Raw genomic sequence first — 288,358 nt, forward strand, 5'->3', positions numbered from 1 at the left:
GTCCCTAAGTGGGATGGCGGAACGTTTGGTGCCACGATATGCTCACTCTGCCTAAGAACAGGGTCATTTGTCCCAGATGCGTGTAGCTACACCACGCATGAAGTAACTGATAGACGCTCATCCTAATGCCATACCACAGTCATTACCTGCACAAGCACCTGGTTGCATCTTCCCTGGTTGTCCACCTCTGCTCTGCAAAACAAAGCATTACCCAAGGTCTTTGTAGGTGCACCCCTACTCCAGAACTTTCTCTTCATCCATCTCCATCACCCATGGGAAGGAGGCTTGGGGACCACAGCACAGATGCCACACTGATGTGCAGAGCTCACCAAAGGTCTTTGGGCTTGTGGGGCTCCAGCTCTTCACTGCCCATGGCCACCAGCTCCAGAGCCCTACTACCACAGCAGATCCTTGTCCTGGAGAGGACACCACAATGTGTTCATCCAGTACCCCATTTTTGCTTCAGGATGGGGTATAAGGATTGAACGCTGCTGAGGACTGGGAATCCCTCTCTTTCTGTGGGGCTAGATGCCTGAATGGAGACTGAAGGCACCCCTGCCGCTCCCTACCACTGTGCACTGGGAGCACTCAGACAGCAGCATGCGAAGCACTGCGTGCTGCAAGCCATGGGCAAACTCTCAACTGAAGAAGTGAAGCAGAAAGAGTGATATTATAAACACACCTATTTATAGGGGTTGCCCTTCTGCCAGGGCTTGACTGGCAGCAGCAAGGGCTGGTTTGGCGCTTAGGGAGCTCAGTCCAAAACCATCACCCAGCAACCTGGGAACATGAGATGAAACCTCCTGGCACATGGAGGGCTCCTGGCCCCATGGACTCACCCTGCTGGCCAGGCTGCCTTGCTATTAAAGGGAGAAAACACTAGCGAGCTGATAAACAGGGGAGGTGAGCCAGCTCCTGAAACCCACAGTGCTTTGGCAGCCCTCCTCCTGGAGCAGGCAGCTGGGTGCCAGACAGCACCATGCAGGACGAAGCACATGGTCTGAAATCATCAACAGGGTGGTTTGAAAAACAGGGAGTTAAATCTGTGGAGGGCACAAACAGTTGCCTGTAAGGGGGAGATTTTTAGGGCTTGGTATTAGTTTTGTTGTGTTTAGGCATTTTAAGTCTCTGTGTTTTCCATCAAAAGAAAGTTCAGGAATTCACTGGAGAGCCATGACAATATTAAGCCTGACTTGCTGAGGATATGACATTTATAGTGTGAGATAGTGAGCAAAAAAACCCAGAGCAGTGGAAGATGAGAAGCTATTTACGAAGGAAAAACAGCAGTGTTTCCTTCCAGATGCTGCTGGACTCCGTCTCTCCTCCCCTCATTTGCAGAGCTTGGATTTGTCTCCTGGCTCTGAGCAGCAGCTCCCCAGTGCTGTCCCTCTGCAGCAGGATGCTGCCCATGGAGCCCCCCCTGGGTGCTACACAAGGAGATCCTGCCCAAGGATGAGGCCAGAGCCACTGGTAACTACAGTCTGGCTTTTGGGGGAGTATCATTCATGTACCTGCTCCTTGGTCCCTTGGCAGAATAACTCCACATCTCCCTAGTGAATATCATAGAGTCATAGAATCAGAGCCAAAGTGATACTACTGCTCCTGGGACACCCTTCTTCTCCCAGGATGTTTCTGCTGTGCCTCCAGGATCAGATCCAGGGACGCCCTGGCCCTGCTTTTGACAAGGTGTCTCCAGAGCATCCTCTTTAATCCCTTTAGGCTAGTGTAAAATTACAGGGAAGCCACCCTTGGTACCTGCCGCTGTCTGTGTGTCAGGGTAGGATGCAATGGATCTCTTCCTATGCATATGCTCCTGGAGGGTGGTCCTGGTTATGGCCCACATGGAATGGGAAAGATCTTTATGTTAACATGAAAAGCCCCATTGGTCTTGCCCCCATGAGCCCAGATCTGTGCCTTTGGTCCCTGGTTGATGCTGCGCCATGGAACAAAGCTGGGTTATAGGGGCAAGATGGGAGACTCAGATCCCAGAGCTCAAACCCCTTCATCCTGATGGATCCTCTGCTCCATCACGGAGTGGCATTGCGGGAGGAGGAGGGCGCCGGCCATGGGGCCGGTGTTCAATGGGGCTGCTCAGCAGCTTCGGGGGCTACGGGGAGCAGGCAGCAGGCAGCGGCCCGGCTCCGCTGCTCGGGATGCGGCTGCCCTCTCCCGGCTGCGGCCAGGGCTGAGCTGCGCTTCCCCGCGGCATTCCCGCTCCTCCCGGATCCCGGGATCCTCGCACCCCTCTGTCCCCTTTTCCTACTCCCTTTAACTCCGAAGCATCAAACCGGAGCTTCCTTGGGCAACGTGTGACCCCTCTCACTGCTGAGGCAGTCACGGCGGGGATGAGGACATCAGGCTTCAAATCCTCAAAGGCTGCTCCTTCCCCCTTGGTGACAAAGAGCATGGTGATGCCTAATGCCAGGGATATAGAACAAGGTGGCTTGATCTATAGCAGGTGACAGGGACACCTCTCCTCCATGCTTCTGGTCTCCACTGGAGTGGGACCCTGAACCAGTCAGAGCTTTGTGGGTATCAGTTTGGAGTATTCTTAACTTCGAGAAAGAAAAAAAACAAAAAACAAAACCACCCCAACACCCCCCCCCCCAAAAAAAAAAAAAAACAACAAAAAACAACACCCCAAAAATGTAAAAAAACCCCAAACAACAAAACTATGAAAAGCCAAGTTTTGGAAGGAAAGAAGTGAGAAAAACGATAATAGTGGGAAGGGCAGCAGTGCTGTGTGAGCTGTGGCTGGTGACAGCCCTCATCCGGGCAGGGCAAAACATTCCTGAGTTCAGGGGCAGATGAGGATGTCTCTTACAAACAGATATTTCCTGTGAGGGGCCATGCTATATCCCATTCCTATTCAAAACTCCAATGTTTTGAATTTTGCAGGCACATCCTTTCAGGATGATGCTTCAGGGAACAACTTTCTGATATGGAAAAAGCCAAAGGCATTCAGTGTAGCCAGTGTTTCTGAGATGGTGCTGCTCCATGCTGCTCCAAGCAGAGGAGGGCACTTGGGAGAGAAGGAGCAGCACGATCCAGGGCATCTTCCTCCATGACAAAGAGTAACAAGAAGATGGAACCAATGCAAGCAGCACCAGGGAAAATAGGGACCTGGTGATTAATAGCAAGCATTCTAGAGCAGGAGCAGGTCTAGCTCCTGGGACAGCAACCCACCCATACAGAAAGAAAGGGAGCAACAGTCACCTCTGCACCAGGAGAAGATGCTGTAGGGTGTGTATGTAAGTGAGACATCAGGAAAAGCTGTTTCCCTGAGCATGGCTGGATTCATCAACACACACCCCTGTGAGAAACGGCGCCTGCAGAGCACCGAGTGCCGTTCACAGGGGTGTATGAGCAGCATGGAAGGTGTGTGCACCAGGAGGAGGGAAGCAGCAGGGAAGATGGAGAGGTCTGTGAGCAGAAATGAAGGACTTTTGCATTGTGCCATAAAGCCAGGACCTCCAGTAAGTCCCTGTGATTTGCTCTCTGGGTGTGTTATAGCTTATTGCTGAAAGCTGGTCTGGGCCTCTTTCGTGGGATCAGGGTGAGAAGGGAAAATTTCCCCCTTTCGGGGATGTCTCTGTTCCTCACCGAGGGGCTGTGTAAGCTGCCTTGTGCACATCATATGATTACAGAATCAACCAGATTGGAAAAGACCTTTCAGATCATCAGCTCCAACTGTTACCCCAGGACTGCCAAGGCCACCACTAACCAGTGTCACTGAGGGCCTCATCTACACGGTTTGTGGACACTTCCAGGTATGGTGATTCCACCACTGCCCTGGGCAGCCTGTTCCAATGCCTGAGCACTCTTCCATGAGGAGATTTTCCCTAATATCCAATCCAAACCTCCCCTGGCACAGCTTGAGGCCATTTTCTCTTGTCCCATCACTTATTACCTGCGAGAAGAGACCAACCCCACCTCACTACAACCTCCTGTCAGGCAGCTGTACAGAGCGGTAAGGTCCCCGGAGCCTTCTCGTCTCCAGACTAACACCCCCCCCCCCCCAGGTCCCTCGGCCATTCCTCACTGCACTTGTGCTCTATAATCACCTGGGTTTTAGAGGTGATTTCTCACCTTGTGCTCCAAGACAGCCTGCTGCAGCTCCCAGGCGGTGTCACTGCGGTGCAGGTCCCCCAGGGCACATCACCTGCAAGGAGGCGTGTGTTAATAGATCCATGGCTGTTTGGGGGGTGTCCTGCAGGCTTTGCGACAGTCCTACAGCCCAGCCTAGATCTATGGGTGCATTTGGTTGGGAAGCATTAGACCAGGACCTCCATCCGTTTACTCAGGTGCTGTCGGGTGTGCTGGGAGCTGTGGATCTGGCTGTAGCTGGGACCCCATGCACACACCCCAGCCACAGTGCAGTGCAGCAGGACCCCTGCAGCATCCTCATCCTGCAGCGCAGCCGTGTGAGGGCAGCACAGACCGCAGCAGAAGGAGCAGCAGCAGCAGCAACATAAGCAGTAGGAACAGGAGCAGACCACAGCATGCACACCTGCTTCCTGAGGACCCGCTGCACACATCCCTTTGCGGACCCTTGCCCAACTCTCCTACTCCATCAGGATACTGCTTGCTCGGAGTTACTGCAATGGACAGAGCCTTGGGCAGCATTGTCTAGTGTGGGGCATCCCTGTCTGTGGCAGGTGGCTGGAACTAAATGACCTTAAGGTCTTTTCCAACCCAAACCATTCTATGATTCTGTGCTGCTGCTGGTTTAAGAAACATTTTAGCTCCTTTCCCCACGGTGGATGAGGCACGGTAACCAGCCTGGTTGAGCGCACTTGGCTCCAGCTGTATGTCAACCCCCTCAGGCTTTGGGAATCCTGCTCATTCACCTGGATTCTGCGAAACGATTCAATGAATGATTCAGTGAATTTCTCATTCACTTGGAAAATTAGGCTGAAAATGGCAGAAGACATGAGAAAAATTGGAAGAAATTAAAACTTTATGCTTCTGTTTTGCCCTGATCACACAGAATTCGCCCTGTGCACCAACAGGCCGCATCCCTGAACGATGCTGAGGACAGGGACTGGAAATGTGTCCATGTCATCAATGTGCCCATTCTGGCAGCACTTTGTAGGAACTGGGAGGGGGTTCTGCCCATCCTGCTGCCTCCACGGAGTCCCATGGGAGCTAGAGGGGAGGATGCCCAAGGTGACGCGAACCTCTCTGGTGTGACAGAATACCAGCATTGCTCCTACAAGGGATGGGGATAGAGGCTGGGTCTGGGTCAGGTAGCAGGACAGAAGGTGTGTGGGCTGTGAGCTGCCATAGGGAGCAGCAGGAGTTTGGGATGAGCTGAAAGTTAGGAGGGTGAGCAGGGAAGGAATGGTTCACGCAGGATTCTGATGTCGATCTGGCAGGCTTCCCTCATTGCAGATGCAGTTAGAGACAGGCAGACACATGGAGTTTCCAATGGTTCCCAGCTCCAGAAAGTGTCTAAAGGATTTTCCTCCTGGGAAAAGATCCATGGTGGACACTGGGACTGGACTAAGTCTGCTTATCTGAGAGGAAAGGCAGGACTTTGTGAGGAGGGCACCTCTCAGTGCTGTCTCCCTGTCCAGCCCAAACCAACCAGCTCCCCATGGGTTGTGATGGGATGAACTCTGCTCTCTGCCTCTGCCAAATGACACCGACAAGTTAAAAGGCACTAAATTTGGGCAGTGGTCTACTTTCTCCTTGACTAAATTACCTGGAAACATTTGAGGAAGACCCATCCTTATGACTGTAACATCAGGCAATGGTGCCAGCAGGGTGTCTTACCAAGAGGTATGTGAGGAATAGAGAAAGTTGCTCCATCTTTGGAGTAGGTAGCACACAGAGAGCACCCCCCAATCAGCCACAGCTAACCTTGATATCTGCTTGCTTTATAAAGTTATGTAGAACTGCAGCATCACCTCTGTGGATTTGACCTTCCTTTTTCCTTTATGGTTCCTGGAAGCATTCCCTTTCCTCAGAAAAAGTGCTTTTGGGAGTCTGAAGTACTTGGGAATACAGGTCTGCATGACTCTAAACACGGTGCCAAAGTAAGTATCACCCCATCGCAGCACAGCGTGCAGATGGAGAATCATCAGCCTCCTGCTGTGACGTTCTGCAGTAATTACACTGCAGCTCCAACTCATCTGTTGGGCTGAACCCAAATGCTTCCTGCTTGTCGGAGGCATGAAGCTCAGGGATGGGTCACAGGGCACCTCTGAGAGCTGCCAGCTTCAGAAAGCACTGGGGCTCCAAGAAAGCCAGGTCTGAACCTGCAGACTACCCGTGGATGGGTGAGCAGGGAGCACTGCTATGGGCCCTTTATGTTTCCACTGGGATTTGGAAGGGGTTGCTGCTGGGTCCTGTGTCTTGGTCCCCTTATCCTCCTCTGCCCCCTGACTTTTCTCACTGCTCTGCTCCACTGAAGCATAAGGTAGTGCTCCTTCATGGAAACTCCTTCAGGCAACGGAAGAAGAGACATTTGCTACACACAGAATAGAATAGTTAGGTTTGGGGAGGACCTTAAGATCATCCAGTTCCAACCCTCCTGCCATGAATAGGGACACCTCACACTAAACTATGCCACCCAAGGATCTGTCCAACCTGGCCTTGAACACTGGCCTTGAACATTGCCATGGATGGAACACTCCCAGCTTCCTTGGGCAACACATTCCAGTGCCTCACCACCGTTACAGTAAAGTAAAACCCTTACTCCCCTGTTCTTAAGCCACAGCTTTGTCCATGGTGAAGCTCCAAAGTGATACTGATTCATGTTTCCCTGCACAAGGATGTGGTTGGTCATCCCAATGACTGCATGACAACCACAGCCACTATGGTCCTGCTCAGGCATCTCACCACCTGGAATAGCCTGGTAACACAGTTCAACCCTATGGCTTGCCAGGCACTATGCAAAGGACCTCGAGCTGGAGCAAAGAGCTTCGTTGAGCAGGGACTCTTAAAAGTCCTGTACGTCTGAGGCAGGGGAATCCAAGGCCTCCCCTGGTTTCCCTCCCAGGCCATTTGCACATCATGACAACACCCAGGACAGTTTATTCTCAGCCATCTGACGCTTTCTCTCCTGAACGTGCTTCCACGCGGAGGGAGCGCTCAGCAATGCACACTTCTGGAGGAGGGTCCCCCGAGACGGCAAAAGTCCATGGGATTTATCTCTGCAACCTATAAAACTTTACTGCAAATCTTCTGGCCCAAGCGAGCCAAGAGCCTGCTCCATAAATTACTACCAAGCTAGGGATTAGGAGCACTAAAACAGACGTACTTCGCGGCTAAAAATAAGGCACGGCACAAGCTCGAAGATTTGCTCTGCCTGGAAGTTTTATTGCACCCAAACTGCATGAGATAATGTGCGGCAAACAGGCGCTTAGCGGATCCATCTGCTTTTGGACACGTTCGCCTGCGCAATCGCTCTGGAACGAGACAATGAAAGTGGAGTTAGACCATGTGTTACCCCGGCGCAGTAAAACTTTCTCCAGACAAAGACAAACGGCGATCCCATCCCCTCCCAGTGCTGCTCCTACTGCATCCCTGGGGATGCTGCATCCCTGGTGCTCCAAGGAGACTGAGCTTGGGCAGCATTTGGGGATATTTAGAAAGCAGTGATCCCCACCAGTGCTGGTGCTGGGTCTTGTTCTTGCTGTGTTCCTGCCATCCTGGAGGGACTTTGTGCACAGTCCTAGCACAGGTTTGGTGCCCAAGCTCAGCCAAGGAGGTCACTTCCCTGTCTGGGGATTGGCGCAGGAGCTGTTAAGTTCCAGAAAGACATAGTTAGGTCTGGATAGGGATTGCTCCCCTCTGTTCATAGACACATCTCCACTATGCTTAGGTTGGGCTTCCTTAGCCTATGGATGTGAACAGACTTCGGGAGAGTGTTTTCCTTCTGCAAAAGCCTGTATCTATCTCCAGGGGTGCCCATCTTCCTGCTTGCTGGGTGACTGAGTGTAGTTCTGCAGGCCTCTAAACTGAAGACATGCAAAAACCGAGTGCAAAAGTAACACATCCACTGGATCAAAGGGGGGATGAGGTTTGCAGGGACTCCGGTCGCCTTTGGTCAAGCGGGGCCACCTAGAGACGGTTGACCAGAACTGCATCCAAACAGCTTCGGAGCATCAACCAAGGTTGGTCACTCCACAATCAACCTGAGCAACCTGCTCCGGTGGTTGGTCACCCTCATGGTAAAAGTGTGTTTCCTGATGTCCAGAGGGAACTTCCTGTGTTTCAGTGCCCATTGCCTCTGGTCCTGTCACTGGAAAGCGCCTGGCTCCATCTTCGTTACACCCTCCTGTCAGGTATCTATTTACACTGGTAAATTCCCCCTGATCCTCCTGTTCTCCAGGTTAAGTCCCAGCTCTTCCCAGCTTTTCCTCACAGGAGAGGTGCTTCAGTCCCTTCACTATCCCTGTGACCCTTTGTTGGACTTTCTCCATGTCTCTCTTGCACTGTTGAGCCCAGAACTGGACACAGCACTCCAGGTGTGCCCTCACTGATGCTGAGTAGAGGGGAAGGATCTCCTCCCTTGAACTGCAGGCAATATTTTCCTTGATGCAATCCAGGATACCTTCTCTGGGGCAAGGGCACATTGCTGGCTCATGTTCAACCTGCCATCCACCGGGATCTCCAGGTCCTCCTCTGCCAAGCTGCTTCCCAGCTGTGTGGCCTCCAGCATATACTGGTGCATGAGGTTGCTCTCCCTCCAGGGGCAGGATTTTACACTTCTCCTTGTCAAAGGTAATGGAATTCCTGTTGGCCCATGCCTCCAGCCTTCTGAGGTCCCTCAGGATGGCATCACAGCCCTTTGGCACATTAGCCACGCCTGCAGCAGTGAGATGCAGAGGAAGATGAATTCCTCCTGCACACTCCTGACCTGATCGAGGAACACCCTGTGAAGAACGGAATGGAGCAATGTGGCGCAGTCACTGTGCAGCATGGTTGAGGTCGATTGGACACCTACATGTGGGCTGTGGGGCAGAAAGTGCCGTGCATCCCTCGGAGGTGGATCTGAGCCACCTGGTTGTATGATAAAGAGCTCGTTTTCATTAGTGAATCTCTGGTGACATTGGGAGCTCTGGAGGAAAGGCGCCTGTCATTCACCAGCCTCACTGAAACCCATGTGGCAGAGGCAGGTTCCACAGACCGGAGGAATACGTAATCTCTGCAGGGAACAGGGTGACTTAAGGCCTGCCTGTATATGTGTCCCTGGCTCCTATGGCTCACCTCGCGTCCCTCCTGGGGGCTGAGCTGCTCCAGCAGCAACCTCAGAGGTGGCAACAAGACCCAGGCATATGGCTGAGATCCCACTTCTGCTATGAGGGCTTCACCAGGCTGGTTAATATTTGATCACAGCCATGATCACAACAGCATTTGAGGAGCCCTGAACATGCCTTGGCACGCACTGTCTGTCTCAGGATGAGTTTCTCTGGGATGTGAACCAGCGCATGGGACAAGACAGGCACTGAAGCTGTCAGCAGTGGCATAGAGAGTGCAGCCAGGGGATGTATGGCTTAACAGAGCTGGGAAGTGCAGCTGCTGTGTTACCCTGTTCCCTGCCTGGAACAGAGACAGCCCTGTCCTGTCACCCTGCTGAATGTGACAAGTGTGCTGCTAGCTTGGCTGGAACCAGTCCTGGAGAAATGTGGCACTGTTGGACTTCAGCTGAGGCTGTGCTGCGCCTGGGTATGAAGGAGCCCCAGCACTGAGCTGATATCCCCTCCTTGGTCACATCAACATGACACGAGCGTGCACCTGATGCACAGCCCCACCTGCATCCTCATCCACATCTGAGTGTCTCATGCCATGGGATAGAGGAGGAGGATGAGTTACCCTGCTCTGGAAACCATCTCTGCATGTGCAGCAACACCAAGTATCCCATCAGCTTCTGGAGGCCGCAAGTGTCCTCCTGCATCAAAACCCAGTAAGCAGCAGAAAGATGACAGGTCCTACACTGACCTATGGACTGGCACCATGATTCTGAGCCCCACAGCAGCATCCAACAACCATCCCTGAGCCCCATGAGCATCCCTGAGCATTTGCTGCTGCTCCGCAGATCTGTAGCCTCAGGTTAGCCCAAGTGATGTTCATCATGGAAGGTCCACCAGCCCTGGGAACACACACCCCGTGCGGAGACCAAGCTGTGGTGTGCGGTGAAGCCATCTGTTTCCATATTGCAGCTGCTGTCCTTCCCATTGCAATTTACTCTGCCTCCTATAATTTATTCATCCCAGGATGCAGCTTGTACATCTGCAGTATCATTACTGCAGACACCATTAGCTTTAAAGTTTTATAAACCTCTGTGCAGGTGATAACTTGAAAAGTTAAAGAGGGTTATTGTGGCAGGGAAAGAAGAAAAGGGTATTTGCTCAGTGTTCATCTCACACCAGAGAGCCATGCTCTGGCGGGCTTTGGAGGGAGATCAGCAGATCAAGTGAACTGCTGCCAGCTCCCAGCCAGCAAAACCAGCTGCAAATACATTTCCACTGTATCCATGCTCTCTGGTCAAGGGATCTACAGGCATTTCTATGTCATTCTCACCTCCTATTTCCTTGGCTGCACCGTTTCCCCAGGCCAATGACATAGGGGCTGCGGATCCAGATGTTTGCATCTGTATGTGTTGCCCATGTTTCAACCAGCATCAGTGATGCACTGTCAAGGGTCAGGGCAATCCTGAATCATTTGCCTGCTGCCTGTTGGTTTGGATGCTGCAGGGCTCTCCAAGGAGATGGGAAAGTCACCACCATGAATATGCCCACCACTCAGAGCATGTATGGATCTCCCAACCTGCAACCCCCTTCCTTCCTCTGTGCTTCCTGAGCAGAGCACTGAGCTGCATGCACCCACATTAAGGACCACAGCAATCCATTAATGCTGAGGAATTTTCCCTGGAGAGTTTCCATGGCACGGATGCAGGTAATGCACTGAAAACTGTACTTGCAAGTTTTGGCAGGAAAGCAGGCACGGGAGCCTTCACTGGGGCCCTGCATCCCTCCCCATGAAATAAGAGCATGCTGATCACTCCTGGCAGTTGGAGGTCTCTCTGACAGCTGAGACAGGGGGATAAATTCCCTCTCCCCAAGGCTGAGGGAGATGTGTGTACAAGGACGATTTATGGGCTGCTTGCAAGGAGTGATGAGCTGAAGGCTGCAGGGAGCAGGGTCAGTGCCAAGAAGCTTGGGGCACAGAGGACTGAGGGGTGGCTGGGACCAGGGAGGGGAGTGGTGGAGCTAGAATCCCAAAGGAGTCCCACAGCCTTGTCTCTCCATGTTACAGGTGAGAACATGGATCTGGACCGAGCATCCCAAATTGATCCTCCATCCGTTATGTACCTGCAGCCCTCCTGCAGTCTGAGAGCTCAGATGCTGTTGCCTGTCTCCAGGATATGGTCATGGCACAGGCAGGTGTGAGCATCAGTGACAGGCTGCTGTGGGTCTTGCTGGAAAGAGCCTATCCATCTTGTACATCTCCTTTTTCATGCTGGCTAATGGTGTTTACCGTCTGGAAGGCTTTGGCTGGATAATGTGTCTTCTGCCTGCCTTTTCTATGCACCTTATACACAGTATCACTGTCTCCTGTGGGTCAGCATACTGCGAGGTGGGTTTGTCATGGTTAACTGCAGTGTCCAAGCCCTGATCTTTTACATGAGCTTTGCCAGCAGTTGGTGGCAGCTTGAGTTCAAGCTTCAACAAGTATCTTCCAGTCTGTACATCCTTCTCCACCTACAGGCATCTTCTGTCTCCTTCCAGAGACACATTTGCCCAGGATGCTCCAGGACCAGTCTGGAAGGATATGGGATCTAAATGCTCAGCTGGACAGGATTCACAAACCTTTGAGAAGCAGGAGGGGAATGAAGCATGGGGAGGCCTGCAGGACACATCAGCCTGGCTGGCACTGAGCAATTCCCAGAATGTCCTGCTCTCCTGCCATTGCCACATTATCTTTTAGGGAAGGAAAAGACATTAACTTTGCTGCATGCCTGGAGTAGCCATTGTCTGCTAGGATGACTTTGCCCTGGACAGAGATCCCATTTGTTTTTTGGGGTTGCACTCTGTGGCTGTGAGCATCATCTTTTCCACATTAATGCTGTTGATGCTAAAACAGGTCAGCCCGTTCTGCTGCATAATTCATAGCGAAGACCTTCCTGTGGTCTTCCCTGCAAAGCTCTGACTCCTCAGGAACAGACAGGGGTTTCCTAGCAAGGCTTTGTCATCTTCTGCAGACCACAGTGGTCTTGAAGACTTTATGACCCTCAGCAAGCCTTGGTAATCCTGGACTTGACTCTATGTGTCTTGGTGAGCTGGCACAGTGAAGACAGCCCTGCACTGCTCTTCCTGCTGCCTGTTGCCAGTCCTTGGGGACATGCACGTATGGTGTGTCTGGGACTGGTGGCTGCCTGACCAGATGTGATGCAAGTCATTTCTAAGATGGGATGGAGCTGATTGAGCAGAGGTGGATAGAGGAGGCAGTTGTTCATGCGATGCTGAGACCTTACCCGTGACAATCCCTTATGGAGTGTGATGACAAAGCAAAACTGGACTCAATGGCCAATTCTGGCAGCCAAAACTAGCTCCTTCTCACTCTTCCACTGCATGGCTTTCTTCCCTTCACACTGAACAACTTCCAGCCACTGATATGCCAGGAGAAAGACTTCTCTAGCTGCTCCTGACTTGAGACTGCTGCCAGGTAAACAGAGTGGAAATTAGTGGAGACAAGTAAATAATTTGTAAACAATCATTTATTTATTACTTTCCCCTCCTTTCCCTGTGCAAGCAGATTGCAAGATGCTTCAGAAGCACTCGCAATTTGGAGTGAGCTCTCTTGTAAGACATTTCCCACTCCCTATGAATAACTTATGAACAGATCAGAGTGAATATTTAAGGGCTGAAAATCCAGAGAGTTTGGCTTCAGAGCTGACTAAGTACCACTCCAGCTCCTCAAATAGACGAGCTATCTAACAAAATAGCACTAAGTGGATTCACCGTGCTGTAATTAAAGGGTGAGCACATTTGTCAGGCAATGGGTTACCCATCAGGTGTGGCAGGCAGCGTGCAGGGCGACAGCAGTGCCTGGGGGATGAGGCAGGTCTATGAATGTGATTTGGACACCAAATGTTAGCGTTTGCTTTTGGGGGTGATTTGTGCTGTACAGTGTTCATGGGAGGCAAACACAGCCCGGCCAGCTGGGTTGATGCTGGATTTTCACAGAGGATAGCCTTGCACATCTATAAATTACCCCAGCATTAGCAGACAGCACACACAGAGGGTCTGAGCCCCAAACCCGCTGAGAGCACAAAGATGCTCTGACTTCAAAGGGTCCAAAGCCAGGCTTGCACTTGTCTCCAGTCAGGTGCTCTGTTCCAGGCATTTATCCACCTTCAAGCTCAGCCACCTGCTTTGTGTTATTCTTTTTTTATATAAGGATGATTCTAATTCACCCAGAGAAAGTCTCCCAGCCCCTGCTTGGCTGCTGAGGCAAGGATTCAGACCAGTGCTATACCAAACAGGGGAGGTGGGCTACGGGTTGAAATCCCTGTTGCTCTTGCAGAGCCTCTTGCCAGCCTTGATGCTCCCCACATCCCCGCCCGAGCAGGACCCACTGCCCTGGGTGGTGCTTGTGGGACCATGGGCTGTGTCTGATGATGAGTGTCTTTCCCACTGCAGGTCTCAAACATCTCTCAGTACTGGAAGGCAGGAGCCCCATCTTCATGGGACATGACCAGTGCCCTGTCCTGAGTCAATTTCTTTCATGACATCTAGCTGAGATGGCAGGAGGAAAAGAGACTAGGTAATCTGTCCATATCCTACTCATTTCCTTCATTATAGTGACTCAAGAGGTCCTTGGCAGAGCTTAAACCAGGGGAGAATGTGAGTCACACAGGTATGGATCCAGGAACCCAAACACTTGTGATGCCCAGCGCATGCCAGCAGTCACCTGCTGTCTCCCAGAATGCCATGAGTCTCCTTTGGGCATCCTGTGGCACATCTACGAACACGATGTCGGCCATTCCATGCTCCTGTGCATCACAACGATAGGCTGCACACAGGCAGCCCTACCAAGAGCACCCACAAGTTAATGCAGCAGGCCCTGTAGCAGACAAAGGGGACTGTTCCCACTGCAGGGATGGACCCAAAGCAACACACAGCTTGAGGCTGGCCCCAGCTCCCCCTTGCCGGATCCCCCATCCATCTGTAGTCCCTTCCCCTCTCCGGCAGCCCCCTGCACCTGCATTCCAAGGCGGAGTGGGATTTATCCTGCCCCAGGCGCTCAGTGCAAGGGTCAGACCTCATAAACCAGAGCCTGGGCCAGCTGCCTCACTTGTGCCCGCAGGGACAGCATCAGCATCCCGGGCACGGTTCACTGTCGGTGCATGGGGCCATTCTCTAGACCATCACCCATCCTATGTGTCCAGGGCATGGCGGGGATGGGTCTGAGCGCTCCCCTCCCCGCACCAAGCACTTTGGGTAACCCCTGGTCTGTGGGAGGCAGCGTGAAGTCATTCTGGTCCTCCAGCAGACCCCTCCAGCTGTCTGGAGCCAGTGCAGATTGTGGGACGTGTCTGGTGACTGACGGGGCCTCAAATCCACATTTATGTGAGATGATATCGAGAGTTTTAGGTTTTTTATGAGTGAAGGGGTCGGGGGGAGGAAGGGGTTCCCAGCGCTGCTCGGAGGGGAGGCAGCGACGCATGCATGTGCGTGTGTGAGACACGTTTCTTTCCGATGACCCCCAGCTGCAGGAGTCCTGCACAGATAGAACCGGCATCCCGTCACCTCTGAGCAGTGGGGAGCAGCTGAGGAGGAGGTTGGATGGTGGTTGGAGCAAGGATGGATCTCTGGACCAAACCCCGTGATCAGCCCACCCTGCACATCACCAAAGTCCCCTCCGGTCTCTACCCATGGGATTGCTCCAGGCTTTCCTCGGTAGGTGAGTCCTTGTAAAGCTCTCTTGAGCTGGTCTCCTCTTTCCCCAAAAGAGAGCCCACCTGATGGAGTGCCCCAGCGCAACTTCTCCAACACCCAGAGCTTGGTGAGATGCTGTGGCTGCGTTCAAACCCCACTGATCCTCCAGGAGAAGCTGCTCTCCTGACCTGCAGCCTCATTTAATGCATGCTGCTGGTTTCCACAGGGGTACCCTCTTTGCAGATGAGGAGCACATCAGAGTCACCAGTGCTTTTCAGCTGGCCGGAAAGTTGCCTGGTCCAGCATCAGGCAAGAGCAAGGCAGAAAGTGATCCAAGGCAAAGCCTGGATGGTGCTCCCAGGTGCCCTAAGCTGTGTGGAATCCTGATAGGAAAGGGCTTGGAGCAACTGCTTGGCCAGGAAATCTTGGAAGAAAACAGCACATGCCTGATGCACACCCAAGGCCAGTGGCTGAACCTATCCCCAGGACACCAGATGACTTCCAAAAGTGGAGGGGATGCCCATGGGGAGCTGGAAGCTGTATGCCATCAATGTCCTTTGGCCAAAGTTGCAAGGTGGCCACCAAGGTCACACACTGCCTACTCTTGGATACGGGATGGGGACTTCCAGGCGGTGTCTGCTCTTTCAGCAGGAAGATCTCATCGCCACTTTCCATAGACACTGGGAATGGAGCAACCTCTCCCCGAACTGGCCGCAGTGTATGCGTGCAGTGACTCTTACCCGGAAAGGAGGAGGGGGGCCGAGGCCTCTTTGTAACCCAATCTCGTCTGCATGGGCCCCTTTGTTGTTATTACATTTATTTATTGATCCCCCTTGGGAAAACCTTCGCAGTGCCGGACTTGCTGGGGCTTTATTAATGGGGGTGTGGGGTGAGGGAAGGGGAGGGGGGGCTGAACACAGCGCTCGAACCATCTGTTCCTACCAAAGGGATGGAGCAACAATAGCCATGTTTATAAAACTCCTCTGCAACTCATTGTGTTTGCGAAAGGGGAGCTTCCACATCAAAGGTTGTTTCTGCTCCCACTGCTCGGGGGCCCCTTCCATCTTCTAACATCCTGCAAGGATCACCCTGTCTTGGTCCCCTCCTCCCACTGCAGCCTTGGATGCATGGTGAGGCAGTAGTGGCATCACCCGTAAAGGGAAACCCCAGCTGAAGGGAGTGTGCGTCAGTGTGCTCACTTCTGATGGGCCAGGGGGACTTTCTAAGTGGGGGTCATTCTCCTGCAAGCAATAGAACTCTACCATAAGGCACTGGATAGAGTTTGTCAGGCACTGGTGGTGAGAACACCAATATGTCCAGTGCTGGGGACCTGTCCCTGGGCTGGTTTCATTCAGTCTGCTGGAACAGCAATGCTCTTGAAGCCACTTTAGTTTTGCTCATATTTCAGATGTGGAAAAGAGTAAGGAAAACAGAAACCCAAGCAAGGGAGTGGGGTCTGGCCACATCAAATCTGGCTGATGGGGTCCTTCCTAATGAAACAACTGTGTCTGGCTTTGCTCGAGGCTTGTAGTAGGTTATCTGTTACAATCAGACATGAAACAAAGACGGTTAAACAGCAGTGAAATATTTTGACTGAACCAGTATGTTGGTTTTGCTTCCCAAACTGATCTTTATGGACAAGAGGAGGGCTTAGTTCTGGCTCAGATCAAAGCTGAATGCCTTGATGGGGACTCGGAGTTGTCATCCGTCTGCTGACCACAACCCGGCCCTGCGGCTGGGGGACAGGCTGCTTTGGGGTGAGTGTGCAGGGTGGAGGTTTGGGACATGTCCATGCTGTCACACATCCCCAGTGTGATCCTGAGCGATGGCATGTCAGCTCCTGGGGCTGCAGCTCTTTTGCTGCTTGCTGGTGCTTTATATGGCAGCGGTTGTCTGCATGGGGTGATTCACATGTGGGTTGGTGACTCTGCTGGGGTTCGTGCCCATCAATGTGAGGAACAGGGAAACCTTCCATGTGGGAATGTCCTAGTCCAGATTTGGGTAAAACTGAGACCTCTGGAAGATGCTGCCGGCCTGTAGGAGGGCAGTTTGTCATCCCAAGGCCCCTCTGTGCACCATCTGGTTGCGCAAGGACCTGATATCCAGCCCATGATAGCAGGCTGCTGGCTGGGCAGGGCCAGGCTGTCTCTCCCCAGTGAACCATCCCTTCCATCCTGGAAGGGGGAAGCCTTCCCAGAGACTGTATGACGCCTTCTTGGGAAGCAGTCCAAGCCCCTCTTGGCTGTGTCCCCTCGGCATGTTCTCCTCCAGGCTGCTGGAGAAGACCCGAGTATGGTCCCCTGATCACCCTGGCAAGGCATAGAGAGCATGCTGCTCTCTCCCAGCACTTAGCAGCTTCCCCGGCAACCATGCAGGAAAGAGAAGAGGAGCCCAGACTTCTGGGAGACACTTTCATTTCATGCCTAAGCCACTACTCTGCTGCTCAGCCACACGGCTCCATTAAGTCCCCTTCTGGCTGTCTTTTTTCCATCAATCACCCGGTCTCCGCAAGCAGACCAGACCGGATCTGGGTTATAAATAAGACAATCAATCAGTGATGCTATTAGATAAACAGAGTGGCAGAAGTCAAATTAATGCTTGGCTTTTTCTTGAAAGGGAGGAAAAAAGAGACAATTGGTTATTAGGGAACGCTGGTGTGGTCTGGTCTCTGTGCTGCAGCAGAGCTGGGTGGGCTGTTCTCGGCTGCTGTGTCTGTGTGCAGGGGGGTTTGGGATGCTGTGAGCTGATGACCCATATGGGTCACCCTGGCCAGAGCACGAAGGGGACTGGGGCAGACTGGAGGTCACAGCACTGGGGATGAGATGGAGAGCTGGGAAAGCAACGGTGGGCACTGACCATCCAGCCATAGAGCAACTGTGGGGTGAGGAGGTGTCAAAGCTGGTCTGATGGGGAGTGAGAGCATGAGGCTGCAGGCAGAGGTGTCAGGGGCACAGTGCCAGGGCAGAGGCTGAGCCATTCCAGATGGACATGGGGAAGAGGAAAGCCACTGCTATGAGGCTCTCCAAACAACAGACAGCCTCTTCTAGAAGGGCATCAAGTCCTGATGTGGAGCCACCAAGAGATAAGATGGTCCAAGGCTGTCCTTTCAAGTTTGCTGTGACCATCAGCCACCTCTTGCTGCTACAAACTTCTGCCCTACAGCACTTTGGACTGCCCAGGCCTGTTGTTACCTCCAGAGACCTCACCTACAACTCCATCTGCTTCCACGTGGTGGTGGTGGCTGAACCACTCAAAGCTACAGGGTTTGTTCCTGGAGCGGGCAGGAACCTACAGCAAGTAGGCAGGAGCATTTCCTCATGGTGGGACCCTGGTGTTTGAGCCATCCCTCCCGGGAGGAAGGCTATAACCTGTCAAGGACATTCAGTGCTCCATCTCTGTATGGGTGATGTAGGCATTTTTTGAATCAATACCCTGTGGTCTGGAATAGGCTCTTGTATTTGAAGGACTTGACACTTACAGGTTGAGGACTGGGGGAGCCTGGGCTCCTTCAAGTCAAACTGACTCTATTTACACTCTTATCCCTTACAGATGCTGCTCGTCACACTCACCCTGGGGACCACCTTTCTACCAGCTCCTGCTACTCTTACCCCCACCTCACACCTCACCCTGTTGTTGCAATGAAGGATGATGTTTGTCTCTTGGGTGCCAGGTCTACCCCGGTGCGAATAAGCGGCAGGTCTGACAGCTCCATGGATCCAACCGGCATTTCCACCTGGCTCAGCAGGATGCTTTCATGCCTGGGTCTGGCTGTGCGGCTGTGTGCTTTTTGGCAGCCAAGCCTGCCTTCCCGCCCCTCTGCCTCCCCACTCTAACCTGGGACTATGTAATGCTCTTCCAGAGCTTAAATACACAGCACTATGCGCATTGCTCCTCCGTTATCCATCAGAGTGTGGTGACCCATCACCCAAAGGGCATAGATGGTGCCCTGTCAAAGCTCATCTGTCTCAGCCTAATTTGTGCTTGTTATCACCTGGGGGCTCCAGGCTCCTGTGAAGCTGGTGTGGGAGCAGGGAACTTCCCTCACTATTGGGTCAGGGAGGGTGTGATCTCTGCTGTCCCCACCTCAGTGAAGGATGCAGGAGGTGCAGTGATTCGGACCTGCTCCACTGTTCAGCCCATCATTTGAGCAAGGGGGCTTTCTGCTTCCTATGAGGCCTCGTGTCTGGGAAATAGCTCCTGCTTTCCAGTCACTCTTCTGATGCCTCCTGTAGAGCCTGGGGAGCTCAGTGCAAGACTGCTTTTGCACCAGCAACAGTTGAAAACAACACCTAAGGTGGGATTTACTGCCACATATGTGGTGGGAAGATGCAGGGACCCATTGCACCCAGCTGATGTATTGGATTTCAGGTTATGTGATGCACAGGTCTCTCTGAGCGCTGTAATTCCGTCTTTCTTCCTGTGCGGATTTATACTGCTAAGTGGATGGATTTTCTGCTTGGCAGGGATGCTCCCCTAGGACCTTCCCCAGTTTGAAACATCTCTGCACATCTGTATGTAATATTGCTGGGGCACTTAATGAGTGGGCTTTTAGGACACCCCTTGCTTTATGGACTGCAGCTTAACCTGTCCAGGTACTGTGGAGGGACTGATGAACAGCATTCCAGAGCCAACAGCAGGCTGTGTGCCAGCTCCAGGTGCTGGAGGATGCCTGGGGCTCTGTGTGAAAGCCATCGCTGTTGGATGGCTTCTCATACAGTGGAAGCACTGTTTCCTTGGTCTCTGAAACAGATTGAGAGGGACAGGCTTCCTCTGCTTAATAACCTGAGATTGCATGCCTCCGGACCAGGCATGGAGGTCCAGGGTGGAGATGAAGGCAATCTGTCTGTCTGAGATGCTTCCCCCAGGCAAGGGTTGGGCCTGACATTTTCATGTCTGCTAAGAGCTGTCCCTTCCCCCTGCCCCGAAGAGTCATCTGCTATGGTAAATTACCCTGGCTTTTAGCACTGTGAATCCATAATTAGTGCATAATTAATTACCAGATGTTTTTAACACTAATGAAACATTAATAAATGACTGAGGCATGTTGTCTGGTAATGGAACATTAACCAGTGAACCAAGCCAGCACATGGGCCAGGACTGCTGCTGGCAAGGCAGAGGCAGAGGCAGGGCTGCACAGGACTGAGATCTCCTCTGATAAAGCCCTGGATGGTTAAAATCACAGAAAGCGCATGGTGGAAGCTGGCTTTGAAAAGCCAGGGTTGTGGCTTCTTCACCTCCATCCTTCCTTCCACCCATCCACCCATCCACCCCTCCATCCATCCACCCATCCACCCATCCATCTGTCTGTCCGTCTGTCTGTCCATCCATCCATCCATCTTCCAAATGGAAAGATGATGTTGGGGCATTTTGCTAAAAAGTGGAGTATTTTTTCCCCCTGGGATGAGCTGCAGCTTGATGACATCTCTGCTTTGGGTGGTATTCACAAGCAAAGCACATGGGGAGAGGCCAGACCCCGACACAGTGTGCTTTGCTGCACTCCTTGCCCCTGTGCCAGGTTCCTGTGAGCCCTGCCCTGATGGAAGTTTAATTCAGAGCATCTGGGCCAGTGGCATTTTCCTAATGTGAAATTATTAATCAGACAAGGAAAGTGCATTAATTGGGACTATGTGCCACCTCCAGCCTCTGCGCTGCAGTGGGGCAAAGGCACTTCTCCATCCTTCTGCCTGCATGAGTAGTGTCAGGGTCTGGTAGGATTTTGGGGACATAGGGGGATCCCCAAGGGCCCATGAAGGGGGACATGTGGCACAGGGTGGTGACAACCATACGCTTTACATGACATAGGCTTTCCAAGGGTGAGCATTCCCCTTGCACCTTCTCAGGATGTCCTGAAGGCCAGTTTTTGAGTGCCCCATCTCTCTGTGGAGATATTACCTTAAGCTCAGGCTCTGTATCTCCGTCACTGCGCTCTCCATATCCCCCCCCCCAACACAGCCAGCTCCACACACAGGAGCAGGGCAGCCAAACCCACACACTCCAGATAAGAAGGAAAATAACAAGCAGAGCTGCTACACATCATGAAATGATCATTTAATGAAGACGGACTCTCCTGGTGCATGTGTGTGTGCGCGTGTGTGTGCGTTGTCTCTGTGTGAGCTTATTTTTATCCCCTCTATTTTTTTTGATTCTTTTTTTCTGTTTTTTATATATATACATCTATAAAAAATTCAAATACAGCATGTCAACAGTGGGAATACTAGGACGTACGGTATTAAATACTGCGCTTGGGTCCAGGCAGGGGCGAGAGGAGGTGTCTTTACAAAACAGGTCTTGGGGCAGGATGGAGAGCAGAGCAGGCACAGGGGCAGCTGGGGACAGCAGGGGACAGCGGGGGACAAGTCTGCAGGGCTCCAGTTCCAAAGGCAACAGCAGAGCTATGCTGCTTTTGTTGGGGAGTGAGACAAATACGTCAACGGGGCGATTCCCTGTATCCAATGTGGTTAAAAGTTTGGTGGTGATGTGGGCTTGAGGGTGGCGAAGGCTCCTGCAGGGTGCTGGGTAGGGAGGGGGGAGCAAGAGGGGCAGCTCCAGGCGCTCAGCAAGGGCCAGGGGGGTTTTATTGGTATTTAATTTCCTCTTTTTTTTCCCATAATTCTTCTTTTTTCCCATTAAAACCCTGCCAGCTCCCTGCTCCCAACCACACTTGTGAAAGCCACCAGTTCTTCCCTCCATCATCCATCCCCTCGGAGGAGATCAAGACCCCTCTCCAACCCATTCACCCCTTCAGCTTCACCATGTGGTCACGAGCTCGGGGAAGCAAGTCCGGTCCTTGGAGGGACCCCCTTCTTCTCTGAGGGGGGTCCACAGCTGGGAGCATCATTCCCCTCACCACCCCCCCCATTTTCATATCCCCTTTTCTCCGTGCGCCGTCACGCTCCCTGTCACCGGGGTGGGTGCCGGGGTGGCGGGCACGTCTTTGGCGTGGGGGGGGTTAGCTGTATGAGCGGGGTCCTCAGCTGCAGCACGGTGACCAGGCTCGCTTTGTCTTGCTTGGGAAAAGGGGCATGGGGACCGGGGGGGGGGACAAGTGCGTCTCCTCGCTCCGGGCTCGAGAGGATTTTGTGGCTCCCCGTGGGATGGCAGCAGCTCTGTCCTCATCCGAAGCGATGGCAAGAAGCGTGATACGTCCTCAACGTGTGCAAAATCGAAGAGATAAAGAGACTCAACCCAGGGAATGGGGTAGCGAGGCGCGGGGTGGCAGCGGTGGTGGGTGGTGGGAAGGCGTCTTCTGCGCTGGGATGCGATGGACGGACAGATGAGGATCTGCGAGAGGAAGGAGAGGGGTCACTGCTCCATGCTTGGCCATGCCTGGCCACTAAGGAGACACTCCAAGGAGGATTTTGTCTCTTTCCACGGGGAAATTCACCCCTTAGCTGAACCAGGTGCCCAAATACATCACCTCCACTTCCTCCTCCCAGGGCTGGACCCTGCCCATCCACTCTTGGCTGTGTTTTCTCCCCTTTCCCATTGCCACTGCTAACGTGAAAGTGGCACATCCAGAGAGGAGCATAGGACCCCATGCCCATAGCAGCTGCTTTGCAATGGCTCCTCCTTGGGCCCTGAAGGAAGAAGGGTGGCACATGCTTTATCCCACAAAGTGACACAAAGGAGCAATGCCCCAGTCTTTGGGCAGTGTGGGTACAGTGAAAAGGGATGGGTGGACACCCATGGGATATCAGCCCAGGTCCAGAGAGAAGCAGGTACTGAGGAGGTGGATGGTCTCTTCTCCCAAGTAACAAGTGACGGGACAAGAGGGAATGGCCTCAAACTGCACGAGGGGAGGCTTAGATTGGAGATTAGGAACAATTTCTTCATGAAAAGGGTGCTCAGGCATTGGAACAGGCTGCCCAGGGCAGTGGTGGGGTCACCATCCCTGCAAGTGTTCACAAACCGGGTAGATGAGGCCCTCAGTGACACGATTCAGTGGTGGACTTGGCAACATAGGGTAACAGTTGGACTTAATGATCTTGAAGGAGTTTTCCAACCTAGCTGATTCTATGATTCTATTCTGGGGCTCTGCAGGCTGCCAGCTCCGTTCGAAGCCAAACCAAGGCCATTTTTGAGATGCATCTTTGAATTTTCTTGTCTTGGACAGTTTTTCCTCTGTCACTCCACAAAAGGCTTAGATTTCCACCTGGTTTCTTGGCCTCCTAAAACACCATCAGTGGGGAAGGGAGAGGGCTGCTGAGAACGAGACATGAAAGACTGATCCCTCTACAGGCTTTGTGGATAATGTTTGAAAAGCCATTACTGAGATCTCCTCCAGAACGTGCAATCTGGAAAAGCAGCCAGGTTGGGTATATTAAAAATGAAACTGCAAGAAAACCCCCAAATGGCTCATTCCCAATGCCCTTCACACACATCCCATTCCCAGCCATGCTGGAGTCCCTGGAGTCCCCATATCCCTGCACCCACATCCCATCTGTTACACCCATGGTTTGGGTAATACTCACTAAATAAAGAGGATGCCATAGGCAGCCAAGACCAGTCCAGCTGTCCAACACACTGCCACGGCTCCGCTGCCCACCACGGCCCCCTTGTCACAGATCTTGGTGGTGGGGGGTGGCATGAAAGAGGAGGTGCTAGTGCTTGTTGTCTCTGCAAGGAGTGAATGAGAATGGTGAGAGGAATTGGGGTGCTCGGAGATGTGTCCCATAGGGGCAGCCCCACTTCCCTGCCAGTGAGGACATGGCACTGTACTATCCCCAGATTGCCCCTCTCAATGCTATGTTGTACTAGGGCTAAGCTGGGGGACTGGGATGATGAGCCAGGAGATGGTGTGGTCCATGAGGCTTTCCCTGCTCTGACACAAGAGATGCTTGCACCACCAAGCAGAGCTGGGCATCCCTCCCAGCCTCATCCTGACCAGCCAGACTACTCTGTGCACCAGCTGAGCAGGAATTTGGCTAAGAATTGATGGTGACATGGCTACAGGCACTCAGTAGAGAGCATCCCCTGCCCAGGGAACATCCCAGACATGGCTGTGGTGGCTGGGTTGGCTCATGGGGCTTGCTCTCCTCTGTACAGGACCAGATGGGTGGTCTGTCCCTGCAGAGGGCTGCATGGTTGCAGGGAGAGCTTGGATGGTCAGTCAGGCTGAGGCAGCTTTGGTCACATCCAGCAGGTCCCAGGCTGTCCCCTCCAGACAACCTGGCGTCAATGGTGAGGCCATAGAGGTCTATCTCAGCATCTTTCAGACCCCACTGAAGTGTCATGGTGAGGCTCGGCTTAGCGCTGGGGTGTCCCACATGCAGGGACACGCGTGCGAGGGACGTGCGCTTGAGGGACATGACAAACAGAGAGCAGGCAAGTGCTGTTGTAGGGGGTATTTAGCATGATGCAGGTGGGTACAGAAGCAAACCCCGAACCCTCACCCTAGCAGTGCTGCACAGTGTGCCTGCACTACTTGTGGGGTTTTATCCCCCTGGGGATGAAGGGCTGCAAATCCCTGCTGCTGCCTGAACCCCCAGGAGCCCTACTGGGGGCTGGTTTGGCAAGTGGGGGTACCTCCATGCAGGAGGCACCTCCATCCAGGTGTTGCATGTACCACGTCCCCAGGCAGGGGGCATTGCCAGGGCCCTCAGGGGTTCATGCATGTCCCTGGTAGCACACGGCTTGCCCACACATCTGGGCTAGAGCTTGGAGGATGGGGACACTGAACACCCTCCATCCCCACATGCACATCTGTCTACCTCACATCTGCAGCGTTGACGAGAAGCACTGCTCAGTGCTGCCCCACTGCTCACCCCTGCCCCACTGAAGGTGCCAGCCAGGGGAACTGGTGCAGGGTCCAACCCCAGCCCTTCTGGGAAACGGAGGGCTGATAACGCCCATTTGGACACAGTCCCAGCTCTTTCCTAGAAACAGAGGCTTGTTAACTTTGTGGCTTTTATTTCGAATTGGCACCGCTCCGAGCTATTGTGCGGGGTCGGAGGTGTGGAGGGGGTAGGACTGGAAATGGAGGGATGGAGGCCTCAGGGAATAATAATAATAACAATAATAACAATAATAATAATCATAATCATCATAATAATAGTAATCATCATCAAACTAATATTATACCCCAAGTAACCTGGTGAGAAGGATACCAGAAACAAGTGAGCTGGGGCACTCAGGCCACAGTTGCACCCACTGCCAGGGCCATGGGTATGGGGCAAAGTGTAGGGTAAAGGGCTGCATTCCCCTTAGGTGCTGGGGGATCTCCTTCCCTGGGGATGGAACATGCATGGAGCCAGACAAGGAGGACCCCTCAGCCAGGGCTCATGGGTACCCCTGCTGTGGGCACAGCCTGTTTGCATTGGGAAGGGGGCTCTTACCTGTGATCTGCGCCTCCGTGGTGAGGTGCTTGGGCTCCTCTGTCCATGGGGTGGCATGGACAGCCACGCTCCAGTCGCTCCACGTGCCAATGTCATTGTCTTTAGCTGCCACTTGGATGATGTACTCCTTGCCTGCATAGGCATCCGTGATGGTGTGCGATGTCCCGTCCGACAGCTCAACCTGAGGGCAGCAGGGTGGTCAGAGGAAACCCCATGCACAGGGAGGTGTGAGACTATCAACAAGTTTAGCTTGGCTAGAAGATGATAATGGGACTTTGACAGCACTTTGGGAAGTGCTATGGGGTTTGGGGCAGAAGCATGAGCCCAGGACAGGGCTGCAAGGGGAGAACTCCTCAGTGGCAGCCAAGCTCAAGGTCTGGTGAGACCCTGCCCTGCTCTCAGACTTGAGCTGCTGGAGCAGAGCGGCTTCCTCTAGAGGTCACCAGAATCTAGCAGATGCTTGGGCAGGCTCTGCTCGGACATGGTGCGGCTGGGGTGCATGCACACGCCTTCTGGGCATCACCACCAGAGCTGTGATGAATCTTCCCCAAACAGCCACCCCGCTCCCATGCCTCCTGGCATCCCACTGGCTCAGTTTGCATCCCTCTGTCTGTGCCCTTGGATAAGGATCAAGCCGGGACTAGCTGTCATTCCTAGTAAAATTCCCTCTGTCCTGTTGTCTCTGTTGTCATGGGAGGTCATTGTGTTCTAGGGGTGCATCTGCTGCAATGGGACACACTTCAGGCTGTGTCCACACCTTCCAGGGATCTCTGGATCCAGTCTCTGAGGCTGAGGACCAACATGCTGCCAGCTTCATTCACTGCTGCGGTGCCTGTGTCCCCATATGGGGACATGGAACACCAATTTTCTTTCACTGTGCCTTGGCTGACACAAATCACCTTCTCTCCAGATACATGTTGATCATAAAGATGCTGGAGGGATGAGGGATGGTGCAGGTCTGAGGAAGTCCATCTACATGCGCTGATGCTCAGTCTGGCTGAAGCTCTAGCAGAACAAAAGGCACCTCATGGGTGGGGGGAACTTCATGGCACAGCTCACATGGGTTCTCTATGCTTCCGCAGCCACCCAGGAGAAGGTCAGGTATTTGGACCACCAATAGCTGAGTTTTATTAAGAACTGAGTTTGGTGACAGGACCAAGATGGAGCCAAAACCTTCTGTCTGGTCCAACAGCCCAAAGAGAGAAAAGCTGCACCATTGGGGTGCCCAGGGTGCCTGGACCAATGCAGCTGAACGATGGAGCTGCCCTAGCACTGCAGCTTTACACACACAGGGGTATGTGCACACCAGGGGTAAGTGCTGGCCTGGCCAGTGAGCATTGTGGTTAATCTCATCACCATGCTGCTTGCAGTGGTACCTGAAAAGCAGGAGAGCACCCTAAGAAAGACCCATCCCTTTTCCAGCTCTCTCAGTACAGCATGTGCAAAACCCAGCACAGATACGATCCCTTTGGCATACAAACTGCAGCACTCCCTGGCTTCTACAGTCACTCTTGGGAATCCCTACCAGGGATGCTTTCTTGATCCAGGAGAAAGCCAATCCTTCCTTGTTCTCTCCCAACACCACATCCAGCCTGCTGCCTGGCACAGCAGGGCCCTTGGGCTCTGAGCTCCCAGCTGCTCAGGCTGCCCAGCACATGACAAGAGCCCCACATCTGGAGCACATCTGGGGGCAGTCCTGGCTGGTGTGTCCCCCAGCGATCATGGAGCAAAGGGCCTCCTGCTGCCTGCAAGGCACACAGTTGCTACCAGACCTTGTGAGGGGAGCTGCCTGGAGAAAGGTGCGTGTCCATCACACCACTGCAGATTTGGGGTCTGGATGAGGGGAGGCCATATCCTGCCTCCGCTTGCACAAGCAACTTGGGGCTGACACCCACTTTGTTGGTGGGATGCAAACAGGGTTTCACTGCAGTGCTTGTGCCAAGCTGAGGTGTGCCTAAGCCCTAAACCACCATTAACCGAAGTACTGGGACAACTGGCACCTGAGTTCATCCCTACCATCCAAGGGACAACTTCCCACTGTGCCATGAGTCTCACCATTGGGTTTGACCCAGTGGCAGCTACTTGGGGTATCCACCAGTGGATCTGAGGTCAGAGCCTGGCACGAGGGCAGATGAGCCCAGTGGGGCTCTGTGCAGGGTATCCCTGAGTTTCCAGCACACCACAGAGCCTGAGATCCAGTCCAGGGGTCACAGGCACTGCATCTTGTCCTGATAGTGGTATCAGGCTTAAAGCAGTCCTGTTTAGCTGCTCACAGGTCCCCAGCACAGTTTATATAATGGGGGTGGCTGCTTCCATCCCAGGCTGAGCACAGCCCATCCTGCAGGAAAAGGGTTTTGGACCATTTCAGTTATGGAACAGGTGAAAACGGAAATCCTATGAGGTCTGGGCAGAAGGGAGGATGGGGAAAAGAAGGTGAAAAAATGCCAGTCCCTCCTGCAGGACACAGCTATCCATCCTGCAGCCCCTGGGAACCCATCCCACCAACCCCACCAAACTCCAGCCCTTCTCAGCCCAGGACCAAAGCCAGAGCTGGCTCAGGGTCCTCAGTGGTGATGGGCTCTCGGCACTCGTTGCTGCACCCAGCAGAGCTGAGACAACTTCTGCAACTTCTCATAGGGACACAACTTCACGGCCCAGGCCCCTAGGAAGGGTGGGCAGGACAGGAGCCTTGTGGCACAGTGAGGATGTCCCTGCCACCCAGACCTTGGGATTGATGCCTCTGCCACCAGCTCTGGTCACTGTCACCGTGAGATGGGACACACGTACAGCACTGTGCATGGCTCACAGCAGGGACCTGCCTGGATGGGATGTTTGGTGGCATCCACCAGTTTGGATGGTGACGATAAAGTGATCAACTTAATTAATTCCTCATGACAAAGTAAGTGAAACCTTGCTGGGTGTGCTGCGATGTACCTGTAAGCCTGTTCCTCCCAGCTTGCCCTGTGCTGGGCTAAGGGTGCTTTGGAACCACGGAATGAGCATAGGGCTCGAAAGGATGCTGGGGTTATCCGGCTGATGTTTGTCTCTCTCAAGGTCTTTCACCATGCTCCGAGCCCTTCTGGCTGCCCCCTGAGCCTCACAGCAAGCAGGCTGCAGGCAGGTCAGCCACAACGAGGTCCCAGTGACCTGGCCAGGCTGCTGCTCCATCAGGAGTGTTTTCTCCAGCCCATAGAGCCCTCCTGGCTGAACCTTTCCTCTTGGGAGCAATTCCTGCCTCTCCCCAGCTGCAGCCAGCCTGCATCTGAGTGTTTGCAGATGGGGGGTTGCATGCACAATGGGTTCAAGGCTGTGCCTTGCATGGTGTGGGGGGATAAATGTTCCCCCAGGCTGGAGGACCTGGTGGACCTTTCTTTTAGGCCCTTGGAGGATGCTGCCCTAAGCAACTCCTTAGCCAGCAGACAGAAGGGAAGGGAGAAAAGGCATCATCCAGCATCTCCCCGCACATATGACCTCCGCATGCAGCACTTCTGAGCCAGGCAGTGGGGGGGGGCACATCCAGCGTTTGCCATGGTGGGTGACAAAGTCCCTGGGTGGGTGCCCATGGCTCAGCAGCAGACGGGAAAGCACAAGGGGACCAGGTCCAACTGGACACAGACAGGGAGAGCGGGGGGGACACATGCAGACTGGGGAGGTCATGGAGGGACAGATGGACACACAGCATCAAAGGCAGGGGCAGAAATTCCTTAATCCGCGTCCCTGCCACACAGAGACAAAAGTTGGAGGAAGGCTGCGCATGGTAATGCCTGTGGCTGGGGGGGTCTGCGTGTCGCTGGCTGCCTTTGTGCACCTGCCAAAAGTCACTGTGGCTGGCTGTGAAGTGCTGCCCAGATTAATGAGGGATCAGCAGCCAGTGCAGGGCAGAGCCATTAGCATTGCAAAAAAAAAAAAAAAAAAAAAAAAAAAAAAAGGAAAAGGGGGAAAAAGAAAAAGAGAGAGAAATGGGGAAAAAAAATCCCTTGAACCCAGTAATTCAGCTGACAGCTTGGGCTGGGATCCCATTCCCTGCCATGGCCACATCAGTCTGCTTGGGATAACAGGGATGCTGAGGGATAGAGTGCTCACCCACAGACACATGGATGGGATGGAGACATAAACCCAAGGCAGGTGGAGGGGAGGATTTCCCACTATTCGCCTTTCCCCCTGTCCATGCTGTTCCACCTGCACGTGTGCGGAGCCCTGGGAACATCGGCATGAGCCTTCCACACCATGCGCCCCAACAGGGGACATCCATGTGTGCCCTCATCCCGCTCCCTGCCCTGGCTGGTGTCATGGCCTCACAGTGCTCGGCACAGCAGGAGTTAAGGAATCCTTTCCCCCATCGTGTTCCCCCCTCGCTCCTGCTGCCCCCAGCCCACCCTGCCAGGGTGCCCTGGCAGTAAAAAAGGTCACTGTGCTCTGTTCCCACCCCGGCTCTGCTCATGGTCCGGCGTGACCAGGTAGCAATTACTTGTGAACAGGGTGATGCACAAGCAGGTCTGAAGCCCAGATGGCCTTTGGAAGGGGATGTGGGGGGGGGAAGAAAACCTCACCCCTCCCTGCTCCAGCAGCTGGGCTGGGGGCTGGTGTGTGTTGAAAGGAGGCGGAGGGGAAGAAGGGGGGATCAGATGCCTCCTCCTCTGCATCCCACATGAAAATATGTTTGCCGGCTCCCCCATGGCGGCAGTGGCTCTGCTCTCCATTCCTTGACACCTCTGGCTCCCAGTGTGGGAAGGGGGTGCTGCACTGCTGGGAAGCTGGAAATGCAGGGATGGGGAGCTGGCACCCCTCAATCCCATGGCAGGGATGCACCGCCGCTGCGCATTCCAGGACAGAGACCATGCTGGTGGTGCGCTGACGGACACCGGTGTTGTATCAATCCTGGATGAGCCTGCCTCCTCCACACTAAAAGGAGCACCCCAACTATTGCAGGGTGAAGCTGATCTGCTCATACAGCCTGTGTCACTCACAGCAAGTGGGAGAACACGGAATGAAAACCTTTGTAAGAACACAGCCGGAGTCTGCCATGCGTTGCATGTCCTCGCAGCCTCCTCCATCTATGGATGCTCCCGAAGTTATCCTGGATAATGGAGGAAATGGAAGTGGGAGTTGAATAGGGCTCAGTTTCAGAGCCTCTTTTCCTTGTAACAGGAGTCCAGATCCTGCCACTTGGCTGCAATGGGTTCTGCAGGGGCTCGTGCTACACAAGTAGCTGATGGTTTGGCTGCCTTCAGTCCCTGCTATTGCAGAGGGATCCCAGCAGGCTCCTACCTGCCCTGGTGGGAACAGGCTAAACCAAAAGCAGCAGTAACCTGCAGGCAAGCCACCGTGCCACTGCGCGGTCACTGCAAACAGCGACTGCAGCCAAGCGGGAATGAAATGTTTTGCTTTTTGCCTTTCAAAGCCACGTCTGGAGAGCAAATAGGTCTGACATTCATTAGGAATAAACCATCCCCCAAATGCCACCTCCTTCCGCAGCATTGCAGGAATCGGCTGGGCTAACCCCAGACAGAACTTCCTGCTCCGAATCTGGGATAACTGAAAGGCTGGGGAAGGGGAATGATGCGCCCCTTGTTCTCTGCCAGCGAAGGAGCCCAGCAGGGTCTGAGATCCTGTCCCTGCTGTCACCCTCCCGAGAAAGGCTGCTGTCTGCTGCTGCACATAGCTCAGCCCTACCGCCAGTCTGGGAGGACGAGTGTCACACCAGGTGCGGCTGAACAGCTCCCTTCTGGCTTAAAATAAAGAGCATCTTTGAAAGCAGCGCTGTAAGCTCCTTAATAACAGGACTCTTCCTCCGGATGCGCTGTCCCCTCCTGCCAAGTGATGACTGGCAGAGCTCACTTTTGCTTGTGGCTGTGGGGAAGATGGGATCAGGGATGTTCAGGGTGCTCAGCACCAGCTATAAACCTGCTCATTGCTGATACTTGCTGCCCACAGATGCATTTACTATGCTGATGCATGGGGTGAAATCAGATGGGTGCAGCTTGCGTGTGGGCATCGTGGGACTTGGGCACCTGCTTGCAGGGTCTGAATGTAGGCAGGGGATGCTTAGTTCGCTGCCTCCATCCTACCTGTGTGAGCATGCAGGTGAGTACAGGCACACAGGTACACGCATGAGTGCTCTGCTGCTCCGTGCCACCTTCATGTCTGCCTTTGGAAGCCTGATCTTGCTGGATGCTCAGTGCTTTTAGGTTCCCAAGGGGGCTGAGAGCACCCAGATAGTGACAGCGAAGGGTCCCAAGCCTGGCTCTATCCCCAGGGGAATGGAAAAGTGATTCCTGAGCATATCTCACCTCCATCCTCCTCCAAGGCTCCAGCCCTGCCTGTCCCACACCAAGCATCACTATTACATCCTCAACACTTTGCTCCCACCTATTAGCTCTTTTTTCTCCCCTTCTTTTTAATCACTGACTTTGCAGCCAGGAGGGAAAGGGAGAGAAGTGCCGCAATAAAAGCTGCCATCCGTGAAGCTGTAACCCAGCTCGCTCAGGGTGACCTCCTTGCCAAGGTTGCCTTGCAAAGGGGGGGAGAGTAGGAAAAGAGACAGAGGCACGGGGGAGATGCAGGTGGGTGCGAAGGAGCGCGCCCACCACAAAGTGACATTGCTGCTGTGCCAGCAGTGGGGACGCAGCTGCAGCAGGCGGCGGCACTGATTGCCTTCTCCAGCTCCGTCCCTCCCGCTTGCCTGTCGCAAGGAGGATATACACCTTAGCACACACTTGCAGGTTGTTTCTGCCTGTGAGATCCACCTACCTGACCCAAAGATGTTGCTTTGTGTTGGGAAATGAGCCTGAGCTCATCCTGGCAGCCACCCCAATGCACGAGTGATATTGGTCAGCTCAGATATCCATGCCCGCCTTACACCAATGAACCTAACCACTAAGTATTTGGCAATACCCACAAACTGCCCATTCCTATCCCCAGATCCCCATTATTTGCCTGGATCAGAGCTGGCACAGATACCTGCATTGGGAGCTCTGTGCGCAGGCTCCTAAAATCCCCAAATGCTGAAAGCCCCTCTGATTCTAAAGAGGGATGTTTCTAGCCTTTGCAAATGCTCACAGACGTGGCTCTAATGCTTCCAAAACAGAAGAGGAAGGAGAGAACCCAACCACATTATTAGCTTTAAATATCTCATGACCTTTTACTGCAAATCTCAAGATCTGAGGAGCAGCCCGCCTCACGGTTCGTTAACATTTCATGTAGTCAGCACGGCCAATGGGTTCAATTAGACTTTGCGACGGCATCTGCAAGTTGCTGGCAAGCCACAGGAGGAAATCCTCTCTCGGCCTGCTCACCAGCTCTGACACTGCTTAGAGAAATACCTTCTGAGCCCTGCCATATTCCAGGGATGTGCACTGAGCTGGTCGGTGCTCAGTGCATGAGATCCCCCCCTAAAAAACTGGGAAAAGTGGAGATCCTGCTCCAGCAAACACCATGGGGTGGGAGGAAATTGGGTTCAAGACCTTCCCTGGGCTCCCCAAAGATGGTCAGGATGGTGCCTGGACACCAGCTTGCATCTAGGAGTGAGCACACGGACGTGCTTGCAGGGAGATCGCATGTGTGAGCGTGGCGATTGCTGCTGTTGCGAGTTAACTGAAGGAGCCTGTAAAACCAGAAACAGGCTATTAGCAATCCATTAGGAAAGGGTATCCAGTTCCAGCCTAGGTAAGCCATTAGAGGAACATCTGAGAGCATTAGGAGAGCTCGCTTGGGGCCAGGATGGGGCTATAAAACAGAAGAGGAAACCACGCTAATCTGGCTTGAATTACAAACTTAAAAGCAGGAGAAAAATAAAGGATACCCTAAACATTTAATGTTTTATATTTAGGAGACAGAAGGGGAGATTCTGCCAAAAGGAGAGAATAAAAAACCTGTTTAGGCTACAAATATCCCATCTCTTTTCTGGCAGCAGAGAAACCAACAGACCCTATTCCAAAAACAGAGAAGCATGACTTTAAAGTGGCTTGAGTTTCAGAGCGAGCTCTGTGCTGGTAAGGTGGAGGGGAGTCATGATGTGACATGATGTGACACGGCTGCATCCTGACCAGCCAGGAAATGCCCTTGCCCCGGTCTGAGGGAGCTGATGCTGCAAAGCTCCTTGATAGTGCAAGGAGCATTCAGCACATGACCCACCGCACGCTCATGTGGAAAATCATCATCATCATCTCTCCATGATAATGGGAACACATCATCGTAATTCCCACAGCAAACTGCAACATGAGGGATGTTAAGTGGCCTGAAGCAGAGCGGTGCCGCTGAGCAAGGGAAAGGGGTTGCAAACGGCACACTGGGGCTCAGACCCACCTTTGTGAAGTGCTGGGAAAGGAATGTGTCCCCATGGCCCTGGGTCATCCCCAGATATTGCTTGATGAGGGGCAATGCCTGGGCCAAGCATCGCCTGTCTCTCCCTGTGGGGAGAAACTGCATTTATGGCTAGCTCGCACAGTGGTGGTCCTGATAAGATCCACCTCTCCTGCCATACATGGCTTCATCTTCAGGTGCCAAGCCCTGGCATTATTAAAATCCTGAAAGAGCCTGGGAGAAAGCAGACGCTGATTGAATCAGGCCTTACGGTATTCGACAGCTCGACATCCATCTGATCCTATTAGTGCTCATTCAGTCCTGCCTGCCGAGGTGCTGTGCATAAATCAGACCCTGAAATGATAATGGGAAGTGGAGGGGTGAAAGGGGAGCTGCTTCTTCTGACGAGAAAGGCTATGTGTGATCGGGGCCTGCACAGATATTGCTGCCTCTGGGCAGTCTCTGGTGTGTCCTTGTGGGTTTGCTCCCACAGGGATGCTGAGCTTCCCATGGGGCTGCCAAGAAGGTGGCAGGAGATGCTTAAAACCAATCCACAAAGGGCTGCCATGAGGAGCCAGTGATGGGGCTTAGCCCTGGAGACATTGAGCACGCAGGATGTGCCAGAACATGAGGTTACCCGGCTCCTCCTGGCTGCTGGTGGGACTTCTCCCAAGCAGCCCCATTGCCAAAAAGCATCTTGTGGGCAGTGGCTTTTCCATGCCAGCAGCCGCTGGGGACAGCACAAGCCAAGATGGGGGCAGCTTGTGGAAGGAGACCTTCAGCTCAGCAAGAATTAAGTCACCCCTATGCAAGTGCGGCGTGCATGACCACTGCATCCTTTCTCAGGGCGCTTGTCCCTTCCAGGAGAGACCCAGCACTGCCACCACAGGACGAGCTGGCTTGGCCCTACCAAACCACATCCCTCCCTCTCCCGGATGGATGTGAGGGAATGAGGACATTCCCAAAGTTGCCACCAAGCAATAGGTCAAACAAAGCAGACCTCCTGGGGATGTTCCCAGCACGCTGGCGTTGGCAGGGTTCATTTTTGGTTGCAAACCCCTGCATTTGCAGGATGTCCAGCTGGACTGAGCAGGCTGAGCATACCAGGGGGGTCTGGGGTCAGAGCAGCTCTCTCTGCTGCACTGCTGGTGTTTGGGAGCTGATTGAATTAGGCTTTGCAAATAATTCACCTGATGAATAGTGGCAGTTTTCCTCAAATCATCCACAAATCAGATTTTTCATTACCCAGCCGGCGGGGCAGAGAGTCAGAAAACAAGGCTGGTACTTCCCTCGATGAATGTTTGCGCTTGCTCACCGAGCAGATTATTCCCCAAGCACACTTCTCCATCAGCCATTGACAGGGAACATGTCTCTTGGAAGGGGATATATTGATTAAAAGCAGCACCCATGACTGTTGTGCCCTCATGAGATGTGTGGAGATGAGGCTTTCACAGCCCTCTTTGCACACACCATGAGACTGGTACCTTGAGCTCTCTCAGGGTACCTTTAAATCAGAGAAATCAAGATTCTACTGCCCTAGAACTGCATTTTCTGGCCAGGGTAGACCTTCAAGTGGCACCACCAACACCTCCATGTATTTCCCAGCATCACTGCCTGCCTGAGAGCACTGATGGAGATGCCACACCATCCCCTCAGAGGCCTGACCCTGCAAATATGATACCTAGTACTCAGTGATGGAGGGACCAGGCACCCTGAGGGTGTTGAACAGGAGGCAGCTCACTGGCTCTCCCACCATCTCTGGGGGCAAACCCCTGCATCTGCAGTGTGCTTGGCTGAATCAGGCTGTATCAGGAGGAAAACATCAGCTATTTCCACAACAGTACCACACCTTGGAAAATATGATGTTGTGTTTGGTGTTTCCCTTTTAAGAATAGGGCAAAGAGACAAGCAGGAGAACCCTCTGCCTACCCTTCTCTGATTTTCCAATATCTAAAATGATTCCAGCACCTAAAGGGGGGCCTACAAGAAATCTGGAGAAGGACACTTTACAAAGGCATATAAGGATAGGACAAGGGGGAATGGTTTTAAATTGGCAGAGGGGAGATTTAGATTAGATCTTAGGAAGAAATTCTTCACTATGAGGGTGGGGAGACACTGGAATAGGTTGCTCAGAGGAGCTGTGGATTCCCTGTGATTTTCAAGAGCCATCAGCAAATACTTCAATCTGAAACACAACCTGTGGTGCTGCCTCATCAAAAACCCCAACCAACAGATAGAGAAAAAGTCGCTGAGCCACTGCCATCTTGCAGAGACAGGAGCAAACCCTCCCATCCCCTCTCTCAGCCATTTCTCTCCTCTGGAAGAGCTGCCCAGCAGAAAACCCCACTTCACTCCATGATACAGGTGAGCTCCCCCAAGGACTGGGTGCTGCCTCCTATTTGTCTTTTCATGGAAAACTGCTTTATCAAGGAAAGCACCTCATTAGCTTTTGACTGGCCTAGCTCGGTGCAGAGGGGATGCTGGATGAGCCATGCCAGCGTAGCGACACCTCTCCTCGAGTGCCAGATTGCTTTCCTTCACAAGCTGAGCATGCAAGCAGCACACAGAGGGGAAATAAAAAGCCCATTTGTTATCTTCCTGCTGCTAACAAATGAAATCTGTCCTCTGGGCTGCCAAGGATTTCACTGACTATTTTTTTCCTTTTTAAAGAAACAAGAAATAAAAGAAGCACAGTATCACTGCAGCAGCCGCTCCGTGACGGTGCTCTGAGATACGGCGAGCGGTATTTTATCTTCAGTTCAAAATCTAAATGTGGCAGAGGCACATTTAAATGTGGTGACATTTATACTTTAAATGCCTTTTACATCTCGTTGGCAGATTTTATACAGAACATATGTATGGAAAGTAGATAGGGGACGTGGATGAAAATGCGGAGCAGGGAGAGCCTGCAGAGGCATTTGTAGGTGGAATGTAAGTTAAATATGGTGAGGAAGAGAGAAGGGAGGAGAAACAGAAGGAAAGGAAAAAGGTCTGGGTTGCTTGGGCAGTAAACAAACATTCTTTCTGTATCTCTGACCACTTTTCCCAGTGCAATTTGTTCCCAGCCACCATCTCCCCATGCTCCCTCTTGTCCCAGCCAGCTCAGCATCCACTTACATGTTGCCACTGGTCCAGGATGAGTGGTCGATACCGCAAGAAGAATTTGAGTGGGAAAGACTCAGGGTCTGGCCAGGATGAGGGGTTTTGCCATGACACCTCCAGCCTGCGAGGGTTATTGGGCACGGGTTTGGCCACCACGCTCTCCGGAGGGTCCGGTTTTACTGGAAGAGAAGGTGGTAAAGCTTTGTACATGGCATCCTTTCTGAGACCCCTCGGCACATCTGACTGGACTTTGCAATTCATACTTCCTAAGGAGAGCAGCCAACATGCAGAATATCCTTTCCCCCACCTAACTAGATGCAAATCTGCTTTTTTTGTTCAGGTCCTGGCTCAAAAGGAGGAGGAATCAGTGCTGGAGACACACAGGAATAACCTGGCCAGGGCACAGAGCATCCTGCCTCACCAGGGATACTTGGGTCAGCGTAAGGAGCCCACCAAGCCCAAAGCCTGCACTTCTCTCACGTTTCCTGATTTCTAGGAGTCTGACCCACATTCAAACCTGCTTATCCTGCAGTAACATGGCAATTTGGTCCTTGGGTTTAGGGCTGGGATTTTGGAGATCTGAAGTATTTGGGGATTTTTCCCATCTTATTTGCCAAGGGTGAATGCAAATGTCAGCTTCCACCCCAGAGATATCTCTTAACCCTGCTCTGCTTTTGGGATACGGGGATATTTTCTTGCTACCCAACCAGTGTTTCAAGTGAATATTAATTGGCTGTGACCTATGCAGCATGCTTTGAAGTTGCAGCTACTTTTAGAGTGCTGGGAACAAATCACAGACAGGCTGTGATGTACGGCATTGCCTGTTGTAGAGTGAGCCTTGCTCCCTTGCCAAGGGTTTGCTCAACTCCTGACAGCTCAAACTCCCAATCTGCAATAGAAAAGCTGCAAGAAGGCTGAGATTTGGGTACACCCACACTTCTCCTTTTTCCCATGGTCAGAAAGGGGCTGGGCACATAGATCTGGATGCACAGCTGTGCCTGGGGTGGAAGAGGGCTCTCTGTGCACTCTAAGAATAGCAATGCATATGAGTCCTCATGTCCCAGAATGGCTCTTTTAACCCCCTCTGAAGTCCACACGTAGGCCAGTGGATCCCTCCTGGCCTGATGATATCAGGATTGAGCGAGGATCCTCTGGTTCTGATCACCTTGAGCAGCTACTTGTGAAGGTGCCAACATCATAATCCACTCCCAAGCATGGAGGAGGGATGCTGTGGGCAGGGGGAGCCCCTCTCTGTCTGGTATATCTCCTGCATTGCCCTCAGAGCCCTTCTCCTCCATTCTGATCCCAGGGTGGGAGGTGGTATCCACACAGGGCCTTGTCCCTTAGGAGAGGAAGGAGGCACTGGTCATGAGTGAGCTGTTCCTGTGCTAGCCTCCCTGCTGCCTGCAGCTCTGCCTTATGCGCGAAGGGCATCTTTCACTCTTCTTGAAGCTGTATGGGACCAGGCACTGATATGAGGCCAGTCTGCTGCCAGTCCAGTTGTATGTGGGCTGTTTGGTGCCTTCTCTATTCCAGGATTATGGTGGCATTGCAGCAATGTCCAGAGGAAGACACCCACCCGGCTTGGTCCTCTTAGGAGAAATCAGCCTGTGATGCTTTCAAACCCACTTTCTTGAATGTGGGTGAGGCAAGGGGAGGATGATGCTGAAATGAAGACACAGCTCAACCACCTTGGTGGGACCCAGAGCTGACCCTGTTGCCCCCAAGGCATAGGCTACGACCATCTGCCTCTGCTCGGGCCTCCCTCTCAGCCCCATGGCATGAACCCTGCTCTCGTCCTTCTTCACTGTCATCTTCACCACCACCTCCCATTGCCTTTCCTCTGCCACAGTGGGTGCAAGGAGGGCTGCATAGCTTCCCCCATCCCCAAAGCACTCAGAGGATGCCTGGAGGTTTGGGGACCAGCTGGGAGCAAGCACCCATGGACCTGACCATAGGTGCTTAGTGCTACCTCCCAGCTCTCACTGATCCCTCTCTGTGGCAGCATGTGACAGAGTTTTCCATTTAAAGCCTTATCCTTGGCAGGAGGGATGACTGGGGCTGTGCTATGCTGAGCTGCTCCAGATGGCTGTGCAATTCCTCTGCTTGTTTCGCATCCCTGGGCTTGGGCTGGACATCAGCTTGCATCGACAGGGACTTGGAGTCCAAACATATATGGAAAAGTATAAATCCAGCACTGGCTTGATGGGCTTGGTGTGCAAACGAAAGTCTGCTTGGCTGAACGAATGCAGATGATGGCGAACTGTGGCTCTGCAGTGAGAAAGTGGGAAGGAAAGCACCGGACTGTGAATGGATGTGATGGGAAACTCCCTGGAGTAACGCAGGGACCCTGGCCCTGCCTTTTTGGAATGCTTAAATGCAGTTGTTCCTTTCGAGGCACAGCTTGAGCAGCAACAAGAGATGCCACTGTGGTGGGTGGTAGCAAAGCCAAAGAAAAGGTGTTCTGATGCTGAGGTGGGAGACACGCCTGTTTTGCATGCATCCAGCCCCAAGTGGGTTACAGATGGTCCCTGGTGCACAGGAGAGAGCTGCCCTGGCTCCAAGTGAGCACTGTATAGCCCTGCCATCAAACTGGGCTGTGCCTGGCTGCAGCAAGCCTTCAGACGGTACTGTGTGTTAATAGGAAAACCAGCATTCCCAGCTACCTGCCAGCCACGTCCCCAGCCCTGGAACTCCTGCCCAGGCTAGAAGGTGCAGCAGGGCCAGCTCCTCCAACAGCACAACGCCAAAGCTGTTCCTGCCACATCCCTCCAAGGTGTAAGGGATGCAAGAGCCAGGAGAGGGGACTGCACTCCCAACAGCAGTCCAACGAGGACAGACCTATGTCTCTTGGGACAGACCTCGTTACGCCATGTTCATCATGGAAAACGTCAGGGCTGGTCCTGCAAGGGCCAGATGAGGAATGAGTGGAGATGGGCTGTGTTCGGGTCCCTGATTTCTATGTGACCTTGAAGGAATCCTTTGTCTTCCACAGACTCCCGGGTTCCTGTTCCACACATGGGGATGAATGCTCCTCCTTTCCCATCCTTTGTTTGCCTCCATTTAGCCTTCACATGGCAAGTCAGGGGCTGTCTGGCTGTATATCAGGCAGCATAATAGAGCCCTGTCCTCAGCAAGGGCCTGCAGGCAGTAACATAATAAAAGCAGTAATAGTAATAATAATAATGGATGATGGGCATTAGGCTGAGTACTGGTTAAGCGGCTATAAAACCAGATGTAATATAATCCTGCAGAGCTGAGGGAGCATCATTAGACATTCCTGGGAAGAAGACTTGGCTGGGAGGCAACACGCAGCTCTTCCCACTTGGTTTTCGGTTGCCACTTCCAAGTGAGGGCTTGGAGTGCCAAGAAGAACAAGGTGGGATACTGCACCTGTGGAGGAATAACCCCATGCACAAGACAAGCTGGGGATGACCCGCTGGAAAACAGCTCTGCAAAGAGGGACATGGCGGTCCTGGTGGACAACAAGCTGTCCATGAGCCAGCAATGTGCCCTTGTGGCCAAGAAGGCCAGTGGTGTCCTGGCTGCATTAGGAAGAGCAGGTCGAATGAGGTGATCTTCCCCCTCTTGCCAACCCTGTTGAAGCCTCACCTGGAGCACTGTGTCCAGTTCTGAGCTCCCCAGTGCAAGAGAGACATAGAGCTCCTAGTGCAAGGCCAGCGAAGGGCTACAAAGATGGTCAAGGGGCTGGAGCATCTCTCTTATGAGGAAAGGATGAGGGAGCTGGGCCTGTTTAGTCTGGAGTAGGCTGAGAGGATCTTAAAAATGCATACAAATACCTCAAGGGAAGGTATCAAGAGGATGGGGCCAGAATTTTCAGTGGTGCCCAGCAACAGGATAAAGGACATGGGGCACAAACTGAAGCACAGGAAGTTCCATCTGAATATGAGGAAGAGCTCCTTTACCGTTGAGGGTGGCAGAGCACAGTAGCAGGCTGCCTGGAGATGTTGTGGAGTCTCCTTCTCTGGACACATTCAAAACCTGCCCAGACACGATCCTGTGTAAACCGCTCTAAATGGCCCTGCTGTAGGTGGTGGAATAGATGATCCTTTCCAATTCCAAATGTTCTGTGATTCTGTGAAGAGCTGCAGAGAGTAGCTTTTCCTAAAGGCTCTGCATGCCCGCGGTTAACTGTGAGTCTTTAGCTATCCATCACCCTTGGCTGTGTTAGACACATCTTGAAAGGAAGCCTGGAGTTCAGAAAGGCAGCTGAGACCCTGCAGCGTGGAGGGGGCCCGTCACCCATCCCATCTCTCCAATGAGCTCTAAAATGGATCCCTTGTGGCCATTAAATATCCCCTGGCATTTTCCATGAGCAGAGGGATATTAAACTCCATGTCTTAGCCAAATGTCAGTCTAAGTAATTTAATTCTGCCTCCCTAAGTAGTATGAATTGAACTGACCTTCTGCCTAGGCAACTGTATACCCGTGTTCAGAGACTCTGAATTTCATACAGACACAGGCATGTTTGCTCTTATGCAGCCCCTATGAGATGCTCTGTGTCTTAATCACCCCAGAGCTGAAGCTGGGAGAAGCAAACGACGTTCCCAAGGTCATGCAAAAGATGGATGGCAGATCTGAGGAAGGCACCCACGCCTGCAAGGCACTGTGCAAGGCTGCCTTACTCCTTTTAATGCTGTGCATCTTCCCCTGCTAGTTTGCCCCAGGGTCACATGAGAAGAAAAACACTGAGGTGGGATGCTGGTGTTGCTTCCGGATAATGATGTTCTGGCTTTCCTGGAGGATGAATGTGAGAGCTGCCTGGCTCTTGAGCTGAAACACAAGGGAGGAAGGGGGGCTGTGTCCTGGGGTTCCACAAATGTTCCCATTCTGTCCCAGCCATTATGAGGACAATTTCCAGGAACAAGATGAGCAAGAAGGCAGCCTGGATCTCCTACCTATGAACGGTAGAGTGCAGAGGGCTGGAAAAGCTTTTCCAGTCATCACTGAAAGAGACAATGTAGAGTGATCCCTCACAGCTGGCCGCTAATAGCCAGCATGGAACAACCACCAGCAAGGCATGGACTTGGAGCAGCAAAAGCTATCCTCTGCCCCAGCAGGGCATGAGGTCAGGGCTTCACGCTTAGGGTTTAACCTCCATGCGGAAGGTGTGATGGTTTTCTCTAGGCTAAGGGGAAAACACAAGGCAGGATCTGACATCCCCAGCCCCGGGATTTCAGAAGGAGCATCGTGCAGTTGCTGTTTGACACCATCTCTCCATTTTAGAGGATTCTGCAACTCTCCGGCACAGCGATCTTCCAATGATACGATGCAATGGCTTTGTCCTGAGCTGTAGGTTTTCCACACCCACATCTACCAAGCTTCCAACATGAGATTTCAGCCCAGCTCATGCTGGTAGAGATCCCCAGGGAACCTACTGGGTGCTAGATCCACACTGCTGGGACACAGCCTTGGGTTTGCAGCTGCAAAGAAAGGAGCCCAAAGAGACACTGAAACACAGGAGCTTCTGTGAGCACAGCAGACAACCTGGGGCACAATTGCATGGCAAAATACACTAACACAGTCCACTTGCTTTAATTGGAAACACAGACAGCATAAGGAGAAACTCCGTTCATGGTAGGTGGCTGTTGATCCGCAGCAGCTGCGTTCATCTGGTGAAGACTGCTAAGCCTGTCGACTGCCTGCTTGAACACTAAATCATCACCGTGTCTATGCTTCTTATGCTTCTTATGCTGTATCAAATCCCGAGGAGAATTTCATAGCTGTACAGAATTTTAGAGGCCAGTAGGTACTGAAGTGTTTATGGGAGCAGGCTGGCTCCATGGTGCAGGACACAGCCCTTCCTATCGGCACTGTCCCATCACCCCTTCTCCAAGTGCTGTCCTGGAGGGCCTTAGACATGTGGTGCTGGAGGGTCTCATATCCCACCACAACTGCTGGGACATGTCCAGGCACTCTGCATCCCTCCAGGCACTCTTGCAAGAGGCAGTGGTACTGCACCCATGCTAATGGCTGTCCTGGGGCAGTGCTGGCTTCTCTCACCGCTCCTCTGACCTGGCCTGAGCTCAAACTGCTGGGATGGATCCGGCTTGTGCTGGTGCTGGGATGCCCGGGGCTTGCAGCTGGGTGTGCTTCCCACAGGGGTTGCCCTTGTGTGCTGGATGGAGGACCAGATGTTTGGGAAGCCAGGCAGGGCATGGGTGGGATGCAGATGTTACAAGATGATGCCCAGAACTCCTGCACGAGGGAATGCAAGGAACTCGGAAAATGCAGCTTAATTGCTGCCCTGGGCCCTGCAGGCTGAAGGTTACCTTCATTTTTAAGGAGTGTATCTTCCACAAACACAATAATTTCCATTTAAATGCACCCAAGTGACTGAAACTCCACACTTCCCTGCTAAGCTCTTTGTCTTGTTACCAACTTCTGCAATGCACTGACTAATACAAGCTTCAGATACGGATCATGGCTGCAGGGACGTGGCAGTAAAGTCCCTGCTCCAAACCAATTCCCCTGCTCTATTCAGGCACCTTGTTTCTTGTTTGATGTTTTCCAGGATTTGGAGTAGAAAGGGAAAACCTGGGATGGCAGCTGAGTTCCTCTTCTTGCACTCCAGCACTTCCAGGAGCTTGGGAATGGGACGTGCAGCACATCGAAAGCAAAGGATGACTGCTGGCTGCACTTCAAGGATTCATTTATTTGTTTTTCTGGTCCAGTACTTGCCACATGTAACTTGCAAATCATTTTTCAACGTGTTCCTGAACTCTCTTCTCTCCTGTTTTCTCCTGTTCTTTGGACAGTCTTGTCACAGCACTGGCTGTAATCTGCCTTTTGCTGGTGGCAAAAGCATTGTGCCCAGCTCCCTGCTTTGTCACGCTTGGCATTGAATTGCTCAGTCCATGCCGGCTCTTCACAGTCGGAGAAGCGTCTGCACCATGGAAAGCATTTGAACAGCATCATCTGTCCATGTGGGGCAGTGAAGAGGTGTAAAGGGGGAAATAAGGGTTTTAGGAGCATGTTAGGCAGGGGTTGGTGGACTTCAACTTTGGGAGGGGTTTATCCTGACTACAGATGGGGGATATGGATGAGGAATTTTAATTTCTCTTCCAGTCTTAATTCTCATGGCTCTGCTTCCAGCACAAACACCAAACCTCTCTTTTAGGAGCACTCATAGGGGCAAGAAGAGCAACACCATTTGGATCACACCGGTTTTGTATCCCTCTGCCCCATGTAAGGCAGCCGCTTCCACAGCCCCCAAGCAGGCAGCAGCTCAGAAACCACAGGAGACCTGGACCACTGGGAATGAGACCAGGCAGGGCACTCTTGGGACCCGCATGGGGGCTTCCTGTGGGCATCCTGCCTGAATCCCCCAGGGTGCTCCAGTGCTTGCATGAGTTATATCAGGGCCATGAGAATGAGGGGGGCACTGGGAAGACTCCAGTGTGGCTCAGACCCCGGCTCCATCTCGTGCATGAATAGGCAGAGGCTCCACTTGGAGAGCCAGCCTGTCACTTCGGTGTGTGACACTGCATGCAGACCAAAGCCAACCCCAACACCTTCTCAGAGAGGCCTTTTGCTGCTGTGAAAGTTACCTATGGCGAACTCATCAAAGGTGAGAGTGGTGGAGCTTTTGCCCAGGGCATTCGTGACGGTCAAAGTCACCTTGTACTTCACAGTCGAGAAGAGCTGGAGGTACCTGATGTGACACCTGTTTTTGGGAAAGACATCCTTCTCACAGACCATCTCCCTCGTGCCGTGTCTGGAAAGAAGAGGCGAGAAGAGCTGTTACTTATAGAGCAGTGCTTGGGGTGGTAATGTCCCCATGCTGCTGGAGGGAGAAGGCAGAAGGAGCATGGCTCTGTTCCTGTTCTGCCCATGGTCCCCATTCACCCGCCCCTGTCACAGCCAAAGGGCTCCTCTCTTCCAACCAGGGAATTCTGCGGGCTCACGCGAGTGATATTTTATCCTAAGCCTGTACAGAGGTCAATGTCCTTATGCTGGCCCCATGGAAAGGATGAGACCCTGCTGCCGCTGGGGTTGGCTCTGTCCCTCCTGTAAGAGGAACAGGGTCTCCTTTTGCTGGTGACACAAGCCCAGGAAGATAACACCAGCATGTACAAGGGCTGTGACAGAACCCAGGCACAGAGTGGGGGATAATGCCATGCCGTGGCCAGTTCTAGGTGAGGACACTGCTGCTGCCTGGTCACAGCCAGTGTATGGCAGATGGGAGTGCGGTTGTGCCAGATGTGACAAAAAGCAGCAGGCACAACAGTGGTGCAGAGGAGACGGACTTGGGGTCATGGAAAGGGGGCCTGGGATGGGGGGACTTCCCTGGTCTCCTCTGGGGAAATTAGAACTTACTTGGAACAGAGCCCTGGTGCCAAGCATCCAGTTTGGATGTCCCTGGAGCATCCTTTCTCAAGCCCATTTTTGGGACACTGATTCCATATGCTCAGCAGAGGTTAGACCCACTGCCTGAACACTTCACAGCAATATCTGGGACCTGCTGCAGGGACAAAAGCTCACCCTGCTGTACCCTTCCTTCCCAGGCACTTACATGACGGAGATGTTGAAGGAATTGGGGATGTAGGTGGGAGTGGGCAGGTGCCAGCTGCAGTAGAAACCCTTTGGGTAGTTGTTGGACCGGCACATCAGCACTGGCTCCTTTGGGGGAACTACAAGGAGAAGAGAAAAAGCCCATTGAGGTGGGGTTATCACCAGGTTCTGAACAAAGGGGTGTCCCTCCACTCTCAACAACTGCCAGCTTGTGAGGGACACAGTTTGTGAGGGGAGCCTGGTCAGTGTTCATCAGCTGTGTGAAGGATTGAGGGGCCCTTATCCCATGTCCGCTGCTGAGGCTCCCCATGAGACCTTGCTTTGGGCTGAGCTGTGCACAGCAGCTCACCTCCTCCCTGGCAGCTCTAATGAGAGATGGAATGACAGAGGAGGTTGGCAGGTATCGGGGCAAATTGTCTTCAAGGCTGTGACAGAGACATCACTGATGGGGAGGAGGTGCTGCTCTCTTGACCCCATTAAGCTACAGTGCTTACAGCTTTCTCTGCTATGTCCCTGGGGAGCGATAAACTTGTTGAGGGATGATCCTCTGAAAGACCAGAGGTCCTCAAATGGAGGAAGAAGAACCATTCATGGCAAGATGAGGAGGAACAACCTTAAAACAGGCAGAGAAAATCCAGCTCTGCAGGAGGACTGGCAGTGTTAACGCTTTCAGCATCCCATCCCAGGGCCCTGCCTCCCAGGAGACAGGACGGAGATAGGATGAGAGCATTAAGCAGGCAGTAGCCTTCCTCTGGCCTCACCAGTCAGTCCTAGAGGTTGGAGGCAGAAGAGGATGCTAAACCCAACCAAGTGTTTACACTGCACTCGGCTTCCCTGGGCATATATGCACTGTGTGCTCATGGCAGGAGTACAGACAGAGCCGCAGGAAGGCTGCAGAGTGCTGAGAGTCCATGTGTGCGGGAGATGTGACGCCCTTCAGCTGATACATTTTGCTGTTGTAGGTTGGTAAAACCCTAATCTGTGCTGACACTGAAGTCAGCTCCTCGATACCTGGAGACTTGCATTGCTAAGAACAGAGTTTGGCTCTAACTGCAGAACCCTGGCACAATACCTTGCCACAAAATGCACTCCCTGGGCTGGGGATGCACCAGGGTTCCCTTGGAAAGGCTGTATGAACCTGTAGTGCTTCCTCTTTCTCTTCCTGCATTAGCCATTGTCTCCATGTCCCCAAGCACCCACCGGGATGTGCCAGGACACGCTCGTTTCTCCAAGCAGAGGTTTTGAAACAAATCCAGACCTGACAGCCTCAGCACAGACATTGCTGCTCACCACCCCACCAAGGTCCCAGCAGGGCTGATCGCTCTCCTCCCTGATGCTGAGGCACATGCATTACCCATGGCTGTTACCCAAAATGAGATTGCAAACCGGGATGCAGTGATGCAAGAGTTCAGGGAGCACTCCCAGGCTGAGAAATGCCTTCCCCCAAAGGCTTCAAGGGCAAATCACAAGTCCCACAGGACTATGCATGCACCATGTCTTGCTGTAGAGCAGTCCATACTGATGCTGGTGCAAGGAAGCCATGCACCAGCCTCACACCGCTCTGCATGCTGTGCCAGAGAAGCAAAGGGTGAAGCAAGTCAAGGATTAAGCTCCACCTGGGACCACAGCAGGACCCTGATGAAAAATCCTTGAACTGTGCCCTCTGGACAGGGCCAAGCCAGCTGGTTTGCCATGAGCACAGTCCTCATGGATCCTGGGTCAGCACTGCACAGCAGAGCCCAGGGTCAGAAATGAATGATGGGTTTTGCTAGAGAAGCTTTCTGGGGGATTCCACAAAGCTCCAGCTGCTGCACTCTCCTGCAGTCTACATAGGGGAAACTGAGGCATGGGTCTTGCATGTGTGCCAGTACCACTGGGGCAGGGCTGGAAAGGAAGCAAGTGGGTGATAAGAGAGCCAAGGGCAGCAGAGTTAGGGAGCAGGGAGGAAGAGAGGGAGAGGGAAAAGGGGAGAGGAGAGGAGAGGAAAAGGGGTAAAAGGAGAGTGAAAAGGAGGAGAGGGAGAGGGAAAGAAAGGGAGAGGAAAGGCCTGGCAGGGAGGGGAGGCTGTGCCGGCCCATGATGCTCATTCCTCCTAATGGCTATTTCAGCCTTCAGCCGGCAGACGAAGGCCAGAGCCTGGTTAATGATCCTCCCAGCTAAATTATTCAAGCAGACCCTCTGCAGCACAACAGAGTGGCTAATCGCCAAGGCCAGAGACAAGGGCTTGATCCCTGCTACAGCTCCATCCTCCTCCTCACCGGCTCCTTAACCCCTTCCCTGTCCCACCGCTGCCCCCCGGGATGAAGCAGGACCACAAGCAGGGGGCAAAGGGGGCTCCCGGGGGGTGTTTCGGAGGGGTGCATGGGATCTAGGGACAGACCTCGAGGTCCGACTGACCGCGTGGTGGCAGTGTGGGCCAACAGCGCCCGCCGGGCACCCGGCGCACCGGCTGGGGATGCTGATGCTGCGTGCGGGGGAGACGTTGGGGATGCTGCCGGGCTCCTCCACTTGCTGCTTGTGCTCAGTGTCCCGCACCACACCGGGAGGAAGCCGGGGCTCTGCGCTCGCAGCCGGTGCTTCTGTAAGCGTCCCTGAAGTCGTGCAAGGTCCCTGCCCCAGGAGAAGGCAGATGCTGCACTGAGCTGCAATTAGTTTGTCTGAGGATAATTTATCTCCATTGTCTCCAGCATTATGTTGGATCTGGCTCTTCGTGATCTGTGATAATTCCTCCACAAAGGAAGAGAGTGGGGAGAGCTCAGGTTGCTTTGCTGGAAGAAGGGTGGCTGCGCAAACTGCCTCCCACTTCCATCCCCACTCTGCAGCAGACCTTGAAGGTGCCCCATTTTCACAGCCTCACTGCCTTGAAGATCCTGTCCTTTGCTCCAAGACTGGGGTCCCAAACGCAGCCCCAACCTCTGTGCCCACAGCATCCTTCACCTTTCACTCTCTGGTGCCTTTTATCAAGCCCAAAGTGGAAGGAAAGCCTGGGGAAAGGGGACAAAATTGCCCCTGTATCTCTGCCACCCTGGTACCCATGCAGCACCCCCAGTGCACTGCAGCTGAAGGGATGCTGCTCTGTGCTGCCCCAGCCATCACTGTCTCTCTCGAGGCTGGGATAGGCTGCCTCACAGGAGCACTCCTTCCACCTCCATCTCTCTAAAGAGCCATCAGCCCCAGAGCCACAGGCATTTTGGAAAGGGGATGTCACACAACTGTCCCACTTCCCACCTTGATGGGCAGAAAGTCCACCCCATGGGCCAGTGCAGTGTGCCACTCGCAGCTGTGACCATGACACTGGGTAGTGACCATGACCATGACTGTCAGGCATCACAAAGGAGAGGGCTGCAAGCCTCTTCTCACTGCCACAGTGCATCGGGAGGGCTGTCTTCGCCCAGTGTCTTTTCCCACAGGGAGGTGGCAGTGCCCCCATCTCCCTGTGTGAGATGCCAGCTTGCAATCCCATTCCTTTCCCCCCCTCTCCCAGGAAAAGCACTCGCCGGCACAGCTCATTCTGCAAAGGCTCTTAAAGAGAGCAAATAAAATTGCAGGCTCCAATCGATCCGGCACTCCGTAATGCTGTCTTTGGAGGTGGGCCAGCCCGTCGGGCGATGGAGAGAGCAAGAAAGGCAGCGGAGGAAAACAAAGCCATCAAGGGAGCATTAAAGGCTTTTTCTGCCCTGAGGCTTTGGGCAGTGCCTCTGGGTGTGGGGTGTCCTGCTCCCACCTCCTCCATCCTCCCGTGGCTGATGTCCAGCTCTCAGCCCCTGCCCATCACCAAAACCAGCCCAGGCAACACGTGTCTCCTGTACTGGCATTTCTCTCCCAGCTCCTGCATGCAGCATCCCTAACCCCTGGCAAATATTTACTTCCTCATTGCCTCATGGAGCTGCTGAACTCAGTGAAGGCAGAGCTCCTTTCCTTTCCCCCCGCAAACAGTGCCTGCCCTCTCTAATCTGTCTATTAACCTCTTGCATGGCAGGAAGCCACTTTTCCCACGTGCTCTGCTTATGTCCTCTCTGCAAACCCAGTGTGTTTAATGCCCATCCATGGCAGCTTCCCAGCGGCTGAGGCTGCAACCAGCCTTGCTGCAAAAGCTTGGGGCAAGGAGATAAAAAGCTGTGTCAGAGCTGGATGCATCCCATCGCCTGCATGGTAAAAGCCATGCGTTGCTCCAGCAAAATTCAGAGCTGTGACAGGCAGAGAAAGCTGGGACCAGGGTCATCATCACTGCAGACCTCACAGAAGATTGGTGGAAGGGACATGGTTGGCTTTCCAACCACATAGTGCCTCAGTCTATGCATCCATTCGACTTGTGTCTCTCCACCTTGTTGGAAATGGCTGTTGCTTGATGAGCTCCATCATCCCTGCTCAGCTGGGGAGAGCACAAGTAGTCCCCGAGGATGAAACAGCTCTGGATGTATCTGCACAGACACAGGCTTTTGCCTCCCTCCACATCTCTAAAGCCCAGTTGTCCTTGTACCCCGTGTCCCATTGCACACAGGAAAAGTGCGACCAATCCATTTTAGAAACCACTAAAAATGATCTACAATAGCTTTTCCTAGCCCTGCTAGGTCATGAGATAATGGACATTAAAATTGTGACATTTTTATATATAGAAAAGTTATTTTAGGTCATTTTTAGACGTTCCTGAAGTGGTTCAGTTATAACTTTCCTCTCCTGCTGAGGGCTGAATGTACTAAAGATGCCTTGATCCACAGGTGGAGTGATACAAAAAATAGTGCCAATAAAAGTTTTAAGAGGTGTCTCAAACACTTCTGTAGGAAGTATTTTTTCTGGTGCACTCGGGGCACATTCTGATACTGATCCTACAGTGTGCTTGTGGGGTCACCTGCATAACTCATCATCTTGGGCCAGCAGAGCCTCCACGCTCCATGACAGCAGCATGTGCTTGTGCTACAGCTATAGCCGTGATACAGCCTGCTTGCACATGAGTGGGACCTTGTGCTGCCCACATTGGGGACAACCCCAGCACTGATGCTGTTCTTCCACCAGACTCCTGCTGTTAGCATCCCTGCCTCTCCCGACTGTCCATAGCAGGATTGCTGCCCTGTCTCTTGCCTCTGCCCAGCATGCCCTCCACATCCTCGCACCACAGTCGTGATGGTGGGTATGTGCCTGTAAGGAAAAAGGCACCAAATGTGTCTGAAAACAAAGCTGCAGAGGCTGGAGGACACAACAGGGATGCATCTGGGTGTGAGATGCCAGCACTGAGCACATGGGCATACATGCACAAGCACAGCACACTGTGAGCACACCTACGCAGAGGCTTTTGTTACACACACGCTCACTGCAAGCATGATGTATTATTTATCTAACGCTGCTCTTCTAAAATTGTCTGTGTACAGCAGACTGGTAGGAAAGAACAAAGAAAACAATGATGAATAAATCATATTTCTACCGCCTGGTCAGGGGTACATCCGCCTGCTGTGCTCCACCTGTAACTGCAGCATGGCTGTGGTGCGGACAGTCCTTCCACTGCTCCAAATGTTGGGATTTGGCTATGTTTCATTACTGGAGAGAGGGAGGGAGGCAAAGCTGTGATTTTGCTCTGTTGCCCCTTGTCCAGGCTGTTCTTGGGTAAGGGTGAGGATGAGGAGGGGTGCAGAGGACAGGGGTGGGATGGTATGGAGGCGGATGATGCTCCTCTGCATTGTGCTTCTGCACTCTGAGAACATCAGCTCATAGCCACCACCTCTTTCAGAAGGATTAAGCAAGTTTTTGTTAAAATTACTGCAGCAAAATTAATTCGAGAGAAAGTCAGAAAGCAGGGGTATGGGGTGAGAAGGGCTTGTCCCTTGCTGACCTCCTGGGTGATCTGTGTAAGTGACAGAGACAGGGGCTCTCCCAGTCACTCTAACCCACTCCAGCTTTAGCAAGGGGTATTTTCAGGGGGACATTAAACACTGAAGATGTATCCCTCTGAAGTCTGAGCCATCCCAACGGAACACCAGTTGCCAGCAGTCAGCCAGTCCTTTGCCCAACCTTGACACCCTCACACTTGCAGCATCTCCCCAGGAGCTCCCGAAACAGACCAGGGACACCTATAGCTGTAACCGAAGTCCAGTGGCCTTGCTGCCACAGAGGAGCCAGTTCCCCAGCCTCAAAGAGCAAGAATTTATTCCCCAGAAGGTGCCTGAGAAAAGGTGGACTCAGCAAAAGATAAATTTCTAAAAGGCCTTGTTTTACACTGATTTGGGCTCGTAAACCAACCTATGGATTTTCTCATTTCCCTTGCAGAAAATTCAGCGTGCGCGTCAAGAGGCAGTGCTGTAAATTTTTGGGTGAGGCATTACTCATACAGAGCCCAGAGCCCCGTTTTAAACCAAATTACAGTTCAAGCTCCTAGCCCTAAAAGCTGCCTTGCAGCAGGACAGCTTGATAACAGGCTCACAGGAGTTCACTTCATCCAGCACTGCATGAGGCTGTGCTATTCACAGCGCAGCGGAGGTGCTCTTCAAACCTGACAGCTCTCAAGCCTTCAGCAGATTATAAAGCAAGCCTGGTTAAGCAGAGAGAGGAATGAGGGAGAGGGGCTCCAGTAACAATGGTGGGTGGAGGGCACGGCAGACCTCTCTGAAGATGCTGCAGGATGCTGCAGGAAGGGGATTTAGGCAGGTGAGGACATCAGGCACGCCAAACCCCTGGTGAACTCCTGCTCCCAGCTGCAAAGCTGATTCCCAAATTCCACCATATTCCTGTAAAAGTGACTTTGTCCCCACACGCCAGAATGCTGGGTTGGATGCCTTAGGGACCAATGCGCAGTAGGGATGCTGGGTGCTTCCAGCCATCTCTTGGAACCTCACTACAGCAGAACATCCCTCCTAATCCTGCCATCCTCCATCAGAAACGGAAAGAGCAGCTTTTCTCTGAAACAGTATTAAATATTGAACAAAAGAAGGCAAATCTGTTATCTGGGATAATTGGGAGTAAATAAAACATTTAACCAAACCGAATGCAGCTGTTTCTACTTGGAGCCGGCGCAGCAGCAGGGAAGCCAGCTCAGCTACTCTGCATCCTCGTTACGGCAGCTGATTATTGTTTTGTGTATAACGGTAGCACCGCCAGGCTTCGAGCAAGGCCAGGACCCACGGTGCTCGGTGCGGCACACTGGGAAGGGTACACCATCAAGGCAGGATGTGACAGCACGGTGAGCGCACTGGGCATGGGAAGCCCTTTGCAGCACTGGGGTTTGCTCTCCAGCCCGGGGAGTTCACCGGGAGGCCGGCTTTCCTCCCCCGACACCTCTGCGAGGGGATTTGCATGTAACATAAACCATTTCAGAGCCAGGTCACTGGTTCGCACATAGCCCCGGGCAGTAATGACCAAACCTCATTACCGGCTGCTCTGGGATTGAGCGTGCTGGGCCTCCGTCCAGCTCCTGGAGACCTGGAGAGTGGTGTGGGGTGAGGGACAGTGCAGCTCCCAGGGGAAGGTGTCGTGAAAAGGGGCACGGGGAGGCTTTCCGGGTTGGAAAGTGCATCCCTGTCTGCAGAGGGGGGCTGGAGCATCCCAGGATACGAGGCTGGTGTGCCCATCCAGCAGGAAAAGGTGCAGCCGTGACACGGACAGCAGGGAGCTGATGTGCTCTTTGCTTTCTCAGCACAGCAATAGGGCTTTCCACTGCTGGGGTCTGCGGAGGACAGCTTAATGCCCTGACAACTCCCACCCAAAAGATGTGCCTATCCCTTACAAAATGCTTGGGAACTATGCAACATATGAGTTGCATGGGATTTTCCAGCCACTGCAAAACCAGTTTCTGCTTCCAGGGACCCTTCTCTTCAGTATGGGGCTGGATGCTCTGTGTCAAGGCAGTGCAGGGAGAAATGCTTCCTAGCAACTACATCGGTCCTCCAGCAGCTGCCTCTCACCCCAAAGAGGTTGTGGATGTGGGAACACATCCCACATCATTCCCAGTCTCCAGAGCATTCCCAGTCTCCAGAGCATTCCCAATCTCCAGAACATTCCCAGTCTCCAGAGAGGAGTAGCCACCTCCCTTGGTACCCCTCGGCAAAAGGCTTGATCAGAGCAGCCCAGAACTGCTCTAAAATGTTGGTTTCTGCTGTGCCTTGTCTCAGCCCACACCAGCTACGAGCAGCACACAGCCCTTGAACCCAAATCTGTGCAAGGCCCTAGGAATCTCCTCCAGGAGCTCAGCTGGAAAAGCTGCCAGCCAGAGAGAGGGAATATCCCTGCCAGTGTGCAGGAGGGTAGTGCCTTCCCTGGTTCAGCTGTGCAGGGGGCATGCACGGTGGCCCTTAGGGCTCCCCAGCAGGTATTGGGGAGCCTGAAGGTCTGTGCCATGGCATCTTCCTGCCTCCATGTCCTCAGGGCTTGCAGAAGAGAGCTCAGCATCCCCTTCTCCCTCTTTTCCCAGCTCCAGGCGCCATTTCCCTGTACAATCTGCACCATGCAATGCCCCTGCCCCCTCCATCACCTTATTTAATGGCTGCAAGAAAGCAATCTGTCCTCCCAGCCTCTCCAGATGGAGCAGATAGTGAAAATACCAGGTGCAATCAGACACAACTGGGACCATCAGCAGCCATGTATCCTCGGCAAAGCTGTCCCACCAGAACTCCTGGAAATTGTATATTTATCCAGGAGAAGCCTCCAGAGGGAAGCTACAAGCACTTTGTCATGTACAGAGCAACAAGCTAGCCATGAATATTACCAGCTATAACTCCCAGTGGAGGAGTGTGGGCTGCCTCTAACAGCCAGCGGCTCTCCAAGAGTGCCTGTTCTGTCTTCATCCCTCTCTTGATGCAGCCTGGATACATCCCTTTCCCCGCTCTGCTCTTCCCCAGGCTGCTCTCTACACTACTCCAGCAAGAGGGATACCTGTTGGCAAAGAGGTCTTTCACACCACGGGGAATGGAGAGGAAGAACGAAGAAATATCTGACTCTTTGGAGGAGAGAAAAGGATATTTAGGGGTTCTCTTCTCCTGCCTGGACTGCATAGGAGCAGTTAGTAACCAGACATACCCATCACCTCCTTTCTTCTTGCACTGACACTGGCAGGAATAGCTTTTCTTTAGCATTTGTGGAAAACCACCTTCTCCTCTTTTATCCCAATCATTTTGATAGGGGAAACACTTCAGGCTGTGCTCACATCCCCTGACAAGGCTGACCCTATGGCACCCTCCAGCCTACGCCAGCTGCTCCACCTTATATTCAGTCAGGACAGAGGACCTGAAAGTGTGATTCTGTGCCCAGGTACCCCCTGTCTGCACAGGCAGCAGAGCCATTTGCTCAACCTCAAGCTGGCCCTGTGTTTGGCCCTATGGATTGTATTTGGGTTTGATCACACAAACTCAGCATCCCCTGGCCACCAACTCACATCCCCGTGACTGCCCTGTACTGCTGTTCTCCTGGTAAGGTGCTATGCTGCTCTGTGGGGCTGATCTGCAGCCTATGCCAGTCCCTCAGCCCCAGGGGCCGTTCAACAGTTCCTGTGTGAGAGCCCTGGCCCCTGCAATGCTGATGGCTTTGCCCAGCTTCATGTCATTGTCTCAGTCCTGATAGGAAACCAACTGCAGGTACCTTGTGAAAACGGCTGGGCTGGAGCCAGGGGTCCCCTGAGAAATGACAGAGTTGGCTGTAGAGAGCACATACAGGACCAGAAGGAACCTCTTGCAGCTGCTTTCCATGCTGTTCCCACCCTGAATCCATGCGAGTCCCTGCAGCAGCCTCCTTGGCATGCCTAGTGAACAGACACCACTCCACCTGGTCTATCTCCCATGTCCTTCCGCATCATATACCCTGTAAGATCACAGCACCAGACTCTGGGTTCGGATGAGGCCAAGATAGACTCAGGGGGTAGCTCTGGTGGTGGTGCTGTTCAGGCTGCTCAGGGATGCTGCTAGCCCATTAATGATACACATCAAGGAAGATGCCTCATTTGTCTCCGGAAATGAGGTCTCCACACCAGTCCTTAACCCTTTCTCTGGGTTTGAGTAGGTACCAGTCAGGCATGTCACTAACAGCAGGAGGGTCCCCAGCTCAAGCCTAGATCATTCCCTAGATGCAACTTCAGAGCATCAGTGTCTCCAGGCTGCCCAAAGGGTGTCCTTCAAGAGGATGAAAACCAGGACTGTGGCATTTCTGGAAGGGGTGGGCTGAGATACCTGCTCAGCTGACACCACTGCTCAACACCACTTCTTTCTTCAGAAATATCTGGGTTTTTTTCACTCTCAGGCCTGAATCAGTCCCTGATCTCATTTTTGTCTGACAGCAATGTGATCATTAGGATGATGTAAGTTACACGAACCCAGCGTGTTTGCATTTGTAAGTAATAGCTGCATCCTTAACTCGGCTGACTTCAAGGGAGGTCCAATTATTCAGCCCATCTGTAAAGAAACTGAGCTAAAAAAAGGCTCTTTGCTTTATGAAAATGACACTTATCTTCCTCAAATCCTGGCTCAGTGCTTAAATCCTCAAGGGATGCTCCTGGCATGCATGACCAGGGCAGGTCCAAGAGCTTGAGGGGCTCAGGGAACCCCTTCTCACTCATGTGAGAGCCCACAATTTGCAAAGCGAAGCTTGAATCACAAACTGGCTCTTGATTACTCACAGTGACTGCTTTCACCCGCTCTAACCATCACCTGTAAAATCTTTGCAAGGTTGTTTTCATTTTCTTCCCTCCCCACTTCTCTCAGCTCCACTTGACAGTGAGCACCTTGCTAAATTCCCTTAATCTCTCCTTTAGGTCATACACTATCTTCTAATCCTTTAATCAATTTTTCTCTGGACTCCCTGTAATTTATTGATGGTCTTTTAACCGTGAAACCCCACAAACAAACGCACTTTTTGCTGAGCACATCAGTATCAGATCAGAGATGAGGGTGGCATCGTTGCCCCAGCAGCAGTAACCTGGATGCTCAGCACACCCTGTCCCTCTTCAAGTAGGACAACGGCCTCTCGTGCATCCTCTGATTTGTTTCCAACAAAGAATAAATAACAAGGACTTATTGTTACTAGAGTCATGGAATTCCAGAATGGTTTGGGTTGGAAGGGACCTTAAGATCATCAAGTTGCAACCCCCTGCCACAGGCAGGGACACCTTCCACTAGAGCAGGTTGCTCCAAGCCCCGTCCAACCTGGCCTTAAACACTGCCAGGGATGGGGCAGCCACAGCTTCTCTGGGCAACCTGTGCCAGGTACTCATCACTCTCACAGAGAAGAGTTTCTTCCTTAGATTTGTTCTAAATCTCCCCTCTTTCAGTTTAAACCCATCACCCCTTATCCTATCAGTACAGTCCCAGATGAAGAGCCCCTCTTCGGCATCCTTGTAGACCCCCTTCAGATACTGGAAGGCTGCTATGAGGTCTCCACACAGCTTCTGAACAGTCCCAATTTATATGTATTGTTATATTTATGTATTATCTTTATTTCCTGAGGGTGGATGGGAAACCCCAGCACAGAGCTCCCCCCCTGGAGCAGGAAACCCCCCTGCAAACAGCAAGCACCAGAGCTGGGGACTGAGTTGTTACCTGGAGGTCTCCAAATCTCTTCTGGACAGGGCAAGGGGTGAAGGATGTACACAGAGGTGATCAGGGCATTGCTGCTTCTATTTGCAAGGTACCTCACTGCACATGCAGCAGCACTGCCCAGCACAGCAGGGTGAGACATGGGGCAGAGAGGAGAGCACAGTGCTCAGATACCCCATCAATGGGCTGGGACTGATTCCTTTCTGGGTCATAGTCTCTGCAAGAGGCTCATCACAGGATCAAGCAGTTTGGCAGGGAAGCCCAGAGCTGCTTTTTCTTCCCCTGCCTTTCTCACCCCCTCCAAGGTCAAACAGTCCTGGACTCTCAATAAACTGTTGGCTCCGGGGGATTTCAGGAGGTATTTGATAGGATTTCAGCAGACCTGAAGCGTGACTTCACACAGAATGGGGGGGGGGGGAAATACCCTAGAGCTTTGGAGGGAAACGTTATTAGAGTCACTGAAGGATTTTGGTGTGCTCTCTGAAGCGTTGCACAGAAAATTGCAGGAGAAAAGCAAGCTCAAGATCCGGACCTTGCCAGCAGCAGAAGGATGCTGAGGTGTCCTGGCTCACATGAGCCCCACTGCCCCGTCATGGACCAGGAGCACACTGCTGCTGCCTGCACTGCAAATGCCTCCTGCAACACAGACTACTGTCTCCTTGATGAATACAGACAGCCTGGCATCCTTCTGAAATGAGGCGAGCAGCAGGGACAGGTCTGAGAGCAGGGGCTCATCTGTGCATGAGAGCTGTAAGGATGTGCTGCAACAGGGAGAGGCTGGAGGAACAGCTTGGTACCCACTCCACACCCAGGGAGTTGTTCATGGGCACTTTTGGAGAGCAGTTCCCATAGCAGCACCCACAGGGTTATGGCAGAGCAGCTCAGCCAAAGCCTGGCATAATAAAATGCAAACAACATTTGAGTTCATAGCTCACACATGCATCTCCGTGGCTGTCTCTCCTGCTTTCTGCACTAATATGGGCTGGAATGGCAAAAACTGGGCAAGGAGCTGGAGGGCAGATGCACAGTCTTTGTTTCTGCTCCCCATCCCAAAGCTTGACTTGGACCCTTGGGGAAGTTTGTAGCTCAAATGCAGTCCTTACTGAGAGCCAAATGGGTTGCAAATGTATTGGCATGTGTTGTGTCATCTGCAGTGGCTAATAGAATCCATTTTCCAAGGAAAGGGAAAAGGAAAGAGAGGAAGGGAATGCTTAAAATCTGCAAAACAAACATCCATCATCCCTTCCAAAGCACTAAACTCACGGCAATATATTATCTAAGAAAGTTTGGTCTACAGCAATAATCTGCAACGGCTTCTCACAACAATGCAGCTGGATTCAGATGTCAAATCAAAATCCTTAACACTTAATACCTTCAAAGCCTGTACAGAGAATGGATACGATGCTGGCCCCGGTGGGGTTATCAGGAGATTTGTCTCTGATTTCACGAGCAGCCGCATTAACCTACTAATTCCTGCGGAGAGGGCAGGGACCTGCCTGCCCAGTGGCACTTACGCCATGTCCCAGCTGTGAGACATTGCAGGAATTGCTTTTCCATATGGTACTTACTGCAAAGCTTGGGAGAAATGATAAATGGGAGAAAAGCACTCTGTGCCACCTTACAGCCAAGGAAGTGGATGAACAGAGCAGCCAAGGGACGGCCACTAAGGATGGAGTGGCTGACTGAGGACGCCTGTTAAATTCCTGGTATGCACTTTCCCATGTGTCCTGGTGAGCCCACGTCCTCAGTGCACCTCTGCCTGCACTTTTGCGTTGCCAGGCTCAGCATCAATCAGTGGCTGAGCTGCCCAAGCTCCCAGGGCCCCTTCATCTGGCCTCGTGCAGGGCTGGGACACCCCTCCTCACCCACCCAGCTTCCCTGCATCCCAAGCAGATGTTCTGGGTCCTGTGTCCTGGGACAGATCCCGGCTTGATTTATTACTGGACATGACTTCTGGAGTTTGTCAAAGGCACCCGCTCCCCCTCCCCTGGCTTTCCCCACACCCTTCCCATTTTGTTTTACGTTCACTTTGTGGTCTCCCCACCACAGCTTGCAATAAACAGAAACTCATTTCCAGTATAAACAACTGCACACTCTGCCCCAGCGAGCCATACGACCCTTCCTTTCCCTCTCCCCACCCCTGCTTGCTTTGGGGTCTGGGAAAATGGTCTCTTCCTTCTGCTTTTTTTCACCCCCCACCCTCCTAACCCTTTGCTTTTTTTGTTCGCTGAGATTTATAACGTGCCAGCCGGAGCCGGAGTGGTCTATCCCACTCCACGTCACGTATGTGCTATTAAAAGTAACTATACCAATAGATCTCAGTAAGGAAAGCCACCCAAAATCCCAAAGAGCTGGATGTGGGAGGAAGGCTCTGCCTGAGATCAGGGTTTATACCTAAGATGTTGGCCCCCGCATGGCCAAAAGCCTCCCAAGATGTGGGATGCCTCTCAAGGCATGAAAAGGGATGGGATTTAGAAAACTTGAGTTCTCAGCACTTGTGCACTGATTCTCAGGGTCAGGGCTGTGCCCAGTGCTGGAGTGGCTGCTGAGTGGCTACTGGGATAACAAGGCTGCTCGTAATCCAGAGGAGTTAGTGCCCATGGTGTTATAACAGGGGATACTAATGGTGTTCCTATGGCAGGTCCTGTCTAGGTAATCACTGGGACCTGCCCTTTCCCCATGACCCTTAACTAGATGTCCTCACATTGACCACACTGGCCCATAACCTGTTTCTGCACAAAAATCCACAAGGTCATGCTTGTTCACCCCACTGACACCCTCCAGTGTGTCTTTACCCACTGACAGAGGCATATGGGACAGATCCTGCCCTTCCCCAGCCCTGAGTTGGAGGGATGCCATCAGGATCAGGACAGCCTAATGGAGCCACATCTGGGGAAAGAGGCTTTGCAGGAAGGTCATGGAGAGCTGGATAGAGTAACCTCTTTGAATGGCTGGGCTGTTGCTCCTAGGGCTGCCTTTACCTATCTTTAACTACCTGGAAGGGAGCTGACTGGGCCAAGCAGCTAAACCTCTGTTCTTGCTGTGCTAGATGGTGACAGACAGGCACCTGGGGAAAGCAAATTGAGTCTTTCCCCTAAAAGACTGTCTGCAGTGTTTTCATGGCAGTACAGGGCAGATAGCCAATGTACTTGTGCTAGAAAGCCCATTAGCTTTGCAAACACGATGCCCATCAAGCATGTTTGCTGCCCAGAGTGGGCACGATGTGCAAGGCCAGGCTGGCTGTGGCTCGGTGATGTGGATGGTGCATTTGACACCACTGTCCTGACCTTCCATCTGCCAGCACAAACCCAAGCAGATAGAGCCAAAGCTGCAGAGATTCAACCAAGAACAATGGTGAACGTTTTTGACGCATGGGTAATTAAAACCTGGAAGAGAATGCCAAAGGCTCTAGTGGGTTCCCTGCCACTTTAAGTCTTTAAATCAGGGCTGAATTACTTTCCTGGCAGTTCTGCAAAGACATATTCATTCAGGGGAGTGCCTTGGCATGGTCCATGAAGCAGGGCAGGCAACAGCAGTGATTCCCCACATCTCCCTTCCATCCCACATCAGAGGGATGCACGCACCTGCCTCTGCCTGTGGCAGGACAGTGGGATCTGCCACCTTGCAGTGCTTGGGGACAAGGCTGCTTGTTTGGCTGCAGCTCCTTGGTAGCAGTTTTACTGTCTGTTACCTTCTCTCTGGGACAAGGCAGCCCAGGACCACCAGTGGTTAGGAGTTAGTAACTTAATTGCAGGCAAGGAGCTGGTCAAAGCAGCCAATGGTTTCATTTTTGCTGGGAGATTAAAACAAATAAGGAAATGAGGTGGGTTAGTGGAAATTGGAACCCAGGTGGTTTGGCTGGAGAACATTCCAGCATTATAAACTGGCTTCTAAGCTGGAAATATCCTTATCCCTGCTGTGGATGCCGCCTGACACCAGCAGGCTCACAGTAATGGGACTCACAGACAGCATAGTTTGTGCAGGCCCAGACAGCAGGATTTTGGCTGCCTGTGCAGCATCTTTGTTGGTCTTTCACCACTGGGGTTTCCCGTGTTGAAATGAGCACCTTGAGGAGGCTGCAGAGCACTGGGGTGCTGTAGGAGGGCTGTGAAGCACCAGCAGCACTGCACTCGAGAGATCCACTCCCACAAGAAGGTCACATTGACTGGAAAAAACCCACATATGCAATTTACAGGAACACTAAACATGGATTGCTGTCTCTATGCGATGTTGAGTGCACACAGAGACCGCTGTACCATGGAAAACCCCACACAAAGAACACCCAGACACAGCTCCCAGCACCTATACCAACCAGGTGGGTTTGCCTATCTCCTCTTGTCCTCAGAAAGCAGCTGATGCTGATCAGGTCTGTAATGCTCCTGAGACAACCCAGAGGGCTGAATCAGTATTACCATTCACACTAATGCATGAATGTGCTGTGCTGAGCCTTTCACTCAATGCTGCTGCTCAATGCAAGTACCAGGCTGTGAGCTGGCCCTAGGGAAGCTGTGTCCTCATAGAGGGAGCTTCTCCAGGTGGTTTAAATTCCCTAGAACAGGAAAAGACTCGGTTGCAGAGGTCTGGTAACACAAAGCCACCTTAGCACAGCCTGTGCTGTCTGTGCAACAGATCAACCAGATGATCTGCCCATCGTGTTTGATGGGAAAGCTGAAAGGCAAGGGAGGTTTCCTCTGCAAAATACCTGATTCCCATGGAAGCACAGCGGTCGGGAGGAATCACTCTGAAAACCTGGGAATGGAGAAAACCTTCTCTTGCATGGTGAGACTCATTTTGTCTTGACAGCTTGGCTATTATCTTGCATGATGTCTCTGTTTGCATGGTACGACATGGCTCCGTATCATGATGAAAGCAGTTGGCATTGCAGATGGCTGTACCATGGCACAAGAGTTACAGTCAGCTACAAGGAACTGTGCGTGCCTGTTGGAATCCTAACAACAAATCCATAGCAATGGATTAGCTGTCTATGGAGATAGCTGGATGCATTTTATCACCCCTTCATACCCCACTGATAAAAGCACTCTTCCTATGAAGGATGGCCAAGAAACCACTCTTCTGCCTCTCCTATGGATAAGGAGCTGAATCTGTCCCCAGTCAGCTGGAGTCCCTTAGCCTTTGCTTTGTCCACTCAAACCGAGCATCCTCAGTGCAGTTAATCACCGTAAGTGTCAAGGCTGGAGACAGCCGAGGCCCTCGAAGCCCAGTGCAGTTCACTGACCCTGGGGAGGAATGCAGCTGACTCACATCAAGGGAATCTGACCTCCACTGAGCCTGTGACTGGCTGAGATCATGGATATCCATCTCCTGGCTAAAGGTCTGGTGTGCCTTTGTGGGTCATGGTGAGTTGAGTCTCTAACTTCATTGCAGCAATGCTGCATATGCATCTGTCTGTGCACTGAACACGCTGGTGCAGTGCCTTAACCCTGCAGTCCCTGCTCCTGGTCAGCTCAGGAGCAAGGGGAGCAGTCCTGGCTCTCTCCAGCATGATACTTGCAGCTAGGAAATGCTCCAGGTGTGCCAGCACTAGGACTAATGCTGCCTTTGATTCTCCTCTTGATTCTCCTCCGAGTGACTGACAAGGTCCTGTTAGAGCCGACATTATGGTGACTTCTATTTAAATCAATATGTTCTGCGCTATCGCTGAAGCACTCACTACTAATAACCTCTCAGCCACCCAGCATGCCTTCAGCCACAGTCAGATTTGCTTTGCTCTGCACGGGGCTATGGGTCCTCAACACTTCTCTTTGCAATTCCACCTCTATCCATTCCTTCTGGGAACAACTCTGCTTCTACCTCGGGTACAATTCACAAACACCTGCGGAACGCCCAGCTGGTATTTAAGTTTCCAGCCACTGTGATGGGAAGAGAAAACTCTGAAAAATCTCATTTCCAAAGACCTTTTCTTAAGTGCTGGCCCCAGGTGGGATCTGATAAAGTAAATCCCCAAGTGTCTGGGTTGAATAGCAAGCTTCAAGTCCAGCGTGTGGCTTTTGAATCCTGTCTCTGCTATACTCCTCGTTACTATTTGCACTGCATTTTTGGCCGTGTGATTGCACATGGCTCCCTGGGGAGAGCAGGGGCTTGTCTGGCTGGTGTTTCACAGTTTGGATCATGAAAGGAGCCTGGGTCACTTGGTCACCTGCGCCAGCAAAAAGGGGCAGGGGAAACACCCAGGCATTAATAAGATCCTGCTAACTAAAGAAACATCCTGGTTTCCCAACACCACTGACTTTAACAAGACTAAATCTCTTTCTGTTTCACCTGAGCAAGTATGGGCACTTTCCCATCAGAGCTGAAAGGCTTGATGGACCTTTCCAGGTACAAGCGTTGCTCAGACTGACAGCCGCAGGGTGACAGTCCTGGGTCTGGGGACCCACCAGCATGATACACAGCCCTGAAGTGACCAGAGGTAGAGCCTCATGGGGATAAACTGCAAAGCCAACCCTCTCTGCAAAGCACCATGCAGACCCCTGTGGGAGCAGCCCCCTGAAACGAATCACCAGCCACCACCTCACTCCCTCTGCCTGCCCTGGCTACCCTTCCACAGATCCACCCCGAACAGCTCCCTGCAAAGGTTGTAAAAGCCAAAACCAACAGAAGAAAAAGCGAGGCGTAAACCCATCATCGCAATGGCACATCAGCGCGTTACGGATTTCCCATGTCAAAATAATGGATCCAAACTCAGGCTGCCGTCTGGGCTCCAGAAGGACACCGCTGCTCCTGCCCATGGATTATGTTCGATGAAACTGAGTTAGTAGCGTTTTTATCTGTCAATTAGGAACCATGAAACAGTTATTAAATAGAGTCAGAGCCCTCCTTGCTGCTCTCTTGGGCAGTGCAGGAGACGCATAACAGCCTGTAATGAAGCATTAAGCAGCAGCAGTTTTGTTTCTGATAGGATTGGAAATGATAAGCCAGCGAGGCATGGCTGGATGGGGGGAGCGGGTCCCTGGCTCAGCGGCCACATACCGGCAGCTGTGATGGGGAAGATCAAGACCAAAATTTCTCTCCCTGCCCTGAATGAAGTCTCTGCAGGACTTCTGTCTCGCTGCATCTGCTTGCTGCTGGAGAAGCAAGCGCCTGAATCTAATTACCTGCTTTTCGTGGCGCAGCTCTGGGTGATTACCGTGGAGCCAGGAGGGCCTTAGGCTGTGTGCAGAGATGTTATCCCAGCCCCGAGGAGAAAAAGGGCTGGTTTGAACAAGCTTTAAGAGACAGGGACTGGGCTGTCCTCAGGGATGGAGATAACACAGGCGCAACCTACTTCTGGAGGTCATTAGAGTCAAAGGGATGCTGTCACTGCCCTCCTGCTGCAGGTGCTATGCTGTATGGCATCTTTCAAGATGCTGGCCCAGCTTGGGGCCAAAGCTGTGGCCTCCAGGCCAGGCTGAGATATCTATCCACCCCGAGGGGCTCTCTGCCCAGGATCTGGCATGGCCCTATTCTGAGTGGTGGTCCTTCAGGGAGGGAGATCCAAGGGAGCAACAGAGCACCAAGCTAGCATGGGAAAGGGGAGAGGCACATAGTCCTAGTGCCAGTAGACACATTTACCCATCTCCTTCCCCATCCTCATGTCTCAGGGCTTGGTGAGCCCTTGCTCTGCACCCGCACCAGCCCCAGGGTGCCCCAGAGAGTGTTCTCTCACCCACCGCACAGTCATGGACCCATGCCTTCCCCAGCTGCACAGGCACACATGCAAGGCAGCCAAGAGGCCACTCAAATGGGGACAGAGAAAACTGTATCCCCACACCTCGCCCCAGTGATTTCCAGGCATCAGACCGTGCCAAAGCGTTTCACACATTTGTGGCTGCTTTGCAGCTTGTTGGCTTCCCATGGAAACACGACAACAGCAGCATTATTGTTTGGGTTGTTTTTTTTTTTTTTCTTCTGGTGATTTTAAATGAAAGGTTGAATTTCCAGGGCTTTTCCTTTTGGAGCTCCCTCCAATTTAATTAAAACCCTCATCAGACAGAAATAAAAGGAGCAAAATCTTGAAGCCAAGCACTTAATTCTCTAACTTTCCAATTCACCAAAAATTCTCTGCTGGCTCTGAGTTCCAGGGCATTTTTCCAAAGTTGCCAGTGAATAGCAGAACCCATTCATTTCCCCTTTCTGGGAAAAACCCTTAAGAATCTGAAAACTAGCACCTCCCAGCACAACAAGGGTACCCGCTAACTCCTTCTCCAATTGCCAGACTTCACGGATGAGAAGGGAAATGCACTGTAGCATTACACTGCTTCGTCACAGGCCAACAGCATCTCTCTCCCTATGGACTTCAGAGTTACAGTGTTTGCATGATATTAAGGGACTCCTGGACAAGTTGTGTCATTGCACTGCTATGCCCTGAGTCCGGCAACCACAGCATCCCTGTGGTACAGTCTGCAATGCCTGGCCTCGAGGCTAAGCCCTCTTCTTGCCTTCCAGCTGTGCAGAAATGGGAGGGAGACCTTAGCCCGGCATTGATCTGAGCTCTCTCTGCATGGAAAAACGTAGCTATAGTAACAAATCGCTCAGGGCTGCAAGGAAATGACAAATAGGTTTCAACATGGCAAAGGGAAAGGATGCTGGTACCCCAGCAGGCAGGATGCTGAAGGAAGAGCACAGAGGGGATGGTGATGGGCATGCCACCCAGGGGAAGTAGCCTTCTCTCGCACCCTCTGCCCTGCTGAGTGCCCATGCTATGGGCATGCTGTACCAGAGTGGGGCTCTGTAAACTTCATGGGCAGATACAGACTTGCTGAGTATTCGTTGCTACCAAACCATCTCCAACACCCTCACCATCCCAAGGTGAAGTTGCCCAGGACATGGCTGAAGCAGTTGCGCTGCCTCTCCAACCTGTCTGGGGAATAAAAAGTGCAGGCCGGGGGGGAAGTTGAAGCAGCAGGAGAAGAAACAGCTGCTGCAAAAGAGAAGAAACCCAGGAGATAGGAAAAGCACTGATCTGAGTGCAGAGACCAGCACACCTCTGCTCACCTCTGCATCTGCACTGCAAGCTGCTCCCTTGAGTGCCTGCTTGTTTGGCCCTCGTGCATTGGGATGGGTTGGTGCCCAGGGCAAGATTTCCATCCCTGCATCACAGAGGGCTGCACGCACCGTGCAGGCAGTAGGGAAGCCTGGTACAACTCTGGCTGGATTTCATCCCAGCTCCCACTGTGACAGTGTGAGTGCAAGCCCCTGTTGTGGCTCAGTATCAGCCAGTGGAGCCATTGCAGCACAGCTGGGGTGGGCTGCAGAAGGAAAAATGCAGCAGGGACAAGAGAAATGGCTGTCCCTGTCCTGGGTAGACAGGGGGAGGTTTCCAGACCCCTTCTCAACCATGCCTATAAGGTGGCCAGCAGTGAAAGCCAGTTGGGTGGCTGAAGAGAGGCACATCACTACCCAGAACTCCAACATCAGGACAGGGGCTAAAAAGCAACCCAAGTGTTTCTTCTCACTCTAGCTTGAATAGGGTTTAGTGCTAAATGCAGCCCAGCATCCTTACAAAGCACCTACCACACTCAGCTATCTGGAGACCTTAGTCTTTGAGACCTGCAGCAGCAGGATGGTGTTGTTTCTGTGCCTTTCCAGCACACAAATAGAGGTCCCAGGCTGTTCCTCAGGGATCAGCCTCTATTTTTGGAAAGCAGCCAAGTGGCAAAACCAGGCTGGAGCCTGCTGCTGCTGCTACCACAAGGATGCTGAGCAAAGAGGCAAACCTGGGAAGACCCACAGGGGCTCTTTGCAGCAGTGGTAAAAGGGCTCTGCAAACACCTCCATCCCAGCGTAAGCATCCTCCAGATGGCAAGAGGGGCTGCTGCGTGCCTGCCTTTTCTGTGCCTGCTTCATACCCAGAGGGGTTGTGGGGGTGAGGGGAGGGAAAGGTGGCCAAGCCCTCCTCCTGCACCTCCCTGGCTTCCCTGAAATTTGCCCAAGAACAAACTCTGAGGGATTAGAAGCGGCCACATCCTGGTGAGAAAAATATTAAGGGATTATGAGATTAGAAATACCGTTTATGCCGGGAGGAATAAGTCTAATTCTTATCTGATTGTCTACAGATGTCAGCAATCAAAGCGCCTCTTTCATGCAACGCAGGGAGTGCTGCCGGAGCGGTAGGTGAACACGACTTGGCCCCCTCCTAGCACGAGGAGAGCCAGCTCCTCCCGCCATACGCGCCTCGGATTGTGTCTGGCAGAGGTTGCTGGCGTGTTAGTTTCCTTCAAGGGGAAAAGCTGCTCGGCAGGAGTTCTGTGCTGGGGCTGCACCCCCCTCCTCTGGTGCCTGTGCTGGGCTGCCTGCCCCATAAAAGCTAACCCATGGCCTGCTGCATTCAGGGTGCTGGTGGAGAGCCTGGTGCTGCTTTGTCCAAGCCTGAACCCCCCCATCTCCAGATCAATTGCAAGCCCAGCATGGTCCATTTGCTAGGCTGGACCACCTGTGCACCTCCTGTGCTGAGCTGTGTCCCCTTGTGCAACATCAGCACCTTTGGACGAGGATGCTGCACCACAACCTGCAGGGTGCATGGCATCCTCTGACTGATGCGTGGCTTTTCTTGCTCCTGGAGGTGTCAGACGACTTCAGAAAGAGATGAACAAACCTGTTCTCACCCCAAACTAATGTGCTGCCCTGCTTCTCAGTCAGGGTCTGCCTTTTTTCCAGTTGGAGGAGCTTGGAGTGCCATGGCTGGAGGTAGCATCGCAGGCTCTGTGACGTGACTGGTCCCTGGGCTGGACCAGCGCTTTGTGCCAACTCGCCTGGGGAGGCAGCTCCTAATGGGTGGCCTGGAAGGCTCTGCCTGGCTATTAAGGGAGGTAAGTGCTTCTGTGTGCACTGTGCCAAGCTCCTGTCTGCACACTGGAGGCAGAGGTTTGCTCCCAGCTCCCTCCCCACTGCCTTTTGATGGCACATTATCTCCATTCTGCTCCTCATCAAAAGCTCTCTGTCAAGCCCTCCTTTGAAGGAGGGCTGCAGGAGCTTCCTCTCCATGCGAATGTCCCACGTGAATCTTCCCTTCCTGTCTCCCTTCTCCCTTCCCTTTCTCAGCCCTGAGCCATCTCACCCTATTTTGGTTCATTTTCCTTTTCTTCCTTGCAGACACCCCAGTGCTGAGCCTATGCTCAGCTCCTCCTGCCCAGGCATGAGGGAGCCAGAACAGAGCTAGGCAAGGAGCCGTGCTCCTCCTGAGCTCCCCAGCCCTGCTAACCCTCCCCTACACAGGCACCTTGCCCCAGGGTGCTGCCCCCAACACATTGCTTAACCTCCCTGTACTGGCCAAAGCAGCTCAGTGCTGGAGACCATAGCTGACTGAGACATCAGTAAGGCCACCACTGTCCCTAGCCCATTGTTGTCCCACAGCATCTCTGCTCAGGATTGGGCTAACTCAGTTTAGACCCACCGAGAGCAACTCTGACCTTCTCCCTCTCCCTCATTTTGCTCCTCATAAACTCCACTCTCCCACTATCTTTCAGGCCATGTATGAGCACCAGTTATCTCAGAAGACGCCGGAGATGAGGGGCACAGTCTCAGACGCATCCTAAGCAGGGACATGCGGCATCTTCTGAACACCCCACGGCCTGCTGTGCTGCAGGCTTGTCCTCGCAGCCCTGCTCCTCACTGTCAAACACCAGAGCCGCACTATCCAGTGAAGGAAAGAGCCTCCACGGAGCTAAATCTGCACAGCAAGGGATATGCACCTTCCTTAACTCACTGACATGAAGGCCACAGGAGAAAATTAGTTCATCTCACCTGACCTCCCGGGTTGCACAGGCCATTATGTCCCTCCGTTACCCTTCTATTGAGCCCAATAACTCGTGCTTGACTGAATCATCTTTCAGCAAGGCAGCCAGCCGTGCTCTGCAGATAACAAGCGACAGAGGAGCCGCCACTGCTTTTGGCAGTTGCTCCAATGCTTAATCATTTTTTCTATTAAAAATATAAGCCTCATTTCTAATTTGAACGTGGCTGTGCTAAGCTTACAGTCACTGGCTCTAGTTATGGCTTTGCTTGCTGGTTTAGTACCCAGTATCTTGTCTGCTTGGAGGTAATTACCAACGGGAGTCAGGGCATCTTTCCAGCTCCCCTTGAAGCCACTGAAGAGACTATTTTAAGTCTTTATCCTTATGGCAGAAAAGAGAAAGACTTAAAATAGTTCTTTCAGTGGCTCCCTTTGCATCCTTCTTTACTTGCCCTGCTTTTCCAAGGTCCTTCTCAAACTACTCCTCCCATAACATCCCAGGACTGATCTGCAGGAGGTAAAATCGTCTCTTTGTTGTACATATGCAGCATTGGAAGAGCTGGCTCAATCCTGCTCTGAAAGCCTTTTTGGCCAGCCTCTCCCAGTACAAACTCACAGGTTGGGTGTCTCCATCCTGCACCCTCCTGTGGGAGGTAACTTCTGTGCTTTCTGCAATTTTACCTTTTTTTCATCAAAATTAAGCCCTGGAAGCGTGTGGCAGCACAGACCTCACACTGCCACCAGCCCAGGCAGCCGCTGTGCTTGCCCCGAATGAGAATCATCCCAGAGGTTTGCTGTGATCCACCAGTCACCAGGAGACGGGGAAGTGAGAGAAGGGAATGCAGCAAAACGATGCCTGCTAAGACTATGTGTCACAGCAGCTTTGTGAGCTTTTTAATGCCCGTGAAAAAGCCTACCGCTCTTTTTCACCTCTGAACAAAACCCTCAGCATCCTCTGTGGGCCAGTGCAGCAACCCCTGCACTGCTATGGCAAAAATCATAGCCACAAACACTGCCTCAGCAGCTAAAATAGTGAGTGGTGTTTCCTGCCCCAGTTTGCGGAGGTGAAGGGAGCGATGTTGGTGTGCACAGATTGCTCCAGCAGGGCAAGCCTGGTTTGCAAAAGGCACATGTCACCTCTGGCACTTGCAGCAAGGAGCAGCCTGGTGCTGTTGCAGTCCCCAGCCCAGCAGAGTTTTGCCAACTGCTTTGCATCAATGTGAATAGCAGGAGTGGCCACAGCACCAGCTGCCTCCCTCCATCCTCTCTTCTCCAAGAGGAGTGCAAGGGTCTGATTTTGGACCATATTTCACCAGTTATGTTCAATGCAGCAGTCAGCGGGATATATGGGAATTCCCCCTTCCCAGAAGGAAGCAGAAATAAACCCACATGCTGGCCAGTCATGCTCAGCCAGCTCTGGCTTGCTTGGCTGGGCAAGGGGAGGAGAAGGAGGAAGGATGGGAGGAAGAGCTGGGTGACAGAAGCAGAAAGGGGAGCATATGTGGAGGTTGCTCATGGGCAATGCCTCCAGGCCCGCTGCCCATGACCTGTCCCACTGCGTGGTGCAATGCAGAGTACCAGAGTGTGCTGCTCTCCCCGGGTGGGTTGTGGTGGGTGAGAACACTGGGGTGATGGGGGAAGCCATGTAGGGTGAGGAGGGCACTGAATCACCAGCCTGATTTCTAAGCCCAGTTGTGTGGCTTTGGGAAATTGCTCCCAGTCTGTGCCTCAGTTTCCTCTTCTGCCTTTTAATTTAGGCTCTGACCCCCCTGATTTCCACAAGCTGGGGCTCTTCTCCCTGGCAGGGAGGGGAATGGGAGGTGGCAGGGGCTGCCTTGTGTCCCCATCACAGCACATGAGTCTGGATCCCTGGGTTTTGGTGAAGGCAAAGGAGGAAAAGGAGGAAGAAGCTAAAAGAGCTTTTGCAGAGGGCAGCTACACCTGGCTGGTGACTTAGGGAAGTCAGACATAGAGGGAAAGGGGAGCAGCTTGGGTCCAAATGCAGAGAGCAGAAACTAATCAGCACTGGGGGACTGAGAGTTAGGAAATCAGTAAGGAGCCAGAAATGTCTGCACAACAGGCAGAGACCCTCGAGGCTACTGTCACCTCTTTGCAAACGCACATTCAAATCCATTGCACATCATCTTTCCTGCAACAGAGCTGCCTGAGAAGCCATGCAACCACATCACTGACAGGTAGTGATGCTGCAGCATGCGGGTAGGGATGCAGAGGTACACACAGGCAGGTTGCCATACCCTGGACCAATAGCTGCACAGAGACACCCACATGGACACCCTTCTGCCCAGCATCCTCCTCTCTGTGCTCAAATGCCTGTGTAGCACTGGATGCTTTGGGTTTTTACCTCTCTGCAGGGATGTGTTTGGGAGCACAAACCACTTCTCTGGGATAAGCGTGTGTTGGGTCCCACAGACCACACCATCAGTGTGTCCCCTGCCACCAGAGGCAAGGATTCAGGAAGGCAGCTGATCCCCCAAAAGTGAGCAGCGCTATGTCAGCTCCAAAGGCAACAACACATGACATATCCCAGCCCGTCTGCCGAACACACAATGTATTTCACAGCTCCCTGGCTCCAGCAGGCTGAGTCCCCAGGCACTGGCTCAGACCAAGGCAGGTTGCACAGCATCCAGGAAGCAGCCAAAAGGCAGAAAGCTGCCTGCAGCTGCCCTCTTCTTTCTTTCCTGATAGAGAGGACAGGGCACATGCACCCACAACACACGACAGACAACATACACCGTACACAGCTACTCTGCATGGGACATGAACAAAGTTACACACACTATAAGGCTGTGCCAAGCTAAAAAACGTGGGGTTTGGAGTGCTCAGAGCAAGGCAGCTCAAAGTGTGCAAAATTACAGCACCAAGGTCTCAGCTGGCTCCCTCCCTGCAGTTTCCTGGCATGGACCCACTGAGTGATCTCCTGGCCTCCAGAGATGGACAGCAACATCCATCTCCTCTCCCTACACATCCAAGCTCAGCCAAGCAGGACATCAAGCTTCCACTGTGGACCTGGCTTTGGTCCAGTCCTGGTTTCATGGTCGCTCTGTCATAGAATCATGGAATGGTCTGGGTTGGAAGAAACCTTAAAGATCACCTGGTTCCAATCCTCTGCCGAAGGGACTTTCCACTAGACCAGGTTGCTCAAAGCACCATCCGGCCTGTATTATCCTCTACATCTCTCTCAGTATGGGCAAACTGCGGCACTGCGGAGCCACTGCTGGTCCTTACTGCATGAGGTTCTGCATGGGCACTTTTGAGCTCTGGCTCTCCACATCCCTACAATGAGAGCAGATTTCCCATGCTATTCTGCACAGTGGGTTGTCACTGCTCACTTGCTTCTGGCAAACACCCAGCACCCTTATCCCTCCCCTGCATCACCAGCAGCCAGGCTGCCCACTCTGGTACCCTGCGAAGCAGTGGGGAGAGGGATGAACGGCCTGCTGTTAGCCACATCCATGCTTGGCAGACTGTGCACAGCTCCTGTTGGTGCAGGGAAGACCATCCAGGAGAAAAAAGAAGCAGCCGTCACCCTAGGGATGGTATCATAAACCATGTTAATAAGGCATTTTGCTCCCCCTCCCCATCACCCCAACTCATGCAAACACTGTCTTGTTTAGCTGGCAACAAATGATAAAGACCCCCAGGGAGCACAGGAGGGGGAGAAAAGGGACATCTGTTTAGAGCATTTCTACTGCGTGGCTCTCCCAGGCTATTTCTATCTCTTCTTGTCAAAATTTATCAACTGCGTAATTGTTTAAACAGCATTAAACTGCTTGGAGCAAGAGCAACTGGAAATTGTCCTGCAATTGCCTCTGGTACTGATGCTGACAGCTCAGGAAGGGACTGGGGAGAGAAGGGATCCATCGGGCATGGGAACCCTCTGACTCCTTTTCCGGGGGGGAGAGGGGAGACACCACCCTGTCCTGCTAACAGGAGGAAAATAATCTCACTATTTCCAGTGCCCTTCCCTGCTTTCCAGACCCAAGGCTCTCCTCCCTCTCTTCTCCTCTCCTCCCTGCCCTGACCTGCTGTTAGCACACATTTTCTCTGCTAAATTATTTACAGCAGATGCACCAGCTCACGAAACCATAGCTAATGACAATGCCTCTCATTCTGAAGTACACTGGATCCTGCCCTGACCCTGCTGAGCCCTTGGCCGGGACCTCATTGCCTGCCAGGGCCCTGACACAGTTCCCAGCTGCTGCTGGCAGTTTTAGGGAGGGATGGAGAAGCAATGGGAGCTGGGAAAAGATAAGGATTCATTGCTGAATGCCATTTCTCCTTCCAGGCAGCAGAGATGGGGACACAGAGTATCCCCACCATGGGGTCTCCCCATCCCTGGGCAGACTACGTGGCTTGGGTCCCTGCAGACATGGGTGACACTAACAGGGTTTGTTCTTCCAGCAGTCTGCAAGGCGGACTGTGATATTCTTCAAGTGCCATAGACATGTGGAGCTATGGGTGGAGAAGCAAAAGCAGCATCCAAAGGGGAACATCGACCCCTTTGCTCCCTGCTTCATTGCTGCAGTGACAGGAGCTGGCTGCATCCTGGCCGGTCCCTTCTTTCCCAGCACCCTCGGGGCTGGGGACCCAATGGCGGAGGGAGGCTCACACCAAATATTTTGACAAGGGGCACTTAGGAGCAGCAGAGACAAAATCCTTCCTGGCTCAGAAGCCAGTGCAATCAGATCACCAGTGTGTGTCCCCTCCACTCCCTGCAGGAGGCACGGACCCAGCCCTCCACTGTCCCCCAGCCAAGGAGGCTTTGGCCTCAACACCCCAATTCCCAGCACTCTGGATGGAGCAGGGGCTGTGGGAAGCTGTTCAGATTGGACTTGGGCTTCTTTAATTATGGGGTTGGGTTTACCGTGTTAAAGAGGATAAACAAACTTCAGGAGAGGCTTTGCTGCCATGTGTTGGGACACGGGATGCTGGGGCTGCACGCAGCTTTCAGCTTTCACGCTAAGAGAGGACAGGCAGAGTTCCTCAGGAAGCTGCCAAGCCCCAGAACAGTTTTTCCTCTTCTCCTTCAGCTCAGCAGCCGCTGGGACAGTTCATCCCATGAGCTCGTCCCCAGCCTTACTGCAGGAGGAGATGCACAGGGAACCTCTGGACTCATTTCACATGTAGGTCCAAAGCCCGGGACATGGCCAGCTGCTCACCAAGAGGGTTCTTGCACCTCATCACTTGCTCCTTTATGGATGCTCCATCCCTGGCTGTGGCTGGTCACCGTCAACCCCGGAATTCCCCATCTCCATTCTGCAAAGTGGGATGGCAAGGGGTTGACCACCTTCTCTGCTTTTTGGTGCCCGCATGCCATGCGATGCTCCTGCCATGAGTCAGATGAAGCTATGACCTCTCCGTAGCACCCAACCCAACATGAGATCAACAGTTGATGGGGTCAAGCGTGAGGCCACATCCCTTCAGATACCAGTGGAGACCCACCATGGAATCACACACACGCTGGCCACCTCCCAGGCTTGCTCTTCCCTCAAGCAGAGGCTCTGTGGGCCACAGGATCATTGAGGCCAGGGCAGAGCCACCAGCACTAATAAATGCCACGTGCTGCTCCGCTCGCTCCTCACTGCCCCTAGCTCCGCCGTGCAAAAAGGGGGGCCACAAGGATGGGAGAGGGGATATTTTTATTGTTTCTGACACCGGCTGCCCCAGATTATCATGTTTTACATAGCAAGCCAAAGAAGCATCACTCTGCTATGCTGCAGCTGGGCCGGCTGCCCAGCCCGGCAAGGGGAAGGATGGGAGGAACGCAGCAGGGCTCGGGTGCTTGCACGGGTGGGTGCAAGCGTGCGAGTTCCCTGCACACGCAGGGCACAGCTTCATTCAGCCCTTCCCGCTGCGGCACGGCAGTGTGCGTCCCGCTGGATGGGGCAGAAAGGTCGCCCGCTGCCTGCGAACGTGTTTGTTTTTCTAGCCGGGCTCCTAATTCGATTAGGACTAATTGCATTTGGGAGCGTGGTGGGGGTTTTTGGTGGGATTTTATTCATTTTTTTTTTGTTTGTTTGTTTTTTGGCTTTCTCCTTAAAAAGCTGGGATGGCAATTTGCATATTGTTAACCAGCATGCTTTTCCAGCTTCCCAGCCCGGCCAAGACCTGAAATCTGGGCACAGGCAGCAAAGTTTGTCTGTTGAGTTTTCCCAGCCGCAAGCAAACAGCTCGGCACGGAAAGGCAGTGACTGGAGAGGCTGCATGCCTCATGATACAAAGCTGAATTTTGACTAAGGATGCACTCCTGCAATCTGATTGACCTTGTCTATAACTTCCCTTTCTGTGGCTCTTAGGAAACAAGGGGGTGATGCTTGGCTGTGAAGCGTCCCAGTGCTATTGCACCTACCCAGGCACGTGGGGAAAAAACAACCACATCCATAACAATAAACCCAAGAGCTTTGGGCTGCATCTACCAATGCTGAACATCAGCACCCACATACTTATATTTATTAGCTCTATCCTTTACACAGGTTTGGTTCAGGTTAATGTAGTACTGCCCCAAGCATTGCTTGGGCACAGCTTTGGGGCTGACCTTGCGTAGGGCTCTCTCTGAGGGGTAGGAGCACATTTGGAGAGTGAGCAGGATGAATTACAGGGGTGGGTACTGTTCCCTGCCAGCTGGCACTAGTGCCAGGGAACAGCCACAGTCATGTTTAACTTGCTACTCTCGAAATAGCCTCAGTTTACATGGACGAGGGAAGGGATTGGATAAGTTCAGAGGGGAAAAATCTATCAAAAGGGCTTTTTGTTAAAAAAACCGAAGCCCTGCATCACAGATCGCTGGACATGAGCAGAGAAATATCTGTACACGCTGACCCCGAGCCTGTGCTTCTGAATCAGCACCCATGCCAGCAGCAGGACCAATGGCCTGACTGGGGCACCCTGCTGCTTCAAGGCAGAGGCATCCTCATCGATGTCTGCCAGAGCCAGCCAAACCTTTGTTTTCCTGACACAGCATGTCAGCAGTGCCCTCCTGCAGTTTTTCCCACATAACCTATGTATGGAAGCAGGGAGGCAGAGAATGGTCCCTGGCACTTCCGTTGTTCCTCCACTGTTCACTGTTCAGCCAGTGCCCAGCATGGGATGCTCACATCTTCACCAGTGCTGCATCCTTCTTTTGGGGAGCCAGAGGTGCAGGTCTTACATTAAGAGGTTGTTACCTTCTTTTTGTCTTCTTTATTTTGGATGGGTAAGAAAGAAAAGTAGTTATAAAAATAGCAAAAAAACCCAAAGGAGATGCAAACTGCAGTCCAACCCTCTGGTTGCAGCTGGAGCCCAGCTGGGAGGAAAGGGACTTCTAAGGCAGAGAAAAGGGAGGCTCTGATTATTTATTAGTAGCCGATGTTTGATTGCTTGCTAATCAGGCCAGAGAACACACTCGGGCTCTCCCGGCCTCCCTGCTCACATGTGGTTCCTGTTGCTTTGCCCCTTCCCCCCTCCCTCTTCTCTGGTTTTGTTTTGTTTGTTTTTCTGTTAATTTGGTTGTTTTTCCATGTCGTTTTCTGTCAAACCGCATGTTTTTTCCCCTTTCTCTCTCCAGCCTCTGCAGTGACAGACATGGAAGAAGGAGGCCAGCCCAGAGCAGCTTGCCCTCTGCCAGTCCCTTTCCCATTGTCTCTTGAGGCAACAATGCCCACAAGGCAGGGATGGCGCTTGGCACAGGGCTATGTGTACCCATGCCACCACTCCATTGCCTGCATCCTGAATTGCATCCCTGGTGCAAGAGAGGATTTTCTCTCTCATGCAAACCCCACCAACGCCTGAACCCCAGCCCCCTTGTCAGGCGGCGGCTGGCAGAACAATGGGGTCAGCAGCACAGTGCTTGGGCATTCCCAAAGCTGAGTGGAGGGATGAATGGAGAGAAGCAAACAGGCAGAGCCACTGGGCCAGGATGGCGATAAGCAGGTTAGAAAGGGATAGTGGGATGGGAGTGGAAGGATGAACGCCTGCCCTGGCTGCCTCGCTCCCTCCCCTCTTTGCACACAAGGCCTCCCTGCTCCCATGTGCGCTCTCCGGCTTCTGGCAGCCTTTCCGCCGTGCGTTTCCACTCCTCTCTGGCCCATTAGCAGTATTTTTATAACATTCTGTAACACACGGAGCCGTGTGCCAAACCTCAAGAGTGCATTATTTCCCAACGTCTTTGTTATATCCACCCCCAGGCCCTGCGGCTGCATGTTTCCAAATGCAGAACTGTGGCTTGCAGGGGCAAGCCGGGAGCCCAGCACCACACTCCTGGTACCTGGAGCCTTCCTCTATCTGCTGCCTGCCCTTGCTGCTCAGCCCTGGGCTTCAGACAGGGATACCCAGTATGCCAAAACCCCTGGCCCCATTGCCTGCTGCTTCTGGACACACTTGGGCATCCGCGGCTCCCCAGGCTGCAGGGCTTGCTATCCATTGGAGATAAACACAGAGCATCCTGGTTGCTCTAATGTGCTCCACTTCATGCTCAGCTGCCTGAAAAAAAGGAGCAGAGCAACAGGTTGTTGCTCTAAGTCCCATGGAAGAGTCTTCCCTGGAGAAGTGCCACCTTTTCCTGAGCTCGTTTGTGCTTGGGATGACCCACTCCCTGGAAATGAGTGATCTGGGACTCTTAGGGATAAGCAAGCGGGCCCTTCCTCCTCTCCAAGGTGGGCTCTCCATCTGTTAGTCACCCCATCCCTGAATGCACACTGTCCCCCCACTGCATGTGCACTGGTGTCCCCAGCACTGCAGGAGATCAGACAGCCTGGCTACCGGCAGCCTCTGCCCCATGTTGTGGACTTGGGTATCAAACCCCACCACAAGGACCAGTTGAGTTACCCATGTCCTTCAGCCTGCCTGCTGAAGCCACTCATGAGACATCTTCACACAGTCTGTGCCTTTTGCACCATTCGTAGCATTCTGGTCCCTCCACTGTGAAATCCCCATCCTAGTAACCCCCATGTCCTCCGCAGCCACTGGCACATGCCACCAGAGCTCCCTGGTCCTTGTGGGCCAGAGCCATTACGGGAAACACCACTGAGAGCAGTCTAAAGGCTGATGTTGAAGCTCTTCTATCCCTCCCAGCAGCTCCCCTTTCAGCACAACCTGATCCCCTTTAGCCATTTCCTAAGCCATGTTCCAACTCTTGTATTAATCCACATTTTCTCCGGTTTAACTCATAATTTCCCAAGTGGCACCATAGCAAATACTTCACTGAAGTCAAGACAGATTACAGTGACCGCATTTCTGGGCTTAGAAAATCAGTTCCCTTATCAAATAGAGCTATCAGGCTAATCTGGTGCAGTATTTCCCTGGCAAGTCCCTCTTGTATTTTTCCCCCATTTTCCATTTGCCTCCAAGTCTTTAATTGCTCCCTCTTCCAAGCGCACCCTATGGCCCCGCTGTGCTGTGGGGTCAGGCTGTCTGACGAGGATTTTTCCTTCTCTCAGACCCAAAAGACATGTCACCGCTCCCACCGCCACTGACCTCTCAGCTGCTAATGAGCTCTGCTAACAAACAGGAGGTGTCCTCACCTGGAGATGATGTGTTCCACAAGTCTTCAACGCATCTTTTTCTTTGAGGAAGGACCATCTCTGGGTTTTATCCTCCTTCTCCTCCTGCAGCCTGTACTGCCCTCGCTCTCAGCATCACTGCTCAGACCTGGTTGGGTTCATTCTGTGTCTGACTGTGCTGAGATTACCTTTAATGTCCCCTGAAACCTGGCTGCAGAGCCAGCTCCACTCTCTCTCCTCATTTGCTCCACATTTATATGGCTAACCCCCCTTTTCATTTCCTCTGTAAGGTCTTGCTCAGCTTGACTCCTGGCAGATCTCCTCCATCCCTGGGCTTGCTGACCCCTTCGGTGGAGCTTGCTTTGCTAATTGACACCTTTCCCAGTCCACATCACTTCTCTGCTCCCTCCCCACATCCTTCCTGTGGCGTTGTCTGACCAGGAGCATCCATCCACACTTGGAGCGATGCTCGAGGTACTGTTGTTTATTTAATGAGATCCCCAGCACCTCTCTGTGTGCAGCCTCCAGCCTCTCGCTCCTGCTGCCCTCATCTTTTTTGTTGCCCCAGTAAGAGATGAAAATGCAGGCACAGACCTTTTTTCATTTAACTTCCCATACAAATGAAATGAAATGAGTCCAAGCTCCCCCAAATCCAAGGCTTGGGCTCCCAGTGCACTCCGCTGCAGCAGGGATGCTACCACAAGGCCATGCTGCAAACCTCCCACAAGCCACCCGTCTCCATCACTGTGCCCATGCCCATCCACTCATGGGATGCTCCTAAATGCCCTTCTCTGCAGCAGCCTGCTCACCTTCAGAGAATCAATCATGCCCCACAGAGACATGAAAGCTGGGGGGGGGGAGGATGTTCAGGCAGGGTGGCAGCGCTGGGAAATGAAATCTCACATAGAACATTAAATTAAAATCCAGGCAATTAAATTAATTACCACTAAAAGCGTCTCACCTGATTAGTTCCTTGCATACTTAATTGCATTAACAACACCAGGCATTCACTTATTTATTTCTCTATCTCTCTCTCGAGGCTGGTGGCCCCTGCAGTGTCCAACTGGGCTCTTCAACTGCCCAGTACTCAGGGGGACTGTGAGCCTCCAGCAAATGGGAACACGTGGTAATAGGAAACAGCAGGATTTGGGCTCTAACGCTGAGCAATTCCCACGGGTCCTTGAGCGGATTGACAGGGATTACCATTAGTGAGGTGCTTAGCAGATGGAAGAGCCATTGCAAAGTCACAGTGATGCCACAGCTGCAGAGAAAGCAGTTGGAGGCTGCGAGCTGTTGCCTGTCCCCTTGTTTCTTCCATACCTGGACTGCAGACCCCCCCTGCACTGGCATGGTGTGGGACCTCTCCGCACATGGGATGCGGTGAGTGTGGGCCCAAGCAGAGTTGCTGCACAGCCTCCTACTGCCTTCCTTGCTTCTGAACTACCTGTGAACACCTCCTCACCCCCACAGCACCGTTAAGATACCTCTAACTCACCTATCACTGCCTTTTTGTTTGCCATGCTCCCAGCCTTGACATCTATTCATAGCCATAACCCTTGCCCTATGATGACTGCTCCCCCTTCACCTGCTTCTCATGTTGCCTTTCAGCTTCTTCTAGCACCCCTTACTCTAGGACCATGTGCCAGGAACCTACCTTAAGAAGACCCTAAACCATGATCTGGACACTGGAACAGCCCTGATACTTGGATTTCTTCAGTCAGGTGCAGTGAGCCACTACTGCCTGGTTTGCAGGGCTTATGCAGGCCATGGCTGGTGCTCCTGTGACCTTCAGCCCCTGCATCATGGTCTAGGATGGAAACGCTGCCCTGGCTCTGATGCAAGGTGTGGAAGGTGAGACAAGGAGCAGAGAAAGGCTCTGCCATGTCCTCCAAACCTGGTAACATACAGCCATCTCATAATGCATCCCCAGATGATGCTTCGCAGCACCTTCCACAGCAGTTACCATCCCACAGCCAGCTAATGCTCCCAGACACGCATTGCTGTTGGCTGCAGACACCGTAGTGTGAAACATGGAGTTGTAATCAGCTGTACAAACACAGCAGCCACCAAACACACAACTGCTATTGGTTCTTGTCATCGTGTGAAGTACAGCACAACTCTTAACCTCCCGTGCCTGTGAGACCTGTGAATCAGTACATCTCACAAATGCAAAATGCTGGGGAACGTGCAGTTGTCCTCCAAGATGCCTGTACACAGAGGCTTCTGCAGACACACAGCAACCGCCACCACCTTTTGGCTGTGCCTCTGGAACAACCGTGTTGTGGTAGCCCTGGCCAGGACTTCTCCTTCTCGTCTGCAATCCGCTCTGAGAGCTCAGCCCCAGCTCTTAACACCAGAAGAGATGGTGGCCATGGCACTGGGCTGGATGGAGAAGCAACATCCCTCCTCAAATTATTCCTGCGGCATCATTTAATCTGCCTGCTTCAATGCAAAGTTTGGGGCAGGAGGGGCTGATTCCAGCATCCTGCTGCTGGGATTATCATATAGCAGACTGTGGCAGCCAAGAAACCATGGAAGGTATAGGGGTTGGGATGACAGGAGGGGCTGTGAGGGTCTATATGGGAGCAGAGAACATGGCTCTGTGCCCCTCAGTGCCACACGCTAGGGTACTCACCTCCCACACGCAGGTAGGTCTGGTACTTGAGGTGCCAGGAGGAGCCCTCATAGCAGGAATACTGACCACTCTGCGACAGGTCAACATTCTTCAGGATCAGGTAGGACCCGTTCAGGTGGGACTCATCAATGTCGGTGCCATTGGCTGTCCAGGTCACAGCTGAATCCCAGTCCATGGAGCCACACTTCATGGTCACATCCGCGCCTACCCGCTCATACTGGGTGTGACTGTCTGTAGGGAGGAAGAGAAAACCAGGTGAGCTTGGAGCCCTGTGGGTGCAGGTGCCTTGGAAATAGGATTTTACCATCACATCTAGGGAGTGAGAGAAAGGGTGGGACATGGGGTGCTACTGTGTTGGTGGCTTGAGAAGCCTCAGTTCTCCTCCTGGCCCTGATAATGATTTATTTTAACCTTAGACTACGGTGGATCAGCTGGCAAAGACCAGGGGACAAGGACTCTTGGATGACCTGCATCTCGTAGGGTACTTTCTTCTGACCTTTACGTGAGGAGACATGTGAGGGCTGAATGTATGGCTCGCCAGCCAAATGCCCCACAGCACAGACAGATGCTCACACCAGCAAGTCACCGCCACTCCTGCACCTATGTGACTTGTTGCAGGATGCAAGCCAAATGCACGCATCAAAAACTCCCTGCAGAGAGATAACAGAGCCCCAGGAGCTGCCACCAGCAAACTCAAGACGTTTACTGGCAGAGGTGGGAAGCAGGCAGCTGTCCTTGAGATTCCCTGCAATCTAACCATGCTGTGCTTTGGGAAGGGGCAGCTGTGTGGTGCTTGCTGTGCTGTTTGTCTCTCTGCCTGGCTTTTCTTCTATCTCTACAATAACATGATGCCTTGCTGAGCTATTTGATTTAGCAGCTTGTGAGTGGGGCAATACAGCTCATTGGGCACCAGCTGCCTAATTGAATTTCCTCAGGTTTCTGGACAGGAGCTTGGGCTGACATTCGTTAATGGTCCTTAGCAATTGAATCTTTCCCATGTTGCTACACTGGCTGTGCAGAGCTGCGTGTGGCAAAGATAAAATGATGTGTGTATGTGTGTGACACAGGGGGAAGCAGGATAGGCGGATGAGCAGGTGATGAGGTTCCTTCAAGGCTTCATCAAGCCTTTATGCACAGACAAAGGTGGTCCAGTTCTCAAAATACTCCTGGGTTTCAAAAACACGTTTGACAAGGTGCAGCCCAACAAAACCAAGCGGCCCTGACCCAGGGGGAAAGCCATCACAAGGATTTATAGCAGCTAAAGGTCAGGAGACCAAAGGTGGGAACAAGCTGTCAGACATGGCAAGTAGAAGACGTCACCGGTGAAGTTCAACAGAGATCAGAGCTGGATCAGAGCTGCCCAGCACCCTCATAACTCATAAGTAAAGGCAGTGAGAGGAGGTAGTGTGCTGTCAGGGCAGCCAAATTACAGCTGGGTTCAAAAGCTTTGCAGAGGGACATCATAGTACAGACCCACTGGGCAATAACACTGTGATGATAAATGCACAGGGATGCACACAGGGAAAATGAAGCCCTGCTCTCCCCTACACACTCACATCTCCAAATGAGCTGCAGCCTCCATGGAAACATATCTTGGAGTCATCATGCTCACTTTACTGAAAACATCAGCTTGGTGGTGACTAAAAACACAAACCCAACACTAAGAATTACTCAGAAAGGGATTGAAAACAAAGTGCTGTACCCTAAAAGCTGTGCACAAATCTGCCCTCATGCCATTAGGAGTTAGGTTCAGCTGGAAATGGAGCTGAGAAAAGAAACAGGAATAACAAGTAATGGAAACAGTCCCCGCAGAAGGATGGCTTAGCAGACTCAATCCCTTCATCCGTAAAAGGAGAGAGCTAAGCAGAGATGTGATAGACACCTAAGCAATGATGAGTGATGTGGAGAGGACAAACAGAGAAAGACCGCTTGCTCTTTCCTCTAATAAAATAAGAAACAGCAAATGAAAACAAGCAAAAGAAAGTGCTTTTACCCATGCTCATTAGATGCTGTGGATGTCAGCATCTGGGGGGAAATGGTGCTTATGTAAGTCCATAGCAGAAGACACCACCCAGGGTGGTAAAACACTGAGCTGCCCAGTGCACCTGGGGATGCTGCATGCAGCTGATGGTGGGGAGGGACAGAAGAAGCATCCCCATGCTTGTCCTGCTCTTTTCTTTCTCTCTAGACATTAGCTGCTGGGATCCTGCTGATAAGTGGGATAACATGAGCATGATCCAGCCATTCCCTGTGTGAAAGCCCACAGCATGAGTCCATCTGCGAAGGACAGAGCTCAGGAGCAAAGCTGGTCACTGGCAGGTCTAGGTCCTCCTGCAGATGTCTGTCAGGACACCCACTTCTGACAATGAGGCAGCACTTTTGGGGATGCCATCCCTGCTGGGAAAGGGGGTGCAAGGAACAGATGGGAAAAATTTCGGCTGTTGCAAGCAAGATGCTGTTGAGATGCCTCAGGATCATCTTAGACACTAGCCAAGGGTGGTGGCCTTTGAGAAGCCGTGCTGATCAAACAATTGTGTTTCAAGTGTCTCAAAGAAGCTTAGAATATATACTGACAGGCAGCAAGAGGGGAGGACATTTAGGATGAGGCATCTGGGTGAGGAGAGGTAGTTGGAGTGAGCCTAGATAAACAGGCAGACAGGCAGAAGTGTGGAAGTGGGGTGGATGGGAGGATGTATGTGCCTGGTCAGAGACAGGGAGCTGGATGGGCACAGATGGGATGGCAAGAAGTGTGTAAAGATGAAAGAATGTATGACTATGCATGTATATGGGCATACATGGGGATGCAGAGATGTGGAACAGGATGGAGGGGATAAGCATATAAGCAGCTGCTGTCTGCTGTGTATGTGGATGGAGAGATGGGTGAATGCGTGAACGGAAGGAGGGATGGAAGGACCAGTGAATGGCAGTGGTGTTAGGCAGATGGTTGGCTGTTCGAATGACTGTGAAGGTGGATGGAGGGGTGGACGGATGAAGGAATGAATGGACAGACGGATGGATGGAGGGATGGATGGATGGACCGATGGATGGATGAATAGGTGACTGGGCAGATGGGTGGATGGATAGATACAGGTAACAGAGCTAAAGTAAGAGCTCCCAGCACCTCACTTAAGTTCTCCTCTAATTTCTTAGATTACGTAAGGTAAAGACATTTTCTTTTCTTTCTGCTGGCTCTCAAAAGGCTATTGACTCTCCTGGACTTACAGTTAGGATTCTGCATGGCAGAAACACTGGAGGTGCTGCACCAGGTCTGAGAGCAGGGGAAAGCTCTGTGGTGCCCAGCTCTGCTTCTCAGGACTGTGGCTGAGAGCTTCTCTGTAGCTGGTGCCAGCAGGACTGAGCTGGGAAGGGGGAAAGGCACCTTGAATTATTTCCTATTTGTCCTTAAACACACTGCAAACACGTTGGCACACATCCAGAAGGGCTGAGGGAGCCATTCCTGGAAGACAGGTCTTTGAAAGCAATGCTCCTTTCCAAGGCAATGATTTAAGACCCCTGATGAAGGAGAAACCCAAAGCGCAGCTTCAGAGGAGGCATTTCTCCTGACTGGGTTTGTGGAGGCTCCTACTGGAGCTAAGCCAGGTCCTCACATTCTTCCTGCCTCTTGCCAGGCAGAGGAATATCCCACAACTGCTGTGCGAACACGTGGCAGCCCCTTTGGGGAGGGACACCATGGGGCAGACTCCTAGCAATGCTGTGGACACCAGTTTTGCTTTAGAATGGGAGTGGGCAAGGGTGACCAGAGCTTTTACTGGGAGCCTTCCATTCCTACAGGCAGGACCCCTGCCTGAGCCCACCCAGAGCCTCAAGGCTCATCAAGCAAGGATGGGAGGGAAGCTGATCCCCCTTCCTGGTCATCATGTCACTGGTAACATATGGGATTGATGACCAAGGTGGTTCTTGTGCTGCAGGGCCAGCCCTGCTGGATGGACATTGACTGGTGGCATAGGCAGAATAAGGGCCAACAGCTCAGGTGTTTCAAGCTGGACATAGAGGAAAATTTATTCTCCTCGAGGGTAATGCTGTGCTGGGATAGGTACCCACAGAGAGGGGGTTATCTCTGTCCTTAGAGGCTGTCAAGGCTCTGTTGACAAAGCTGTGGCCAATCTGGTTTACAGCTGAGGATAGTCCTTTTCTCAGTGGGACACTGAACAAGACACTCAAAAGATCCCTTCGCACCAGCACTGCTGTGATCATTGGATAGAATTGAGAAGTCAAGAGGCTGCCCTGTCCTACACCATCCTGCTTCTCCAAAGGATGCTGCTTTTTGGGTCAGGTGGCAGCACAAGGGTGAAGCACGTATGATGGAGAGCTTGTGATGCTGGACCCCAACCAGCAACATGTCTTTGAGCATCCACCCCCAAGGGCCACATCCTTTGTTGCAGCACAACACACCAGCCAGACACTGCACAGTTTACTATGTAGAGTCCCGGAGCTCGAGAGGAGCTGTGATGATGTATATGTTACATTGAGACATTTGAGGCCAGGTTTGATGTGGTTCTAAGCAACCTAATCTCTTTAAAGATGTCCTTGCTCATTTTAGGGGTTTGGACTAGATGAGATGTGAAGGTCCCTTCCAACCCAAACCATTCTATAATTCTATGATTATGTTTTGTAATGAAGGCGGAAATTGCAGCTTTACCCACAGTCCTGCAAAGCTGCAGTGGAGGGAAGACAGGAGCTACCCATGGAACAGACACACACAGCTCCCCATGGTAGACTTCAGGTAGTTTGGAAACAAAAGCTGTGAGCTGCTTTGCTGTCCTCCTAGGGATGACAAGTGACAACTTGATGGTGCAATCTGTGCCGCTGCAATGCTATGAGGACCAATGGGACAGCAGTCTAGCAGAGAGACATGGACGGAAGATGAGACAAAGCAGTTGAGATGTGGGGCCCATGGGAGCACATTTGATGCTTCCCAAACCCACTCTGCTCAGCTGGAGCGCCTCAATAGAAACATCACCCTCATTTTCCTTCTTAATGAATCTTGACATTCATGGAGACTGCAAGGGTAGCAATGCAGGGAAATCCTGCAAACTCCTCTTGGGATGCTCTACTGTCTGCTCTCCCTCTGTCCCTTCTGATGCTCTCACCCTGCCAGCATGGGCAGCTGCCAGCCACGGCAAGTGTGCTGATGGACACTGCAGCATGCACAGAGCTGTGCCGGGGATGTGGCTCAAGGGCTTTGTGCCCAAACACCTGAGGGGTCTTTTGAACAGTGAGCAGGGGAAGTGGACAGAATGGTTTACATTCCTGTCAGTGGGTCCCTTTGTGTCCAAATGCACTGTGAGGTTGTGGCTGGCATAAGCAGGGAGCAAGCGAAAGGAAGGCACTGCAGCATTTCTCAGGACAGACACAAGCTCTCTGCAGGATGCACAGCCTCTGGACTTGCCCCTCTTTTGCAGATGGGGAAACTGAGGCAGTGAGAAATGCCATGTCCACACTTCCGCTGACAGGATGTGAAGCACTTATACAGTAGGAGGGAGAATTACATACGTGCCTTCAGAAAAAAAGGTCTTCACATCACCCCATTAGCCTTTGTACCTCTCTCCTGCAGCTAAGCAACTAGCCACGAATAATTATCTCACTGGCTAATTAGCTCTCTGTATACATATTCATAAATTATACATTTAATATTTACACAGTGCCGGGGCTATGCTGAGAGCTTTGCAAGCGAATAAACCATCAAGGTCTCTGCAACTTCAACCCTGCAACTTCCTGTGGTAAATGAGATGAATAAGCCCACAGGAGATGAGCGTGAGCCCCATAGGGTGAAGGAGACAAGGGGAAAGAGAGGTGGCTTCACCATCCACCCTCTGAATCTCCTCACCTTCTCTATCCATCGGGCACAGCAGTGGCACAGCCCTGTGGCTTCCCTCTTTGCTCCAGCACCCATGCTTGCCAGCTGAGCAGCATTAACCTTGTCCAAGGGATGTTGATGGACCTTCTCCCATGTGCAGATTCATAGCCCTGAGGTCTGCCCATTTTTAGGTGAAACAGCCTCTGACGCTGAACAGTATTTCCTGACATCAGCTTCCCAAAGCACGCCCTGTCCTTGATCTCCTCACATCTATTCCCTCTGATGCCACTTGGTCTTTGCATGGCTTTTGTTGCCAGCAGAAGCCTTCCATTCAAGGCGAAGGACTTTCACGCTTAAAAAGACAGTTCTTCTACAAGTGATTTAAAACTAGATACATCTTTGTAAGGAAACAGGCATAATTAAGTATCATCGATGTAGCCAGAGATACAGAGCATTCCAAGTTAATTTTGTCCACTAATGAAGAATTGCAGCAAGCAGAGCCTGCATTTGTTTGCTCTGCTTTGGTAAATTGCTGGAGTCAGCAGCTTTGCTCTCTTGACAAGAAAAAATAATTAGCAAGAAACATTAATTAAGAGATAACAGATGGGTGCTAAAGGACTTGCACTCAATCACTCCATGATAGCCTGGAAGCAGACCTTAAGTTTCCTTTAGAGGTGTTGTAAAGGAGGCACTTTCCCTCTCTGACTTACTCAACTCAATGCAAGCTAGAGAGCCTCTTCTCTCAGCCTGGATGTGACCATGAAATGTCCTTCCATGAGGGCTGGCAGAGCCCTGCTGCCTCCAGAGAAGCTCTTCTCCAGCCCTGCAGCAGCCTTGTCTCCTACTACTGCTCTGCAGCTGATTGGATCTCCCTCTGCATCTGTACCCCAAAGCTAGGCAATGTCTATAGCAGAGTGAAAAGAGCCTTTGCAGCCCTTCTAGCTGCTGAGCTGCAAGAGGCTGATGCTTCCATGAAACTTGATACAATATGTACTGGGACTTTCTGAGGACTTTTGCAATCAAGCATGTCATTGTCACACATCATAACCATAGGCTCCCTCCTGGACCCAACAGTCTAGCAGCGGGGATGTATGATGCCTATTCTGCTATCAGCTTGGCACATCTGGGATTGGAGCACAGTCAGGATGTTGGTGCTTGCATAGCTCTCACGTAGGGGCCAACAATACCATTCAGTGGCAGGACATAAGCACCCTCTGGGGAAAACCACAGTGCTAAACCCCATGGGAAACCACAGAACAGACACCCATTGCTGGAAGCAGCAGAAGCGAGGGCCAAGTCCTTGCAGCACTGCCTTAGCCCCAAGGGATGCAGCGGATCCCCTGCCTTGTGGCCTATGATCCCATGCTGAGCCGTGGCTGGGAGACGTGGAAGTTGGATGGGGGATGTGGTCTCAGAAGGCAAATAACTTCAGCATCATTCTTCTGCTTGTATCATCAGACTGGCTGATCCCTGCACCAGGACACGGCTGTGATGTCTGTGTCTTGTACTGGTCTTGGTGCATTTTCACAGCCCTGTGTTGGGACGGAGACTCTCTTGCAGCTCTCTAGACCTTCCAAATCATAAAAGCCAGGCGCACCATGCCGGCTGTGCTCCTTGATGCAAGCCAGATCTCCATGTCAGAAGCAACATTGCTTCCCTGTGTGCCATCAGACCCAGATCTTGATACTCTTGAGAGTACCAAGGGCTGTACAGCAGTGTGCTGCCCCAATGTCTACTTGTCTCTGGCCATAGGGCGGAAGCAAACCTGGGAACAGCAACCAAAGTCTATCCTGCCTTGGTAACACAGTTTCTCTAGTCATGCATAGGTAGGAAACCCCCCAAAAGTTGCCTTTTCCCCTGGCTTCGGAGTAGGACAAAGTTCTGCTAAGGGGTCCTAATGATGGTGTGCACCCATCTGCTATGGGTCACATACTGTTAGCACAAATCATCTTGTGTTGCCATAGGCAGGACCAGAAGATGCACTTCCCCTGCTACTTCTGATTTTCCATCTCAGCTGCTCTGCAGTAGAGAGGTCTGGATGATGCTGAGCTCATGTGTTGATCTGTTTTCCAGCAGCAGTTCTTGGTAATACCTCTTGGATGTCCTAGATCTTTTGGTCCACAAATACCTGTGTCCTAGGACTCCAAGTGCTCTCCTTGCCGGGAGAGGCTGAGCTATGCCCCAAAGGATAGGACTTTGCCACTTGGACTTGCACTCCTTGCAAAGTCAACTTGAGATGACTCGTCCTGATGAAGAGCAGTTGCCTGATGAAACTGCAGCTCCTACAGTACCCTGCATCTACATTGTGTCTGTCCCAGCGCATGAAGGGGTATCATAAAGAGGGGAAGATGTTGGAGGACCAGAGTGAGATGAATGGCACCAACTGGAAAAAGCACACAGCAGGAAAGTCCCACTAGCATCCTCCAAGCCGGACTCACCTTAGCCTTTGCCCTTCACTGCTTTGTGACTGGTGTTAGCACCGTGGATGAATTAAAGGCTTGTTTTCTGGCCCTGCTTCTTCATGCAGACAGGACAAATAACTCCAGGCCACAAAACAGTGCTTAGATCAGGTTTTTCAATGCCATTTAAGGGGAAATCGATACGATTTGGAATTACGTGCCCAAATCACAGCCGTAAACACAAGAAAAGCTCATTGTGATCAAGCAACAGCACGAAGACACCTGTATTTACCAAGCGCTGCGCAGGGGAGGCAGAGCCGGATAGAGACATCGGGGTGCCTTGCACCCCATTGGCAACCTGCCTTTTAAGCCTGAAGCACAGTGTACACTTTCTTATCATTGTTTGCCAATGCCCACGCTCTCGCCTTCAAATAACAACTTTCGTCTGTGTGAATACATGGGGGGCAACCTTTATTTGTTCACGTAAGAGCCCAGCTCCCGCTTCACCCCACTCAGGGCTGCGGATTAGCATCAGGCATTGCTCAATACCCTTTTTATTAGCGTAGAATTATGGATGTCAGAGGCGTAAAAGACCTGTTGGGTCCCACTCAGTCCATCCTCCTTCTGCCAAGACAGTATTGGTCCCTGCAGCGTATTTACTATTTCTCCAGTCTAATTTTACATACTGTACAATCTGTGCAGTGCCAAGTTACGATCCCTGTGTGAGAAGCAGAGCTCTCAATTTCCAGGCTCTTGGGTGTGTAAAATCACAACCGCGATGTTAAATTAACTTTTTTTTCCCTTGCATTTAATCATTTAATAGCTCTAAAATTCAGCCCCTCAGGCTCTTTCTGTCTGTCTGTTGGCTTGGGTTCTGCCTGCTGTAGGCCAGTGGCTTGTCGCTTACAGATGTAACGCTCACACCCCTGGGTGGATCGGCAGCAGCTGGGCTTGAGGCTGGGACCGCTGCAACTTAACACATGAACTTCTGCGGCCTGAGGGTGGAAAAACTCCTCCAATCTCTTAACCACAGGTACAGGAGGTTCATCCTCCTCCTTACAGCCCAGCCCCAGCAAGGGGGATGTACAGGGTACACTGTACACAGGGACAGGACTCAAGGGCATCACCCAGGCTGGGTGTAGAAATCAAAGCAGGGGTGCAACCTGCAGCACTGAGACATGGGGGGACAGGGAAGTGAAGTGTTCCCAGTGATGTCCTATTCCCAGGAATTCCCAACAGAAACAATAAACAATACTTTTTCCTTCTATTCATTGGAGGTTACACCCCAGGACTCATTTCTTCCCAAGAGAGGTATTTCTTCCCCTCGTACCAACACCAATGCGTCATGCTAAGCATAGGGTGGGAAGAAGAGATGCTGATGAAATGGGAATAATCTTCCAATGTCTTTCTTTTCAGACTCAGTCACCACCACTCACTTCCCCAAGTAACACATGCATTTCTAGAGCCTGGTGATGATTTCAAAGCAATGCTAATAATAAGGCACCATCTACTCCGCTCATCAGGGGCTGTGTTAACAATTAAGTCAAGGCCTCAGGGTTTGCCTTGGTAATAACAAGATACTGCATTTGCATTTCATGCCTTTCACTCCGAAGGATCCTCAAGCAAAGCAAGCCTGGAAATGATCACTGGCACATGCTGAGCCATGGCACAGCTGTGAAACCACAGCCTGACAGTCACACACAGCATCTGCTGGGTGCAAGCACCTCTGGGGTGGATGATGGCAACGTGTCAGACCCGTTGCACACTGGAAAGAGCATTACTTCCATCAGAAACATCAGATAAATCCCTGAATGCAGCCACAGGAGCATTGCAGAGGATCCCAGGACAGAGCTCCTAGATCTCAAGCAGGGCTTGGAAGCAGGCTGCTGATGAGAACTGAAAGGCATTGAGTCTCTGGTTGTGGGCTGGGAAGCGCATGTAAGCCATGACTGCATGATCATGGTCCTCACATGGTTTCTGAGCTCCTGATGGGGCTCAGCACTATTTGAAAGCCCCATAAATTGACAAGCCACCTAAGTATTTGTAACTTACTCTACAGTCAGGGAGCTATTGAAGGTGGCACAAGCTTTTGCATATGTCTTTGGGCAGGTAGGACAGAGTCATCTGTGCACTGCTTGGATGATCCATGCAGCAAGACGTACGTCTGTGAAAGAGGAGACTGAAAGCACACCATGCTGTGGGGCATACAGATAGAGGCTTTGCATGCTTTCTTTGTGCAGATGTGCATGTATCCCTGGAAAGCACAATGCAGAAGCTTACATGAGATCATACCACATCTGAAAAGAGACCCTTAAGATGAGGATAGCAAGCTGGGACCTTTCGGCTGGGTTTCCCACTCCCAGGAGCAGCATGGAGTGCTTATGGAGAAGGGTTCATGAAACAACTTAGATGTTAATAACCTAAGCCGGCTCCTACTTGGTCCTTCTCTCTCACATATGCTCCAAGAACCAACGTCCAGCACCATTTCCAAAACCTCTGAGAAAGATGCTCTTCCTTAAGCAGTTGAGCATCTCCAGGCAACCCTCACTGGCTGGCTGGTGACAGAGGTCCCTGTGTTCATCCTGCAGAGCCTGAAACAACCGTGCTGTACTCTCTATTTGATGCTGGCTGCCTCTCTGCTTCTGGAAATGCCTCCTTCTTCACAGAGCCTTTCCTGCTCATCTACCTGCTGACATTCCCTCTCCATATCCCTTTTATTGCCGCGCTCTCACTAAAGCCCCCAAACCAGACAGCAGCTCTGCTTTCAGGCTCTGTGACACAGGAGCTCAGCCTGCCTTTGACAGCATCTCCTAAACTCCAATTACTGATGCTGCTCTTCCAGGGAGCACTCAAGTTGATGTTTTTTTTATTTCTTCCCAGTGTTGGGGATGATGAACAAATGTTATTTCAGGAGCAGACATTCATTCAGTATGATCTGCTCATTATTTCCTGAATTTCAACACTTAAAAGCTTCAAGTGTCTTATTGCAAAACAACAGCTAAAAGGCTAGCTATGTTCATTGACAGAAATACAAATAAATGTGCCCATCTCTCTGGAGAGCCCTTGGGTTTGCAGCAAAAGATGATCTTAGGGAACCTATTTTAAAGTAAAGATAATGCAGAAGCTCACCGTGTCTAGAACTCCAGCTATCTGAAGGCACTATTGATTTACAACTATTATTAGCACAAGAGATACTTGAATTCTGGAATTTCTGTAAAACATTTTGAATTCAGGTTCTGAAGCGTTTAAAGGACTTGAGAAAATATCTTTGGCTCCAAGTCAGCAGAGCACTTAGGCAAGTCCTTAACTTTCAGCATGTGTTTAAGTACCTTGCTGACTTGGGGCTTTTAACCCCAGCAAAAAGAAAGCAAAGAGGAACGAAAAGCCAAAGGAAAAAGTTCTAGTGTGTGTGGAAATGTTCAAGCAAGCCAAAAGAAAATGTGGATCTCTTCTGGAAAGTAAGAAAGCAAAACATAATAGTTACTTTCTTTAAAATTAAACACTAGAGGAAGCTTTCTGGAGGGCGGAGAAAGACTCCAATAAGAAAAGGAGTATTGCAATGTAGCCTGACTCCAGCTTCATTCCTCTGCTTCTTTAGCATGTTGAAATTATTTATTACTGAAAAAAAAAACCCAACCCAAACTCAAAACCTTCTTCGCTCTCCCACTTTCAGACTAAGAGTGATGGGAGAGAGAAAAATCTTGGCTTCAGCAGATAAAAAACATCTCTGAAATGAGTCGGCTGTGAGAGGAGGGAGGAAGAGGAAAAGGGATGAGGGAGTGAAGGGTAGTAAGGGGGAGGAGGGAATTGCCCACAGGCAGGAGCCTGCAAGCAACCGCACACACTGCCTGTGGGAGGGGGAATATGAGAAGGTCCATAAGGAGAGAAAATCAGTGCAAATCTATGCACATATGCATGAAAAGCAGCTACAGGGAGCAAGTGGCTCTTCCCCTACCTCCAGCGTGACGCCATGAATAGAAAACAAGCTCAAGCAGAGCAAAAAGGGGATTCTCTGCAGCCCACCCAGGGAGAGCACTGAGAGCCCATAGGAGACAGTGACGGCGAGAGCCTGCATGGGGACGGGTAAGAGGAGATGCCCCAGCAGCTCTGGGCTTTGGTGCTCGCAGCTCCTGTGGCTCTGGCACATCCAGGGTAAACTCAGGATGCCCTGAAGTTCACAACATCACTCTGGCCCCATTAGGGCAAAAGTCCAAACTCTCCATATTCTTCATTAAAGAGGAAAAAAGCCATCAAGTTCTTTCCTTCATAAGGGAATCAAAGAATTTCATGTTTTTCAGGTTATTTTTTTTTTTAAACTGCTCAACTGTGTTGTACAAAAGGCTTTGCAACTTTTTTTTTTTTTCTTTTAGGGGGAAGGGAGTGTCAATTTAAAGTGAAAAACCTGTCCAATTCTGAAAATACCAAGAAGACAAATTACAGTCCCTCATCAAACTTTTCTTTTTTTTTTACTCCCCAGAAGAGAAACATGATTTTGTAGAACATTCAGACACTGATGACTTTATTTTCCAATGGAAAATGCCTGCCCCAAGAGTTTTCCCTATCAGGTCTGCTCAGGACAGGGTGGCAGCAAGCATTTTGCTCAATGGAAATGCCCCTAATGGGAAGCACAGGGTCCTGACACAGGAGAGAGGTGGCACTTGCCCAGCACTCAATTGCTGCACGGCCTGCAGCACCCTGAGGATGGGTACCCCATCACCCACTGCTCTGAGCCAGCACTCAGCAAGGTGCAGCTCTTGCCTTAGCAACCTGACAACTCAAACAGATGAGAGAAATGAGCAGAGCATCATTCTCTGCATTTCACAGATGGAGCTGAAGCCCCCAAAGCAGATTAAATGACTTGTCCAAGGGTGCACAAGTTGTTTGCATCAGAGATGATAGGCTCTGATTTTCTTCCTCCCCTGTTATCCTTTGGAACCAGGTACGTCAACGCCAGGGTTTAGTTGGGCTCTCTTGACCCTGCTAAAAATCCAAAATCTGAAAGGACAGAATTCGTTTGAGCTGGTGTCTTTTTATCCATCTTGTACCCCTGTATGCCCCTTGGGATGCCAGCATTCAGATGATCCAGTGGTGGCTTGTGGGGCTATGAGACGGCTGCTAAGGCTTACACTGATGACTCCCCCCTGAAGCAGCAAAGCAAAAAGCCTTCCATAAATACTGGTTACGCTAAAGAACTCCTCAGGGCTAAGTAAGTTGAGAAAAACGGCCTAAACTCACTGGAGGAAGGAAAACACAATTAAATCACCTAACAGCCCATAGCCACTAATCCCTTGTGCTACCAGGCTTGAGTCTCTGCATCTCTCCCACCCCTCTTCCAGCCCTGGCGCTGCTTTTTCCAGCACCCTGTCAAAGGCAGCCATGCAAGCGTGTTGTGTGGAGAGAAAGCCCACCACAGCCCTGGGACCCCCTGCAATGGGCCGTGCAATGGCAAGCTTGGGAGCTGCTGACCCAGGCCACAGCATGAATTAAAGACGCTCTGAATCTGCAGGAGGGTTCAATATTCACCAGGCTGGAAGACACGTTTGTAACATCATACAACACGTTAAAAAATGTTCTTGGTGGCTCTCGTTATGCATTCTTCATTCTGGAGCTGTGATTTAGGGCAGGATGAAGCATGTAACAGGATTAAATTTGCCTACCTAATCCTGAAATTTTCCTTCAGGGTTTATAGCCCATAATCCTACTCATAGATCAATAGAAGGATGACTGGGGCCATCTCTCTGGAGCTGCCAGGAATAAAATTGCAAAAATATGGAGAAATAAATGCATCATGGATACAAAAGCCCATGGACTTAGAGAGCTCAGTGGGAAAGACTTGCTGAGATTATGGAGCGAGACTCCTTCAAATGGAGGGAACGTTCTCCAGCACAAAGTACACTGGGTACCTTGTTCAGAGTGTAGATACCACCATTGTCCATTGACCCAACTCCCAACCTCCTCCAAACACCCCGGGAGACAAGGCACATCCAGCTTCCTAAATACTTCTTTCTGGTGGCTCAGGGGTTGCAAGTTTGCTGCTGCACCTGGTCTGGGGAGCTGAGAGCAAAGGGAGTGCATGGAGGTCTTATGCTTTGACAGCTGAATCTCCTGGTAAGCCAAAGGATCCTGTGCTGACTCTGCTGCCATGCAGGAGAGATGAGCAGCCCCTTGACTACAACTAAGTCAAGCTAAGACAATGCCAAGAGCCAGAAAAAAAGAAGGTAAAAAAGGGAAACCCAACCCTGCATAAATGTATTTAAAAATGTGTCTTCTAAAATGACAGCTTCCAAAGTCCCATGTCATTACTATTCCCCCACGATTTTTCTTTCTGTCTCCCATGCTGCCAAGGCATCAGCTATGTAACTTTTGAGAAGCACCGACTGGCAGTGTAAAAGAGGCAGCAGTTATTATACTGAAACACTTCACTGCTTCCCTGAGCTGCAGCTCCCTCCTCCACTGTTAGAAGTGAGGTATGATCAATACTAAGTAATTAAGGGCCAGAACCCGCCAACCATGCTCATACCAAGTTTCTTGAATATTCAGGGCTCACTCTCCATAAAAGCAAGAATCAGTCTCCAGCAATTTGGGTTGAAAACAACAGAAACTCTCTGTGCAAACTGCTAGTGAGAAGTGTAAATATCTATACCAGGGCTGAGAGCTGGAGGAGTCACCTGTGCAGGGACAGACCCAGTGTGCTGCTGCTGCAAATCCACAATTGACACGATGGGAAGGGCAGTAAAGCAGCTTGCAGGCATCCCTTAAGGCTCTCTGTTAACAGGAACCATTGAGTTGGCAGAACTATTGCCAGGACCAAGGAGGAGTAATACCCTTTCTCTTAACACCCAAAGGGCTGTGCCTTGTGATGCTGGGAGAGGACAAGGCAATGGCTGGGTGCAACTAGTCAAACCTGGGGAGGTTTCTCAAAGCCAAAGGAGGTAGAAGAGAGTCCCAGTAAAGTGAATGGACTTCCAGGTGGAGCACCAGTGGGAATGGTGCTGCCCAAACTAGCAAGTGAGCCTATGACCATGAACAATGCTAGCAAAGTTATGGCCAAACACGGAGGCTTCCCATGGGAAGTCGCAGGGAGAGGAGTAAACAGGCATTAACTTCTGCATTTAATGCACCCTCACTCTGGTGTGCCTCAGTTCCTCACTTGCACAGCATGCTGTCAGCTGGAGCAACCACACTGCAGTGCAGGCAAGCTGCAGACACGGCAGAGTCTGACCTGCCAGGGCTTGTGGCTTGGCTGGAGTCAGAGGTTCTCTGTGACTCATCCTACAAAGGCTCAAGTTCACTGCTAAGGCTGGAGACTCCCCTCGGGAGCACACCAGGCTCAGTTTACTGTCCCTCTGGGAGCAGGTTTGCTCACAAACAATGAGGATGGAGAAGAGAATTTGTCTGCCTGGTTGGAGAAGATCTACTTTTGGATGGATGTGGGGGTACTAGGACAAGCCTCCAGCAGAGGACTGCTGTGCATATAGTCTGTACAATGCAGGTCTGCACCAGCCACTGCTGTTGTGAGCCTGCCTTACTGCTGCTCACAACAGGATGGAACCCTGACCTCCCTCTATAGCTCTGTTACCTCTGTGAGGGATGCTCAGTGACTTCTTGTCTTTATTTCATTGTGGATCCTGGAGGCAGCAGCTGTGGAGCCCTGTGAGCAGCACAGGGCAGGGTACGGAGGACCTCTCTGTACCTGGCAGGTACAGAGGACCTCTCTCCATAGGAAAGCATCCATTTCCCACCTGCTCTCTGCCAGCAGAGCTGTGTTATCCAGCAGCAAGCCCAGTACCTGGACATCAGAAACACATGCATACACAAGCACACTTCACTACACCATAGCAAATTCAGCAGGAATCAAACAAGGCACGCTACGTGCTGCAGCTCTGCTTCAGCTTGTGCAACGCGCATCCTCAATGCGATGGTGCCAGCAGTCTTCTGCCTACAAAGTACACAGTTCTTGGCTGGCAGAAGTCCTCCAGGCTCTCAGCCTTGCAGGTCAATGTTTTCCAGCATTGTCTCTGCAGACCTTTGGCTGCTTTGCAACACTCCAGAACAGGTAACTAAGAAGGACCTGGCTACTGGCAGACGGCTCATCTCTGCTAGCACAGATCTACACTGTGGGAAATGCTTCAGGCTTTGCAAGCTAAAACAGCTAGAAGGTCAGGTGTGTTGAATGTAGGATGAAGGGCAGTGCATGGCTTTGCCAGCCATGTGCACCCTGTGGTGAGGCTCCCCACCCATAGGAGAGGCTTCTGCATCCATAGAGAGTCCTGCAGTGGGAGGTGGATGTGTCTTGCCAGGGACTCACTTGGCCCACAGATACATGCAAGGAAAAGTTTTTAGCCCCTTCCCCTTGTCTCCTGAGTGGAGATGAGGGCTGTTCTACCCGCACACTGAATCACATATATAAAGTCCCTTTAACACCAGCCTCCCCAGTATGGCTCTAAGCAAAGGAAGGAAGGGCAATGAGGCTCCAGACTCCTCAGCTTCAATTAGTGCCTGGTGGCAGCTAAGCTTAAATAACAATCTTTCTCAGCAAATCTTAACTCAAGAGATCAATGGCCCATACTCTGGACTAATACCACTATAACCTCTTCTGCTTCCATCACTGTCAATCCTGTTGTGGTTTCACTTCCCTCCTCCACCTGATTTGCCTTCCTGGAGCACTCATTACAAGGTGACACACATCGCTTTTCCCCTCCATAACGAGCCTGCTGCAGACCCACCTCAATCCTTCTTCTCCTTTTCCTTTTAATATGCCACAATTATATTGGCTTCTCTGCATGGATCCGCCCCATTTAGTGCTGCCCAAGACTGCTTATCCTGAAAGATGGTCTTTTCATCCCCTGGACAGGTTGCATATCTTCCAAGTTGTTCTTCTGTTTATTTTTTACATTCCAGCATCTCTCACTTAGGAATCTGAGTACCGGGTGTTTCCCTTTGCACAGGAGCAGAATGTCTGCCCAGGGAAATTAACCCACTCCAAAGACTTTGATAATGAAAGTCTGTGTACGTTGCATCCCAGAGCATTGCCTCTCCTGAGCATGCTTCATGGTTCCTTTGCTCAATTCCCACCCTAGCAAAACCCTCTCCTGAGGAAGCAGACAATAATGTTTGCACTCCGTGTCTTGCTGTGTCTGTGTTCCCCTTGCGAGGGCTTTGCTTGCTCACAGACATGTCACAGGAGGCCTGAAGACAGCAGCAACTGACTCGCTCCATGTCCAAGACTACTGATGGATGTGCAAGACCTGAATGTCCCAGCCTCAGCCCTGCCTACACTTTCAGTCCTGAGGTTTGCCACACACAGCTCTTCTGACATGCTCCAGGGATGATCTGTAGCACCCTTCGCAAAGCTGCCCCCAGAGCTGTAGCTCTTTTCTCTTTCACCCTGACTGGAGATGGACTTTGCAGCCCCAGGGTGGTCTATGATCCGAGACTTCAGACACTGGAAACCCTTCAAAGGGGATAAACAACGAGTGGCACCTTCAGTACAACTTCAGTTGGACACATGCCTCTGAACAGGCTGGCAGGGACCAGGCTGCTTTGGAGATGTGAGATGGCTGGCTACCTGGGACAGCCACATGTGACTTCCAAGGTGAGACCTTCCCAAGCTTTCAGAGGCTAATTGAAGTCAAACCCCTGAAGCATCGAAGGTTTCTGCTCCCACTGTCACTGGTTTATGAGATCTTTCAATGCTGGAAGTCTTTGAGAATGTAAAAACAGGCATAAAACCCAACAGGAATAACCCATGGATGAGGACTGCTTCCTCCACCCACCGGAGCTCAGAGCTATGACAGGACACAGACCTTCTTCAGCAGACAGAGCTCAGGCAAAGAGCAAAGCCTATGGCTACTCCCTGCATGTTCAAATGAGATTTTGTCTTCCATCAGTAGGTGTGGGATCTCAGGTGCTATGGTGATGCCTTGATTTACAATCGAGTGTCAGCAGGGAAAGCAATGCTCCTGCTCCGAGCAGTGGGATGATGCCATCCCAAGGAAATGACTTGTTCAAACTCTTCCTCCCAGCCTCTCCCCAGTGACCAGGGCTTGTCCAACAGTGTGTTTCAGCAAGGATTTGTTGGCAAGGACCCAGCTGGCTTGTGTAGATGCTCCATGAGCTAAGTGCTGCTCCACCACCAGGCTGCCCCCTCTGGTCCTGCCTCTTCCCCATGCAACTTTGCCCATGTCATCAGTAACTCCCAGGGCTTCATCCTGGTCTCTTAATCCAAAGCTCCTCTGGGTGTCTAGGTAGACTACAAACCCCAGTCCTCCTCCTTTGCTGCTTGTTGATGTATTTAATGAAGTCTAAGAGACTACCGAGACATGGTTTTCCTTGTCACTGCCAGACCTAATGAATCCTGGCAGACTGCAATGCTCCCAGCAATTTCTTCTCTCCACAGATGTGAACTATTTTCACCAGTTTTGTGGGATCAGAGCTCATACAAACCTTGCCAGAACCCTGCTCTTTTCTTTAATTATGTTTTCTTTCTTTTCTTTTCCATTTTTTATTTATTTTACAGATTTGTGATCTGCTCCACTACACAGGACTTGAAGCTGATGCAAGAGTTCTTATTTATATCTGTGATCTGTTAGCACCACAGATATTGTCAACTAGATTTCCTTCCAACCTCTCTCAGATGTCTCATGTGGGCCTGGGGACAGAGCCTCACTTTACTCCAGAACCTCATCTCCACCAGCTCCATTTCAAGTAACTTCTTCTGTTCCCAGAAAGGGGTAAATTCATTGAAAGTGACTCCACACTGACTTGGATTCAAAAGCAGCAGCTTCTTTGCAACATCCTTTGCATGTCTCCAGACTGCAGTAACTTGCAAAGGGCAGGTCTTCAAAGCCCTGAGTGCCAGCCCCTCTATTTTTCTTCCTTGTCCTTCTCCTTTTTCCCTCCTCTGCACTCTAACAGCATTTCTCCTCATGCACTTGGCACATGGGACATTAATCTCATGATGACTTGTGTCTATTTTCCACACAAAGACCCTAGTCTAGAATTATGAGCTCTCCGGTTGCTGTCTGACACTCATGAACCATGCTCCGACAGCATACCCAGCTCCATGCAGCTGCGACTTCGTGGTGCAAAACAGCAGACACCACATGGAAATCAGCCCTTCACATTTCCCTGGTGGGAGGAGCGAGCCTGGGCCATGTTCCCTCTGGGTCTATCCTGCACCACAGGTCGGATCCCAGGGGGATGTTCTGCTCTGGGACCTGCGCAGTGACAAGGCAGTGAGCAAGGAAATACAAGCACTAAAAATAGGCTGCTTGCGGTAGGGGCTGACCACATTTATTAGCAAGCCTGTGCTCTGGCTGACCACAAGGTCAGCCTCTGAGAGCTTGGCCATAATTCACTCTGTGTCTGGGCAGGAAATCTACTTGAGCTCAGAGGGATGTCCAGTAATAGAAAGAGTTGTTCCAGGACCTGGGGCTATTTTTGCTGTTTTCTTTTACTTTGCAGACACGAAACCTTTTGGGAGATGCATCTTGTGCTGGTGGGGGTGGGAGGAAAAAGCCAGGTGCTCTGGGAGAGGCAGAGGGACAGGAAGGAAAATGGGGGGAATGTGCGTGGAAGCTCTTGTTTGTGTCTGGGGTTCTTCTTATCAGACTCATCTTCACCATGTAGATCAGGGATGAAGTAATAAAAGATCAGAGCAGCAAGGGAGACCACAGATCTTGATGGGCTCTTAATTGCCCTAACATGATGCAGCAGAGTTTAATGGGTTATAGACATGGGCTGGCAGGGAAGATGGGGATGCAATGGAGAAACCACACCTGCAATGAATGTGCAGGGATGGAGGTGCCTTTGTGAGGAAGGAGGATCTTCCTTGCAAAGGCATCAGAGGGCAATTTGAACAACAGCCAGGTTGTACCCTTGGCCAGCAAGGGATGAACCAGCAGATAGGTGCCCAGCAGATGCAGCAGTCCCAATGGGACAATGCTGGTCCCCAGTGGACAGCCAAGAGCTTCGTCTAGCTTAGCTCTGAGCAGCAATTAATAAGTCACAGGAGAAAAAGAGCGGATGCCTGCCCTTAAACTGCAGCTTTCAGGATGATTTAAGCAGGCTCCATCTAGCAGAGAATCTCAAATCCGAATCACTGCACAAAAGCCACTGGTGCGGGAGCCTTCATTGTGAGGGGTAATGTGTCCCCAGTGAGTCAGGTTGACTCACCCACTGGGTACCTGCATTGCGTATGGAAGTGGGATGACTGCTCGGGGGTGGGGGCAGAGGTGCAGGCAGTGCTGTTCCATCAGGTATCCTGCCATCCTGAGGTGCCCACACCTTTGGGAATGCCTTCCCCTATTGCCCTGGTGCTTGTGTCTTCACCATCTCACAGATCCAAGGTAGGACTTTCTACTCATGACATGCCCTGGGACTGAGGTTTTCCCCATACAACCGTCTCCTTTATCAGATTGTATAAACACCACCATGAACTGAGCTTGCAAAGAGTGAGGGCTGATGGGGCAGGTAAAGACTACCCCAAATCTTGTTTCCTAACAAGACGGAAGTCCTGGAAATGCTCCCAAACCTCCTCACATGTTGAACTGGGCTGCAGTTTGGAGCAAGGCTGGTATTTCAGCCAGCTGGATAATGAGAGCATCCAGAATTATAACAGGAAGGATTAAAAAATGTAATTGCTAATGGGGAATTAATTGTTAATGGGGAATTAATTGTTAATGGGGAATCATCATTGCAGGAGGGTGTTCCCAGTGTGGCCCGCAGGGATCTGTTCTTGGCCAATTGCTAGTCACTCGTCTTATCGATTATCCTGAAGGCAACATAGAACTGTTGCTGGCAAAGTTCTCTAGTGATACAAAAGCTGATGTATACAACGGAAAGGATCAGCACATCATACACAGAGCTCTGGAGCAGTTAATATACCAGCCTTCCCTCAGCAAGAACACGTGTTTTATGCAGCCAAACAGAAGTCCATTCATCTCCAGTTGAAGAATGTAGGTCAGACTCTCAGAAGGCAAGGCTATGTTCTGGGGAGGACAACACCGATAAGGCTTTGGCAGGACCAATCGGAGATGATGTGCCAGCATGCTGTGATGAGAGAAAAACTTGGCCTGAGACTCATATAGGTATCATGGGAAGTGGGGAGGTGCTATGGAATGAGAGGTCAGAGCTTTCTCCTGCACTGGCCCCAGCCTGAGTGTGGAACAAAGCTCTGCAGGAACCCTAACCCTAACCCTAATCCTAACCCTAACCCTACCTTCAGCCTCCCAGGTGGCCCCTCAGCACACACAGAGGCAATCCCTTTGACCTTGCTTTCCCCAGCAAGTGTCTGTGCTGCGGCAATTACAAAAACTCCAGAACACTCTGTTACACATGGGTCTTGCCCAGGGGAATGGGTGGAAAAACAAACAAAACATGACAGATGTTAATCATGTCACTTAATGCATGATTGAAGGGTACTCTGATAGTGCAATGAGGTGAGAGAGAGGAGAGGAGGGGAGAAGAGAGGAGAGGGGAGGAGAGGAGAGAAAGAAGAAGAGAATAGAAAGAAGAAGAGGAAGAGAAGAGAAGAGAAGAGGAGAAGAGAAGAAGAGAAGAGAAGAGAAGAGAAGAGAAGAGAAGAGAAGAGAAGAGAAGAGAAGAGAAGAGAAGAGAAGAGAAGAGAAGAGAAGAGAAGAGAAGAGAAGAGAAGAGAAGAGAAGAGAAGAGAAGAGAAGAGAAGAGAAGAGGAGAAGAGAGACCTTCTCTATGCGTATTTGGAAAGACTACTGTCTTAGGTTGGGTGAACATCTCCCCTGTGCACCCATGGGCACAAAACCAAACCTTGAGACCCAGGTAGCCCATCACACCACTTGAATCAAGGCACCTTAACTGAACAGCATTTGTACAAGAACCAAAACCTACTCAGTTATCTACAAACAGACCACATGTTCCGATGTAAATCTACAAACCATCTCCTACACAGAAAATCCAGGCCACACCCCAGACCCAAAACAACTGGTGTAACTGTGCCAAACAGATGCTGTGGGGATTACACAAGCTGATTGATGTGGGAGGAAGCAAAGTCCCAAAAGAGCTGGTTGCATCCCCATTAGCCAACAAATGCTGCATGGAGAAGGTTGGATGAAGTGGGGAGGGGAGAGACAGACATACCTACAGTTGGTTTCTCTTCGAAAAGCCAATTTTCCTGGCTTTGCTGTGCATTTTGAAGGCTGTTTACCGACCCAGGCTTTCTCTTAGCTGAAATGCAGGCTGAATTTCTAACAAGGCACATGCAAACTGGAGCTCCCAGGAGGCTTTGCAGCAGAACCGATTGCAAAAGATTAGCAGTAGGGTTTAAGAGAGCAAGAGAGAAGGGAAAGTAATGAAACAAAATCTCTCTTTCTTTTCCTCAGCTGAGGAATGATGTGGGCTAATTGCTTGTTGCTGGTGAGAAAGAGGAGATAGCAGCTTCTGTGCCCATCAATAAATTAACCCTGGCATGTGGCATCTGAAACGCATTCATTTCCAGAGGCGTTTATCTCTTTGTCTTGTATGTTGAGTGAAAACATAACTATTGTTTAAACATGAGTTAATTCAGCAAGGTGAGGATCAATAAAGCAGAGTTACTCCTCTTTTAAAAGCAGAGAAATCTAAATCTGGGACAGATGTGGACATAACTTCGGCAGACCTGATGGATGGAGAAGATGCTTTGGTCAAGGCAGGAGCCGGGGGAACCAGAGCTCCCTCACTCCAGGACTGCTGTGCCCTTGGGTCTATCAGCAACAGCTAAGTCCAGCCGCTGGCGGTTACAGCAATCAATAGAAAGGGCTGAAATCACCCATGCTTGTATGTTTTATGGTCTAACACACAGCTGACAGCTCCACCATGTGCACACTTCCCATGCAGAAGCTTTGGCAAAGCCCCAGAGCTCATGCTGTGGCCTCTCCGTTTCCTTTGAGGATGCCCAAGCCCTGCTAGGGAGAAGGTCTCTGCACTGCCATGCTGCTTTCACACAATGGAGCTCCTGGCCAACCAAAGGTGGAAGTGGCATCACTTCAGTGCTCTGCTGAGCTTTCCCCATTGCTGAAATAAAGTGGCAGCAGCCACTGCCTGGAGAGGGAAATACAGGAAGGCAAACTGAGCCACAGAAGATAATAGGGAGGGCACTGGGCTCTCATGTGTGGTATTCAGCCAGTTCTGCCCCCTCTGTCCCCTCCTATTTCTTCTTGCAGCTCCTATCCATCCCTCTGTGCCGGCTGGGAGGTGTGTGATGGTGACAGCCCATGACTGCCCAGGGCAATGCTGTCTCTGTAGGCAGGCTGCCCCTCATCCTCCAGTCCCGTCTGAAGCTGGTTCAGTGAAACACTAAAATGTGCTCACCCATGCATGTACATCTAGCGGTACATCCCTGGATCCCTTGGTCAGTGAGTCCGGCAGCAATCCCACCCATGCTAAGCACGCCGCTGGAGCCTGACAGAGGCACCCAGTGTGCAGGGCTGAGCAGCACAGGGTGATGGGTTTATCAGTAATAGGATTAGCTGTGAGCACACCATGCAAAATGCCTGCTGGCAGCAGTGCTGGCAGTTGCAGCAGCATCCACAACCAACCTGATTGCCCCAAAACACCACAACCAAAGCTCTTATGGTGGAGGTGGGCCAGGACCAATCCCTGTCTGTCGGCTTCAGCTTTTGTGGGGGTAAATACACAGCCTGAAAAATCAGGGAAGTTTGTCCTGCGAGTGGCATCCACCATCTGACGTCAAGCATTCTGCTCTATCCACATGGCCCACAGCCTGGGTGCATCGAGAGCCATACCATGAGAGAGCCCCTCATGAACACCTCCTTTTGGTGTAACTTTAGCAACCTGCCACAGATGTGAAGCAAAGGAAGCTCTGCAACCAGAAGGAGAGAAGGTACCCAAATATACTGGTACTCACATCTACAGACCCCTGAGCCTCTCCATCCCACCTCCCAAACACTAGGGAGCATTTTGGGCTCCTGCATCCTAGACAAATGCTCTCTTTGCTCTGCCATCTCCTAGCAGAAGGACTAAAGACAAGCAGCAGAGGGGTTAGCCCATGAGCAACCTTGCCTCCATGGAGCCCCAAGCTGCTGAGGTTATTAATTCATATGGCACTTTGCAGGATGCTCCAGTAATCACCAGGGTGCATGTGAGAGCCAGGAGCTGGTGGCCGAGCTCGCTGTGCAGTGCTCATGCTCACTTAACAGCTTGTCACATCCTCCTTACTCAAGTATTCAGTGCTAATGCATCTCTTAAAAGTGCTTCATGAGCTATTAAAGTCGAGCGTTCCTCAAGTGCATGATAAATGGACTCCATGCCAGCACCTTCCCCCCACTCCGCCCAGTCCCTGCCACCAGTGGGATTAATCCGTTCTCCCACCCCATTCCTGCTGCGTTTTCCCTGCCTGAGAGCCCACCTATCAGGGGATGATCCCTAAGGTTTGCTGATGAGGGAAGGCTGCAGTGGGGCAGGGCATTAGCTCTGGGTTGGGGGGATGGAGAACACTCCTCAGGTCTCCAGTGTGTGGTAGATGCTCTGCAGCTTCACCTGCATGTGTGCATCCTCTGTGCAGCAGGCATGAGGGGATGGGCAGGAGACCTGCTGCCCAGAGCATCCTCTTGGTGTTGCAGAGAGGTGACACACAGCACCTCTGGGGAGATTAAAGACAGTCCTGGAAGTGCCCTATTAGCCTTCCTCCAGCTCTCATACCCAATTTTCCCCCATCTCACATTTTCATGTTCCTCAGTGCAGAGCAGCTTCTCTGTCTCCTGAAGATGGGGAGACCCCTGTCTCTTTCTGCATCCCTTTCAGGCACTTGTTGATGTACACAGGTCTCAGCAGCACCAGTTTTAAACTGGTGCCCCAGGCGTATCTCTCCTGGATGCAGCCAGGTGAAAGAGCGATATAGGGACAGGCAGGCTATGCTGCCAAGTCTGTGAATCCTGCTGGATCATGGAGCAGAGGGTGACAGTCATTGCAGCTTGCCTGGCCAGGGGCTCTCTGCACCATCATGTAGCTGCCAGCAGCAAAAGGCATGTCCCTGGCCAGCCCTGGTGGGGAGCAGCATTTGTTTCTCTGTCTAGACAACACATTTCGAGTGTGCATAACCCTGAAGTACCTGGCACGCCTGTTTTGTGCGTCTTGCTGTGCGACATATCTGGGCTACCATCCCCACAGCATGGAGGGAAGCAGCATGATGCATCAAAGGATGCTCTGGCAGCCTCAACACTGGGTCTTTCAAGGCTTCCCAGGCAGCCTTGCAAGTGCAGCAGGACCAAGCAGCACTGCTTCTCTGCAGAAAGCATCACAGCACCACAAGCAACACATAGCTGAGCACCCAGGTACTTTGAGGAGGTGCTGAGGAAGACGCTGGGAACACTCCTGAAACACTACTCAGAAGATCTCCCTGTGTCCAGAGACTGCTGTCCCATGTGATGGGGATATGCTGCCAAACCCCAGCTCTTTTGTGTCCAAGCTGGCAGCTTCCAGCAACATAAATCCACCCAGCTGGATTTAGGGCAGCTAAATGGGGTGCTCTGACTGGGTTCCTCAGTCCCACAGAGCCCACAGATGCACAGATGTCGTTACTGGACTGAATTTGCAAAATTCCTCTCTATAATCCACTGAAAGCAGCTACAGCCAGGCTAACTGAAGGGAAAGCCAGGGAATTTTGGAAGTCCCTCATTTTGTCCCATTTTTTGCAAGGCTTCCATAGGCGACCCCACAGTAGGACCCAACCATCCCTTCCTGCTCCTGCTTACACCCAGGGTCATGCAGGGTCCTCCAGCTGCCGATGCCACCAGTATCTCTAAAATGTAGTCATTCTAAAGCCATCACCAAGTTAAACTCTTAATCCTGTCCCAACCTGGAGAGAGGCGAGCTAGAGGTGGGTGCAGATGTGTGATGGCTATGGGGGCAAAGTCATCCTAAGGGGGTGATAGCACAATGAGGCATTCATCACAGTTGAGGGGTAGGGTGTCAGGGCTTGCGGCGGTCAGGCTGCTGCTCTTCCCACCCGTTCATCCTTTCATGGGTGGGTTCTATAGGACAGCATGTGGAAAAGGTGGAGGGTGAAGGGATGGGGGGGTGATGCCCTGGCTGTAGGAGCATCCTGGGATACACAGGGGTGTGGGATGCTCTGGGGATACAGGATGCCCAAACCGTACAGCAGGAGGATGGGGAAGAGATGCATAAGTCACAGAGAGGAGAAAAGTGACAGAGGCATAATAGATATGTGATATCCAATATTTGGTAGAGGAGAAAAGTGATCCAGAAATGTAACACCAGGCAAGCCCGGAAAGTACATCCAGCTTTCTCCAGCAGAGACTGGCGGAGTAGCGTTCCCATTTTTGGGACCCCCAGTATTCTAGAGGTGTGAAGAGACTCACCCTGCTGGCTGTGCCTCTGGGCGTACACCACCACCACCACGGCGAGCACCACGCAGAAGGCTGACGGGACAGGGTTAGCCATCTGTGGAAGCAAACACAGACAGGAGCAGTCAGGGTTTGCCCTCAGGAGACCTCGGATGTACTGTGCCAAGAGCCTGTCCCTCCAGATGAAAGGCGTGATGGGACTGGAAGGAGATGGCCATGAAGCGAGACTTCATCTCAGCCACAGGGAAACTCGCTGCAAAAACAGGGGGTTTGCTGGCACAGGCTTCATCATTCAGTCAACTGTGGCTCTTTTCTGGGAGCTGCCATGTCCATCAGGTGCCTGGAGGTGACAATACACGCTGTGCAAGTGCTGTATTTTCCTCATCTCATTTTCAATATTTCACTTAATGAAGTCATACCCTGGTGCTGGGCTCTCCTTGGCAGCTGCAGCATCACGCTGGGAGCAGGCACTGTCTGCAAGTGGGTTGCAGAGGGTTTTGGAAGAGATGGGAACATACCCGGGCACTTCACAACAGCAACTTGGATGTGAGAGGTGCAAATCACAGTAGGGGAAACTGCTGCTGCTCCTGTTCCAGTGTGGCCACTTCCAGCACTAAGCACTGTGTTCTTTGCCAGCACCATGCAACAGCAGCAGCCTTTATGGGCATGCCAGAGACAGTGTAACCGTCCTTGGTGTCTTCACAGTGACCAATGGGGACAAGCAGGGAACATTCTCTTTGCACCAAGCCTCCTGGAATGGACAAATGTCAGCAGCAACCTCAGAGATGCCCTGTGCAGCCCTGCCAGGCTCTCCTCTTCTTCCAGCAAGGGCTGGTAGAAAAGACCAGAGCTGCTGGCGATGGCAACGGTGATGGTGGCCCACCTGCCAGGAGGTAAATAGCACCACGCATGAAAAGCAAATTACACCTTCAAAACTGTTTTAAACCTCTCTAATCTCCAGCACCGTATCAGTAACATGCAAAGTATTGCCTTTTAATCTAGAACATGAGTATGGGCTCGTTAGCCAGATGGCATCCATTTAAACCTAAATAAAGGGAGATCTGTACTGGCCAACAAAACATATTCCATTACCCAACACGGCTGTTGCAGGAGCCCAGATGGCCTCAGGTTTGCAGTAGGGCAACAGCAGGTAAGAGGGATATCATGAGCAGGTTTTGGGGTGCAGATGGACCAGCCTGGCCTGAAAGCCTCTCAGAGACAGGGATGCTGGGGAAGGTCACGGGTCTGAAGATGGGGAGAAGGGCAGAGAAGGGACCCACGGCCTCACTGCTGCATTTGCAGTGTGGGTTCGGGCCTGGGAGCCAGCACTGAGAGCCATTCCCTATGCACTGCTGCTGCATTGCATGGACACACCAGCCCCAGCCTCTGCTCCCAGCCCAGCCCCAGCCCTCCCAGGTCACCTTGATCTAATCACACTCGCAGCCTCCCCCGTGCCTCAGTTTCCCTGCCTGTAAAACAGAGATAATGAAGGTGACCTTCCTTTGAAAGCTCTGGGCGAGGAGCGCTAAGTGCTAATTACAACACAGTTATCATTCACTCTGCCTCTTCTCTCCAGCTCCTTTTTTTTCCTCCCATGTCTGCTCTCCAATCTGCCTCCTCCATGTGTTCCCAACATGTCCCTGCTACCACCCTGCCCCTGCACCAGCTGCCATCACAAGTGGCAGCTTGGAGAGAGGGGGATGTCCAGGATGCAATGCCACATCCCTGGACAGTGCTGGCATGGGGGTCCCCTGTCAGCTTGGGAACCGCCTGCAAAACAGAAGCTGACTCTCCATACCAATCCCAAGTTCACTTCCCACTGAATATTCCCTACCTACAGCCCTGGAAGTTGGTGTATGGCACCAGAAATTGAAGCAGGCATGGAACTGCACTAGGGATGGAGCTCCTGCCACTGCATCACAACCAAGGTAGCCCCAGGTAGTGCAGCCATCCCACCTCTGGGGAGAGTGGCAGTGATGGGAGGCAGGACGGGAGCCCCTCAGGCCCCTGGCAGTCCGCTTGCTCCCTAAAAAGTGTGAACTCTGCTCACCATAGCCTTTGGCTTGCTCACACCAGCGCAAATATCATCACCAACCACCATTCTCTGCATCTCTGTCCTGCCAGGAAGCAAAGCCACCCGCCTTCCGCTGCTGCTCCTCATCTTATCTGTTGTTAAAGTAATTGCTGCTGCTCCTGCCCTGTGCTTGGCAGCCTCACGCAAGGCTGGACCAGCGCAGAGATGGGCACCACAGTTATGTGGCAAAGGATGGTTCATGTTCCAAAGTACCAACAGTCTGAGGGTGATACTGTTTGGTCCCTAAGGACTCAGTGTCATGGCCAGGACACAGGCAGAGGCTCTCAGTGCTGGCAAGAGACCTCACCGCTCGTCTGCTTTCACACTGCAAAACCTCATTTCTTCTCAGAAATGAGACCGGCCACCAAGCAGGAGATGGATCTGTTTTCATGCCAAAAATCCACCCAGAAAACCAACGTTTTCTCACTTGATTTGCAGTTTCCCGTGCAGTATTTGCTTTGTTTGACTGTTTTGCCTAAAGCCATGTTGATTTTCTTTTTTTTCCCCAAGCACAAAACAAAACCTTCTCAATTTGTGCAGATGCTTCTAATGCAAATTTCCATTTGCTGTGTTTGCTCATTTAACGGTTTCTCTAGCAAAAGCCAGCACCCTGGCACGTGGGTGCAACAAGCCAGCAAGCAGCAGCTCACCAGGCGTGTGGCTCCCCTGGGCTGCGTTCCCACTGCGGCTGGGACCAGTTGAGAGGTGACAGTGGGGAACCACAGCTATTACACAGCAATCCCAGCAGTGGGAAACTCAGTCTTCTGTGTAAAAGGAGGTGGGAGAGTATCTGCATTTGCCCATGTAGTGAATAATTTCTTGGTGGTGGAAAGGAAAGAGGAACCTGGGCAGGAGTGAAAGGAGGTGAAGGGGCACAGGAAATGTGGTGGTCCAGCAGCTTTGGAGCTTCTTGTTTTAGGAGAGAAAAACTAGTTGATCCTTCCCTGCCTTCCTCTGCACCAAGGGTAATGAGGATACCAGTCATACATAGTCAGTTAGAATCATGGAATCGTAGAACGGTTTGGGTTGGAAAGGACCTAGTTCCAATCCCCTGCCATGCGCAGGGACACCTCAACCTAGACCATGCTGCCCAAGGCTCTGTCCAGCCTGGCCTTGAACACTGCCAGGGATAGAGCGTTTACCACTTCCTTAGGCAACCCATTCCAGTGCCTCACCATTCTCACAGTAAAGAACTTCCTTATATCTGACCTGAACTTTCCCTATTAGAAAACAAATCAATGCAAACATGAACATGGTCCCCTCCAGCAGCTCTTGGTCTAAGCAAAATGTGTTTTCAGTTGTGCTTTCCCTGAGCCAAATCAGGCTGCTTGGAAGACAGCTGTGCTGGGAACTACAAGACAAGCCCAGAAGCTGCCCCTGCAAGAAGGATTGGAGGGGCACGGTGATGTGATATTAACTACTGTGCTGTGATGGGGTGAGGTCAGAAAGAATAAAGAGTATCATGTATCCAGGCAAAAAGCAGGATGCTATCATCTGCTGAACAGTCCCAGTGTCCTTTTCTGAGCAGACAGAGGGATGAGTCCTTTCCAGCTCTCCCTTAGAAGGATCCCCAAAGCCTTGGGAATGGACATTGGTAATGGGGTACCAACTGGTAGCTGGAGAAGGCAGATCCAAGGAAGGGCTGTTCCTGACTGGTGAGAGACAAGTGCTATACCCCAGCCTTCCCCTGCAACTCCCTTCTGCAACAGCCCCCTCCCAGCAATGGTAATAAATAGGACCTCATACTGGAAGTGGGTGGCTTCCATAAAAAACAAGTGATAGTTTCAAAACCCAGTGTTTCCATGACAAAAGTCTTCTTGTCAGGCAATTCCCCATCGGGTGCTATGAAAGCACCTGGCTCTAAAGCCATGACCTGGGATGGAAAAAGACCCCATTAAGTCATTTTCTTCCCACAACCCCTTGCAGCCTTGAGTTCCACAGGAGTTCTGCAGCACAGGAGTTCTGTACTGCACTCACTGTAGACACTATGGTACAACCTCTACTGCAGACACCAGCTGTAGACGCCATAGTACGCCTGTACTGCAGACACTGACTGAAAATGCTCTGGTATGCCTGTAGTGCAAACATCAACTATAGATGCTATGGTACACTTGTCCCTCCACAGACTGACTGCAGACATTACCCTACACTTGCACTGTAGATACCTATTGTTGACCTTACGGTACACCTGTATTGCAGATGCTGACTGTAGATAGTACTGTACACCTGTATTGCAGATGCTGACTGTAGCACACCTGCCCTACAGGAGAGAAGATAATCTGCCTGTCCCCAGGGTGTGATGTTACGCTTGTAGTGCAGACACTGACTGTAGCTACTACAGTGCATCTGAGCTGGGAAACACTCTAGGCAGACACCTCCTGAGCCCCAGCCCTGTGGAAATACCCTTACCAAAGCTCCCTCAATGGCTCAGCCCAGATCTTTGCAAGCAGAGATCATGCCACAGCTTTCTCCAGCCCCCAGAATGCCTCCAAATCCTTACTGGAGGTGGGTGCGTGCTGTTGAAATGAGCAGTGAAGCACCGCAGTGGGCAGGACACCCTCCAGCCCTGGTTCCTTCAGGGGTTGCACCACTTGTGGACAGCAATGTGGGCAGGGGAGCAGCCCTGGGAGCAGGACTTGGGTGCCCAAAAGCACTGGATGCCACCTCCTCTCTTCAGAACACCCCTGGCAGAAAAGCAAGGAGAGGGGAATACAGTTGTCCTAAAAACTCCTGGCATTGTAATACCCTGTCAGCACTAAACTCCGCTTTGCTGCTTCAGAGGAGAGAAAAGAGAGGCTTTGTCATTTCCTTAATACATACTATCAGAAAGCCTTACCTGCAGAGTCAGAGCCCCTGCTGTTTGAAAAGCCTTCTTAAATCTAATTTAACCCCCCACTGTCAACAGGGTGATTAGCACTGAGCCCTGGACCACGAGCACCATGGAGATGACCAGGGCCAGATGAAATGAACTCTCTTATGGCTCTCAGAAACTGCAACTTTCCTCCCTCCATCTCCTCCCCATCTACTAACAAAGCAGGGATGTTGAGAGGATGCCCTGGAGGAGGGAGTACCCCACCACAGAGCCCCTCCATCGCTGTGCCTCTTGCCAGCCTGGGGAGTGCTGGCTGGATGTGCACGATCTAGGAGAGATGGACAGAAGGTGGAAGAAAGGCTCTCAAAAAATTTCTCAGCTGCTTTGGTTGAAGATGTGCCTCTGAAGGTAGCCATAGGCTTGCAGGGCTCTTGTCTCCAACATACATGATGAATGACCAATGCTGCCCCCCGTGCCCACAGCAATGAAGAAAGAGGCTCTCTTGGAGGGAGCATCAGCACAGCTAAAACCAGAGCTGCTTTTCAGGGGGTACTGCAGAACCCAGGGGCTCCAGGCGTAGCAGGGGTGGGTTGGGGAGAAACAAGAAACACACAGAATCATAGAATCAACCAGGTTGGAAAAGACCTTTAAGATCATCAGCTCCAACCTCTAGTCCAGCACTGCCAAGTCTACCACTAAAGAATGTCAGGGCCTCATCTACACGGTTTGTGAATGCTTCCAGGGATGGTGACTCCACCACTGCCCTGGGCAGCCTGTTCCAATGCCTGAGCACCCTCTGAGGAACGAATTGTTCCTCATCTCCAGTCTAAACCTCCCCTGGTGCAGCTTGAGGCTTTTTCCTCTTGTCCTGCCGGTTGTTACTTGGCAGAAGAGACCAACCCCATCTCACTAGAACCTGTCACATAGTTGTACAGAGCAATAAGGTTCCCCCCTGAGCCTTCACTTCTCCAGACTAAACCATCTCCCAGTTCCCTCAGCCATTACTCGTCACACTTGTGCTCCATAGAACAGCTCAAGCTGTCTGGGAGCTGGCCTGACTGGCAAGCTGGCTGCCAAGACAGGTAGTTTCTTGCTCATGCGGATTACAGTGACATGCTCCCACTGGGGCAGGGAGCTGTGGGAAGGCTGGCGGGGCCCTGAGACTCCCCAGGATAAAGGTCCTTACCCTCAGCTGCAAGGGCTGTTGGATGTATTCTTCAGGAGCAATGTGGGTTCCTGTCCTTTCAAACCATGCCTTGCAGCTCCTCCAAACTGATTAACGAGCCCTACTGTCTCAAGACACTGTATTCCATACTTTGTCCCTGGTAGGACAAGGGCCGTATGCAGGGATGCTGTGACCCATCTCCTCTGTGCCTGAAGACAGGCAGGGCAACTCTTCATACAATCACAGACTGGTTTGGGTTGGGAGGGACCTTAAAGCTCATCCAGTTCCAACCCCTGCCATGGGCAGGGACACCTTCCACTAGGGCAGGTTGCTCCAAGCCCCATCCAACCTGGCCTTGAACACTGCCAGGGATGGGGCAAACAGAACTACTGTGGTCGAAATGTTCTTCTCTGGGCTCATGTTCTTGTGGTGAGGCTCCCTGCCAGACACAACCTACCTACATGTGCAATACCAAGACAGTATCGCACAGGTAGACGGTGGGAACCTCTCCAATGACCCTGCCTGCAAACACCCCTTGATACCATGGCCACTGTGGGGCAATGCTGCTGTACAGGCAGCTGCCTGCTGCTGCCTATCCCTTCTTCCCACTCGGAGCCTTAAAGGGGAATGTGTCCCACAGTCTGTACCTGCCCTTGCAATGAGCATCACGTTAACCAGCTTTTCTGCAAGCGGAGGGCAGCGGTCCAAGCCCAGCCATCTGCTCCAGCGGTGATAAAAGCCAACGCAAAGCACAGCATACTAATAAGCATCTCATGTCTTCAAAATTGGTCCTGGAAGGAAGCACAGCAGGGCAGGAGGGGACCTGGATTCCCACAGCAGACAAACATCACCCCAAGCCTGTTCCTCAGGGACACCAGTGACACCCAGGCAGGAAGCTCAGTCGAGCCACCATGTTCAAGCCCCACTCCTCCACACCCCGTATTCACATCCAGACAGCCTCCGAGATGGAGGAATGCTTGGACCAACAATGGGAAATGTAATTTTCCTCCTCTTTTTACTTTCCCCTGCTCTCAGCATTTCCAGGCTCCCTGCAGACAGAGATTGCACGAATCAATTGGATGCTTGCTTTCATTAAAAAAGTGCTAAAGATAATGTTTTTTTCCTGAAACCTCCATTCAAGTGGGGTCTGGGGCTGATTTTTTGCATAGATACTTCCTCAGTGACATGGAGATGATGGCACCATGCCACGGAAAGACAGAGATCAGACAGATAAGGGAAGGAGACAGGAACAGGAGATGCTCGTGGTCCAGCCTTTTCCCAGCGTTCATCCCTGGAAGCCAGAGAAACCACCCAAGATTAGCACATGTGGAGACCCTGCTCACTCCACTTCTATGATCACTGCGGGAAGGACCTCTTGGTGTCACCGCTGAATTCTGACACTTCAGTACCCAGTCTCCACTCACAAAACCAGAATATTAATGATGGGGAACAAAACCAAAAACAAAAGAGCAAACCCAAACTCCCATACACCAAGCAAACAGCCTCAAGCGTTTTAGGAAGGTCCTGCTGCCTCATGCCAGGCTCAGTTTGTGGCTTTCAGGCAAATGCTCAGAAGATTACCTATTTTTGTCTGCTGGGTTGCACTGCCCTTCAAACCCCTCAGGATTTTGCTCACAACTGCTTTTTGTCTTGAGAAGAGCCTATGGCCATGCTGCTGTATGAACTCCTCAACAACTATAAGGATGCAAACCTCCAGGACAGAGAAAAACATCCTAGCATTAAAAACTGGTCTGTGCTATAGTCACACACCATCCTCAGCAAAACAAAGAGGAAAGAGAGGACAGACAGAGCTTGTTTTGCAGACTTCCTCCATCAGCTGGATGCCCATGACACAGCAGGTATGATGACATAGGGCAGACCAGTGTTTCGAAGCGTTTCCAAGCCTTTCCAAGCCTCAGGAACCTGATCACTGCTGGTGGGGATTTTGGTGGTGGTGTGGACACAGGATCTTTAGCATCCTCTTTAGTGACACTTGGGGACACAAGGACAAAGGTGATTGATATGAAATATGAAGATTGCACCTCTTAGTAGCCTAGACTTGCCCCTCTGAAGGTCTGGTTTCTATAATGACAATGCAAGGAGCTGGAAACCAGTGTGGGCACTGGGTTTGAGCTCGTTGGAGCTGGGGTTACCCCAGTGCAACCACACTGGAGAGATGAAGGGCAGCATACTGCTGCAGAAGCAAAGGAGCATTACAGTCTGACTGCTGGCATCCTGCAACCCACAGGAGCCCTTTCCTCCACCATGGACAGGACCACACTGGCTTGGTCCCAGAAACCTCTCAGTGGTGATGTCCCCAAGCTGGGGAGAGTTGCAACTCAATCCCAAATCAACGAACACAGGCAAGGACTGAGGCCAGAGCATCAATGCTCAGAAAGCAGGGTAGCTTTGCTTTCTGCCAGCACATTGAGACAGAGCTGGAGGAGGATGAGAGCGTAAAGTCTGTTTTGCAGAGGCTCAGGGACATGAGCAGGATTAGAGTAAGGAGCATTGGAAAAGACCTTGGCAGCCTGTCTTGTCCAGGGAGGGAATAAGACACCAGCTTAGCATCTGGGAGTGTAAGGGAGGGAGCATCCAGTTGTAGAGCTTGTTGGGCATTTTAATTTTGGCTTGTTTATTTGTTCAGGCTTTTTTCCTTTAAGCGCTTGGCAGGGAGGAAGCCACTCCAGTGATTCTGACGCTGCCTCCCAGGAGATGCCTCAGGATTATTTGTTTTGCTTTGCTTCATCTCTCCCCCATGCCTGCTGTAATAGCTGGTAGGAGGATGGGGTGAGCAGGGGCCAGAGGCTGAGCAGCAGGTACTGTCAGAGGCAGGCAGGGCATCAGGATGCTGGAAACCATGTGCTTCCCACTGGTCCCTGCTTGCTGTAATTCCCCATCCAATTCCCACAGGAGATGCTGGGCTCCCTGCTCTGCAACCCATTCACCCTCCTTGGGAGCTCCCTCTGTCACTCGAAATGTGCGTTTCTCTCCCAGCACAATGGACCACAGGGGACAGAAAATGGTATAGGGAGAGCATTAAGATGGTCCAAGGATCTCAGCTCTAGACACACTGTGAGCCTACCCCATCCCTCCCCTCACATTCACCACCCCACAGGGTGCAGGGCATCCTCTGAGCCCTCCCCAGCTGACTAGGGGAGATTGCCATGGTGGGTCATGCCTGATGGCCTTGTGATCATGGGTTTGCATGAGCACCATGCATGCCTCCAGCTTCAAATACCCTAACAGCACAAATCTGCAAACAATGCAATGGGACAGTGTCCTGGACAGTGGTCCCTGCGATGCCTTCATGCCACCAAGTAGCTTGGGATCACCAGGCAGAAGGATAGCTGTGATGACAGGGACATTTGTCCTGAGCCTGTCTATGGGCTGCCCCCTGGCTCCCTTCCCACCACAGGGATGCTGCCCAAAACCTGGAGGGGGAAAAGCGAAAGCTGGAGAAGAACGCTGCCAACCGTGCAGCCAGATGGGGTTTGGTGCTCATTGCTTCTTCCAGTTCCATTCACTTTTCCTCTGTGGGCAGCCAAGAGGGCTGCAAAAGGGCGAGATGGGGAAAACTGAGGCCTGGGGCTGCTCTGTGATACCCTGAGGACAAGTGAGGAGAGTGACAATGCAGGGAGGAACTAACCCTGCCCTTTGGAGGGGGCAACTTGTGTTGGGGCCAGTGATGCTGGATGGGGCTTTCTGCTGCCAGCAGCCCCTTTGGTCACCCCTGAAGTAGAGCAGTGGGACTGGGGTAATGTGCCTGCTCCCTCCTGCTTGCAAACACCCTCCTGGGAAAGCAGGGAGAAGGAATCAACCCGTTTTCACTCCAAGCTTCCAAACATCCTCACTCACACATTGTGCCTTTGCCACACACTGGTAACTGTCTTGGTGTCATGGCTATGTCGGTTTGCAGCAGGACCTCAGTAACCCAGCCACCTTGTCACCCCCCTTGCATAGCATTGCCTAGATGGACCTGGGAGAAAGAGAACCACAACTATGAGAGGCTGAAGTGCTGTGTCTCTCCCCAACCAGCATGCTAAAATGGGCTGGGGACACTGGCAAGCCCCACGCTGGTGCTGCTCACCTGGACTCCAACTGTTGCCTCTTTGGGGGCCTCTGGGGAATGAAAGGATTAAGAGTACTCCTGAGGAGAAGGTTTTGGGGGTACTGGTGGATGAAGATTGGACATGAGCTGGCAATGTGCACTTGTAGCCCAGAAGGACACTCGTGTCTTGGGCTGCATCCAAAGGAGTAGAGTCAGCAGGTCACAGGAGGTGATCCTGCTCCTCTGCTCTGGTGAGACCCCATCTGCAGTCCTGCGTCCAGCGCCGGAGTCCTCACTACAGGAAAGACATGGACCTGTTGGAGAGGGTCCAGGGAAGGGCCACAGAAATGATCAGAGGGCTGGAGCACCTCTCCTATGAGGAAAGGCTGAGAGAGCTGGGCTTGTTCAGCCTGGAGGACTCCAGGAAGACCTTATTGTGGCCTTTCAGTTCTTACAAGGGGCCTGTAAGAAAGATGGGGAGAGACTTTTTTTCAGGGCCTGTTACAATAGGACAAGGAGTGATGGGTTTAGACTAAAAGAGGGGAAACTCAGGCTGGATGTGAGGAACAGATTTTTTACAATGAGGGTCTAAAACACTGGCACAGGTTGACAGAGAGGTGGTGGATGCCCCATCCCTGGAGACATTCAAGGCCAGTCTGGATGGTTCTGGGCAACCTGATCTAGATGAGGATGCCCCTGCTCATTGCAGGGGGTTGGACCAGGTGAGCTTTGAAGGTCCCTTCCAACACAAACTATTCTATTCTATTTTATTCTGACTACTGCAGCCCAGCACTAAAAGCATATGGGGTGAGCCCAGTGGGCCACAGAGGGGTCTCTGAACCCCCCTGGGGACCCTTGCCCTTCTTGGATCCTGCCCCAGCCCCACAGACATCATTTACTCAGAGCGAGCAGAGGGTGAGGAAGGAGGAACAGAGTTGGCCCAAGGCAGCTGTGCTAAAATAAGAGTCAAGAAAGTCTATTGCCCAAAACTGCAGGAAAATTTAATTACCAAGGACAAAACACCATCTGTTTGTGTGGACTGTGACCTCCCACTGCCCCCTGGCTTTAACAGCTCTTAAATTAACATGTTTGTTAGGGGGTGTTAGCTGTCTGACATCAGGGAAGCAGTTCCCATAGGGCGAGGGGGGGACGTGGTGGCTGTACACCAACTGAAACGCGTGCCGGGACAGCAATGGGGGAAACAAAACACTCCTTTGGGAATGAGGATCTGCTCTGAGCATGGCTCTCACTAGAAGCAATGAACAATGAGAAGCTGGCAAGCCCAGAATCACTGCATGCTGCCACTGGCAGGCGAGATGTGGCATGAACCTCTTTCCAAACAAGAAAAAGCCAAGTGCCCTCGGAAGAAGATTTTGCTATGTAAAGCCAGCAGAATTAAATGAATACTCAATATAGGATAAATTGGATTAAAATCCAATTTGTTTCCATCCCTGCAAGGGAAGGAAGATGCACACACTGGTACCAAGCTCTGGAACCGATTTAGATATGTTAATCTGCGCAGATACTTTCTTTGTTTCTCATGGTTCATGGGGTACAGTATCCAAGGTGGACATACTAATCACGTTCCTACCAACACTGGATGCACCCAGCAGAAGACAGTCTGAAGCCAACCTGGACGAAAACAACTGAACTGGGAGAGGGCTCACTCTGCAAGATCCCAGCAGCATTTTTCTCCATCACCTGAGCTTTGCTCTGAGAGCTCTGCTCTGCTCTCAAGCCCTGTGGCTGCCACAGAGCAGGCTGCAGGCAACGGTGGCTGCTGCTAGCATTGCTCCAAGGCACTTTTTCCACCAGAAAAACATCAAAGCTAAGTGCTAAACATGGATACAAGTGGCTTCTTGTGACTTGCCGTAAAGACTCACATCCAAGGACCATGGATCCAGGCCTAAATACATCCTGGGGCAATTCAGGGACTATGACTCCAGAGGTGGGATGCTGTCAGACCTCAGCACTGAGAAGGGGAGTGCTCGATGCTCTTTCTACTTGATCCCATGCTTCTCTGCCACTGCTGGTGCAAGTTACCCTGCTGCCCACTACCCTGTTCTATGGGCCAGGCTTTGCAGGACTCTCTGGGATCTCCTTTCCCTCCACTCCACAGAACCAGCACTTATGTCCTATCCCTGTGCCTCCAGCTGATCAGCTCCTCTACAACTCTGTGCCACGCTCATTTGCCTTAAGTCTACCAAAGGGTTTTGTCCCTGTGCCTAAGACAACAGCCAGCACCAGGTCTCATCCTGCATATCTGCCTCTCCTTGGTTTCCCTCTGCCTCCAGCCCTAAAACCACACCATGTCTTTGCTCCTCCTTGCCTTTACAGGCAAAACACCTGGTATATCAAAATCAGCCCTTGCCATGCCAAACTTTGCTTGGAAGTCCCCTTGTCCATCTGCACCTCGGTGATCTCTACCCCAGGAGGCTGGTGCTCTCCAAGCCTCCTGTGCTCATCTCTCTCCTCTCCAGGGGCCGGGCAGCAGGCAGGGCTGGGACTGCCACCACGAGTGGCCGGGCAGATGCGGACCACGTGTGCGCTTTATCTCAGGACCATTCCTGCAATCTCCAGCACTGGAGGAGGAAAATAACCCAGCAGCCGAGAGCAGCCGTGGAGTCCCCGGTGGCCTCCAGCCCCCTCCCAAACTCTGGCTCAACTCCATCCACTGGGGCAAGGCTCAGTTTAGGGGGAGGGCTTGTTTTTTAATTAGAAAATATTCATCAGCGTTTAAAAATAAAATAATAAGAAGAAGTGTCAACCAGCTGGGGCTGCGAGAGCTGGGGCGTTTTGGCTCCCGACCGAGCACTTTGATAGAAAGGCTCTTTGGAAAACGCCGTAGCAAATATTTAATTTCTCCCAAGGCCTGCATATGGGGCTCATCACTCGCGCATATTGCACAGGAATATTCATGTGTGCTGGCCTCCTGCTACAGGATGACGAAGGCTCGCCGGTGCAGCGTGCGAGAGGGGCTCCTTCCCTTCCCCTCCCCTCTTGTTTTTTTTCCCTTTGGATGAGAAAAACGCTATATTTTACTCTCAATCCCCAAATATTTGTCAACAGCAGAACAAAGGAAAAGCTGAGCCAGAGTTAGGTCTACTCATGCTCATCAGCTCATTGCATTCACCGCCGGGTAAAGCCACAGAGGCACAGCAAACGTGGGGAAACACATTTCTGCCCCTGTTTTTGCTCCTTTCTGGTTGCCTGAGCCTGTTGTGGTGCTACCTGGATGGAGAGTAGGAGCCTGGCTTCCACCTCCCTGTCATGGCAGGAGGTTTCAGTTCAGATCTGGGCTCTCCACCCTGAGGATGCGGAGGTGGCTCATCCTGCATCTGCCACCCGGTATATGCTTCTGCAACTCTCAAGAAGGGTGGAAATACTCCACCATGGCTACATAACTGAGCCTGTATCAGGGAAGGGATGACTGCCCTGGCCTGCCCTCATCTCCCACTGTGTTTTTGGCATTTGGACTGATGTTTTTTCTGCAACGGGCAAAAGGAGCCAACCTCACACCAAACATCTCACCCTTTTGCAGGGATGCTCACATCCAGCAAACACTCCCTTCCTCTCCTTAAGTTCCCCGTTGCCCAAGAGCCTGCAAGGTACTTTGCCTCCTGCCCAGGCTGTCTGACCTTCTTTAACCTTTCCTAAAGGGTTTGTGCTTCCCTTCTGCAGCTCTGGCTGCACCTCTGATCCCCATCAAGCTGCTCTCTGCAGCTCCAGCACCCCCCAGCACAGACTACAACAGCCCTAAATGTCCAGCCCTGCCTGGCCCCCAAAAAGCTTCCTCTGGCGGATGAAAACTCAGAGCACTGATTAGGAGAAACTCGGGGCAAGGAGGGAGGTTAAGAAAAGAAACCATCTGAGTTCATTATCTGTGTGGATGAAGCGAAGCTGAAGGCAGTGAGGGGAGAGGAGATGGCTCCTGTCAGGGTTGTAGAGGAGCCTCTGAGTTCTTTAATGCACTCCTGAAACGTATCAATAAAAAATCTACTGAATCTTTTAAAATAGGAATCATTCCTAAATAACTGTGCACACAAACACGCACACACACACACATTCACTTTATTAATTTTGCTATTTTTTGGCAACCCATCCCAACCAGAGGGGAAATTTGATGTCAGGTACATGTCTAGGGAGGGTCTGCAAGAGCCGCTATGGAAAGACAAAAATGTCAATTAAAAAAAAGTCCTTAAACCACATCTGGAGCATTGTGACTGTTTGGGGGCTCTTGTACACAATTGCTGACCTTCAGTGAAGGCTGAAACTCACAGGAATGAGGACAGGTTGAGAAAACAGGGTTTGTCCAGCCTAGGGAAGTGAAGATTTCAGGAGGACCTAACAGCAACTTGACAGTGCCTACCAGGAGGTTATTGAGATGAAGGAGAGGACCCTTTACCTCCATAGTGGGAAGATGAGAGACAACAGGCTTAAGCTCCAACAGGAGATGTTCGGACTTGCTATAAGGGAGGTGTTTTCTCATGACAGTCACTTGCTGGAAGATGAGCCCACACAGGCTGTGAGATCTCCAGGCCTGGATGTTTTCATGACCCAGATGGGCAAACTAAACTGTTCTGCGCTCAGTATTCACCCTGCCTGGGGCAAGAGGCTGGACTAGAGATTTCCCAAGGTCAATTCTCAGCTGGATGGATGTATGAGCACACCATTGCTGGCAAAAATTACATATGAAAAGGTCCCCTTCAAATTCTGTGAGTGGATGGCTCCACTTAGAATCATAGAATCATTTAACGGTTTGGGTTGGAAAGGACCTTAAGATCACCTAGTTCCAACCCCCTGCCACGGGCAGGGACACCTCACACTTAGCAGCACTCTTTTCAAACACGTTGGAAAGCAGAACGTGATTGAACAAATCTGACCAGCTCTCTGCCTGGAGTGGGATAGAGGCCATGGGGCTGCAACGCAGCAGGGCCTGATCTTGCGCTCAGCTCATCCCCATTGATGAAGTGGAAACCAAGGACACAGTTGTCTTCCCCTCTTCCAAACCTCCTTCTATGGGGACCAACTCGCACAACGCCGGTAAGTGATTAATGAGCGGCCAAGCCCGTCAGCATGCAGGCTGCGTGCATGGGCGCTTGCGTGTGTGCTCGCCGCTCCCCGAGACTTGGCGGGGAGGGAGCTGTGGGGAAGAGCGCTGACAACCGGATGATTAATTGAAATGCAAGGGGGAGGAAAAGTAATGTCCGCTAAAACTATCAGGCAGCGCGAGCATGGGAAAGAAACTTGGAGACGCTGCCTCCATCCCCGCTCCGCACGCATTGCACTTCCCAGCTCCGAGCTGCTCGCCAGTCCCTTCCTGGCTTCTATTTTTGCAGGTGCAATTTCGTATTTGAAAATAACCATGCTGCACAAGTACATATATTTTTTTCCTCCCTGGCCCCTGGCTCATTGCACACGGAAACGGCAGCGATGGGAGAGCAAACCTCCCAGTCTGCGGCGCACGGCAGCAATTAGACATCCAAGCGTTCATTACCCCATGCCTCCAGTGAAGGTGCCCACAGCTTGGACTCCCCTCACCGCCCTCACCACCTGCACCTTCCAAGCGGTGCAAGCCTGAAAACACACATAAAGTCACTGGTTTGTGCTAAAGTAATAAAAATAACAAAAAAGCGAAAACAATAAAATAAGAGAGGCTGAAAGCTCAAGTCTGGCTCAGCTCCGAAACCTTGCTCAGAGTCTGTAAATTATATCCCAAGCGCTGGAGCTGGCGCAGTTGCACTATCAGCAAAGAGGGCGAGTGAGCTTCTGTTCCTCATCTGGTGCGAACAGGCTCAGCTTGGGTCACTGAAAAAATAGCATGGAGATGTACAAAGTGGTACATGCTGTTCCTGCTGCTGGGAAAAGCACAGAGGGGGAAGGCAGATGGGGATATCCTAGGGAGAGGCTTGAAGCAACAACAAAGGGATTTTGTTATGGCCAAGGTCAAGGCTAGCAGCCCGGGAACCTCCTGCCTCCAGCTCCTCTTCCAAGGAAGAGATCCATTGGGAAGACCAAGGGGTCTTCCCGTGGAAAGGATAGGATCATGAGCTTCAAAGCCTTAGGTTGGGATGTGATCTCATTGCTGGCCTCTTGATGCAGCCGTGGTGCAGATGACAAACACCAGATCCTTGCCCGAACGAACACTGAGCGAGTGCGGCTTTAAAGAGGCTAGCAGGGAGGAGATATACACTGGGGTGAAACAGGAAATTTGGGCTGCTGGAGCACGGTTATTACTAGTTTTCACCCAGCAGGTCCATCCCCGCCAAGATGATCGGCTTGGAAAATTAACTGAGTGAGTTTTTCAGTGCTTTGCTGCCCAGGTAACGTGCGGAGCTGTGCATAGGAGGGCTTCACGAACCGCTTGTACCATTGACATGGTTTAACAGACTGCTGTTTATGACACAGAGCAGTATTTAAAAGACACATTTCTCTCAGAGCCGCACATAAAATTTGATAGCTAAATAGCTGTAAATGCTACTGAAGTCTGACAACTCAAAGAGGAATCGAGGGTCTGTCATGCGGAGTATCCGCCAATACACCCGGCCCCGCAGAGCCAGCGAGACTTCCAGTCTCATAAAACCTTTTTTATATTGGAAGTGAGAATTTGTGCAGCGCATATGAACTCTCTTTTATTGGGCTGGTGTGATGCTGAGAAAATGCAGTTAAACTTGCACAAGTCCTCCTTGGAGCGCTATCGGGGTGCCTATAAATCAAAAGCTTTATCCTGGAATGGATTTAATAAATAAACCCTTTTTAATTCAGGCTTGCTCCGGCTGGCGGGAGCTCACAACAGGAGTGGGTGCCTCCCCTTGATGCTGCCCATTCACACCAGCAGGCTGGGGTCAGTCCAGAGCAAGAAGGGGTCTGGCCCATCTCCCCACTCACAGGGCCAAGAAGAGCATCCCAACATCAGTACATCCTCCAGGACCACGCACTGCAGTACCCCCACGGCCCCACACAATGCTCCCAGCTCCCAGCCCCAGCCCAGCTGCTGCCCTGAACCCGGTCCAGACACCCGTGCCTACACAGCTGATTTGGAGCTCTCCCCAGAGCATCCTAGGCTGGAAGGACCACAGACCCACCTTCAGCACTCAGTGGAAATGGAGTATTTCCGAACCATCACGAAGGCCTGGAGCGCTTTGGTTGGGGAGGAAGATTTCGGCCAGCTCCCTTAACCCCCAAAGACTCCTACATCTCCACTCTACAGCTGCATTAATTATTTCATCTTAGTCTGGCTTCCTCATTAAGCTAACCTAGACAGCCCGCGGCTGAGTGATAGAAAGCTAGTCTGCAAGAACACAAGCCAGCAGCGCTGGAAGCCATAGGTTTGATGTGATTTACGCGGACTAATATTACACATATCACAAACACGCAATCTTTAGAGGACCTGAGGCTGCTGGCTGAATGGAGGAAAACCCACGCAGAGCCAGCAGCGCAGCATCCGGACTAAGCCGGGGTATCACCAACTCACCCGTCACTTGGCCAGGCCAGTAGGCCTGATGATAGGAGCAATTCCCTCATGGATGCCCTGGAGGTATGGGGAGTGGAAAGCCCCAGCATTGCTGCCAGCAGAACCAAGTGTGACACAAAACATCTGTGTCAAAGCAAGGGCTGGGAATCACAACTCCTGCACTGGCCATGGGACAGCCCCTTTACCCTCCCGATGTGGCTGTGAGTTCAGCTAATTTTGGCATCGGGCTCTCCTTGGGATGCCTGGCTTTTGTGGTCTGTAAGAACTTCAGGGCATTGCACAGATCCCTTTTTCCCAACACTGCCAGATCAGAGGCTTTTGTGTGAATCCACCACATTTGCCTTCTCTTCAAACAAGTGTACAGAAATATAAGACTTCAGCCCCTTGGAAACCTCCAGGGAAAATTCAAAGCAATGAAGAAATACGAGTTGTTTTTCCATGAACCCATTGAAAAGAAAGAAGAAAAAAACCCACCCTGAAAAACCCCACGTTACTTTTCAGCCAGGTTTTACCAGCAGTACAGGTCTTTTTCCCACAGTCTAAGGAATCAACACGTTTTCAAATCACTCCTGCTTATGGTATTGAATATCAGAAAACGATTGCCTTTCATTCAGCAGCTGTTTTGGGACACCAAGGGAAAAGGCAAGCAGTCTAAACTTAGAAAACAAAACCATAAAGAAAGGCTTCGATGCATTTAAAAGCTGGTTGCAAGGACCAGAATGGGAAAGGAGAGGTCTGCAAAGGGTGTATGTGGAGAGGAGTGTTTGGGGGCCACAGCATCGTTCCACAGCCTCAGTCTCCCTCAGCATCAGAGTGGCCACCACAGCACTGCTCCACTCCTCCAGCTCCTTGGAAAAAGGCAGGGATGCATCCTCATTTCCCCAGGAAAATCATCAGTATCTCCTAATTCACTCATGGTCAGAATTCCTGATACCCAGATGCCCTGGCATCTCTGTACTGCTGGTAGGGAGTAGGCAGCTCCAAGAATAACCCAAGCAGCTTGGTGTATTAAGAAGAAACCCAACAGAAGGAATAGCAACAGGGATGGAGGATTTGCTGAAATAAGTTCACCCTGAAGCACTGGAAGGAGACAAGCCCTGCTCTCCTACAGGCTTGTGCCATTTAATCCTTCCGTGTCCCCAGCCATAGCTCCAGCTTCCTCCTGATCGTCCTACGTCCCCTGCCTCCTCCGTATGGAGGGGACTTAAACCCCAGAGCTTTTCTGAAATGACGGCATGGACCTGGCCACCAACTCCAGTGGTTTTCTGTGCCTATCACACCTGTCTGCAATCAGCAGCAGGATGGTGAGCCTCCATCAGGGAAGGCTGAGAACCCACCAGATCGTGAGAAGGGAACCAAAAGGGAGAGGAGATGGGAACAGCAAAACCCAGCAGGTATCAGCATTGAAGCTGGGTCATGCAGTCCATCAGCCCTGGTCAAATATCTCCAAGGGTACCCCTGAGGAGGGATCAGAGCTGGGCACCTTGTTGCCATCCTATCTGACCCCTGGTTTCCACCTGGCCCTTGTAGAGCCACAAAAAAGCCTCCAGGTAAGCAAAGAGCCACGACCGCTGGCTTCTAACAAAGACAAACTGCCTCTCTCCTTTCTCCCAGATTGCAAGCAGATGTGTGTTTAAATTACCTGCTGCTGACTGTGACGCTTAGCAAAGTGCCGTGGTCTAGGAGCAGAATGAAGAAAAAATGTGTGAAACGAGGGAAGGGAGGATTAGCAGGAATTCAGCTGGCTCTGGAAGGGCAAAACATCACTGCTGAAGAAAACAAATGTCACTTCCATCTGAAGAGGTGCATTTGTGACAGCTAGCACAAAGGAAACCCAGACTTTGCTAAAGACAGTGATGAAATTATGGGAGTCCAAGGAAAGGCTGCAGGGTCAGGTCTGGGCTCCCCAGAGTGAATCACACCTAACCCACAGCACACTACAGGAACAGCACTGCTTGCATTACATGGCTTTGGCTTCCTCATCCAGAGAAACTCTTCAAGCCTGTGTACCCGGCTGTCTGCACAGCTTGTACGCCCTGGCTCCAGGCTGCTTTGAACTGCCTGACCTGACTTGCTGCCAGCTGCGGTCTGCATGCGCTCATCCATCGTTCTCCATGGGATTCCCCAGTGATGCCGTGGAAAGCCCACCATCACCCACCGGGCCCAGGAGGGCATAGACACGCAGGGCCCATCTTGGAGGTACTAACAACGTTAATGCAGGAAAAGCTTGGAGAAAGGTACCTCCACCATGCTGGTCTACCATGCTGCATGAGGAAAATGGTACCTCTGGGCTCTTCACCACCTCTGACCAGCTTGTACTCATGACAATGTCAGCTTTCCCCTAATGTGAAGCTGCCCAAACCCTGTGGCACCAGAGCATATCTTTGCATCAAAGATCAGGCTTCAAGAGCCTCCTTAAAGAGCTGGGATGTGGGAAAAGCCTGGGAAAGCCCAGACACTGTGTTTCTACTGCACTGTGGAGGCCACCTTTTGCTGCAAGGATCTGGAAGAGCATCCAAAGGGATCTCCCATCTTCCAGCAGTGTCCGGCATGGCCGGACAGCATTTTGCAAACAGAGCCATAGAAATCAAGCCCAACCTGCTCCCCTTCCCCCTCACTGCTCCTGGCTTGCTCTCTGCCGAGCCCTTGCGGGTCACACGTGGCGTCCCACTTCCCGGCACAGCTCCTCCGGCTGGAGCAAAGAGCAGAGTCAGACCCCAAATTGCAGATTAGTGCGTTGGGTTCATGCACGGGAAACAAAAGATCGGAAATCTCTGAAGTGCACAGCTGGAATCCACACCCCGGCCATGTTTTTGTGAGATATCACGTACGTTTTTAAAAGCTATCTAGAGAGGGGTCTGCTTTAAAACAGCCTGGCGGCTGCTGCGCTGACACCGCTGCCTGTCACGCTGACCAGGACCTTCGATTGTTCCCTGTCCCCCACAGGCCATGATCATCTGTAGCCTTTAACCTTTAGTTATGAAATTACTCAAGGAGAGGATTAAACATCCTCCTTTGCATTCATTCAGCACCAGCTGTGGAGGGAGGCTGGGAAGGGAAGGAGAACGTGCGACCCAGAAAAATGACTGCAGCGTACTACGTGCCAACACCCCAAAATGATGGTCCTCGGAAACCCTAGTGTTTCTTTCTCCATCATTTTTAGGGCCTCACAAGGTCACTGCAAGGAGAAAGCCCATGAGCAGCTGTAAGATGCTCACATGGCACCATGAGGAACAGGGATTGCAAAAGCACTCACCTCCCTCTCATACCACAAATATGTTTTCCCTTCGAAGCTCTGCCAACAGCAACTGTATGTTTATGGGATGCTAAATGATGAAATTTTTATCTGCTGTTTTTCCACATACCAAGTTTCTGGGCTAAAAGTGATCCAAGGAGATCAAATATCCTTGTGAGATGCTTACCTACCCTGTTCCTGAACACCGCTGGTCTTCGAGGAATCCCCCAGCATGCTGCAGGAGCCTGGGTAAGGATTTGATTCCCCTTAGGACTTTGTTTCTTCCTTGTCGCCTCTTCTTCCCACCTCTCACACTGCCTGAGTTGCAAGCAGCTCTCTCAGCTTAGCTCTGCAGGATGTTTGCTTCACCTTAATCCACAGCCGCCAGCCTGCGAGCCTTTCCTGCCTGTGCTGCCAGCCAGGAAGGACCGGCAAGCCTGATCCTTCCCAAGCCTCCTCCGCCCCAAAGCATCAACCATGATAACCTCGTGGTGAGCATTTCCTCCAGAAGAACATGTTTGCTGCATTTGAATTGACTCCAGAAAGTGGAAGCTTCTCAACACCCTCATTCCGTTTGTTTTGACTAGAGGAATTGACACCAGACATGGCATTTCCAAGTGAAACTGTAAGTTTAAAAGCACAGTTTGAAATTAAAGGTCCACCCCAGTGATGTGCCACAGCCAAGCTCCATAGAGAGAATATTGTGGGAGCCTTTTTAATGTTTAACCTTAAGGACTGCAAAGAAGGTACAAAGTGGTGCCAGGATCCAGCAGACATCATGCTCAGCACACTGTCCATGCTGGGGCATGGAGCAGGACCCCATACCCCATATTTATTGTATGGCTGGAAAAACGCTTTCCCAACTGTACAATAAATACTAGAGGAGTAATACCCAGCTGCAGGCTCACCCGGACAAGGCCAAGTTAACCTGGGAAGGCAAAACCGGGAGGAGAACCCCCTGCAGCAAATATGAGACCATCAATAAGATGCGGAAAGCACATGAATCACTGAACCAAAGGCATCCACTTTTTCCAGCACACATGTGGAGTTATTCTCACCTGAAATCAGTATTTGGACAGCTAGAGAGCACATGCTATTTCAAGCCAAACATGCCCAGGCCACTCTCCTAGGCAGGGAGTTATCTGAGGGCTTATCAATGGGGAAAGCCACCACACAGACACACTTGCAGCATTGTGGTGAGAAGGAAGAGAAAGACCCAGCAGCACCAGCTCTTCTCCTCCCTAGGGAAATGATCAAAACAAAGAGCAAGACAACCGGGGATGTCCAGCACTGCCTGGCCTGCTCGGAGCACAGGCTGCCCTCCCTCCCACACCGAGATGGGAAACCCATTAAACGCTGCAAGCAACGAAGCCTCCGCTGCTCCTCCCTGGAGGCACTTTCACAGTCAACTTGAGGAAATTGTTCCTGATATCCAGCCTAAATTTCCCTTTGTTGATTTTCAGTTGAGCAGCGGAAAGGTGGGAGCTTTAATGAGACAAGCGGGGCCGCTGCAGGGGAAGGAGCCGTCAGTTTGAGCGAGGCAATGCACAGAGCTGCGGTTTAAGTGGAGCAGCTATTGCGAAAAGCCCAGAATCCTACAAACTTGGGATGGAAAAGGTCTATTAACTTTCCCAATGGACTAACATGAGATTGTTCTCCCATTTTCTAATGCTTCTCCCAGTCCAGCTATTTGATTGGGACCAGAGCTCTGCAAAAATATGAAGGGCTTGTTCTTTTTTTTTTCTTTTAAGGAATTGCCGCATATGGAATAAAATGTTGGACTTTATGGCTTGAATTCATTGTTTTACTAAGGGCAAATCTTCTGTTTTGCTTGCTGGATACAGCTTCTTCTGCCTTGTCCCTCACAACTCTCCTGACATGTGAGCCAGAGCATCATATGTATAGCAGCAAGTTGCTACCAGTTTGTGTTTGAAAATAAAAGCTTTTGGGGGTGAGAAATGTGACACAAAATTGCAGACAATTGTTTTCTAGGATATAGCTGCTGCTCAGCAAGGCATCACCCACCTCAGGCACTTCCTCATAGGAGCCCGGCATGATGCTGTACTGCAAACCGGCACCAGAAGTTGTTTACTGGATGTGAAGCCAATGCCATTTTTCATTATTTTTTCCCCATTAGCTGAGGAAGAGGCCTTTCATCAGTAGATAAGTTACTGCAGTACTCTCAGGAGCATGCCCAGGACATGCAGGTGTGTGAACAAAGGATATATAAAGCAAGTGGGTTTGGCCATGGGGAGGACATGGGGAGTTGCTTCCAGCAACTGGGACATCAGGCCCTAAAAATCCAGCTTGGGACATGTGCTTCAGCACGCAGAGGAGCAATGGTTGGCTCCAGGAGCTGGCCGTCTCTTCTTTACTCACCCAAACAGCATCAGCACTTTATAACCTTGAATCCCCCAAACAGGCTGACTGATTCAGGGCTGCTCTAAGGGATAATGACTCTATAAAGCTGTGCTGTCCTGATGCAGCCAGATTCCCTTGCAACAGTCAGGGGTTTGCCCAGTATGTCCATAAACCCCCAGGGGGTCATGGAAAGCAGGGTATCACAAGAGCTGGATTGTGCAAGGGCTAACCCACCCTGACAGATATTTGTCTCAATCACACACTGCTTTCTTAAATGTCAGATGGCTGCATGGCAGTAGAAGAGTGTTTTTCCACTCCACTTTTACGGGCTTGTAAAGGCAAAGTGGCTGCACGCTCCCTGGAAACATCAGGCTCTATTTTCCTGAGGACCTGCCATCCATAAAGTTTTCCAGTGGAAAGAAGAGGAGGGTGTGCCTGGAGATGCTGGTTGAGGGGGTTGATTGCACGGGCAATGAGCCCTCCTTCCGCTCACACCCATGCCGGGTCAGAGCTGTGCATTGCCTCCCCCAAATCACTAACCAAGTTCTTGTGCAGAAAGAGGCAGTGGGGATGGTACCAGTGGCTGTAAGCACACTCTCCTTGACACTAACACCAGATTTTGCCCTCCCTGACACTAACACAAGGTTTTTCAAGCTCTGCAGGCAATGACGCTGTGCAGAGTGCCCTGTGATTAACCTCGAGCACGCAGCACTGGGATTTCCCCAAGGCTGCACTCACGGTGCCCTTTGGTGTCACAGCAGTACTCTTGCTGGATAAAGCTTAAGCGCACAGGCTGCAGAAACTTCAACAACAGAGATCTGTACCAAAACATTAGCAAACTCTAGCCTCACGCTCCCCATGTTTTCTGGCAGGGTTTAGCAGCAGGACAAACCTGAGTGAAGGAAAATGAAACTGAGATTTTCCCCATCTACTTCCTAAACGTCGGACGAGGGAGCACGTTGCACGGTACATTGCAAGTTTGGGATGTGGCAAGATACCAACTACATTTTATGTGTTGCAAAACCACCTCCTCTGTGGCAGCTGAGATTTCAAAGCATAAGCTCTGACCTTGGTAATATTTTTTACGTATTGAGTCACGGCTGACCCTGGAAATAACAAGGGAAAAGGGCTGGAATTTCAAAGATTTTACTGCATGGATGGACCTGTTAAGAGCTGGGACAGCCGCAGCTGCCACACAGCCCTCCAGCCCTCTGCCACTCTTCATTATAGGCACAAGGCAGCGAGATTGAAACGATCGGAGGTGATGTAAGGCACTGGTACACCAGACGGGGCAAGTGGAAGATGAGAATTCAAATGAGGATGAGACACAGCCCTCCCACATACCTCCTGGACAGCCCTAAGGGTGATAAGTGCAACTGAGTGAGTGACTTCTGATTTTTTACTACCTGCCTCCAAGGGAGGATGACTTGAACAAGCCAGCCTTTTTTTTCCTTATGGAAAAAATCAGGGCAGGTTCATGTCCTTTGCCTGTGAAGGCAAAAATCCCCAAAATGACCAGTGGAGAGGACAGGGGGACTCATCAGAAAGTCTTTTCCACTGGTGGGAGCAAAGCTAGATGGGCAGATAGATAGAGAAAGAGAGGAATCCTTCTCATACATGACATCCCACCCAATCTGGTCCTTTCAGACTGACCCCCAGCCTGAAGGTCTACCCTCTTGAGACACTTTACCAGATACCTAATTCAATTGCCCCTTGCTCCTCCTTCTCCTAGCAAGGGAATAGCTGACTCTGATAGCCCTGGTTTGCTATATAAAACACTCCTTGAAGGCTCCCCGCAACAACATTTGCACGGAAAATTGACATTCTTCCTCCTCCCATCAGCCTCAATGCTGTTAGTTTGTGAGTTAATAACTTGGATGCTCGGCTAAGCTATTGATCCCTTCTCAGAATAATGATTCTTTTGGGTCCAAAATAACCCCAAAATAAAGGAATGAGCTAGCAATGGCAAAGTGAACTCAGCACTTATGCATGGCCGCATGGCATTAGCATTGCGGGGGGACTTGAGTCCTTCCCAGCCACTTGCAATGTCTTCTGCAGACACAGTTGTAGGAGGGTGTACAAGTTCAGATTTATTTCCCCATCCCTCTCCATTGTCAAGGAAGCGGTCTTGTGGCCTGCATGCAGAAAGTCAGCTTTGATGACCCAAAATGATCATTTAGCTCTAAATATTCATCACCCGAGCAGGGCTTCACTGTAGGATAACTGGTCCATGTAGGTGATTGGGATAGAGATCTCCAGCAGCAGTGCTGCGTGCTTACAATCATCACCTTAAGGTTTTGGGAAGGCAGTGTTTTGGGACACTGGCTACCCAGCTGAAGGAGTACGGGCAACACCGCATCACTCCCTCCATCAGACAAGACTTGGTGTGCCAGAGACAGGGCAAAGCTCCAGGTTTCATCCATTCCCTCCTGCCAGCACTCATTTGGGAGCGGACCTCCCTCCAATATCTACTGTAACAAAACCTGATAAAGGAAACAGTTAAGGTTTCTGCAATGCCCTCATCCTCCTTAACTGCTCCTGTACCAGCACTGCCTCTCCCATGGGAATCCTCGCCCGTGCTTTGACTGTTGTATTTTTGCCTTGCAGTCCGCTTGCTGGCTCTGGCTAATTGTTCTTCAGACTTCTCTTTTCAAGGGAGAATTTCATGGCAAACAATCAGTTTTTCCCAAGTTGCATTTTTTTCCTTCAAAGCCTTTGATGTCTGGGAAAATAACAGGCAACCTCAACACACGGCTGCGCATCAGGCGAGGGCTGGGAAGCGCTAAGCGGAAATGCATTTAGTTGTCTGGGTCAAAAACCATTTCCTTTGTTAAATGATTATTATTGTTCCAAGAGGATTTCAGTGGGAATTGAGGGTGCTTAGATAGATGGATTCACAGGTTTGCTGAGCTTCTATAAGGGTCTCTATATCCTCCACCATAATTCTACATCATAACTTCCAACACCAATAACTCTTCTATGACTCCCAACAGATATTCCTGTGCCTTCCAAAGCAATAACTTCTCAATGAACTCCAGACCTGCCAAATCGACTGTTTTTCCCCCACGGACGCCTGCTTTTTGGCCCTTCTCACCTCCCCCCTGGGAATCTTGACCCATTTACCTCTCCTTCTAGTTCCAAGCGTAGCGCAAAGGGAGATGAGATCAGAAAGCGATCTGCCTTGGACATCAACAAATAGCTCTGGCACTAAAAGCTTTCAGTCATCTCCCATTTTCCTGACTGCTCTCAGCAGCCGAGGATCCAGATCTGGACCTGCTCGTACCAGGCATCCTTCTGAACAAACCTTCCCCATTGCATGCTGCCCTTTCTCACATTACTCATTTCTTCCCACTCAGATCTGAAAATTGTTGTAAGTGTGTCGCAGGTCTCCCCTGGAGAAATTACTTAGCTTATTCACCAGGGCTAGAGAACAAACACTTAAATAAATTGCAATGCATTTCTTGGGTCGCCAAGCCTCCCAGTTCAGCCATAAGAGCAGCTTGCCAGGCACAGCAGCACAGAGCTGCTACCTCTCTGTGCACTTGATCTTAACGATGTGTTAATTAAGCTAAGGTTAGAGCTGCTCGTTACCTTATTATTTTTGGTTCTATCACAGTAATGCTGAGCGGCCTCAGTCAGGAACACGCTTCTTTCCCCCCCCCCCCCCTTTCCTTTTAAGTCACAAATTATTTCAAGATCTGGTAAAAATAAATGCACTCAAGCAGGCTCCGCTCTTTTCCAGGGGATTTTGCTCTGTGAGGGAAGAAAGGTTTCAACAGTGTGCTTGAATCAAAAATGAACACATGCAAGAGAGGAAGAATGATATGCATCAATAGCTACCCTTTTTTCTTTTTTTTTTTTTGTTGAAAGGCTTTCTTTTAAACAAAGTAAAAACCCAAAAGACTAATCTCACAGCACTAGGCACTATGTACAGTCAGTTCACGCTGCAGTGTGAATACTGAGCAAGCTACAAGGCTGTCCAAAGGAGGACAGAGGAAGGATAAGTGATTTTGCTCCATTTTGTGGCTCTTGAGTTGCTATCCCGCTTGCTGAACGACCTGCAAACTGCCGGAGGCGGGCCACCTCTCGGGTCATCCCCATTCCATGTGCACATAGAAAGCAAGCAGCACTTCTGTGCCTGAATAAATATCCATGTGTTAAAAGATCACGAACTTGCTGGTGATCATGTTAAAGAAGTGTGCCCTGGTGTAGGTCTCCCCATGCCAGACTGCCTCCAAATGGATGCAATGAGCTGCCAGTTCTTACCAGACCCCTAATAAGCCACCACAGGCACAGCCCTGCTTTATCCCTGCTGGGGACTGAGTACCACAGAGCTAGAACTGGGGAGCAGGAGCTCTGAAAACAGTTCCAGTCTGATACGAAATGAGATCCAGGAGGGAGAGGCAGATGGGGAACCCCACAGAGGCAATTTGGGCAGGTGTGCTTGACCTCTAGTGGGATGTGAGTGCTCATCTTCATGGGGTGATGCTGCTACCCTGGGAAACCGGAGCAACATTCCCCATCTCTACTCCCTCCCTGCCAGGGGTAAACGAGCCACAAAACCCTCTCAGGGTCTTTGAAGGAGGGTCCAATGCTTCTAACAGGGTGGGCACCCCCGACCACTGTGGCTGCCAGCTTCTCCTTGTGCCTATCCTTAGATGTAGGTGTAAGGCCAATCCAAGGAGTCCCACCGGGAGCACAGGCTGGCGTCACACCCCCCAGCTGCACCCCGGTGCCCTGTGAATGACCTGGATTTTTGAAAGATGCCATCACGCCCACACTATCCAATTACTAGGAAGCAATTAAGGAAACGATGGACCTCAGGACCACCGTGGAAAAATATGAAAGGGAGCCACCTGCTCCCACAGAGCCCGGTTTCTATGAAGGATTTGCAACCCGACATCGTGTCTTTCATCGAACGGGAGCCAGGACTTCTTTTCCCCTGGTTTTGAACTGAAATTAGCTTATGCTGTTTCTGGCTGCTTCTGAAAACCGCTCAAAAATGTCATTAGGAAACAAAACCTCTAGGAACTCTTAGTGTTTCCCTGCTCTGTGCCGAAATCGTCACTTCCCTTTGCATTCAGTGCTGCTATCCTCATTGGGAAAGCTTGTTCTGTCCCAGAACTTAACCCTTAACTTTGGAAAACCTCTGGAAGGGGAAGGAAAAAAGAAAAAAGAAAGCCATTTTTGTGGGATAACCCATACGAAAAAGGCTTCAGAGAGGCTCAGCAGTGCTTAGATGGAAAACGGAGCAAAAAATGGCTCTGGAAAGCAGGGTGAGAGAGGACTTTTTCCAGAGAGCACAGTGTCTCCTAAAGCAGTAAGTCCTGTCAGCTCTAGTTTTCCAAAGAGGTCTTGCAGCACAAAGCAATGCAGGCAGACACGCAGTGACTTACTTGGGGGCTCTGGCATCCAGGCTTCGAGCAGGAAGGCGCTGCACAACTGCACTAATTATCTGCTGAACATCTGTCTCTCCCCTACTACTGCGGGGCCGGAGGAGTCCTCCTGCATAGCGGAGGATTAGCGCTGGAAAAGATTTTGTTGACTGCGTGATTTTGCACAGGAGGGGAGAGGAAAAAAATACCCTGCAGATTGCCTGGAAGGGAGGTGTTTAAGGCAGAATCTCTTGGATGAAGAAGGGGAATCTGTGGTGGAAACCAGAGTCCTTGTGAAAGCAAGCAGCAGGCGCTCACCCTGCTGTGGGCTGTAGGATTTAGTCCTTGCTTCAAATAAGGGGGAGCAGGAGCTTTGCCCCTGTGTTCCCCCATGCCTCAGGGGGCATCTATTACAATCCAGAGGGTCCTGAATTGTAATCTTCCTCTCCCCCCCCCCCCCCCCCCCCCCTTTACATTTCCCTGCAGCCAAAAATGAAACCAGGGAAGATTAATGGAGCAAAACTGCAAAGGCATGAGGAGACTGGGGCATGGCTGGGCTCCCCGTGACCTCTTGCTCCACACTTTGGGGTATTGCAATAGGCATTGGAAGTCGGAACTGCCCTTCAACAAAGCTGCTGGTTTCAGTGGAAGGTGAGCCTGGGGCAGGCAGGATGAGTCCCCAGGATGGGGAGAGCTTGAGCAGGGCTCCTGCATGGCACCCAGACTGCTACCCTGGCAGCAGGGTATAAGCTGAGGCTAACTGCCGAAAACCAGTCTTCAGTGGCTTTCCAGGGACCACTTCACTTCCCCGGGATGGAGGAGGATTCCTGAGTTTGCCGGTGACTCCAGAACTTAAAGCTGTTATGGACAAATCACTCAAACTTCATGGGGGAGAGAAATGAGACCAGTCTTCAGATTTATAGCCTTCACCTGCAGGTAGGACAAATGATCTAAGTCTGCACCATGGGTATGATGAGGAAGAAAGTTCAGCCTTGCCTGGTCTGCTTCTCCCTGTCCAAAAGCTAGAAAAGGTCAAAAAATAAGACTAGTTTTGTATGGCACCTGTGGGAGCGGGTATCTTCTCACCAGGAGAAGGATCCACACCCTTGCATCTGTCTTTGCCAGGATGCAGTGCTCACAAAATCCCTCTACAACCAGGGAGAAAGGCAGCAGCACAAGGGACCTAGGACACGCTCCTTGCATAAGTCACCCCTAATAAATTGAGGAGATCTCCTCTCTGAAGAGGTGGTGGAGGGGATCCTGAACTTCAGGCAATAGAGCTAAGTGATGGAAATAAATTGCTCATCTTCGGTCTGCATCCCACCAACCTTGAACAGAAAAATCTGCCCAACTTTGTGTGGCATCTACCACCCATGTTAACAACATTTCTGGAAATCTGTGTGCAAAAAGCCTGAACAGAAGCCTAAAAAACAGTCCCTTGCTGAAGAGAAGCAAATCCCTCACTCTTTAATTAGCACAAATGTCTTGTGAGCTGGGAATCTTTCCCCCCCACACACCCCTTCAAGACCGTCAGGGGCCAGAGACTTGCACAGTAACACAAACAAAATGTCCCTTAAAATCAACTGGTGCTTTTGGCCAAGCAGAAATGGTCGGGATTTCCAAATATGGCCCATGGGAACATCAGCCCAGGCATTCTCGGGAAGCATCTCGGAGCCTGAAAACTGTCTCCGAAGAATAAAACCCTTCAGTCCAGCACGACAAAAAAGCCATTGCATGACAGTCGCTATCGCACAAGCGCGCAAATTAAGCAATCAATCAAATGAGCAATACCCTGGAAAACAGTGGTGCGCAATGCACATCAACTGGCAGAGTTGACCTGTGGTTGCCTCCCATCACACGTGGGCTATTGTGTTCCCTTCTCATCACAGCACAGCCAGTGGGGGGTTCTTTTTGGTTTTGGCCTTTTTGTCCGAGTTTGGGGAGCAGGACCCTTTCTTGGAGAGGATACAGGTATCCAGCAAAAGCATTTGTTTTGGACTCGGCTGCTATATAAATCAATGGTTATTCTGCAAGGACGTGACAGAGCAAAAAATTAGATGTAAAATTTGCCAGACAGCAAGAAATGAGCTAGAAATTGTTGCCGTCTCTCCTGGGTTAGGGAGAGAATCCTGTCTCAAAGGTTTGGGATTGTGCGTATGCCTCCAGCTTGACATAATGATGTTCCCCAGGGCAAAAAGAGAAGGAAGACTATTTAAAACCTCTCATGACTTCTTATCTTCCATCTCTTTTAATTGCCTCAAAGGACATCGCTGCCTGTCCGAGAACTGAAAGCCGATGAGGTGATTTTTGGAGCCTTGCTATGTGGCCCTGACGCAGGGGCTGAGCAGCTGCTCAGCACCCAAAGGCCCAGATATGTTTGCAAACAGATCAGGCAAATGGCTGCATGTTTGTAAGTGTATTTTAAAAATCAGATCCTGTTGGCAGGCAACTCTCAGACAGCAAGCGGGGCCAAATCCCATGAATAAATTGCTTGGAGCGAGTAGTTTGACGCGCCATTATTCATAACTAATGCAGTCCTAGTAAACAGAAAATGGAGGCCAAATCTGCCTGTATAGACACCAATGACCTCATCTGTTTTATCCTATTTACTGAATAAAATAAGAGCAAGAAGGAGCTACCACCATCTTCTAAAAGGGGAAATGGAGGTTTTGGAGGAACAAATAGCTACGGGCCAATGTGGAAGTCTGGAGAGCAGTGGTGCAAACTAGATTCAGTCAGAACAGAAATTTGGTCCCACCAATGCAAAGACACAATCAAACCCAACCAAACACATCTCCCATCTCCGAGCAGCCCTTGCTCATGGCTGCAAAGAGGATGGCTTGCTTGAGCTAAGAGGAAGGATGGGGATGGCAAAACAGGCACAGCACACATATGACAACCCCCCAAAACATGGATGCTGTCCTCCCGTTTTCCAGCATTTCAAAGGACATTAGGCAGAATTTCGGGGAGCAGGTGAGCTGCAGTGCACTTTCCAACCTCTCCACAGTGAAATTATAAGCAAAATACACAAAAAAAAAAAAAAAGCCAGGCAAGCAATATGGAGCAATTGGGTGCTCCTCTACCCCTCACAGCAGTCGCAGGCTGCCCAATGCAATGTTCAACCAGGTGGTTAAAGCAAGTACAAGGCACAACTCTCACAGTACTTGCATATAGCAAAACCTGGCAGGAGTCACTGCCAGGGCATAATGATGAGCAAAAATCCATCCTGATTGCAGAAGGGAAGGGATCTTCAAGAAGCACAGGTCTGATGATGCTGATGCAGCCACCATCGCAGCAGCTGCTTGTGAGAAGCCAGGAGGCTATAAATGAGAGCACAGACATGCAATTTCTGCCTCATTTCCTATGCATTTTAAGAATTATGTTTATTTCAACTTGGGCAATACATAGGAAAATTGTGAACACGGCTGTGATCACTCTTCCCCTGCTTCCTTTCCTAAACAATGCAAAGTTTAAAGGCATTTCAGTTGCAAGCCACTTCAGGCCAGCTCAGCACCTCCAGAATTCACCTTAGGGAAAACCAGAGCCATTGACCTTAAGACTGCCACATTCATCTCAAACTCAAAGGAAAATACTTATGTAAATGACAAAGAAAATTTATTATGCTGCTTAAAAGTTACAGCCCATTAAAAAAAATTGCACTGATTTGAATCATTGACTTTTCAAAATAAATACTATTCTTTCATCAATAAGCTCAAAAAATAAGCTAACCACAAAGCCCTTTGGAAAAAAAAAAGAAACATAAAAATGATATCTTTACACATTAATAACATCTATTGATCTAACTGCAAGCACATGTCCACATACATCATTTTACCATATCACACATCAATAATGCTCTACACTTTTTTCATATTAAACTATGCTATTCCCATGAAACCAAAGTTCTAAGTATTTCCCTAAAAAGGCCCTTGCTATTTAAATGCACAATGGTTGCATTTCAAAGTATTAACACTGAGAGAATTATTTGATTACACAGACTGGTATTAACCATTCATAAAGTGAATGGGGCAGAGTCATAGGCATGTCAAAAAATAGAAACACTTTTATTTGTAATAAAACCAACAGTTTTTTTTCTGCCTCCTTTCACTATCACTTTCTTCACGTCTCAGACTCTGAATTTATTAGGCAGCTAAAGCAGCTTGGATTGAGCATGGCATTACCAGCTCTCTGCACCTCAGTGTTTCGGATGGGGCTTAGCACAGTATAATCTGTTTGTTAATGCTTTCAAAGAGGGCTGAGCAACAAAGAGGAAAAAATTGACAGATGACAATATTATTTAGGCTAATCAAGAATATGATGGATAGGGGAGACCATCAAAGAGAACAGCAGCACCAGGAAGTGAAGAAGCCCGTCGTGGTGATAAATGCATGGCATTGAACACTGCAAGGGAGATTTTGAACTAATCATGCACATTGCTGCAGTCCAAATTAGCTGAAAACAACCAGCAAAGTGATGTCAGCCTTCACTGTTAGGCCACAGCTGAAATGGCAAACAAAATGTTAGGTGATACTTAAAGACCGGGGATTATAACACGTGTGACGGTGTAAATCAATGGTATGCCCTGACCTGGAATGCTCTGATCAATCCTGGATATCCTGTGTGAAAAAAAGACAGAGAAAAAGAGTTTCTGTTCAGTGACTGGCAATAAAAAGAGATGTAAAGAAAGAGCGGATCCTGAGACCTTAATTTACAAAGGAGGTGGATAAACAGGAAGAGGAAGGAGGTGCAGGGAGCACAGCCGGCAAATCCTCCTTGAATACGGCAAAGGCACAAGGGTCCACAAAACCAAAACGGAGACATGAAGCTGCTTTATTTACGCACACTGCTGTGCCACCAGCTCCTGGGCTGTGCCGCCAGCTCCTGGCCTGTGCCACCTCCAAGCATCCCACAAACCCACAGCCAGGGAGAGTTAAGAGCACAAACTGAATGCTTGGATTTCTAAGAAGACTCATAGGTGTATGGTGGCACTTGAGGGTGGTGGGTGAAGGAAGGGTTGTGCCAGGGGAAAGAGCACCATGGGAAACATCACCATGGCCAGCATGAGGTCTTATGTCCAAACCCTGCATCCAGCCAGGAAAATTGGACCTGTTTCCCGCAGGAGGTTTTCCAGCTGGGCAGAACAAGGGTCAACCCATGCCCGACAGCAGGAAGGCTCTGCCCTTCGCTTCTGAGCAATATTTGGGTATTTATTCACTTGGGTTCTCTCTCTACACATGTCTCTCAAAACCTCTGATGAGAAGCACCACTTCCAGCACATGCCTATGAATGTCATATCCACACATCTCTGCAGGACAACCACTGCTCTGAGTGAGGAAACTGAGGCAGGGCCCCACATTACCAACACCATTGGGATGCTCCTCAACACCGTGCTCCACACATCCACCAGCTGCATCCTAAAACCACGGCTGCCCAAGGGCAGATGGGCGGACACAAATCCTTGCACGTCTCTCCATCTCTCCCTTCCCCATCTTTCTGAGGTCCGGTGATTTCCCAGCTGATGAACACATTACCACCTCATTCGGCAACGCCTTGGAGGCACTCACGTTTCAGGCCCCGGTGAGAAAAAGATGAAGTATGAAAATCCCTTTCCTTTCCAATCCAGTCCTCCCAGCACCGGCCAAGGAGCGAACACAAAACGCCTCGGAAAACACACAGAAAACACCGGACGCGAGAGGCTGTGCCGAAGTCGCACCATATGCAGGTGTCAGGGAAAAAGGTCTCTTGTCTCCCACGCCAGGCTGCTATCTCCATCCCACAAAGCCTTCCTGTGAGGGGTTGATACCCAGAGAGGACGCTCTCCCTCCTACAGCTCATTGACAACCTCGACCAGGAAGAAAAGAGGTGGCAGATTTGCCCAGCTGTGCCCATTGGCACCAAGAAGTATCTGGAGGTAGTATTGGCTTCAAATATGTCCATGCTGACACAGAGAGTTGTGCATATGAGCCCCTATGAAGATATCACCTCACCATTCCACTACCAATATCACCAGGGATGTTTTTATCCCAGGCATCCCTGGAGAAAGCACAGTCCTTTTTCCCTGCCACTGGAGCTGCAGCAAAGGGGTCAGGCCACGAGTTAAACACTATCCCTGGCAATAGGCATCCCAGTGATGTCTCTGGAAACAACTGCATTTTCTTTCCAGAGGTGGTGCAGAGCATTAAAACCCTTGAGACACACAGGGAGCTAGATCTGCTTCTGCAGCCAGTGGCTCCAGAGCCCCTATTTGGGGTATTACTTAGGAAAAATGAGACAAGCATCCACAAGGGTGATGGAGAGAATGTCTGCTACGTTGGACAACCTTCACCTTCATCCAAGATCCTTGGGAAAAGGCATCAGCTCTGCCAGAACCTCAGGCCAATGGTGACTGATGCTCCTCAGGAAAGGTCACAAGTCTCATTCCCTGACAGACTTTCTGGACAGGGAAGGGGTTTATAGCAGTTATGGCACCGTCCTTCCCTCCAACACCCTCACAACCCCAGGCAGAGCAGAAAAACCCCACAGCTTTGCTCCACACTGGTTTTTCCACCCCATAAATAGAAACGGGCTGATCACACCAAATTCGTGCAGGATTTTGTGGGAAGCACAAAAGGAAATGGGACAGAGGTTTGTTTAGCGGCTACAACCCAGTCCTGCCTCTTTGACATTTGCTCCGAACCAGTGAACTGCACAGCATTTGAACTTTTGTTTAGACAGACAGGCCTGTGTATTTAGAAATCCTTGAAACTCATCCATCTGCAAAGACAGCAACACTCGATAATGCAAAAGCTCTAGCTGGGATGCTGAGCTCAGCAGATCTCTCTACAAATGATTCCTATTAAAGTAAAAAATTACAATGCAAGCGTCTATTTGACAATCCAAGCCTGACATAAAGAAGGAATTAAAAAAAACATAGTATGTTCATGCCAGCCATCTCTATAGACCACTGAGGAGCTCAGGGAAGACACTGGAACACCCGTTCTCCATTGCCATCCCACTAAGAGCAATGCCCCCTCCACCACACCCAGGACTATCCTGATGGAGATCTGCTCGGTTCTTCAACACCTCTAGAAAAGGACACCCCAATCTACTTGCCTGGCAGTCAGTCTGGATATCCACCCACCTTTCCCATAAGGATCAGCTCTCCTGGCACCCAGCCTGAACCTCCCTCACTGTGTTTTACAACCAGGGTTTATTGCCCCAGGGACACGAAGGATGGTTTCCCATGGAGCTTTTGGCATCTCTGAAAGCTTACACCTTTTTGGGGTTTTCTCTTCTCCAGCCTCAACATTCCCAAACCATGGTCTTGGGAATGCAGGACATGATCAGGTCCCTGCCTGGTTCATCCACCACCAGCATCAGCAAAACACCGAGAAACTCACCACAGGTGATGCGTGCAGCCATACACCAGCACTGGTAGTGGTCCCACCAGCACAGGCAATGAAGCACGGATATCAGGACCAAAGGGACAACACAACCATCTTAACCAACAGCCTCAAGACCACCTGAGGCCAGAGTATGCTGAAGGACAGCCTTTCCTATTTTCCTGGCTGGGGAAAGAAGGTTGGATATGCTGGGGAGACTCCAATGGCACTGGGTCCCCTCTCCCTGCCGGCAAGCTAACCAGGAGCAGTGTACTCAGCTCTCAGCTCCCTGCCCTCCCCCACCACAAAAGCCTAAACCAGCAGATTATCACGTTAACGCTTCAAATGTTTAATTTCCTGCTCCAATTACACTGGTTTTGCAGCAGGAAAAGCAGGAGGAGGAAACAAATGAAAACAAGCCGGGTGTTTCCAAACAAACCCAGAGTGACTCTGAGACCACCGAGCTTCCTCCTCCTCTCTCTGGCCTGGGATGCTGGGCTGCTGTTCATGCCAGTGAGGTGGCTGGATGTAGGCATGGGAGCCACCTGAGTGCCAGTCTCTCAGGCCAGCAGCACAGTTGCTCTCCATCCAGCTACTAAAATGAAAAGGTCCTTTTGTTCGCCGGCTCTGTCGATCTCCAGAGCACTGCGGAAACATTCGCTGTGCTGCAAGGAAAACGAGGCAGCTGGTGTTTGAGGAGAAAAACGGTACCCTGCTGCAGGGAGGGGACAGGGGGAGCATCGAGGAGGGAAAGGGGATGGGGCAGGACAAAGGCAAGAAGAGCAGGAATAGAGAGGGAGCTCAGGGGAGAGATGGAGTGAAAGATGGAGTGATGAAAAGCACAGAGAACTGAGGGAAAGGGAAGGTTAGAGCATGAGAAAGGGGAATAGAGTAGGGAGAAAGCGAGGGTGTGGAGAAGAAAAAGGGTGAAGAGTGCGAAGGAGAAAAGCACTCAGGAAACTTCAGGCTGCTGCCATATACAAGCTCCAGCGGAGCTGCTTCTGCCTGTACAACATCCTTTGGGTTGCTCAATCCTCCCCAGAGGAAAAGAGAGATCTGGAGGAAAAAAAGATATCCCAAGCCAGGTGCCTTGCAGGGCAGCAACTCCAGCTTGAGCTGCTCGCAAGGGATATTAAAAAAATAAACCCATCCCCAAGCAATCACTCATCCTGAAAACCCCGCTGGCTGCTTGCAGGGAAAAGCAGGGCTCTGGGACTCAAAACCCCATGGAAAACACATGACGATGGCTCTTACAGCATCCCGCTTCCCCCTGGGGGAAAGGTGGCCCGCATTACCCGTGGCTGGGCTGGGGCAGGGGATCCTCACTGCTCATGGAGCTGGGGATGCTTTCTCCTCCGTGCCCTTCCCAGAGGCGCCCATGGCTGCTGTTATTTATAGCTCGCTGACCGCGCACGGCACACCGAGCTCACCCGAGCACACGGGGAAGGAGGCGAGGGAAAAGGACCAACCTTGGGGTCAGGGCCAGGAATAGCTGCCAGCGGCCAGAAATAACTAGTGCCATGTTCGGCCCTGGTTCTTCGAGAGCCGCTGGATCGGAGTGCAGTGTTTCCAAGATTTCATCCCCAGCCAGGATAGGATTGATTTCTCCTTCAGACTCATGTTCCCCCCCTCCCCAGCCAAGACCCCTCCATAGTTGCTCTCCAGCTCCAAAAACGCTGCCGGGAGGACGGAGCAGGTGGGAAGGGGCAGGAAAGCAATCCAGCGGCAGGGAGGGGATGACTGACCTCCGGAAAATGTGCTGGAAAAGCAAGGGAGGCAGGTCGCGAGGAGGGACGGGTTTCAGCACCTGCTGCCGCGAAGCCCGATGCTGACCTGGGAAGGGGCGACGCAGGGGAGCAGATTCCAGAGGATTTTGGCAGCACGCAGTGATCGGCGTGCAGCTCGATGACTCCTTTGGGTGCCTGCGAGAATCTCAGCACATGAGATCAACGCGGACGGCGCGCAAGGCACGGAGGCCATCACGTGTGTGCCTCCATCCCCTTGAGGAGGCTGCGAGCAGAGACAACCACCTCCTCGCTCCGGGTGTGCAAGATGTGGGCATCCTCCACATGCCCCTGAGCATGTGCATGTATGAACACATGTGTTCGTTTGCACATGCAAACACTGTTCTTAGTGCACACAGTTATATGCATCCCACATGGGAGCGACATTCCTGGCTGCCCTGGCAGGACCCGCCTGCAAACTCCCTGGACCACTGCATGGCCCCAACAGACATCTTGCTCCACATTACCTGGAGCTGCCTCCCCCAAGGCAGGGTTGGATGCTCTCCCAGGTCAGGAAATGATGGCTGAACCCTTCTCACCAGGACTGTTGCTGGTTATGGAGATTATGTGAGATCACGCGAGATGGGAAAGCCTGATCTTGCTGCCTCCAGCGCCTGCCCCCAAAGCCCAACCACTTCTGGAGGCAGACTTTAATTATTAACCGCAAGTGCCATATCCAGGAGCCAATCCTTAGGTAGATAAGTAGAAGATTAAGGCAGACAGCGAAGCATGGTGCAACCCATGCAGAAGGCTGAAAGCCCTGGGTGAGTGATGCTAGCCCACTGGCTACCTGGCCTGCAGGGAAAACCTCATTGAGAGATGCTGGTGTAACTGTATGAGTCAGGACATCTTGGCTCCTTCCTTGTCCTCACCGTCTTCCAGGTAAAACACAACCTGTCTCTTCTGCAAGGTCTCACTGAGTGGCTACTGCTTGCCATTAGGCCCTCACCTGCTCAGGAAGAACAATCCCTGGGCTTTTTTCTGTAGGATTTTGAGTCCCATTTTGGATACGGAGGGAAATACAGGACCCACCTGGTCCTGCCCCCCATCTGGACCGTCACTACATGGACCCACAGCAACGCACTAAACCAGCAATGTGTCCTCCTTTCCCAGAACTTTGGAGGATGTTCTGAGCACTGTCCATCCCATCACAACACAGGAGATATCCCCAGTGACAGACTGAGAGAATATCCCTCCCATAGCTCTGTGCAGAGCTTCTCCTACCTAATTTCCTTATCTCAATGCTGTTCTTCACAGCCTTTTGCTGGTTTCAGGTACCAGCACTGGGCACGGCCATATGAAAGCATCGTGAGGAGTCAAACGGGGAGGGAGGCAGCCTGGGGGAGTCTCCCAGCCCAGGGGGATGTATAGCATCAAACAGGTCTCACTGGCTGGCAGCAGGTTGTGCTCACACCACTGGGGAGCACAGGAAGGGCCAGAGAAGGCAGAGAGAACAAACAGAAAAATAAAGGATGCCCTAAGCAATGTGTTGAGTAGAAAACACATAGCACTGGCCCAGACCTTCCTACCTCCTGCAACAAGACTCATGCATGCTGGGATCTAGGGGCTGGGGGCTAGTGGACATGGTTCTTGTGGGTGTCCCCATCACCCCCAACTACCCCATCTCCTATGGCAGCTTCTTGCATGGGTGTGTCAGGTGGCATGCTCTCTGCTCTCTACCAAAGTAGCCCAAAGAGCCATGGAGCCAGGCACTGTGAGCACAATCTGCAACATGTACCAGCTGGGGAAGATCGACCAAAGCCCCCTCCCTATACCCATCCATCAGCAGCAGCATTCACTTGAAGCTTCTCCTGTTTCCATCAGCCCAAGGCCCTGGAGGCCAAATGCTTAACAGCATCAGCTCCAGGAGAGCTGCGTCCCAGGAGGGCCAGGACTAGATCAGTGAGGCTTATGCACGCACATCTGGGGCAGAGCCAGCCCCAGGGAGCCCACGGAGGCCTCTCTGCTACCCCAGCATGTAAACCTCGGCCTCTCATCCCAGGCTGAGTTGGTTTCTTTCTGTTTAACAAACTCCTTTCCAGCCTTGTAAGGCGAGTCCCCACAGCGCCTAAATAAGCTGAGTATTTTTGGCCGCTCTCCCTTGCAGCCTTGGGCTGGCCTTTGGGAAATGCATACCCTGCAGCCCTCCGTGCCCTGGTAATTGAAGAGGCTGCCGCTCCTCCGGGCCAGAAAAGGGATTACAGGACACGCTTAAGGGCTTGAATTCATAACCTTCAGCCTCCCCCGGAGCTCGGGTCCCTCCCGCCTGAATTGCGGCAGCGGCACCGCTAGCTGGCAGCACCGCCAGCCGTCTCCATCCCGGGCATCCAAAGGGCACAGCGTTTGGGCATCAAGCTGGGGCAGAGCACGGCACCCCTCTGGAGCTGTTCACAATTAACTGCTTTGGAGGCTGCGAGGAGACAAATGACTATAATTTAACAAATAGACTTTATCTTGCAACGAGCGTCTTACCCAACACCTATTGATTGCTGCTCCTCCTCTGGAGAACTCTCTGCAATTAAGCTGTCACATCCCTAATGCCCACGTAAAAATGAGCCAGCTCCTGTGTCTTCCAGAAACCCTCTCCCGTGCAGGGTTACAAAGCCCCGCTGCTGAGTTTCCTTTTTGCCCCTGAATTAGGCAGAAATGAAATTTATCTCAGTGGTAGGCAGCAGAGCTTTTATCTGCATCCTTCCAGCTGCCACACAGCGTGCAGACGGCTCATGTTTTGCCCGTCCTTTTCCAAGTTCCTGATGCTTTTGCACAAAAGCCAGGAGGATGGTGCCCTCCACAGGCAGGGCATTAGGAAGAGCAGAAACTCGGGTTTCAGGGGCTTGTAGCTCTTGGCTGCTGGGACAAAAGGGCATTCCGCAGAGAGGGGGTGCAGCTGGTAGCCTTCTATTGCACCAAGAGGCTGGTACAGGGGTGCTGTGGGCTCCCCTTTCCTATGGCTCATTGCTGTCCTGCTGGGAGTCCTGGTGGCCTGGGACATGGGCTGAGCAGCCCCCAGTGTATTGCATGAGCTTGCCATGTCTCAGTTTCCCCATCACCACAAACAGCCTGGGTGTTGGTGACACCTTAGCCAAGCAGAACAGGTCCTAGGCACACAGTGTTTGCATCCGAGAGGGGAACTGTTTCCTGAGAGCAGGGGAGGTGAGTATGAGGATTGCTTTTATTGCCCTCAAAAGGCCAATTAAGCTGCTGGTTTTGATGATCCAGGCTGGGATCATCACCATGACACAGCCACGTTTGTCTGGCTCCCCAGAGGAGCAGCTCAGAGGTTTGCAAGCTCAGCCAGGGCTGCTGTATCCCCTGGTCTCTCAGAGGGACCCTGCAGAGAAGAGATGGAGGGAAGGTGAAGCAGCCCTGGGCATGCAATAGCACTGCAGGGTGGGTTTCAGCTCCAGGACAGCTGATGATGCCTGAAAATCCTGACGTTTTGCCTTTCCAGTGCCCCATCACTGCTTGGGGTGAGGATTTCCATCCTACTGCCACTCAACAGGAAAAGGGTAGCCAAGGGGAAAGAGAGCACTGAGCAAAACAGCAGCAATGGGGAAAAGCCACAAGAGAGACTGTGGTGCCAGAGATTAGGAAGGGATCTTTAGCAGGGATTGGGGAGCTAGAGAGAATTACACGCCACACACTCCGGCAGCGAGCCACCGGCTGCTGTTCGTTTCACCAATGCAGCGCATAGATTTGATAATCACTGCCATGTAGCAGGGATAATCTTCCCTTTGCCATCTCCCAGCACTTATTTCACTGCAGGGAGAGTTGCAACTGGCTCTACACAGAGCTTTCTACCCCTGAGCAGAGCCAGGAAGGTTTAGGGGTGCAGATACATGCACTGGATGGGTGCTGAGCCCTGCAGCAAGAGATGCGTGGTGGTGATGCTGGGCAGGGTGCATAACTCTCTCTGTGGGTCCCCTGCAGGAGCATTCCACCCCAAAACCTCCTTGCAAGGACGGACTCAGTCCTCCTGCCATTTATTGCTAGTGTCCCCTTGAGGCAGGCAGGGGACTAAGCAGATGCATGAGAAAGGCTCTGCAAAGCATAATAAAAGCGAGAGGAAAAGCCACACTCATAAAACACCAAACACCAGGAGTTAATAGGGGGCAGTGGGGGTGCCATGGCTCTCTTCTCCATCCTGAAAGGGCCTCGAAGGAGCTCAGCATTGCAATCTTTTTACCATGCAATAAAACCAGGGCATCTCTTGTTACTAGGAGGACAAAGTGGACCCCATGCTCCAAGTAGCAGGGCTGGGTCCTCACCGGTGTTGCTGGAGTGTGGTGGCAGCCATGGAGCAGCTAGCATCCCCCCCAGTCCCTGGCTCGTATCCTCTCTGGAATGTCAATCAGGCACCTGCCAGCGCGGCCAATTCACTTCCATTTGGAAAATTAAAGAAATAAAATGAATCGTTTGCTTAATTTGAAAGGGTGGCAGGAAGCAAAGACGCCTTGGGCCTATGCCAAGTCTGCTGCTTCTGGCTCAGCCACAGGGAAAACATCGGCCTCTTCCCCTCCTCTGTGTGCTGGACCAAACATCCTCTAGCCAGACTGGGGATCCCAGTCTGCTCCCACCAGTGCCTGTGCTCCGAAACTGGGCAGGGGTGGGCAAGCACAGGGGTGCACAGAGCAGTGATTTCCCCCCAGAAACCACATCGAAGGGTCACAGGGAGCAGTTGTCCCTGGAATGCTGACCCACCGCAGGATGGGAGGGTGAAAAAACTGGGACCTGTCACCATAATCACCTCCTTGGGGGCATCTGAGGCTTTGGCTCTGTACCTTCAGGGTGCTGGACCCCAGGAACCACTGCCACAAGACAGGATAGGAAGGAGGGAGCAAAAGTGGCAGTGAAAACAATAGGGAGGTGCAGGGCAAGCACCTCCAAAGATGTCACCTCTCTCCATCCCTACGGGCTCAGTCACAGAAATGCCCTCCCTCCCAGTTTCATGATTCTGGGGACATTACAAGCAATACTTGCTATTGCTCCCTATCTCAGATAGTCTCAGTTCCGAAGCAGACTTCTGCTCACAGGGGCTGGCTCTGCAGCCTAAAGGATCCTCTCCTGCTTTGTCCAGGGAATGGAGAAGGAGCCACCGAGAGAGGACCTTGCCCTCCAGCCAGCTCTGCGAGATGGAACTGAACCCCGGACTGTGTCTTTCCTGCTCCCCACTGTGTGTTCCTCACTTGTAAGACACAAACATCATCTCTCATTGCTTTTTTCCTCCTCCCCAAGGCGAATCCCCAAATCCCAGCTCCTTCCTGCCAAAGACACGTGCACCTGCAGAGCAGCTGGTGCCAACATCCAGAGCAGAGCCAAGCACAACAAACGGGCTAAAGAACCCTCACTGCACAGAGACCAGCTTACAAAAACAACCGTATTTCACCCAAACTCTATTAAACTGTCCTGGGTTATGGCTCCGTTTCCTTTCCCACCACTGAGGAACAAATGAGATTTCTGTGGCTACACAGAGATGCTCACACGTCTCACCTTCAGCTGCCCCTTCTGCGCTCTGCGCGGGGTGAAACCCGCCATGGGGTGGCACAGCTTTGCATGCAAATCGTTTCCCCTCAATGGTGACTTTTTCACATTGGGAAAAATACAACCGAGAGCATGTTCCCACGCACAGTTACCCAGCAGGGCAACCGCATCTTTTGCAAGAGCTTAAAAGCGTAAGGGATACATAGGCTTTTGCAAGAGCCTAAAAGCGTAAGCTAGAGGGATACATAGGCTTCAAAGCCAAAAGGGACCAGTGTGATAGTGATACCAACCAGCACAGCCCTTAACATGCCCTGACATTCTTTACCCAAGGGTACCAGCAAGCTCCAACCCCACTCTTTGTATGGCAGCTAATGCAAGGAGGCATAAAACAATGAACAGGGCACCACACCATTTCCCTTCCCTGCAAGCAGCCCTCTCATTTTACCTTCAAGCTTTTGGGTTTTCCTCTGGTGGGCTTTGAAAGCCAGCTGCAAACTAGACTGCTTGTTTACAAGTCAGAGGATTTAAAAGCCATGCAGGAAATTCAGGGCACGGCTCCCATTAATTTCACCAAGTTTTACACATCTAAGCCTCACCCATAAGTTCTAATGAAAAAGAGGTTCACTTGAAGGCAAAAAATAGCCAAGAAAAATGAACTTTACTTCCACAGGCTCTTCAAAATGGAAGTATCTGAAATGTAACAGCTCTTGCAGGCACCCGGCAGGCTTTGCAAATAGATAAGGGCATTTGGAAACTAAAATACTGAATATTTCCGCTGCCTGTCTTGTCCCACAGTATTTGCACACACACCAGCTCAGCCATCAGCAGTGTCTGGAGAGGAAACGCAGCGAAAAAGTCCAGGACATTTAATGAACTGTCACAGCTTAACAAACTAATCCCTGCTTATGCTCACCTCATCCCAAATGAGAGGCTGGGAAGAAACAAGTGTGCAACATAAGGCAGCTATCTCTTATCTGCTCTGTTGCTCTGTATGGGCAGATGATTGAGCAGAGACTCCTGGGTCACAGCGAGGCACTGCTTGCTCGTCCGCATGGCCAGAGCTGAACAAATACCTCGCAGTAATTTCCCATGGAAAGTTTGCGTCTGTTTTCCAGGAATGCTTCAGCTGAAGGTAAGAAATGTGCACGGAAAGACGGCTTTTAACTCGGACATGAACATGCAGATCAGGTGCAGAATGGCAGTCCTCACCCCAGAGCTATTCACTCATGGCACTGTTGTCCTCCTCAAAAAGCAGGATCGCAGCTGAGCCAGCAAAGGTGGAAGGAGATCAAAAGGGCAAAAGCGAGGAAGCTTTCTCCTGCTGCTTGCACAGAGCACCAGAAAGATTTTACAACAGTTTTGGTGGGAATGTTATGCCCCAAGAAGCAGCTCAAGCAGGAGCCACCTTCACATCAGCTGCCCTCCCTGAAGCTACAGGGAGCAAAGAGCCTTCATCCCAGTGTCCTCGTCCTCAGGAGACACCTCACCAGCAGCCAGAAACAACACAAGGCAGGTTCCTGCTGCTGACAACCCTGCTCCTGAGAGATGTAAACACTTGCTGGCAGGAGGCACTGGGTAAATAACTTGCAGCAGTGCAAACAACAGTAGCATTTTCTTGGTAAAGCAACACCCAGGCTTTCAATCAAAGCTCAGGGCTATATTTTCTTAGGCCTTTTACTGAGCTATCAAAAGGCTTTAACTCTCCCATGTCCCTTATAAACACATACACACCCCCCAGGCTTCTTGTCTCCAAAATCCTCCCCCTCTACATGAACTGCTTCCTGGAGCAGAAAGAGGAGAAAACCATCGTGTGAAATACCAGCCGCTCCTGACCGGCAGCTCCGATCTTCATAAAAGCCAGTGCCTGAATGCAGCATCGCATTCCCATAACATGGCAATGTTTCAGAGATGCCTTGCAGGACAGCTGGGACCAAACTGGAAATGACTGCAACGACGTGGGGATGTAGGCTTAGCTAAGCAACAAACCCTGGGTGCAGATGCTAAATCAGCTGGCAATCCTGTATCTCGGCAGGAAGGTGGGGTTTGTTTCGGGATATTTTTGCATCTAGGTAATGATTTTCTGGAAATCATGGCTCCAGCTGACGCTGGCTCACTCTGAAGTAGTGGAAATACCAGTTAAGTTGTCAATCTACCTCACTGATGTGACATTTTGCACACGTTTCTAGAATAGGCTAAAAAATGTCAAGAGAAACTAAAGTGCACGGAAGAGTAAAAGAAGGAAGGAGATGGGGAAGATGGTGGCAGTGCCCGGGGGAGTGGTGGGGAGGTAGGAGTTAGGTCACACAGCACAGATTTGCTTTTCATGTCTTCTCCAGTGGACATACAGTGGCTTCAGCTCAGACCCTGCTAACACAACACCCTGAAGAAATGATTCTCTGCAGGAAAGCAAAGAGGGCGACAGGATCTGCTGCCAAACCGTTGGGTCTCACAGCGGGAGAGAGGGGAGAGCAAGAGGAAATGAAAAACAAATCCCAGAGCCGGGGATGTGCTGAGGAGCTGCGGGGCGGTGTTATCTTTGTCAGCAGGGTGGGCTCCGCGGGGTCACCACAGGAGAAGGGATTAAGCATTCGCATCCGGACAAGCGGATGTGCCTCTGTAAAGGCAAGGGAAAGGGGAAGCTGCTCTGAAAACCAACAGGAGGGCAGGTCTCACTGAATGTCCCATTGGGTTGTATGGTTGGCTAAAACACTGGGACCTCAGAAGATGAACACATTGGTGGTGTCCCTGGCTGGACTCTGTCAGCCAGGCTTCCCATGGAGGAGACAACCCCATGCCATGGGATGATGCCCACCTGTTCTGGTGCAGCCAGCCTAGAAGGGTAAAGGGGATGCATACAGAGGAAGAAAAGGAAAAGGAAGAGGTGAGATGATAACATTGAAATATAAATGAGACAAGATGGCTATATAGATACTTTTAAACCTACACAGATGGAAAGCCACAAGTAACCAGGTCCCCACACACCATTAGCACATCACTTATTAATCACCCATTAATGAAAGGGCTGCAGATATCATAGTCACATTTTCAACCACTACAATATTTTTCAGCCATTCCTCCTTCCCTCTACAATTTTATTCCAATAAATTCCTCCAAAAACTAACACCCAAGACCTGCACTTTAATTTCTCCTTTCCTTTCTTTCAGCCAAAGCTTTAAAAGAAACAAACACAACCAGAAACAGCTCCACAGCAAGTTTCCATCTAGTTCTTTTTCCATGCAGGACTCGATGGGTACCAGTGAAACTCCGGAGCCCCTTCGAAAACTCGCACATAGCTCCTCTCTCCTGTTCTGCCCCAAAAAGCACATTCAAACCTCTGATCTTTTTTATTCCAGGCAAACTATTTGCAAACTGAGCCCGAGCTCCCTAGAACACATTACATCTCTCTCTGCCTATTTGCTGAAGAGCTTCAATGGACCAGCAAGTTGCTTGAGAAAGTATTTAGTTTTTTCACCCACAGCCTCCGTAGCTGACTGCCTCTCGTACTGTGGATGGGGCAACTAAAGAATAATTCTGCATTGGTGTTGAAAGCAACAGCACCTACTGCTGATACGTACGTGTTGTAAGATATGGGTATCTGCGCTGTGCCTTTCTCATTTCAAAGAAACAACTTGCTTTCTGGATTCAGTAATAATTTCACCAAAGCCGTGGTCACAAGAGATACAGTTTTGGAAGCAGCAAGAAACTCATCACTCCGCTATTTAGAAAACTTTAAAAATACATGTACGAACATAAAACCAGCAACCCCCCTGCTAATACACATACCACCTTATTTGATCAGACCTCATAAAAACCACATGCTATCTTGGAAACTAACTTCCTTGGGAAAATAAACTGCCTGTAGTAAATCCCAGCGCCAGCACGGGCGGCTGCCCTGGCGCGCTGTCGGCGTGAGGCTTGCCACTCTGCAGAGTCTCAGGACAAACAGGGCAGTGTTAAAGCTCTCAGCAAAGCAGGGGGAAAAGGAAAGCAGAGAGAAGCCAAGAAAACTGACAGCAACCGCTAGCAGGGAGCTGGGCTTGGCGCTGGGGTTCTGGGGTGATGGGAGGCAGCCGAGCAATTAAACCAGAAACAACCCACAACCCAATGGATGTCAGCAGGTTGTCAGTGTCTCGGAGGCACCGTCGTAAAATCCGCACGCAGCGAAGGGTTTGCTGGTCGGCGGGAGGGCTGAGAAAGAAAACAACACTCCGGGCGACAGAGGAGGCTCTGCGCAGGGAGGCTGTCAGCGCCCGGAGGTGGCCGAGAACCTCCTGCTCCGACAGCCCGGCCTCCAAGAGGAGGGGAGCAACCGCATGTGCATTCAAAACCATGCAGGGATGCTTTCCTGCGGTGGTCCTGGAGCCGGCTGCAGCATGCTGCCATGAGCCAGGCAAACGCACAGGCGGGATGGAGGGTCAGCCCCAGCGCTCGGATGCTCAGCGAGGCTTCCCAAGGCTGCCGACGGAAATGAAAGCGCGCTGAGCGCGGAGGGATGCCTGTCCCGGATATTCGGTGCAAGGAAGAATGTGGAGTTCTTGGAGCGGGCACGGCCACCCGCAGCTGTGCAAACAACCCCGCCATGAAGGTGACTTACCTTGGCCCCCGGCCGAGATCACAGACTCCCCCCCCCCGCCTCCGAGAAGCCTTTTCCCTTGCCCAAAGACGGGACAAGCAAAGCCGAGGGCTGCTTCCCAGTGGGAAGCTGCCTCTCACAGACCAGCGTGTTAAACAAGCTGGATCAGGTTAGGACCAAGCACCGATAGCCACCGTCAGCCTAACCCAGCCCAGTGCATAGCAGTTGCTCCTCAGTTTTAATTTGTTGCTCTTCAGTTTTAATTTATCCCTGCAATTGAGGCAAGTTTCTCTATCACCAGAAAATCCACGGCAGTGACTGCAAGTGAGAGAGCTCAGGGCGCTACTCAAGTCTGATTCTCCACGGCAGCATCCCCCCAGAGCTGCAGCCCAGGAAGGATCCTGCATTCAGTTGGACAGGCAGGAGGAATGCGAGGCCTCAGTCCAGGGTAGCACATGCTGATCCGTCAACACCCGAGTACTCCTGACCCCTGTCATCTAGAGGAAACTAAGTTCAGATGGTGAAGGATGGAGGAAGGGAGAATGATCTGCACAAGACCCAGGGGGAACTGGACACCCCGGAGTGGGCTGGACAAAGATTGCACAGGAAAATGCTGTTTTGGAACCTGGAAGTGACACTGAGTGTCAGCAGGTCCCAGCCTGGTCCCCAAAACACCATCCCTGGCGCTGCAGGCAGAAAAGGAAGGGAAAGGGCCATCCAGTGGTTCAGGACATGTGGGCCATGCTCCTGGATCCACCACAGCTTCCCAACCCAGCTCTGGAGGTGTGGAGCCCAGGAAAGGTGAAGGTGCTGCAGCTCTGCCTTCCTCACTGCCAAATATAGAGAAAATACTAGTTTTGTCCTATTTTTGCTCCCCAGCTACCTACCAAGGGCCACAGACACAAGGCTCTACAGTAAATCAGGATGAAAAGGTTTTTAATCCCACAATTCCATGTATTTTTCAGTGATGGGGTGAGGAAAAGGAGGCACAATGTCTAAATCTTTGTTCCCCCAGGCTCCCTCAGCCCATTTCCTCCCAAGCTTTTGTGCTACTTCAACTAACTTTTATTTTTGGAAAAAGAAACCAGAACGAATGGCAATAAATACAGGCAGTTATAGAGGAGAACTGCTGGGAGAGCGCCGGATCCTTGCAGCAATCTCCTGACTCCGCAAGGCCCATTTATCCACAGTGGGGGACAACGACCACGGTAGGAGATGTGGATCAGGGTGGCAGCCCCATCGGGTAACCCTTCTTGCCCAGCCTGAGCCAGGAAAGTGTCTCTTCCTGAGCTCCCCAGCTCGGTGTGACTTTTCACCACATGCAGCTATTGGATCCAGATGGAGAGAGGAGATGAAGAGCTGCTGGGCTGTCATGGAGCAGCGGCAGCAATGTGGCTTGACTCTGCGCATGAAGCCTGGTCTGGTGGCAGCAGAAATAGCCAATTGCAGCAAGATGGGTGGATAGGGGCATCCTTCCCTGGTATTCTTGAGAGAGGAGAGGGATGCTGTGCTGAATTCAGGGTTAGGACAAGGGATGCTGTTGTGTGTCAAAGCACTAGTTTATCCAAAGCAAGTTAGTCCCCACAGCAATGCAAAATTCTACTGCTCTGAGGGTACTCATGTCACATGAGTACACCTATCATATTTTCCTATGTCTCAGCTTAAAGAGCCCTCTAACCCGCTGCCGACAGGAGCTAGCAATGGCTGAGAATCTCAAGGAACTAATAGCAACTGAAAAAAAAAAAAAAAACCAGGCTAAATATTGAAGTTAAGCAAAAAAAAAATAAAAACGAGAGAGAGAAAATGACCCTGCAACAGGCAGTTCCTGCCTGCTACTGCAAGCACCATCTTAAAACAGTGCCATCACCAAGCCATCACACAAATACCCAGCTGCCATTGCACTGGATTCTCTTATCAAAGCCCTTTTACAAACTGCGAGGACACCTTTCAGTAAAAAGCACTCTAAAGGGTCTGCTGAAGATGATGGAAACAAAAATATCCCCAAGAACACAAACCCTTTAATCAACTGCAAACCCAGCCACAGGAACATAGCTGATCCACAAACCCAATTCCAAGCAGTGCATGAGTTCACGGTCATCCCTCACTGACCACCGTCTTTACTTCATCTTGCATCTGTGATGGGGTCTCCTTGTTTGTCTTCTTGCCCTGGACTACATAAGAGGAATTTACAGGAGAAGACAAGTACATCACTGCCACTACCCTGAGTCCACCCTACTGGCCACGGTTCAAATGATACCAAATGCATGTATTTCCTGAGAGGAGCAAGACAAGTCAAAGCAGCACAAAGGGGTAAGCTGGGCAATGCAGAAGATAAATGGACAGGCAAAAAGGCCAACCCAAAGAGCCGTACTCTTGCGGTGTGTTTTAGGGCATGACTTTGACAATTGATACTTTATTCCAAAGCCAGGGATTGTCCCCTACAGATTGCCTCTGGTTATCCCTGCCCTGGTGCCGTATCTCCTTCATTGCACCACCTTTGAGCTACAACAGCCCCCCAGACAGCCCTCTGGGACCCTCTAAATTTGTCCTGGGCTGCAAAGATCCTACAGTGCCATCTGTGGGAGCTCTCCATCCAGCTTTACCATTTCCAAGGAGGGGACATGCCGCCTTGGCACTGGAAGAGTCACCTGCATCAGTTTTCTACACCAGACGCCGAAAAAAGCCACCCTAACTAGCCCTTATTGTAGTAGCGCAGAGGGTTAAAGTCCCAATTACAGACTTGGAAACACAGTTACCCAAGAGAAAAATAAACCAATTACAAAAAAAGCCAAAAACACAATTCCAGATTATATTTAACACTCAAATTCCTCCTTAATTGCTCCAGTGTCTCAGCCAGTTTGCAGGGGAGGAGTGGGGACTGGCAAATTAGCTCCCCCCAGGGCTGCTTCCCCCTGGGGAGCTTTCCCAATTTACATTCCCATTGTGTTCTTTAATTAGTACATTCCTACAGCTTTTCTGAGAGTCCCAACACTTCCAGGGCTGTGACAGTACTTTATAAATAATAAGTCGGAGGGAATATTCACTGTACCCTGCTTCACTCCTCCCAGTATCTCAGTCGGAGCCTGGCAGCTTTTGCAGGGACCACACACAGCCTAGAGCAACCCACCACCACCAGCCCCAGAGGTGGCCTTTGGTGGGGACCTCAATAGCCTTCTTTCTGCATCTTCTTCTTCCCACCTTACAAGCCTCGTATTTGGGGTACTGCTTCCTAGACATTCTCTTCCCAGGCAAAGCATCTGGATTTGATGGTATCCCCATAATGTGGTCCCCATGCTGTGAGAAGGGCTGGGAGAACTCCGCAAGAGGAGGTCCCTTTTGGTTGTCTGGTGGTTGGGTAGGACGCTGCCCACAGGCATCGCTGGTTCAGACAGGCTTTGTGGGGTTCTACCCAGAGCCATTCCAATCCCAGCACCAGCAAGCTAGGTCCCTCTGCACTAGGATCCAGGCAATACCCTTCATCCTAATATTTCTGGCACCCTAGGAATTCAAAAACTACTTCCTTAGGGACCAAAAAAAAGGGGGTAAAATACATTTAGTCTGCAGCACATCGGCCAGGAACAGGGTCTGGGCAGGGCTCAGGACCCCTCACTACCCAGAGCAGTGGGAAATCTTCCAGCACCTCTAGCCTCACAAAGGTTTCACTGAGATAACCCTAAAAACTAAATGGGGAAAAAAGCTCCAAGTAAAGGAAAGACAACTCAGTGCAGCCGTGCATCAGAAGCTCCAACCCACATTTTCCCAAGTCTCGTTAGGGATGATTTATGAAGGCTGACACCATCATTAACCTCTGACCACGTCCCAGCTGCCTGCAGGGCATTTCGCAGCCTGCCCGGGACTGTCCAGCAACAACGTGGGGGGAAGACTTTGTTTCTATCTACCCTGTTAATACAATTAGATGCTTTGAAGGAAACCCATCAGATCATCTTTATCTGCATCAACCCTGCCTGCTTCACCCACCCTCGGTCCCTGGATGAGCCCTGCATAAAGCAGTGCCACTCACACTGCGTGCTTATACAGCTTGGCACAGGCAATGGGCACTAATAACCCACCATTTGCAACCCCATCTGGTTCTGACATGTCCATTATTCAAAGGCATTTGGCAAAGACCTTGGGCAACTCATTTGCAGAGTCCGGGTCAGTTCACAAGCTCATGAATTCCCAAACTATTTGCTGGTCATGCCCATAGCCAAGTTGTGAATAGGTTCTTGGCAGATTTGAAAGGAGCTAGTGTTTTCTGAAAACACCTGCCTTCACAGGCTGCAAAAGCCCACAGATTTCCATTCCTGTTTAAGATGCACATCTAGCCCTCCCAGAGGCAGGAGTAAGATGAAAGCTTGACTTGTCTGCAACTGGAGAGTATTCCCCACCTTTTAGCAGTTTCACAGGACACCGAGTGACATCAGGGACCCTGAGCCAGGGGAGCAGGTCTCACCCCACCTTTCCCTGCCCACAAAGGGCTGGAAACCCAGCTCCTGGTCTGGGACCATTCCTAGTCCCTCTGCCCAGCCCCTCTCATCCTGCTTACAGTGACAGGGAGATAAAGGATGCAACTGTGTGTGTCTGATTGCAGCCAAGGTCCAACCCCAGAGCCATGCCCTGGAAGTGCAGGCAGCAGCAGCCTTGGGAACCTGCTCCTGGTCCCACAGCTCATACCTCAGGATAATACACCAGATGGATCCCCACGAGAGACCTGGAAAAAGCACATTCAGCACCTTTATTTCCAGCCAACTTGTATCACGCTTTCCTCTCCCTCGACCCACCAGAGCTGCAACACATTGCGAAGTGCAGACCACTGGGGTTTTCCATCTCACACGTGCAAAGACGCAGCAAGCTTTTCCCTCTCGCTCCGCTCTTCTCCTCTCCAGCTGCTTTGTTCAGTGCAAAACCCTACTGGGGTTTACTCGGCCAAGTGGGCAACCCTTCCCTGTCACAGACGGCAGCCCACGAGGCTCACTGAGATCAGGCAGCATCGCATACCCGCTCAAGAGAAGGAGCGGGAGGCGCAGGCAGGGGAATACGAGACGTGGTTTGCTCAGAGACAGCTCTGTGCTTTTGGCAGGACTCGAGGGCATTTGTTTTGAAGCTGTGTTTACATGCCTTTGATCAGACGTGTTTAACTTTTCTGGTGCGTGACAGCAGCAAAACAAGTTTGATACAAGGATAATGAAACACATTGTGCGCTTGTACGTGTAAACGGCTGTAACGAGGCTGAGCACATCAGTAACTCAGACTAGGGTTGGGGGGGGGGGTGTGTGCGAAGACAGGGAGATGCATCACAATGATGCCAAAAAGTTAAATATATTAAAAGAAATGAGCACTAACCCAGCAACAACAGCTCAATCTCAGCTGCTGGAGTTGGCCAAATGGAGTCTGCCCTGAGCCTGCTGCAGAAGCAAAACTCCTTCCAGCATCATAGCAAGCTTTACCTTAGCAGCTAAATGGGACTGGAGCATGGTGGCTCAGGAGGACTCTGGGCTTGCTTGCAGCAGCACCTCAGGGCACTGGGGTGGAGCAGACCAAGCCTTTTCCAACCTCTGGGGTTTATCAGCAGCTCCCAAAGTCTGAGCCACCTTTCGAGAAATGTTGGTGTGAGATAGGAGAGCTAAAGGGAAAGGCAGCTTCCAGAGATGCTCCTAAAATAGCTGCTCTCCGAAATACTACGGCACACCTGGCACAATTAACAAGGACGTACTTGCATATGTTTAGACCAACTGGACTACTAAACACCCTGCCGTCATTTCAGAACTCACAAGGCAATAACAGATCTCTCTCAGCATGACAGGGAAACTCAGAGCACTGCCGGCATCCTTTCAGCACAGGAGGACAACACAGGAGCCATGCGCACAGCCCTAAGCTCGAAACATTTCCAGGCATTGCAAACATCTGCACATTGAACTGCTAACGCAGTCCCTGGCATGGGGGAAAGACTCAGCACAGGCTGGGGCTGCTCCCACAAAGCAGTTTGGATCCAATAATCCTATTTTGGAGGTTGAAGGAGACGTGGGGGAGTGTGGATGCTCCAGCCTCTGCTAGAGAGCAGACCCAAGCTTGTTTAATTTACCAGCGCAAATGCTAGCAAAGAGACTTTATAATACAGTCCCATGCTGACCATGCTTCAAGATGAGAGATGCCACCATCTCTCCGTGCTTAGCGCAGCAAATGAGTGGAGCACATTGGCACAAGAGGTTTCCTAATGGCACACCACCTCTCTACGCAACCTGTCAAGCCGGTGCAGGCTTAAGCAGTGGATCTTAGCTGGCAATGGAGGGGGAAGTGAATACTCAGCTGTGATAAATATTTAACGTGCTTTTAGTCCCGAAGAAGTGTAGCACTGAGGCCATCATCCTGTAAGTGAAAACCAAGGCTGATTAATGGGGGAAGGTACTCCCATTTATGGGAGGTTAGGATCAATCCCAATTCTCAGCTATTTGTTGAATCTTTAATGCTCTTTTTCGAGAGCAGAGTTCCTTGGTGAAGGGCAGCATCCTAATAAGGCTGCTTTAACGCTACGGGTGTTAAGGGGTATAAATAAAAGCCCCCTGTGAAAAATAAGCAATTATATGAAAAAAGAAGGTTTCCTGTGGTCATCACATTTGGCTGGCTCGGGAAAAATTCTGAGGCCTTCTCTCTTCTTCAGAGGATGAGCTTATTTCTTTCAGATCTTGTCCTGTCATCTCAGACCTGAGCCCAGCCCTCCTCTCTGCCAAGCCAAAGACAAACAGCTGCTTTGAGGAGGACGGAACACTGCTGCAAGCCCATGCCAACAGCCCATGTTTGATCTTTCTACGTAGTTCACCGCATTCACTCATCGTTCACCCATGCTAGCAGGATCACCACCTTCTTCCACACCTCAGCCCTCTTCTCACCTCTTAGAGAGGTAGCATCTCCAAGCAAGGTGTCCCCATACCTTCTTCCATCTCACCAGCCAAGACAAATACCATGCCTCTGCAGTTATATCAGCATCAACCACATACTCTCTTGCTTTCTGAGCCACCCTCCTTCACTTCTTTCTCCAGAGCACCCAGGGTGAACAGATGGTGTGCATTTCAAAAGCATTTCCCAGAGGTCCATCAAGGAGAGAATCCGTATGTCCCTTTTGGGTCTTCCATCACATCACCCTCCCTTATTCTCCTGCTCCTATGCTTGCTTGCCCTAATAAATCCCCTTTTGTTCTTCTCTGCCTCACCATCCAGTAGGACCAAACACTCTGCCTACAAATAAAACTCTCCCTGCACGCCTCTACTTGCTGCCATCCCTTCCTTGATGGCAAGCAGCACATAAACAAGACCACAGATATGAACCTTGTAATGACGATAAAGAGCCAAGTATTCTTGCCACCCCTCTCCATCTGCCTGCAACTTTCCGATTGTATTACACCTTATGGTGCATCTTGTCTGGATCTAAACATCATCTCCTTCCCAGTGGTGCTGTTCCCCTCATCTGCATCTTGTATTGGGATTTATGAGGCCAACAGAGGCACGAAAGGAAGAGAATGAAAAGTGAGCCAGGAAAGGTGACAACAAGAGACAGTGAAGGAGAAAGAACATTTGCAGCAGGGTAAATCAAAGACGTGGAAGCCAAGAGAGGCCCGCTCAGAAATAAGACTGACCCAAAAGCAGGCAGCATAGCCGGACAACCTTCCAGGGCTGCAAGTGTGTAAGCTGCAAGAGTGGGGCACTTTCTCACTGCTCTACACACACACTGCACATACCTGCTCACTACCACCCTCCTGGCTGGACCATTCCTCATGGACCTTGCACCAGGATCAAGCAGGATCTCCCCCCACAAACGCCGTCTCCACCATAATTGCCTTTCCTCATCTACCACAGTAAACAGGGATTAAGGGTAGATACCTGGCTAAGCCTTTGCTACAGATTAACCTGCACATTGTCCTCAGTCACAACACAAGTGCCAGACATCTGTCCTTGCCCTGTGACAGGCCTCAGACACCTTTCCCTGTGTTGGTTTTCAGAGATGCTATGAGATGCACATTCCTCTGCCCAATCTTAGCAAGCTGTCCCAGGTCCTCCCTGAGCTGCCAGTAAAAAAACAAGGAAGCAGAAGTATTCTGCTGTGTCCCTCCAGGCTGGGAGACACAGAAGCTGCTATGCAACCTCTTGGCATTGGGGGGAAAGATCAGCACCAGAGAACCATCACATCCTGAGGTGGACAGCATTACACCCACTAGCCACTTTGGACTTGGATACCCACAGCTGAACAGCACAGAGAAATGTACCATGTGGCAAGGTAAAGCAGAGGAAGGATGCTCCCAGCCTAGGGAAGACACAACCAAACTCTAGTCCTCAGCCAAACTGCCCAGGTGCTCTGGCTTCTCGCCCCAAACCAGGAGACCCATTGGCAGAACCATGTGCTTGGGAAGATGATGCCTGCACAAACATTAGACAGGGCTGCTTTTGTTTACAGGCTGCTGGCAATGGTGCTGTGCACCCCACATCCTCCCCCAGCCAGGAGCAAGCTCCAAGAAAGGAAATTACATGAGCCAGAAGGTTTGATGGAATGAGCCCATTGGGCGGCTTGAAGATAGCTATTAATGGAGAGCTTTCTCTAATTGCTTTTGTATAATCTGGGGCTGCTAGGCGGAACTGGGTAATAAATGAAATCCAATTACATTTTCTCTCAGTATTTATTTTATTAAGTAGAATTCATCAGCTGATGAAGGGCCCCTCGAGGTAATGGCTCGTGACCTAGTGGAAGGCACTTTCTTTATTATTATTATTTTCCCCACTTGGGGAAGCAGATAATTCAGTTTCCCAGTAAATGCAGACTGCTCCCCCTGTGTTGTGACAGGTCCCAGAGCAGAGGGCATCCCGCAGGGTGCCCAGCAGCCATACTGTCCTTCCAAGCAGGATGCCTGCTCTGACTGCTGGAGTCCTAATGAGCACAACGGGTGACTGAACCTCAGCTTCAGAGTACCAGTCACAATGGAGATGGATCTACAACTTGCGTGCTGTGCTCCGGAGGGATGCAACTGGGATTAGTCCCACTGGGGACGCAGCAAGAATCAGTCTTAGTCTGTGTCTGCTCTCCTGGGGGCTCTTGATTTTGGTGCCAGTGCTGTTGCCCCAGACTAGGCGAAACTGTGTGGGGTTAAGACTTTGGGCTCAGTACAGGACTATGACTGAATAGGCTGTGAACACCATCAACTCAGACCCATCACATCCAGCCCTGCACTCCAGCACATCTATAAGGATTACCCTCATATTGCTCTGCAGCACGATACCTCAACCACCAGTTGCTGCTGGTTTGAGACCCAGGTAGTCGTGGTATGGACACATATACTTCTGTGAATGCTGCCCAGCAAGGCCACCAAAGCCATTGGTCTTGCATGGAGGTGCCCAGCCAAGCTTCAAGCCACCACTGGTCCAGGGGTGCCAGCAGGCATGCCAGGGATGTATGGTGCTGGCAGTGCTGCAGGGCACTGCCAAGCAGGGCTTGCTGGAAGCATGTGCTGCTGGAGCACAGATCCCAGAGCCTTCTCTGGGGTGCAGGAGACAGAAAAACCTCAGTGTGGGTCGAGGGGCGTTTCTCTTAGTGTATCTATCCAAGGCGCAGGTAACACCTCTTTGGAGCAGGGGTAGCCACCGCGTTTCAAGCCCCTTCCTCATCCTCCCTTCACATCAAAAAGCAGCAACGGGGCTGGGGTTTGCCAGCTAATCATGGCATCTGGTGCAGCATCGCTACCCTTTTGCTGGACCGCATATCGAGGGCTCCTCCAGCTCAAGCAGGAGGGATACCTCAGGGATGTTGTGATCAGCTGCTGGGATTTTCACCATCCCTCCTCCCACCCAGATACTGACTGACATTCACCCCTTGCTCCAAACCTAGCGCCGACAGCCACAGCTCGTCCAGCTTTCATTGCCATCTTGTCATACAAGCAATTTATCACCCGCCAGCGAGTGCTCATTACAGACGACAGGCTCCAGTGTCCATTAATTAACAGGAAATACTTCAAGAGGCATATACACATGCACAAATTTGTCTGAGCGGCTTCCTATGGCACCCACTGCGGGTGCATCCACATGCTGCAGCAGGGAGCACAGGCTCTGGAAGCTGCAGCAGGGATAGCCAGCAGCTGCCAGGCTCAAAACAAAGAAGAATCAACACTACAGGAGGGAGAAAACAGCTTTAGAGGTGACATATTAGCATCATTTTATTCCTGAAATAATATGAAACTACTCAGTTAAGGGATCAAAAAAGGGATGATGATTCAAGAGCAGGGGGCAAGCAAGCCATGTCCCAGCTGCTGAGGCTTTGAGGTGATGGTTGCTCCGTATGGCATCTCCAAAGGGCTCTCACTCTTACTTTGCTGCAGAAGCAGCTAATGCTTTGCCTAAGCTTGCGTGGGGGATGAGGTGGTGTTGGCTGCTGTCTCCCACAAGCTTCCCAAGAGTCCAGCAAGGCAGGATAAAAACAGTCCCTTGGTGTGCGAGCAAACCCAGGGGTGCGAGTGCTGCCCCTCCACGGCCTCACACATCCCAGCTTAGGCCAGCACCTGAGCCTTCACACAGCTGGGTGAGCTAAAAGTAAATGAAGTACGGGTTTGCAGTGCCAGGTTTAAGAAGGGCCACGTGTTCTACGTTGCTGCTCCGCTGCAGAAGCCAGGCACAGAGGGCGAGGAAAAAAAGGTTTCAGAGGGATCATCTGAAGCTCGGTTGGCTTTCAGATTCAGGAAGAAAACCTAAAACCAGTTTGAAAGGAGATCTAAACATTGCTTCAAAACCCGGTGCTTGATCCTTTTCACAAGTGGGCTTTCACTTTCTTCTGCTGAGGCTGTTTGCCAAGCACAACACAGAAACACAAGCTATTGCCGTTGAACCAAAACTACTTTTTCACCGAAGAAGCCATTCCTCTGAAATCTTTTTGCGCAGCAGTGCTGTAGGAAAAGCTCTCTGCAGCCCACGATTTATGGTCAAATGAGCATTTGTGACTAACAGGCGGACTAGATTCATAGAGAAATGCATCATCAGTAAATCAGTCAATCACTTTTCCTGCCCTCAGTACAGGGCTGAAGTCTTGAGTAACTACTCAGCACTTTGTCAGGCTTTACTCTGGCAAAGTCTAGGTAGGATACCTCAGGACTTAGCCTATTGATCGTACTAATGTTTGTGATGTCCTGCATGTTTTAGACATTGCTCCCCTCAAGCAAGATTAAATACCTGGCTTATGGGGAATCAGGGAAATTATCCTTTACAAGCGTAGGAATAGAGAAGTCAGATTGCCTTGTGTGGTGGTCCATTGTGGTGCAAAGGTGACCTGAATCCCCTCCATCTTGCTGCCAGAGAGGATGGAGGGGGTTCACGTAGTGAGCCACATGACTGTAGCACATTTCTGATTGTTAAAAGCAATTTTGCCTGTGGCTGCAGAGCCTCTGCATCTCTCAGCACCTCCGGTTGCGTTTTGTTGCAAGAACAATAGAGTGACAGCTCCCCGGCAGCTTTGAGTAGCATCTCCAGCTCAAAGGCAGCCTTAATACCTCCACCACGCTCGAGCCTTTCAGTTTCCACATTTGTTTGAAGTTAAGCTGATCTAACTTGGGTGAGTGGGTGCAGACGGAGTCACTCAGCCAAAGCCGAAGCATGTTGCAGCAGTGCTGCTGCAGACACTCAGTGGCAAGGTGGATAGCACAGTGCCCAAGGGCTGCTGCTTGTGCCCCACACACCATCACATGCATTGAGTGTACTAATAGAGACGGACATGAGTGACCATGCTGCCCCAAAGGGCAAGCCTGGGACATTTCCTCCCCCTGCAACCATGAAGTATGGAAATTCAGCAATCATTTGTGAGGCAGAAAACCTCTTAATAACCCTCTGAATGCTGCCCATCCCTCCCTCTACCAATAAGGCAGAAAAAATGATGCAACTAGCCTTCAGCCTCCAGATCCAAGCCTGACGAAGCTGGATGACCAAACTCTCTCTACAGCACACAGACAGAGCACTAAAAACTAAGCAAGAAAACAAGACTGTAAATAACTTTCTTATGGAAACCACAGTGCTCCTGCGATTTGCCCACAGCAATCCCGCCTCCGGTACTGCTGGTGCCACGGTTCGGATGACAAGAAGACCTCAGCCAGACAAGATAAGAGTCTGCTGCTTCCCAACTCTGGAAAGCTGGATCTGTCTACTCTGTATGGTCACTTCAGGGTTTTACTGATAGCTGGTGCAGAGGCTAGCACAGGGATACCACCACCTTCCCAAGCGTGCCTACCATGGGCTGAACACTGCTAGGGATGAAGGATGCTCAGAAGGAAGATAAATCTCACTTCCCAAGGATGCTTTTTCCTGCTGACATTACCCAGCGTACAGGGAAAAGCCTTCAGCAACAAAATCCCTGAAATTCCCCTAGGAAAAAGCAGCCTGGAGAAGCACATAGCAACTTTGTGTGGGGAGAAAAAAAAATCAGGGATTTAAAGCATCCAAACCACAACCATGCCCCTGCACCGGAGAAGGCACACTGACTCCCAGGCTTCACTCACACATCTCATTGCAAGGCAAGCTGATTCCTGATGCTCATCCCGCCTCCTGCCTTGTTTTACTCCTGCGTGGTGCCCAACCTCCCCCTCTCCTCTGGGTACTTTGCCTGCTGCCGTTTGTTCCTGTCCTTTACAGCCCTGCCTGCTGTCACTCTCGTAACCTTCCCTGTTTGGTAATTTGTGGCAATAAAGTGTCACTGTGGGGAAAAAATACAGCATCGCAGCAGCATATAAATCTCTGATCCATAAATTGTGCTGGCCCCCACGTGCATGCCCCTCCTTTTCGATGTAAAGTGCAACAATTTAGGGCAAGAGGAAGGAAAAAAAGAGCCGGTAATATGTGATCCTACTGAAGGGCAGCACTGAGCCGTCCTCGTTAGGGGATGTAACGAATGCTGATGGGCTGATGTGTGCTTTAAGTTGCCCTGGAGACATGGGGCCTCAGTGGAGGTTTCCTAGAGCTATCCAGAGCTTAAAAAGAGTAATCCTAAAGGGAGAAATAAGACAATAGATAGTGCTAAGGGATGGTATCAGTGCTGCAGTCTCCCTCCCCTCTGAACAGCTCTAAAGAAATGTGATCCTGGGAGCACCATGGCCACAGAAGGGATCCAGGTGTGTGCAGCTGTGCTCCTCACCCCTTTTCCTGAATATGGGATCCTGCCCATCTCCGTCACAGCTGCACAGCTCCTCTGCTGGATCACCACTAGCACCCGCTTCCCTTAGGCATCAAGGGGGAGCATAAGAAGGCAGGTCTGCGCTTTCCCCCTCTCTATCTGATGCAGCAAGATACCTGCTTTATACACCCATATGCCCACCTCTAGCTCAGAGCTAGGACTCAGTGGGGCAGCTCCCACCACAGGTTAATGCCCCCCACATTTGTGTCCCTGCAATCCCCATCTCTGCTGCACAGAGCATCATGTATGTATCCACCACCGTGGTCTTCCAGGGGCCGTGAGACCCACAGCAGCCACAACACCAACTGAAATGGTTTCAGAGGGGGAGCAATCGCTCCTGCTGATGGTTATTTCTTTTAACTGGAAAACACTGCTTACCTCCATCAGAGCCCCCATTTAGTCCATCACACTGTAGCTCAGCATCCTGGGCTACCTGTAAAATGTCACCTCTAGCAGTACTGCTGCCTCTCTCACAAGCCACAGCTCCCATACCAGACCCAGCAGACAATCCCTCTCTCACATCCACAGCCCTTGTCACATTGGGGTCTCATTCACCACCCATCACACAGAACAGCAGGAAGCCTTGCATTAAAGTTTTCTCCTGACACTGACATTTTTCTTGACATCTATGGCCCACCTGAGCAGCTAAGTAACACTCCTGTGAATATAAACAGGCTGGGGAAGTGCATTCACTAGACAGATAGCTTGGGGAAGTGTCATCACCCGCTGAAAGACCATATGTGGTTTTATAACAAAGGTATTTGCTTCCTGTCTTGCCCACCCGTCAGAGGAACATAAGAGTGAAGCTAAGCAGCACCCTGGAGACAAACTAAAACCAAGCGGAGAGCAAGGGATACTTGGAGCTCTCTGCAGGAGCTGTGCAGGTGAATACATTATCAATACCCTAGGGAGAAGAAATCTCCTTTCTCCCAGTCTTGGGAATGGCACATGGCCCTAAACCATCCTGCAACTATCCTGCACCTGACCAAGGGGACATGTTAAGAAAGGAAAGTCACATCTTGGTCCACAAACCTGCCAACGGACTACTCTTTCCCTCCTTCAACCACAATCATAGAATGATAGATAGAATAATAGAATGATAGAATCATACAATGGTTTGGGTTGGAAAGGAGCTTAAGATCATCCAGTTCCAATCCCCCAGTCCACCGGAGCCTCAAAAAAAAAAGCGTTGTGAAATCTCCAGACCATTTTCATGGTGTGGTGCTGCAGGGCTTGGGATATCCATCCCATGCCAGTGTGGGTCCAGGCAGGGACCAGCTGCCTGCCCTGGCAGCAAAGCGGGGCAAGAGCACGCTGATCTACGGGAGCAGTGACACGGCCAGCAGCTCACACAGCACTTGGGCCACATCAGGACATTGCTTTCAGAGACCAAAGAAAAGACACGTGTTGGCTAACTGGAAGAAATTGAGCGTGGGACACTGAGATGGAGTGGGAAGTTGTTGAGAAGTCTGCGGCAGGCGCTTTTCACAGCAAGAGGATGAGTGGCAGCGGCCAGTAGCTGAAAAGGTTCTCTCCGGATGCAAGAAGAAACTTTTATCCCCTTGAGAGCCCGCCAGCACTGGAACAGTGGCCCAAACAGCATGTCCTCACTTCATTCCCAGGGGCTTTGTGGAGCGGGCTGGATAAAGCCCTGAGCAGTCATGTGTATGCTCAGTCTCTTGCTCGGTGCAGAGGACCTTTGAGGTCTCAAGTCCAAACTGGATGTTTTTGCAAGTCTGTTGCAAAAAACATGTGGCTGCAGAGTCCCATCAGACCACTGCTTCCTAAGACGATAATTGAGGGGACACCAGCAAAGCACCTTCAACAAAAATACCCAAGGCATGGCTGAACGAAACCTTTGCCTTTCTCCATTACCATTTTCATGACTATTGTGACAGAACAGTGTATGGAAGAAAAGGAAGAACAACTCTACCATATCAGCACAGGCACTCCATAATGCCAGGAACTGACTCTGGACTTGGCAACCCAACCCTTTTCACTATCCCTCAAAACCCAGGCAGTCATGAAGATGCATGTGCACATACACTGCAAGACCTGTGCTAACTTGACCTAGGGAAAATCTCTGTTCATGCAGTTTTCGTGGCTGGTACTGATTTAAATGTCCTTGATAGTATTTGGTGAAGGAGGAAAACAGATGAAATGCAACATGGCAGTAGCCACGCATTGCTGCTTGGGAGGTTTAGGGTGAGAAGTAGGACAAACATCTTTGCTGGGAGGGTGGCAGTGCTGAGGACCAGGCACTACAGGAAATGGGGGATGTCCATGCTTAAGCTGTGAACGCTCAGCTAAGCAATCACACTGATCTGATGTGATATTGGTGGCAGTCCTGCGCTGGAGCTCCAAGGTCTGTGAAGATGCAAGAGCAAGATGGGACATCACCAGTTAGACCTTATCCTGATCACCTACTCCTTGAGTACTTAAGACCTCTCAGACATTTATTTCTTCCCATCTTAGAAGCAGGTCCCTACTTGGAGGAAGGACAAAGGCCCCTGAAAAGCAGTGATACTGTGGGCTGTGCCTGGAGGGGACACATCTAAACCAGAAGGTAGAACGGATTCCTTCAGACCTGAACACTGCTAAACACGCAGGAACTGCATAACCAAGTGACAGCAGCAGAGCTTTGGCAAGACATCTGTCCATCTATAAATAGAGCTCAACCGTGTATCCTTATCGCAGGGCTTTGATGCGTTAGCAGGGAGTAGAGTTTTTTTTTCCCTTCTCTGCTGAGTCCCAGGCAGCACAGATAATGGGCTTGAATCGATCCAGCACAAGTATTACTAAACTTCCTACCACTGTGGCAGCACGCCAGCCTCAAAGAGGACAAGAGAACATGTGTCTGTTCAGAGCCAACCATGAGGAGCAGGCAGAAAATTGCTTCAGACTTCAAAAAAAAAAAAAAAAAGAAAACCAAAAAAACAATCCCCCAAAACGCAGGTGCTTTTTGCAGATTTGTAGATCAATCTACAATATATTTTAGAGGTTTAAGAAAGTCAATAGAAACAAGATATATCATTGCTGCACAAGAACAGAAGTGGTATTTCTATTTGTGCTGCTAGCAGCACTCCAACCACAGGTTCATTGTCCTACTGCGGTCCCACATCACTACTTCTCCAACAGCAAAGTTGAGGGAAGGGGCTCCCTCCACTGCTGTGGTTCATCACCCTGCTGGTTTTGCCAGGATAACTTAGTCCTGGGGGTGATTGTGGTCTGAGATACCCTAAAAGAGTCACCACTGCACCTGCTGCCTTGCCTGTGGCAGGGACTGCTGGCAATAGACTGGAACTCATCTCCTCAGGTCTCCATCCATGTGGGCTCAGCCCACACGTTCACTCTTGGGATGCTCCAGGCAGTGCTGGGACAATCCCTTGGGATTTGTTTCTCAGCCTGGTGCTGCTGCAGAACTGCACAAGACAGCAGCCTGCCCTCTGAAGTGCTGTCCCCAGGGATGTAACAAGCCGGTCCCCTCCCACAGACACTTCTGCCATGTACCCACCATGCGTCTCAGACCCCCTTACAAGCCCTCTGCCCCACACTGCTCCACCACAGAGCACTACTAAGCATATTCAGAATTTTTCTTCCCCTTTTATTATTGCTATTAAGTGAGCCACATGACGTGCCTTATCAAACCAGACCTAAATCATGCCCGCTCCTCCCTAGATCCTGTGTAATGCGTCAGCCACTAAACATGCAATTAGCCTGCATTTACCAGTCTGTAAGCATCTCTCTCTGGCCATCCATCGCTCACGAGCAGGACTGTTTGCATCCCTCCAGTGGAGCCTGTCCTAATGAGCCACCAGGAAGAAGATCCCACTGCAGCTGGCCACATCCATTTCCCAGCCTCCCCGAGGCACAAAAAGCATCTCCTGGCTTCCACCCTCTGCCTCAGAGGGGGAAGGATAATGTGTGTATCTGGGCTGGAAAGAGATGGCTGCACACCCTTGGTGCACAGGCATGATGCAGGATGCCTGGCTCCTGCCATCCTTCTGCCCCAGTGACCAGCCATGGGAAGACAGGCCAGGCTGCAACATGCGGAGCAGAAAACAGCTTTCTACCCTCCCTAAAAGACTAAAACATGTACAAATGCCTGCCACACATCCCACTTGAACCCACTGATGATCCCTTGGGAGCAAATCCATGTGAGGAAGCCCACAGGGATGACGAAGGGCACTGGCCAGCGGCTGGGGCACCAAGGCTGGCAGCAGAACCAGCATCCTGCTGCTTCTCCAATGCCCTTCCCATGTCTCTGCCAGGCTCAAGCTACCCCAACAGCGCATCAATGGGGCTGGGCTTTTATTCCTCCTCTGCTGCGTACGAGCAGGCGCCAGGGGACGTATCATTCAGCAAAGCCGAGGAAGAAACAAGCAGAGTTAACCATTAGCATGTGTGTACGGAGACCCCTCAAACTCTTTTTTTTCCCTTGCTCCCATCTGCTTTGCTCTGGGCCACTAAATCCAATTCAGCAGCGCTCAGAGCTTGTACTGAAGCTGCGACACATTTGTCAGATCCCTGACTAGACCCATGGCTAATTTTACAGTGCTAATTTATCTCACCGCATTATATCGCTTTCATTTCATCCCCCCCGGATCCCATTACTGCCTGTGTACCTTGTAGCAGCATGTAACAGTAATTGGTATTATTAGCGATATACACTCCTCGATCTGCTCTATTTGCAGAGATGCAAGGAGTCCCATGAGTGGGCTGGTCCACACCAAGGATGGGAGGGAAGAGGTGCTTATTCTACACCACTCCATGGGTGACACCACCAGACAGCACTGAGGGCAAGGTTTTGTTACTGCAGAGCATCCCTGCCCCACTCCCCACTGCGGCTCCTTCAGATGGTTGCCCCCCCCAGCGGTCCCTTAACCTTGAGCTTTTTAATCCAGAGCCTTGCACGCAGGGAGCATTTCTGTCCTTGCCTGTGGCTCAGAGGGTACAGGACTCTGCTGATTACAGAGCAAGAGGGACTGTGAAACACCCCTATGAAGTATGATGCAAGGGGAGAGAGCAGGGGAGCTGTGCAGGGAAAATTCATGGCACTTCTTGCTGTTTTGGCCAACAGTTTGTCCTCTTTGGTGTAAGCTATTGCTTTTCCAAGATCAACGTAATTAAATCCATGCAGCTTTAGCTAAGTGGGAGGCTGCGCTAGTCAAATGGTGACAATTCACACTGAAGATGTCCTTGCCTGGCATTTAGAGACTTGTTAAATTTTAATTCATTGTTTCCATTTCTCAAGCACAGCACCGGCTTCCGCAGGGTCTGTGTCCCCAGGTGGTGCAGCCCCCTCCATAGGCCCCTTTCCTAATCCACCAGGGTCCCCATGGCTTGGAGATGACCTCAAATCTCTTCTCAAGCAACACTGTGTTATCACAGCCCCACACGAAGTACATTTGAAACAGGTCTCAGAGGTGGGGCACCCCCTTGACCATGGCTGGTGATGGTGGTGGTCTCCTAAGGGGATGCAGCCCTTTGCAGAGCCCAGGGAAGTTCATCACACCTGTGATGCTGGAGCCCCCAGAAGCAGAAAGAACATCCCACAGACCTGAGAGCTCGAAGTTGTGCTTGTCTGTGAGAGGTGAGATCACAAAGCAGGGTTGGGTGACACTTGCCTGCTCCAGAGTAGCTCAGCTACCACAGGAGCTCTGCTACCCCAGTTAGACCACACATCCCTGAACTGTCCCAAGGGATTTCATATGGGAGGGTTCCCTATGGAGAAGCCTCCCATGTGCAGCCCATGATGTGCATTTTCCATGCTGTTCATCCAAACCTGGCCTTCTACAACCTAAATAAACAGTCAGAATCTGCCCTCTTTGCACAGCAGCCATGGAGCTGCTCACACACCAGAGATAGGATCAACCCTTTCCCATGCTTTAATAAACACCAAAAGACGCATGGCCTGACAGCCAACTGGCCCAGAGCACACAAGCAGGACAAACTGGGTGAGCAAGTGTTTTAACCTCTTACCTTTCCACTAGTCCGAAGTCCTTGGGGAGTCCCCAGCTTCTCACCAACGTGTGGGAGACTCTTCTGGTTGCTTGACCAGCCTCCACCGCTCAGATCTGGGGTTTTCTTCAACAAAAGAGAAGAGACGCACAGTCAGGTTACCAAGTGGAGCTCTGCCATCTCTCCAAGTTTAGAGAACAACCAAAGGGAGAGAGGCATCTGTTTTCCAGCCCTGAGAGCCGTGGTTAACTAAGTGTGAACATGAAGCTAGCTTAGATGAAGAGTCCTTCCACAAGAGCATCACAGTCCAGCCCCATAAACACACATTTGCTTAATTTCAGTTTATAGACATGAAACGAGAGAGGGACAAAAAACCACTGCAGCTTGGGGCATCTCTGATCTTCTTTCAACACAGATCTCTGATCTTCTTTCAAGACAGACAGCAACCCTCCCCTGACAAAACAGCACTAAAATGTCAGCCCTGCACCAAGGCATTTGTCCACAAGGTCTTGCACCGCCTAAGCCCTAATCCTGAAAAGCCTCACACACGTGTTAAACCGTGCAGGGGGAGGCCAATCCGATTGAACCTGGGAGTGTGAAGGGGAAAGTATGCACGTACAGCTTTGCAGCACAGACACTGAGGACTGGGAGCAGGAGAGAGACTCTTCTGTGCTATGCGTCTGAGGCATTACTGTAACCAGCAGTGCCTTCAGTTATAGCAGCAAATATGCTTTTTGTGTTAGACAAACAAATTATCAGTCGAGATCCGCTCTCATTATCTAGCTATTGTGGCTGAGCTTGCGTGGTTCCTCCCCCCACCTCCTTTTTAAATGCTTTGAGGAGAAAAAAATAAGTAAAGTCTTATGGTTCTGCATTATTAAAAATGAAAAATAAGAGCCAAATCCACTGGCAAGAGGAAAGTCTGGGAGTCGCTCCTGCAGAGACACTTTCCCAAGGGCAACAGCGACTCCAAGCCTGGAGCACCACATGCTTTAATTAGCACCCAACCCCAAGCTGATGAGCTTTGCCAGAGCCCTTACTGGGACCCCATCCAAAGCCCAGGGGAGTCAGCAGGAGGATGCTATAGAAACCCAAACTACAACCCCATCCACCCCTCACTTGCCTATGAAAACTAAGTAAATAACAAGTAAATATATAACTAAATAAATAATTAACACCTCACCCCCCCCCCCCCCCCCAAGCTCTGCCTGGTGCCTGATGGAGAAACCCTCATTTGCAAAGCGATGGGAAATAATTAAAAAGTTTTCTCAGAGCTTAAAATGAGGGAAGTGGACCGTTTGTCATAGCAGCAGCCACGGTGTGCCGCAATTCATCATGCTTGTCAGGTGTCAGCTATGGAGAAATTTAACTCCAGCTGCCCCAAGCCTAACACCCTCAATGCCCCATCACTCAAAAGCTGCTCTGCCATGCACCCTGGAGCTGACAAGTGACTGGCAAGGAGGGGAAAGGGCTTCACCCCACCAACTCCCCCCAGCTCTGCAATGGTAGAGCAACTTTTTGTGGTGTTGGTGGTTTATTTTGTGAGTTTTAATTGGTATTTTTAAAACCCGCACATGAAGAAGAACCTCTTTGTAAAGGACTGTAGTGATAGGACAAAAGGTAATGGGTTTAAACTTAAACAGGGGAAGTTCGAGTTGGATACAAGGAGGAAGTTCTTTACTGTGAGGGTGGTGAGGCACTGGAATGAGCTGCCCAAAGAAGTGGTAAATGCTCCATCCCTGGCAGTGTTCAAGGCCAGGCTGGACAGAGCCTTGGGTGGCATGGTTTATTGTGAGGTCTCCCTGCCCGTGGCAGGCAGTTGGAACTGGATGATCTTAAGGTTTCTTCCAACCCAAACCACTCTATGATTCTATGAGATCAGGCTACAGGAAGCAGCAAGGCTCGTTCGTCAATACCTGCCGGGGACCCGCCTGAGCTGTTGCTCTTGTCTTGGCAGGGGTGTAACAAGAGAGATGGTCTTAGCAACAAGCACCCTTTGGGAGCTTTCAGCAAGATCCTTTGCTCAAGCAGGAGGTGATGCTGGGCACAAAGTGCTGAATCCTAGAACCTGCTTGTATGGAAAACCTGACACCCCTTGACACAACTGGGGGATGAGCAGGTCCAGCAGCCTAGCTTTCTCCATGGAAGTTGAAGCATGGATTTGCTGAGGTCAGACCGGGTTCTGGAGGAGCTCAGCACACCCAAAGCCAGCTGAAGGAACTGGATCAGTCCAATAGCTGCCACTGAGCCAAAAACAGGGGACAGCCTTGACAACAGATCAGGCAGGCTCATGTAAGGAGCAAAAATCATCAGGCATAGGGCAGGGACGAGTCCTGGGGCAGGGCTTGTACCACTTCTGAGCTCACCCAACATCACCAGGACTTGAGATGCCAGCAATGCCACAGGTAGGACACTTCATCAATGTGACGTCTGCTTTACAGGACCTGGTTGGGCTGCCTCCAAGACATACTCTTGGCCATTTCTGTAGCTAACAAGCTGAGTTAGGAGGAACCTGCAACTACTGTAATGTAAAAACACTAAATATTTAAACAGGTCCCCACAAAACATGAGAAGGACATGAAGCTGCTGGAACAAGTCCAGAGGAGGCCACGAGGATGATCAGGAGCTGGAGCACCTCCCGTATGAAGACAGGCTGAGAAAGTTGGGGCTGTTCAGCCTGGAGAAGAGAAGGCTGCGTGGGGACCTCAGAGCAGCCTTCTAGTACCTGAAGGGGGCCTATAGGGATGCCAGAGGGACTCTTCATTAGGGCCTGTAGTGATAGGACAAGTGGTGATGGGTTCAAACTTAAACAGGGGAAGTTTAGATTGGATATAAGGAGGAAATTCTTTACTGTAAGGGTGGTGAGGCACCAGAATGGGTTGCCCAGGGAGGCTGTGAATGCTCCATCCCTGGCAAGATTCAAGTTCAAGGCCAGATTGGATGAGGCTTCGAGCAACCTGGTCTATCATGAGGCATCCCTGCCTGTGGCAGGTGGTTGGAAATGGATGATCTTAAGGTCCTTTACAACTCAAAACATTCTATGATCCTACAAAAACACCGAAGGAAGCCCAGAACACATTGCCAGCGGCATGTCCTACATGATGCATCTGCATGCTACAGCAAGGACTAAGGGGTAAATGAACCACTTCTTGGGGTGGGGCTAAGCCAAACACATGGCATTTCCAGAAACCATTCTTCCACACAAGCCAGGGCCCCATGGATCAAGGATCGATGAGTTTTACTTGCACCAACAGAAGGGGCCCAGAGTTTCCCATCAGCCAGGCATCCCATGTGAGACCTGGGGCATAGGTTCTGCACTCACACATGGTAAAGCAGCGCAGTTCCTGCCGTGGGAGCACAGCGGCCGCTACCTCCCCGCACACACTATATATAATACACCCACACAGCAGCCTTGTTCAGAGGCTCACAACTTGGAAGGGGGAAGGTGGATTTTCGTGGTGTCAGCAACAAGCAGACCCCCGACGCCGGGCTGAAAACCTTCCCCACAACTATCAGACCTAGTCTCACAGCACAAAGATACTGCAGTTTCTTCGGCATGACAACTGCAAGAATTTTTCTTGTTTGTTGGTTTGTTGGTTTGTGTTTTTTTTTTTTTTTCCTTAAGCTGTGGATAAACTAATGCTTTTTTCTCCCCAAAACTGTATTCTGAGAACAGCTTAAAACCCTCTTTGCTAAAAATTTTCCAAAAAAATTCAGCCGGAGGCAGAGACATGTGAAGTTTCAGTCCAAATGGTTAAAGGCTGGCGTGGTTTCAAGCAACTGAAGACAGGGGCTTATAATCAGAAGTGTCAGGCAACCTTAATTATATTATTTCCTGAAGGAAATAGTTTTCCCTGCCGAAGTCCAGAAGTTATTAAAAAAAGTTGACCTCACTGGAACCAATCAAGATGGAGACAAGAAGCCTGTGATGGATTTTTAAAGCAGGCGAGTTCACGCATCTGTATTTTCAGGGTCCAGAACTTTAGGACAGGTGGTTTTGGACAAGCCTGGCCCTTTGACAGCCCCGTGGCTAGCAGCCAGGATGCAGAACCCCTTCCCATCCATCCTCTCGAAGCCCCCTGGGCAGGGGGACACAGGAGCCCCATGCTCCAGAGGAGGGTGCTTGCCTGCGGCCGGATCGATTGCTTCGCCAACGCAAGCGAAGAAAAACAGCCGGCTGCTTTGTAGCTGTCAGGAGCACACAGGCTTTTTGTCTGTCTCTTCCCCTGTGCCCATAAATAAAAGTGACAGCAACTTTATTTAGGACTTCTTCCAGTTAAGAGGGGATGGAAGAAAAGTGAAAAATGAAATTGCAGCTCAGCAGAGGCGGAGGGGGAGGATCCTGGAGGCACAGCTCGGGCTGTGCTGCAGCTGCTTGCAGGCTGGGCTGGGGGCAGCCCTCGTGCTCCCGATACCAGCGCCGCCTCATCCCCATCATTGCACCCTTCCCCTCTGCCCTTCCAGGCACATAAACCCCATCACATGTACTCCTGTCGCCTGCTGCCCATCAGCTTTTCAGTGCTACCCGAGAGGCTCAAGCATCTGGAGGGAGGCAGAGGTGGAATTCTTGTGTCTCCTTTCCTCTGGAAAGAGATCAAAACAAGCCCCCCAAATAATTCAAATGAGAAAATCACCTGTTCCCCACACATACACAAAGCTTGTACTCATACGGTCAACAGCAGTTGCGAAATGAAGCTCTGCCCCGTGCCAGCATGGCTGGGCAGCCACTGCAGCATCCCCTCCGGCACCCAGTACCACAGGAGGTCCTAGCTATTCTGGCTATAACCTCCAAGCAGTCCTTTGCAACTGAGGAAAGAACTCCTTTCTATAAAAAGCGTGGAAAGGGACTAAAAAAGCAAAGGAGGACCACAGCACGCGGCAGAGCTGGCTCCAGACAATGCTCTGGCAAGGGGAACACAGCCAGGGTTTGAGCATCCCAGGTCTGGTCTCCCCCAGCTCCCTGCAGCATTTCCCAGCAGCACAGCACCTTGTGTATCACAACGGTATTACACCACGCTGATGACACAAGCTTTATTTCAACCTTTCGTCCTGCTTGTGCTGCCGCTGAGCCAGAGCTACGCCACATGCCAGAACCCCGTCCCCAAGAGGGGCTCACTCCCCCTGCACCATGGAGCTGGCTCACAAATGCTTAGGAGCTTGACTGGAGCTATACTGGAGTTATGCCGTGCACCTTCACCTGCACACAAGCACTCAGGCCATGTGGGTAAGAAGAGACCCCCGTCAATCTTGGATAGGGAGAAGCTTACCACCCCATCCAGAAAGGTATAAGGTGGAAGTTCTGTGCAGCTCCCTGGGGAGGAAGGTTGCGAGTGACCTCATGGGTTTCTTCCACCTCTGCCCTTAGCTGCCATGAGTCAGAGATTAACGACAGGCCATTTGTCAGCACCGGTGGCATCATCGCCAATCTCATTTCTGAGCAGACATCTGACCTTGCTTGCATCCCTGAGACCTATGTTACCGCACGGCTCAGGCAGGCTCCTGGCAGCTCCCAGGGGATGCAATGCAAGGCAGGGGACCCGACTGTGACACAGCCTGGTACTGACTCAGGATGCACGAGCTAAACCTCTCAGCTGCAGGATGAGTAACGTGTGTTCATAGGCTTGTCCCACTGCCCTACCCTTCTCCAAGCTGGTACCCAAGCAAGAGTCTCCCTTGCTGAGCACCGGGTTAGGTTATGCAGATGGGAGATCTGTGCTCAAAGAGGAAGGCTCGGGCAAAAAAGAACAAACAGAACACACACGCAAACCTTTTCCCCATGTCTGCAGCATCCTGCGTCTCAGACACACGCTACTCAGCCAGCTGTAGGGTTCAATGTGCAACACCAGCTGTAGCACCCAGACCTTCTGCACAGCCAGCCATGACCCAGGCTGGATTTTAACCCCACTCTCACTCAATGAGGAGCCGAGACACAGATCCACCCCGTGTTTCTGATCAGTGCTTGTACCATGTCCTGCAGAGTAGATGAGTTATGCCCCAGGGTCCAGCAACCCCCTGCTCCAAACCAGACCACGTTGCTACTGTACAAGTCTACTATGCAACTGTCACTTGCACACCACACACAGCTCTGGTTCTCTTGCCTCTCAGAAAGGGAGTAGTGAGACCACAAGAGGTGTGGGGAAAGGGGAACAAAACGGCTTGTGCATCAGGGCACCAAGCACACCATGACTTTACAGCCTGGGAAGAAGGAAAGAAAAGGAGGAGACAGGACTCAGCCACAAGACCTAGCTAGGACTAGGACTCAGCTAGGCACCCTGTGTTGGCCAAACCATGATGCTCACATAACTCCTTACTAAATTGCAGAAAACTAATGGTTTCAGGAGGAGCTGGGAAAAATGAAGAAGAGGCCCTCTGACAAATCCTGGTCCTGATGCAAGCTTTGCCTCAACACAACCCTCAGCTGTAGACAGCCAGATGTTGGGATGATCGCATCCCCACCAGGAGGGATGAGACAGCCACCAGGACACTTCATATGCAGCGAGTCAAGCCAGTCCCTACTCTCATACTTCTCATAAGAGGAGCAAATTAGAATGATGTGGGACTGGGAAAAGACACACTCAGTTAAGATGAAGAAATCAGTGCCATTAAACATCATTAGAATAATATGCCCAGAAAGCTTCATAAAAGAAGATACCATATGATTGAATGCTCTCCAGACCCTCATTTTACACAGACCCAAGCCACCGAGAATCTCTTCTAACAGCCAACTCATGCAGCTATCAGAAAGGGTTGGGGTTTTTTTTGTTTTGTATTGTGTGTCTTTGTCTTGAGGAGCTTTTTGGGTCTGCAATTGAAACTACAATTCTTTTAGTTGCTAGCGGGAAGAGGAAAAAAAATCATTTTTCATTAGGCTGAAGCAAATGGCATTTTTGCTTGTCAAAAATATTTGACACAACTCTGACAGACTCGACCAGACATATAAATAAAAGGTTTAAACCATTCTGCTTCAGAGCTTAGGAACAACCCACCGTCAGTCCCAAGCTCTCTCCTATGGATCGTGCTCCCTGGCAGCTGCCAGCATCATTCCAGTGCTGATGCTGGGATAGAGGGCAGGTACCAGCCACACCAGCCCCATTCACACAAGTGAAACCTTCCTTAGCCCACATTATCCTGCTGCAGGCCCCCATCTCAGGCTGGATCGGGCCCCCCTGATCTCAACAAGCGAACAGACAGCTCCAGTGGCAGGGAAGTGAGCGGCATTGATCCCCTCCTCTCTCCTGCCACCATCCGTATCCGATAACAGCATCGATCGAGATGTGCTGGATGCTGTATTTCCTTGGCCACCCAGGCTGTGCGTCAGCAGCCATCGGCCTCCTTCGCCATCCGTCGTGTCAGCGACGTGGCAGCAGATGCCGTGACAAGATGCAGAGCAGTGTCGAAGCCCATTTCAAAATACTTCTATCCTGTTCAAGCCAGCGAGGCTTATCTGCATGGATTTATATTGTTTGCCCCAATATTTAGCTACTGAGCTGACTAATCTGTGTGCAAGAAAAACCCCGGTGGCTCAGAGGCTGAGCAATCTACATCATTCATCACTTAGATTAGCTATTGTCTTAATCCTCTTTAAACTACTGTATAATACATGAGGGAATCATGTCCTATAGGCTTGGGATATGCAGAAAAAAACCAGGCTGAAGCTCAGAGACTTGGACAGAAGCTAGAATGACAGATTCTACCAAGCCAGAGAAGAAAAAACAAACCTGTTGCACCCCCTGACAGCTGGTTTAACAACTTCTTGTTCTCTCCACCACAGTAGCCTTTAATTATTTCCTAGCCATCTCCCTAAAGCAACACATAGCTCTCCTGCCTGCCTCCTCCTCTTGTCACAGCCCCTTTATGAACTGGGGACCCCAAGCTGTGCCAGCCTATGCAACATGGGACTGCTAAGGCTTCTGCCCCGAGGATGAGCATCTCTGCACCCTGAGATGTAGGGCATTCCAAGCCAGCACTAGCCATGCCTGTGCTGGTCTCAGAACAGCAACGGCTCTGCACAGCCCAGTGTTGTGCTTTGGGCCATACCTTGCAAACAAGCAGGCTCAGGTCAAGGATTAAAGTCTGCTTTGTTACCTGGGATCACGCAGCACATCGCTGCGGTGCACAGCAGGAGGATGAACAAAGAACAGGTTTCTTTATGGAAATAGCAAGGAGTTTGGGGGGGAAAAGGAGGGGGTGCAACAAGGCAGTAGCAAATGAGGCTTTAGTTTGTTGGCTGCCAGAGCTGAGGGAGCTAATAAACAGACAGATGAGAGCTAAATTGTCTTCTGAACCTCTGTATCAGTATTCACATTACAGAGGCTGCTTCCAGCAATTCCAGCGTATTAATAATAAATGCTACATAATTACAGCAGACTTGCTTTTGTCCTCTCTTCCTGTTTACTGTCAATGTCTGCTTAACCCTGTGTAGCTCACAGCCAGCTCTCCACCAGCACCTCGGCAGGTGGCACAGCCCCAGCACCACAGATGGGTGCTTCTCCCTCCACAGGGCTCAAGGGGAGTGAAGGAAAACTCAAGTATTGATGCCAGTCCACAGCCATCACCTTCTACCTGTCAAAGCCATGGTGATGTTGCTGCAGGGCATGAAAAAGGTACACTTGGAGCCTCAGTAGCAGCCCCAGGCTGGGATGAGTTGGGGACTGTGCGAATGGTATCTCCAAAGCACAGAGGAGCACTGAGTCACCAACAGCTTCTTAACAGCAAGTAGGGTTTATGGCCTCTCCTGGTTTTAATCTCCAGACTTGCAGCTGGAGCTGCCTTCCTGACAGAGGTGTTTGCAGGTGTCTCTGCCCCATTCCATCAGGAGCCTTCTCGCTGCACCCATGGTTATAGGGTTTCCTGGGATGCAGTAACACCACCAGTAACAGCGCTGGGAGCTGACAGCGAGCTCTGGGACAGCCACAGGAGGATGCAACCATGTGAAGACACAGGAGATGACCCACAGGTCCCAAGTCTGGCGCTCATGTAAGGAAGAACAAAGTTTTTGTGTAATCAAGTTTCACACCAAAAATCCCTCAGATGCAGCCGCTCTTCCCAAGTGTCCTTTTTCCTAGGCAAGCTGTACAAAAAGCGTTGTGCCCTGTCTGATCATTTCAGGATCTGTTTCAAAAGAGAGTTAAAGACCCTCTGGCATTTTCCACCTGAATTTTAGGAGTGTTTCATCCAGCCTAGCTGCAAACTGAACTCTGGAGCCTGCGTTGCTTCCCACGGGACTGTCTCTGTGAGCATTTTTCCCTCAGTTGCAGGTAAAGAGCATCAAAAGTCTGGAGAAGGGTCCACGTTAGCACTGCAATTGCTGCTTATAGCAGAGGACAGGTTTAATTTGCACCTTTCAGGATAGTTATCTTTTCCCAGCCTCTCAGGAAAGCTGCCGTGCCCCCTAACATGGCTTTAATAATAGAAAAGAATACTTCAGATGGGATTTCGGTGAGAAGAAACCAACATGCAAAACAAAGCATGCCTGCCTTCCAGTGCAAATTATCTCAGCTTCTGCCCTGAATGCAGACCTTTCCAGACACGGGACCCACTGGATGGCAAATGAATGCCAAGCAACTCAGATGCAAATCTCTCCCTGCACAGAGAGGGCCTCAGATGCTAAGGGAACACTTGTCTTAAGCTGATGAACATTGAGAAGTCTTGAAATAGAGGAAAAAAGAACAGCTCAAACCCAGCTGCACCAACTCACATAGTAAAGACAAGGCTGGAGTGACCTACAACTGACAGTCCATCAGACACCAGTGTCCCAGCCAACCTGGGATGTGGAGAGCATCACCCAGCACTGGCAACCTGCCACTATTCCCCAGCAGTTCCCAAGGCTGCGCATATCCACTTCCCATTATCTGTTCCATCTCCTCTGTAACGTGAAGCATAGAAGTGTTTTTCTCCCTGTACATGTCATAGTCACTTTTTTTTGGAGCTCTCAGAAAATGAAGCAGTAACCAGTTGTTCAGGTATAAATGCTGAAGAAAAAGAAACACACCTCTTAATGTCCTACAATGAGTACAGGCACTGAGAGAAATGAGAGACAGACCATGCAGGGGATGGGAAGAACAAAGAAGGCAGGAGTCCCCTCAACCGCTCCTATGGAGTAGGAAAAAGGAGGATCATCACCGTTACATCAAGTTCTTCTCTTTTCTTCCTTGGCAGGACAGTATCCAGAAGGCTACTAGCTAGTAGGTAGCCGCAGGGTATGAGGAAGGTCAAATTCTCCCTCACTGGGTGACCCCAGGCTGGTTGCACCTCTGTGGGCTGTCTCTCTCTTCACTCACTGCCACTTTTGGAAGGCAACTCCCCATTTGTTCACTGCAGGGACCTTTTCTCCCTGTGCAAAAGGCACTCAGCAAGTCAGAGTTGCCCCCCCCCCCCCTCCAGCAGCTGTTGTGGCCAGGAAAGCGACAAGCCATACCGGCAGGGAAGGAAAACCCACTAAGAGCTTCAAGTAAGATGACATATGTCAATCCCAATAAGGAAGATCCCACGTTGGACCGCAGCTCTAGGATACACTCAATCTGTGCTGCTGGAGGAGCTCCCACAAGCAGAGGGGAGCAACGGCCCTGCCAGCCCTTTGCAGTGCCCACCAGACACATGGACAACATCCATCACTGCTGGGCTGGCTGTCACAGGATTGCAAGGATGAGAGGACAGTGAAGCTCCCAGGGTGCTCTGCATGTCCCTCTCCCAAACACTCCCACCATGGATGTCTGCACAGTGGTGCCACAGGGTAAAGCAAGACTTGCCCTAGGTTTGTCAGCCAGCTCTCCTAGATGCAAAGACAGAAAAGCATTAGACTTCCAAGCCCCCAGACTCATCTCCAGGACAGTCATCACGTCATATCACATTCCCCTGCCAAGGCTGTTACCTTGCTTTCCAGCCACCTCCATCTCCAAACCCACCCCTGCAAATCTCAGGATGCTCCTCTGCACTTGATGACAGCGTGTTGCAGGCTGTGTGAGCCCCTGGTGTCAACCCCCTCTGCAAGCCATTTCAAGAAAAGAGAACAAGTTATTAATTACAAATTAAGCTGCCAATTGATATTAAGCTCTTTTAGCTCTAGGGGTAAAGAGAGGCAGAGCTGTGCCCATGGCTCACTGACTGCAGATGCAATATATAAAGATCACCTTGCTTGCAGGGGATGAACAATTTCCCTATCACCACATCCCAGTAGAACTTACAGGTTTGTAAAGTAACAAGCCTGCATTTTGGTTGTCCCTATGTTGACTCCTTCATCATGCAGAGGATGAGGAGATGAAGCAATGCAAGAATTAGCCCATGCCAGTCAGTTAAGATTAGGCCAGCTGATATCTAGAGGTGAAGAAACCCCTTCTGCCACAGATTTCTCAGTTCTGCTTTTGGAAATCTCAGAACCACAGTGCAGAACTACCTCCTCTTTTAGTAAGTGACAGTAATGAATAATGAAATAAATATTAATAAATAATGAATAATAATTCCTTAATAAGGGGCAGTAAAGCTTGAAGCATTGCACCTCCTTGCCTCAACTTTAAAGCACATGCGAAGCCCCTCTCTTGCACAGAGAACCACAGCACTTGGCCATGCTGGACAGACCTCCATCCTGCAAGGGTTCTGCTGGAGCAGGACCCATTCTGCAGGGGTTGGCCATCGAGCAGCTGATGATGAGATCTCCATCCCTCCGGCCTCACACCACCCTTCTCCTTGGGGAGCTCAATTAAGCCTAACAAATTACATGCAGCACAAGTCACGAGCACACACAGGAGGACTTGGCTACCATGGTGCTGTGCAAGCAGAAGGTGAATAAATAAAACTGACTCAAGTTGACAGAAGATTGTGCAGTGAAGCTTGTTGGAAGATGCCAATTCAGTGATAGAGATTCTGTAGCGAAGCATCTGTTTGGGTGACTTTGGCTCAAAAGGGGGCCAAAGGAAAGCGTGACAAAAGCTTAATCTACCTATAAATAGGAAAAACTCCAGAGAAGTTTCATGCTACTTCAGTATTTAATAAAAAAAAAAAAAAAAGAAAGAAAGAAAAAACACTTTAACCAAGAAGAAAGAAAATATTGCTAGTTACCAGAATGAATTTAGGATCAGAGCTGTGGAACAACATAGGTTGGCCCAGATCTCAACCTAATGCCATGCAGGTGGAGCAGAACCATCCAGCTCAGGTCACACAGGGCCTGCTACAGGTCAGAGCTGAGCATCTTAAGGGCTGGACCTTTCCCATCTCTTATTCCTGTTGCAGTGTTTGACCACACTCATGGGGTCAAGGCACTTCTCAGTGACTGACAGGCAATCAGATACCCCAGATGGGGCTGTTCACCTGCTGCCCTGGTGCTGGGTGCTTCCAAAATAAGTCCATGTCCCCACCCATCGAGGGGCTCAAAACAGCAGTAAGACCCTCCCCTAATGCCCTGCTTCACCTTCCCTTCCCCAGGCTGCACAGACCTGCTGCTCTCAGCATCCCTACACCATTCTTCTCCTCCACAAACCCTCCGAGTTTCCCTGTTGACAACCACCAGTGAGTTTTAACATCACATTCCCAAGGGAGATGCTGGTGGGGAAATCTTGCAAACCAGAACTGACTGTGCAGCTTCCTAGAGGGCAAGAAACCCTTCCCAAATCTAGTTGTAACCATAACTGACTGTCACAGTTTTTCCTTCAAAAAACAAAGAGCCCTGCTCCATGGCAATGCAAACAGTTGCTGTTTCAACACAGTAGCCCATGTCCTCCCCCTCTCAGTTCCCTCAATTCGAAGTCAATTACGACAAGGTTAATGGGGCAGAGAGGATGCCAGTCGGCTGGGTAATGATGTCAAAGCACCTGGCATTGCCTGGGCAACAGCTAGGCAGCAGGGATGCAAATGAAGGCACAGGATTGCATTTGGTCCCTCGAAACAAGCTGATGCAATTGAGCATATCAGCACTAATGAACATGGAAATAATAAGAGAACACCCAGAGAAAGAAGAGACTGATGGCGAGGAGGGGGTTACACCCAGCAGGCATCACGGAATGATCTGGGTTAGAAGGGACCTTAGAGCTCATTCAGTTCCGGCACCTCACCATGGGCAGTGACATCAGGAAGATACGGCTACAGGCACCATTTGCTTGGTGTCAATGGAAGCAGGCTGCACCCCAAGGTGCTTCCCACAGCTTAATCCCTCAGGTTTGCACACCCAAGACCAGCCATGTTGTTCTGATGAAGTCTCTCCTCATCAGAGGAGCAGCTTCTGGCCCCCCTCCTAGCAAGCTGTGACAGGGAGAGCAAGAGGGGACCTGCGTGCATCAAGAATCCACATCTTACAGTGACCTGATAAACATGGGGCTGAGGCAGCAAAAGATCAAGCGGCAAGAGGTGTTTGAGGGCATTTCAGTGCAAGGAGCAGTGACACACTCAGCAGGAAGGCTGCTCCAGTCAAGCCCAGCTTCTCCAATGCTCACAGTCGCCACATCATCTGCAATTCATACTTTGAAGCTTGCAGGCAGAGCTGCTACGCGGAATGTTGTCTGCCAAGACAGCACTTGACACAACGTGCCTCCACGGACCAGGACTACAGGGCAGCAGGTAAAAGAGAGAGCTGCAAGCCTCAGACACCAGCAAGCTGTTTTGATTTACCATCTAACTGCTGTGACTTCTCCCTAGTCCATGAGCTCTACCAGATACCCTCAGCACATTTCCTACCAGGAAAACCCTCAGTCCTGTAATATTCAGTGTTTTTCTATCCTTTAAACCCACCCTATGACACCACTCTCCCTCTTTCTCCACCCCACTCAAACCCTAGCTCAGCTTTGGTCCCAAAGCAGAGGCCATCCATCCCTCCACTGGGATAGTGACATAAGTGGGCTTTCTGCTCACCCTCCTCAACTCCACAGCCCACCCCCAAAACACACTTCAGGGCAGCAACAGCTCCCCCAGCAGCTGCAGTGAGGTCCCACAGGGATTCTCCTGCCGCAAGAAAAGCTACATTAGATGGGCAGGGGGAATCTGACAGCATTTTTCACACCAGTGACTAGCAGAGCTTGCAGAGTTGAGATGCAGCTGTGCAAATGAGACCCCAGCAACCACCCCCTAGCCCCAGTGATTCACCACAGGCGTGAAGAGCGGTATCAGGGACACAAAGCAGCCGACGCCACAGGGGAGCAGTTGGGTCATGCATCCATTTACAAGGTCATCACCCTGTGCCTCTCTAAAGTCCTTCACTTTCGCCCCAGGCAAGTCAAGGTGACTTGGACAGACCATGCTGCTGTTGGTGCTTCTGCTCCCGCAGATGCCTTCCGCTATCCCCTGCCCTTGCGCTGTGAGCCCCTTGAAGCCATAAGCATCCTTCCCTGCTCTCTGGAAATGGCCCAGCAGAGAAACAGCCTGTGCCATAAATAACACTGGCAATGGGCAAGAGTAGAGCAGCCGTGGGCTCTGCAGGGACTGGAGCATCCCTGGCCAACCCACGTCCGTGTTCTGATATCCGGGGCTTGCCCCAGGCAAATGCCTTCCAAGCATCCTCCCTGCCCACCACAGCGGGACCCTGCATGCCTGAGCTCACAGCAGTGCCATCCCCAACCCCAGGTCTCTCCTTGAGTCCCAGCATGTTGCTTTTTAAATGTCAGCAGTAAAACCAGCTGCACAGAGGGAATAAAACGGAGGAGGAGGGAGAAGGGGGAGAAAAGAGAAAGACGAAAGGGAGAAGAGACAGCTCTGCTAATAGCGAGTCAGCCAGAAGTCTCCAAATCCATTTGAAATGCGTAGGGCTTAATTTAACTTAATGGTTTTGTCAAACATTGGCACTCTGTTAAAAGCACAGGAGAGCTGGTAATCCAAATGCCAGTGGCTCTGCTTTAGCTAGTCGCAAGGAGGCTGCTGTTCAAGTTCCCAGATAGATCCATCTGGCTTCACACAGGCAGCGAGCACGGCCCTGTCTACTGCAGTCACTCATTAGGGCAGCTCTGTATTTACTTAGCATTGGCAGCAGCCCGGGCTTTGCCCAGAACACGAAAACAAACACAGCCACTGCATTTCTGAGCTTGTACATGTCTTAAGGCAGCTCCAGGCTTCTCCTGAAAACACAGCTCAGTCAACGGAAGAGAGATTTGCAACTTTCCCTTGGGAAGACACAATGAAATCTCTCACCGGCGTGGACTTTGAAAAGAAGTTGGAAAAATAAAAGAGGAAAAAGCAAACTCTTTGCTCACAGGCAGGCAGAGAAACCCATGAGCTGAGCTGCAGGAGCCGGTTCCCCACCCAGCCCTGCTCTCCCTCCTCTCTGCAGTGCTAGGTCAAGGGCCCCCATCAGCCCACATGAGATGGAATGGGGCTCAACCCCTGGGGAAGCCAGGCAGCACTAGCTCTGCTGCGGTCAAGCTCTCTTCTGGAGGGAAAAGTAGAAACACTTAAGATAATCTTGCTGTTTAAGATGATTTTCCCTCTGCAGACAGGAGACTGAGCCCGTCTTTACACACAGTATGGATATGACAGAAGGTGTTTAAGTCTCTTCACTTGCCCAATGCTCTATTCTGGCAGCCTCACATGCCTCCTTGTGGTTTTACCCCCACTCTGAGGGCACCAGTGGGTGACCTGCAGCACAGGGCACTGTGATTCAAGCCACCAAGATACAGGCACACTGAGGACAGAGACCAAAGCACTCTCCCCTCTTCAGCGACAACAGTCCAAAAAGGTCAAGCTTGCTGATACTGTCTTGGGAGGAGGCAAAGACACTGCTTTTAATCTTCCAATTGTGTGCAGAACGTCAGCCACAGACCTGTCCCCTGCACCCACATCCTCCCATGCACCACAAACTGGTGAGACCAGCGGCACTGGGAGCACAACTCTGCCCAGACCCATGTGCTCCCAAGAGCAGGTCCCAGAAACCTTCCCTTCCCCAAGGCACAGCCTCCATTTTGCAGCACATCCCTTAACCTTGGGCTCAAAGCAGAGCACCCTCCCTGCCAGGAACCCCAGGCTGCAGGCTTTGGTCAAAGGGCCAGCATTAAAGGAAGCATTGCTGCCAACCCCAGCGTCTTGGGATAGACCGGGAGCAAAGGGCTACAGAGGGAAGAAAGCCATAAACTCCATGGCCATGGGCACATATCCTGCTCCACACAGTGCACATGGGGAAGGGGGTCCAGGAAAACTCAGGGAGGGGGGCAATGGAGGCTTTTGAGCCTCTGCATCCCCTTAAACCTCCCCCTCCATCCCGGGACCTGGATTCTTGTTTGATTTAAGACGCAAATGAGATCGAGTTTAAAGGTCTCAGCCTGGCCCTTGACTCCTTGGTGGGAGTCTTTCCACATCACAAAACCACCAGACAATTCAGCCTGATTGACAGCCTTTCAGGCAGAGAGGCCCGGGGCTGGAGGGAGGAGAGGGGCCCGTGGGTCAGGGCTAAGGGGGGGCATCCAGAGCCATGCATGGGGCTGGGAGAGCAGGGGATGGCTGCAAGGTGGGGACAATGCTCAAGGCTTATGCTTCCATAGGAAAAAAGTTTCTGGAGACAAACGATGAAAGGCTAAGAGCATCCTCGATGGATGCACTTCCACTTGTTAGTGGCAGAAGCCAAACTGCAGGTAGAACATACAAGGGAAAGCAGATGGTGTAATGCACTTTTCCCCAAGGTAAATGGATATCTGTGTACACCAGAGAAACCAGGGAACTGAGGACAAGGCTGGAGGGGGACCTGAGGTTTAGAGAGAGGAAAAAGCCAGAAGAGATCAAGGATGGGAAAGCAAGTGAGCAAGGCTAGCACTTGGTGACTCTGGGCTTGGTCATTTGGGCTGCAGCAAAGGCTGAATGACAGCATTCAAGCACACACATGGGCTTATGTACCCTGTGCCACGGTCTGCCACATGCCCCGTCCCTGCTTCTCAGTTGCAGCAAAACCCAGCCCACTGAAGCCCATCAGCAAGTTTCCCCTGCTGCAACAGGCACAATACCCAGAACAGACAGCAGGAAAGATGAAGTGCTTCCTCATCTCCTCACAGCGCAGCTTAGGAGAGCCAAGCACAACCCATGGCTCACTCCAACAGGGAGTGAACCAGGGCCAGCACCCTCTGCGAGTCCTGCAGAGTCCAGTCTTCAGATATAGGTGGCCAGCCCCATTCCGTACCCACCTACATTGCTGATTCTGGGAGAAGGTTCCTTCACAAATTCTCTCACCTTCTCAACTCTTCTCTGCAGTCCGGATCAAACCCATGTTTGCCAACCTCTGTGTCTCAAGAGGACACAATCCACCTCTGTGGTAAGCTGAGAGTCATCACTTGTGGAGACCAGGCCAGGGACTGTAAGAAGACCTCAGATCCTTGTCACGCTATCTTATTTATCCCCTCCTCTGCACACAGGAAACCCTTTCTCCTACCTTTTTTTTTTCATCCTACTTTAAATAAAAGACAAACATTTTAAGCTGGTGCTTTAAAGCACAGCAACCGCCAGCCCATCTCCATGGCTTGCCAAGAGAGCAATTCATCCTCTGGCTCTATTCTGCAGTAGGTAAAGGCCCCCCCCTTTTGTTCATCTCCCTGCTCTTTTGTCTGGCCCTGAAAGCGTTGATCACTCCTGCATGAGGAATGTGAAACTGATGTGATGTGATAGGAACAATGCTCCAGCCCCGCTCCTTGCAGCCACATCAAAGTCCCCATTTGCATGGCTTCCCCTTGCCTGCCTGTCCCCCTCTGCCCCCGGCCGTGCTCTGGCTGCTTCAGCGCCTTCATTGTCCTCCCAGCTTGGAGAAGCAGCCTTGGCCTCCTACTAAAAGGCGCTCAAAAGCCCCCACATGCCTGTGGCTGCCTCCTCTCACCCATGGGAGATGGGAACCATGGGCAGCATCTGGGTGACAGATGGAGCATCCACACGTGGCACCAATACAGGTCTCTGTTTAGCCTGCTGCAGTATGGTACCTGCTCCCAGATGGAAGTTTCTCCCCACTGCATTGGCAGGCTGGGAGATCTAGGCAAAGGGATGGAGAGGTGAGGAGGGCATGTAGTGACAGGACAAGGGGGAATGGCTTTAAGATGAAGAAGGGGAGTTTTAGATTAGACATTAGGAATCCTATGACGGTGATGAAGCCCTGGCACAGGCTGCCCAGGAAAGCTGTGGCTGCCCCATCCCTGGCAGTGTTCAAGGCCAGGTTGGACAGGGCTTGGAGCAACCTGCTCTGGTGGAAGGTGTCCCTGCCGATGGCAGGGGGTTGGAACTGGATGAGCTTTAAGGTCCCTTCAAAGACACAATTGACATGACCTGGGAGCTGGACACCACCATAGCTATAGCACCACCAGCCTACACAACACCCTCCAGCACTGGCAGCAGCACAGAGCTCACTGGCTGCTGCAAAAGCCACCAGAGCAGCTGGACAAGCGCAGGTCCTGGTCCAGGCAGCGTCCTGCCAGGATGCTGAGACCAGGCATGCTGTCAACCAGGTAAAAACCTTGTAATGAGGAGCCACAGCCCAGTGCTAAGAGATGCCCATCTTAGAACATGCTTCACGAGGGGTCCAGCTTCTTCAGACCTCATCAGCTCAAAGGGTTTAACAAAGGGCTAGCAAAGGAGGCTGCAGAAAGAAAACAAACCCACCACCGAGCTAGAGAGCCTCTGCCCAGTCACACAGCAGCTGTGGCTCCATAACAAGCCTGCACTGACATGACAGCAGATGGAGAGTGATACCTTTCCTGCTTCTCAAAGCACTGTCTGCCTCCACATCCCCTAAGAGCCCCCCTTCTCCAGGTAAGCAAGCTCCATTTCCCTTCATGAGGCAGCCAGATGCCAGACAGGAGGATGCAGGCAGCACCCTGGCAGGGAAGGAGAAAGCTAGGCACTGATCAGGTCCCTCTGTGGGAAAGGGGGAGGCTGGCAGAAGACAAGACCAGAAGGGAGCAGTGGTGGGACCACACAGAACCACACAGCTCCAAGCTATGCTGGGAACAGGAGGGACACTGATGGCCCTGCAAGACTGAAGTGCTGCTAATACACCTCATACGCTGAAGGATCTAATTTTCGGTGAGGACGCAATACACTTAGCTTACCCTCAACACTGGGACCAGTGTAAGGTTGATTCCCACCCCACCCTCATCCTGAAGTATGGGACTTCCATTTATCCTTAACACTAGTCATGATGCTGACCCACTCTGTATCACTAACCAACACAGAAACAGCCAGCATCTGTCTGCAGAAGAAAAAGAGGCTTCTTGGTCCAGCCATTTCTAACACAGCAAGCAAGATGCAGCTGATGGAAGCTTTGAGCCCAAGCACATCTCCACTTTCCACCTCATCCAGAACATCAGTGATCCAGAGGCAGTCCAGGTGTTTTGACTTCAAGTGCACAGAAAATGCAAACCAACTGTCCGAGAGTCATTTCCGGATTATCAGCCCACAGATCAAAAGGCACCATAGGTTACACTGTAGGACATACTGCTCTAATGCTAAACAGACACTTCAGCACTTGCCGGGCCACTTGTACCCAAGAAGCTTCCCAGATATTGAGAGCCCCTGACTCTTCCCTTTAGTTTTTACCTGGTTACTGCAGCCCCCTATTCAAGCCCCTCTGCTCTTCCTCTCTATCTGGAGTTCAGCAGCCTGCCAAGGGATGCAGCACTGGCAACTGTTCCTGATTTATACTGATGGAGAATAACTTCCCTTTACAAAAGTAAATAAAGCCACTACCAAGAGGCTGAGCGCAGTATTTTTTATTAACGAGCATGCTTCTGCTTCATTGCTTACAGAGAAGGCAAGACAGTCAATGTGCAAGAACTAAGCCCACCTTCCTAATATTTCAGGTCAGATTTGCTACGCAAAAGCCCTGCATTGTGCATTAGACCTGGCCAATGTCACTCCTGCTTAGGGAAGAAGATGCTCTGCTAGGGGAATATGTTGGGGTGTTATTAAGGAGGACATTTCAATCTGGCATTCAGTCTCTTCCCTGCCAAGCTGGTTTGCTTTAGAATAACACCAGAAAGGCTGTTTTGCTGCAGCTGTGGTCACACACTAACCAGAGCCCCCAGCAGCTCTGAGGCTGCTTTATCATGCTGGGGTTAACACAGCATGCCCAGCTGCACTGCCCACTACCCTGCTGTAAGCCTGCCTGGTCACCCACAGGGGATGAAGCCTAGAACCCGCTCTGTGTCCGCAGGAGGTGCCCACCAAAGCCACTCTGTCAATCCCCTCCTCAGCTGGACAGGTGAGAGAAATGAAAAGCTCATGGGTTGAGGTAAGGACAGGGAGAGAACATTCACCAACTGAACATTCACCAATTACTGTCATGGGCAAAACAGGCTCAGCTCAGGGAAATTAATTTAATTTATTGCCAATCAAATCAGAGCAGGGTAATGAGAAATAAAACCATGTCTTAAAAAAACACCTTCCCCATCCCTCCTTTCTTCCTGGGCTCAGCTTCACTCCTGATTTCTCTATCTCCGTCCCCGCCAAGTAGAGCAGGGAGATGGAGAATGAGGACTGTGGTCAGTTCATCGCACTTTGTCTCTGTTGCTCATTCTTGTTCACAGTCTTCCCTTGTTCCAGTGTGTAATCCCTCCCATGGGTGCAGCCCTTTAGGAACAGGCTGCTCCAGCATGGGTCCCTGCAGGGTCACAAGTCCTGCGGCAAACCTACTCCAGCGCAGGCTTCCCATGGGGTCACAGCCTCCTTTGGGCATACTCCTGCTTAAGTGCGGGTTTCTCCATGGGCTGCAGGTGGATATTTGCTACACCATGGACCTACATGGCAGGGGCACAGCCTGCTTCACCACAGGCTGCCCCATGGGGTTGCAGGGAAATCTCTGCTCCAGCACTTGGAGCACCTCCTACCCTCCTTCTGCACTGACCTGGCTGTCTGCAGAGCTGTCTCCCTTGCATCCTCACTCTTTTCTCCTGCTGCAGTTGCTACCACAAAGGTCCATTTCCCCCCAACCTTCTTAACTACAGTATCCTAGAGGTTCTACCACTGTTGCTGGTGGGCTCGGCCTTGGCCAGCATTGGGTTTATCTTGGAGCCAACTGGCACTGACTGCGTAGGACACAAGGGAATCTTCTAGCAGCTTCTCACAGCAACTACCCTTGTAGCCCCCGTGCTACCAAGATCTTGGCACACAAACCCAATACATCTCTCCAGCCCAGGATGGCACTGATAGCATCAGTGCTTTCTGGTAACTGTAATGGTGCAACAGGTAGCTTTGCTTAGGGAGATGAAAGCCTGCAATACACCAGGACAAGTGCCTTGCTCTCATGTTGCTGTCAGTGAGTTGTTGCAGAAGAGGTCACAGATAAGATGCTACACATCTCTCCAGTACTCCGTCTTCCTAGCCCTCCACTCAGCTGTCAGCAGGGCAGGATACGTCCCACTTCATTGGAAGGGTCCCTGCTGATGCTCCATCAAGAGCAGCCAGTAAGGATGAAACACTGTGATCCCCACACAGTGCTCACTGGGGAGTTAAATCCACCCCTGAAAGGTGGTGAAACCCTGATGAGCCCTCTCCAGCAGGGCTGGGTACCACTCTTCCTCTGGGGATCAAGGACCAGGAGATAGCTCCTGGCCACCTCCAGCAGCTGTGCTGACCACATGGAATGCTGTGTCCAGAGGAAGTCCCCTCAGCTTGCCTTATACCAGCATGTAGACGTAAACTTGATCTTAAAGGTCATTTTCAACACAGCTGGTTCTATGGTTTGATAGCAGCTTGCTGGAGCCCAACAGTACCATTCAAGCAGATGCCAGACTGGTGCCCCTAACCATTCCAGTGCACATACAGAGCTAAAAGGCAGCAAGGAAGTTAAACAGAGCTATGCCACCCACTGCTTTCAATTGACATCGGAGACATACCACAGGTGAAAAAGACCTTGAATACAGCTACACAGATGTTGTTCCATGGCTTGCTAATTCTCTGTCCCTAATTCATTCCTGGTTTCTGCAAGATACAGTCAATTCTTGACCAGCCACCACACTTGCATGTTTCTTTGCTTTCGATTCAGCCAGCAAAATCCATTTACCCTGGCTGTCTCATCCGGTTTCCATCAAGCCTGCTGAATTCTCCCTCAGTGAAATAAGCAAGTTTACTATAACACCCTCTTTTGTAAGAGCACAGCTAAAATGACAGTCTTTCTGGTGCCTGACTTTCCCTTCACAGGAGCTGAACATTGCTTGTTTTCGGTTGTGAACTCTTCTGATTTCTTGAAGTGTATGGAAGCACCAAAGGGGTCAATTTCACTGGGAAAGAGGGTTTCTAAAGGGAACATTTACTTACCTTGCAGTTTGCCATGAAGAAATTTAGGCTTGTAATTTACTAGCAAGAGTACAGGGGTCTCTGGGTAAATGTGAAAAGGAAGAGATGCAACTCAACACTTGCCTTATCCAACAGTGGCCATGAGAAGCCAGAAACTTGCTGGTTGAAGGTTCCTGGTTGCAAACCCTGCCTGAAGTGGTGGGTCTGGGGAAGCAGAGTAAAAGCCCCCCAACTTGCACAGCCCAGGGGTCAGAGCCACATGCCACCTTCACTCCTTGCAGAACATGGTCGCAGTTCTCTGCGGTGTGTGATTTCTACTGAAGTGCATCTCCCAAGGGTTTGCCAGGCGAAGAATGGGGCAGGACATGGGGAACTGAAAACCCAGAGCTGTTTCTGACACAGGAATTCCTTCCTGATAGCTTTTCTGGTGACACACACCCATGACAATGGGGCTACAAGACACCAGCACTGTTGGCCCTGTGCTAAATGCTTCCCAGTAAGTAGGATGTGAGTCAAAACAATTCAAAAACAGCTGTAGAACCAGGCCAAGCTGCTATCTGCAAGAACCGGAAAGACGCTATTAACTTCAGCTCAGAAGCAGCCACCAGCAGCCTCAGAGCAAAGGGTGTAAATTCCCTAGGGATGCACTCCAAAGGAGGAAACCAGGAGAGAGTTCTTCTCCCATCCCCACTCCTGCCAGAAAAGGGCAACTGCACATCTGGAGCCAGGCAGCTGATGGGAACCCAGCATGGGGCACACCAAGCTCTGCACGAGGAAACCTGGCCCCTGCACTCCATTTGCAAACCTCTCGAAGCCTGATGCTTTCAGCACAGGAAATATCCAAAGTCCTTACACTTCAGGGCTTCACTCTCCCCCCTGCAGTAGCCTGCAGTTTTCATTTCTCATCCTTTTAGGTTATAGTTTCCTTACGCTCTTTTCACATCCTTGCTATATTTTTGGCAGCTCCTCAAGTTTCATTCTCTTTTCCAAGTTACATGAGATGAATATAAGACTTCTGCTACTCCTCCCTGCTCATCAGCAGACATAAATTGAAAGCAGAATTAAAGAGATTATTTGCAGCATCACTTGAAAGAGCTTCAAGCCTCTTCCTGCCTTGTCATGTACTGTGAATTCTGACCCACCAAGGCACTTTACGTCTGGACATTGCCAAGTGTTTATCTACATCCTGTTAGGAGAGCCTGGGGGAAGAGCTCTCATTCTTATCAAAAATAAGATAATCCTGAGGCTTTGCGGAAAGCTTTTGGTTCCCGTATCAAGTTTGTTGCAGTTTCCTCCTGCGAAGGTCTTGTGACACCAAACAGTAGGTATGACCGACTCACAGAAAAAACGTAAAACATCCAATTTATTTCTTTTCCCCCTTTCACGGAATTTGGGTAGGATGTTATGGGACCGGCACAGGAAACTGAGATACTGCCTGCAGGGCCCTTGTGAGCTACAGCCTCCCACAGAGACCAGCGCTACAGTAAGCCAAGGAAAATCACTGCACACCAGCCTGCTGCCAGGACAAACAGCATTTTGTTGATTCCTATATTTCCAGAAGCCAAACAACTGAGGACCTGCAGCTTTTTTTATTGCTATGCTTCACTGCACCCATCCCCTCTGCAATCCTGTGTGTCAGGGAAGAGGCTGAGATGCCGGTTGCTCTGTATTCAGGACCTGATGTGCTGACATTAGTACCCAGAAGCTCAGGGAGGTTGTCAGAGTGCAGTGCTGTTTCTGAAGTCTCGTATGATGCTCAAAGGTACAGTCCCTGCTGTTAAAGCTCAGTTGGCACAAGCTAGTGGGCACAGAGATTGCAGGCCCCTGCCTGTCCCACAGCACCATTCACATCCATAAGAGCTGCAGATGGATCCAGGCAAGACATGAAACTGAGCTCATGTGTCCCACGGAGAAAGGACTTTGTGCACAGCACCTAATGCCCTGTGGGAAAAGAGCAGCAAGAAGGACTGAGCATGTGTCACAAGATATTCTACCCCAGCTGGTCACCGGAAAGAAGCTGGGAGCAATGAGGACAGAACACAAAGCCAGCATCTCAACAACTGTCAGCTCAGAGCGCCAAGGCACGGCGAGAGCACATGTGCCATCACTACTACGTAAGACACCACATGCCTTAATCTCTCCCTGGGGAGAAAACCTCTTCCAGCCCAGACTGTTTGTGTATTCAGCTAATTTTGTTGCCTGACTTTCCACCTACTTGCTCAGCGGAAAACTGATACTCCCAAGTAATCATCACTATTTCATCCCTACCCTCAGATCAAGGCCACAGCATAAGCAAAACCCTGCTCTGTTGCATCAGCTGCAAAACCAGTGTCACAAGGGCAACTGGCTTCCCTTGCCGTGTCCTCTTTGCTGAAGCTCCTTTCCCAGTCTGAGCACTGCATGCGCCAGCACAGCCATATAATGCAACCTACTTGTTGGCCTAAATGAGCCTTATATATCCTAAAATGCAGCTCCAAATCTCCTTTGTGGCTTCTACACACAAGTCAGGCTGTTCAAGTGCAGTGGTATAATTAAGGGGAAAAAATACCCTGCATACACCAGGGAGCATCCTGAACAGCATGACCTTAGTATTAGCTCTTGCTAGAGCAGTGAGACTATTCCTGGCTTCTGCTTTCAGTGCTGGTGTCCATACTTGCAACGAAAAGAGGTTGTGGAAGTGGAACAGCTTCCAAGAAGAATTAGGAGAATGAGTCGGGAACTGGAAAGCGTGCTGTGCAACCGCGGGCTCTGGTGCTCAATTGGTTTAACTAAGCAAAGAAACAATCAGGAGAGGACTTAATTGCCCCCGACCAAAGTACGAGTGCAGGGAGAATATTTCTGCTGGCAGTGAGACCCTTCTCTGGGGCTGCTCAGATCCCACAAAGTAAAGACAAAGGAGACAACTCAGCTTGCAGGTCACTGTAAGAAGGCAAACATGCTAGCCTGGGCTGGGGAGTATTATGCCCAGGACTCAGCTCCATTGCAAGCCACTCCACCTTTAAGCCCCAGGCTGTCACAAAGGAGGGTAGGTGAGCACTGGAGATGCCGTTGTTCCCTCCCTACAGACCAGCCACAAAGACAAAACAGAAGCCAAGCCACACAGCAACACCCTCCACTGACAGCCCACCCTGAGATGTTCCTCCCCACCTTCTTTTCACTCATTATGTCATATGTAAGACTTACCGAAGGAGAGAGCACATAAGACAGTGAGGCCAATGGTCATTTGGAAAAAGAGAAGGTGGATTATGCTGGTTTTGAAACACAAGTCAGTTATCCTCAGTGGGTCAGGAGGAGCATCAATTAGGACAGACCAGCAACCTTAAGAGGTCAGAACAGGCTCCCCATTTTCTTTTCCAGCACTTTGAAGCCTCACTGTCCTTTTATTCCTGCTTCCATATTGAAACTATTTTCACTAGGGAAAACTCGCATCAAACACTGCTCTAAACCCTAGCTGCAACACTGAAGTCTGCTCTTCACTATTCCCTCAAATTACAGCACTCACTTCAACTCTAAAGCAAGGCTGCCCAGGATTCCTGCTTGAGGTAAGGATTCCTGCTTGAGCTAAATAATAAATGGCACAGATCAGCCACTGCCAGATTGGGGACGTAAGCCCACTGAAGAGCTGCATCCTGGAGTCAAGCTGCAAGAGAGGCAGCAGAAACATCACAGTGGAACAGGATGATGTTGCAGGGACAGGAACACCAGACTGGGAGCCCACCTTATCCCTCAGACAGATACCACCCTGCACTGTCAACACCCCTGGCACCAAACTACATTCTTTTTGTTTTTAAAACAAAAGAACACCAGCTATTTACATTCAATCACTAACTCCCCTAATGCTCTGAAGAGTATTTACTGAGGTTAGCCAAGCGTTTCTGGTGCTTGCAAAGAACCTTCAAGCTTTCCTTAATAGCTGTTTCTGTATAGTCATCTTGTTCCCAGTCTCCCCCACACCTCTTTGGGCTTTTTTAATCTTGCTAGAGACAGGTATAAAAAGATGGTGAGGATCTCTGTCATTTCAGAAAAAGGAAATAAATTGGTGAGAAACCTATGTTATTTAATAGGCCTATTGTCTCCCTTGTATTTTCTTCTCCGTGGTAGTACTGTGAAAAGCCTTTCTTCCTCCTTCCATCACCAGCTGGATGGGCTGAAATCATACAGCTCAGACACCTCCACACTGTAACTTAAAAGATTCATCCTGTTGCATTCAACAGGGTGTACCCTTCACACTCCTCTCTGGCATCCATCATCATCCTTGCAGATATTAGAAGTTTTTAATATAGTGCCCACTCTTCCTAGTCTCCCCAGAAACCCATTATATGAGCATACTTCTGTTCTTCTCCATTTTATATCTCTCACTGCTGTATTCTGAATCTTGATTTTCTTCCTTTCCTGGTTCTTTCCTCAAAGCAATCCTCCAGGGCCACTTCCCACCTCCCAGAGCTTGACACTTCTAAGTCAGTTTCTACTTCAGTTTCCCCAGGTACTGAATCATTGACTTAAAAATGCACCTGAGCAAGGTATTCTGGGGATATGAAGTCTCCTACAGCCCCGTAGCAAGAATTCTGACTCTGGAATTTCTTACCCAGTAACAGTCCGTCACTGCTTGACTACACAATTCTGATCACCTTCTCCTGAAGGCAACCAGAACTAATGCAAGCAACGCAAGGCAAGAGATCCCCAGATCTCTGCCTATTCACAATGCCATCACCACAATAGCAGCATCCCAGTATCACTACATCAGCAGGGATGGTGCCAAGCCCTCTTGTCCCCGCCATCCGTTTGTGCTCTTGTCTCTGCAGCATGCCCACAGCCTCCAGCTGAGACAGCAGCTCCAACACAGAACACACAGCAAGAGGCCCTGCTTGTAAAGATTTACAGCCTACACAGACACAGCAGGTGGGTAAAAAAACAGGCCTGGAGAGAGGAAAGCAACTATTTGCAGGCCATGAGCAGCCCATGCTGCGTGCTTCTTCTTCGCTGCTTGGTGCACTAATCTGCAATGATTTCTGCAGGAGGCTGGAGCAACCAACCCACTTTGCTTGTGCAAAGCTCAAACGTCGGTGCACAAGCATGGCTCTCAGGTGTCAGTGCAAAGGCATGTCTGATTAGGGAGGGAGGGAATCAGACTTGAAGCACAAGCTGAAGAAAAGTCTGGTTTGGTTTTGCATGAACTCTACCCACCCTTCACCTTCAAGGGCACTTCTTCCCTTTGCCACAAGTATGACAAGCACAGATAATTGAAGGAAAAGATCATTTCCCAGAGCACTTCTGATCTGTATAATCCATGCTCATTAAGAGCTGTGAGGCTCGTTCTGGTCTCCGCCAGCTCCAAGCAAACAGGAGAGAGTGAAACACAGAGACAAGAGGCAGAGGAGCTGCTGAGAATGCTACGGACAAAACTGAGCCGCGTTAGAGCTCTTGAAGGACCTGCAGTTAGAAACACGTGGGCTTGTACTCAGGCCTCGACATTAAACACCAAAAATCATCTGTGCAGCTCGAGTTCCCTCCTAGAGCTTATGCAGGAGAGTGAATTTAACCCAGCAGTGCTTGAGTATCAGGGCATATCTCAGCTGCCATCTGCCTTTTGACTTGAATGGGTTTTGTTCTGCCATCCTCCAGGTTGCCTCCTCACCTTGGCAGCAGTACCTTTCTGGTCAGTCTTAGAAGAAGATAACTTGGAAAAGGGAAGACATTTTTCTTCCTCTTCAGTCACATTTTACTTTAAGCTTTTTTTGCATTGCATGAGCACAAGGGAGCTCTTCTTTGCCATTAACCTTTGGCTGCTTCTATTCTGCTGCCATGGCTGGTTGGAGCCTCCCAGGAGATGCCTGGGTAGACATGCAGGACCCAGGCCACTTGGTGTCCCAGCCCCAGCATCTCACAACTCCCCTCTCACTTGGAGGATCTTCCAAAAGACATTGAGAGACATTTCATTAGCTCACCACAAAAATACACAATATCTAATGGGCTGAGAAATGGGTAGAACAGAAGGCATTAGTAGACATTCAGAAAAAGGTAGCTAAGCAGGAAGACTTACAGGAGAACAATTTGTGTTGGCAGCACATTCCAGGTCCCTTTGTCCAGAAGAGAAGAAAAGATCATCCAGAAGATACGCTGCGCAGAGCCCATATGCGAAAACAAGACAGCCCTTTTTTACAGCATTAGCTTCAATCAGGGAAGCAGCAGAGGTCTGGCCAACCTGGACACAGGAACTGCTTATGGGAATATCTCTAGAAGTGAAGTTTTCCTCTGTCAGATGGTGGGATGCACAGATCTGGAGACATCATCCACCTCCAAGCCAGCTCCTGCAGCCCCTGTGCCAAATGCTAAGCTTTTGGGATGAGTAGAGGAAAGAGTGATGGGAAGCAGCAGTGACACGCTGCAGCAATACACCATCTTCCTTTCAAACAGCCTGGCTGCATGCTGAGCCAGGCTCCTGCTTGCTTAATATTCACCCTTACCCAGAAACCATCTCCCACTCACTCAAGCCTCAGCTCCCTCCCCTTTCAGCTCTTCTCTCTCCTATTTCCCCCCTCCCCGCTTCCATCAGGGTCAGGAAACTCTCTGGTTCAGCATCTTCCAAGCGTGATTTATACTGTCTTCAGCATGGTAAACTATAAGCTGCTGGAAAGGATCCAGGACTGCAGGAAGCGGGTCTTGCCTTGGCAAAGACAACAGACAGAGGAAGAAACTGGATGGGAACTAGATGGGCTCTTCCTTCACCTAGAACCCCTGCCCATCTTCTTCCAAGGCTTTTGATTTATCTCTCTCCGGACCATCTCCACAGGAACCAGGTCCATTACGGAAATTAAAATGAGCTATTGCCAGCAGCTGGCAAGATCAAACCCGCAGCAGGCCCGTCCCCTCCGAGCAGAGATGGCAGACACCACAGGGCTTGCAGCCAAGCGCATGGGAGCGGGTGCCAAGAGAAGCTCCTGCACTGCATCGCCATGGGCCACCAGCTTTGGGGTCTGCTGGCCAGTGGCACAGCTCAGGGGACAGCTGGGATACCAGTCTGATGATAGGCTCTGGCACAGCCTGGATTCCAGGAACAGCCAAAAAGCACAGAGCCTCCGTACTATTGCATGAACACATTCAAGGTGTTAGAGAGACTTCAGGATGCTTCGACATTGAGGGACTGAGTTTGGGGTTGGGGGCAGAAGAAAGCCCTTTCTCTTCTCTCCACAGCTTCCCTACTAAGGAAATAGCCCTCATATGAAGATGCCTGATCAAAGAAAGATTCATCCTGAGAGAATAATAGCTATCACAGGAAGGTGGCAGCTGCAGGTACCAATAGAAGATGTGACCAAGAGATGCTTCCCTACTAAGGAAATATCCCTCGTATGAAGATGCCTGATCAAAGAAAGATCCATCCTGAGAGAATAATAGCTACCACAGGAAGGTGGCAGCTGCAGGTACCAATAGAAGATGTGACCAAGAGATGCTTCCCTGAAAGAAAGGCTTCAGCTTCACACACACAGAGTGAGCCACAGGCACCTAGTCAGAGGCAGCTTGATGTCTCATTGACCTCAAACACAACAAGGACATTTTTGTCCCCCAGAAGAGTCTTTTTCCCCTCATGTACTTCCAAATGATAACACAAGGGCATTCAATCCCGAAGTGGTTTTTGCTCCAAGCTGGTGACAGCTCTGGAGAAAACACAGGAGTAAATGCCTGTGGAAGCATATTAGAAAGGCTCCAAGCTAGCAAGGCAGCGACAAACTCCTCCCAGGCAAAATGGGCTCAGTCAGGCGTTACTGACTGACACAAGAAGAGACAAACACAAACCATTCTAGGAGGAGAGGTTTCCCACCTGCTGCTCTCCCTTAGCCCCGTGCAGCACCATGATCCTCCCTAGACCAGCATTTCGCAACCCAGAACATTGAAGATATCCCAGAGCAGCCCCAACTCAGCTGCAAAGGCAAAACCTCACACCCATACAGCAGCACTTGTGCCCACAAGCAGCTATAGGAGAGAGCTCTGTAAGCTGTGAAATGTTGCAATGCTTCAAAACACAGCCTATAGATGTTTGTCAAAAGAGGAAAAATGGTCCTTAGAAGACAAAGAATGTTGTCCTGAAGGCTCAATCTTCATGGCCAAAGCAAGACCAGGAAAGAAAGAAACCTTATAACCAATGGGGCCATAAAATTCCCATTGCTTCCCTGATGCAGCAAGGATGTGGGTGATGTACATGCACCTTAACAGCAGATTGAGGTGTCCTTATGCATTTGAGCACCAAAGCAGAAACTCATTCCACTTGAGATTCAGCTGGCCGAAACTCTGCATAACCAAATGTCAGATGAGAAACCACCAGCTTTGGAAAAGAAACAGGCAATTGTTTTTTTATTGTTGCTGAAGACAATAAAGTTATCATCCAGATAGTCACCGTGTTGTCATGCTGACAATCAGATTAATCCATCTGATTAGATAAGGATTTGGAAACAAACAGGAGGGGAGATTTCTTTCCTTCTGCACCATTTCAAGGAAACCTGCTTTGTGCTCTGCCACAGGATACCCTTTTGCCAGAGTGTCCTCAGCCCAGGCACCACAGACCACCAAGCGCTGTACCTGGGGCCAGAGACCTAATTCTTAACTAACTCCAAAGTGTCCTGTTAAAAGGATCACAGTAACATCTGCTGCACTGCCCACACAACAGCAACATCCTCCTGCAATTAACGTGGTAGAGCCCAGGGTAACCCCAGCCTTGGCTGGATTTAAGCCGTGTCCTCCCAGTCCCCTTTCTGACCTCCCATGCCCTGCTCCCTGCACTGCCACGATATTCTTGCTCCTGGGCACAGGGAACCTGCCGATATTGCTGATCAGCTCCCTGGAGGCTTACCAGGGCTGGCCAAGTGGACTGCAGGTAGGACTGGGTGGGCTTACCATGTCTGTGCCCCAGGAGATGGAAGATGCTGGTGAAACCTGTCAGCTTTGCATTTGAATGCCCTGTGGGGAACAACTGAAGGGAAAGCAAAAGTACCATTTGGCAGGTGCCTGTTCCCCAGGGAAGAGCACTTGGGCCAGCAGATTCAGGGAGAGGGGTACAGTGGGGATGTCATCAGCTGCCAACGGCCCAGGCTCTTCATCCCCCATCAGCAGGAACGCCTGGGCAGCCCTACACAAGCTCCTTGGGTACTCTGGACCAGCACCAAGTGACAGTTCACCCTTGTCCTCTCATCCTTGCCAGGCTCCTAACTATCTACTCCCTAAATAGCTCAGAGCATTTCAAAGGCAGGGGTGCAAAGAACAAGAGGATAAATAAATATTCTCCTCTCCTTCACCTGCCTGCAGAGCACATCTTGGTCAGAGCCTGCAGGTCAAACAGCATCCTCCAGTTCAAGGCAACCTGAGCGCTGTTATTTTTAAGTGACCCACAGTTGCAGGGTGGAGGTAGCAGATGCAGACCTTATCTTAAGGAGATTAAATTTTGTATTACACTTGCCCAGAGGAAACAGAGGAATCCCCCAAATGATTTACGGCCAGCTATAATAGCAACATGTGAGACTTAATAGCATGTAGAGAACATGCTTTCCACTGGCTACACTCTGTCAGCTCAGACCCTGCCTCATCCAGGGGAGCACAACCAGCAGATACTTGGATTTTTCCCAAAGAAAGCTACTTCCACTTAACTTTTGGTTAATCGGGCATTTAGGCACGGTGCTGCCAGGGCTGCAACCCATCACATCTTCAGGCTGGACCCTGTGAGGGTTATTCTAACCCCAAGCACCAAGCAAGCCTGCCATAATCTACACAAGGAGCAAGAGGCTGCAAAGTTTTCTGCTTGCAGCTCAGTGGCACAGGCCCATTGCAGCTGGGGAGCAAGACCAAAACGCTCCCAGGTGCCTAAGCATCACTCCAGCAAAGCACAATGAACACACGGTGCAGCTTGAACTCCCAGCATCTTTCTTGCTGGTGTTTACCCTGTGGCCACGAGGCAGCCCATCCCTGCCCTGCAAGCATCCTTGCGCATCACTGCTCCAGCCAAGAGACGTGCCCTGCAGCTCAAGGGCAAGCAGATGGTTGAAAGCCATACTTGCACCAGAAGCAGAGCAGGAAGCCTGCAAATCATGCTACAAATGCAATAAGGGCTGCACTATTCCAACTGGGAAGGCCTTTGATGTGCTTAAATAGACTCGTCGCCTCCCAGGGACCTGCACACTGCCTTCAGATTACAGTTTATATGAAAGCAATGATCGTCACCATCAGGAGAGCTTGCAAGAAGTGAAGGGTATGACAGGTCCCCCTGGTCTAGGTGTCACATTAACACGTGACTACAGTAATTAGCAGCATCACCAGTGGATTAAGACTGGATGATCAATCTAGTGATTCTAGCCTCCCTCCAGGCCCAGCACAACTTCTTGTTATATAAAAGTCACCCCAATCCCTTTTCCTCCTGATCAAAAGGGGACTGCCGAGGGCTCACCAGAATGGGTACTGTCAGTTTGCAGCTTTTCTTTTTTAATTTAAAGTTGTATGGAGAAATTTATGAGGTATGAGATGTTGACATTTTATTTGCCCAGTATGGGAGCCCTTAGTTGCTTTATTGCCAAAACGTAATTGAACAAAGCTCCAAGAACAGAAAGAGCCGGGGAAAATCTCAGTGAGATGCTGCTGTGGTGTGCCTCATGACTACAGCAAAACAGCCCAACACTTGCAAATGGCACCCCTGGAGCAACATACACCAGACTGTAGCCACTGCCTCCATGCAGAAACAGCTATCACACATCAACACTGGAGGTGTGTAACTGGGTGTCTGTGGCACAGCATAAAAAGTGTGCCTGGAGACACTTACCAAGGCATAACCAGGCAGAGAAAGGAAGCAGCATGAGGATGGGGTGAGCAGCATCATGCAAGATTCCTCTTAGCATAGAGACTTGCTGGGGGTATCTTGCTGCTGCACAGCTGGAGGTATGCAAGCACAGACTTTGCACTGGCAGTGGGTGAGGGCCCTGACAGCACCCAAGCCCCCACAGCAGGAGACATAAAAAGCCAGAGAACAGCAGGTCCCTCACTGAGAAAGGACCAGATCTTCACAAGAGCGGTGGGACTCAGGAGTCCCAGACAGAAGATGCTGCAGGAGATCAAGCTTGCTTCCTTGAATCTATGCACTTGGACAAATTCACAGCAGAGGAGTTAAGCGAAATGTCTTCTGGCTGAAGACATTCTAGCCATTGGCTGTCAAAGGCTGGAGCCTCACAGTGCGTGCTCACCCCATTCTTACGCCTTTTCTTGCGTGTCCACTACTGTCCACTGCCAGAGACAAGACCCCAGGTCATTTGGCTGTACTGATCAAGCCATTCTCAGGGAATAAGCCAGCCTGAAGCATGCAGCGGGAAAGCGCTGGGGCAGATATTTTGATTCGCATTTGCAAGAGCTTTTGACAGGAGCAAAGAAAGAACATTTTAAGCATTCCTTTCATCCAGCAGGCATCCCAGCCCATGAGACCCCTCCTAGGGCGAGGCACAAGAACAATCTCGCTTTCAGATCAAGGGCTCCTTTGTCACCCTGCTGCAAGCCGTTTGACCTTCAGAGTCAGAAGCAAGCTCGTATCACAAGTGGTCTGATGGGCCAGGGGTTGGGAGCAAGCCCAGGCACTTGAGAAGGAGGGCAGCCCAGCTGCCAACCCCAGCATCTCAGCAGGGAGATAACAGACCCCCAGCCTGAGAGCTCAGCTCTGGAAAAGCTTGTTTCAGCTCAGCACATTTCCTCCAACAGCCAGACACAGAAGGTCACCCAGGCCAGCATTTCCATTTACAAGAATATCCTTGCCAAGAAAGAACAGACCCAAGCCAAGTTATGCCAGGGTGTCCAGACGAGGTCCAAGCCTTTGAAATAGAAGCTAGCTTTCGTTTCATCAACAGCATCTTCACATGTCTTCAGTTACTCAATTCCCACTCACCCCCCCCCACTCTTTCCTTTGAGGACTGAGCCTGCAAACACCTCATTCATCTCCAGCGCTTCTTCCAATTGCCCACCTTGAAAATTAGGAGCTCTTTTCCCTGCATTTAATTGTGGGGGTATTAATTACAGAGCACAGCATTTCTAAATGACACACTGAGGAGACAGACACACACACGGGGCAAGAGCCAGCGTAGCTTCTGCCCCAGAATTCACCAGGTCCCTTGTGTGCAGCCTTTTGAGCACTGCATGCTAGTGACAACACAAGCTGCTCCCTGCATCAGATACCTCAACAAAATAAGAGTTGACAGAAGTTGTTATCGCTGTAAGGTATCTTAGATATATCCAAAGATGGTTTTTCCCATGGGCTGTGTATCCCACTCTGAACCAAGGCAGGACCACAGCAGCCTCACAACCAGCTTCCAAGATGCTGCATGTTCTTTCAACCCACAGATGCTCAGAGCATCTCAAACCAGCCAAAACCTGAACTGCATTCCTCAGATAACAGCATATTTGCACACAGGAGCTGCTCATTTGTGCAGAGATAACAGCACAGGCTCCAGGACAGGGCTCACTGGTGTTGCAATCACCCAGCTACCCGGATTTCCACACCCCAACCCCTGCCTTTATCCTGGGGCCCCACAGGATATGGGCTATCACCAGTACAGCCAATATTCCGCTTTGAGCCTACCCTGCAAACGGCTGAAACCATGACAATAACAACAACAGTTTTTACAAGGAGGCAGGAGCAAATCTGAGCATCAGCCACTAGACAGAAGGAAGTCACGGATACGTGGACACTGCAGAAAGCTCATCTTGAACAGTGGCTGGGTCAGCATGAGCAAGGCACACGCTGGCCTGTGTGCCAGCTTCTCCAGTAATGGCAAATGTGACAGATGCAGCATGTTTATGCAGCAGAACCGCCACGCTCGCTCCCACAGAGCCTTGTCAGCATGCTTGCATGCAGGCACACACTTCAGGTCCACGAACGCAGCCTTTCCCAGCCACTGAGGTGTTACAATACACATTTAATTCAATTAGGAAGGAAAAAACCAAATATTAGGGCACACTGCCTGCGATTAAAGAGAATTTCTTCCCCAACATGCTGGCAACGTGCCTGCAATTAGCAAGCCCTTGATTCTCTAAATTCCCCAGAGATCACCAGCACCTGATACCAGCATGTCCTTAGGTCTTTCATAACACAGAAACCCCTCTCGGTTTCAGCACTGGTGAGACTTTTCACACCTTGGGGCTCAGAAACACTTAAACCTCGGACACCGTGATCCCAGCTCCGCAGGTCACACCAAATCCGCGGTGTAATTGGCAGCGCAGGTGGGCTGTGGCTGATACAAGCCAGGGCAAAAGCACTCATTAAAAACAGCAAAGCGAGGCCACGCTCAGCGCGATGGAAGGAAAGCCGCTTCCCACATCAGCTCTGCCTAGCCAGCCACCAGGAGGACTGCAAAGGCAAGAGCTAAAGCAGTCCTTCTGCTAATAAGATTCCCCAGAAACGGGGAACGTTGGTCAGTGGCTGCATGAAGGCAGGGCAGGAGGCTGGGGAGAGCCAGATGGCTTTTCCCAGCAAACAACCCCAGCTGCCACAGGGTTAAATCAATGCATGAAGCTATTAAAGAGGGTGGAAATGTTTTAACATGGTTGAGTGAAATTCCTCACACTTTTAAGTCGACAAGGAACCCCATTGGGGCTTAATAGGCTAACACAACCCGTCGCATTACAGGTCATTAACACACATAGGAGCCTTGGGAAGAAGGGCAATTAGGGTTCCCTGCTCACCTCTGCCAGAGGGACCCCCACCCCAGCTTCGGATTCCACTGATGGGAGAAGAGGGATGCAGGAAGTGGCCAGCCCCTCCTCTGCCCCCCACCTGGAAGTGCACAAACAGCAAGAGCTTTCAACAGGTTGAGCTTTCATCAGGTTGAAGGAGCAGAAAACTGGTCCCCAGGGCAAGGTGCAATGCAGAAAGCTCCCAACCAGACCTCCTCTGCTGGAGTGCTTCTCTCCTTCCCACTTTCCTGTCTCCCTATATCCCTGTATCCAGACTAAGAGCAGAGAAGCCACTGTCCATCGTGCATCTGGCAGCAAGGACAAGGAGATACCCACAAAGCATCTGTCCTAGGGAAACAGTGGCTCCTCCTCAGAGGCTACATTGCAGTGCTGGAATAACTTCAGCCTTCAGTTTCTGCCCTGCGAATTATGGTATTTATTTCCACCTAGAAAAAAAGGTTAAGACTCCTCAGGAACTCAAGAATAGGTATATACCACTTATTTTCCACTAGTAAGAGAAGAGTAACAAAAGCTCAGCTAGGAGAAGGGTCAAGAGGAAAAGCAGAAAAGACTCACTGCATTATCCCCTAAACTATCACGTTAGGGCAACTTGCCCTGCTCCCCTTCAGAAGTCCTCAAGGAGGGCAGCCACAACTGTCAGCATGGTTGGGTGGGAGCCATGCGACTGCAGACCTGGAGCTACAAACAGGAGAGAAGTGGCTCACATGAGCGGTTACCAGCTTCTCCCACACTCACAGTTTGACACAGACAGCTCCGGAAGAGTCTGAAATACTGCTCTGTTGAACAGAGTCTACAGATTCAGAAGTGAGACCAATTCAAAGCATCAATGCCTTGACCAGGCCAGAGCAGCGAGCAAGCTGGGAAAAGGTCTGGGTGGCTGACCTAGATGGGGAAGAGAGACCATCCCTGAGGGAGGATGGCTGGAGCAAGAAAGGGAAGAAAAATCCTATGTGAAGAGTGTGGACAATCTTTGACAGGATGATTTGGCAAGTTGGATTTTAATCTAATGGAGCTGCTATTTGCTTTTCCTTCCCTTCCGTAAGAGGGTCCAAAGCCCTCACAGAAAATGTAATAAGTAACAAGCCCCAGGGCTCTTCATCCCTCAAGTGCATCTTCACTTGGATATCCAGCGCTGTCCACAATTTAAACATCCCCATCTCTCACAACTCATGCAGCCCATCAGGCTTTGGTCTTTCACAGCCTGGGCTTCATGCTCTGGCCTGCCTCAAGAGTGGGGTACGGTCACTGTAAGAGCACCGTTCACCATGGACAGTAAAGTGACTGCTTTGCATCAGTCCAGCCAGGACTCAGCTCCAGCCCTTTCCCTTCCAGTATAAAACCACCTACCAAACATCAAGGAGACCTCACTCACAGCCTTTTGGTGGCCCTACTTTTGCCTTGCTTGCATAGGAATCACTCCCCAGCGAGCAGCACAGCCAGGTGCTGCAGCACTGCTCAAGGAGCATGGAACACTTCCCCTCTTGATCTGCGACGCATTTGTTTTGTGTTCCAGGCAGTGGCAGGTCTTATTTGTAAGATCATGAAACAGTGTGAAGCCTTACATGAACATGCCAATTAGATGCTCCAAGCCCCGCGCTCAGCAGAAGGTCAAGAGCATGCCGTGCCGTCTTGCCGGCGCTCAGCCGCATGCTCCATGCGTCAATCAGGCTCCTCCGATGCGATGTTCTGAGGAGGGCTTACAACAGCATCCACAGCTTTGCTTTTATGGTGCAAGAGGAAACTGGGGGTGGGGGGAGAAATAAGAGTTTTTTTCTTGGTGTGGTTTTGTTTCAAACAGGCAGGCCAGACGTGTAACAGCCTCACAACTTCGAGCTGTTTTGATCCAGCCAGCCCCCTCTCTGCTGAGTTCTGGCAGGAGACAGGCACAAAACACCAATTACAGACAAGTTATGCTTTTTCTGTCAAGCGAAAAAGAAAAGGGGGGGGAGAAGGGGAGAGACTGCGGGGGAGGGAAATAAACCCTGGAGTCATTTTGCTTTCAAACCAAGCTGTCAAGGCAGAGCCCTCTCTTCCCATCTCCTGCCGAGGAAGAGCAAGGGAGCACCTATGTGCCTGCTGCGTACGCATGGCATTAGTCATCAGACCACACCATCAGTCACTTGGCACATCAGGCCAAGCCATGCCCTCGCTTTCCCTGGGGCATCCATCAAAGCCTGTGACAGACAACAAGAGCGCCAGATTCCTAGTGGAGATGACTTGGATGAGCACAAGCTCAACCAGCTCCACTGATGAGAATCCCTACTTAGGGGCAATCAGGCTGGGGAAAAACAAAACTAAAGAGAAGCACAGGCTTAATGCACTAGCTCATCTAGCCACATCAGCAGCCCTCTTTTTCCATGGCAGAGGCATGCACAGCTGGCACAAGCATGCAAACTCTGCCTATTCTGCCATGGAGGTTACTGAAGTTGAAGTCTCCCTGCACAGCCAGCAGCCCTCCTGGCTCGAAGCTGGGCTCAGGACAGCAAGCTGGGAGCTTCCCCCATATATTCCAGACCACTGCTCAGTTCAGGGCAATGTTACCTGCCATGGCAACATACTGCTGAGGAGCCACAGCACCCAGCATAGACACAGCAAGCTCTCCATCACTTTGGGCAGTAACAGCTCTGAACCTACCCCGAGCATCTGCAAGCCCTGCCCAGATCTCCCCAAGCAAGCATCAGTCTTGCAGCCGGCCAGATTATAAGATCACGAAGATCCCTCCAGGCTTTATTTTTGTATGCAACCGAGGAAGATAAATTGCAAGCACAGCCACTTCTAGGGTGGAATATGTCAGACATTTTAGCAGGGCATGAGCATCAACCCCAGCTTTAATAACCTATTTACTTCCTTAGCAAAGCGGCCATTGCAAAGCCCGTTGGTACTGATGAGGGAATCAGCTTCACTCCCAACCTTTTCCTTCCATGTCTCTCTGAAAACAATAGTAAACTACAGCAGCGAAGTCACCCCAGGATTCTCCACATTCTCATTTCAACAGGGTGGCAGTTATGCTGGGCTGTCCACTCCCAAGGGGGGATACCATTAGCAAGGAGCAATGCACAGGCTGGTCTTCTGGGCTGGATCCATCCCACAATTAGCAGGGATGAGGAAGGAAGAGCATCTCTTCCCCGGTTAGGTCTGCTTGGGCTGGCAGCATGCACTCCCAGCTCGCTAGTGAGTGCCCTGCTTATTAGCATGGGGTCACTCAACTGCAGCAGGGCACAAGCAGCACTTGGTTATTGCAACACCACTCACGTCCACTGCTGTCGAAGTGTTGAATTTCCTTTAAGAGCTCTGAAGGCTTGAATTTAAGGGAGGGAAAAAAAAAACCCCTCACAAAGAATTGCAGGATCTCTGTAAACATACCAGAGGAAAAAAGAAAGTGAATCTTTGAGCCTCTTGACCTTGACAATGTCCTTATAATTACAAGACTATTTATTTTGAGTTGAACCCCAACTATTGAACAGGCAGTGAAGTTGTTTTTTTCTTAGCAGATGATTATCCTGCCCAACTAATCTAATGAAAATTATCAGGAGGCTGCTGACCTCCTGCTACACGCACTAAATAATACACAAAGCTTCAGGATCAGACAGGCAAATCACAACCCTGCCTTATCTTAATCACTTTCTGTACAGCTCCAGGCTTGCTCCACTCATGTTTGGCCGTGTTAGCCAAATGCTGTCTCAGTGGAAACCACAGCAGAGCCAGCCCTGAGAATTGCACAGCAAAAAGTTACCTCTGTAAGATTTATTCTTGTGGAAGCCAAGAGCTGCAGTAGCAGATATATTTAGTCTCTAAGATGTTGTCTGGCTCCTGAGCTTGTAATATGAGGTGATGGTCCCCTGGCATGGGGCTTTGGGGAAAAGCAACATTGTCCTGTTACTTTGATGAAGTATAACAAGGAAGGCAACGTCTAAAAAAAGGTGGGCACAAAGGGGCTCATTGATCCAGATGTGAAAAGAAACCCTTTCCACTCCATCTTCTCTATTCACCCCTTGGTTTTGGCTCATCCTGAAAACAGGGCTGCCCACCTCTTTTGAAGGTGCCAGAGCACAGCCAGCTGTGTGAGAACTGGGGCAAAGCAGGAGGACCCAACACTGGGGGTGCTCTGCCTCCAGCTCAGGGCACACTGTGGGGCAAGAGGATCTGCAGCAATCCTGCCCCACTTACTGCCATCCCCGTTCTCCTTCAGGAGAGACAAAAGCAGCAGCTGAAAGAGATAAAAACTACAACAAGCAATTCAGGAGGCAGGACCTGCACAAGGAGCCACAAAGGAAAGTTATCACACACTTGTGCTTGAGCAGCACACACAGCATGAGGAATAGATTGCATAGGGGTCACTTCAAGCCTAAAATAGGTTTCCACTTGGGAAGCTACCGAGAACTGTGGAGACACACTTCTAAAGGACAAGCTATTTCCACGTTCCCCCTCCCCTACATGAAACCCCAGGTACAACACCACAGAGAAGATACCGCTCTTACCCAGCCTGGCCTTACTCTGAAACACCCATTGTCTCTTGGTCCTTCAGCCCCCCCTGTACAGGAGCTCAAGTTCACCATCAATCACTGCTGCAGTCAGGAACTTCACCTTGCAGACCTTGTAAACCACTGCCAGTGTCAGCCACAGCAGCCTGCTCCTGCCCCACAGCCCTTCCTTTCCTCTTCCTGCCCCAAAACCACCTGATTTACCCTCTCACCCTCGCTACCATGGGATTTGAGTTGCTTTTTTCTAGTTTGGGAGGTGCTAAGCAAAACACAGGCAGGCAGGATTTCGTCTTTTAAATGGCCAGTCTCTTGCCTCTTACAACTTTCTATAACAAAAGGGACGAACAGCCTCTTCTAAAGTGAGCAGAAACAAAGACCAAGGTAGGTTTAGGCATAATAGAAGAGAGAGGAAGAGGAATAATAGAAAGAGAGGCAGGAAATAGCACAAGATTCAGCTTTGGGAAAATACCAGCTAACACATGCAAGGAAAATGATCCGTAGCAGGGATATTCAAAGGGAAGCAGAAATCTGGGAAAAATTAATGTCCACAGCAGCAGTTGTGGAGGGACAGTGAGCAGGCAGAGCTTTGAAACTGAGCACTGCTAAGGCAGGGGCTCTACCTAGGGCAGATCCCACCCCTGCAGAAGGGAGGAGGTGCTGCCCTGCTGCTCTGTGGACATGGCTGTGCCCACGGGTGTCTTCAGAGAGATGAGCCTAAGCCCTAGGGAGCCTGGTCACACCATCTGGGCACAGTATGGCTAAAAGGGTTAACCAGTCCTTTGTTTTCCTCCCCTCTTTTCAGTTTCAGAAGGCTGTCTGTTGCTGAGGCACCCCAGCTACTTCTGGAAGAAGTTAGAATAGTGATTAAATTCCTCCACCTCCTAGCCTGGGTGACAGGAGCAACCTCAGGCTCCTGGTCATTGAAGCCAACACTGTAATTGCTCGTGTCACAGCCTTGTTCCATCCTCTGCACTTGAAAGCCAAGATGCAGGTCAGCTCTTGTCTCTGCCATCTAGCAGCTGCTTGGTGTCCTCCACGGGCGTAGCGATGAGTGCCAGGGCTGCAAGAGGGCCACTGGCCAGGTTGAACTGGCATCACCCTACTGAGTTATGTGGTATGCTCTGAGCTGGAAAATGCTGTGCAGGGACAGCTGAGACAGCTCCCAGCAGACACCATGCAGGGTCTGGCGATGCAAAGTCAGAAGTGAGAGCCTGGCAAAAGCCAGAAAGTTACAGCTGTCTCAGGATTAGCTCTATCATCAGGCCTGGTCAAGGAAGATGTTTGTACAAGAGGAAGGGATGGATTTAAACCCATACTACACAAAGCCCTCAAAAATGCTCTGAGGACTAACGCTGGAGCTCTCTGCTGGTGGTGGGACCAAGAGATGGCTCCAGTACCAGTGCCTGAGGCCACCGCTGGCTCTCTGCATAAGCTGCTCCAGAGCAGAGGTGGTACCATCCTCTTCGCATGCCAGGAAACAGGCTCTGAGCCCAGCTCACATGCTGAGAGAAGGTTGCGACTGCCTGCGAGGGACTACGACACACCAGAGCTTGCAAACGCATGTTCTGGGGAGGTTTCTTTTCTCCACAAGCTCACTTACAGCTGGAGACATGTGTCTGTGCTTGTCCCCAAGGCAGACAGCAGCAGTAGAGGCATCCTCTGGTGCCAGCAGAGCATGGCAAAGTGTTAGTGACAGCCTCCGGGGATAGGAGAGCAATTTACTCACCACATACAGACAAGTGCTCTCCTTCCTTGCTGAAATCCAGTAGGAAAGCTGCTGATTAGTGTCACTCATCCTGGTTGTCTTAAAGCAGGCACCCAGCCTGCTGGGACTCTGCTGAGAACCCACCAGCTCATTGCATACACTGCTCACTACTAAGACCTAGGTCAGATTGAAACCTGAGGAGGAGGAACCAATTGCATGTAAGTCTCTACCATTGCCCTGTCCATCCCAGCATCTCTTTTCCAGTGCAAGCCACAGCTCTGTCTGCTGCTTTTGAACACCCTTTGCCAGCTGATTCCAGCATGGCCTGAGCAACAGGGAAAAGTGAAGCTAAAATCTGTTTCTCTTCACATATTCATTAGCAGAGCTGTGGCTCCAGCCCCCTCGTGTTACTGCCAGTGACAGCAGAGGCAGGAGGAACACATCTGGACTCCTCCAGTGCAGGGATGAAGCAGGGTGAGCTGTTGCAGGGCCAGCATTTAGGAGAAAAGCATCTTCAGCTTGACAACTCAGCAAATTTGATCTGGAACTGGCAAGAGAGAAAAAATGTAAAGCCTTTAAATGTCATCTCAGGGTTTGGCAGCTGGAAGAACTAAAGACAGAGTCAGATAAGCGCACAGCGCTGTGCAGAGTACCGGATGCCCTGCTTTGGTCTATGTATTTACTAATGCGTCCCACAGCTGGCATGAGCTGTGAGCAACTCAAGAAATCTGGTTTTCTGCCACCAGCTCTGCTTTGGGACCTCAAGGAAATCCCAAACCACCCTAGGTTTCAGTTTCCCCTCTTTGCAGGCAATGATGCTTCCCTGCAACCCCATGTGGTGGCAAGGTTAAAGGCTGACCCTGGTGACCTACTATAGCAAGAAGCCTAGGGGAACCCTCCCAGCCTAAATGCAGATGTGCACTAAGCCAAACCTCTTGTTTAGGTCCTAGACCCAAAGTCTGGTCAGACCATCCCAATTCCTTGTTGTGAGAGGGAAAGTCAAAGTCAGCAACCCATTTCCTTTGCTGTTGACATCTGTGACCTGAGCAAGTCACAGTCTTCCTCTTCCTCCCTCTACCGGCTCTGGAGAGACAACAAGCCCATCAGTGCACAACTGGCTCTCCTCTATGCATAAGGCAGCCCTGCTTGGAAAAAACCCAACATTGCTGGCCTGACTGCAGGTGAATATGTGCCAAAACTAGGAAACGCAAATACCACATGCCTTTGAAGTCAAGGACCCACCATGGCTGTTGAAGAAGTTTCTCTTCATCCTTGCTTTGCAGAGGAGCAAGCTAGGGTGAACCTGATGTCTCTGATCAAAAACAAGGAGGGCTGGGGTGCAGCAGATGTGTCTATACTTCAAAAAGCACTGTGCAGAGTGGGGATATGGAGTACTCCCAGTCCTTGTCCCATCTAAACAAGCCAAAAGAACTTGGTATGTTTCAGCATTCGTAGAATCATAGAAACAAACAGCCATAGAACCAAGTAGGTTGGAAGAGAGCTTTAAGATCATTGAGTCCAACCCTTCCCCCAGCATTGCTCTGAGAGGTCAACAAGCATCAAAGCAGAGCCCAGCAATCAGGGTGTTTGGATGGGAAATGGCTGATGGCAGCTTGCTGGACATCTGAAGGATGGATAATCCCCAGGAAATCCCCACTGGGAGTCCTCAAGTACATGCTTACGATGTCCTGCCACAATCTGGTTTCACAGAGCTCAGACTGCACCTTTTGCTGGCAAAATAACTCAAACTGCAGCCAAAAAAGGGGAGCACCCAGTCTGTTCTGATAGCTGGGACATTACAGAAATGCCCCATCAAAAAGAACAAGGGGTTTCTGCTAGGTGGCATAGCAGACCCACGGCACAGCCAAAAATACTATCCAGCCACTCTGCTCCCTCCTGCACAGATTTTAGCATCACCCAGTGCTCTGTGCCCCGTCACAGTACTTACTTTCATGCACAAAACAAAAACTAGACTTGCCAACATACCCAATGGGCCTGTCAAACTAATCACGTTAGGAGGGCTGGAAACACACCAGCAGCAAGAGCTGGCCCCTGCTCCAGAGCCCTTGCAGAAATCACGCATCCAGGAGACGGAAAAGCCTTTGTCGTTCCCGGAACCAGGTCAATAAAAGCAGAGACTACTCCATCCAGAGAGAGAGACTCTTTTTATATGAATCACAAGAAAGAGCAGCTTCAGCTCCCCCAGCTGCAAATAGGTGGGCAGTCACAACGAGCCGGCACGGAAACATGTCTGTGCAACACATGTGGGGAACCAGCCTCCCCACACATGTCCAGGGTCTGGGGTGAGAGGAAACCGCTCCTATCCACAGCGCGGGAGAGCTGTGAAGAGCAGCGGCTGCTGTTTGGTGCGACTTCCCCCCTTCGCCCTTTCCAACTGGGTTCCCAAATCAAGCAGCCTTCCATCAATACAGGCTATAGCGTGCTGGGGACAGACAGCAGGCGAGGCAAGGATATCAAAGCTGAGCAATCCCAGGTGGCTTGGAAGGGCCTTGTATTCATGCAGTGAGAATAATCTACCCTTTTGGGAGCAAAAACACCCCAAGTACACTTTGTCCAGGTGCCTCTGGAACAAAACTGCGCCCTCCCCAAACCTGCAGTTATTTGTGGGTGCACCCTTGCCTTAGCAGTGTTATTTCTAGAGCTCTTTTCTAAGTGAGAAGCCCAGAGGACTGGGCAGAGACTTTTTTGATTGAATTTCAGAGCAGCAGCAGCCTTTTGTTCCCTCTCCTTCTTTTAATGTATTTATTTTTCAAACCCTTAGTTCTGATGCACAGAGGAGGATAAATTACACATTGGCAAAGTTTGGCACAGGCTCCCTTCTCTTTATATCTGAGAGCCATGCTCTATCCACAGGAGAGGATGTGTCCTCGTTATCACCAGCATTTTTTAGGCCATGGACAAAAGGACCACGGTGCAGAAAGTGCACCTAAAATCCAAATAGAAGCAAAGTTGTTTTATAACACGTAATACTGCTTAATTTCACAAGTGAATGCTTGTGCTTGGCCCCAGGAACCCCAGCCCAGACAGGCAAACAGCAGCAGCAGCAGATCCCTCCTTCTGCACTGATCAGCTTGAAGAGCTCCAGTGAAGGGAGCTTTACACTTCTCACAGATTATCCCAATAGTTGCCATGCCTGCATGGGATCTGGGCAGGGATCAGCCTGACTTGTGCTGCTGGGTATTTATAAAGCACACAGCCTTGGTCGTCACTTTGGAAGAAGCTATTTCTGGAGCAAGGAAGATGTTGTGGTCAAAACCCAGCTGCCTTCTCTATCTCCCCATCTGTAGCATGGCACCCCAAAATGCAGCGTCTCCCCTGCAGCACTGAGAAGCCATGGCAATAGCATGGAGGAGGGATAGCGGGGTGGCTCAGCCCCACATGGCAATGACAGGGTCCTGCAAGTTTCCAAGTTATTCTCACCCGTGCTCCAGAGACTGAGAAAGCCACCAGAGACCATGAGAAGTATGAAAATACTAGGCTACAAGTTTGTGAACAAAATGCATTCACTGGCTTAACACCCGCATAATTACAAGCAGGCAGCATCCCTTGATAACTGCTAGCAGAGGGATGTGCCTAGCTGTATGCTTGCTTTGGGAGAGTTTGTGACACTGCCTACAAAATCAAAGCTGTCCACTAGTCTCTCTGCAGTTGGCCCTGCCTTTCCCCGAGGGTCTCCTTCTCTTCGAATAGAAACTATCTTGCTCCTCCCAAGGAGATCTGAACCATCCAATGCTATTCCCAGGGCTGAGCATTGCCCTCAGGGGATATTTGTGTGCTGAGGGGCTGGATTCAAACCCTCCTGATCATTCAGGTTGGGAACTTCCCCCCTAATGGAGGAGAGGATGCTTTAGATGTATAGTTGTCATTCCCATCATCAGTGAGTGATGCTGGGAATGACAGCAGCCCTTGCTTTCCATGCTCATACACCAGCCAACTCCCTGGCTCCACCTGGCTCCTACTGGCTCTTAGCACCACTGGTGGGAATGGGCAGCACATACTGTCCTCTCCTCACAGGGCAGAGTGAACTGACCAGGAAATACCAATTGATTCAATGGATAAAAAGGATGGAGCGAGAGCAGCCCCGGAGCAGCCCCTTGTCGCTCCTCTCAGAGAGGAACCGAGCACCCCCCACCAGGGCCAGCAAAGTCCAGGATGCGAGTCACTGCCAGTATCATATCAAAGCCTCTCCAGCAGCCTTTCCCTCTCATCCATTTTTTGTGCTGCTTCCCCCACCAGTTCCTTTCTCACACGGTATGTTTCATAGTATTTAAATGCAACCACGTCCCGGCAAGCCAGATTTCAGTTGATCTCATCGTGTCCCCTCTCTAAGGCAAAGCTAAGACAGGGGTCACAATCCCTCTACTAACTGCTGTAAACACAACTGCAACTGCAGAACAGCATCATTTATTGCAAACCCTTACAGAGTTCCTCCTCCAGCCTCCCCGGAGCAGGGAGCAGTAGAAAGCGGTACTCCTGGGGAGAAGAGAGAGGAGATTTACCACATAGTGGGCACCAGTATTAATTCTTCTAAATGCTGCAGCTTTCCTTTCATTCTGCAACTTTATGAACATCACTCACTGATGGCAGCATCCCCAGAGGGCATCGCAAGTCACCTAAAGGAAGGCAGCCTCTTCCAGCGCCGGCATCCAGACAGTCTCTGAGACAGAGTGCGGCAGCCACGCTGCCCAGACAGCTTACAGCCACATCACCGGATCAGCGGTGCCTCAAGAGGGCTTCGATGACATCTTTAGGGTGTCACGGCCAATTAGAGCCCTGACTATACCCTCTAATTAGGTAACACCTTCAGACAAATCACCCTTTCCACTTTAGACCATGTCACGCCTTCGATATGATCCTTAATTGACTTTAAAGTAGACTCAGCACTTCTTCCCGGACCTCCTTCCACTTCACGAGGCTTTTCAAAACAAATAAACCCCTGGTCCTCAGCCCTGGCTCAGAAACCAGCTGGGGAAAAGCCCTTCCATCCATTCACACAGGCACGCACCCGCACGGCTCGAAACAACCCCCGCATCAGAGGTACAAAGCAAACGCACTGACACAGCGGCATCGTCCTCCTCTGATCTCTCATTTCTAGCCACCCTAGTGCTACTTTCAACAACAGTCAGCAAAGCCTTTTCTAGGAGAACGGGAGTATTTGCAGTGCATTAGCGTCCTACTAAAAACATTGCCTGGGGGCTTGTGAGAAAAGTGGTGCTTCAGCAGAGGAGCCTGATATCTGGCAACAGAAGGCACTAAAAAAAACCCCTAACCATTTAGAAATTAATATGCCAGAATGCTATCACGCCTCAACATTTCAATCCAGAAGCTTGATCTCTGTTTTCATTAAGCAATGAATAAACTGAAACGATCCGAATGTTTTCAGTCTCCCACTAGCACAAAATTTTAAATAGATAGGCAAAAAATACCCCACTATCATAACTGCAAGCACGCTGAACAGAAACTATCAAAATTCATAGAATATAAATATTGGGTCCTTCCAAGCCTGCTATGAGAACAATGTCTCTTTATTTGCTTTTCATGAGGTTTGTTATAACAAGAGATAAAGACTGCAGTATACAGTATTTTAATATACATACACTCATTCACACCTGGAATAATAGATTTTAAGGACAGAAGAGAATATAACCGCTGAATGTATGCAGAAATGCATAAACACACCTTCAAAAACATTTTCTTTGCACCCTACTCAGATATATACATGGACTCATATATACGATATACGTATTTACACACCCACCCACCAGGTTTCGGATCTATCAGAACCGTTCATTAAATTGGACTCTGTAAAGTTTTTGCTGCTTTGGGAAAGCATGACCCTGAGGAGACATCACACGTGAACTTAACATCCAGCAGAAAATGAAACCATAACACACTGCATCTTGAAAGCCAGCCCTGAATCTAACTTAATCCCTTCTCTTGACAATGCCTCCAGAGAGGCATTAAAACCAAGCTAGGTGTTTTCCTGGATTTCCCAAATTCCCCGGAGACTCCCTGGCAGTCTGGCTGCATCCATCTCCTCCCCGTTTCGGAGATGTTTCCGGCTGATCGCTCCCGTCCTTACTCCGGCTGCTCCCACGGTCAGCGGATCCAGCGGAGCAGCATCCGGAGAGCCGCGTCCTGCCTTCGCTGCAGGACGAGCTACGCGGGGCACCGCTCGGGGTTTAACACTCAATGCGTGCAGGGGGATGATGTGCGGGCTGGAAGGGTCAAGAGCAGCTCTGCATCCTCCTTCCCCATACCAGACAAAGGGATTCCAGCAGATCTCATGCCCCCTAGTGTCATCCAGGCGAACGGACCGGCACCGGCACCGGGTACCACACGGCCCAGTCAGTGCCCGGGCTTAACCCACAGTTAAGCCAGCATCGTGCCGTGCTGGTATCTGGAGCACAGATACCTGTCACTTCCCACAGCTCAGGTGAAAGGCAGCCTGAGCATGCTGGCCCTCCTGACCACCATCAGAGCAGCAATAGCCCCCCAGGTGTCCCCATGCCCGGCACAGTGACACCTCTGTTACACTCCCACAGGGCTTCAGCAAGATCTGCCCCACCAGAAGATAGCCCGAGCAGTATCCCTGGCGAGGGACCAAGAGGAGGAGGCAGAGAGCATCTGCAGTGGACACTGTCCAGAATACAGCTCCTCCTAAAAATAGATGGTCCCTGGAAGGGCAAGGGCACAGCCCTTCCAGGGAGTGGGAACGCTTGGCGCTGGGAGCTTAGGGTTTGGGATGACAAAACTTCAAAGTGTAAGAATGCGTGGCACTGCTTTTACACTAAGTCAGCAAATTCCCCATGAGAGCACCTGTAGCACCGAGCTCTGACCATTAGCACAAGAAGCAATGTGCAAAAAGCAGCATCGTTGCCTGCCCGCTCGCTCTGACCAAGCAATAAGATCCAGTATCTCCCAGAAAAACAGCCATGTTGACTCCAATACTAATGGGCGCAACTGGCACTGGACCCTGCACATGGAGCACTTAAACAAGAGGAGGGTGCTGGACAGAGCATGGGAAATGTGCACTGACCTTGTGCATCCGCCTCAGTTTCCCCAGCTGTCCAGCAGCCCTGATGCAGCTTCCCTCTCTTATCTTGGTCTTCCTTCCTCGTTCAACTATTAGCTCCTGTGGGCAGAGTCACATAGGCTGGGAGCCACAGACAGCACCCAGAGCTCTGGCCCCTTCCAGCATATGCTAGCAGCATGCAAGCAACCTAGGCAACTCATTGCCAAAATTTGGAGGAATTCTCCCCAGGGCACTGACCTGGGTATGCTGCTTTCTTCTGCAACACCGAGCAGGGACTATAGCTTAGAATAATGGGGAAGTAACTCAGTTCAGTGCTGACAAAGCATCACAAGCCCCAGCGGGGTGGGAGGGGAGGAGGTGTCCTTCCCTCACGCTGCCATGCCTGGTATACATCATGTTTAGGGCCAGGCATACGTCACCGACACAAAATGGACAAATTGGAGGGATTTCAGAAAAACGAGCGACAAAAATGATCAGGAGGCAGAAGGGATTGATTTACAAGGGGAGAGATTAAAAGAGCTGCGATCAGTCTAGCTGGGCTGAGCAAGTACTGACAGAAGCAGTCGGATGCTAATCTGCAAATGGGATGAAAATGGTACAGGAAGGAATAATTTAGCATCTTCAGCAGAAACTGGATGAAATTAAGAGAAACTCGGTGCTGAGTAGCTAGGAAAAAATCCCAAACAACTAAACCACCCCAAAATAAAACTCCCTTTCCAATTGTGCATGACCATTTCTATCAAAGCACACAAAGTCCCAAAAACTCTTTCTACCTAGGACAAGAACCCTTGGGAGCAACCGTTCCTTGCTGCCTAAGGTGACACATACACTCACACAGAACCCTTTCCCACCCCAGACTCACACTCAGGAAAGCTGCAGGGCCTCCACGTTAACCCGAGAGGATGGAGGCTTCACCCTTGCAGGAAAGCAGTGGAGAGTTAAGGATAAAGCTGTCCGGAGCAGTGGGAAGGTCCCAGCAGAAGGACGCCTTTGCGTTCCCAGGTCTTCACGGAGGAAAGGTGCTGAGATGGCTTCCTGCAAAGTCGCAGGAGTGAGCTCAGCTGCGAGCACTCGGATATTTACACACAAACAGCACATTACTCAGCAACTCCCATTTGTCAGGCGTAATGGCAGCGGCAGCAATAATAAACGACAGAGCTGAGAGACAGACTCCCCAGGCGCACAACCAGCCCCAGCCTGAGCTGGAGCAGGATGCATTCCTCCAGCTTGTGGGGGAATTAATTGAGAGTGGCCGGGAGCTGGGGTTTGCACCCTCAAAACTCCTGCTGCTGGCTTTGTAAAGTGAGCCACATCTCCAAAAGCTGAGCTTTGGCTGCACAGTTATTTGTACGTGTATGAGCATCACAAGCTTTCTGGCTCCAAAAGGTACCAGGGATTCTCTTTTCCCAAGTTCAAGAGGTGCTGAGCACCCCCCATAAGGATGGGGACAGACCCCCTTGGTAGGATCGGGTCCTCTCAGGGTAAATCAGACCAAAGATAACATACAATTGTCAGATCGTGCCTTGGCCTGCTCTGACAATAGGCTCTGATGAAGTTATCTTAAAGGGATGTTCCAAAGAAGTCTGCCAGGCATGGGGCTCTCATTTCCAAAGCACAGCCTGGCTTTGAAAACTCTACCCTCCCCAGTGAGCCCCAGAGAGCTCTGGTCCTTGTACCTGGTCCCAGCGAGATGCTTGGTTGGACACGAGCAACCCTTGCACATTTCCAGCCGTCACAGCAAAGCCCTAAGTCCTCACAGAGGGACAGGACAAGGAAAGGAAAAGCTGCTCCCACATATTTGCACATTCTGCAGGAAGCATCCAGTGTCCCTGCAGCCTCGCTGCCTGCACACACCACGGCAGGACCAGCAGCGGCATGTGCAAGTCCTGTCCCTCACCGGGGTAAACAACATGCGGGCAGGGTCAGAGTTAAATGAGCGGAATCATAGCAGAAGTCAGCAAGCTCCTGACCAAAAAGCAATCTGAGGAAAGGACCTCCTGGACTATCCCGCAACTTAAAACACGAAGAGACATGAAAGAGAAATCAAATGGCTTTGCAGGCAAACCTCTTTCTGCAACCTGCACTCTGTACAGACCCTCCACATCTGCCTGTAAGCATAGGGTGGGGAAGAAAGGGGCTTTCTAAGAGAGTGAGAAAGTGCTGATCTTTATACCCAAAAAGTTTAGCGGACTAAGAAACAACTGCCAGGGGAGCCAGGGACGCCGAAACACGCAGACCAGGTTCTGTCCCCAGCCAAGGCAGCGCAGATTAGCTCCTGCGCTCATTGGAGTCCCAACCCGGTTTTAGGATTGCAGTGGGGGAAGTCATCGAGATCTGGAAATGTCAGGGAGTTTGTGCAGCAAAGGGATCGGTGTGTATTATGCAATTCTGGAAGGCAGCTCTCGTACTCACGCTCGGGATGAACTGCCTAGCCCAGGGAGAGCAGTTCCACAGAAGCGCCATGCAGATGCTTTTCTTATAAAATCACACCACCCCCTCAAAAGAAAATAATAATAATTCAAAATTAAAGCACTGCCGCAGCAGAGGAGAGGGCAGTTTGCGCCTTTGGAGGGACGAAGGGGAAAAAAATCGCTCTCCCGCCCAGGAAATCCATGGGCTCCGGTTTACAAAAGAGCCACCCCGCAACCTCAGCTCCAGCCCTGCTCATGCAATGCAGCACGCAGGAGGGCTCATCCCTTCCCACCCTTCAACCTGACGCCGCTCGCAGCGGCTGCGATGCCGTCCCCTCCGGGGAACAGGGGTCCCACCGTGCCTGGGGTGTGCGGAGCGCCCCGACTCCGCGTCCCCCCATCCCTCTCCCGGCGGGAACGCCCGGCCGGCCGGGGCGCGGGGCGGACGCACACGCTCGGAGGAGCAGGAAAAGTAAGTTACCCAGATTGTTTCCTCGCAGGGTTCGCCCCTGCCCCGACGGCGCGGGGGGGGGGGGGGGGGGTGAAGGGGGGGGACACGACACGACACGCGGACATGCGTGGGGAAAGGTGCGCGGCTGCGGGGCGGGAGGGACGGAACAGCAGGCGCGGAACGGGGGAAGCAGGGACGTTCCCACTCCCCTTTTTCGCTTCCCAGAAAGGCAGCAGTGCTCTGGCGGCGGGCACCGGGGCTCGCCTCCGCTGACCCCCGCTTCCCCCGTCCAGCGGGTGGTATGGGGGTTAGGGTGGGGGACAGCCCGCACCGCCCTCCGTCCCCGTCCGCCCGGTACTCACGGCGCCGTCCTTGCCGCCGCTCCCGGCTCTTTACCCCATGCAACCACCGGCTGCTTCTGCACCGGCTCGGGGGCTATAAGCTCTTTTAAACTCCAGCACATAACCCATGTGACCGCAGAAGCCACTGGTAAGGAGCGCCGGGGAGCCAGCGATGAGCTCAGCCCGCACCCCCCGGCACAGCGCCGCGGACGCGCTCCCGGCCCCGCCGCGCTGCGCGCACCCGCCCCACGCACCCGCACACACTGACACACGCACACACAGATCCACGCGTGGCCCCTCCGGTACCGGCGAGCCCTTGTACCCCACCACGGGAGCACACCCATGCGGACACGCAGCTCCCGCCCCAACACGCACATCCCCGTGGATGCTGGAGCTGGAGGGAAGCACCGCACGCACCATTACCCGCGTTCCCCGTGCAAATGCACACGGAGGAGCACACTAGTGGAAACGCCGTGAACACAGAGCTATGCACACACAAACCTGTACCACCGCTCACAGCACAGCCCCTGCGTGCGTGGGCAGGGGGCACAGTGGAAGTCTCCCCCCTGCACCTCCCCTGAGATGCAGACCAGGGTGAAGGCAGCACTCTCAAAGCCCCCTGCATGTACATACACACTCGACGTGTGCCACACACACATGAAGCCACGCACACATGCACTGCCTGGCACAATGCACCCTCCTCATCAAGGGATGCAGACCCACGTGAAGGCACTGTGCTCTTTCTGTGCACACCTCCATTCACATCCTTGCACACCACTTGTGAGTGTGAATCCCCTTGCACAAGCACCCTCTCAGAGTGCACAAGGAAAGCATCACAAGCAGATGCAGGATGAAATGGAAGTGCTGCACTCACCCCTCCCGCACACACACACACGCTGCACAGCTGAACACACAAGACTGCTCTCACACCCTCTTGCACAACTGATGCACAAGCGAGGCAGCCTTCCCATGTGCACCCACCTTTCCCACTCCAATGCAGCTCCCTGGTTGATGCCAAACAAGCCCACCCTGCCCAGCAATTGCGCCTCATGGCTCTGGGGTCCCATGTGGCGTGATGGTCGCCCTACTTCCCATTGCAGGTGTAGACTGTGAGCTGTCACACACACAAGGGGGTCTGCAGGGCGAAAACGGCACACATCCTTTTGCGCTGTGCACCACAGCTCCTGACCAGGCAGAAGCTGCAGGGGTGGCCATGCAGCCGGGCCAGGATTGCCAGCCCAGGGTGTCTGTTCCAGCCATGGCACGACCCAACTGGGAGTGCCAGGGTGAAATGTGCCAAGGGGGGGGACGGCGAAGTGTGTGAGGCTTTGGTGTGCAAAAGGCTGGGACAGGCAAGCCTGGCTGGGCAGGTGCAGGCGTGTGCTGCTGGGGCACGCCAGCAACACGTGTGAGAAGGCAGAACTGGCAGGCAGAGGGCTTCGCTGAGAGCTGAGTTATGGAAAATGACTCTTTCCAAGGAATTGCTAAAATTAAAGCAGCAGCGAGGCCAAAAGAGCAGGAGCCAAAGGGGAGGGTGAGCAACGACAGCCGAGCGGCCTCAGGGCGAGGAAGGGCAGGGTGGGCAGGAGGCCGAGGAGAAGGCACCCTGGCAGGGCTCCCACATCCCCACAGCTCCTGTCACCCACACAGGCAATTGCAAACAGCCTCGGGGGGGGGGGGGGGGGGTAGGAATTTTGGGAAAGGCTGGTTGGCACCATGGTGGCAGTGGCTGTGGGGTGCCATGGGGCTGGGGGGTCTAGGGGAAATCGCCCTTAGCAGGCACATTCCCAGCTTGCCTGCCAGCATGCAGATAAATACCTCTGTTTCCCTAGCTTGGAAGAGACAAATGCCCATGGAGAAAGAACCTGCTCGCTGCCAGGGGCTAGGTGCCAGCGAGGGGCATAGAGCGAGGCTGGCAGGGGCTTTTTGGGGGAGCACTGCAGAGCCCTACAAATCCTAACGGGAGTCTTCTGCACTCCCCCCTGTCCCAAGTTCTGTGGCAGGACTGGGGTGCTGGTCGCTGGACATCAGCATTCGGGTCGGCAGTCAGGGCTGTTGCAGCTTCCAGATATCCAGACTTTCCCAGCACAAATCCCTGTGAGTCAGGAAACAACACATGCGGGAAAACTGTGCAGAGAGGACTTGGGAGGAATACTTCCATTGGCACATTCCCACTTTCCCTGGCACCCCAGCACTTCTCCTGGTCTGCAGGAAACAACAGTAGTAATAACAACAACACAACTTTCTTCCTAATCTTCCTGTTAAAGAGAAGTAAAAAGAAGAAAGAGGATAATCTGCAGGCGAGTCTACAAAAGCCAGTATGTTTTGTTCCAACTAGATATATGTCGATCACATTAAAGATACCACCTCTCCCTGCAGTCCTGGCCTTACACAATGTCACAGAGGCAGAGGGAAGGGGCTGGGTGGAAGCCAGGTTTTGTCTAGTTTTTCATTGATGCTACTAAAAGCCACTATTAATTGGATGGAAATAATGATGTTTTGTCTCAGATGAAGGTCCATAATAAATTACCTGTTTATTGTTACTGGTTCTCTCTATGAAGAATAACCAGCATGTTAAGGCTCTGGGGGGATTTGTGATAGATAATAGCAGGTCCTGAAAAAGCAGGAGGGCAGACTAGGAGCAGAGAGGGGATGTATACAAGGCTGTTCAGCAGGTTGCAGCAGAGCTGGAGAATGACCCTCCTACCTCAGAGACTCCAGACTGAAATAGTCACAAAATGGAAGAACAAGAAAGAAAATCCCAACCTCTTTTTCTCTCTTCATCCCTCCAGCCCTGCTGTCAGCCAGGATCACGTCTGAAAAAGGAGTAAAAGCTGTGTGGGAAACAGAAACACTCAGATGCCACGGGGAAGTGTGTCTGGAGAGCAGGTGTTTTTGTGGGGACAGGATGGAAAGGTGCCGCAGCACCAACAGGTCCAGAAAGAGAGCTGGACCCAGGGAAATGATTCTCCACTAGTTTATGAGCCAGCATCAGGGCTGGTTTCCCCATCCACTGTATCCCAGTGCAGGCTCATCACAAGCCTGTACACTGATGTTCAACCAGGAGACTATGCCACTCCACCCCATTACATGTTGACAGCTGACTCCAGCAGCAGTGGTACCCTGGAGCAGGGCAGTGGATGCTTCACAGCCATATGGTGAGAGTTTGGTAGAGCTGAGCCATGGTCAGATCTTGAACATTTTGAGCTGGACCTGGCCAGCTTGTAAAGCAACAAAGATTCCTCTGGACCAAAGCTCAGGAGGAGAGCATTTGCCTGGTTGTACCCAAAGCTGTGTGTATATAAGGTGAGAGTCTGATCCAGTGCCTTTCCATACTATTTATTTGATACCTTGTGGCAAACATCTGGCCAAATTACTCATGGATTATTCAACCATCAGGAGAGCTTATTGAATGATTACTGGTGAATCATTTGTTCAAAGTAAAATGCCCAAATTCTTACGCTGAACTACTGGCAGGCAACATGCAAATGAGCTTAAGTCCTCCAAAATCCCTGAGTTCACATCTGCCCCTAAGTCTGTGCTCCTTGCTCATGGCTTCCCCAACATATCCGCCCCCTGCCCGACCTCTTGCCACCGGCAGAAGCAAGGTGAATAGAAGACGTGGGGAACCATTCCTTGAATTCCTGCTGGACTTCAGGCAAACAACAACACAGCAGGCTGAGTTAGAAGCCTTGTCTTTTGCCTTTGCACAAAAGAGATTCTCTGGAGGGGGAAAAACCCCACAACAATGGTGAGGAAACGTACAGGGTAGGCAAAGAAAGAAGCTGACCTGGCATGCCACAGGCCAGAAAAAAGTACAAATGATCTTGCAAAGAAGCAGGAAAAGATGGGAGCTACAGAGCCAACAAGCTTTTTACCAGCCCGATTTAATCATCTTCTCAGCAAATGCTCCCCACGAGGAACAAGAGGGGTAAGCAAGATCATGAAAAGATTGCAGGCAAAGGAATTCTGCCGGTACTCCTGGACTGATTAAAATTCCTCAGGACTCATGGCAGGAGAGATTATTTTATGTAAAACTTCACCTTGTCCTTATTACGTTTGCCAAACTTCTTCCTGTGTAGATAAAGGGGAATGGCGGGAGGTGCGTGCGAAAGACAAAGATGGAGATAATAAGTACAGGACTTGGCTGTAGCTTTCCAGCCTGTTACCCATTTGCCTGGGAAGGCTGGTGGTGGTGAGTCTGCGTGTGTGCACACAATAAGGTGCAAAAGCAAGGAGAGGCCGTGGGGACCTAAAGCCTGGGCAGAACCCAACGTGGAAAAGGTTTGCGAGGGAGAAAACCCTCTCCTTGGGTGCAACCCTCATCATGGGCACCAAGTGGCTTGCAGTGATTATGGTGATTTGGGATGCAGAGCGAACCAGGTCCCATCAGTGAGCTAAAATGATGTGAGTAAAGTTTCCTTGCGCAGCAAGGTTTCGGCGCACGTGGTTATCAAACTGCTCCTGGGAAACAGAGATTGGCATATGGTGAGACCCCTCGCTGCTACTGCCGGGTAAGATTTCGATGACAAAGTACCGCCTGACACCTGTTATAAATAACAGCCGTCCCATCACCCACTCAGCACATGGCCCGCTGCTGCCAGCTCCTCGCTCGGAAGAGGCTCAGCGTGGAATGAAAGCCATATTTAAAGTACATTTTCACATATGTCTTCCTGAGCGAGTAACAACAGGAGAGGGGTCTGGAAAAGGTTTCCCCTAGTTCTTGTTTCCCTTTGGTGCCAGAAGCACAGCCCCGCATAATCTCATGCAAGAATCAAGAGTTTACAGTGATTGTATTTTCATTTTCCATCACTGTCTCATGGATATCCTGAATTACGGGTGTTGGGATGCTCCTGGGACTGGGAAATCCTGTTTATCATCCAGATGGAGTCTTTTTTTCACCACAGATCAGGGCATCTGACAGGGTGAGCTGGTGCTGTCCCACTGTCAAGGTTGAGGACCATGCAGGTGTCCAGAAGGATGTGGATGACACAAGGCACACATAGTATCATGCTCATCTTTGGGATGGGACCCAGGTGTTCTGCCTCCAGGCCCTTCTGTAGCAGAATTGCACCTAAACCACTATAGGGGCTGCAGCCTTTTACACATGGCAGGGGTGCTCTCATTGCCATTGTGAAAGCAAGGATGTCCTGATGGTTGTGGCTTTTGCCTGGAATGAGAACCCCTGCCATAAAACCCTGTCAGTCACCAGTAATATGTAAACCCATCCCAAGCTGTGACTCATGCCAGCACAGCTGGTTTGCCCTCCACTATTCCCCTGTGGATTAACACCTTAAGGCAGGCCAGCATCTGCTGCAGCATGACTCCTTGTTCTGGTTGTGGTGCTGGCTCCTATCACAAATCATCTTCCTTGTGTAGAAAGCAGAAGCCAGGGATTAGTGCGGTTTGAAGTTCTTAGCATGAAAGGTCGTGTTTGAAAGAAAAAAGTGAAAGAGCTGCTTTTTGAATGTCTTTTGGTGAGGAATTTGCAAACCCCTGTCCCCACGCTTTTCAAAAGGTTTTGTAGGGTTTTTTTGTAAGGTGGGAGGTTGAGGGAGGGAGATTAATTTTGTTTCTCTTTCTCTTTCTGCCTTTAGCTGAAAAGCACAATTCTCCCAGAAAAAAAAAGCATTTGGGGTATATATAATATTGCAGTTAAAAAAATCTGGTAAATGTCATGAAAGATCGAAGATGACTCAGTTTCAAACTCTGCAAGTCAGAAACACCTCGGAAACATCAGTGCTGAGTGTGGGGAGCAAGGGAAGGAGAGGAGGGAGAGCTCCCCATCTCTGCCAGCAGCCCCCATGAGCTCCTGTTTGCTGTATTCAGGGCAGAGAGACACAGTGGGAAATGACCATCCCAAATGTGATGCCCAGAAAAAGATGCCGCCACCACCACCACCTGCATTCCTGTGCTCCCCATTGTTTGGCTCTCAATGAGTACTAACCTTTTAAATACGCATTTTGTGATGATTTGCTGGGTTTCTCCTCCTTAGCCTTGAGGGTAAATTCCTATAAGCATAAGCTTATAGTTCAACCAAGTTCAACCAAGCAAGAGAAACCTTCTGGGCCTAAGCTACATCCTCACCTCATAGATCCTTGGTGCCTCTATGTGGGGCATGTCTATATCATGAGGATGAATGGCTTTCATGAGCACTAATGAAGACAGTTATGAACATAGCTATGCATCATACAGCCCTTAAATAGCAAAGGAGAAATATCGCCTCTTCTTGCTGCTGCTGCATCCTCCACCATCTTCCTCCATCTCCTTTCCTTCATTAGCCATATTCCCAGCCATCCCTTCTTTCAGCATTACTAGTGCCAGGACCAAAATTGGACTAAAGTTTGCTTTCCTCTCCCACAACCTGGCAAAAGCACATAGAGTTAAGCACACCTGCTTGTTTTCCCCCATGCTGAAATGTTTCACTTATGACCCTTAACAATGCTCTTCTATTTTAGTATAGATTCATTTGGCTCCTGCTCAAAGCTGAGAAGCTGACCCTTATTCTACAAAAAGACGCCAGAATGGGACATTAAGACAAATTGCATAATTGCTTTTTATCATCTTCTCAGAGGAGAAAGGGCATATTCCTGTTCTCAAAACTTCTGTTTTGAGAACTTCCAACTGAAAAACATATTTTTTCTTTTTTCCTTCCCAAAAGAAGTCTCAATCAGCCTTAGATTGGAGTCTTTTATCTAAGCCCAGACACATCTGTTTTCACAAGAGAACTGATGGGCTTCTTCTCACTGGGTTTTAATGAGATGATCTTAGGGTCCCTTCCAACCCTAACTATTTCGTGATTCTATGACATCTCCTATTTTGGGAACACCTTTCTGCCTGGGACAATACACCACTGGGGAACAGAAACACCGGTCCTGGGAGCATTCAACAGCTATCTGCAGAGAAGGCCTAATGGTCCAAATATTATCCCCGAAACGCAACATCATCCGGACCAAAACTGTTCAGCTGCAACTTCCTGAAAGGTGTTGAAAAATCTGGCAGGGTGTGGAAAAGCCCATGAAATTTCCTTGGGAAATTGGGCCAGCATCACAAAAGGCTGCTGAAATTTCTCAGTTTTGTCCAGGTGGAGATTCCAGACCTCAGGAGAAGCGAGGAAATCTGCATCTTCCCCGATGCCTCGATGTGAAACAGCAAGTTAGCAAAACTTCAGTGCTGTAAATTTTGATTCCCTGACAGCCACTTCAGCAAAAGTTCCCACCTAGAGGGGGGGAAATTCATTATACTTGCACAGCTTCTTTGTCTGAACTGGAAAAAGCTCCCATGGAAGTTTTGAGTGATTTCGGAGCAGGAGGATACTGCAGTTGAAATATTGATGCTCTGGAGGGTTCAAGCCTGAGACTTCAAATCCCCTCCATGGAGAGGGCTGTCTTCATGCCCAAAGAACAGGCACAGAGGTTCCCCCTTCCATCCTTCTGTGCTCTGGTGCTGATAATGTGCCCGCTCTTTCCAAGCATCCCTCACTCACCCTTTCCCTCGTTAGCAGCAAGTTTCACCTGGCATGAAGGAAATGATACTGAGCGGTGAGGATGCAGGCATCACAGGAGGCGAGGGGAGGATTTTTCCAGGAAGATCTCAGGGGAAGGAGAAGGAAATACAAATAAAGGGGCTCCGTTGCCTCTGCAGGTCCTGCCCCTCTCGGTGCGCCGCGGGAGGATTGTCCTTGCTTGCAGTGCCATCTCCCGGCAGGGCCCGCTCTGGGACCGCCCGCGGATGCTCCGCTCTTCCCCGCATTAATACAGGAGATGCTGTGCATGTGGGGCCTCTAAATGACACAAGCTTTCGCTGACATATAGGGTGACAAAAACCCTTGCTAAATATGATGCTTGGACAGAGGGGGCAGAGTGATGCTGAATACTGCAGCATCGTGTAAATGCAAAGGTCCCTGAGAGCTTCTGTAGCTGTGTGTGCTGTCCCCACATCCTTCCCCTGTCGTTTGCTTGTTATTGCAGTGATGTGGGGAAGAGATTGTCCTTCTGTATCTGCAAAGTAGTGGGACCTGGGCTCTACAGGCACTCCTGGGATACCAGCAGTGACATGGAGGAGGAGTGAAGTTGAGAAGCACTGGTTTCCACCCCTCCAAGAAGCTTTTGCTCCATCAGGGCTTTTGAGACCCAGTTTTGCTCCTGGGAGTGTGTATTTGGACTTAGAAGTGTGGGGCCTCTCATCTGAGATCTCCACAGGTTGCTGCAGCAGGGGTATACTCATGTCTGGACTTGGCTCCCCATGTGAAACAGACCTCGGACATTAGTGAATACAGAACACGGCGGTAGCAGACACCCCCCGTCCAGCTGGTAGGGTAAGTGCACCCCCAAGGGTATGCAACCCCTCAGATAAGGCAGAGGCAAATCAGAGATCAGGGAACAGAGAAGGAGCTAAATTACCTCATGGGGCTGGGACAGCCCAGATCTTTGTGTGCTGGATCCCAGGTTGTCCCCACCAGTGGGGACATGGTTCTGGCTGAGCCCAGGTCAGCAGCACTCCATGTGTACATCCCAAGACTGGATTCTTCCCATGGGCTCCTTCCACCTCTGAGCCAGACAGGGAGCAAATCCCAATTTGGAACTTTGCCTTTCTCTGACTCTCAGCACCTCCCAAGCATCTGTACCCTGCTAGAGAAAAGATGTTTACTCCCCCATCAGCACCATTTCAAGCACATGCTATGAATGTGCTGTCACCCTGGCATATGGGATGAAACAGCTCCTGATATGTAATAATTGCAGTGACCTCCCCTGTAGATCACATTTGTACTTAGAGGCCTTTGTGGAGGTCAGGGCACTTGTCAAGGTGTGCTGGGAACTAATGGCAATGTATCCCTACAGTGCTAATTTAAGTACAGATGGAAACAAAAGCACATCAACTCTTATTTTCAGGTAATGGGCTGAGAGGAGACTGTAGAGAGCATTTTGCAAGCAGTGAAGATTAAGCTCCTGGGTTCCTTCCCCTTCCATTCTGTGTCAGTGTTTTAGCTTTTCCTCCTAGTACATCCTTTAGGAGTACTGCACCTAGAAGTTGGTGCAGAAGCTTGTCCTCACTATCTCTGGGGCAAGCATGAGGCATTCTTTTATTCAGAGCCTTGATAAGTCATCTTAACCTCCACTTACAGACCACAGAAGAGTGTGAGAGGCTTGGTGTTCCCTTGATGTGTCTGTGTCAACACAGGCACAGAGGTACCTTTTCTTAACAGGTAACAAAGTCCTGTGCTTGGTGCAGGAGTCTTCAGGCTGGCAGGAGGGACCAGCAAGAAATCAGATCAGATGATCCAAATAGTCCTCTTTGGCCTTGAAGTTTATAAATGCTGTTTAAAGGCTTGAGAGCTTGTTTTGGTCAGATGGTTAAAGCAAAAAGAAACCCCTTTGAATTTTGATCGCTTTCCCATTCAGCTAAATCCCAATTCAATTTCTTCTGGACAAGTTTATCATCTTCTTTCTGCCAGCCAGGGGCTTTAATCTCTAGCATTGTCTTCTGTTGCACATCTAGTTCAGGCTGCTTCAGCCTTTTCCAAGCAAGCCCAGATGAAAAGGGCCATCTCAGGACAGGCAGCTCTGCCTGACAGCTTGACCCCAAGTCCTATGTCAGCTTTGCCAGAAAAAGGCAGGAGCTGCTGGGTGAGGGGCTGGTTGGCACCATGCTCACAACCACGGACAATATGCTGGATCACAAGCATCCTTAAAGCTAGAGCAGGGAGGGAAAGGACTGCCAGGGACAGATTGGTGTTGGCTGCTGACAGGAAATCAGCCAGGCAAAAAAAATCACTGGAAAACAGAGCAAGATGAGATGTGAATGTACTCAGCTGCAGGGTAACAATATTTCTTGTACCAGCAATGAATATAGCAATAAGTAAAGGCTTTGGATGTAAGCATCCTGATCTTTTAAAATATGCTCCTGCTGCTGCTGAAGCAGCATGTGTTTGCAGATATTGGTATATATTGCAGATAAAGGTTATTTGAGAGGAGCGTGAGAAGTGGGAACACAGTTCCCCAACTAATTCCATCTCTTCCACGGAGATCTGCAGTGTGGGAGCAGCAAGCACAAACTGCACTACGATCTTGCAAGGGATGCGGTCATGTCAGTGCATACCAAAATGTCGGCCTTTGCTTAGGAAGAACTGCGAATGAATGAAGATCATGGTTTCCCTGTGGACCAGAGCTTTCTCCCTTTGTGAAGGCTGCTGAGGGCATCTGCCAGCCTTGGGCTGCAGAGCAGAGGTGAGGAATGGAATGCAGCTGAAACAGGCCGCAAAATGGTGCAGATGGGGTCTGGAGACAGCTACACATGGATGAGCTGGTGGAAATAGTTAATTTGAGGAGGAGGAGATGACACTTCCAGTAAAACTTCATTGGGGGAGTCTTGGGAGTGCTGATAGTCTACGGGGCTGTCCTGGGGCACCTCTCAACAGCATAGCTCTTGTGTTCTTGTACCTTCTCTCTGTCATTAGATATATGCAGGGCTATCCAGTGACTATAATTCGGAGTCCTGGTTTCAAAGCACTCCCTACAAGCCCTCTTGCAGCACTAGCAGCCTGCCTTGGATACAGGACAGGGACCACATCTCCCATGACATGGAAAAGGCAATTCTCTATGCCAGGCAAAGCAGAGAGCAAGCGGATGATGTGGGAAGTGATACATTAAAGCCCTATTTATTGTCTACCCACCACCCAGACAACATGGGTGGGAAGAGCGCAGACACCACGCACATTAAAGGTCTTTCTGCTGGGAGAGCTCAAGCTCTTCTCAGCAAGAAGCAGCTCTCGATAAAGCTCTTTCAGCAGCACTGATGGCAGACTGAAGCAGAGCAGCAAACACAACCCCAGCAGGAGACCGTTTAGGTTATTATTTTAATTAATTGCACATGTAGCTAAACTGAAAGAAAAATAGAGATGTGACACCCAATTATTCAAATCAGTTCCTGCCAGTCACACACTGCTGCTGCTGCCATGGTCCCAGCGTGGAGCTCTGCCCTTTGCTACCTCCAGAAATGCCAGAGATTTGCATCTCAAGGTTGGCAAGATGTTGTCTTGCAACTTTCCTTGCTGTGCGGAAGGGATGAGGAATTGCAAATCTACCGGCGTGTTCCCACAAGGGACTGCATTTCCTAAAGCTAGTGAATTAGGCTCTCCTGTGGCAGTTTCCCCCACAAAAGCCTCATTCTTCACCATGCGGCACAGACTGCTCCAGACAAGCTTATCAGTGACCCAGGGAGATACTGGAAGGTGCAGCTCCATAGCCAGGAGAAGGATTCAGTAAGAAAAACAGCATTGAAGGGAAACATCCTCAAAGCAATGCCCAGCTCCAAGGAGATGCTAACTCAGCTCCAGTCAGTTGGGATGAGTTCAGGAAGTTAAAGCAGAATGCTTTAGGCTGGGGAAGGTGAAAGTTTTCTTCTGTAGTGACCAAAAATGTGAAAACAAAAATGTCAAGCTTTTCAGGACTGGGTTTTTGAACATAATTCCCCCTTGGAAGCTGGTGTTGCTGGGATTTGCAGCAGCCTGTTGGTGTTCTCTCACCATGGGGGCAGACATGCCTATTTCAGATGCCAGGCACAAATCCCTCTTCAGCTCCCAAGCGGTAGCCCTGGGGCTGTGATCCCAAAATGGGCTCTTAGTGAGCAGAAATAAGGTGGTTTCCTTATTTCCTGCAGCATATTTTCCCCAAAGCAACCGTTCAATGAGATCTCTGGTGTGCCTCTGCTGGAGACAAAGCAGAGATTTAAGTAAAAGGAAAACTCCCGTCTCTGGTCACCTCCAGTGCTTCTGTGAAACCCAGAGAGGCCACCCATCAGAGTGCTCATCCCAGCCTAGTTTGGGTAATTTGCCTGATTTTCATCTATTTTTTTAATCAATCTGGTGCAATATGGTGAGCTGCTTGTGCTCCTGCATCCTTACCTCAGTGGGGCACGAGCCTTGTTCTCCCCTGTGCTGCAGGTATCAGCTGCTTCTTCACTCCAGTACTCTAGCTGATTAACAAGTACAATTAAACTGCCAGCCGTACTTCTGTATTTGCATTCTCCTTTGAAGTTTGGTCCTCGTATTTCAGACTTGGAAAAGGTTTGATGTGCCTGCAGAAAGTTGTTGGTTTTTTTTCTGACAACACTAGTTAGTCTGAGATGTTAAATTTCCCTTAAATTCTGGTTTGCCTAGGTGCTTGAATTGTCACAGCAATGAAACTTGCTGTAACCTTCCTCCTACTTGCACAGGTAATTTGCCTGTCACATTATTCACAGTTGTCTCCTAGCTACCTGTTGGTTCTCTGCCTCTACCCACTGTGTTTCACCCCACGGTTTCACTGTAAGCCCTTCAGAAGAGATGCTCTTCCTTGGGCTGCGCTGTGTGGAGATGGGTTAACAAATATAACTGTCTCACTTTAGAAATGGATGGAGTTAATTAGTGTCATTTGCCTTATACCAGTAGCCTCTGTCCCTGAGAGGCTGGCTGCAGCAGAGCAGATGACCAGAGATTTCCCATAGGAAAACATACAATGCTTACAGGGCACTGTCTGAGCTCTGCACCTTTGTAGCTCCCAGGTCTGCCTTAGGACATTGGGTGGGAGACCTGATGGAGAGGCACAGTGCCTGTTTACATGTTGTGAACACCAGCCTTGGGGTCGAACAATCACTTCCATGGAGTGGTTTGCCCCACGACGAGCAACACTTGTTGCAGCGAGGGTGCTTGGTAACACAGGATCAAAGTACATCATTTCATAGTAAACAGGTTTCTAGGTGAGGCTTTGATCACAGCCAGTTTGTTCCCAGACCCCGCACTCCCTCTGCTGCCTTCTTCAGTGTTACGAAGGCATTTGTAAAAGTTGCAAGGTTTTAGTTTGCCATCAGTGCTCTCCTGGGGCAGTGCTAACAGCTCTCCTCCCTGCAGAGCTGGGGCTCAGATCCCATCCCACTCAGTTCCAGCTTTCTAGGAAAGTTTTATCCTTCCCCAAATTTAACCTGCCAATCTGATGGCATCTTCAGGAAGCCAACAAAAAACAGGCTAAGGATAATTTCTCTTGTGGCCTTCTCCAGATTGATTGACATTAAAAAATATACCTCTCCAAACCATCCCACAATGACATACGCTGCTTTCCTCAGTGCCTTTGTGAATTTAGAAACATGGCTATAAACACTTGTAGCCCTGTCTCATACACTGTGTCACCAGTGGGGTGATGGACAGAAGGAACAAGGTTTTGGGAAGCTGGAGGGCAGCCAGGCTTCAGCTGTCTGCAACTGTACTGCAGCCTATACCAATCCCCTTCCTCATGGAATCTCCCCCCAGACTCACAGAGATGCAGTGAAAACTGTAGTACCAGACTGGGATACTCAGGTTTATATACTCCCTGAACCTGGGGCAGATTCACAGCAGTTATAGCTGATCATAGAATCACAGAATGGGTTGGGCTGGAAGGGACCTTAAAGCTTATCCAGTTCCAACCTTCTGCCATGAGCAGAGACACCTTCCACTAGACCAGGTTGCTCCAAGCCCCGTCCAACCTGGCCTTGAACACTGCCAGGGATGGGGTAGCCACAGCTTCTCTGGGCACCCTGTGCCAGCACCTCAGCACCCTCATAGTGAAGAATTTCTTCCTAATATTGAATCTTAATCTTCCCTTGTTCAGCTTAAAGCCATTCCCCCTCATCCTGTCACTCCATGCCCTTGTAAATAGTCCCTCTCCAGCTTTCCTGTCAGCCCCCTTTAGGTATTCCAAGGCTGTTATAAGGTCTTTCCAGGCTGAACGACCCCAACTCAGCCTGGAGAGGTGCTCCAGACATATGCAATGTGAATACAAAGTCATCTGTGCCTTCAAAAGCTATTTTTTACCTTCTTGAAGTGCTGCGGAAATTGCTCATGGGAAGAAACCTCAGAAGTCACTCCAGGTCTGCTCTCCTTCACTTGTGATTATCTTCAGAGCAAAAGAGCCCTTTCCCATCTCCTGTTGAGCTTTTACATGTACCAGTGGTATTTACAGTCCTGAACATTGCTATGGAGCAGACCCACTGCTGAGGTATGGCAGAGCAGTGTCACTCTGGGTGTTGGTGATGCTACAGACTCATCAGGACCTTGCTATACGTGTTTCAAGGGCTTGTGCCTGCCACTGTCCAGCTCTTCCCAGAGTCAGGAGCAAGCACACTCTGCTGCTGTCCTGCAGGCCAGCCCTGTGTTTTCGTTCCCATGCAGGGCTGATCCAAAGTGTTGGGAATAGGCATGAGTCTCTGTGGAGCTCCTTAGTCCAGAGTTGTGCTTGGGCAAGGAAGGGAACAAACCATTTTCCAGTGATGCTGTAGCAACAGTAGCTTTCCAGATGCTGTGTTCAGCTCCTGTTTTCCATTCCCATCTCTCAGGTGTGGAGAAGCGAGGCAGGTTTAGGTGTAGCACATGCCCCAGTCCAAGCAGTGACTCAGTGACATGGTCAAAAGGAAGAGCTGCTGAGCCCCAAGTAGGCGCACCAGCAAGCATGCAACCCAGCCTGGTGTCAACCCAGCTCTGTCCATCTTGGGCAGACTAGCAGAACCTCTCCTTGTCCCCACACATGACCGCACTCCAGCGTTGGCAAGGCATGCTGAGCTGTGGTTGGGTCATATTGCTTCAGCCTGGGAGGTGCACAAATGAATTCTTTGCAGGCAAATTAATCGATCTCCATGGCTTACAGCTCAAACAGACCCATACCCCATCTTGAAGGAAGCAGGGCAATTTTCACATTTGGTTGGTTTTTTTTGTAGTGATGAAATCCAGAAGGGCTGGTGGAAGCAAACCCCCCAGGCGAATCATGCTGAGATGGTGCCTCATGCCCCAGCATCCCAGGGCAGAACAAGAGCTCACTGACAGGGAAGCTGATGGGACACCCAGCTTGCTGAGTGGCCATGTAACAAGCTAAATCAGCTCTTGCTAAGTCCACCTTGCTTTCACCAGCCTTTCCTGCACCACCAGTGACTATCAGCTCAGATTTACACACCTTCCTCATCTTTGTTATCTTCCTCAGCACCCAGAACACACTTTAGTGCATGCACTGAAGTAGAATTCCTGCTTGGGAAGGCTTGGAAAAAAATCCCTTGCATCATTCCTCAAATAGACAACAGCATCAAAAGAAAAGAAAGAAAGAAAGAACAGCAATAAACCCCAGCTCTATTACAGAACTTACTGCAGACTTATTACAGGAGAGAAAAGAGAAACTTCCAGGTCAGGCCAATTTTCTCCTGCCTTCCTTCTCCAAGAAAGTAGGTAATCAGTATAAAGAGGAAAGCAAAACCCAGCATAAAACCCAGATAAAAATCAAGCCCTGGCCACAAGGAAGCACTTCCAATATCTGAACGGGAAGTGGTGGAAGGAGCCATTTCTTCCCAGAGGACGTGGCCCTGATGGAAAGATGGCCCCGAGGAAGGGCAGGCTTGGCTTGAGATGGTGCCTGCGGACGGCTCGGATTTATTTGCAACAGGCGAGTTTTCCAAAACAAAAGGAGAAGAAGTTGTTTCAGTAGAATCCAAACTTTCTGCCAGAAAGGTATCATTTTGGTAATGTATTTAGGGGAAATGGTTCAATCTGAAGTTTATATTTGTACTTTATTTTCTATTGCGACCCGCTCACATGTTACTTTATGTAACATATATCACACACCCGATTTGCATGCTGAATTTTAATATAACAAAAATGCTGAGAAAGTGTCACTTCAATTTTCCAGAACAGCCCTGAGGAATGTTTGCTTGACCAGAAATTTACATTTTTCATTCCTATTTGGAAAAACAACAACAAAGAGGTCAATATTTCCCACGAAACGGGACTCTGGGGCTCCGACCCGCTCTCCTAGACAGTCTGCGGAAAAGCAACTTTACAAGCAGAGAGCAGGCGAAATACTCCTGATGCTTTCTGTTCCCCGTCCCATCCTGCACCGTAACAACCGACATCTTCAAAAGAAACAGCTCCTCGAAGTCGCAGGAAGAGCAAAAAACCCTGAAACAGACCCGCCGTGCCCCGAAACCATTCCTCTTTAGAGAACACTCCCTCTGGGCAAATGAACTTCAAATAATTCCTCCCTCTCTCCCCCTCCAAAGAAGCCCTAATGACACCTTGTCCGTGAACTTAATGTGTTTTAAACTATCTCCATGCCTGGCCACATACTTGGAATGTCCCCTAAGGACTGCTAAAAAGTCACAAGCAGGAAAAAAAAAAAAAAAAAGAAAAGAAAGGAGGAAAAAAGACAAAAGCTTCAGTCTGGGTCTCTGGTCTCCCACCCCCATGGAGGGGAGGGTTTGATGGTGCTTGGAGTTACCTTTGGCACACATGGGCAAGGCCCTTGGTAGATGGAGCAGTGTGGGGATACCAGGCTGCGTTTCAACTTTTCGCTGTTATTTTTTTCCCCCCACCACCACCATCTTGAGGCGAATTTTTTTGTTTTTGGTTTGAAAAAAGCCCTTCAGGAAATGATTTAGGAGCAGAGAGCATGGTCAGCTAATGGGCTGCAGCTGAGGCAACGCGGGGCTACGCTCCTGTCTCCGCAGCAGCTTCCCATGCACGGGGGCTCTCCTCATGCGCACGCGTGTGCCCGTTGCTCCTGAAACACATCCTTGGCTGGGAAGAGCTGGAAACCCTCCAGGAATCAATCAGAATCCCTAAACCCTCCCAGTGGCAGCTTCCCTCTACGTGAGCTGTTGAGAAATAGGGACTAAGCAACTTGTGACCTTCCCCCCTGGCACTTGCCGTGTGTCCCTGCGTATGTTGCCTTGCGCTTGCTCAATGCGCTCCCAAGTGACCCTACAATAACAAACCAGCTATTGCTGCCCAAAATGTCGTGTGGTTCCTGAATCCCCAAGCTTAATGGGCTGTTATCAGGGACATTTTGAGGCTGGGAGCATCTATGTCTTCCACTCCATGGGTTGCCCTCCTCCAGAAAAGCAAGCCAGGCTTCAAGCACGAGCGGTACGACAGCAGCCTCTTCCAAGTGCCATCTGTCTGGGAAGCGCAAAGACTTTTGGAGTCACAGATTGCCCTGCTTTCTCCCCACCCCTCCATTACCCATGCCTTGAATTATCATCTTCGTTTCCCTGCTGATTTAGAGAAGCAAACTGTATCTTGCAGCACGGCAGAGATGGCACAGTCCTGGTGGCACAGGTCTCTTTTCTGTTTGTCTTTCTGAGGTTGAAGTGGTTGAAATATGCACTCCCAACACACCACATTACTCTTCCAGTGCCCTACTCTGCCCATTAGTTGCAAAGGCATCTATGGCACAAGTGAAGGACACAGGGCAAAGGCATGCTGGTACTGGGAGGGTGACAGAGTAGGAGACGCTTGATAATGTCCCCATGGTCTCCAGTATGCTTCAGCAGGTAGATGAAGGCATCTGCTCCCAGGAAGAGAGAATCTCTCTGAGGCTCCGAAGTGGTGCTTGGACTCTAATGCACACGTAGGCACCTAAGTGTGTACGAAAACTAGTTGTACCTAGCAGGTTGCTCCTAGAAATTATTTCTTTTGAGCCTACCAAATAAAAGAAGACCCATGAGTGAAAGGAAGCCCATGCCATTGAATAAATCCTAGTATTTCCCACCTAGATATTCCTAGCTTTAGCTTCACCTTGGGTGGAGAGCTTGGATGACAGCCCTTCACCTTGATAGCAGCCAAGAAATGATGAGCATGCTCTGAAGGCCATTGCCACCACCATGGATAAAACCCCTGGAAGTGATTGATCCATGGAGTACAGGAGAGCCTGGACAATGCAGAGACCCGCTTCCTTGGCCAGCATCCTGCAGCGCTTGGTGATGTTATAGAGCAGCCCACACCTCCCAGTGGCTCTGTCCCCTTAGGATGTCTGTACTTGCTGCAGACCCAGTCCTCCATGAAAAGATTTCTGCTTTATTCACAATCTTTCAGGTTCCCAATTAAAAACTGCAAAATTCTCAAGACTAAAGCAGGCAACCACGCAAGCCCTAGGGTAATTTTACCATCCGCTAAAAAAAACCAAACCCTGAAACAAACTGAACTATTAAATAGTCATGAGAAAACCCAAAAACAATTCTGCTCCTTAGAAAAGCCATTTTTCAGCTAGCTCAACACAGATGCTGCAGGAATCAAACTGATCTGCAGAATGGGTTTGAGGCTGTCTCTAGGGCACATGGCCCTCCACCCCTAGCACGTAGGGCTTTCTGCCAGCAGGGAGCGAGGGCTATAGGGCAGGAGAGAGGAGAACAAGAGCATGTGGATATAGAGGGGAGATGGCTTAGGGGGAAGTTTAGCTTCTCCTTCCTGTTTTCCACAGCTCTGGAGGCAACACACAGTGCCTCTGAGACAGGGGCACTGCTGGGTGTTGGCCAAGAAGCAGGATCTAGGATGGCACTGGGATGTGGAAATGGAGTGAGAGACCATGGTGCTGAACCGGAGCCATAGAGGCTGTGACTGCTGGGAAGCTCACACAGCACCTGCATGCTTGCCCCTGCTTTCTTTTCCACTGAATTACATTAACATTGTCTCTCACTGGCTTGCCATGGACATCTATTTGTTTGCTGCCAATACGCCAGCAGGGAAGACTTCTTAAAGTTGCCCAATTTGCTTCCCCCTGCCTCCACCCGTGCCCGGCCTAATTAACAAAACATTGCTGTTAACACATGTGACACTGCCAGCCGGTTGAGGGGCAGAGGCAGCCCTGCAGCCAGACCTTATCCCCATGGAGCCATCCGTCTTTTAGGAGAAGTAAGCCAGGTCTTCATGCAGATGGAACGGGCTGCTACCCCTGCCCTCCCTCCCCATGCTTGGCACCTCAGTGGGTGTTTGGAGGACTTCTCTGAGGCTGCACAAGGCAGCAATGGGAAAAGGGCGGGGGGGGGGAAGTTATTATTTCTTTTTTTATATAATTTTAAAATCATGCTTTTAATTTTTTCTTTTTCAAACTAAAAATACTCTCTCATTTTAAAGTTTCCAAGCACGATGCCCTGAAGAAGCAAGAACGACAGATGCTGTGGAGTACAGATGTTTTGCTCTCCTTTTTTTAATTTTAATTAGTAATATTTTCCACACCAAAACTCACAGATGGCTATTCATGTCCCTGTGACTGGGTCAGGAAAGGACCAGAATGACCTGCTGGATACATGGCCTAACTACCCTGCAGCATGGTGGTTATATTTAGGCAGGATTTTGACTCTGCCTTATTAACCTATTAGTTACCATTGTCTTTTTGAGCACATCTGAACTGCTCTCATCCTCATCTCTAAGGCCTTCTGCTCCCTTTTACTACAGGTCTTCTAGCAGCAAGCTCCTCAGATATTTCAGCAAGCAGATGCCTGATGCTGACCCCATCATTTGGTTCTTCCACAGCCCTGCCTCCAGCCTCCCTGCCCATCCATCCATCCTAGGATGTTTTTTTTGGAGGACTCATAATTTCAAAGCAGTCCATTGCCTTTCACCCTTCAGGTGTCATGTGTGGAGCTGTGCTTCTCAAACACAGCACCGCAATGTATAGCAGGGCAGCAAGGGTGCTCTGGACTGCAGATGATGAGCTGCTACCACAAGGATGGTGGGGACAGCCCTGATCAGCAATTTACCCCTGGTTCTTTGGGCTTTATATGCCTTGTCTGCCTTTCAGAACAGTGGTGTCTCTTCCCTGCATGACTCTTGCTTGCCAGTGGGACTCTTTGCTCCAAGAATCCCTGCTAGAAAGCCACTTTCCTATGGCAAGCATCACAATTCCTGTTTCACACTGCCTTCTCACACACCCGCAGATATGCACTGACCCATGCAGAGGACTCATTGCTCCCAGGGAGGGAAAAATACACGAGCAACATCAACTGATTGCAAACTCTGTCCTGCTGGGAAGGTTTGTGCTAGCAGCCTGGAGCAATGATGAGTTTATAGAGAGTACTGGTGCCCATGTGAAACCTGGCTGTGGGGAACGGAGAGAGGACAGGAAGGGAGGGCAGACTCTGCAGCATGTACTTTTGTGTATTATACAGCAGGTGTTAGTCAGGAGTCTGTCTGGCTGGAGCAGCCTACTGGAACAGTATTCAAAAGGCTTCTTTGGGTTTTCAGAGCACTTCCTTTGCTCTGATCAAGGCGTTGCTGCACAGGAGCAAAATCGTGGAGCAGCAGACATCTCTGTGAAACATCGGTTTGATGAACTGTGGTGATGAAAACTGCAAAGCGAAAGGCAGAGATTATTAGGAAGGATCTGCCAATGCCATTATGGTGTGGGATAGAGCCACGTACACCTCTGCCTGGGGCATGGGGTGCGGCTCTGCTCCTCGTCTTTCAGCGAGATGAAGCTGGAAAAGGTTTAGAGGATACTGGCAGAGATGAGCAGAGGGCTGGATTTTGGCTGGGAAGCAGCTGCCTAGGCTGAGGCTCTGCTGTGGCAGAAGGGGTGGCTGGAGGTGAAAGGAATCAGTGTGTGGTTACATTAGGGATGTGAAATGCACCTGAGCAGAGCACCCCATCTGCACTGCTTGTGGAGCTGTGGGCAGATCCCTGTTATAAACCAAACCCAAATTCCCCAGGACAAGCCACATCTGCTCTGGCAGCTCTTGTACACCTGGGGACTCACCTTCTCCTGCATCTTTGATGGAGATACTGAGGTCCATAAGTAACCAAGCATATCCCAGATCTCAGCATTACAGGAGGAATGGTCAGAAGAGGGAGAAGGCTCACATGTGGCAGGGAAAAGAGAAAAGGAAAAGGGTTTGCTCATGGAGATGCTCAATAACACAGACTGAAAGAGCCCAGAGCTCCTGCCACACAGGAATGATATATGCTTATTTCATATTAAAGAACCAGCCCTAATTGTGGAGTTCCGAATCCCCTTCTCTAAGGTATGACGTGCATTACAGAACATCAAAGCAGAGGACAGAAGAAAACCCAGGTTCTCTGTGATGGGCATGTATGCTACCCCTTCATTCCCTCTCTAAAGCCACTTGCTGGTTAACAAAGCTCATCCATCTTCTGAACCAAGGTGGTGAGAAGTCAAACCAAACGCAGCTATCAGCCATGACACCAAGAGAACACACAGGCTTGCACTGTACCGGTTGGACTAAAAGGGGGGATGTGAAAAGCTTTCGGGGCAGCACGAAAGCCATGCTAAAAACCCCAACAAGGCAGCCAGACTAGGAAGGACCGGGAATGGCAGTTGTGGCACCTACTAGAGTATCCTGCTCTCCTGGGTTGATATCCTGAGACAACTCCAGGAATATCTCAGAGTCAACTTGCAAGAGAGCCTTCCAGGTGACTGTAATGGGGTGAACCTATGCTAGCAGCAGCCCTGCTTAATGTCAGTAAATGGAGCTGAAATCCTCTGCCTTCCCCAGACCATGCAGTTTCACGTAATAGACCCCAAGTGCTCCAAAGCCCAGCCAGCTTTATGTTGGGGGATATGGCTGTCTGCCTTTTATTGTGTTTTGCCTCGCTATTCTATTATACTGCACAATAAAACGCCAGCTTCCTCCTCTCATTAGCCATTTGCTTGTGCTTGAAGTGCGCTGAATGCTTTCACGTGCCTGCGAAGAGAGGTGTAATCTGCTCTTTGGGAGTCACTCACCTCCTCTCAGACCCTCGGTGCACTGCCTGCATTGCAAGCACGGCCACAGTGTGTGTGTGTGTCTGGCTCTGTGTGCAGCTATAGCAGCATCCCATAAAAACTGCACCAAAAGTACATTCCTTGGGCTGCAGGGTCAAGCAGGCACAAACCAGGAAGAGGGAAATTCATGATTACCTGAGTAACTTTAATTTGCCCTCTTTAAGCATCTACCTCCTGGATTAAACAGGGCATGGGGACCTATAAAAGAAATAGTAAATTTTAATGCCTTTAAAGACAGCATAGGTGGGAAGAGGCAGAAATAAAAGTACTCTGGCAACAGCAAATCTGGTGGAATTTTTTTTTTTAGATTCAGCTTTTCCCTTAGAGATTTTGGGGTTTGTTTGGTTGATTTTTGCTTTTAGCATTTTTGTGAGGACTCTTACATAAAAATGAGGTTATATTATAGGTGCAGCAGTGCACTTAGGATGCCCCTTGGGTGGTGGGAGGAAAACAGAGCTAACATGGGCTTTGGGCTTGAGATGGTAAATCCAGGCAGGGTTTGTGTGGACAGATGCTGTGCTAGGGGAGAGACAAAACACCATTTTCCATTTGCTTTTCTGCAGGAATATGTGTGTAGAGAGGAGAAGAGAACCATCTTGGTGCAGGAAGTGGTGAAGAAAGGTAGCAGGAGCTACCCTCACCCTCCTCAAGACATGGCAGGTCTGGGCCTCTGCTGCATGGACTCATAATGTGGGCGATAAAACAGGCCTGTGAGGTTGCAGACATCTCCTGACACCTTAGCACAGGTCTGTGACCCTCAGAGGACACCCCTGGTATCCCTATATGTGTCTCCTGAAGATCTGCAAAACTTCCCGGCTTCAAAACGACCAGTCTCCAGTAAGGAACTATAGTTCCCTCTGCTGGGAGGATGGTGAAGAAATGCCTCTGAGCTCCTTTTCCCATCCAAGGAGGACACAAAATTCAGATGTCTCATTCCTGGAGTATATTCCAAGCACCTCCAGAAACATCCTGCCCCAGGTGTTACTTCCCTCTCTCATTGCTCTCCTGCTAGCTGAATGAATGGAAATACACAGTTCCTGACATTTAATCTGGGTGGTTGACGGTGTTCATCTTAATTCAGCCCTCCTCCATGGTTGAAATGGGCTATTTCCAGGGAATTTCAGCTTGGGGTTCTTTTTTCTTTAAGTTTCTAGAGTCTTTACTTTCATAGTTGCAGAGAAACGCTGGGCAATGTATTCTTAAAATAGCAAAGAGCAAATGCTTCCCATTTTTTAGATCTTGCAGTTCTTTTTTAAGCTTATCTGCAGAATCTGATAACTAAGGGGTTTTAAAAGTTGGACGAGATTAACAACTAAACAGAGCATCCAACAGCTCCTCTCCATCATCTCTGGTTCTCAACAGGTAATTCTTCATTAGTCTGAGGCATGTGGTTACTTTCCTGTCAGATAAAATACCCTTTTCTGAGTTCTGTCAGCCTGAAATCCCATTGATTTTATCTGGAGTGATTGGTAAGAACATATGGAATGCTCTCTTTCTTTGACCCAATAAGTGAGGGATCAAATTAAGAGCAGTGTGAGGAGGAAGAAGAAGAAAGGGTGTGCTGAAGAAGCAGAGGCTTTGTGTCCTCCAGGAGAAACAGCAGCAGGTTTGAGAAGAGGAGAGTGTCTTAAAACATCCTTAAAAACCAGTTCGGGAGCCAGCAAAGACATTAATATTTTACCAGCCTAAAGCGAGCCCTGTCCCACCTTGGCCTGACTGATTTGGGGTGCAGAAACCCTGTGGCTGAGTCAGGTTATTGCTTTCATACTGTGACTTGACTCAGTTATGAAGGTTGCAATGAGTAGCCTGTAGCTCTGCTGGCTCCATGTGGCTTGTGCAAATGCAAAGCAATGCACCTGGGGAAAAACCAAGAGATGCACACAACTGTATCCAACAGAGAGCAAGCTATTATCCTCCTGAAAGTGGATTTGGTGTGGACAGATTTATAAAAGCCTCAGCCTCCTGTTCATTAGTAGTCAAAGAAGCAAATAGAAAGTTTTGCCTTAACAGGAGAGGGGTAGAGAAGATGGCTGTGCAGTCTCATGGACCATGATGAAACCACATCTCAGATTCGGTGCGTGGCCTTGAACTCTGCCTCAGACAAGACACAGAGATGGGTACAGCAGAGGGAAAGGTAACAGAACTGATCAGAGGGAAAGGTAACAGAACTGATCAGAGGCACAGAACAGTTCTTGACACACGGTCACTAAATCAGTTAGGATTCTGCAGCTCAGAACAAAACGTGAATGGAGACGTCGGGAAAAAACTGATAGGTTAAAGGAAGGTAGCAAATGAGGTATTTCTCTTTGTAGTTGCTAACAACGCAAGGGCAAGGAAGTTTTCAGGGAATCCATCAGGTGATGGGCTTAAAATGAGCATAAAAGGGTGCTTCCCCCCCGAAGTTTACTTAAATCGTGAAGCTTGTTGCCAGCAGGTCTTTTAGATGACGAGTTTCAAATGTTTCCAATAGTGACTGAGCAGCAGAATTGAAAAAAATGATCCCACCAAGACCTATTAAGGGCAGAGATACCATCCTGAGAGGTGTGGGAGCAGAGAGGGTATGGCCATATGTGCCTTGTCTCTTGTGCTTCTCCCCAGAACTTTTGCATGTGGAAAAGTGTCAGAGGGCAGATTTGGGAGGAGGAGGCTGGTCCTGACCCTTGCTGCCCATTCTTAAGGCCTTCGGTCAAAACTTGGGGTGGGCTGCGTATAGGTAATGGGCAGAAGCAGACATAAGCACCATTTAGGCTCCAGTGATGAAAAGACTTGTTAGGCAGTAAAAGAAACCCAGGTCCAGCTTTACTCCATCTACATTTCACCTTGGCTCCTTGACAAAATGTACCGCTGCTTTCAATGCTCTCTCAGCCAGTAGAGATAGAGGCACTGTCACAGGGCAGATGGTAAGGATGACCATACTGAGGCTCACCAGAAGCCAATGACAGGAGCCAGTATTGTCCACCTTAAGCAAATACAGTAGGACAAGCATGTGGTGGTGCTTCCCCAGCATATCATCCCTGCTGCCAACAATCTGCTGCCTTGGGATTTCCTCAGCAGTGGGCATTTCTCTGTTCACTAACTCCATCACTAATTTTGTGGCTGCAAAAAAAAGCTGCAGTGCCATTAGATAGTGTCAGGCAGATGCCCAGCTTCCTGGTGAATCTCTGTGGCTCTAAACTGATTTATTCCAGCTGAAGATCTGACTGGGGACACAGTCAGGAGCAATGTGTTGTCTCACCTCCCACTGCTTCATGTGAGCATCAATGGTGTACAATTCCCAGAGGGTTGGCATCTCCCTGTCTGCTCCAGGTTACTGCTGCAGTTTCAGGCCACATGTCCCATGGTGCTGAAGGCATGGATCAGTGCCCAGGAAGGCTCACACAGCAGCACAGGACCCATACCACAAGCTCAAGTTCTTACAAGTACTTCTAGCTTTGACATTTGCTGGAAGTATCAGCCTGGGAGCTCAGGAGAAAGATTCTGAGTGCCAGGCAGGCAGGGAATAGGCAGCCCTTGACCAGAGGAGCTATCTGACCATGAAGTGTCATCACTTCGCAGCCTGAGAGACAAAAGAAGGACTAAGAGAGTCCTCATGCCAAGTCCACACAAATTGCCGGTCACAGCCTGAACACGACTCCCTGTCCATGGTCCCACACAAGGGCATTTATGCTAAATGCCTTGGCCTCTTCACCAGAGTCAGCATTTGCATCCAGGTGCATTCAACCTGTTTAGAGCATGCCCATCCTGCAAAACAAAGCATACACAGAGATCAGAGCCAAGACAAACACCACACAGTAAGCACGTATCACATAGTGGAAGACTCTGAAGCCTTACCATCTTAGGTTGGTGCAGTCACGTCTCGATGAGCCAAACACACAAATCCTGACTTTCAGCAGGCTTGATTTGCTTTGACAGTGCCTAGGTACAAGGAGCTTCACACCCTGTTGCCTCACAGCCAGGCTGGAACTTGCAAGTGTGGTTCTGTCAGTGCAGATGTGGTCTTAAACTCTATCAGCTGAAAGAAAAAGGAAGCCAGAAGGAAATGTGGTCCCTCAGCTAGATGGGTGGAAAAGACTCACTTACCCTGCCCACCCTGGAGACCCCAGCAAGGGGCTGGCTGCCCACTATCATTCAGGAACATACTGACAGACCCAGCAAGCAATACAGCTAGCTGGAGGGAAAGCAAGACCTGTATTTCCCCCTCCATGTCCACATCATCTGCAATCTAATCAGAGCTCCTCTATGAGATGTCCCATGGCTGGAGCCAGGAAAGCAGGGGGCATACTGGGGCACCTGTATTTGTACCAAGTGATGCCTGCCCTGTGAAAGGCAATTATTAGGTTGTTCTCAGCTGTGATGACAGCCTTGCCTTTCTGCTCTCACTTCTGCCTTTCCTATATCTCCAAGAGATAATGATCTCATCTCCTAACTGTTGAAGATCGCTCTTTCTCCACTCTTCCCCTCCCCTATTCATTATGGGATAGATATGTTATCGACCAACAATCACTAGATGTCAAAAAACCTTATCGCAGAATCCAGCTGCCAACATAGCCTAAACGTGCTTAGGAAATGCCAGTAAATTACAGGAGAGAGAGAAAGTGAGCAAGGGAGGAAACATTAGGATGAGCAGTGAACTGCAATTAACTACTCCACATTTGGAAGAAGCAGGAAATGTATGGAGGAAAGCAGAGCTAAGGGGTCATTGATCTCAGTAATTGAGAGGAAACTGAGAAATTGATGATTTAATGGGGTTCATCTGAGAGAAGAGTGTGCTTTGTGGGCCATGCTGGGGCAGGGAGACCACTACTGTTGGGCACAAGGCTTGGGACCCATCCTAGTTAGGTCACAGCACTATATATAATCCCCAGCCTTCCTTGGAAATGTCTGTGTTGTTCAGCTTGACATCTCTCTGGAAAGGGCTTCTTGTCTCGTGCCCATACCTATGTTCTTGCACTGACAGAGACCTGTGACCAGCCTTCTTTCCAAACTGACTGGATGCTAAGGCTTAGGGGTTGGCTTGTCAGCAAGGCATGTCTAAGGGCACATCCAAAAGTGACCTGGAGAGGTAAACAAGAGTTACCTGCTATGGTAAGATTGCTCTCACCTCAGCTGGATAGGAGTTTGGGTGCTCCCATGCAGTAGTGTCCAGTAGTGAGTCCTGCTAGGAGAAGGTGGTCTTCTCTCTCTTTGAATGCAAATCTCTTCACGGAGATTGCATGTCTTAGCCTTCCCCAAGCCACCTGAAATCCGGGAATTCATGTCAGACCTGCATGATCTGGGATCACAAAGGTGTCTTATGGAATAATCCAGTCTTTCCCTCCTTCTGTGGCAGGATCAAGTATCTCTGGAGAAGTCCTGAACTTTCATCTTTTCTACTTCCCACTACCACAGTCTGGTTGTTGCCTGTACCCTAGTCTTCAAACATTTTGGCCCAAAGCAACAGGCCCTAGATAATGCAAACTGCCACAAAGATTTGGAGGCTATCCTGCAGACCCACCTGGTGACTGTCCCTCCATCTCCATCTCTTTTTCTTCTGTACTCTTGCATCTTCCTAAACCAAGCTTCCAGTACTAGGGCCATTTCCCAGCCTCCTAATGCATGTCTTCCCTAGCCCCTGCTTTCCACCTTATCTCTCCTTTTCATCTCATACTCCACATCCTCCTGATTTTCCACCCTGAACCCACCCTCCCCAGGCTGCGAAAGATGCTACAGAGAATGGAGCAGAGTTGGAATGTAAAACATGAAACACCGCAGCAACACATTGACATAACCTGGCTGCTCCATGGGAACAGCCTGACCTTGGCACTTTTCCCATGGCAGAAGCAAGATGTTTTAAGGCTGTTTGTACCCCTGAGTAACACTCTCTGCTATGACTTACTTGTCATGGTGTAGACAAGCAGGTCCCCATTTGCAAACCATAGCCCTGACATCCTGCAAGCGTAGGTACCACTTATTCCATTAGGAAGTCATCCAGGTCAAACTGCTCACCACCTGATAGGCTAAATAATAATTTGCAAAATTCACAGCCCCTTTGGAGATGTCAGCATGTACCAGTACAAGATCACTGCTTGTCACCGCGGCTCTGCTCAGCTCACACTTTGCACAGCCGAGGCAGGCACCAAGAGGCGGTGACCTGTGCTCCTCCGTATGCTCTCTGCCCTGCCTGCAGCTGCTGCCACAGCCGGGAGCTGCAAGGCTTGGAGATGCTATGACACCAACTCTCCCCAGAGCTGTACACGGCTGCAAAGCACTGCCAGGTTGAGGATTTGCTTTAAAACCTTCACAATCTTGGTAATGCCAGGTCAATAATTTTCCTTAAATGGACTAGAGGATGAACAGAGGGCTGTTCTTTTTCCACAGGGTCATTTCCCCTCTCATTACAATGAGACACTGCCATTTAAGAAATAGCAGCCAGTGATTACATCCAAGAAAGATGCTCAGGGTTTGGAAAAAGATGCTCACCCTCCTCCAGGAGAAGATGACGACATTTCAGTCTTTCTAATTAAGTTTGTGTCCCAGGCCAGCAGAATCTGGGAGATATAAATCTCATTTTTTCCTCCTTTGTATTAAATTGAATTTAATGTTTGTGTAAGATAAAGAGTTTATAGCACTGGATGTCTTGGTTCTAGCTCCCCATGGACACTGCTTAGGGCAGCATGGTCCTCTCCTGCCTGGCCCCTGGTGGCTGGGTTCTCAGCTGTAGCTGCTGATAGCTCACCTATGGCAAGCTTACAGTGCAAACACCTCTCACTGGGGAATCAGTCTTAGCCTTCTCAGGTGTTTCAGGCAGTGACCCCCAGCAGAAGAAAGGGAAAACATGATAAGCACCATAGAAGCTTGTCCTAGCCAGGTGCCAAGCTAGGGAAAATGGAGCTTGCGGTCCCCTGTGTGCCTTGTGGCTGTGACACCTTCACTGGTGTGTAGGGTTGAAGAGTAGTGACAGAAGAAAAGCTGAAACTCTAGAAATCAAAGTCAATCTCTCCTGAGACAGCTTCCGTCTGCAAGTGACCTGAAATAAGGCAAGTATCTAGATGCCACTTATCACTGCAAAGCTCCCAAAGCCTGGACAGAATACCATGTCCCACTACAAATGAAGGTGAATCTTCAAAAACAACCACGATGACATTGCTTTCTCAAGATTTCCAACCATCTACTTAAAAAACATTATTTGAATGCAAAAGGTTCTGCTCCTCAGTCCTTGCAAATGCCATCACCATCCAGCCACATGTAGACCATCAAGGTCCTGCAAGCTTATGCTGGCTTTTTGTCTACTAGTTCTACTGGGCATAGCTGGAGCTATAGACCTGCCCTTCTTTCTTCTGTAAGTATCTGTGAATGTAAGGGAGCTACTGGTGAACCTGAAGCATATTTGCTACAGAGCTGCAAAAAACGGGGAAAACACTCTGTGGCAGAACTCCAGCAGTGGAAGGTAGCTCTGCTCCCATGGAGACCTGCTCTTGGGTTGTGTTTGGTGTGCTGCACTGAATGTGGGGGGGGTTCCAAGTGCAGAGAGGTTGATCCTCCCTTTCGGACATGAGGAGGAGAAATATTCAACCCCCTAAATCTAGACAGCTTCACCTTTTCCTTTGCTGTGCCCTGGGGACTAATGCCTGTACCCAACTGGGGCCCTTGTGTTAACACTGCCCCACAGAAGCAGCGGTCTGTCTTCCCAGCCACACAGATTTTCTCTTGCCTTACACCACCTCAGAGATGCTCCCTGACCATAGCAGTCTCCATACTCTGTAAAGCACCTTGCGTGTGATAGCTGAGCTTGAAACACAGCTGCTGCTCCCCTGGGGTCTCTAATGCTGCCTTATCTCTCTGCTCCCCCTGTGACAGCGAAAGAGGAGGCCAACAACCCCTGGGAACACGCTGTCCTCTCACACAACTTTCGCCAAGCAGCCTTCTCTCCACTGTGCAATTACGAAGGTGTCACTGTTCATTTGGCCAGGCCTGCCATACGACAAACTCATGCAGCCCTCGAGGGACTCAAAAGCCAAGACAATTTCAGGGGGAAAGTAGAAACTTCCACCTGCAATTTTCTCATTCTTTCCTATCTGCTCCACTGCAGCAGTGGGAAGGTGGAAGGAGAAAGAACACACGATATGGCTGAAATACATCAAATTCAGAAGCTTCATTAACCATGCTCAGGAGTTATTATTCAGTCCTTCCTGGTGCTTCAAGGCTGCTTTTAGTTGAGTGAAAGCTTTTAAGTGCAGAGCCACTGGATATGCGCCAAATTGTGTGACTGTGATGCTGTCCATGACCTTCTTCAGGCTCCCTGGACTTTTTACCTCCCAGGTGCTCCAGCTGACCATTAAAATCAATATGCTGGGACTGTATATTTAACTGAGTGCTTGTCTTGGACCAAGGCCTTGAAGACGTAGATCACTGCTAGGTATTTCTAGAAAGAGACAGCTGAGAGACCAGAATAAAAAGGATGTAAACATTGGTGCAAGAAAGGAATAAACTGGTGCGGTTGAGTAGGAATAGCATAGTCCCCCTTCTTGCTCCAGGCAAAATCACACACTAGCAATGCACAGCCTGGAAGACCTAATGGACTGCAAACCTTTTCACATGTTCCAAGGCCATCCTGATGTTTGAGCAGTCTCCTGACAGTGGGAGACCCAAGATCCATCTCTCTTCTGGTTCACTGATATCTGATAAAGGTGCACATGATACGCTGTTTTCAGATGGTGTCCATTGCCATTTCTATTCTGGTGGCTGTCCTGCTTTGGATAAACCATTCAGTATTCATCATCCTTTCTCCAAAACTCTGGACTTCACTAATACAGTGCTTATTTGGCCAGCAGGAGCCTGCTACTCAAATCTCTGACTGGGGAGAAAAGAGTCTCTATTTTTCATTTGCAAACCTGTAGTGTCGGAGGGTGATTGAGGGGGAAGGCAGTTTTTCCCATCTTTTATCCCAAGGATCTGCAAGGCCTTCAAGGCAAATTTGTCCTCTAAACTCATAAAGCTGCTATGATCCCAGCTTAGCATAAGCTGAGATCACTCTAGCCACAAGTGCTTCTAGCAAGCAGCTGGGGAGCAAAACAGATAGCATCTTTGCAAAGGCAACTTAAGGCAGCACAATGGTAGTGACTGCACGTGCCTCTTCTTATTCTGTATTAATTACTGCTGTTAAAGCTGCACCCAAGTGAAATCAAGCCCTCTGAAAAACAAGGGACACTGCTTACTCCAAGTGTCCATCTCTGCATGTACGTACTTGCAGTCTGCCTTGAGAGAAAAGGTAATGAAGAGTAGTAAGTCCGTAAGTGTTATAGAAGTGACAGGGACAACTCAGCATGGCCCCGTGTGCCTTTGCTGAAGACATTCTGGAGAGTGAACCATTTCAGAAGCCAGCCTGTGGGTTTGTGACTCCACCCCAGTCTTTCCCAATGGAGACAATCTAATTTCCCACCACTAATTGATGCAGAGAGCCACTCAGCTCACTAAAATTACAAAGAAGAAAGGGGTTTAGGGTTTTTTTTTTTTTATTGGCCACCTATTAGCATTTTTAATTTGCTATATGAGGTAAGTTTCAAAAGGTGCCAGAGAGCAGTTTAAGAAATTAGCTGTTCTTAGCATTTTCTGCTCTTTCTGCCTGACTTGGGTCCTCAAAGCCTTTATTAAAACTGGGAAACGCTTCCAATGCAAGACAATGCAGACAATTGCACAGGAAGGCAAGCCTGGACCCTCCATGGAACATCATGTTCCTCTGGGACTTCTGATGGGAGCAGGGAGCATGAGAGAGCAGAGGGAGATGGGGATCTCAGTCTTCCACAAGGCTGTGGAATGGGGCCACAACTCTGGAGCTGCTGCAGGAAGCACTCAGGACTGGGTGAGAGGGGCAGGCAGGCAACCATCATACCCTCAGTGGGAGACTGTTAAGGTCTCTTTACTACTGCCTGGCACCAGTGAGTAGACAGATCCACTTGCTGGAGGAATTTCCCTACTCAGCACTCATTACCAGGAAATATTTCACCTATTCCTGACCCCCCCCATCATCTCCCTTGATGCCAAGCAGCAGCATCACTGGACACTTTGGGATGCCTGGAGGAAGAAAAGAGTTTTGCACAGCTTTTCAAGCACATTGTGTCATAAGGTGGGAGAGAACCTTGTTATGGGTTGAGTCACTTAAGGCCAAAAGCTAGGTTAAAGCGAGAGCAAGTACCAACTTGCAATGATGAATAAGTTGCCAGAAAAAGAGGGCAGACTATCAAGATTGTATGTAACATTTAAGTTCCTCCTCAGTCCCTCCTTAGATTCCTTCTTATTCTGGCAGGTCAAGTGGGACACGTTCTCTGCCAACTCAGAATAGATTTTCTTTGTCTTAGCTAACCAACTCCCCACTGGCCAGCCATGCTGGACCTTCAAATTGAGAGAGCTGTCAAGAGGCCACTGTTGCTAACACATGTCCCAGCTGCAGCCTTGTTCTTCTCCTCTGCCACATCACGCAAGATAACAAGCACCTCTCCACCTGCTCACTGTGGGCCTCAGCCCAGCACTACCATCTGTACCAAGGCAGGAAAAAGGTAGGAGGCTGGAGAAGTGAAGGGCATGTCTTCCTTCCAGCAGCAGGGAAGTGGCCAAGGGAGTCGCTCCATGGAGCCACAGAGCATAGCAGCCACTTTGCTTGGTGCTTGTCTTAGGATTTCTGTTAGAGAGTAAAAATGTAGTTTGGAAGAAGATTGGGTGTGGAAGTAAATGTAGACTAAGCCAGGGACAGAAGAGGGACACCTGCCTTCTGCAGCATGAAACACAGATGGGATGCTACCTTTGGAAGAGAGAATTGTAGCTATGACCTTGCAGGAATGGGAAGTTTGGATCACTTTGCTCTATATGACTCCACTTGTTGAAATCCAAGGATGAAGCTGCTCATGGTGTGGATTTATAGGCTCTGGATGGATGATGTCCCAAACAGCTGTCTGTTTGGCAATTGCTATCTCAACAAGCAATGGGAGCTGGGTCACGGCCACCCAGGGCCCTCACACTCTGGGACTGGTATCTTAGCTTTAGTTGAAGCAGCATCCTTAGATTGTCTGCAGTGAAAGCCTCCAGGATGAAGCTCTTCAGTTTGTGTCCTGTCACAGTTCCTGCTCCTCAACTATTACCATGGTGCAGGAACTTGACCAACCAGTAGAGAGAGCACCCTTACATCTTCCGTGTGAGACAAAGATTGTGGCTCCAGACACCACAGTTCAAAGCTGTCTCCACTTGAGACTCCTTTTCTGTCTTGATTCATGCCAGACTTTCACTCAGCCTTTATCCTGCACTTGGCCATTGAGTAACTGCACAGAAGTGCCACTTTTGCATGAGGTCTGCACAGGAGCTCCCTTATGTCTTGCCATGAAAGAGGGGTTAGTGACTTCTGGCTTCATGCTAGCAGCATGCGAGGGCTGGAGCCGGAGAGATCCTCTCTGGGGTGGCTGCTTGCTGTACAGAAGCGGGTAGAGATGGCTCTGCAGAGGCTGTGACTCTTGCTGTCATTAGGCACAAGGCAGCTTATGCAGTAAGTAGGAGCTTCTGCATATCCTGCAGACCTCAGGGGCCGTGCTAAGTGTAGTGGGGTACCATCTCTTCCTTGCCTTTCCCACTGACTGTTCATCCCTCTCACATCCATAGGGCTGTTGTTAACACAGCCCTCCACTGATCGAACCGTGCTATCAAGCTGGGCCCAGTTTTCCTCTTCCTTCTCCCCTGAGGAGTCTTCTGGGGGTTACTATACCCCAGCTTTAATTAACGCTGGGGAGAAAGTGAAAACAGCTCTTAGTTGATTGTGGCAAGGGAGGAGACTTAATAAGCCCCAGGAGGGGAAGACTGACTGGAGAAATCAGGGTAGTAAAATCAGAAACCTCTGAAGCAAGGCTGGGCTCGGGCTCTGCAGCCAGTTAATATTCAGCTGAAACACCACATTGTTAGAGACAATGCATTAACATCAAAGCCGCTGGGTCAGCGTTTTAGTTAAGTTATATATTTGGCATTATATTTTTATTGTGTGTTTTTTACACCTTGTTTTTATTTTTATGTTTTCATGTTCGCTTTTTTGCAAGAATTTAGTGCTGCTGGAAAGCACTCTATCGACAGCCCTGGAGATTGAAGATCTTTGTCTATATCTAGAGAAGGCAGTGTGTTAGCAGCCTGCTAGGACTCTCTCTGCCTCAACCCCACTCACAAGGATCACCGTTCCTGACAAGGGAGCAGCACTATTGGCCCTGCTAGCAGAGAAGGACCAAGAGATAGGGGCCTCAACATAGGGGCCCCTACATAGGCTAAGACATTCTGAAGTCCATTTTTCCAAAAGCCCTTATGCTGCTATGCCCACTGTGACAGAGGGAATTGTGTACACCACACTGGGATTTCAGGGAGGTGGTTGTCACAGATGCTTTTGACCTGCAAGCCAAAATTTTCCTCTAATAGCAGGGTTCAGGAAATCCCATTGCTGCAGAGAAGTGGAGACGTCAGTGTCCTCCTGTAGGACCAAATCTGTGCAAGAAAAAGCTGAGATCAAGTTTCCTATGGTATGGGTTGGTGGCAGAGTGAAGTCCCCCATCTCCTCTGTCCCTGGTCAAGGGTGCAGGGTGACAGGTCACTGGTGCTGTTCAATGTCTCCTCCCTCACTCCTCTCCTCCGAAACACATTGCTTTCCCCTCGCTCATAAAAAGCTGAATTGACAGGAGAGGGGAGGATTAACCTTTGCCACCCGTGTAGGCTGCTGCGTACAAATATTTCTCTCCAAAGCATCAAGTAATAAATGAGTCTTCATCTTTGTCAAACACCTTGGAGTCCATTTGCCATGTCTCCCCAAAGGCAGCACAGCGGGGCAAGGCAGTGTGTGAAGTACAGAAGGACTATAAATCTCTCCAACACTGTATGGGCATTTTACAGCTTGCAGTTTTCACTGAGAAGTGGCTGTAAATAACAGAGGGGAAAATCTGCCACTTGTCTCCAGGGGAGGATTTATTTGGGTGTAAGTGCCATAGATCTTCATATGTATGCTGCTGCTGTAAATAAGCAAAGTTTAAGCAGTGACCAGGGTCTGTCTCTTTCTCTCTCTCCCATGCTCTTTCTCTCTCTGTTGTTTCACCTGTTCTCCTCTGTTTCTCTGCTGTTACAGACTACAGCTCAGTCCTGAGGAGGGACTATGCCTGGAGAGTCACTTGAGGAGGAAGAGTGTTGCTGTGATTGAGTATACGTTTTGCTTTCATATTCAGCCCATGCAAAGGAATCGAGGGGAAGAGAAGCTGATAGTTAGGATTCAGGACCCGCTGCTATGTACACTTCAAATGCTTCTTTGAGTTCTTGGTTCAGGATTTTAATGATGCTGTTATTCTTGTGCAGAAGCATATGGTTTGCTTCCGTCTTTGCTGTGTTGCAGTACTGCTGGCCCCTGATTCGAGTCACTGTATTCAGGGAGCTACTGAGAGTATCTGGATAGAAGTTAATCCTTTGAAGTCCTCCTCAGGCACCAAAGCTGCCAGTCCACGGGGCATGCTGGGGACACTGCTGGGATGTGGCATGCACCTTGATCACTACAGCCAAAAGGCTTTGCAGAGGGCTGGAGCTGTCAGGACATGCCAGGCTGTCTAAGAGGTAAGATGCGTCTCTCAGGCATGGGGCTAAGTTACACGGCAAGTCCAGGCATATGAGGCATGTGCAGATTCACTAGTGGTGACAGTGAAGACCTGAAGATATTGTTATTGATGGACATAGCAAAGCAGCCCTCAAAGGGACCATGGGCACAGCTCTTCGTTTCTACCAGCAACCTACAGTCTAGCTGGCTCCTGTTCCCTGAAACCAAGACCCAAGCAGAATGTGACTTATGTCTTAGGCTGTACTTGGGAGCAGAGAAGCAGATCTTGGACACAGCTAGCTACAGACTGCAGAAGGATGCCCTCAGACTGCACAAACTGTATTGGAGTAGGAGCACATGGCCAGTGGGTTTTGTTGTTAGGACGTGGTGTCTGCTGCTGGCAGTGTTGCAAGAAACCCACTCACCTGAAGCCAGCAGTCGTCGTCAATCCAGAGGCATCTTCCTTCCAGACCTGGCTCCACATGTCCGTCCAGAAGAAGCCAGAGCCTCCCAGGCATTCAGAAACCCATCCAATCTATCTGGAGCTCCTGGCAAGCCGGAAAAAGCAGAAATCATAACAGTAAGGAAGGTAGTCACCCCACTGATGTAGGGTGAGAGCAGATCCCCATCCATACCTGCTTGGCATGGCACACATGTGCAATAAAAAGGCAGACCCAGTTCAAAACAGCTTGTAGCAATCTCCGTGATGCAATATTAAGCACTGCCCTTCCCTTGCCCTTCAATATCTTTATAAATTCTGCTCTCCCTTCCTGTCCAAGTAGTGTCTTACAGAAATCAGAGGAGAAACAAAGAGCAGAGGATGAGACTTTGCATCCTGCAACAAAGAGCAGTGTGATTTCTTCAGGAGATCCCCATAGCGCGATTAGCATCTCTTTACAGCAACATCATCTCTCCTTGTTTTGTGTCCCCAGAGAAAGATAAAGTTGTCACCAAGAGCCAGAGAATGAAGCTTGGTGAATACTGAAAAGACATTCACCTGCAAACTGGGTTGGACTGGTCCCAGATGGGGACTGATGGGCAACTGCCCCTAAGGAGCATTTTCAGAAGCTGGGGCTAGAAGAAGGAATTTCAGGGGTCAGAGCTACGAGGGAAGTGCAAGGAAACAGGGTTGGTATTAATGAGGAAGGACAAGTGGTACAGTCTGAAGTGTGGGCAGACATCCAGGCATACGTTCTACTCCCCTCTGCCCACACAGACTAAAGTGGAAGTGGTCTCGAGATGGTGGGCATGGGTGGTGAGTCACAACCCTGTCCCAAAGCCACCCTTCTAGGCTCTCACACTATGGGCTGTTCTAACCATAAGATGGTTTGAGGAGCAGTGGCTTCACCCTGTGCTTTGTTAGAAGCCAGGAGCTCCTAGTCATCTTTGACTGCCTCATAATTCATTTCCCATATCTCCATGAACCAGAAAACATTTTCTGAGGGAAACAACAGAATTGCTAATTTTCTTACGCGCCCCCTGTTTTGTTGGTTTTTGTTTTTTTGTTTTTGTCTTAACAAGCAGCTCTCAATGACATGTAAAAGAAAGTTGGTTTTATAAAACGCTGCTGCTGAATTGAAATTTGCAGTTTGTGAGTAGCTTGGACTCTGTCTTGTGCCCTTCCCATGACTTGTCATCCTGGTGTTTCCTATAGTGACTTGCTGTCTTCTATATAAACATCCTTGACTGACTGGAGCAAAACCACTCAATTAGCGGGGGGGTCCTCTGAGTCCCCTGAAATTACAATGCTTTAAGTTGCTGCCCAGCAACAAGGAGCTAAATTACAACGCTTCCGCACTCCTGGCAATTGCTGTTTCTCCATTCACATGCCAGGAAAGATAGTAGGAGACATGTTGGAAAGCCATGGAATACCTTAGTAACAGATTTCAGCCCTCTCACCGCGAGGAGTGGTTGTTGAACTCATATTACAACGTGATCAGAGTCTATTAGAGCTGAATTTGGACTGGTCCCTTTCTGGCCCTAGTGGGACAGGCAGTTTAATGGTGTTTGGCCATCTTGCATGGATGTGGAGATACAGCTTTAAGATGAGTTTAGGAGATCCACCCGGAGTGCCTCTATGAGGGTGATGCTCCTGGTGGAACCAAGTAGACTCAGCATTTCAAAGCTGTCTGTTGGTCCATCATCTGCTCCTGGTGTCTACAATCTCAAATTCATCTTCTATCTATATCTGGGGCCTGTAAATTCATCACATCTTCTGCTTCTTGTGGGATGGGAATTCCTTGTGCCATGGTGCTTTCCCAGTGTGAGTAGTTTTGATAAAGATTTGGAAGAAGGCAAAAACAGAAGCGAAGCAGTAGAACTGCAGTTGTGTGAAGAACAGCCAAATAACCTAAGACTAAGGTTCGGCAAACTGATAACCAAGCTGTGAGAAAGGTCTGCAAGATTGTGGGGTAGAAGGAAGGGATGGAGAGTCGCCAATTGTCTTTTGTTTCTTAAAATGAAAGAATTAGAAGGTATCAAATAAAAACTGCATGTGGCAGACTGGAAATAAAGTAGATAGTTTTAAAACGCACAACATTTGCCTGTGCACCTCCTTACACAGAATCACAGGCTTGCTCAGGCTGACAAGAACCTCTGGAGGTCCGTTTGTCCAAACCCTCTGCCCAAGCAGGACCACCTACAGCAGGCTGCCCAGGACTGTGTCCAGATGGCTTTTGAATATCTCAAAGGATGGGGACTCCTCTCTTGGCAACCTGTTCCTAAGAGATGTTCAGAGGGAACCTCCTATGTTCTAGTTTGTGCCCATTGCCTCTGCTCCTGTCACTGGGCACCACTGGAAAGAACCTGGTTCTGTTCTATTTACACCCTCCCTATTTATGTACACTGAGATCCCCTCAACCTTCTCCAGGCTGAACTGTCACAGTTGTCTCAGTCTCTCCACATGTAGTCCCTTCATCGTCACTGTGTTCCTTCACTGGACTCTGTTCAGTGTGTCCATGTCTCTCTAATACTGGGGACCCCACAACTCGACACAACACACCAGCTGTAACCTCACCAGCAGAGAGTAGAGGAGAAGGATCAGCTCCCCTGGCCTGCTGGTATTTGCCTAATGCAGCCCAGGACACCGCTGGCCTTCTTAACGGCAAAGGCACATTTCTGGGTTATGGCCACTTGGTGTTGATCAGGACCCCAAGGGCTTTTCTGCCAAGCTGTTTTCCAGTTGGGTGGCATATGCTGGCCCACAGGGCTGTTCATTCACAAACTGCAGGATGTTGTTAATGTGAAACCTTTACATGGGTCCAAGAATAAGTTATATGAAACAGGAGTGTGTATGGGTTTATTGTGTTTGCCACAAGGATGCTAGTATTGCTTTGGGATGTCTGTGAGAGTTGTCTGCTCCATGATATCTTCCTTAGACTTTACTGTTGGCCATGGTGTGAATGTGAGGGATATCTCCACATCCTTGTGCAGAAATGAGCTTGTGCTCACAGCTGAGCTGGGCAACATCTTAGTGGGAACTAACAAATCAAAACATGGGCTGGGGCAGGACAGGAAGGAGATCTGTTACCGGTTTGGGACAGGAACCAGACAAAGCCTTTAAAAAGAAGGTTGTCAAGACACTGGTGAAGAGGAATTTGGTACAGAAAATAAACTCAATCCTTTCCACCATCAAATAACCCCTGGTGAGACACTTTTCCTGCCTCAGATGGGGTGATTCCCCTGCAACCCATCAGGCACTGCCTGCAAGATACCCTGTCTCCATGCCCCTTTTGAGCCCACAGATTGGTGATATTTCAGTACACCCTCATTTCTCAGCTTCCTCCATCTGGAAAGGACACCCCAGGCTGTCACAGCAATGACAGGGAGGTGAGATCTGGCTTTTCAATTTATGTTTTCAACAATTTTTGTCTTAAAATATCTTGAAAAATGCTCAAATAATCTTTTCCAGCAGCAGTTTATTTGTTTTTGCTCACAAAGCCATATTTATCTACAGAAAAAAAGAAGTCAAACATCCCAAATGCCTGAAACACAAGAACGTGGGGCTGGCAGGGACTTCCAGGCTTGCCAAATCCAGCCCCTGCTGTTGCAGCAACACATCACAACGCCCTTTCGGAGCTGGAGTCTGCTCTTTCTTAAAAGCTATTTGGATTTCTGCCTTCGTGGCTCCTACTGGGCGGGTGCTCCAAACCCAATTGCTCTAATAGTTCAAAGCCCTCAACCTATTTCCAGTCTATGCATGGCCAGTTTATATACATTTGTTCTCATGCCAACACTGTCCTTTGGCTGAAATAGTTACCCTTCTCCCATGGTGCTTACTCCCCAGACGTATTTATAGAAGAACATCCCCAGTCTTTGCTAATGCATCTCAGTTCACTTTTTTACTTTTAATTCTTCCTTTTTTGCTTGCCACTTTGCAGAGGGTAGAGTCTCCTGACCTCTCCCCATACTTTTAACTCCTCTGGTCCTCATGCCATTGCATGCTCACCTTCAGCTTCCTCCCACCCTGTGTGGAAAAGAGCACAGAGTTTGCAAAAGATTATGTATTCCCTAGGAAATGAGACCCTGGTGTGGGTCCTAAGAGAAATCTCATCTCCTTACTGGGTGTTTCCTGCTCCTGGTGCGTTCCTGGAAGGAGCAACAGTGTCTCAGAAAGCATCTCTTATAAAATCTTACACAAAAAGAGCTTCAAGATTAACATCAGCTTCCGGCAACAGCAACAATATAAGAAGCAATGGAAGGAGGAAACTGAAAATCATTTGAAAATATGTAAATCTTCTCATTAAATAATTCACATGAATTTTCACACACAAAGGTGGAAAAAAAAAACCTTGGCAGCTGCGTATATCCTTTCTTCATCAAAGCCACAATACCAGCAGCTGCCATTCTCTTTCATCCTCAGATTTTTGTCTTTCTGCTCTCCACGTTTCAACCTCTCTTTCTGCTACTATCACCTGATACTAGGATTTCCAGAGTGCTCACACCATCAGGCAACATCTTCCCCTCATTTCCCTCTGTTTTGTTTTGCAGCCTCCCTTAAATTATTTCCATCCTTGGTGGAGCTTGTCTCAGGATCATCAGGAAATTCCCATATAGCTTGGGCTTTTCAACATCAGCAAGGAAAAGAGAAAGACCCCATGTCCTGAAGGTTATGTTGACCTTAATGGGTGAGATGTCTGATAATTGTGCCTGGACAAGCACCGTTTCTGGCTGTAACTGATGGGAAGACTCCCTGCATCCTAACCTGTGATGCTCCCAGCATTCCAGCACCTAGTCTTAAAGGAGAGGCCAGGCAGAAAACAAGCAGGAGCTGCACACTTTCCTTGAGAAAATTATTTCCTCCAGTGAGATGGGGATGCAGGTCCAAATACGGGAGAGGAGCTCAGGGAAACTTAAAAGCAAAGCAAAAGACCAACAAATGCTGAATTTTGAAGCAAAGAGTTCAAGGAAAATAGGGATATAAGAAACCATTGAGCTCTCAGTTCTGGGTGATGGGCGTTTGAGAGTGATTTTCCTCAAACACGTCACAAAAGTGGTTTATACCTATTTGTAAGTCATTAAGATTCAGCCTAGTGGTGGGCTACTCAGAAGAAGACACACTTGATTTAATGCCAATGTCCTTTTTCCCTGCTTCAGCTTTCCCAAGCTTCCCATCATTAGCGCATGGAGAACTCCAGTCTACCAAGGTCACTCTTTAGCCTTGTACCTTGATCCTTTACCCTTGTGGTTTCCTACTGGTAGCGTATCCATGCAGTCCTCACACAGAAGATGGGACGCTGGCAGAAGAGGAGCCTGTCGCAGAGCTATTTTCCCAGGCTGTGCACATTCTTAAGACAGGAAAAAACCAAAAAGAAAAAGGGAAAAGAAGAAAGAAGAAAACAAACAAAATGTCTATTCCAGATTGGGCTAGAACAGGAATAATAATCCTTCAAGACTGGTTTGGCACAATTGAAGTATTTCACTCCTGTCATTGCCGACTGCTCTGCTCTTGCCTCAAAACATTTCTGTTACCCTAGGGTTGCATTTCTAAGTGAGTACTGAAAGAAGTCAGAGACCCGTTTTACAATTCCAAAAGGTATTTGGAAAAATTACTTTTGGAGTTGGGAAATCTATCAATCCCAACCATTTCCCAGTGCAAGTTTTTGCTTTAAGAAACCAGAATTTATTTATTTTTTGGAAGGAGAGGGGGGAAATCACGAGATTTCCCAAACATCACCAAGCTGATCCCCTTGAGCCAGAGGATTTCACGGTGCTGTTTCCTTGTCTCCTGGCAGGGAAAGGCAACCATGGGTAATGAAATGGATAAGCAAAATAAGAGACAGCTCTGGGATCAGATATCCCTTGGCTCGGCCACTCTAAATACCCCAGATTTGTTTCTCTATGAGGCCCTGCTTAGCTAGGCTATTCCTCTGCTGGCACCTAGCTCTGACAATATGTTATTTTCATACTATGATCACCAAGGCATTGATAACCTCATGGGGAATTGAGATAGATTTCTGTTTAGTAGATCATCCTTCATTCTCAGCAGGTATTTTCCCATCTGCCCTTTTACCTGTCAGTTATGATGGCAGAGCCCGAAGTGAAGAGATTCAGTCACTTCCCTTCTACTCTTTTTTTTTTTCTGGTGTCGTTTATAATTTTTACTGAGAAAAGCAAGACACGCTCCATAAATCAGCCCGCAAGTTAGAGAGTCACACTGTGGAGTATGCAGTGGGATGAGGCACCAGCTGCTCTTTGCAGATGAGAAAGCTGTAAATATAATGCTGTTTTAAGGAGGCAGCCTGTAGGTTGTGACCCCACGTGCCTTTGCACCCCCGTGGGTATTGCACCAGAGGTTCTCCGAACTATTTGAACAGCCCTATAGGGAGAAGCTGCCTGGTCCATGACAGCCACATCCACAAAGCCAATCACCTGCGAGGGCTGGAAACACACTCAGACCTTCCCGAAGGTCACAGCAGTCAAATATCATGCCTGGGTTCATTCGATATGCAGCAGGGAGCAGGAACGGGCTTCGCTCCTCTTTTATAGGACCTTGAGTTTTTTGATGTAAGGCTGCATGCAAATCACTGCCCAAGGATGTGTTTGTCATAATTAATGCTAGCTCCCACCCCGGAGCACATTTCTGTCAACACGGAATAAATATTTCCCATCAGGGGGAGGGTTGGGGAGATCAGGACTTGAAGCACTTGGATAGCGTTGTGCCAGCCATTAAGGATCACTTCCCCAGTGCTTCAAGGCAACCAGAGAGCTAGGGGTTGCTAATTTTTTTCCCAAGAGTTTTTGGATTGGAATTTTCTTTAATGATTTGACCCAATTTTGCCTTTGTGAGTGGCCTTTCCCTTCCACAGGAGGTGACTGAAAGCCCTTCATCCATTCATTTCCAGCATACTTATGGGCTTGAGAACAAAGAGGCTCAGAACAAGCCTGGCTCTCTACTCAAACATGAGTGCTGAGGTCTGGTGTTACACCAAGAGATAGATTTTAATATATCTTTTTCATGAGGGGGAGATAAATAGGTTATTCATTGGAAAACGTATGTGGGGAGAGGGTGAAATGAACTTTCAGATTAAACTTGGCAAGAGCTTCCAAGCTAAAGAGGGGATGTTTAATCACATTTTCTTACAGGGAAGTCTGAATGTTGGGTTTCAGCAAATTTTCTAAATGAAATGTCTCCATTTTTTTCAGTGATGCTTGTGTTTCTCAGCCTGATGATGTGCCGAAGGGGCTTAGCAAGGGATCTCAATAACTAGTAGAAACGCTCTGGCAGAGCCTTCACTCACAGTTTCTGGGCTTCAGTACTTTCTGGTCAGGAGAAATGCTAAATGAGCCAAAGACCAGCAAGATTTGGCTCTGCCTAGCACACTTCCACCCACACGACACTGGGCATCATCCCCTGCCTGAACCCAAAGCCATGGGCTTTAAAGCTAAAGGGACACATGATGGCCATGAAGACATGAGATGTGCTGTGGAGATGCGCAGGGAACTGCACAGGGAGACGGGGCTGGGTGCAGGAAGGATTTGCCCTCTGGGGGTGGTGGCCCCAGCCACAGTGGTGACCTCTTCCCTGTGCCTAGCTTCTTCCCCTTCTGAGACTTTGGATGTAACTGCATTGTGAGGCTCCTAGAATCTGGTATTTTATGATGACGGTGAAAACAGAATGTTTTGCTGGTGTTCAGAGAGAGGCTGCCAAGGTAGCACAGACAAAGAAGGTTTCATTTTTAAAAAACATTCCCAAGCACAAAGCTAAACAAAACAAAAGTACACACACAGAAAACATTATGCAAATGCTTAAGAGAAGATGAAAAAATAAGCATTTCAAGCTAGCAAATAATTCAGTCTTCTCAGTCTCTTTTTTTCTCTTACTTTGCCTGCATGGGATCTGAAATTACATTTTACCACCTGCCTTGCTGAATTGTCCTTGTACTTTCCCTGCCAAGTTTCATACCCCCAGGGGACATCAGCTCCCAGGGCTGAGGCACATTGAGCTTTCCTTGTCCAGTTTCCTCAGGGACAGGCATCTGCTCAAGCACTGCATCAGGCAGATGTGCACAGGGGAAGCTGCTGTGCTCCCTGTTCCCTTTTGGAGCATGCAGACCAGATTCAACCCTTTTGGCAGGAGACAGGGCACATGAAGAGCAAGAAGCTTCTGGCATATTGCAGTGGGCAACAAGTGGAGGAGAGGCAACCACAGAATCAAAGAACTATTTAGGTTGGAAAAACCCTTAAGATCATCGAGTCCAACTGTAAATCTTACACTGCCAAGTCCACCACTAAACCATGCCCCATAAGTGCCACATCTACATGCCTTTTGACACCCTTGTTAATGTTCCTGTTGACAGAAAGGCCCCGTGGTGTAGTGGTGTTGCTCATACCTTACCAGGCAAAGGAGAATCCACTCAGATGTGGCTCCAAACCCCACTTCCTCCAGCCCAATGTGAGTACCAGGAGAGTCGCACACTAAAATGCAGAACCTTGGTTGTATATGCATCACACACACAGCAGTGAGCTTGCAAAGGCTGGGAAGAAGGAAATTCAACTGCAAACTGCCATTTTGCAGAAGAGAAAAGGAGTCCCAGGTGTAAGTAAAATGCCAAGCAGTGGCGTGCACAGTTCATGGCGTATTGACCCCTCTTTTCTTGCCCTGAGCAGTACAGGCAGTTTTAGCATATGCACTTCTGTCCCTGCGTGGCTTTCGCAGCGTGGACTGTCAATGACAGCAGGTAGGAGAACGCAGCTGTTTTGCTCCTGGCTGAGGTTTTTAACCCCCTCACTTGCAGCCATAAAGCCACTTCTGGCTCAGCATTTACCTCTGGCTGCACCACCCCGAGTTACTGCAGCTCAGTTCAGTGCTTCAGCGAGGCAAAGCAACCTGCTCTGGAGGCTCAGCCAGATAAAATGCACGCAAGAGAGCAGATAGCAGCAGGAACAAGAACAGGATACCCCAGGATCCTCAGCCAGAATGTCCACCCACACCCATCTCTTGGTTAATACTTCTGGCAATGGAAAAGGGAGCTTAAATAAGGTGACCTTTAGCACCTCTTGGAGGTCCCCCATCGCCTTCAGACTCCCTTCACGAAACCGTTGCTTGAAATGAACATCACTTTCCAGCCTCACCATAGATCATTCTGCTGAACCTTGACTCCTTGCACTCATTCATCTTCCCTCTTTTCACAAGAGCTCTTGGGGATGCTCCCCACAGTGCACTGCTGGCTCCCCTAGCTCAGCAACCCCATGCCACCACAGGAAGCCCATCTGTGTTCCCCCCCCTTCAGCTTCTTCCCCTGCAATGAGCCGCTTTTGCACATTGACCTCTGTATTTAACTCCAGGAGGGTTTGTCTAAAAGATCTGCTGCAAATAAAACACCCATTGAACCACAGCTCCCTTGCACACAGCAGAGGGAAAAGGAAATTTATGCTGAAGATTAAGTGAGGAATGCTCTTATAGCGAGCTGGTTTTGGCTATCAAACTCTCTGCATATGAAAGTGTCAGAGGACTCCCGGCTTAAGTGATTTAAAGACAGGCTAGACAGATCACAGTCGTTGTTCGCAGAGAATGGTGGAAATGATGAGAAAGTGTCCCCTTTTCGTGAAGCCACATGACAACCCCAGTCAAGGAACTGACATAAAGCAAGCTGCCTGTACAGGAATATGCATCATAATATGGCAATATGCACACACACTTATATTTAAGCATGATCAGCTCCAGTTCATCATCTGGCCTCACAACCTGTTGTACAAATAAGTCTGTGGAAACTGGGTGGAGATGGGGGAGAAAATGCCACTGGAGGCAGAGGAGATGGTGAGAGATGTGTTCACCTATGTGGCTGCTAAGCAAAATGTTTGTGAGCTGCAGCCTGACTCACTTGGTGTACATCCCAGGGACTTATGTACTACTTGGTGCTTTGTTTTCCTAAAGCTGGTAGTAACTTGGAGCCCTGTGGAAAATCTCAGCATGTTTGCTTTACTTATAGACTTAGTGCTTTCAAGGCTGAACTTGAAGATGTGAACACCACTGACTGAAAGGCCAGCAGATGAATCAATAGATCCAGCACCTGCCCAAAGCCTCTTCATTTTTGCAGCTTTAGCTCATCATTTCCAAACAAGCAGGACAGATCTACCAAAGGGCAAAGAGGAGCGAGAGGATGAGCAATGCCAAGCGAGGTGGGGTGGGGACTCCTGTGGGTCCACACACATCTATGGTGCTAACCTATAGATGCCAGGCCTGCTGTGTCCAGATGGGTGCAGAGCAGAGTTTCCAGCCTCTAGCAAACCTGTTTCTGGGTTATAGTAGGGACTTTTGCCTGCTTCTGGTCCTGACCCAGGCTTTGTGTGATGTGCTCTGTTCCTCCCACCTGCTGCCAGTCTTGCCATTTCCTCTACAAATACAAGTTTCAGGGAAGAGTAAGAGGAGGGGAGAAGGAAGACTGGAGAAATCTCTTCTCATTGCAGCTCCCTTTGATGATGAGCAAAGAGGTAACACTTTAAATGCATTCTTGGTATCATAAGATATGTGTGTCTACCTTAGCTGTAAATGTTCACTTTGACCCCATTAAAAGCTTTATTGGTTTTGCCATTTTACACTGTTTTCCAATCCTCTCTGCTGGTGTTCGTGGGAGACCAGGCTTCTGAAAGCCTGTGTGAAAACCCAGCAACCAGCCAGCCAGGCTAGTAAGCAGTGGCAGATCTCCTGCTTCCAGCTTCTCATCTGAGCATCTTGCACATCATACTAAAGTTTGTTTTACGCTCTTGAATACATATAGACATGCTCTAAGTTGCTGACATTACTAGATAACCTCACTAGCATTACTCTGCAGTAGCATGCAAAAGTAGTAGTGACGCAGCAGTGATAGCAGCTCAGGGTTTTCAAGCAGGGGGTCTGGGCTGTGTTACTGCTGTAGAGAGGAGATGAAATATGTTCTGCTACTGCAGCATCTCCCCAAGTGGTAAATGTTATATGGTGGCCACCAGTCTGCTGATTGCTGGCCCACAGACAGATCCAGCACCCTCCCATAGGGACTGGAGCGGCTGTGTTAACTCATGCAGCACGGCTGGTGGGATGGCTGCCCAGCCCTGCCGGCTCCTGCAGAAAGCTCAGTGGCACTGATACAGACCAGACCCCTCGTTGCAGTACATATACGTAACGGCAGCAACACACCACAGCGCTCCCTGCCAAGCTGCCCATTCCCATTGTAGCTTAGATGCAAATCTTCGGTCTTGTTCTCCCAAGATGGGGAAGGTAAAACGTTGCACTGGCTTCGCCTGCGGTGATTAGCAGGAAAGAAACCCCAGCGCGATGAATGAGAGGGATGTGAATGTTACAGGAGGCTTTGCCATGTAATTAAAACCAGAGCAGATCAGAAATTGCAGTGCTGCCTCCTGGTCTCAACTGCTTTGTGTTTCCCCCATCTCACAGCTTTAATTTCAACTAGCCTCCCATCCCTGTCCCTTGCTCCTCTGTTCTGCAAACTGCTGGTTTCTCTCCCTTCTGGTTGTATCCTGGCTCATTTCCACCCTTCATTAAATTTAGGCAAAACCCTGCAGGACCTGTGTGTGCATGTTTTCAAACCCCAGCAGTGTGTGCTGTAAACCTGGGCTGCAGAAGAGCAGAAGGAAGGGAGGACTTTGCTAGCCTGGGTGTCGGTGCCTTGGGGAGCAAGCAAAGCTGTGCAGGGGTTCTTAGCAGCTGTGTGAGGCAGGTCTTCTTGCACCATTCATGGTGAGGGACAGGAGGGTGCACTGGGGAAAGGCATCCCAGAGTGGATGGGCTTTCTCCACAGTCCTGTGGCAACTGGTACCTAAGCTCTATGCTGCCACTGATGCCCTTAGCCTCTTATCAAAGATATGTCTGGGATCAGCATCATGCTGTGCCCATCGATCCACCTCCACAGGTGAAGTTAGTGGACACAGGTGAAGAGTTTATCCCAGCCAGGCAACTGCAGAAAGCCCCTGGGCATGGGCACAGCAGGGGATGAACTCACATCCCTCTGTGTGGTCCTTCCCTCATGGAAAGAGCTACTGAGGACACCAGTGGGATGTGGGAGTTGTAACTACCACTAGGTAGTTTCTTCCTGGGGGTACTTCTTGTCCTTTCCTATTGGGCTCAGTGTTGCACCCTATGGCAAGGACATGTTTCTGCCACTTCTCCCCAGAGGCTGCTGGTCTCCTCCTGGACCACAGAGGAAATACCTCATTCCATCCCATGCAGACAGCTTTCCTCAAGGTGTTTCCCACTGCGAGATCCTTGGGGAACCAGAATAGTTAAGCCCGTGCTGCTTCACACCACGTCATCAGCTCTGCTCCCAAGCTATGCCAGCATATGAGCAGCAGTCACTGAGTTGCTTTGCCAGCCTGTTCCTGGGAAGCAAACACAAAAGGCAGTGAGACAATTCATCAAAAATTCAAGCCCCTGGGAAGGTTTGTTTGTTGGGTTTCTTTTTTTCACTGCAGAATTCACCTACTTCTATGATTTTCAGCTTATTATACAATGCTGCACAGATATAAAAATACAAATACTTCTTTACATACAGGGATCAGAAGAGCTCAAGACTATCAAAACAACATTATTAAGGCAGATCAAAGCCCAGATATCTCAGCATCCTCATAAAAGTGGATGTATATGGTAGGCAAGTGCGGCAAGCATAATATCATGCAAAGGCATGGTGTTCCCATCCTGCACTCTTCCCAGGCTACAAATATTAGACTTACAGGCTTGATCTTAAGTGGAACTCTCTTTCATGAACTCATTCAATCTCCCCTTGGACCCAGGTAAACTTTAGTAGCCACAGCAACCTCTGGCAAGGAGCTCCCCAGCTAAGTGAAGACCTGTCACCTCTGATTTCTTTTGAATCTGTTCTGTGCCAGCTTCATTTAATGCCCTGCAGCTCTTGAGTTGTAAGGGATCTGCAGACAGAGCCCAGGTCCAAAGATTTTCTATTACTTCCTCCTTCAAGGTTTGTTATTTCTGTTTTGCCCAGAGCCTAGCACATTAGAGACCTCAGGCCATTCCCGTAATACAACCAAAGCAAAATGCTTTGCCTTTGTTCCTGTTTGCTGAAGTAGACCTCATCTCTGCTGCTCATTGTTTTAAGACTTTTCTATTAATAGCAGAAACAGACATGCCATTTCAATAATTCTATTCAAATTAATGCCTTTCATTATACTCCAAACACAACATCAAAGGCTTAGATTGCACCCTGGCCCTTTGTGAGACAGAAAGAGTTCTGGTGTAAAGATTTCCATCAGAATAGATGTTTGATGGGAGAAAGCCTTTTTGTCCATCAGGAAAGATAAGTTTCTTAATGGGATTAGAGGCTTTAGTTCTTGCGGATGAGTGACTGCAACTTTCTAGGAGGTCCTTTCCATTGGCAAATTTTGTCCCACAGTTTACTGTGATGGTAAGTTTTGCTGTTGGAAATATTTCAGTTTTACTCTGTTCTTTTCCATGAGAGAAAGGTCTCCTTTTCCCAGGACTGACAGGGTCTGGTGCTGGCTGTATGACATAGGGATTATGACTGTTTCTTGGAGAGAGCTGGGACTGCACATCTCTGATGGCCAGGAGAAGATAAACTGCAGAGAACCTTGTGTCTGCAAGGATCCCTTTGCAGTCATTGCCAGCCACCCTTCTCTACTAGCACACACAGCAAGTAAAGAAAGAGGGTCAAAACCAAGCACAGTGGAGAGGGTCTTCTTCTGGGGTGCAACAAGGCCAGGTCAAAGGGCTATATTTGTACCCTGACTCTGTCCGTGACCTTTTGTCTTTCATCAAAAGGAGCACTGGGGGATTTGGGATAATCCACCCTTGAATTAGGCATGTAAAGAGGAGGTGTTTTGGTAGCTGTGTGCACATTTCCTCCTGAAACACTTGCAGCTGGGCAGCCGTCCACATCAGGCTCAGCTCTAGGGCCATCCAGGTATGTGGCTGGTCCCACAGAGAGTGCAAAATGTGCACAGCGGGGTCTTCAGAGCATGGCCAAGGCTGGATCTTGTCTGTTTGCAACACCACATTGCAGTTTCTCCTGCCCTCCCAGACCCCCATGCTCCAGAGGCATCCATCATCCACCCAGGCTCTCACACCTACTTCCTGCAGTCTATAAAACAAGTTGGCTGTGCCCCATCCCAGGCAGAGATGATCCCAGAGAATACTGATGCCTACCTGGGATTATGCTTTGTGCACAGATTTTTATTACACAGATTAGCACTGAATGTCCTTGTAAAGTAAAGGAAGAAACTGTATCTCAGTTCATTGCAGGGAATGGGCTCACACATTCCTGGTATGTAGTAAATTCTGATTTTCCTTTGCTGTTTTCTCTTCATCAGGAACATTTCGTTGGGTTACTCTTCCCCTTCTGGTCTATAAAGGCTCTTAATGAAGCCCTATTATTGAACTGAGCAGAAACATTTACTCCTTAAAGGACTTTATTGTGCAATTGTAGCTAAGCAGAACCTGCTGAAATGTCTCTCTGCATGTTCCTCGTTAAGAAGTCCAGTCTGTGTTCGAAATAACAAAGAGATCACAGTTATCCACTCTGGTGAGTGGCAGTGTAGAGTGCAGAGCTTCAGCTGGTTACCATCACCAGGAGATGTTTGCTCAACTCCTGCATCCGAATTCCACCCTATTTTGGATCTACATGTGGTTGCTGATGGTATCTCAGCCAGACCAGTATGTGAGCAGGGCTGGAAAAGAAACCACTGCTTGCTTCACTGTTCTTTTCAGTGGTTAATCAGTCTCATAGTGAAAAACCTGTGCTTTCCTTCTAAATTGAATTTTGCCTGCCTGGCTTGAATTCTAGCTGCTGGTTCTTGCTAGTACCATCCTTCTCTAGGATAAAGTATTTATTCCTCATTGTCACGGTTCAACACCAGCTGGCAACTAAACACTGCACAGCTACTTGCTCACTCCCTGCATGGTGGGATGGCGAGGGAATTGGAAGAGAAAACTCCTTGGTTGAGATAAAGACAGTTTAGTGGGTAAAGCGAAAGCTGTGAACACAAGCAAAGTGAAACAAGGAATTGATTCACCACTTCCCGTGGTCAGGCAGGTGTTCAGCCATCTCCAGGACAGCAGGGCTCCATCAGGGGTAACGGTTACTTAGGAAGACGAGATTCATCACTCCAAACATCATCGCCTTCCCTTCTTCTTCTTCTACCTTTATATGCTGAGCACGACTCTGTATGGTGTGGGATATCCCTTGGGTCAGTCGGGATCAGCCTTCTTGGCTGTGTCCACTCCCAACTCCTTGTGCACCCCTAGGCTACTCACTGGTGGGATGATGTGAGGAGAAGAAAAGGCCTTGGTTCTGTGATCACTGCTCAGCAATAAGGAGAACATCTCTGTGCTATCAACACTGTTTCCAGAAGAAATCCAAAACACAGCCGCATCCAAGCTACTGTGAAAAAAAAAATAACTTTATGAAGTTATCATAGAGTCATCATCCAGCACACTCATGAAGGTGATTACACGATTTATTCGCCCCACTTCTCCATTTCTTCTTCAGTCAGATCTCTCAGGTGAATTGCCTTCATGGAGCAAGACTCATTTTACTCCCAGTCTTGCTGTTCCAAAACCTTTTAAAAATGCACTCAGTGAGAGCAGAGCCAGGGTCTGCATCACCCTGAGGCCACCCTGGGTACCCCACTCACAGCCCTGGGTTTCAGCCTGCAGCTAGTGAACTATGCAACAACTTCTCTAAAGCAAAGCTCACTGAAAAGGCTACTGAAATAACAGAAAGCTTCCCCATAGTTTCCATGCCTTAAACATGGCCTTTACTGACGGATCCTAAAGAAGCTGATCCTTTTAAATCATCTTTTTCTAAATTTGAAAGAAAGATATTTCATGTCTGGTTTCTGGTCCATTGATTTTAATTTTTCTCCTGATGTCTTGCCATGGATCACCAAGAATCATTTGAGCAAACACGTATGTGTTGTCTTTTAAAGAACAGGTATTTTCCCTGATGCCTACATGACAGATTATTTGCTACGCTGTTAACTCACACTACAGAATGTGAGAAAGGCTCATGGAGGTAATGCAACAGTTTGCAGCTCTGGGAATTAGAGAATCCAACACAACAAACAGCAGCAAGAAGAGCAAAGAATGACCCCACTAATTTCTCCATCAATCACATAATACTTGTGTGCATCAGGGCATATTCTTTATATGACTTTCAGATCAGTAAGGGACACCCCTTAAAGGAGTTATCCCCTCAGTTTTTGCACTCTTTACCCAGTGTGACTCTTTTTCTGCTTCCTACCACTGTATTTTTATCTGTCTTCTTTCCAATAAATGAAAGTACAATTTATTTCCCTGGGCCTTTTTTTCAACGCCCAGACCAGCAGGCCATGACCAAATTGCCTCTTCCTTGGATAAATAACGTAAGTGAATTGCTCACTAGAAGACAACCTCCCCCAGAATCAAGTCATTATAGCAGCAATTTTCTCATACTCTTCTAATTAATTAGAACACTTTTTTGAAAGCGGAAACCCAGAATAGGACACAGAATCAAGTAAGAAGATAGCAGCAATCTCCTAGTTCCTGCCTACTGCCTTGTTGTTGAAAGATTCGGAGATACCATTCACACCCTTCCTTATAGCAGTGAACTGAATATCTATTATGAACCTGCACTCATTTCAAGAGTGACTGCCTTCTGAGATATAGTCTCCTGCCTTCATTTTAAGGCTTTGTGGCCTGGATGTGAAATTCCTCAATAGAGTTTGCAGTAGAAAAGAGGCCTTATTAACGGAAGCAGCAGTGATGCCCAAAGAAAGAGCATCTCATTGTGTGAGATTAATGCTGCATCCTGAATGTGGCATAAGCCAGCTCTGAGCTGATGCAAATGGAGATGGCTAAATACTTCTAAATGGACCTGTCCAACTGACACTCATTTTAGGTCTCAGAGCTGTCACTCAGGAAGATGACCTAGATACTCTGCATTAATTTATGCCAAAGCAGCGTGTTATTAGTGTCACTTGGTACTGGCAGATGAGAAGAAACCATTGCTAGCTTTAGCCTTCCTACGTTTGTCTTGAATTGGTGGTTCCCTAACCTCTGTATTGATGGATCCCTCTCACATGTCAAGGTTCCTTAGCATCAAACCTACAATTGAGAATATGAAGGGTAGGATTTATCTCCTCCCACTTTAGTTAGGTGTCTGATCTAAACAAACCCTTTGGGCTTCTCTAATATCAGTGGAGAAATAAAGGCATCTGCAGAGGGTGGGTGATGCTGCAGTCAAAAGCACTTCTATGAGCATGGAATGAACTGCTTCTCAGCCAGGGTCTCTTGGTGGGTTCTTTGACGTCTAGCATAGCTCAGAGACATAGCCTTCAGCTGCCTAAAACTAAGTAATGCATACTCACATCAATCTGATAAACCAGTTAAACTGGTATCTTGGACGTCTGGGTTTTGAACCATTCTAGCCCAGTTTACTGCAGCCTTATTCCATCCTGTAGTGTCCCCAGACTGATGTCATGACTGATGTGCAGCTCGGTGATCACACTACGCACCCAGCTGCTTCTTTCTGAGCCTGTCAAGGAGATGCAGATCTGTGCTTTACCAGGCACCTGACTCCATGGCGTCTCATGAGTTAAAGCAGATTCTGATCAGCAGCAGATGCTGCACCTCGCTCTTGCTGTGATCAGCATCTGGCAGAGAGAAAACGGCTTAAACTAGACTCTGGAAAAATTAATTGCTGAAATTTAAGTGACAGAATAATAATTATTATAATTGCAATAATTGCAATAATTGCTAGTAACAATTCCTCTTGGCATGCCCCTGGGGAAGTTGCATTGCAGGCCAGCTCTGTGAGGTACGATGTAAACACACAATAAGGATTTTCCTGGAAACGGGGGCACAAAAACAAGCCCAATTTCTGTTCTCACTTTTTTCATCTGCTATTGGCCATCACCAGGGGCAGGCAGAGGGACTAGGAAGACCTTTGGTTTGCCAGTTTTGGGTTCACATGGAAACCTTGCTTTCCTAATGCAAGGTGTGAAACACCAGGAAGTGGCTGACATTTAGGGGAAATGAATGAGAACAATGAGACTGGTTTCAGGCAGTGGTATTAGGGCACACACAGCTGTGTTTTGACAATATTGGGGTAAATATCTCAGCAAAAGCCAGCTTGGGGACGAAATTCACAAACGTAAGTGCCAGTGTGGGAAACACTGCTTTGGGAATAGCTTGGATTTGGGATGCCAGGACTGAGAGGCAACAATAGGTGGGAAATCCACTGCCCAGCTCTGGGAAGCGATAGGCGGGGAAGGATCAGCCTCAGACATCATTTCCATCTGTTGGCAGTTGAGACAAGAATGGTGGGGGGCGATGTTACAGGGTTCAGTCCTGCCTCCGTGTTCCCAAAGGCCATCTGCAGAGACCAAAGGAAAAGGACATCATGGTGAGTTTTCTGTCATATATATTTTCAACCTAAAAAGAGGCTTCTGCTGTGCAGCTCCTAATAGCCATGTCTTAGAAGCACGGTGGAGAACGGGCCATGGAGATTCAGGGAATGTAAGTCAGACTGTGCAATTATGGTAATTGGTTTTGACCTCCTTCAGGACCTGATCCATGGAATTACCACAGTGCCGCACAGCACTTCATGACTGGGCACTGACATGGGATGTGCACTTCAGAAAGCCATCCAGCCTTGACTTCAGGACCTCGAGTGATGGATAATCTTTCCCATTCTTGCAAATTGCTCCAGTGGTTAATTGCTCAGCCTATTTAAAAAAAAAAAGCTGCACCTTATTTCCACCTTTAATATTTCCAGCTTCGGCTTCCAGCCATTGGACCTCATTTTGCTTTGTCTGCTCAATTAAAGAGCACTGTAATATCAAATACCATCTGCCTATTTAGATACCTACAGGTCAAATTGCTTTTTACCCTTCACTCTGGTAGGCTAAATAGAATAACTTCCTTCACACTCATTTCCAAGGCCTTTTTCTGTTAGGCCTCCCATCATTTTTATAGCTCTTTTTTTCATTCTTTCAGTTTTTAGCATATTTCTAAAAGCTGAACATCAAACTTAAAGATGATGTTCAAACAAAGAACTTCCCAGTGTCTTATATGCTGAAAAACCATGTTTTGTTCTGATCTAATTGCAACCCCCTCCCATGCAGGCAATTGTGAACAACAGTTGGTTGGCAAAATGTTAATATATTTTTCTGTTTTTCCTGAATTTCATTTATATTTGTTTTCAAAAGTGGGTGTTAAAAAATGAATTCTTCTTATTTGAAAAAGGCTTTTTTTTTATTTGAAAAAGACTTATGATTGCCTAAAAGATGCCATAACAACAACATAAACATAACAAAGTCCTAAATAAATAGAAACTTAAAAAAGGAAACAAAGACAGTAAATGAAAGATACAGAGAATTAATCAGAATGTGAATATATGCAAGGAAGTTATTTTTCTCTTCTCTATACACTTTCTATAGAGGAGGTCAGGCAAATGAAAGTGGGAACTTTCATCTGAGCTTCACAGCTTTGCTTTTATTGTCAAATCCTTCCCTCTATTAAGATGGAACTATATTCTGGTGTGGATCTTTTGTTTGGCAAGATCCTGGTGGCTCTAGTGCTGGGTGAGGCTCTTGGAGCATCCCAGCTCTGCAGAAATCTGGTTATTTCTAAAACAGGCAGTGTATGGGGAAGAGCATGAACACATCAGACCCAGAAAACTGTGTTTTCTGACCCAGCCAAAACCTGGGAAAGAGTTAATGCAGCAAATGGGATAAAGGGCACTTCTGGACATAATTTACTTGGATTTTTCTAAAGGCTTTTTGATGGAGTCCCTCACAGGAGACTCTTAAGGAAAATAAATATCTGCAGGGTAAGGGGCAGCATCCTGTTGTGGGTCAAAAACTGCTCAAGCGACAGGATACAAAGGCTTGGACTGAATGAATGTCCTTGGAGCACGGGGAGGTTAAATAGGAGAGTCTCAAGGGACTAGCTTTGGGAGGGGTGTGACTGAAAATATTTATTAATGGTTAGGAGAAACAAGACGACAGAGGAGGAGGTGAAATCTGTCCAGGTGGCATCAAACTATTTGAGGTTTTGTTTGTTAAAGGAAGAAGGAAAGAAACTGATGAAAGGAAAGCAGAAATATGAAGGATTACAAGAAACCCTAGAAAGATTGGATCAAAATGGGAAATGGAGCAGCTGGAAAACTGCGAGATAAATGGAAAATTATGCATCCGTGGAAGCCTGTCTGTGCTTCACATGGGCTCTGCAGGGATGGACTCAAGCTAACAAAATCCTCTTAGGGGAGAGCAAGCTTACTGCCATGGCAAGCAGCAGAAGGAAGAACCGTCAATGGCTAACAGTTGCTAGAGTTGGGAAAAGGCAAATTGAAAGCAATCCCCCAGAATCTTACGCCCAAGATGGGAAGCGAAGATCTTAACCCAGCTCTAGGAGCGGGTCTCTTACTGTATCACCAGAGGTGTGAGGGGATAGATGGAGTATACAGCTGGACGAAAGGTGTAAAAAACATTGCTGCCTTTCTGCACCCCTCAGAAGGGTGTGAGATGAGCGAGTGTGAGGAGCACAGAGGTGTTGGGCCCCTCCTGCCACTGCAGAGGCAAGGAGAGCTCACCAAGGGGCGTCAGGGTGAGGATAGTTCTGCCTCCAAGTTGCTCAAGTTGATGGAAAAGTGGTCTGAGGCTGGGCTCATAAAACCCTTCGACATCTCAGAGCATCTGCTCTGGGGACAAAGGAGAGCTGTCACTAGCTGAATGCCCAGACATGCCCAGCGATTTTAGCAGTTTGTTGCACAGGGAGCTTTGATAGAGCTGGGAAAATGACCCTGCTGCCCTGAACACCATGGTAACGCTCAGAGCCTCAACAGGAGTCTTCTGGCCAGTGAGGGGAGGAAGGTTGCAGAGTGAGAAAACAGAGTCTAAAACCACTTAAATAAGATGGCGTTACATGGTGTGCATGCAGTTGTCTCCTGGCCGTGGTGCACGTGTGGGTTCCCTCCCCATGGCAGGGGGTTGGAACTGGATGATCTCAAGGTTCTTTCCAACCCAAACCATTCAATGATTCTATGGTGTGGCTCTGGCTATGGTTTTCCTGCTGGCCACAGCATGTTGGCAGGCTACCAGGCAAGCAAGGACCGAGGTCTGGCATTGCTGGGTTGGCAGTTTGCACGCTATGATGCTGCACATTCTGTACCCATGCCAGGGCCCAGCTTGCCCTGTCAGCAAACCAGTAACACTTTTGCTAAGATGAATTGTTCCTGTGTTGACCAGAGGACATCCACAGAGCCCAGGTTCCCCTTGCAGGAGGCACAGAGCAATAGGTTCTAAGTTTGAAATACTATGAAATCCAGGGCTGCTGTGTTTTATCTCCAGTGAGGCAATGAAATACGTTTTTCCTGAATGTCTTTGCACCATTCAGCCTTTCTAAATTAAGTTTCTCCATATTTAACATTCTGGGTTCTGCACTGCCTAAGACAGTAGCTACATTTCCTTGATGATGCCTGACTAGAAGAGAACCAGCATTTGATCCTGAGTGTCCAAGGCTCTAATGAACATACCGTGCCTCTTCCTTAGCCTTCTGTTGCTGGGCGTGTTTCCTGTTGCTCTTCATCATCCTTCATATTTTGCAATTAGCTCAAATATGTGTTCAGAGAAATCAGCAAAAATGTTCCTTGTTGCTGTCTGGGTTGGAGATCCAGGTGCCTGTGCCCATGGCCAGAGCCTGATTTCCATCACAAGCAGCAAATAGCAGCCTCGCCTTGGCCTTCAACACTGCTCTCCATCCACCAGCAGGACTGCCCAGACCTACTCCTTCAAAAGTGCTTCAAAGCCTGCTGTTAGAGCTCCTCACCGCATGGTATCCCTCACCTCCAAACTCACTGGGATGTCATTTGCTTCTGTTGCTGACTTTGCCTTGAAACAAAATCTCTCAGTGCAGTGAGCTTCCAACTGGCAAATGACTACCCCTGGGCAACACAGAAACCATCCAATTCAAGTGTATGTGTGACTGCTGTGGCCTTTCAGCACTTCTCACTACTTATCTCCGCAATGCCCCTGCAAGGTGGGCAAACGCAAGTGACCTCCTTTTATAAGATGGGAAACCTAGACACACTCAAACCCAAAGTGTTTTGCTCACAGGCATCAACAAAACTCCTGTCAGAGCAGGGACTTGAAAGCTAACCTTTTCTTACTTCTTAAAATCCTCTTCACCCAAGCTCTTGACAAAGTTTAAAGCATCTTAAATCTGCTGATGAAATAAAATATTCCAGCTGCTTCGTTGGAAAACATGTAAATAATTCTTTTATTTTACCTCTTGAGACATTCTCTATGACAAATTCCAGCCAGCGCAGGGGATGAGGAGCACTTTCACCCACCACTTTCACAGCAGGAGTATGTTGGCAGTCATTCTTAAGCAGGTAGCTCATATTTCCATCGATGCACGGAGTTCTCCTTTCAGTTTTCCTGCTGTATTACAGCTTCTTTAACAAGTTGCATGAGTCTTGTTCTCTATTCTCAGAAAAACCTTCACTTTGTCTTCAGATGAAACCATTTCTTCCATGACATATTGCTGTCAGCAGTGGCTTTCCAAGTTACCTGCATGATGTGATAACTGAAAACAAGCAGTAACAAGATTATTTCAGCCATAGCCCCCACTCTTCACGTGTGCTGTCAGGTATTGGGGCTTTCAAAACTCTTTTCTCTCCCCAATCTCCTGATTTCAGGAGCGAGCAGAAGCTCTGATGGGTTTTTTTGGACATGACCTTTAGCATTCAGACTGTCCTTGCGGCCTCCCATGTTGTACTGACCTTTTGTCCATGGTAAAGCTGCTTTAAAGCACTGACAGATACTCTGAAATCTTAAGGCCAGATGGGAACATTGGATCGGTTCTTCAAGCCGGCAGGATAACACGTACAAGAGTTTCATCCAATTATGCCAGCACGGAGCCTGGGAACATGTGATCATTGCAGTTGGTTGAAAAAACACTAATTACTTTTCAGAGGATATACACAGTATATATCAAATACATATGCTAACATATGCAAATTTTCTTCTGTGCAAAAAATAAAAACGTAGGGGTGTTCAGGATGTTTTTAGCTGTTACTGTATGAGACAATTTGGAGCATTAAGAAAAAGTTCACAAAATGAGAGACATCTTTTTCTTTCCTGGTGGAATTCTTAAAAAGAGAACCTAGGGTGTAATTTCTCAGAAAAATGCCCATTTTGTTTAAAAAAGGAAAGGTGAACTAACTCCAGATGCTTTTCCACTCTGTTTACTCCAGGGAGTAGATCCATACCTGATGGAGGTTTCCCAGCTCCTGGGGAGATGTCAAGGAGATACACCTGACCTTCACAAGGGTGCAAGAGGCTGAGTGCTCTAAAACATCTGACAGCCTTGTGCAGATGTTTTGGGTCCTTGGAGGTGTCACCAAGGACAGTAGAGGCTGTCTCTTCCATTGCAATAAGACACTTGTACACATTACAGCAGAAAATGCAGAGCAGTTTGGGAACTATACTTTACAGGGCGACTCGCTGATGGATGCTTTCATCCTTGGCTCATGAATAGCCTGGAGACAGTCATTTTAATTCCCCTGACACCTTCCAGCCCCAGCCACGCCGCTGCCCACAAGTCATTCAGATGACAGACTCTGCTTGAGCACATCAGCATTTTGCTGGTCTCAGCCCACCACAGCCTCCAAAGGGAGCACATTTGCACAAAACCTGCCTTGCTTTCCTGGGTATCAGGGGACAGGGTGCTGCAGGGTGCCACCCTACCTCCTAAAACTGCTGCATGACAGAGCTGGTGAGCAACTGCAATTTCAAACACAGGCAGGGAATCAGGCATCTCCAGTGTCTCCTACCTCACATTACAGGCGGCTGGTTCCTCTCCTTCCCTGAATGTGAATTACCCAGTGGAGTCCTTGCCTGCCTCAGTCAATTTTTTTCCTCCCCAAACCACTGGAAGATGTGGAAGCCAGCGCGGTCTCATCCCATGACCTTAACGTAAATTGTTTGAGACTAAGGACATAATAGGAAGGAAGCTGGGAACTGAGCCATGCTGTGAGGGTAAGTGGCTTGCCAGGTTATTGCAGCTATATCTCGTCCTCTACACAGGGAACAGCTCTAGGAGACTGAAACTGAGCTGCCAGCCTGTGCATGGGAGGGACACAGGAGAGGTGCTGCAACAGGGTGTCCTGACCATGGGCATAGGGCCTGACCATAGGGCAAGAGAAGGTGTCACTTGCTGTGGAGGACGCGATAGGATGCCCAGAGCAAACGTGACCCTTTTCTCATGGAGCTGCCAGCACTGGGAGGGTTTGTGCCTCGGAAGACTGATAAAGCACATTGACCCCATGCTGGGTTTAGTTCTTGTCTCAGTTGTCAGAAACCAGGAGGAGCACCACGTTCACCATGCTAGGTCTCCACTGCAGTGTGAATGGGGGGGGGGGGGGTTGGCAGATTTTGGTGGTGTGATCCATCAACTTGACTCCATTATGGAAACCTAAAGCATCATCTCAAGGGAGGAGGAAGTCAATGCTTCTCAGCATAAATCTGTGGACACCTCTCCAAAAGCTGCAATGGTACGTTGGTACGGCCAGAGCTGGGAGTCTGGAGACCAAGTGCCCCTGGATTCCTGAGTAAGAAGCCAGTGTGGTGGGATTTTTGCTGTGAGGGGCTTATCTCCCTGTTTGGCACTGTTTATGTTTCTTGACCTCAAAAAGTCAGAAAAGTTAGATCTCCCACGAAGAGCACAAAGGTCACTCATTTAATTCTAACCTCCTCTCCCACTTGCCCAAATCTCCCCAGCATCTCCTCCCTGTCTGCACAGTTTTGGCACTGCACATACCAACGCCACTGAAAGGAGTGATTTCTGGTTTACAATCCGTTATACCTGGGAGGGTTCTGAAGTAGGAGTGAGCTGCTCTGCAGAAATCTCCGCTACTTGCTGCACGCTGGCACAGTCCTTCCTCTCCCAGGCCACTCAGTGAGATGCCTCCAGGGAAGGATGCACCCGTGATGCTTGCAGAGGGGTCAAGGTCATGGATGGATGTGGTCCTTTACAGAAGAGAGAGGTGATGAGGCATGTAATGCCATCCAAACCTCACTTGCAGGAGTGTTGGGATTTTTTGCCTATACAGGTCTTCCGTCTGCAGGTTGGCTGTTCAACAGTATACTGCCCATAAAGTAGGCCACCTAAGAACTACTTTTTCCAGGTCACTTTTTCTGGGTATTAAACACCTGGATGTTGCCTTCAGCATCACAGTGTTCCCATCCCAGTGAGTCCCACAGCCCGCTGCTCCTGAAAAGCTGGCTGCAATGAGCAACACTGATTTCTTCCTGGGAAGTCTGGCCAGGAAAATGGCTAGCTCAGATCCGCACGGATGTGGTGGCTCCTCTCATTGCAGATCCCCAGGAACACTTCCATTAATGAGAACAGTGGACAACAAATTATTTTTTTCCTGGCTAGCAATGCTGCTGGATGACATTATTTTTATTAATAACATATTCTACCATGCTGGAGCTGATGGGTCGCAGCCTGCTCCAGCAGAGAAAGGCTCAGAGCTGATGGCAGGCATCAGCAAACAGGGAACCAGTGTAAATGAAGCTATCAAAGATTAAGAAAGAGGAAAAACAGACACAGTCACGGCTGCAAAGGAAGGTAAGATTATTTTAGCAGGTGGGAGGGAGGGGGGGGGAAGCAGAACAGACTCCATACTAAAGCATTACAGCCCTTCTCCCCAATACCCAGCTGATTCACTGCTTCAGCCCCAGCTGCTTGCAGCTGAACAATTACCTCTCTTTCTGCTCCCAGATGGTTTTACAGCGGGGTGCTTTTCCCCTCATTGCTCCCTTTCACTTCTCTGGTACCCCTTGTCTGTTCTCCTTCCACTACCCAGTGCTGAGCTAGGCCAGGCAATGAGTGCTCACAATACCCAGTTTAAACCCATTGGTGGGTGCTCTTCACCTTGTCTTTGGCCACCTTCCCTCTCTGTAGGGGATGGAGCTGGAGGCATTGAACTAAACCATCCACTACTCTGCTGCCCCTGAGCAAGCTGCTTTGCTTTCCCTGTGCCTCAGCTTCCCCATGGCTGCAGCGCACCCTCACAGCGAGCCAAGCAAGGCTGGCTTAGCCAATCTTTGCAAATTGCTTTCTAATCCCTGGAGAGAACGGCAAAGTATGATTAATACTACTATTTATTTTGCAGGCATGCGGGAGGTAAAGGTGGAAGTGCTGAGACATATATTTGATTTGGCAAATTAATACATCATAAGACATAACAATAAAAAATGCGTAGCCTCCTAAAATTGCTTCACTCCCCCCACCTTATCTTTGCTGGATGAGCTGTAATGAGAGAATAAGGTAAAAGAGCTGTCAAGATAATCTTCCCTGTTATACTCCATGGAGTTGCAGGGATGGAAGTTACAAAACTAATACATTTTGCAGTCTTCGGACCACACCTGCCCCTTAGTGAGTAAGGCTGCACAGCCCCGGTGTTTCCAGGCACTTGCTCCTTG

The 288,358-nt window shown here is 50.3% G+C and overlaps 1 protein-coding gene across 3 annotated transcripts; it reads right to left on the reverse strand.

Moving 5' to 3' along the window:
• Positions 1 to 20,927: 20,927 nt before the first annotated feature.
• Positions 20,928 to 226,427, reverse strand: CNTFR (ciliary neurotrophic factor receptor). Of its 3 annotated transcripts, none has more exons than XM_065663252.1 (10): positions 226,325 to 226,427; positions 174,002 to 174,106; positions 107,104 to 107,185; positions 80,531 to 80,761; positions 45,168 to 45,285; positions 44,203 to 44,369; positions 36,647 to 36,810; positions 25,229 to 25,409; positions 23,366 to 23,510; positions 20,928 to 22,175 (listed from the first exon to the last, which is right to left on the reverse strand). In XM_065663252.1, coding segments are annotated over exons 3-10 (1,089 nt in total). In that variant the 5' UTR covers positions 174,002 to 174,106; positions 226,325 to 226,427; the 3' UTR covers positions 20,928 to 22,174. The 3 variants fall into 3 exon arrangements, with proteins under 3 accessions (XP_065519324.1, XP_065519323.1, XP_065519325.1); XM_065663251.1 differs by lacking the exon at positions 226,325 to 226,427 and adding an exon at positions 225,513 to 225,605; XM_065663253.1 differs by lacking the exon at positions 226,325 to 226,427 and adding an exon at positions 223,963 to 224,075.
• Between the last annotated feature and the right edge of the window lie 61,931 nt (positions 226,428 to 288,358).

This window comes from Lathamus discolor, chromosome Z (assembly GCF_037157495.1).
Source record: "Lathamus discolor isolate bLatDis1 chromosome Z, bLatDis1.hap1, whole genome shotgun sequence".
Classification (NCBI taxonomy): Eukaryota; Metazoa; Chordata; class Aves; order Psittaciformes; family Psittacidae; genus Lathamus; species Lathamus discolor.

Coding starts and splice junctions, on each gene's coding strand:
- CNTFR (XM_065663251.1), bottom strand. CDS start 225,563: ATGGCGCTTCTGTGGAACTGCTCTCCCTGGGCTAGGCAGTTCATCCCG. Junction 44,370..45,167: donor TCCTTCAACATCTCCGTCAT/GTAAGTGCCTGG, acceptor TCTTCTTTCCAG/ACACGGCACGAGGGAGATGG. Junction 25,410..36,646: donor TCCTGGACCAGTGGCAACAT/GTAAGTGGATGC, acceptor TGCTGCCCTCAG/GTTGAGCTGTCGGACGGGAC.